The sequence below is a fragment of the Hippopotamus amphibius genome, chromosome 2 (genome assembly GCF_030028045.1).
Source record: "Hippopotamus amphibius kiboko isolate mHipAmp2 chromosome 2, mHipAmp2.hap2, whole genome shotgun sequence".
NCBI lineage: Eukaryota > Metazoa > Chordata > Mammalia > Artiodactyla > Hippopotamidae > Hippopotamus > Hippopotamus amphibius.
The window spans coordinates 181,947,640-182,191,432 of record NC_080187.1 but is presented as its reverse complement, the minus strand read 5'-3'; the positions used below and the strand labels follow the sequence as shown (position 1 = coordinate 182,191,432).

Sequence of the window (243,793 nt, the reverse complement as noted above, 5' to 3'; positions counted from 1 at the left end):
AAATTTGGTGTTTCTAATTAATCTTGATTTAGTTGACTAAAATAAATAAAAGTTAGTCAAGATAATAATTAATACTTCATGAGCCTTACGTTCCTGGTAGGCATTCTGATACAGCATATAATGTCACATTGAATCTGGTAAAATCCCAGTCTCCCAGAATGTGTGGAGCAGCTATCTGAGGACTTTGGAAGGTAAATGGTAGTGGGTGAGTTGAAGAAGAAAATCAGATTAAAAGGACTGCAAACTTGTGATGTTTACCATTTTTTTTCTCTCTGGTTATTCCCAGGGCTTGAACTCAAAGCAGCCTGGAACTTAGAAGTGGACATTGGTGTGAACAGAATTCCAGGGGAAGACTTCTAGTTCTGGCTCCAGAGCAGAAAGTGAACTCCTAGAGCTCACAGAGGATGCAGAGGTCCCACTCCCTCTATTTCTCTTCTGTCCATTTTCCTGCATCTGCAATCTGGTGGCAGCATCGCAGAGATTGCAATTCAAAAGGAGCCAGAATTTGAGAGAAGGGAGCCTTCCTGTTCACTGGGTGGAGCTGTGATCCCAAGAGCTTGGGGCAAATCTGGATGCCTTTTTTTTTTTCTCTCTCTCTCTCCAGCCTTCCTTGACTTGGCCCTGTGGACAGCAGAGTGGGGCAACTCAAGCCACAGCATTCTGGCCAGAGGACCAAAGAAGGGAGTCCAGAGAACCAGAAATTATAGGAAAATCACAGAGAGGAATGAGCTCAGGAAAGTGAACCCATAAAGATTTTTTGTAAACTACTGGGTTCACCTTCTTGTGCTCACGCAGGTGTGATCCTAACACGCATACCAAAGGCTCGGGAACTGAACTAACAATAGACCACTAGGTGAGGCACCTGCGGGAATGGGGGAAGCGGGCAGGCCTGACAGTAAAGAAACCGTAAATTTTTCCAGGCGTAGCGTTGTTCTGTATCCTGATTGCGGTGGTGCTAACACAAATCTACGCAGGTGCTGAAATCTGTAACACTGTACACCAAAAAACCGCCTATTGTGTATGGTAATTTAAATAATAAAATTGACAACAATAACAAAATAAATCACAGTGAGAGATGGTGTGTCTGTCACGTTCCTTAGATGCGTCAGAATTGACTCTAGCTAATGTAGGCAGAAAGGGGTTAATTTGAAGACTACTGATTGGCTCCCAGAATTGGCAAGAAAGGTAAAGAACTAGGACTGAAAAGGCAATACTGTAGAGGCCTCTGGTAGCACTAGGTGTTCAGTTCTGCCACAGATACTCACGTCTACCTGCCCCTCCGGCTTCCCCTGCAATTTCCATGATAGACAAGGGGACAACTGTAAACAGGTGGGGTGCTCAGATGTCAGATGGCAAAATAATGAAATAAAATACTGTCATTAGCTCCTGCTGCAGATAACTGAGGTGTGCAGAGTTTCTATAACTTCCTTGAGTTTGCACAATTTTACCGGGACTCCTAACCACCACACAACAATGGCTGAGACTGTCTCCAGCTGCCGGAGAGCTTTGTGGAAACCATGTTGCCTGTCTAAAAACAAAGAGGAGAAGTAATTTGAAGCAGAAATTCCAGCTTCCTCCTGGCTCTGCAATTCAAGGGAATGCTAACCCAGCTGTTTGTTTTTCTTTTTAGAGTTTGTTTTGTCTTTGAAATATAAACACTGAATTTTTTTGTATTTGCACCGCCTCTACTATATTCCCTAGAGCAGTAGCATCCAAACTTTTTTGTTCACATACCCAACACCAAATATTTTTGAGTGTTGCTCCTAACATAGGTAAGTTTATTTATGTTATATGTACTACAGTATTTATATATTGTGTGCCTTCTAAATGACATCTTTAAAAAGAATGAAATAATTTTAAAAGAACATTTATTAAAACAATACAAAATCATTTTTATTTCATTAAGAAATTGTTAACGTGAACAATGTTACTGAATATGACTTAAATATCTGATCCTAAATTCAGCTTTTATACTTGATTTTAATGGAAGCTATAATTAGAAAAAAATTCACAAAGATATGTAAATCCAAATGAAATAAGCGCATTATTGGCTATGTTTACTAAACTAGGTTCATATTATTTAAACCTCATCTACCAATTTACAAAAGGGGTTTTTGGAGAGAAAAGGGAAATCTGGTTAGTAAATTTCCATTTCTGCAAACAACTGGAATGTTGCATTTTTGTATTTGTAACAAACAACTTCAAGACTCACTGAAAATTTTTTTTAGCTAGAAAATTTTAAATAGGTTAGAAAACCATGAGTTCTAGTTTTTAATAGCTGTACGAATGAGAGAGTTTACAAGTGTCAACCTGATATCATTTGCAACAACAAAATCTTGAGATGATGGAAATTTTTTTCAAACATTCCTTTTCAAAATTCTCCACAGCACAAATTTCTTTTGAAAAGTGGTTCCTTTTTACTGTTAAACATCACATTTTACCTTGTAGGAATAGATCAAGAATGTTAATTAAAAAAAAATCTGCTACAGAACACACTATGAAAAACTATACAGCATCAGAGAAAATATCAGCAAATTTGATACACTTCACCTTTCATAAAACAAACCTCATACTTCATATTTCCTTTTCAATGGAATTCTGCTTCCAGTTTTGGTGGATTAGGTTGTTTCAGAACTACTTCCTCGTTTATAACAACTAGAAAAATTAAACAAAAAAAAATTTAAATGTGTTTGCTACACTGTTGGTGGGAACATAAGTTGGTACAGCCACTGTGGGAAACAGTATGGAGGTTCCTCAGAAAACTAAAAATAGAATTACCACATGATCCAGAAATCCCACTTCTGGGTATATATCTAGACAAAACTCTAATCCAAAAAGATATACCCCCAACTTCATAGCAGCACTATTCACAATAGCCAAGACATGGAAACAACCTAAATGTCCATTGACAGATGAATGGATAAAGAAGATGTGGTACATATATACAATGGAATACGACTGAGCCATAAAATAGAATGAAACAATGCCATCTGCAGCAACATGGATGCAACTAGAGATTATCATACTAAGTGAAGTAAGTCAGAAAGAGAAGGACAAATACCATATGATATCATGTATATGTGGAATCTAAAATATGGCACAAATGAACCTATCTACGAAACAGAAACAGACTCAAAAACATGGAGAACAGACTTGTGGTTGCCAAGGGGGAAGTGGTTGGGGGGGGGATGGAGTGGGAGGTTGTGGTTAGCAGATGTAAGCTATTATATGTATGAAATGGATAACAAAGATCCTACTGGATAGCACAGAGAACTATATTTATGGAAAACAATATAAAAAATAATGTATATATATATGTGTGTGTGTGTATATATATATATAAACTGAATCACTTTGCTGTACAGCAGAAATTAACACAACATTGTAAATCAACTACACTTCAATTTTTAAAAACATGTTTGAAAGTATTAGAGAGCTATTAAGGTGGTGAGAAATTGTGGACCAAAACCCAAGAGAGAGGTGAGCCAGAGAGGTGTGCACAGAATTTAGAGCTGTCTTTCCCCTGTAGGCAATTGACAGTCTAAAAAGTAATGGCTGAAAGGCTAAATAAGCTTTTAACAGATTCACAGGACTCGGGGGGAAAAGAAAATCAGAGAAGGAGCCCTGGTAAATATTTCAGGGACTAACCCTACAAGAAAGGTGAACTAGAAATAAATTATCCCTTTCAAGGTCTGAAGCCCAGCATCAAGGCATGTGAATCTCTGAATTAAGCTAGTCTGCAACTGCTAGCATCCCTAGACTAGATACCTGCCTAAACAAAAGGAAATCTTCTTGCGGAAGATAATCCAGAGCTTTAGAATATTTCTTCAATGTGAAGATCTCAATAAACAACAACCAGACATACAAGAAAACAAGGCATAACTGAAAATCAAGAGAAAAAACTCACAATAGATACAAATGCACAAGGGTTCCAAACAGACAATGACATCAGATATAACCTTAAATATATATAATTAATATCTTCATGTAATTAAAAGATGAATCTGAGAATGTGGGCAAGGAAATGTGTAAAAAGTAATCAAATAAAAATTTTAAAACTGAAAAAAATGAAGTTGACTCAATGGATGCATTTAATAGCAAATTAGACTCAAAAAAAATTTGTAAACTGGAAGATAAATCAGAAGAAAATATCTAGACTGAAGTGTAAAGAAATAAAAGGATAGAAAATAAAGGAAGGATATATATAGTATATGATAAATATGGGAAAACAACTATAATTAGAAAAGAAAAAATTGGGGCAAAAGAATTTGGAGAGATAATAACTGAGAAATTTCCATAACCGATGACAGACATTAAATGACTGATTCCCCATGGACCTCATATAAGTGGAATCACATAGGATTTGCCTTTTTCGACTGACGTATTTCACTTAACATAATATCCTCAAGGTTCATCCATGTTGTAGCATGTGTCAAAATTTCCTTCCTTTTTAAGCTTGAATAATATTTCAATGTATGTGTACCGCATTTTGTTTATCCATTCATCTGTTGATGGACACATGGGCTGCTTCCACATTTTCGCTATTGAGTGATGCTGCTATGAGCATGGGTATGCATAGTACCTTAAATAACCATATAGGGAGAAGGGCACTGCTGAGGATAATGGATTGAAACTCATACTGCCAGTGGTCTCCTGACAGTCTCTCAGTCTTTGGGCTGGTGTTAAGCCATCATTGTATGAATCTCATGTGGTTGTTGAGGAGCTTGTATCAGAGTGCCAGCTCTATCATTTCCTTAATGTAAACATATGCTGACATTCGTGGTATTATCTTCAGTCTTAAGTTTCTTTGCAGGAATTTTTCAAAGTCATTTGTCTATTTCATCATAGTTTATTGGTTAAAATTAAAAAATATTATTCATCCCCTTAACTGAGTATATGCAAATAGCACTTAGTTACCAAAAGGATTTCACCATTTGGTGAACTCCTAGTTTTGCCTCAGGACCTCTTGGTTAATATCTGTGTAATGTGACTAACCTATAAACCTAGCTGTTTAATAAATATTTGTAATGTTTAAGTTTTTGTTGTTGTTGTTGTTTGTTTGTTTTTAAATTTATTTATTTATTTATTTTATTGGCTGTGTTGGGTCTTCGTTGCTGCACACGGACTTTCTCTAGTTGCAGCGAGTGGGGGCTACTCTTCATTGTGGTGCGTGGCCTTCTCATTGCAGTGGCCTCTCTTGTTGCAGAGCACAGGCTCTAGGCGCGTGGGTTTCAGTAGTTGCAGCACATGGGCTCAACAGTTGTGGTTCACGGGCTCTAGAGTACAGGCTCAATAGTTGTGGTGCAGGGGCTTAGTTGCTCCACGGCATGTGGTATCTTCCTGGGGCAGGGATCGAACCTGTGTCCCCTGCACTGGCAGGCGGATTCTTACCCAATGCGCCACCTAGGAAGTCCCTGTAGTGTTTAAGTTTTTAATGAAAAGTAAAGATCCATAGAAGTTCTTTTATTTTCTCCCCACATCCCAGTGAATTGTTACTTATTACTTGGGTGATTTACCCCCACTGTAACCATGGCTCTAAAAGAACATCTGGGACAGTGGTACCCTGTTATTTTAAAATACTTTTCTCATCAGAGAATTCCAAAACAATTAACTATGTTTCTACAAGTTATATGGGTAGTAGCTCTTAGCCCTTTTGAGACACAGACTTTTTGGAGAATTTGATTAATTCTATGGAATACGTCTTAAAAAGGGAACATGAGTCTTTCCTTCCTTCCTCCCTTTACCCTCCCTCTCTTCCTCTCTCTCCTCCTTTCCTCCCTTCCTCTTCTCCTCCCCTTCTCGTTTCTTTCCTTTCTTCCTTCTTAATTCAGTCCAAAAATCTCTGGGGTCATCGGTTTGAGTATAGAGAATGCATATGACACCCTTGGGGGCTGCCAGAGAACCATATAAGGAAATTATGCCAAGATGGGCAGTGACAACTGAGGAGGATTGAGCAAGTAGGTACATACACTGAGGATAATGGTATCTAGGCTTCTCACTGTTGAAGAAGGGACTTAAGAAACATGGGAAAGTGAAGGCTAGAATGAACGATGTGGTGTTGGATTGGAATCTGAATTAGAATAAACTTGTTTTATATATATATATATACACACACACACATATATATACACACACATACATATATGTATATGCAGATAAGACAGATACAGAAATAAATACAGATGTAAACGTACATCTCTCTATGCATATACATACATAGATTCCTGAGTCTGCCCACCGAGAAGGTCTGTGAGCAGCAATATCTCAATAGCAATGAAGCACTTACTGCCCGGATCTTGATCTTTAAGTCCCATCCTCCACTAATAGGTACTAGAGCTTATGGGAGAAATGGCAGGTTACAGGCAAAGTATTGTACAAGATGAGCCTGCAACATCTGTTGTGCCAGAAAGTTAAAAAGTGCTCAAAAAATGATGGGGACATGTCAAAAGGCACAGAAGTTAGTGTGAAAGGGCTCACACTGGCCAAATCTGGGACAATAGCACATCAAAATAAATGAGGATAAGGAGTCATAACTCTTTGAAAAACCATGAGTCCACACTTACATAATGAAATAAATAATAAACAAACGTGGGAAAGAGAAAGCTTCACCTTACGGCGGAATGCGAACAAGGTTGGAAGTGGTTTTACAACCAGTGGGGGAGAGTTTGATGACTCTGATGAGTGAATACACACATGGCAGTACACCACCGCCACCGCCGCCACCACCACCACCAAGGACAACAGAAAGACAGTATTAGGGAAGGCAAGTGGCTTGAGTTTCCACTGACCAAAACCAGGACAATGGGAACATCAATAAAGACAATAATCTGTAAAGGATGAAAACATATCAAATATATTAAATCCAAGAGTCCCTGCAAAATATTAAAAAAAAAAAAAATTAACTGCTTCTGAATGATTCTAGGAAACCACCGCACTATTTTGAAAACTGGTAAGTGAAAGGAAAGAAGCATTTATCTTGCCTGTCCTGTATGACCTAGGCCTCAGGGTAACCAAATAGTTGCTGAGAGAACTTCCCTTTTACAGAGAATCTCACTTCACAAATGAGAGGGAACAAAGGTGTCAGAAAAGCATCATTTTGTACCCCCTAATGAATTAATGGTACCAGACAGAACACTGATGGCTGATAATATCACAAAAAAGAAAGAAAAACAACCACACAATATGTATCTCCTAATAGAAGCATAACCCACCACCCATGAAGTCATCTCACCAAAACAAACAGCAAAACAAAACTCTGTATCTGACCAAGACTCTTGACCCAATTTCCAATTTACAGAAAATACCAAGTATATACTGGGAGATGTTATATCATCACAGAGATGTGATCAGTAAAATCCAGACTGTGGGAAACTACAAAACAACCTCATTTCTTCAACAAAAAATTGCAAGGCAGGAAAAGTAAAAGAAACTGAGAGACTTGAGACATATCAACTAATCACAATGTGTGGACTTTATTTGGGTCCTGATCAAGCAAGCAACCTGTTCAAATTAATGAGACAAACAAGAAGACACAAACATCAACTTGGATATTTACTGATATTAAAGAATTACTATTAACTATTTTTAACTGTTTATGATAATGGTATTGCTTATATTTTTATAGGAGCCCTTATCTTTTAGAGATACATACTGAAATATTTACAGATGAAATGATACAGAGTCAACCCAATCCTTTTGGAATTTTCTTTAGAATACTTGATGTGGGAAAGTTAAGGTAGACATAAATAAGATTAGTTCTGAGCTGAAAATTGTTAAAGATAGGTGTTTTGCATATTGAATGTTTATCTTACTCTTTTTATTCCATCTACTTTGTATAGGTTTGAAATTTTTCATAATAAATTTTTTTTTTTTTCTTTTCAAAATTAGTGTGCTGTCTCGAATACAAGCCTCCACATATGGTGTTCACAGGGCACCAACCACAGGGCTTGCATTCAAGAGCTAGGATCACTGAGGATAACCTCTTCTCTAATTTGGAGAACTGCAATGGAGCTGTAAGAAGAGCAAAAATACCACCAGCAGAAGTAGGGAAAACCAAATGAAAGAACAGCATCAACCCCATTTTTCCAAGGAGCCGCAGCTGCAGCAGGAGGAAAAGGGGACTTACTTTGCACAAACTCATGGCCACTAGGAGGTGTAGAAGACTCACTACAGCCTCAGTGACAGGCAGGGATAAAAGGCATTCCTAGTTCCAGTAAGTGCTTTGGACGAGACTCAAAGTGTCCACCTTGCAATTATCCTCAAGCCTGCATCCCTAAGGTGGGGGTTGCCTCAGGAAACACAGGCCTACAGGACACAAGCACACACACCACCCTGCCCTAAAGCATTCATAAATTCTTACAGCCCCAGGATGCTGGCTAATATCCCAAGGGTGGCTATTCACTGATTCCGGCCAGCTGTGTGAACCTGTATATCCCGAGGTTATTAGGCAACTAAACATGAGGAGCCCCTTTCAAAATAGTGATTGGCTTTGCTTCAGGTCACTATGATTTCAACGGCTAAAAAATGTATTTAAATTGCAGGTGGTCAGCTGCTCGGAAGGCAGCCTCATCACGTTGCAGCACACGCAGCACCCTTCCTGCCTCCCCAGCTTCCACTCAAGCACGGTGCTTGGCCTCCCACACATTCCCACACCAAGCATGCACAGCGGGAAGAAGTGCCCGTTCTCAGACGAGCCGCATGGGGAGCCTGACTCCTGGGTTTCCTCCCTGGTGATTTCCCGACTTGGCTTCTGCAGGAAGCAGAGCTGCTTTTCTCCCAGAGGAGGCCAAATGTCAGAAGAGAGGAAAAGGCTGCCGGCAACAAAGGGGCCCCTGAATGAGAGAGCAGGGGAAAGGTTGGACCTAAGATCCTGCACAGATCACTTTACCAGAATGGAGAGAGAAAAATGAAGGTTTTTCTAAAGCTGAGGCATGCACTCCAGACCCTTTTTGGCCTGATCCCTTCCTGGATTCTGTCCCCCGCCCCCACACAGCCCTTCCCTGCGCGTTCTGGAAACCAGTGATAGGTTAGCATGGTGCTCATCCCGCGGTGTCACCTAGCAACGTGATGTTCATAAATAGCCACAATCAGCTCTTCTCCAAAAACGGCTAAAACTTCTTTTAAAGACATCAGGAAAAATGCTTAGCTCTTTCAGAGCTGGTGTGAAACAGTCCCCTGTCTCAGCCCTCCTATTCCCAGCCTTCCTCTTCCCATTCTCAGTTTGACCTCCCAGCATGTTTACTGTTTATGCTGTCTTTTTTTCAAATGCACATTTCCTTCTACAGGGTCACATAACAGCTGTTCATGTAAAAGTCTCCCAGTAGTTTTGTGGACTTTATTTGGCTCAAAAACAACTCAAAAAGCCAAAAACATTCCTACTTAATCCTTATCCCTTGAACTTTAGAATAATTCAAACTAAAAGTCGTAGAATACTAAGGCTGAGAAAGAACTACTTCAAGGTAAGTTAACACCACACTAATCAGAAAAAAATTTTACACTTTTATTAAAAGTTTAAATATACAAGAACAAAAAGGGGCCTTTTAACTAGACCAATATCTAAGCAAACATTAATTAACTCAAAAATCCAACATAGATATTTCCGTCATCTACTATAGTTCAAATACTGTCCTGGGTGATAACCCAAAGATGAATAAGGTTATGCCACTGAAGAGTTCACAAGGTAGTGAGAAATGGTAGCAAATTCTCATTGCAAATGGACTAAACAGCATTCAGGACAAGCCCCAGACTTCTAAGTGTTACAACCACAATTGTAGTTGTTAAAGATGGAGAGTCACAGATGAACAACCTTCATATAAAAGTCAAGAGGACCCAGCAAAAAGGCTAGCATTTTATAGTAGAATTGAGTCTCAGGGTCTTGGCTGGAGCAAGGGGATGCATGCTGGTGCCCTGTACTGAACGTGATGAAGAACTGTGAGGTTTAGGCGGGAGAGGAGTCTTATTTGGGCTGTGTTAAATTTGAGGTGTCCATTTCAATCAGTCAAGTGAAAAGCAGACACACACACAAACTGGAGCACTGAGGGAGAGTTGAGTAAGGGGACTGTTAAAAGATCAGGGGCAAGGAGGCCAACAAGTGGTGGGGAAGCCCCCTGGACAAGCCACAGCACAGAACAGAGACCATGACCAGCTCCAGGCCTAAGGGGACCAGGGGAGGAAATGCGGGCTTAGCAGACGCCAGAAAGGATAGCAGTGGCTTGTGAGCAGGCAAAGAGGAAGATAAAGAAATTCCTGCCTGACCCCCTCTCCTCAGACATTCCTCTCTAACGCCGATGCCTCCCATTGGGAAGGACAGCTTGATGTTGCTGCATGTGATGGGCAGTCTTGCAGGGCACAGGACAGATGGGAGGACTGTGGAGCTGGAGGGGGAGATGGAAAATATCCAGGACCACATTCAAATCCAAATGGAGATGTTAAGAAGGTTTTTTTGTTTGTTTGTTTTGGTTATGCAAGTCTGAGAGTTAGGGGAGAGGTCAAAATCAGAGATATAAATTTGAGAGCCCTTCAGTTAATACATGATAATTAGAGCCATGTTTCTGGATGAGATCATTCAGAGAAGATAAAAGAGCTAAGGAGGAGCTAGCAAAGGAGCCTGAAAAGGAGAACCAAGAGTCTAGGGGAAAACCAGAAAGGAGTATTCCTAAAGCTAAAGGAAGAAAGTTTCAAGAAAGAAGGAAGGGTTGGTCTATTGTCCTGAATGAAGCTGAGGTTGAGAAGGAGTGTCTTTCACATAGAGATAAAAGGACAAGAAATACCAGGCACATATGTAATTATTCCACTGAATAAGCGGGACTTGAAAGGTACAGCAAAAAACAACTTTGATCTCTTTCTCACAGTGGCCTTAATAATTCTTTGAATGGGCTGATTTTGCTTCACCCACATGGATACAACTTAAGCCAGGCCCATGATCTTTCTGGTCACTCTTAGATGAGTGATTCATGGCTTCCTGAATTTTCTTTCTGTTGGTTTTCAGAACGGGAAGGACCCTTAGAGCTCAGGGACCAATGGGTGGATGTCCTCTGTCCATGCAGGACCTCCACAGACAAACATGTAGAACCACTCCTGGGCGCTAGGGGACGCCAGTGTGTCTTACCTCATCTACAGCACTTCTCATTTCCCCTCCCAGTGTTCACTCTGCACTCGCGATACCTGCAATGCCAAGTATAAAATGATCTCAGTGCCCCTCTAGGTGGTTATTGTCAACAAGGAAAAAACAACTTGCAGTGTTCTGGTCCTGGGGTACTCGGACCTCAGGAGAGGACCAGGGGAAGAAGGCAATGCTTAATACTATTCATTTCAAAAATATTTGTTGAACTCTCACTTTGCTAGGTGCTGGAAATTCAGATGATGAACAAAAATAAACACAGCTCCTGATCACATGGGAATTACAGATTTATCAAACAATCACACAAATAAATGTCATGTGCATGCAGGAAGCCATGAGAGAGTGTAACCAGTCAGGGAGTCTGAGGAAAGCTTTCCTGAGGAAATGATGCCAGGGCTTCTTGAAAGATGAACAGGAGTTCATCAGGGGAGGAGAGTTGGTGGGAGCTGTCAGGCTTAGGACTGCCTGAGCAAAAAGGCCTTGTGGCAGGAGGGAGCTCGAACTGAAGGAAAGCCTGAGTGGCTGGAGCCCTAGAGGCTGAAGGGGCTGTCGAGTGCATAGAGCAGCATTAAGGGGCTTTTGTCCTGGGGCCAATGAGGAGCCATGGAAGAGATCTGAGCAGGGGAGGTACTCCATCTCACTTGAAGAGTAGGGAAGGGACTGAGGGAGATGGGCCAGGGCACAGATGGATGTGGGTGAAACAGACTAACGGTGAAGTCCAGGCAAGAGGCAATGGCAGCTTGGACCAAGGAGCTGGTGCTGAGCTGCGTCCCTGGGAGCGGGAATGCAGGACAGTGTGGGTCCAGAAGAGCTCTGGGTTTCTAGCTTGCAGACTGTCAGATGGTGATGATGACCACTGATTCATGAAGCAAAGAAAGGGCAGAAGACCACAAATAATGCGAGGATCATTCTATTCTTTATACCAGCTCTCAATAGAACATGCTTTCAGCCATCTCTTTCCTTTGTGGACTATCATTAGTATGAAATAATCACCAGTTCTGTTAAGGAGATAGCAAGGTACTGAATACAGTGCTTCACTCTTCAATGCACTTCACACAAAATGCGTAGACATTTCTTTTGCAAAGTACGTTCACATCCAGCATTTCATTTTATCCTCACCAAAATCTCATCAGTTCCCCTACTCATCCGTATTTAAAGATCGGCACTTTCACAATCTTGATCCAATTGTGGTGTGTATTTCTGGGCACATCATCAAAAACTTGCAGCTGCTAAATCCATTATGAAATCTTAGAATCTCAGAGGTTTAAGGGAACATTAGCTCTCAGTTACTTCCAAACCACTCATTTTGCTGAGGCCCAAAGAGCTAACCAGAGGCAGAGCCAGGGTTATAGTCAAGTAACATGAGCACATAACAAGTAGTACTCCCAGTCACTGATAGCTACCCTATTACTTTTTTTTTTTTTTTGACATACAATAAACTGCATATATTTAAAGTGTACAATTTGATATTTTTTTCTTATTAGTAATGTATATATGGCAATCCCAACCTCCCAACTCATCCCACCCCAACCCCCTCTGGTTTCCCCCCTTGGTGTCCACATGTTTGTTCTCTACATCTGTGTCTCTATTTCTGCTTTGCCCTATTACTTTCCTATAGGGTTTCTACACACGGAAAATTCAAGACTCACCTAAATATGTCCTTATCACGCTTGTGGGACAACCCAGTTCTGCTGCCAAGCATCCCTCATCAATCTGTGAAAAGTGCCATGCTCCACACTATGTGCTGTGGGCACCAAAGGACACAAAAGGCCCAGTCCCCTTACCTCTGCCCCTCCCTGCTGGATACTGATCCACATCAGACTTTCTCAACTGCCTTCTCTCAGGAAGCTGCCCCTAGCTCTGACAGAGGCCCCCAAACTGGGAGTCGGTGAATCAGAAATGTCTGATTTAGCAGAGGCCCAGGGTTGTTCTTTGAAGATGCACTAGGGATTGTCAGTTGGGTGGTTGTCTGAAACTCCTTGGTTGGGGGATTTGAGGACAAGAAGACTGCTAAAAGGAGAGGAGATGATGGGTGATGTGTTGGTATGAAAATAAACAAACTAGCAAACAAACCGAGCTTCACATATATGAAATCAACTCCCAAACTTCTCTGTGGCTCCTTTACCCTTCAAGCTTCCTCTTGATGTTTATTTGAATCTGACTTGTTCTGCAGGAAAATGCTGGAGGCAAGAAATGAGAGATTTCCAAACAGACGGTTTGCCCCAAACTTAAATCCGGTCCCTCACCCTCAGGACTCCATCTGTCTTGGGTCACTCTTCAACAAATGTTCCTTAAGTACTCTCAGAGCTAGGCTTCGTGCAAAGGTCTGGGGATTTGATACAAACATCTCCTTGTCCTTAAGGGGATGGCAGTCTAGCAGGGGACAAAGACTCAGAAATAGATATCACCATACAAAGATAAGCGCTAGCGAAGGCACTAGTAAAGGTTGTTGGGGAATGTTGGGGGAACTATCACAAAGGAGATGACATGAAGTTTTAAGGAGTACATATAATTTGAGAGGCAGCAAAGGGCATTCCAGGAGGAGGAAATAGAGTGTGCAAAGGGCATAGAAACATGGAAGCACTAGGGAGAGACTGTCAGGTGATGGCAGGAGATAAGGGACCGGAAGCAATCCACTGCAATGCACTCTGTATATGCTCAGGGTCTTGACACATAGTAGAAGCTCATTTTGCTACAGTCACACTGAGGAACAAGAAACTTCAAAGTCTCAGTGGTTTGCAACAAAAAACGTTATTTGTCATTCATGTTACATATCAGCAATGGGTTCAGCAGCTCTGTGGCTCTGAGGTTCTACCCTAAGTTGCAGGTGGACTATGTGTAAACCCCATGTCTCCCTATTCTAGAACACAGGTAGATGAGCAGCCCCTCTAGGAGGTGCACTGGTCTCATGGCAGAGGGCATATCTCTCTAAAAGCTGCTTAGAAGCCACATCCACTCACATCTCCATTGGCCCAAGCAAGCCAGGAGGCCAAACCAAACAAAGGAATGGGGAAGTATACTCAGTCCAGAGGAAGGCATAACAAGGATGATGATGTAGAATTCTTTTTCAGGGGAGGGAACAGAAGATTGGAAATGATAACACAATGATTGAGAGGGGGCAAAGTAGAGGCTGTTGCAGTAATAAAAAGTAATGGCAGTATTTCAGTTACCTACTGCTGTGTAACAAATCATGCCCAAATGTGGTGGTTTAGCAGCAAGAATCGTTTTAGTACTGCTCATGGTTTCTGCGGGTCTAGAATTCAAGAAGGGCTCAGCTGGACAGTTCTGGCTTGGGAGTTTATAACGCACTTGCAATGGGAGTTTGGGGAGGGAGGGATGGCTCGGATGGGAGACTGGACCAGCACTCTCCCATGGACTCTCCATGTCAGTTGGTTTGTGTATTCTTACAACATAGTGACTCCAGGGCACTCAGACTGCTTATATGATAACTGAAGGCTTCAAAGTTGAGTATTCCCATCAGCAATGCAAAAGCTGCATCATCTTTCATGATCCAGCTTGGGGAATCAATCACACAGCATCACAAGCATCATACCAGAGTAGGGATCCGCAAACTTTCTATATAAAGGCCCAGACAGTAAATGTTTTAGGCTTTGTGGGACATACTGTCTCTGCCACAACTACTCATAACCACTCGACTTGGCCATTGTATTAACAGCATGAAAGAAGCGACAGTCAATTAAATGAGCATGGCTATGTTCCAAGAACACAATTTACGGACAACGAACTTTGAATTTCACATAATTTTCACATACTGTGAAATATTATTCTTTTGATTTTTTTTTCAACCACTTAAAAATGTAAAAAACATTCTTAGCTTGCAGGCTGTATACGAACAGGCATCGGGGCAGATCTGGCCCACAGGCTATGGTTTGCCAACCCCTGCTCTACCAGGGAGAGATCCAGTTGGGTATGTCCACTAGCAAAGTTTTATACTCACGAGAAATGTCTGAGCCAGAGTGATAGAGCTGGGTGTCACCTGCACAAGGGTGGCAGCCAAAGCCCCCCAAACCAATGGGATTTCCCCAGAAATGTGCACTGAGTGGGAAGTCGAGTAATCCCAGGGTGGAATCTTCGGGACTACAGCATTCAAGGGGTGATTTGAAGAGCCAATGAAGAAAGGCCAGAGGAGGACCAGAGCCCAGACCCCCTTTCACCCTTTTTCTCTACTCTAAATTTCAACCTTCTTGTCCCCACCTCTCTTCCCTGTCCCCAACCCTAACCCCCAACCCCAGGCACTATTCTCAAAGTTAGAGGTAGAGAACAAGGCATATAACACCTGAAATTAGAAATGTTTTTCACACTCCTTTCTGTCGATTCATTCCTGTGCAAAACAAAATAACTTTGTGAAATCATGTGTTATTTAAATACTAGGTGGCATTACCGCATTTTAAAGTTCTCCTAAAGAAAGCTGGCATAATAGATCTTTATGAACCGTAATAATTTACCAAATAGAGAAACAGTCCAAAAAATTAACCATATGGGTCAGCATTTGCAAACATTATTATTGCATCTTACTAACTGAGAAGGAAAATAAATTTCTCTAGAGGAGGCACTAAATTGAAGCTTTTTGAAAAGAGACTGAAAGTTCCTTAACTACATTTTCTCTGCTTCTTTAGTCCTTCAAGAATCTGTTCAGAATTTCATCAGAGGAGGGACCCTAACTCTGGGTAAATAATTGAAATAATGAATGTACTTTTTATTCAGCATTGGGGGTGGGGAATGCTAGATCCCTTGGCACAAGAAAGTTCTGTGCAGGATGCGCTGTAAAATTTGATGAGCATGGTATCAGAAGTGAGTTCAGATAATTCTGTGAATTGAGACAAGGTTAAAAACGACAGAAAAGCAGAAGTAGCAGAGTGTCATGATGCAGCTCAAAAGAAGCAAGGCAAAAAGCAGCCCAATCACATGACAAGCTCTGAGAGGACAGATTTCTAACCATGGTGAGGTGGAAATGTGGGGGTTGGGGGGGACCCTCGGGGACCCTATCCTTTCTGTGATCCATGTATACTGTTTCCATGTAGCCAATCGTTCATTTATTTAGCAAATATTTAGTGAACTTCTAAGCAGAGACACAAATCAAAATGAAGAGTACTTTGTGGGGCTGAAGGATAAACAATATTTAAATAACATTCAGTCTCTGCCCAATGGAAATTATACTTTGTTAATGAAGATTCCACAAGTACTTAAAAGGATTGCTCTAGACTGCAAACATAAAATTTTCTATTGACCCTCTATCCTTTGCGATTAGTGAAGCTAGAAGCCCTGCCTAAGGAAACTGTAATTTCAAAGCCCTTTGCTTGTGGTGCTGACAGCTAAGGATCAGGCAGTTGGCACCTTTATTTAAGAAAACAACTTAATGAGTGTTTTTGTTTTGCAAATTAGGTCCTGGGGGCCCAGTCTGGAGAATTGTAGTTTCCAGTGTAATAATGTAAGGCTATCTCCTTGAAGGATAGGGGAAATCACTGCATAACTCTGATTTGCTATTTCAGAGTTTACTTTAGAATTTGTAGTATAAATATTTACCAGTCTGTCTTCAAGTGATAACAGTTCACCTATAATCTAAGGACCTTATAATTCCATTTCTCTCCTCCTAGTTTTTATACTATTGTCATACATTTTATTTCTACATGTTTTATACCATGTACTACATTGTTTTTATTATTGATTAAACCATCAATGTTCTTGTAAGAAGAATGAGATATGAATAAAGCATTTATCTGATCATGTAGTTACCAATTCTGGTGCTCTTCATTCCTTTGTTTATACTCAGATTTCCATCTGGTATCATTTTCATTCTGGCTGAAAGACTTTTTACATTTATTACAGTGTAGGTCTGCTAGTAATGAATTCTTTCTGCTTTCATATATCTGAACAAATCTTTATTTCAGCTTTGCTTTTGAAACATATTTTTGTTGGATGTAGAATGCTGATGTTGTTTATTTGCCCTTTGTTTATTTGATCCAATTTTGCCAAAAGTTTATCGATTTTATTAGCTTTTAAAAAATCAACTTTTGGCCCTGTTGATCTTCTTTATTGCATGTTTTCTAGTTTATTAAATTCCAACCTTATCTTCTATAAAAAATTTAATAAACAGAAACCTCGGTTAAAGAGTCAGGAGACCAGAAGGGGGAGCTGTCATGCTCTGTGGTGTGACAGAAGAGTCCAACAAGAAGAATGACCCCCTCTTCTTTCCTGGTAAGGACTCAGCCAATGAAAAGCCATGGACTCTAGCCCTCCCAACTTCCTTTTCCTTTCTGTAAAAGTACTCTCCTTCCCTTGCCATGCAGGACATGCAAGTGGCCCACCATGGTTCCAGATCTTAAATTGCAATTCTTGGCTGATCCCAAATAAACTCATTTTTGCTGCAGAAATATCTGGCAGTCTATTTATCTCAGGTCAACTCGTCTTATTTTCTTCCTTCATATACTTGCTTCATCTTTATTATACTATTATTTTTTTAACTTTGCATATTGGCTTTTAGTTTTAAGACTTTCTTCTTTTCTAATATTAGAATTTAAAGCTATAAATTTCTCTCCAAGTACTGCTTTAGCTGCATCTTTCATGAATATTTGTTATTTGTTATTTTTATTTTTTTTCTGGTCTAAAGAATCTTAATTTTTTATTTTAAGTCACTTTGAACCACAAGCTATTTAGAAGTTTGATTCTAATGTTCCTTATATACATATTTTCTAATTATCTTTCTGTTTCCTAAATTCATTGAGATTAGAGATCTGTTTTTGACCAGATTTGTTTTCTGGCCCCATATATAGTCCATTTCTGTAAATTTTCTAAGTGTGTTTGAAAACAAAGTATGTTCTGCAATTTGGGGGTACATGTTCATTAGATGAAGGTTATTTATTATGTAATTAATAATCCTATGAGTCCCATAAAAAGTCAAGGCAAAATAATTTATATACCAATTTTACATCTCTAAACCTGATTGCTCCTCAAAACTATATTCATATGTTTAAGTCCCTAGTCAGCCACTCCACTTGGATGTCTAATAGTCACCGCAAACGTAATACCGCCTCCCCCACCCCACACCCCCAAGATTTGCCCCTTTCCCAGGCTTGTCTACATCCACATCTCTCCAGATTTAAGCCCCCAAATTATTCTCTTTTACTGATTCCCTTCTCCCACCTGCTCCATTTAATCCATGAGGAAGTCCTTCTGATATCTCCTCTAAAACATATGTACATTTTGTCCACTTCTTTTCATCCTCACTACTACCACCCTGATCCAAACAAGAATAACTCACAAAGACTAACGGCCTCCCAGTTGGCCTTTATCCTTTCTGTGCTGCGTCCCTCCTCCACAATCAGCTACTCATACAGTTCTGAGTAATCTTTTAGAATTGTAAATTATAAAATATCATCCCCCACTTAAAACCCTTCAATTACCTCCTCTCATACTTAGAATAAAATAAAAACTCCTTACCTTGGTTTAAAAAGCCTATGCAATCTGGCTTCTGATGTTCTCCCCATGCTCACTCTGTTCCTGTTCTGCTCTTCTATCTTGTCCTGTTACCCATAAAGCTTGCTCCCAGCTCAGGGCCTGCATTAGACAGGATAGGGATGGGTTATGCTACTGTAAGACACAATCCCCAAATCACACAAAGTATCCCGAGGGGCTAGGTAATTCTCTAAGACAGCTGTTGTTCATGAGAGGACTCAGTCTCAAGGTTCTACCGTCTCAAAATGTGGCCTTATCCATGATTGTTATGGTAGAGGAAGAGGGTGCTAGAGGGTCTTCTATCAGCCTGGAAATATCACTTCCTCTCACAGTCTATTTTCCAGCACTTGTCCATAACCCCAACCACCTGCAAGATGGTGGGGCAGCGTGTCCTCCTGTGTGCCAGGAAGAAACACGTCAGATGTGAATACCAAAAATCTCCACCACAGGACTGTTCCCTCCTCCTGGGATGCACTTTCCTCTACTTTTCACACAGCTGGCTCCCTACTGACACGTGGGTTTCATCTCAAAAGCCACTTTCTTAGGCTGTCACTGGCCACCCAGGTACATAACTTTCAACTCTCGGATTTAGTTGTTTATTGAATGTACTCTCCCTGACCTAGAATTTAAGCACCATGAAAGCAGGTAACTTGTCTGTCTTGCTCATCCTGGGATCTCCTTAATATTTGTTGAATAATTTAATAAAATAATCAAAAATGTAAATCTGATCATGGCATCCCCCTCCCATTAATGTTTATTATCATCAGGATAAAGTTTAAACTTTCTGGCATGGCATATGAGTCTTCATAATATAATTTCTGATTACCTTTCATTCATCCCCAAGGACTGCCACTGGTGATATGGCAGGAAACTTAGAATCTTCACCTTTATATCTCGCATGACTCTTTCCTGTACTCAGCGTTAGACAAAGTCACATAAACAACCTAAGACAGCTAACAAAGTTCTGCTTCTTCAGACAGATAATCTTTAAAGTTTAGGATTTATTTAGTGAGGATGGGGACAAGATTAATGGCCTACTAATACAAATTGTACAAAGAAAATGACTCACTTCCTAACTGCTTTCACTCGCTAAAGTTGAATCAACATTCCAAAATGATTCAGGAAAACGCTTATCACTTAGATTATGCTAAATTCTGTTGCTGAAACAAAACAAACAGAAAAACCCCAAAGTACCATAGGCTTAACATAAAGGTTTATTTCTTACTCGGGGAAAGTCCAAAGAAGTTCAGGTGGTCCTCCTCCATCGTGTTACACCAGCTATACATGACTTCCAAGAAATCCTCAGCAGGGCAAGAGACAAAGGAGGCACAATGGTTCTTAACTGCCTTGCAACACGTCACTACCCCTCAAATCATCTGGCTAGATTTAGTCTTATGGCCTCAACCTATCTCCAGGGGAAGCTTGGAGATGTAGAGAACCACATGGATACTGGATCACACTAACAGTCTCTGCTTTAATCAGGTCATCCGTTATTCCCTTGATTTTTTCCATCCACACTAAAAACACAATCAATCCATTTCCAAGTGAGACAACCTAACCTACCATCCTAGTGTTGTATCCAGCTTAATGTCCCAGATCTCCAAATGACCTATGTATTTCTCTTCTTTGAGATATGTTTCTTCTCCACAGATCTAAGAGTCAGTTGATCTGCCCCCCTCCCTCCGACACATCCAATACACAATGCTGAAGCAAGAACGGGCTAATAACAAAAAAAACTCTCATTTGAAAAGAGAGGAATAGTAGCTATAAAGCAATAAATAAATCTATTAATCATTAAAAAAAAAAAAAGCCACATAGCAGCCAGATTATGAAATGTCCCTGTTCAAAACCTTCCAGTGGATTTTTATCACCCTCAGAATAAGATCCAAACTCCTCCCCCTGCCTTACAAGGCCCCAAGATAAGGTGCCTGGTACTCTGCGACTTGCCCTCCTCTCACAAGCTTCCTCACTCTGCCACCTCTAGTCAAACTAGCCTCCTTGCTGTGCCTTCAACAAACTCCCTTATATTCAGACCCTTTGCACTTGCTCTTCCCTCAACCTGGATAGTTCTTTTCCTACTTAAAATTTACATGGCCTTCCCTGACTACTCTACATGAAATGGCACCTCCCCAACATTATTTTAATAGTTGGCCTTGCCTGGAGATGTAACATCCAAAAGAGAAATCGGTACCACAAAGGCTATTTTTGATATCGCTTTAGGGAAAAATGAGCTGTAAATAGCAAAGAAAACATTTTGAATATGGGCTCACCTGATTATGGAGCTATCGATTTACTTATAATATTATCAGCAATAAGATTCCAGAGGTTTCCAGTAACAGACTTTTCTTTTGCCTATGCTCTCAGAAAACAACCAGCACAAGAAACAGTGGACAACAAGCTTATATTATTGAAAAAAAGAGAATAGGTGTAAGGAAAGAGGAATACACAGTTTAAAGTTTATAATTTCTCTGTTTGCACTTGATAGTTCAAGTTGCTCCTAATTCCCTAGTTGGTTCTAGGTGCTGAGGTACTCTTTCAAGTCACCATCATTCGATTCCTCAATCCCACACAAACCACTTCTTTTGTCTAAATCTGGGGACATCTCAATCTGAAGATCTCAATTTATCACCATTTTGTTGCAGTCTACAGTACTGACACTTTCCAATCATATTTACAATACAGACCATCTTTTGTTACAAATAAAGATGTTCAAGTGATTCAATGCCTAAGCCTCAATATCAGTAGTGCGCAGTGACTTCTACTAGGACACTGGCAGTAAGGATAGAGAAACATGGGCAGATTTGAAGGACACTTAAGAAATAGACCTGCAAACTTCCCTGGGGGCACAGTGGTTAAGAATCCGCCTGCCAATGCAGGGGACACGGGTTCGACCCCTGGTTTGGGAAGATCCCATGTGCCATGGAGCAGCTAAGCCCGTGTGCCACAACTACTGAGCCTGCATTCTAGAGCCTGTGAGTCACAACTATTGAGCCCACATGCCACAACTACTGAGCCCACATGCCACAACTACTGAAGCCCATGCGCCTATAGCCCGTGCTCCACAAGAGCAGCCACCACAATGAGAAGCCCACTCACTGCAGTGAAGAGTAGGCCCTGCTCGCCTCAACTAGAGAATGCCTGCTCACAGCAACAAAGACCCAATGCAGCCAATAAATAAATAAATAAATTTATTAAAAAAAAAACAGAGCTGTGGAAAATTGAGATTTGGTGAAACGGAAGGGAAAATGAGAAACTAAGGATAATAACCAGGTTGCTGCCTTAGACTACTGGATGTACAGTGGCATCAACACCCAACAAGGCGGAGAAGAGAAAAAAGGTTTAAGGAATGGGAGAAATGTTTTGGGCTTGCTGATTTTGATGTGCCTGCAAGAGATACACTGTAGGTAGCTGGATGTATGAGTTTAAAGCGCAGGCTGTGTTAGTATGTAAGTTGACGACCTTGCTCTAATATCTTAACCTCTTTGGACCTGTTTCTACATTTGTAAAATAAGGGTGTTGTACTAATCTTTAAGGGGCCGTCCAGTCCTAAAATGTCAGTGAACTCAATTTTCTCAGTAATCTTAAGTAATTTGGTTTGGATCCCTACTTCTTTCTTAGAACTTCGGGGTTTCATGCTATTTGTGTATTTTACTTTGATAATTTAACAAGAACTTTAACCAGAACTATTAGCCAGCTGGAGGCTTATACATTTATACAACCCTGTTTTCTTTTAAATTTTAAGTGAAACACTGTGGATTCCTCTACTGATGGAAGACACATTTAAGCTTGCTGGTCATTCCTGGTAAGAATACAAGAACTTCAAAAATAACTATAATACACTATTGAAATTTCTTCTCCATGAAGTCTTCCCTTCATAGATTTGGAGAAGTTAGAGACACTACTCCTGTAACAGGCAATGGAGAGAAGAAAATATTGAGAGCATGAAATGGGGTTATGTTTAACAAGTAATAGCCATAAGATCTCCTGTATCACATTTTTTTAAAGGAAAAAAATATCTTGCAATTTGACAATGCAAAATTAATAAGTAATGGAAATGAAAGCTGAACAGGTGTCCTTAGTTTTATCATCCAGAATGATCTTACTTCAGTATTAGAAATTTTGGCATTCTTCCTGTCCTACTTCTTTCCAAATTGTACACAGACTCTCGGTTTTTATATTATTTCTGTTAAAACTAAGTTTGAGAGAAGAGAGGACAGTAATCTCATCATTCTGACACGTGTAAAAAGTAGCCCTGATACTAAATACAACTCTGGTTTAAAGACTGTCTTCAAAGGCTTTGTATTTCACAGAATAAGCATATTGTTGAGCTTAAATAAAATTTCATTTTAACAGAACAATATGATTATTCTATGAAGTACATCTGTGACTCCTATAACAAAACACAAAACTGCACTGTGACTAAAAGCATGGGCTTTGGAGTAAGACAATTTGGTTCAATCCTGGTACCTCGAATGTGATCTTGGGTATATTTCTTAACCCCTTGAAGCCTAAATCTCCTCTTTAGTAAAATAAGGATGATACTTACATTATAGGGTTATTTAAGGACTAAAAGTGATCCTTTAAAAACATTACATAACAAAAATAAAGACTGCTAGACAAAAGAAAACACCATTTCAACTATGATTTTGTTAGACTTTTATTATATATATATTTTTAGCCATTATTTTAAGCATCCCTCTAAAACTGCAAATCTTAGAGTAGTTAATTTTAAAGGTGACTCCAACTTTCATATTATTAATGCTGATGTTTTTTAAGGACAACTGTGTGCATGACACTATATTGACAGCCAAGCAGAAACACTAGTTTCAATTTTGCTCATGTAAAAACTATTCTACTTACTTGTGGGTATTAACTTGATGTGAAGAATATAAAGTAAATTTCTGAAAACCTGTAAATAAACACATAAGACTACATTTCATAATTCATGGTAAAGGTATAAACAATTCTTGATTTTTCAAATAAATACAACTGTAATATAGTAATTCAAAAGTTATTCTGGTGTTGAAATACATTATGATTTTTGAGTACTGTCCTAATAATTTTTCATTTAGATTATTTTTCCTTATATTGCAAGTTAAGTGAAACTCTGAGACTATGATAAAAAAAAAAGGAAAAAAAAAAGATCAATAGTAGTGGATTAAAAATTTCCCACATATCATTTAAGGTGGTTAATCCAGACTTAGTTGTAACATGTTCCCAAACAAAACAATGTATCAGGTAACAAACTATAAAAAAATCTGGATACAATCAAGGGTGAATAAATAAGTCATTAAAATGAACTATACATGAACTTTCAGTTAAAAATACACCTTAAAAAATTATGATCAAAAGTTTCCATTTCTATTACTGCTTTCTCCTTTAGTAATTATCATCTCTCATGTGATAGTTTGTTATCTCTAGAAGAGTAAGAAAAAGTCCTTTTATATTTCATGATAGGTTTAATCAGGTAATTAAAACAAATTATGATACCATCTGATATGTCCAATTACATGGGTATGATGTAACAAAAACAGTTACAAACTTATATATGCATATTTACATTATATATCCAAAACTATCAAGCTAGTCAACTATATCTGAGATACATTATGACATGAGTTAAACAATTTTTCATTGCTTATTAGAAAGAATGCAGTCAAGCTTTTTATGGAAATAATATACAAGTGAGGCACTTTTGAGGTCAAAAATAGAAAGCAAATGACACTACATACTGGCAATGTTCACAAAAATCTATGTGTATCTTTAATACAAAGGCTTTTCAACTAGATTATTCTTGAAAAATTTCAAAACTAGCAACTTATGCAATTTAAGGAGCTTTTAGCAACAATGGCTAACATCAGTGTTTCAAAGCATATGAAAGTTTTATAACCACCTGGCTGCTAGGCAAACAGTACCTTAATACCTTAAAGCCCTTTTTTTTTTTTTTTTTTTTTTGGTTTATATAAACTACCTCAGGTTGTGATTTCTTTATGTTTTGACTTGCTGCAAAACACCTTATGGTGCTATTATTGTGGACTATAGATCAATCTTTTTTTTTTTAAGTGCAACAATGATGCAAGTTTCTAGTGTTTCCCCTTATACTTAGAAATGTGATCCTGCAAATCAAATTAAGAATGAGAATATTTAGTTAAGAATCTATGTTTTCCAGATAACTAAAGTTTTAAAAGTTTTATGTAGAAAGATGCTTACACTTGTTTAATATATCTTTGGGCTAAAATAAACACATATTCCAAAGTGTATCACAAAACTTAAATTTCAACAAAACAAACATCCTTAAGATTCTTTAAATCTGGAGGAAAGTACGTGTTTCCTATATTTTGGAGATATATAGATATTAAGAAACATCTCTGTGGTGTTCACTTAAGGCGGGGCTGGGGAGAGAAAATGAAAAGGCAAGACTTACCCAAGATATCAGATGGCACTATACACATGAATTGAAAGTGCATTTGTATTACTTCAAAAGTTCATTTTAGGCACTGCTGAATAACCAATGAAAATAGGTAGTTTTAAGGTTTCCCCTTTAAATTTTAACTGCTGCCCAACATCATCCCAGAGACACACACACTCTCTGAAGTTGTCATGATGAAATACAGTGATATTTATTTTTTCTAAAAAATTCTCCCTGACTGGTAATGGGAGGAGAAGTAAGAGTACCATCTTGGTAATGGCTTTTGCAAGTTAAAATAACTAGTTCTATAAATGCTTCAGCACATCCAGTAGGTTTGATTGCCAGTACCAAATATCAAGAAATATTCTAAAACAGGATATGTAAGAAAAAAGTGCTTAAAAATCTTTCAGTGACCAACAAGACACATTAGGGAAAAGATTGGTTTGACAGTTCCTTTGAGATATTTCTTATTCCTGTTTTCTCCATTTGGAAGTGGCCACCACTTAAATAGCCCTTTACTGGTAGTAATGATGAACCCTGTCAGATCCCAATTGCCACCTCACGTATGGTCTATAAATCATCCAGTAGGTGGTGCTGAAGTTACACACCTCATATTTCTTTAGAAATCAAATGATCTCCTGGTCAAGTCAGGAGAAAAATCATTTAAGAATTATTAATTCTGAACAAGCCATCAGACCAAAATCTTTCTTGTCATGCCATCTAAATGATTTCATTTTCAATATTTACTATTACTTAAGCAGTTTTGTTTAGCCATTTGCTTCTACTACCAGATTAAAATCAAAGAGAAAGGTTTTAGAGGACAAGCCAATTGGCAGTGCCAAATCTGTATGCAGAACGAGAAAATGTTCCTGAATATACCCTACACACATGTTTAAGAATGAGAAATTTAAACTATCCACTTGTTGTCACAAAAGAATTCTAATTTACTCAAGAGAAAATTTCCACATAGGGAGATTCAGGTAACATTACACTATCAGTTAGTCTTCTAGACTGATTCAGAACCTGGATGTGTTAAACTATAAAGATCCAAGGTAAAATAAAAACCATTTCATCACCATAGTTTTTAATGAAGAAACTTGTTTAAAATTGTAAAGGAAAAAATGGGGATGGGACGGAAAAATCTTAGCAGCAAAGTGGTTAAACAAATTGAAAATATTAATGCACAAACATTAAAATATTAAAGCATATATGTCGCATATAAAATACAGTACAGGACCAGGAGTTGCACTATACTGATTAGTGCTCAACAGAAGAAATGATTAAATTTGTTCTTCCCAGAAGTATATACACAGTTCATTTCCACAGCATTTTCCTATATAGCCAGCAAGTTATTTTCTTCAGTTATTCACACCTGCTCAAACCTGAATTATAAACTCAGCACTTACAAATATGAAAATTCATTCACAAGGAAAACCAGTATTTCCATTTTACCAATAAAAAGTAATTTTGAAAGTTAACAGTCTCTTCTAGGAAACCAAGTTTAGCTGAAAACTTCAGGGATGGAGATCATCTGGTGTAGCAGCATCCAAATATATAAACAGTAAAAATAAGACTTAAAACCGCTGCTACGGTGTCATGTTTTGGACTTAGTTCATCCAATTGATTTTTAGTACAAAACTAGAAATAACCTCTTCTTCATAACATCTATAGTTATCAATATATTTTTCTTCTTTTCAATGTGAAATAATACTTCAAGATGATCTATATACACAATGTTGTCAGTTCAAGCTGTCATATAAATATAAATGCTTTCTTAAAAAAAAGTATTTTACAGACAGATAGTGTTATATACATTGTTCAGTTTGATCTGGGGCAAAAGAAGAAAGCTAACACAAGCTTACGTGTGATATGTAAAAAGAATGATTACATAAATGACATCTAAAAACCTTCATAGAAAATGAACTTCTAACAGTAGTGTGATTTTAATTTTTATCACTTCTGAAACTTCAAGCCATTAAAAAAAAAAGGCACACTTCTCAACTTTATCCCTTTAAGGGAATGTTCTTAAGAAACCCCTTACTTGGTTAGAGTTTTAATGGAACACTTAAAAAAAAAAAAAGAAAGACAATTTGACCACAAAGTACTTCAAACAATTTGCTGGAACATTTATCCAACTACTTTGTAAATAAAACATCCAGTAAAACAATGCTCTGCAAAAGAAATAAATTTATACGTACAAGATATTTCATTCACAATGTTGGATTAAATACTTTCCTGGGATAGTTTAGCACATCCTTTAACATAAAATAATTTTGCTTTTGGCCAGTTTAAATAAAATAAAATGCAACTGAGAAAAGTTATCATTGTTATGTGATAATAAGCACTGAGAATTAAGCTAAAAAGTTAGTAACACAGCTGAGCATATTCTGGTTTAGCAGAATGATAAGTGGAAATCTCAGGAGGAAACTATTTTATTCTAACTATCCAGTTACACTTTTCACCTTGTAAAACATTTGTAAATGCAGTATACTTTTTTGAAGGAGGAAACTCTGAAAGAAAACAACTTGCTGGTTGAATACCACAAAAAAAAACAAAACAACAACCCAAAACCTCACTTTTTTCTATAATGTTTACTCAGTCTCTTTTTATATAAAAATAAGTGTTATGTTCCCATCATAACATTAGACAATTACATCTGTGCTTTAAAAAAAAGTTGGTCACTCAAGGCTATTAGAATATTTTTTAAGGATTTTAGATTACCAGAATGTACAGATATAACTCAATATAAACTGTAGCCAAAGGGAAATGACGATGAAAACATCAAATCATTCACATGGAATAAAAATGTTATTAACTAGATGAGTAAAATATTCAAAATATAATGGAATGTGACAGTAGATACATGTACATCTACTTCAGAACTAGGAAGGGGAAGAAAAGTTTAATATGTAATAATTCGTACCTTATATTTAGTTAAATATAAACATTTGTTATTTATACATAAAACTGCTTTCAAAAAACAACTAATAAATGATTTAGTTGCACTTGTTTTACTTCTTACAATTTCCAAGTGTTAACTTTTCTTAGATTGAAATCAACTGTCCCTTAGTGCACTTTTAGTTTATATCTTAATGAATTCAAACCTTTAAAAGTCCCATCACCTAATGCATAAATATACAAAAATGCCAAAAAATTAATCCCCTTTAGTTGGATCATATTTTACGCTCACTTTATATAGCCAATAACCAGAAATGGTTTCCTTTTGCAAATATTCTTTAGAACCTGTAACAAAACATGCCATGCACTCCAGGGGAAAAGTTAGGCATGGCTAGCATTTGTGAAATGCCAAGAACTGATGAGTTCTGCTTCCTCCACGTGTGGCCCCAATGATACCAGGCAAGAATCATAATGCTTGCCAAAAGCTTCCATAAATCCAAGTTAGCTAATTCCTGGACAAAAAGATTTTAAGCTCATTTTGGCACTGGATGCTTTCATCCAGCAGCTTTATGTTTCCCACCACAGCACCCACATGCTTCACCACAACGATGGCACATTCTCAAAGGGACGTAGCAGCACATACATGGTACAATGAAAGACAAAGCTACTAGGGCTAACCATCGTAAGCAGAACTTGTCATCGCTAGTGTCACATGAACAGGGATCAGAAAAATCTCCCTCTGAGTCTGACATACAATGATACAACATGCTCTCTGCACAGAGCATGCAACTAACTTGATATATGCATCTTTTAATAGGGTCTGGAGCATCCTGACATTTTCCCCTGCCATTTTCTTCATGATTAAACCTTTCTTGGCAGTATACGCAGCGAGAACGTTCACCATCTTCTTTTCTTCGTTTTGATTTCTTAAATTTTAATGAGGAAGGCTGTGTCTTAAATACCACAGAGTCTTTGAGTGAACTTAACTTAGTCTCATCCCCACAAGAGTACAGATAGTCTGATTTTTTACTGTCTGGTTTAGAAAACTGAATACTGGAGTCAGTTTCATCTCTCTCCAAGTCATTTTTCCACATGTCAGGATGTCTGTAGTCTGCATAGCGACGTATTAAGATATCGCGAGGGTTTATTCTGACAATCTCATCCTCATCTTGAAAGCTGACATGCCGGATTGGTTTCAAAGGGACCTAAAAAGGAAAGAGATGAAAATTGCAATAATGACTGTGAAGGTTAGTTTTATGTGCCAACTTGGCTGGGCCACAGTGCCCAGATATTTGGGCAAACATTATTTTTCATGTTTAAGTGAAGATATTTCTTGGATGGGATTAACATTTCAATGGGTAGACTATAAGTGTAGCAGATTATCCTGCATGACAAAGATGGCCTTCATCCAATCAGCTGCAGGCTTTAATAGTACAAAGACTGACTGCTGGAGCAAGAAAGAATTCTACCAACAGACTGCCTTTAGATACAGACTACAGCTCTTACCTGGGTCTCAAGCCTGACAGCCTACTCTGCAGATTTCGAATGTGTACCTATAGCATCACATGAGCCAATTCCTTAAAATAAATCTCTCTCTTTACACACACACACACACACACACACACACATACACACACCTCTTGTTGGTTCTGTTTCTCTGGAGAACCCTGACTCATACAGATTTTAGTACCAAGGAATGGGATGTTGTGCTAACAAATATCTAAAAATGTGGCAATGCCTTTGGAACTGGGTAATGAATAGAGACTGAAAGAGTTTTGAGGTGCATGTTATAAAAAGTCTACATAGCCTTGAAGAGACTTGATAGAAATAAGGACATTAGAGGTGCTTCTGGTGAGGGCTTGGATGGAAATGAGGAACATACTGTTGGACGTCGGAGGAAAGGTGATCCTTGTTCTAAAGCGGCAAAGAATGTGGGTGAATTGCATTTTAGTATTTTGTGGAAGGTAGAATTTGTGAGTGATAGACTTGGATATTTAGCAGAAATTTCTAAGCAAAGTGCTGAGACTGCAGCCTGGTTCCTCCTTGCTGCTTATACTACAATATGAGAGGAAAGCAATAAACTGAAGCAGTAATTTTTAAAACAAAAACAAACCAGAACTTGAAGAGCTGGAAAATTCTCAGGAACGATGCTATCACTGATGGCCAAGGGGGTGAGGCCACCTCCCGCATGGGCTCAGAGGAATTTTGCCTCAGAATGAATCAAACTTTGAGTCGCTTCACACTTGACTTAGGTGGTATTTAGATGAGATTTGGGAATCTAGGGGTGATGCTAGAATGGGTTAAGTCTTTTGGGGTGTTGTGATGGGGTGAATGTATTTTACATGTGAGAAGAGGGACCAGAGGGTGGAATTATGGGCCGAATTGTGTCCCCCCCAAATTCATATGTTGAGGCCCCAATCTCCAGTATCTCAGAATGTGACTGCATTTGGGAACAGGGCCTTTAAAAAGGTGATTAAAATAAGGCCCTTAGGGTAGGTCTTAATCCAATTTGACTGGTATCCTTATAAGAAGAGGAATTTGGACACAGAGAGAGAGAAATCAGAGATGTGGATGCACAGAGAAAAAAAGAACACAGCCAGAAGATGACCACTGGCAAGCCAAGGAAAAAGGCCACAGAAGAAAGCAAATGTATCAACACCTTGACCTTGGACTTCCAGTTTCTAGAACTGTAAGCAAGTAAATTTTTGTTGTTCAAGCCACTCTGTCCATGGTATTTTGTTATGACAGCCCTGGCAAACTAATACAAAGACATACATGTTCATAGGCTGGCTATACAAGTCTCTGAAAATGACTTAAAACACATCACAGTCTCCCTCAACCTTCTGGGTAGGCTGTTTCCTTGAGGCCAGGGAGAAAAGTAAATCTTTTGGGCATAAATCAAAATGACCCTTCCCTTCACCCATACGAGTGGGCTTATAGTAGTCACATTTGTATCTCCTAGTATAGTCCCTGGGCACAGTGACTAGCCTATAAGTAAGTAAATGGATCCAGGCTGGAGCAAACTTCTATTCCTCATCTATTTGGATTTGGGGCTAAAAAAATTCCACATCTGGACTAAAGGTGGAGTGATGGATGCAGACCATTAAATTACAACATATAATTCCATATTGGTGATAAATACACTGTGACAATTCCCCAGACTCAAATCAGAAACTTAGAGGGAATTTAAGTAATGGGGTTTAGGAGTATGTGTAAACAAATAGCAAACTTAGAAAGACTGGAAATTTTCACTTATATGTTGATTAATTACATTCCAAATCAGAAGATAAAACTAAGTAAGATTACTTACCTTATTTTGGGACTTTAAGTTTCCATATTCTATACTTCTGCCCTGAATGTCTAGGCCTGGATGACTGAACATTATCTAAAATATAAACAATTTCTACTTAAGTGACAAAAGAATGCATTTCTTATTTTTAATAAAACTACATATAATGTGTATTCCAAAACTTCATAATCTATTAGGAGTAAGATTCTTCAAAATGGTTTTAACAAAAAGCATTACCTGAGTCATCCTATTTATTACTTAGACTTAGGTTTTTCCCTATACATTTAAAATTTAATTTAAAAAGTAACACAGACTTCTGGTTCCTGTCTCAGCATGTAAGGAGCTTGGAAGTTGCCATTCTATTATAACAACAGGTAAAAAAGCTGAATAACAGCAAAAAATTTCAACAACTCTTCTTAGATCCATGAGAGAGGAGGACACAGGGCAAAGCCCATCCCTGAGACTGCAGAGAGAGACAGCAAAATAGAGTCACTGCTTACCAGAGCAGAGACCCATGAATGAAAATCACCATGGAAACCAGTGCCAGGGTTGGAAAAAAAAAATCTCAGCTATAATCGACAAATTGCTGGAGGCTCAGGATGGACAACTCTGAGAGTTAAAAACTCCTGGTTGGTTGGATGGGGAGTCATTGTGAAGCCCCCAAACTTTTGTGAGTTTACCTCCAGCAGATCAACCAGGTTCCCACAATAAGTATTAGAAAAATCTGTACATGCTTCCAGCAGGCTGAGGGGAGAAGGAACTGTTATGAAATGTGCCAGAACACTCTGTTCTTAACAAGGCCTGTCCTCAGGAGAAACTAGTTAATGATGGCCTGACCTACTGTGGTATTATCAGAGTCTATTTGAACTGGAGGAGGGGACATACCCAACTCTAGTCAACTGTAACTATCTGACCCACTTAACGGGAGAGTAAGAAAACTGAGAAATAATTGTGAAATTCATAATCCAGAAAGAAAGGCTCAGAATAAAAGACTGAGACCTAATCACAACCACAGAATGCTTCCTCTTTCCACACACTTTACCACTACATCACTAAAGGCTTATTTACAGCAGTTCTTTTTACAAACCAGCACATTATGTCTAGCAATCAAGGAAAATATGAAAAAACATACCAAAAAGCAAAAACACAATTTGAAGTGACAGAGCAAGCATCAGAACTGGATATGGAATGGATATTGGAATCAGCAGACTAGGAATTTAAAACTATGATTAATACGCTAAGGACCCTAATGTTTAAAGTTGATAGCACGCAAGAACAAATGGGCAATGCAAGCAGAGAAATAGAAATCCTAATAAATGATACGGCCCCCACTTCCCTGCAAAAAAGCTAGAGATCAAAAGCACTATGAGAAATGAAGAATACCTTTGATGGGCTTAGTAGACTGGACATGGCTGAGGAAAAAAAACCCTCTGAGCTTGAGGGTATAGCAATAAAAATCCCCAAAACTGAAAGGAAAGAGAACAAAGACTGGAAAAAAAAAAAAAAAACAAACAGAACATTCAAGACTGTGGGACAACTACAAAAGGTGTAACATATACAACACCAGAAGAAGAAAGAGCAAAAGGAACAAAAGAATTATATGAAATAATAATGACTGAGAATTTACCCAAATTAATGTCAGATGTCCAATCACAGATCCAAGAAGCTCAGAGAATACCAATTAGGAAAATGGAGGGAAGGAAAAGAAAAGAAAAGAGAAGAAAAGAGAAGAAAAGAAAACCTAAGCACATCATTTTTAAACTATAAAAAATTAAAGATAAAAAAAATCCTGAAAGATGACAGAGGAAAACATATTTTACTTGTAAAGAATAATTACATCTGACTTCTTTGCAGAAACCATGCAGGCAAAAAGAGTGAAGTGAAATAAAGTTAAGAGAAAACATCCACCAACCTAGAATTCTGTAGCCTGCAAAATAATCCTTCAAAAGTAAAGGGGACTGGTGGGAATGTACTGGTGCACCACTGTGGAAACGAGAATGGAGGTTTTCTCAAAAAACTAAAAGTAGAACTACCATATGACCCAGCAATTCCATTTCTGGGTATAAGCTGAAAGACACAAGAACACTAATTCAAAAAGATATATGCACACCAATGTTCATAGCAGCATTATTTACAATAGCCAAGATACGGAAGCAACCTAAGTGTCCATCAACAGATGAATCGATAAGATGTGGTGTGTACACACACGCGTGTGCACACACACACACAGAGGAATACTACTCAGCCATAAAAAAGAATGAAATTTTAACATTTCCAGCAACACAGATGGAGGGTATTTCAGTAAGTGAAATAAATCAGACAAAGACATATACTGTATGATATCACTTACATGTGGAATCTAAAAAAATACAACAAACTATTGATATAACGAAAAAGAAACAGACTCACAGATACAGAGAACAAATCAGCGGTTATCAGCAGGGAGAGGGAAGAAGGGACGGGCAACACGGGGGTAGAGGATTAAGATATACAAGCTATTCTGTAAAAAAAACTAAATGAAAAAATAAAGGATTATTAAAAAAAGTGAAAGAGACATAGAGACTTCCTTAGTAGGCAAACAAAAATGGAGGACATTTGTCACTGGTAGATCTGCCTTACAAAAAATGTTAACAGAGGTTCTTTAGAGAGCACGAAAAACAATAGAGGTCAGAAACTTGAATCTACATGAGAATGGAAGAGGATTTAAGAAGAAATAAGTGAAAATAAAACTTAACTTTCTCATTCTTAATTGAGCTAACAGAAGTTTGTTCAAAAAATATCAACAGTGGGGGACCTTCCTAGCAGTCCAGTGGTTAAGCCTCTGTGCTTCCACTGCAAGGGGCATGGGTTCGATCCCTGCTCAGGAAACTAAGATCCTGCATACTGTGCGGCGCAGCCAAAAACAAAAATAAACAAACAAATAAAAAGCAACAGTGCATTTGATCATGTATGATTATGCATGTATTTATATACATATACATATATATAAAGTGAGATGAATGACAGCAATGATACAAGGGATGGAAGGAGAAATTAGGATTATTGTTGTTATAAAGTACTCCCAGTAATTGTAAAGTGGTTTAGTGTTGTTAGAGTAAAAGTAAATGGATGGAGAATAATATACCATGCTAACACTAATCAAAAAGCAGGAGTTTAAAGCAAGGAAAGTTATCAATGATAAAGAAGGCATTATATAATGATAAAGGGGTTAATTCCTTAAGAAGACATAACAATCCTCAATGTGTATGTGCTTAACAGAGCATCAAATTACATGAGGCAAAAACTGATAGAACTGCAAGGAAATGGATACACCCATTATCACAGCTGGAGATTTCAGCATCTCTGTATCAGAAATGAACAGATTCAGCAGGCAGAAAATCAGTAGGGAGGCAGGTGAACTAAACACCTTCAATCAAGTGGATACAATTGACAGCTAAAGTCTACCTCATCCAACAACAGCAGAATACACATTTTCTAAAGCTAACATGGAACATTCATCAAGGTAGACCACATTCTGGGACATAAAATAAACCTTAACAAATTTAAAAGAGTAGAAATCATACAATGTCTGTTCTCAGACTACAGAGGAATTAAACTAGAATTTAGTAACAGAAGGATATCTGGAAAATCTCCAAATATGTGGAGGTTAAACAACACATTTCTAAATAACACATGGGTCAAAGAAGAAATCTCAAAACAAATTAAAAAGTATTTTGAACTAAACAGAAATGAAAACACAACTTATCAAATATTGTGGGAATACAGCAATAGTAATGCATAGAGGGAAACGTATAGCATCGAATATATTAGGAAAGAAGATCTAAAAACAATAATGTAAGTTTCTACCTTAGGAAAATGGAAAAAGGATTCAACCCAAAGCATGGAAAAGAAAGGAAATAAGAAGAATTAGAGTAGAAATCAATGAAACTGAAAGCAGGCAATCAGTAGAGAATATTAATGAAACGAAAAGCTGGTTCTTTAAAAAGATCCACAAAACTATAAACCTCTAGTCATGAAAACTAAGAGGGAAAAAAAAAAAAAAAAAAAAAAAGAGGACACAAACCACTAATTACCAGAAGCAAAAGAGGAGATATCACTACAGATTCCATGGACATTTAAAAGGATAATAAAGGAATGCTATGAACAACTCTATATTACAAATCTGCTAACCTCGATGAAATGGATCTATTCCTTGAAAGGCACAGTCTGCTAAAACTCACACAAGAAGAAGAAAACAAACTGAATAGGTCTATATCTATTAAAGAAGCTGAAATGATAATTAATAACCTTCCAAAACAGAAAGCACCAGATCCTGGGGTTTACTGGTGAATACCACAAAACATTTGAGGAAGAAATTATACCAATTCTCTTCAATCTCTTTTGGAAGATAGAAAAAGAGGAAATACTTCCTAACTCATCCCAAGAGGTCAGCATTATCCTAATACTAAAGCCAGACAAAAACAATATCAAAAAGAGAAACAAACAAAAATACAGACATCTCGAATCAACACTGATGAAAAAATTCTCAATAAAATATTACCTAGCTGAATCCAACCACATATAGAAAGAATTATACATCATGACCAAGTAGATTTAACCCCACTATGCAAGGCTGGTTTAACATTAAAAGATCAATTAATGTAACACATCAAATCACATGATTTTTCAATATATTGAGAAAAAGGTTTTGACAAAAATCCAACACCCATTCATGATTTAAAAAAAACTCTGTAAATTGGGAATAGGGGAGAACTTCTTCAGCTTATAAAGACCATCTACAAAAACCCTGAAACTAATATCATAATTAATGGTGAGAAACTTGAAGCTTTCCCACTAAGATCAGGTACAAGGACTCAAGGATGTCCCTTCTCTCACCATTCATTTTCAACATATTACTGGAATTTCTGGCTAATGCAGTAAGACAAGAAAAAGACATAAACAGTATATAGATTGAGAAGAAATAAAACTGTCCTTGTTCACAGATGACATGATCATCTACATAGAAAATCTGAAAAACTCAAAATAACTCCTGTATCTAATAAATGTTTTATAGTAAGGTTGCAGGATATAAGGCCTATATAGAAAAGCCAATCACTTCTCTATAAACCAACAATGAACAAGTGGAATTTGGGGACTTCCCTGGCAGTCCAGTAGTTAAGACTCCATGCTTCCACTGCAGGGTACACGGGTTCGATCCCTGGAAGGGGAACTAAGATCCCGCATACCATGTGGCAAAGCAAAAAACAAAACAAAACAAAAAAAGAACCACAAGTGGAATTTGAAATTAAAAACACAGCACCATTTACATTAGCATCCCCCAAAATGAAATACTTACATATAAATCTAACAAAATACGTACAAGATCCGTATGAGGAAAACTATGAAACTCTGATGAATGAAATTAAAACACTAAATAAACTATCTGACTTCAGGATCTTTTATAAAGCTACATTAAGAAAGTGTGGCACTGGCAAAAAAACAAATAGGTCAATGGAACAGAACAGATAACTTTGGTTACGGCAATGACTTTTAAGATATATCAAAGGTTCATGAAAGAAAGAACTGATAAGCTGGACCTCATTAAGATTAAAAACATCTACTCTGCAAAATAAAATATGAAGACAATACAAGTCACAGAATAGGAGAAAATATTTGTAAAAGATATCTGATAAAGGACTTATACCTAAAATGTACAAAAAACTTTTTTCCTTTATGTTACATTTTTCATTAATAGGTTTTCTTCTTTAAATAATATGTACAAAGAACTATTAAAAATCAACAATAAGAAAATAAATAACCTGATTAAAAAATGTGCCACGGACCTCAACAGACACTTCCCAAAGGAAGATATACAGATGGCGAATAAGCATATGAAAAGATGCTCCACACCATAAGTCACCAGGGAAATGAAAGTTAAAACGAGATACCACTCACACCCAATAGAATGGCCAATATCCAGAACACTGACAACACCAAATGCTGGGGAGGACATGGAGCAACAGGAACCCTCATTCATTACTGATGGGAATACAAAATGGTACAGCCACGATGGAACACAATTTGGCAGTTTCTTATAAAACTAAGCATACTCTTCCCATATGACCCAGTAACTACACTCCTTGGTATTTACCCAACGGATTCAAAAACATGTCCACATAAAAACCTGCATACAAATGTTTACAGCAGGCTTACTCATAATCGCTAAAACTTGGAAGAAACCAAGTTTGTTTATACATTCAGTAGGCTGAATGGATACACAAACAGTAGTACATCCAGACAATGGAATATCATTCAGTATTAAAAAAAAAAAAGGCATGAAAAAACCTTGCATGCATATTACTAAGTGAAAGGCTACGTACTGTATGATTCCAAATATACGACATTCTGGTAAAGGCAAAACTATGGAGACAGTAAAAAGATCAATGGTTGCCAGCGTCTGTGTTTGGGGGAAGGGAGAGGTAAGAAGGGAAGAATAGGCAGAAAACAGAGGACTTTTAAGGCAGTGAAAAAAGTCTATATGATACTATAATGATGGATACATATCATTACATATTTGTCCAAATCCACAGCATGCACAACACCAAGAACAAACCCTAATGTAAACTATGGACTTTGGGTGATTATGATGTGTCAATGTAGGTTCACCAATCATAACAAATGTACCACTCTGGTGGTACTTACCACTTTTTGGCCAAGTATTTAATTTACATACACACACATGTGTGCTTATGTGTTTATACATACAGCTTTACCTAATTCTTTCAATAGCAGCTTAACATTCCATTGAATGGATGACTTTTTTGTTTGTTTAAACTTTTTATTTTATATTGGAATATAGTTGATTAACAATGTTGTGATAGTTTCAGGTGCACAGCAAAGCGACTCAGCCATACATATACACGTATCCTGAATGGATGACTTTTAATTTAAATGGTCTGATTTATATATATCAGACCTTTTGCTGTTATAAACAATATTGCATAAATTATCCTTATACATATTTATCTTTAATACACATGTCCAAGTATATCTGTATCACAAATTGCTAAAAGTAAAAATGTTGGATTAAAAAGTTTGTATGCTTAAATTCAAAAAGGAATTTAAATGGACATATCCAACTCAAACCACCTACTCAACAGTATCTTAAACAGGAAAGGAAATTTAATAAAACAGTTAATGACTGAAGAGGTTATCTCATTCCCTGGCCTTGTTTCCTGCAGTTTCAAAATTTTACTTTCATTAGCACTCAAATCACATGGTAGGAATATAAAGAGAAATAGAAGCGTTTCAATTTTAATCATGCTGTGGACTAAAGGACTGATGTGGGATGAAGTAAGATTTCTGGATTACTTCTGCATGATTATAACCTCTGCAATATTCTATTTTTTAAAGTTTTCATTGGAGTATAGTTGATTTAAAATGTTGTGTTAGTTTCAAGTATACAGCAAAGTGAATCAGTTATACATATACCCATATCAACTCTTTTAAAAGATATATATCTTTTCATGAAGAAAATGCAAAGCTTTATTATTGACAGCTACAGAAGAGTGAAATAGAAGCATATATCATATTCAGGGAAAAGAAAGTGAAATTCTCCCCCAAACTAATATACAGACTCACTGCAATTCAAATAAATACAAACTGCAAATGGATTTTTCAACAAACTTGATAAGCTAATTCTAATTTTTTTTGGCCACACCCCATGACATGAGGGGTCCTAGTTCCCTGACCAGGGGTCGAACCCACACCCCCTGCACTGGAAAGCTGTCTTAACCACTGGACCACTGGGGAAGTCCCAAGCTAATTCTCAATTTTGTGAAAGAATAACCCTCCCCCCCCCACAAAAAAAAAGTGAAGAGGAAAAAAGGTGGTAGATGCACTTGCTCAATAGATATTAAGACTTACTACAGAGTTAAAGTATTCTATAGTAAAGAAGACAATGTGGCACTGGTGCCAGGACAAACAGACCAACAGATAAGAGAGATCAGAAACAGAAACTTGATATAAGACAGATATGGCACTGCCCATCAGTCGGGGGAAGGATCCAGTAAGTGGAGCTGTAACAACCAATAATCCATATGGAAAAAATAAAAGTGGAAGAAAAATCAGTTTGTTTTACAGACAAAACTGTAAAACTTTAAGAATAAAAGCAAGAGAAAAATTTTTGAGACAAGGTGGTGTAAAAACACCAACTAGGAAAAGAATAATAAATTCAATTGTAATAAATTTTACAACATCTGTTCACCAAAATACCATAAAGAGAGTGAAAACCCACCATAAACTAGGAGATACTGGCCACAAATAAAACTGAAAAAGAAGTGAACTGAAAATTTTATTACTCAATAACAAGGTTATATAAGAGTATATGGTTAAAATCTGTTTGTAAGGGAATAATCAGTTATTTCCCTAACTTCTCAAATGCTCAATATATATTTCTTATACTCACAGAATACATGAGTCCTACACACTAATTTGTCCCAGAGCCTTTTTATAGCACATCAGTATCAAAAGCCCTTTTCTGTACACCCTAAAGAAACTTGCACAAGAATAGTTGAGGGGCAAGAAAGCTTGTATTAGCAGTATGCCGAATAACAAAAATATGGAAACAACTGAAATATCTACTGGCAGAAGAAAAAGAAGTGGTTTGTATTACCAAGAAAATCATAAGAATGCTAATAAGTAAACACAATCCAAGATAATGGTCACCTCTAGGATGAAGGCAAGGGAACAGGATTGGGGGGGTGATCTTTTTTTTTTTTTTAAGTTTTTTGGTTTCTCAGGTGTTCATTACACGTATAATTTTCTATGTATCAAACACATCATAAATCTTTGATCATAAGCCCACTGATACATGTGGTCTTATACATCTATAGTGAAATGACCTCCAGGAACCTGAAAGGTACATTCTTTCTGTGGAAGCATAGAAAATGAGTCAAACACTGACAATGCCTATTTAAGCACTGCTAGATGGGAAAACCTAAACTAGTGTTAGGTGACAGTTCTCCATGGGTCTCACTTCTGCAGATACAGTGACCAGAGATACTATCTACCTTTGCTTCAGACTTTTCAAAGATGTGTGAATAGGGAAACCCTTGAAAGACATAATATCTCTCCTTTGAAGTTAGGACTGTTTAGTAACGAGTATAACGAAGACTCTGTGTCCCTCCCTGGCAAAGGTCAGGGAGGAGTATTGCCCATTATAAAAGACTGGGGTTCCCCAAAACTCAGGGTTCCAATATTGAGATTCAAACCACTGAGCGTGCAATATTCACCTGAGCAGCTTAGCACCGCCCCTGTGGGGCTCGGGAAGCAAGGGGAACTGACACAAACACAAGGCTGATGCTACTTTATTACACTGTGAGTAATAAAATCCTTTGTCTCCGATCTAGCAGTCTTACCTCTTCTGGCAGCATTCAGAGAACTTGCTAGTTAGGGTAAAATTTCAGACTGTTCATTTCTTGACAGCAAGGAAGTAATTTGGTCCTTTTGGCAAGGTTATCCCTCTGGTGTAGGATTCTTCCAAGGTGATGTTGTTAGCATTTATTCACTTATTCTTTCATTCAACAAATGTTTACTAGGGGCTTTATCTTAGCAACTTCTAGATTCCTCAATACATCAGTGAACAAACAAAAAATATATGAATAGATAAATTATAATCAGGAAATGATAAGTGTTATTAAGAAAAATAAAATAGCAAAGGATACAGTGATGAAGGGATTGATTTTTCATTTAGAGTGCTCAGGGAAGGCTTCACAGTAGAGGTGACCTGAAGTGAACATCTGGAGGAAGAGTGTCCCAGATAAAGGGAAAAGCAAATGCAAAGCCCCTGAGGCACAGATATTCTTAATATATTTAAAATATAGAAAGTCGAGGTATTAAGGAGCTTGTGCGTGAGAAAGAATAGAAAATAAATCTATTTTTTGTGGAGAAGCCACCAACAAAATCATGTACAGCTTTGCAAAACCTCTGTATGTTGTTCTAAATAGGATGCTAGACTTTTGTAAAGTTTTGAACACTTTGATAAGGATCACTTTGGTTACTGTGTGAACAGATCATGGGAGCGTGTGGGAAGGATAAGAGTGGAAGTAGGGAAATTAGAAGACTATAACAGCAAGAAATGATGAAGGTCTGAGTAAGAAATATACTTTGAATGTAGTGCTTCTGGGATTGCTGATTAATTGGATACCTACAGTATGAGACAGAGAGAGGAATGAGTCAGGATAGCTTCAAGTTTCTACCCTGAGCAAATGTATAAGTGAGATTTACTGAGATGGGAAACACTGGCATTAGACTTAATTAGAGTGGAGGACGGGGCTATCCGCAGGACCAGGGAGGTTATGAATATGTGCTATCAGCCTGGTACTTGCCCAGGCCATTACGATAAGCCCCCATCAATTTACATAGCCTTAGAATATCTTTTTCTTTTTCTTGCAACCTTAAACAATCTAATTAATCAGATCTACTAGCAGGGAACCGTTCATAAACTGTGTCTAACTTGAATATTCCAAACCATGTTTATTTGCTATGGTATGGCTGTATTGGGAGTTGCTGGAAGAAAAATTTCCCGATGATCCAGAAGGTTTTTTATTTTCTCTTCACCCCCCGCCCCCACATTCAAGTCTTTAGCATAAAAATAACAATTAAGTTTTAGGTTTCTCCAAGAATGCAAGGGCACACTGCTGAATTGATCAAGTCTGAATTTCATTAACCTTCTATCTCCTTTTTAAAAAATCTATAGTTCTACCTAAACTCCTCTTCAGTTTAGAAAAATGAAGTAATTCTTCTTTCAATGTAATTCCTCTGTGTCCTTGATAATTTCCTTTGGGTCTTTATCAGAATTATTCCCTCTGTCCCAAATCTTTAACTTCTCACTTTCTTTATTCCTTCAAATTATAAACATATATACTCCTTGGCCCTGCACCTTCTAGCTCCATCTATTCTCTAAAGGCCTCTGTAGTCAAACTTTTGAAAGGAGCCCATAGTGTTTCTTCTCTTGTCATAAATGTCTCCTGATCCCACTGAAACTATGTTAGGGGTACCAATTACCTTTACAGAGATGAATCCAAATTTTATTGGACCATGTAATTGCAATACATTAATTAACTACTCCATTACTTACCTTTTTAACTCTCCTTCCCATGCTTCTGAGATATTATTACCCTTTCTTAGTTCTCCTATCTATGTGACTGTTCTTTAACACCCTACCTCTTAATATTTGGTGATCCCCAGTGTCCCAGCTTTGAATATTATTCTTCTTACAGAGTAATTCAAACTTCTCTCATAGTTTTAATTTCCATTGTTGGATAATGACTCCATCCCTTATCTTTCCCTGAGCCTCAGATTTAGAAACAGTATTTGAAGAGACAATGGTGGAGAAACTTCGAAATCTGTTCAAATATATCAGCCACAGATTCAAAAAGCTCTATAAACCCAATAAAAAACCTAACACCTAGGCACTGCATAATAAAACAGCAAAAAGCCAAAGACAGTGTTTTCTTAATAGCAATAGAAGGGATTAAAGAACAGCCAAAAGCAAAAGTAGGTGGATAAAATGAAATCAATGTTGACTGTTTAAAATATTATTTTGGGAAGTTATAAATATATACACACAGAATAATAATGAACTAAAATTCATGACAACAACAACACAAAAGGTAAATGAGGAAGAGGTAAATGGTATTAAGGTATTGTAGGATCCATGCATTTTCCAGAAGTGCTTAAAAAAAATCATTTTAGGGTAGATTCTAAGGAGTCAACAATGCATATTGTGATCTCTAGGAATACGATAGAAACATTGAACCAATTATCTAATTTATTACCAATTATCTAATAAAGAAGAAAAATTAAGTAGTTAAATATACATGAATAAGCAAAGTGGAAGAAATAATGAAGAGAACAAATGGCGCAAATGGAAAAAAAATGATGGTAGATTTATACTATATCAATGATTGTAGTAAAAGTAAATAGAAAAAATACTCTAAAAGACAAAAACACCCTGAGGAAAAACCAAAACCCAACTATGTATGGTTTAAAAGAGACATCTTGGGGATATGTGTATAAAAACAGTTGATTGAACTTGGTGTACCCCCCCAAAAATAATAAATAAATAAATAAAATTAAAAAAATAAAATAAAATAAAAGAGACGTCTTATATATGACACACAAATGTTGAAAGTAAAAGGATGGAAAAACACACACTGTGTAAACGTTAGCCAAAATAAAATTGATGTAGCCATACTAATATCAGACAAAGTAGACTTTTAGGCAAAAAGTATTACCAGAGATAAAGAAGGATATTTCATAATGACAAGAGAGTCAATTTAACACAAAGGTATGACAATTATAAAATTACAAGCAATATATAATAGCCTCAAAATATATAAAGTAAATAACTGATGGAATTAAAACAAAATGATCCTACAATCAAAGTTAGAGATTTTTAATCATACCATGCACAGTTCCTGACAAGCAGAATGACAAACCTGACCTAATATATAGAAAGAACAATGCACCCAACAACTAAGAATATTCAGTCTTTTCAAGTGCACATGGCACCAAGCCTCAACAAATGTTAATGAATGAAACCATTCAGAGTATTTTCTTTGAATATTTGCAATAAAAAGAAAACTAGAAAACCCCAAATGTTTAAATATCAACCCATTTCTGAATAATAATGAAAATATGGTATATCATCATTCTGCCAATGACTAATGTCAGAAGCAGGGTAGTACATGGCAACTGACTGCACTTTTCATTCTACTTCTAGAATGTTTGAAATTTTCAATTAAAAAAAGAATAAAAAACAAAATCTTATAAAAAGCAATAAACATATAGGTCAGAAGAAAAAAACTTTTCTAAAAAGAATCAGAAAATCAGAATAGTCCTATATCTGTTAAAGAAACTGACCCGTACAATGGAATATTACTCAGCTATAAAAAGGGATGAGATGGAGCTATATGTAATGAGGTGGATAGACCTAGAGTCTGTCATACAGAGTGAAGTAAGTCAGAGAAAGACAAATATTGTATGCTAACTCACATATACGGAATCTAAAAATGGTACTGATGAACTCAGTGTCAAGAATAAGGACGCAGATGCAGAAAATGGACTGGAGAACTTGAGGTTTGGGAGGGGGCAGGGGGTGAAGGGGAAGAAGAGATGAAGAGAGAGAGTAGCACAGACATATATATACTACCAGCTGTAAAATAGATAGCCAGTGGGAAGTTGTTGTATAACAAAGGGAGTTCAACTCAAGGATGGAAGATGCCTTAGAGGACTGGGAAGGGGAGGATGGGGGGGTACTCGGGGGGGGGGGAGTCAAGGGAGGGAGGGAATACGGGGATATGTGTATAAAAACAGATGATTGAACTTGGTGTATCCCCCCAAAAATAATAAATAAATAAAATTAAAAAGAAACTGACCCATAATTCAAAATCATCTGACAAAGAAAATTCTGCACTCAGATGGCTTCACCAGGAAATTCTACCAAACATTTAAGAAAAACAACAAATTTTAAACTCTTCCACAAACTGCAAAAAAAGAAATACTGCCCAATTTATTTTATGAAGTTAGCATACCTTGATTGTAATACCCATCTGGGATATTGTAAGAAAAGAAAATTGTATGTCAATCTTTTTCATGAACACAGACATAAGAATCCTACATAAAATATTAATAAACACAGTTTTATGTATGCATGTATGCATATGTATATATGTGCATGTATGAGTATTACACGGCAACCAAGATGGGTTTATTCCAAGACTGCAAGGTTGCAAACCAATTATTACAATTTACCAATCAACATAATCAACAAGGAAAAAAACCAGAATCATTTTAATTACTGCAGAAAAAGCATGTGATAAAAACTTAGTCATGTGGGAATAACAGATACCTTAATCTGTTAAAAGGGATCTATGAAAACACACAGAAAATACCATAGTTAATGATGAATGCAATGACTATAGAAAGCGTTCCCCTTAGATAAGGAACACAATAAGAAAGTCAATCCCCCCTCTGCACTAGAAGTCCTAGCCAGGGCGATAAGATATAAACATTTAAAAAATTTACAGATTTTAAGTACAGAGTTAATAAATTAATTTAACAATGTCTCTGGATATAAGGTTAACTTACAAAATATACTTATAATAAATACCTAAATACACTTACAAAAATTAAATATCTAAGAATAACTCTAACAAAAGATAAATGAATGAATATACCATTTCATGAATTAGAAGATTCAGTATTGTCAAGATGTCAATTTCCCCCAAATTAATTTATGAATGCAATAAAATGCCAATCAAAATTCTAGGAGTTTTGTGAAAATTGATAAGCTGACTCTAAAATTTACATAGGTCAAGAACAACAAGATCTTGAAGGACAAAGCTGGGGGTGATAACTCCCAGATCCAAGAAATATAAAACTACTGTAATTTTAAAAGCATGGTATTGGTATAAAAATAGACAAACAGGCTAAGGGAAACAGATTAGAAACAGATCCACACACATACAGCCACATGACAAAGCTGAAAATGCAATGCATTTGTTTCAGAAAGCACAGATTTTCACTATGTGGTATTGGATCACTGACTGTCCAGATTTGAGGGGGGTGTGCAGGGAGGGAACCCTTGACCTTCTAATCTTATACCACTTATAAAAATCAAACATGCAAGAAAAAATAATAACACTTCTGAAAGACAACAGAAAATATTTTCCTGGTTTGGTGAGAATACTCAAGATTTCTTATACAAGACACAAAAAGCACTAACCGGAGAGGGAAAAGATCACTAAATTACTGTTCTATTAAAATTAAGAACTCTTATTCAGCAAAAGACATTATTAAGAGAGTAAAAAGACCACCAGAGAGACGATATCTGCAATTCATATATCCAACAAAGGACTTAATTCCAAAATAAATAAAATGAAAATGCCTATAAATCAATAAGAAAAAGACAACTCAATATAAGATGTACAAAATACTTGAATAGGTACTTGACAAAACAGAATTTCTAAATGGTCAAATAAGCAAAAAAGTTGCTCAATGGCAGTAGTAATCAGGAAAGTATAAATTAAAATCACAATAAAATACTACTTTACTTCCACTAAGTGACTAAATTGGAAAAAGAGGTGTTTGTGGGGGGAGGAGGGGCAATACCAAGTGTTCAGGAAAATTCCCACCACTAGTAGGAATGTAAACCTGGTATACCACTTTGGAATTTTTTGTTTTTAAGTAAAACTGACACTCCATAAAAATGCACTGTGTTTAATCTGTGGTTTCTTGTGTCTTCTGGATCATGAATGTGTACCCAGGTTTGTGAAGCAACAAACAAGATTAAGTCTAAAGTGTTTTGCAGGACATAAAACCCAACAATCTGGCTCTTGTTCTCTTTGCCTCTCCTTTTCCCCCCTCCATGATGTTTCCTCCTAAGTCATGCATACCTCTGCTCATACTGCTCCCTGCTATGAACTAAATGTTTGTGTCTCCCCGACCCCTCCCCAATTCATACGAAACTCTAAGTCCCAATGTGATGGTATTTGGAGATGGGGCCTTCAGGAGGTAGTTAGGTCATGAAAGGTGTGGTCCTGGTGTGACAGGATTAGTGCCCTTATGAGAGACACCAGAGAGCTTGCTCATTTGCATGCTCTCTGGTGCATGAGACAACACAGACAAAGCGGCTGTCTGCAATCCAGGAAGAGAGTCCTCACTAGGAATCAACCATGCTGGCACCCTAACCTTGGACTTCAAAGCCTTCAGAAACTGTGAGGAAAAAAATTGTTGTTTAATCCACCCATAAACTTATGGTATTTTGTTATGGCAGACTATGCTGACTAAAGTTCCCTCTGTTTAAAACATTCATCCTCCCACTCTTTCTGTGTTTTCCCTGCCGATTTTCATCACCAGCCCCACCCTCTTCATTGAGTTAATAATTGTCCTCATCCTTGAAAAGTTCAGGTATATCTTAAGAAAAAACACAAACTCTCATCTTCCACAACGAGTTCAATGCCCCTATCCTGTGTTCCCATAACACTATGAGCACGTACCTATTACTCCATCAGAAACTGTTTTAGAACAGAAACTATGGTTTATTTTCCTTTGTATCCTTCTCCTGGATAACGAAAATGTAACAAACATCTTTTCCCCTTTATCATCAAAAAATTTAGTCAAATTTATGACTCAATTATTACACTTGTATAGGATATTATGACATATTTATTGTCTCATTCTGGATTTGACTCATTATAAATCTTATTCTCTGTCCTAATGTTTTTATCTAACACATCCGATTTCTATACATACGAATAACATACTGCAAAATATTTATTTTCTCACCTGATTGGCTTGGCTTTGCAGGTAGACTCTTCTGGCATTCAGATCTTCAAAGGGAGAAGGTCTTGAGCTTCTGTAAGGCTCACTGGTTACAACTGTCTCTTGCTGGAAAAGATGATCTTTCACTAGAGAACTGGAAGTATCCTCTTCGGCTGCCTAATGGGAACAATTCCCAACTCATTAGTTGCCAGAATATAAAAACAACAACAAAATAAGATACCTTCACTCCAACAAAAATTTAGCAAATCAGTAAGTCTCTAACACCACCATCACTGTGTATGGCAATTTCCCAAACTCAAATGTGTGCTAGGAAGCCACATCAAAATAAAATATTAAAAAAAAACAACAACTTTATGAGCAAAATGGACCTTCTTATAAAAAACAACATAGGAAGAATTAGAAGGCTAACCATGCCATGTGAGAGAGAGATCTGATTATAATAAAGCTGTTAATTACAACTAAAACTGATATATGTACACAGAAAGTGAAGAAATTGTGAGAAAGAAAATACAAATCGATAAAATTGTTACTTTGCAAGTTTTCTTTTAAAAACGTTTTTTTTTTTACACAGTACCAAGGATTGTGCTACGTGATACGAGTAATCAAAGAAGGAGGACAGCAGTCCATGACCTTGCTGAATGCGTGAATGAATGAATTAGCCTGAACTTACTGATTATTTAGAAGGATTCAAATCATATACAAGACTCAGGGAAGGAGATATGCTCAGATAATGACAGTAACTAACAAAATGCTTTTGGAATTTCATAAACAGTATTTCTCTGAAATAAATGTTGAATAAGTGAAGCAACACATTATAAAACAGAAAGTCCTGACGAGGTGTGTGTGTGTGTGTTTTCAATGAAATGAGATAACTATTTGCTATTATTTTTCCCATTAGTATATACTTATTTGGGAAGAAACTGTGACAGCCAAGTAAAACGACAGAAATACTTTTACTGGCTCATTTTAAACTAATTTAGAATAACCATAATAGGGCTAACAATTTTAAAGGTAGAAACCCTTACAGGCTTTTAAATAAAAATAAAAAACATCAAAATTTGGTACTACTTCTAGTATTAAGCAATAAAGTTCATAAAATGGCTAAGATATAAGAAATTTATAAATGTATGTTCTGGTCCTTGCTCTGAAACAAAGAAGCTTTGTGACACTTAGTTTCTCTGGAACTCAGCTTTTTCAATTATCAAATAATTATAATACCTACACTGTTTTATGACATGGATTGTCACAAGGATTTAATGAGATGATAATATATGTGAAAATCTCTGAAAACTAAAAGCTGTTATTTTACCAGGAAGTAAGCAATTAAACTTTAAAAAATGTATCTGAGAGTCTACTGTCACTTAAGACTAAATATGTCAAATCCAGTTAATTGTTATTTTTAGCTAATTTTCCTAATAGCTGTGCCAATGTGTTATGACAGTTAATGCTAAGTTATTGGAAAGGAGGTGGCTAAATAACGGTATCCAGCAAACATTCTTTCAAACTGCATGATCAAAATTGGGAAGAGTAAAAATAACTCAGGAAACATATTTATTCCAGAGAGTTTTCAAAATAAATGACCCAAGTAATTGTGAAAAAGCATAAGCAAATTGAATAGAAGAAAACAACAACAAAAAGGTTTAGAGAAAGGGCCTAGGTTGGAACCTTGCCTTATTCAACTAGGGTATAAAATTTAAGCAATTAACTTCCCTAAATCACAATTCCTTTTTGTTATAAACTGGGTATAATATTTGTATTAAAACCTCAGGGTTAGTTGAGATACTCAAAAGATTAAAAACTATGAACAGGCATAAACTATAATATTAGTAGTAATATCAGAAGTGATCATAAATTATGCTTTCAATGGCGACAACTATTTTGATCACATTGTCTTTACTGCATGCTAAGCTGAGAAATCATTTAAGAATTGTAAAATAAAATAAAGCTTCCTTAAAAATATGTATCTGAACAAATACAAAATGGTTACATGAGCCACCGTTTTACTGTACTTAGGTTAATTCTACTTATGTTCTGTACATTAAATAGTAATACATTTCATTTTGATTAAAAATACTTTTTTTCATCCTGAAAAAAATTTTATTTTAAAAATAGGAAAATTTTATACGCTCTCATATATTAAAATTCAATGTAATTGCCATATATTCTTTTTTTTTTTTTAGAACTTTTATTGAGATGCAGTTAACATACAATAAACTGCATATATTTAGAGTGTACAATTTGGTATCCCAATCTCCCAGTTCATTCCCCCCCAACCCTCCCTGCTTTCCCCACTTGGCGTCCATGCTTGTTCTCTGCATCTGTGTCTCTATTTCTACCTTGCACACTGGTTGATTTGTACCATTTTTCTATATTCTGCATGTATGTGTTTATATACGATATTTGTTTTTCTCTTTCTGACTCACTTCACTCTGCATGACAGTTTCTAGGTCCATTCATGTCTTTACAAATGTCCCAGTTTCATTTCTTTTTACAGCTGAGTAATATTCCATTATATATAATATGTACCACATCTTTTTTATCCATTCCTCTGCTGATGGACATTTAGGTTGCTTCCATGTTCTGGCTATTGTGAAGAGTGCTGCAATGAACATTAGAGTGCATGTTTCTTTTTGAATTATGGTGTTCTCTGGGTATATGCCCAGTAGTGGGATTGCTGGGTCAAATGGTAACTCTATTTTTAGTTTTACAAGGAACCTCCATACAGTTCTCCATAGTGGCTGGATCAATTTACATTCCCACCAACAGCGCAAGAGGGTTCCCTTTTCTCCACACCCTCTCCAGCATTTACTGTTTGTAGATTTTCTGATGATGCCCATTCTAACTGGTGTGAGGTGATACCTCATTGTAGTTTTGATTTGCATTTCTCTAATAATTAGTGATGTTGAGCAGCTTTTCATGTGCCTTTTGGCCAATAAAGTCCAACTTTATTTTGTAGGAAAAAGAAACACAATAAATACGTGAAAAGATGCTGGACTTCAATTAAAGACTTAAAAATGTGATGCCAATTTTTAATACGGACTAGAAATGATGGAAAATATACATAACGAGTAATGTTGGCGAGGGTATGGAGAAATGAGAATTTTTGCACTGTTGGTGGGAGGCATTTCCTCTTTGAGAAACTGATTGTATATATAGATACACATACAAATAATCATCGTAGCACTCTTTTTAACAAAAAAAGAGAAAAAAATCTATGGCTATATCAGCACAGGACTGGTTAAAAAATTATGCTATACATATATGATAGAATTCTAAAAGCCATTAAAAAGATCTGTGTGCAGTGCTCACAAGATATTGCTAAATGAAAAAAGCTAGGTACAGAACTGTCAGTGTGCCATGATCCTATCTGTCAAACTGGTAGGATGGGTAAATAGATAGTTTAAAATTTTATCAGTATAAGGAAGGATATATACCAAACCAGATATTTCCCTTAGGAAATATTTTATATAAAGGATTATAGACATAATAATATAAAGGTAATAAAGTGAATGTGTATACTTTACACCCAACTTAAGAAAGAGAAATAACCAAGGTAACAAATAATATCAAGACAACAAATAATAGTATTCCCCTCCTCTACCACTTCGATAGGTAAATACTACCTTGAAGTAGTTGTGTATTTTCCAATTTCTTACTCTTCTTTACAGTTTTACCCCAAAAGTGTTATTCCTAAACAATATTTAGTTCTAGGTGCTTCTGAATTTTATCTGGTATCATGCTACTTGGGATGTTATGGAACTTGCTTTTTTTTTGTTGTTTTTTTCATGAAATTTATTTATGTTGACATGTAGCAATAGCTCACTCCTTTTCACTTCTTTGTAGTGATGATAGTTAACACACATTAAGCATTTTCTATGTATCAGACATTGTCCCAAGTACTTTACATGGGTTAACTCAATTCAATCCTTACAACAACCCTTCGAGGTACTTAGCGTTATTATCTCTCTACTCCATAGGAAGAAACTAAAGGTCAAAAAGGAACCTCCAAACTGTTTTCCACAGTGGCTGCAGCAACTTACATTCCCACCAACAGTGCAGGAGAGTTCCCTTTTCTCCACACCCTCTCCCAACATTTGTTGTTTCTAGATTTGTTGATGGCCATTCTGACCAGTGGGAGGTGATACCTCATTGTGGCTTTGACTTGCATTTCTCTAATGATTAGTGATGTTGAGCATCTTTTCATGTGTTTGTTGGCCATCTGTATGTCTTCTTTGGAGAAATGTCTGTTTAGGTTGTCTGCCCATTTCTGGATTGGGTTATTTGCTTTTTTGGTATGAAGCTGCATGAGCTGCTTGTATATTTTGGAGATGAATCCTTTGTCTGGTGCTTTGTTGGCAAGTATTTTCTCCCATTCTGAGGGTTGCCTTCTTGTCTTGTTTAAGGTTTCTTTCGCTGTGCAAAAGCTTTTAAGTTTCACTAGGTCCCATTTGTTTATTCTTGATTTTATTTCCATGATTCTAGGAGGTGGGTCAAAAAGGATCTTGCTTTGATGGATGTCATAGAGTGTTCTACCTATGTTTTCCTCTAGGAGTTTTATAGTGTCTGGCCTTACATTTAGGTCTTTAATCCATTTTGAGTTTATTTTTGTGTTATATTTGATGTTAGGAAGTGTACAATCACTATGGAAAATAGTTTGGAGGTTCCTTAAAAAACTAAAAATAGAACTACCATATGATCCAGCAATCCCACTACTGGGCATATACCCAGAGAAAACCAGAATCCAAAAAGAAACATGTACCGTAATGTTCATTGCAGCACTATTTACAGTAACCAGGACATGGAAGCAACCTAAATGCCCATCAACAAATGAATGGATAAAGAAGATGTGGCATATATATACAATGGAATATTACTCAGCTATAAAAAGGAATGAAATGGAGCTATATGTAATGAGGTGGATAGACCTAGAGTCTGTCATACAGAGTGAAGTAAGCCAGAAAGAGAAAAACAAATATTGTATGCTAACTCATATATATGGAATTAAAAAAAAAAAAAAAAAAAAAAAAAAAGGTACTGATGAACCCAGTGACAGGACAAGAATAAGGATGCAGATGCAGAGAATGGACTGGAGGACACGGGGTTGGGGGCACGGGGGCAAAGGGGAAGCTGGGACGAGGTGAGAAAGTAGCACAGACATATAATATATACTACCAACTGTAAAAGAGAGAGCTAGTGGGAAGTTGCTGTATAACAAAGGGAGATCAACTCAATGATGGGTGATGCCTTAGAGGGCCAGGACGGGGAGGGTGGGGGGGTGTTGCAGGAGGGAAGGGGATATGGGGATATGTATATAAGCTGATTCACTTTGGTGTAACTCATAAGCTGGTACAAGAGTGTAAAACAATTATATTTCAATAAAAAGCTTTAAAAAATTAAAAAAAAATAAAGGTCAAAGAGATTATGTAACTTGCCTAAGATAAAATACTTAATTTTTTGCTATTTCAAACAAGGGTGCTAAGAACATTCTTCTATAGGCCTCATGATACATATGTACAAGAATTTTTCTGATACACATCCAGGGCTGGAAATACTGGATTAGAAGATACACATATGCTCTGATTTATAAAATAAAAGTTATTTTCCAAGGTGGTTTTAACAATTCACATATCCAAAAGCAATGTTCTACATTCTCACTAAGACTAGGCATTATCACAACTTTCACTCTTAATTATGGACATGCTGTTTAATTTCTATGATAATGGACCAGTCTTACTAAAAATTACACAGTGTTTTCTTTTCATGAACAAGAAATTTTGAGAATGAACAAAAGAACTAACAAATGAATGCACAGCTTTGTTGCTTTACCATGGCTCCAACTCTACTGTTTCATCATCTCTTTTTGTTTCAGATGTACTTGTTTCTCTCCAGTATCATCTGACATTTCACACTTCTGATTCTCTGCACATGTCATTTCCTCTGCCCACAAAGACTATCTTCAATTTTTCCACTAGAAAAACTCCTTTTTAGAGTTTGGGATTAACATATATACACTATTATATATAAAACAGATAATCAACAAGGACCTACTGCATAGCACAGGGAACTCTACTCAATATTCTGTAATAACCTATATGGGAAAAGAATCTAAAAAAGAATGGATATATGTATTTGTATAACTGAATCACTTTGCTGTATACCTGAAACTAACACAACATTGTAAATCAACTATACTCTGATATAAAATAAAAATTAAATTGAAAAGAAAAAAAGACTCTCTGACATCAACTAGAAACTTCTCAGTCTCTTCATCCACTCCAACGTTACTCCCTCCTCTGAACTTCCTCAAAAATACTTATATCTATCACCCTATATTCTTTTATGTGTATTTCTCCCATGAGCCAGTAATGACAGAATCTGCCTCTGTTCTATCCCTAGAGCTTAGAACTATACCTGACACGTAGTGAGTACCCTATAAATAATCAGTGATATGCAAATAACCACAAGCCAGATCACATTATATTAATATAGACCCTTGGGAGTACATTTGACAACAGAAAAAAATGTAGAAAAAGAACTCCTTAAACAACAATAAAAAGTCTTCATCCACGAAAGACATAATTTTAATAACTGTTAAAAGTTCAAATTACACAAAAAATTTTTCACCCCCTCCCCACGGAATAGCACCTATTATTATCTGCATATCTTTCTGGACTTCTTAATACATGTATATATATTTATACTCTGTATAATTTGATTCCATTTATATATTTAAATCTATCTATGTAGTGCTTTCTTTTACTACAAAACATACCATGAACCTCTCCCTGTGTCAATATATAAAGATGTACCCTGTGCTTTAAAACGGTTACAAAGAAGTTCAGTATTTGTATATGTTATATATTCTGTAGGCAAAACTCTAATTATGGGCATTTAAATCACTTCCAATTTCTTGTCATATATATTGCAATGCACCTCCTTATAAATACATCTTGGTGCACTGGTAATATTAATTCCTTAGGATTAATTCTCATTAATACTAGAGAGTATAAGCTACCCTCTAGCAAACTTATACGCTATTTGAAAACCTCTCAAAAAGACTATCTCCTCATCTCTACCCACACTGGGCCTTAACGTTTAACAATCTTTGCCAAACTCATAAGAAAAAAAGTTTTAATTCTTATTTTATAGAAAACATTATTTGCACCATTTCCATTGTTAAAATTAATGATAGCCAAAACATTTTTTAAAATTTGGATAAAACTGAGTAAAAAGTATTCTGGCTTAGTCAAACTTGAATGTTTTTTACTGGATTACAACTCTTTAACAATTACTATGAGAAAAGGGATATAATCTCAAGTTAGGTAGTGGAAAATGCCAAAAACCTTCCACAAGGGCAGAAAATCTAACATGTGATACATACAAAGAATGTACATACATCTGCACGATCTCCAGCTTTTAAAAAGCTGTCTGCAGCAGGAATATGCATCCACACTCAATGCTTTTAATAAATTTATTTATTTATTTATTTCATTGGCTGTGTTGGGTCTTTTTTGCTGTGCATGGTCTTTCTTTTTAGTTGCGGTGAGTGGGGGCTACTCTTCGTTGTGGTGCGCGGGCTCCTCATTGCTGTGGCTTCTCTTGCTGCGGAGCACAGGCTCTAGGCAGGTGGGCTTCACTAGCTGCAGTGCAGCCTCACTATTTGTGGCTCACGGGCTTAGCTGCTCCACGGCATGTGGGATATTCCTGGAGCAGGGATCGAACCCGTGTCCCCTGCATTGGCAGACAGATTCTCAACCACTGTGCCACCTAGGAAGCCCAATGCTTTTACTTCTGTGCTGGCATTGGCTCAACTGTGGTTGCTCAGAGATTGTTTAGCTTTTTATTTCTCCAAGTTTATTATAGCAATTTTGCGTGTAGAGGCAAAAGGATGCACTATGAAGTAATAAAATAATTCTTGCTGTAGCTCTCTATCAGAACATAAGTCTAGATAACAGCTGCAGAGAAAATAAATACAGATTCTGCTCTTCTCCTTCCTTTCTCCCTTCTCCCTCTACTAATTCTGAGGCAGAGAAAACAGCGTTGTTCTGTAAACTTTTTAAAATGTATGATTCCCAATAAATAATCTAGTATGAAAAAAAGTAATATCATAGTCTATCAATTGCTCCAAACTTTCATTCTATAGTTGTATATACCACAAATCACAGGTTTGAATGTGTGACTGGGTCATAGCCAACAAGAGATGTTTTAAATAATTATATTATTAGTTTATTTTCACATGACGGAAAAAATTTTAACTGTTCTTTGATAAAGAAATCTTGTATTTTAGGATTGCATATGTTAAAAATGCTATCACAGCTATTCTTTTGGTATTTAAAATTATATAGTCAAATTATGCAAACTTGGCACAGAAAAGGGAAAAATCACTAATAATTCTACAAGCCCAACAACATCACTATGTACATTTTTTTAAATAAATAAATTTATTTATTGATTGATTGATTGGCTGCACTGGGTCTTCACTGCTGTGCGTGGGCGTGGGCTTTCTCTAGTTGTGGCGAACAGGGCTACTCTTCATTGCAGTGTGCAGGCTTCTCATTGCGGTGGCTTCTCTTGCTGCAGAGCACACGCTCTAGGTGCATGGGCTTCAGTAGTTGTGGCACATGGGCTCAATAGCTGTGGCTCATGGGATCTAGAGCTCAGGCTCAGTAGTTGTAGTGCATGGGATTAGTTGCTCTGCAGCATGTGGGATCTTCCGGAACCAGTGATCGAACCCATGTGCCCTGCATCAGCAGGCGGATTCTTAACCACTGTGCCACCAGGGAAGTCCCCACTATATACATTTTGATGTAGCACCCAGCAGCAATGCATTTCATATTTGACCACAAAAGTCTCCTATTCTGTTTGCTAGAATTCTTTGGTTACTTTTGATTAGTTTAAGAATAAACTAAACCTTGAATTTTAACTTTGGATGTCTATGAGCTTTGTCTAAGAATATTAGTAACATATATAGTATTTTGTTTAGGCAATCTGAACACAGTAATCAGTGATGAAACAACACTGAAGGAATATGAGAAAACTACCAAGATATAATGTCTAGCAAAAACAAAAAATAAAAACAAGTCCTCAACCCTATTAAACAACAGAAAAATTAAACTACCTTTTTATTGAAAAGTTAGTTTGGCTTAAATGTGGTATTAGGTTTCAGGGATTGTTTATTGTCTGTAAATCTTTTTTTTAGTTAATATACAGGTAAGAGTTGCATAGTTCCTGCTAACTATATAAATCTTTAGACAATCTTTTAATTGGTAAATTTACTTCTAGGATTTTATCCTACGGTCACATTCAGATGTACCAACAAAAATTAATCAACAAGACTGTGGAAAATGCAGTAATGTTCAACAAAACATGAATGGTTGAAAAACTATAGCGTAGTTACACAATACAATGGCAAAATTCAAAGACTCTAAAATTAGACTGTGTGGGTTCAAATTTTATGATTTATAGTACTTAAATTCCAATCACCACTATCACTACCATTACCAATACAAAGAAAAATCCTTTCAAAAACACAATCAAAATGCAGAAGAGACTGATTCTGATGGAGCTTTTTTTTTTTCTTTTTTGGCACATGGGCTTAGTTGCTCCGCGGCATATGGGATCTTCCTGGAGCTGGGATCGAACCCGTGACCTCTGCATTGGTAGGCAGATTCTTAACCACTGCGCCACCTAGGAAGCCCTCTGATGGGGCTTTTAAAAAGAAGTATGTATTTGAATACGACATGCAAGAACAAAGAAAAAGTTAGTCAGAAGTACCCAATTTACTACTAGGTAGGGATAAATGATTCCTGATTTCTTCTTTATAATATCCTAACTATCCAAATATTCTACATGAAGACTAGTTTAAGAATCAGGAAAAAAAATTAAATAATGACAAAACACTACTCAAAAAGATTAGTTTTTTTTGTTCCCTTATTAGATAACTGAATAAAACTCAATCTAAAATATATGAAGGTTACAGGAACTTAAGTATAAGATGGTACTTACGGTAGGATGGTGAGAGATCATAGCAATATAAAATACACTTTGCTAGCTATATAAAGTTCTATCCATTAACTCAGTTTTCAGATATAGGGCCCTATTAAAATGTTACCATCTCTGAAAATGAGTACATGAACAATTCATATCCCACTTGACTAAAGCAAATGACTTTAAACAATAAATGTAAATAACAATCCTTTTAATCATTTGGCTGAAAAATGACATACTGAATTCTAAAAAAGAATAAGTTAGTCAGGTATTTCTCAGTGGCCAAGAGAAAATATGACACCTTTTCACTTCAGATCAATTAGGTATCATCTTTCTTTTACCCCAAAGATCTTTTCCTCTTATAATCACAAACCAATCATGAGGTGAGTTTTATGGGTTTTGTTAGCAATTTAGGATATCTGAACAATAAGAGCTGTTACAACTAACAACTCTGGTTGGAAAAACACTGTAAAAATAATCTTAAAGCAAATGTAGGTAACATTAAAACAAAACAGAAAAACCCACCTTAACCGGCTCACTAATATAGTCAAATAAAGAAACCAAATGAAAAGAACATTCAAACCTTACTGCTGCTTGGGTTTGTTTAAAAAGAAAAACAAACAAATAAATGCAGAACAAAAAACAAACAAAACAAACATAATTTTGAAGATTTTTCTTCAAAAAACCTTTCTTGAGTACCAACTATGTATATGGTCAACACTGTACTAAACATCAGGAATAAAAGATGAGCAAGATATGACTTTAAATCTAAATGATGTTATGAAACCCTTCAAAGACAGATATGGAATAGAAAGGTAAGTATCTTTTTGATAATTTATGATACTGATGAAGATACTGAATTGCTGGAAGCTGTCTACCAGCAGATAATCCAATGCTTAGCATACTTATTGCAACAGAACAGGTGCTCAAATATTTATTGAATGAATTAATAAATACTTAAAATGGAGAGGATTTCCACTCTGATATTTAATGTCTTAAAGACATTTATGATCTAACTATAACATAGTCATTAATTCCTTGGGGTTAAAAAAATTAGATAACGGGTTGTTCTTCTGAAGCCATTTTAGTTGTCTTTGCAAATAATCACTAATAAAGTAAACCAGACATAACCACCATTATAAACTACAGTCAATTTGCACTCAAAATAACTTCAAAATGTTTATGTATGTCAAGCCCATAAGTGGATTATGAAACAATAATGTACTTTGTTCCTAATGAAGTGATTAACTGAACTAGAATACTTAATAACCTCCCATACATTCCAAAATAAGAATGAGGTATGTGAAAACTTTAGCATATCATGAAAAAAACGGTGCTAAAGTAAACTTAACAGTTTTCTTTGGTAGTTTAATTCTGGAAGTTGATTCTTTTTTAAAAATTTCACATTTTGCTAGCATCTCAGTATCCCCCACCCCCTTTTGGTATAATTAAGGTTAATATATTATACATATACAATCAGGCTCAGAATTTTTTTTAACTAATAAGAACTGTGTTTTTTTCCTACCTGAACATACTTTTAGTTATAAAGGGGCTATCAAACCAAGATATAATACAATTATCTATTGAAAGATGGAATTTAGCCTAAGCTAGATGTATCATTTAAAAAAGCTGAGAATAGCAGCAAGACAAAATGAACACGACTATAAATGTTAGCTTTCATTCTAATCATCTTCCTTTTCTACTTATGCATTGGCTAGCTATTGCTGCATAATAAATTACCACAAAACAGCATCTTCAAAGAACATTTACTATCTCATAGTTTCTTTTGAGTGAGAAATTTGGGAGCAACTTAGCTGAATGGTGTTCCTTAAGTGCAGTTCCTCTCATTGTGAGGACCTATGAACTAAAGAGACAAAGTATTTGCCCCATGCACAACCAAAATACAGTGGTAGGACAGGTAGAGGATACCTGTTACAAAACATTCTCTTTTAAAGTAAGAGAAAATGGAGTCACTGATACAAAGTAATTCTCTAATTAAGGGGGGAAGATGTTAGAATTTCCTTGAATATGGGAATAATTTTCCATAGCTCTTGGCTCTGCCCTTTGAGATTTTGGTTCTATTTCTGAGTTATCTTTCCATTTTATGAAAGGTAGTCCATGTTTACATGCAAAAATGTTTTTCAACCTGTTTCCTAACAGTAGAATTTTGGGTATCCCAGGGGCCACTCCTCAGACTTGTGATATTTCTGCCAATTAACTCTTTTGAAAAATTTTGCGGGACTCCCTGGGTGTCGCAGTGGTTAAGAATTTGCCTGCCAATGGCAAAGCACACGGGTTCAATCCCTGGTCTGGGAAGATCTCACATGCCATGGAGCAATTCAGCCTGCGTGCCACAACTATTGAGGCTGTGCTCTAGAGCCTGCGAGCCACAACTACTGAGCCTGTGTGCCACAACTATTGAAGCCTGTGCACTTAAAGCCCATGCTCCACAACAAGAGAAGTCACTGCAGTAAGAAGCCTGAGCTCCGCAACAGAGTAGCCCCCGCTCGCTGCAACTAGAGAAAGCCCATGCGCAGCAACGAAGACCCAATGCAGCCCCCCCAAAAATAAATTAATTAAAAAAAAATTGTGGGTCTTGGGAATTTTATTGGGGTTCACTCTGTTAGACAAAAAGCGCAGTCACAAATCTGCAATAATTCTTTTCTACTTTAAATTTCTGCTAAGGACACCATTAATCTGCTTTAAACCCTCTTACTTTGATTGAAAGGTTCTCTGAGGCTCAACTTACATCTTTCTGAAGTTTTAACAAAGGATTTTATAGTCACACCATTGGCTTCATCTTTAGACAAACATTCTGAGAGTGCCCTGGATTTGATCTTTGCCTGGAAGCCATTTCCTAATTTTTGCATAGTTCAACATACTGAGAGGATGAGAATTTTTAAAATCAGCCACTCCTGGTTCTTTTTTTAAATTTAGGAGCCCTTCCTGAGCCTGTTTCTCCCCCCCCATCTCACCCCCCCCACCCCCCGTTTTACCATAAGCAGAAGTTTTCTACTTCACATATTACTACAGGTGATAGTACTGCTAAACTTTCTGCTGTTACATAACAGTGATTTCTTTCCTTCCAGTTTCCAATACGGTTTTCTTCATTTTCATTTAAGTCCTCATCAGCAGTCTCCTCAAAGGCTTAACATTACGCTTCCATCTACTGTCCCCAAGCTCAAATTATATGCCACATTTTTGAAATATCTGTTACAGCAGCACCCCATTATGGGTTGCAAAATCTCTATTAGTAACAAGTTACCCCAAACCTAGAGGCTTAATATGACATGTATTATTTTACAGTTTCTGTAGGTCATGAATTCAAGAAGAGTTTAGGTAGGTGGTTCTGGCTCATAGTCCCTAGGGAAGTTACAGTTAAGTCATCAGCCATCACTGCAGCCATCTGAAGGCTCATTTGGGGGTGAATGACCTGCATCCAAGATGGCTCATTAACATGCTTATTGTCACAAAGCTTCAGTTCCTCACTGCAAGGACATCTCCATAGAGTTGCTTGAGTGTCCCCATGACATGGCAGGTTGGTATCCTCCAGTACAGGTGATCTGAGAGAGCCAGAAAGAAGCTGCAATATCTTTTATGGCCTACCTTTAGAAGTCATAACTCTTGTCATTTCTACCATATGCTGTTTGTTAAGAAACAACCCACTAAGTATAGTGCCCACTCAAGGGGAGGAGAATAAGATTCCACCAAAAGGTATACAAGAATCTATTTTAAAACACCATAATGGAAGCCTATTTTACAGTCTCTAGTGACAATGCACATTTTCTATTTTATTATGAAAATAAAAACCAAGCAAATGCTTCGGTGTATAATAAACCTAAAATGTAAATAACTCTTTTTGGGGGTGTGTGTGTGTGTGTGTGTGTGTGTGTGTGTGTGTGTGACCTGCTGGACTGTGAGCAGTGGAGAGACCTTACTATGAAACAGAGATTCCAGAAGCTAACAACAGATTAACTACTCTTATTCCTTTGGTTATACAGTAATTCTCTTTACTAGCCTCCTCTTTTCTGTTTCTAAAACTTTACTATTTTGTTTGCCTCTGTGGTAAATTTATTATTCCTCATTTGTATCTTCCCCATTTTTTACTCCACACCAAAGGCCTGACATATATGATACTAGAAGTAAAAGTGATTATGAAAAGACAATGGTTTTTACAAAACCCACTGATTGCGATATGCACTAAGTCTTGCAAACAATGAAGTCTTGTAAAAATTTTTCTTCTATACAATGTTATATATAGAAATGAAGTAAAACCAAAGCAGAATATTAAAAAACTTTTTTAAAGTTGAATTTTAACCAAATTTACTCTCTTCACAGGGAGCAATTCAGAAAATGTCTTCCCATTTCCAGCCCCACATTCTCACTGATACCAGAACATAACAGAACTCTGTAAAACACTAAACTAAAAAATATATTTATTTTGCATTTTATTACTTATTTCTTACACATAATTAACTGAAACTGTTTTTAAAATAATTAACCATCAATAAAATAAAAAGATTCACATATATTAAAACACAAATAAGAACTCTTAAATGTACAATAAGGATACATCTATTGCAAACAAATTACATAGACAAAAGAAGATTAAAAACTATAAACTTGAAAAAATATTTAAGGGCACAGAAAATATAATGTATTTAAGTGAAGAAAAAAAGCTATAGAATAATATCATAACAACACATGTACCCATTTCTTTGTACAGAAAAAAACTCAGAGGATATAATTAAAAATATGTATGGGACTTCCCTGGTGGTCCAGTGCCTAAAACTCCATGCTCCCAATGTAGGGGGCCAGGGTTCAATCTCTGGTTAGGAAACTAGATCCCACATGCTGCAACTAAAGATCCTACATGCCACAACTAAGACCCAACACAGCCAAATAAATATTTAAAAAATAAGTTAAAAAAATGAAAATATGTATGATGGTTATCATGTATGGCAGCAATTTGTGTTTTATTTTTTGAACTTTGCTGTATTTCTCAAATTTTCAGAAATAAAAATCATTTCTATTTTCTGATTATAAATGTACATAAAACATTTTGCCATGTCTTTGGGTGATAACTTTTTACAACAGTATGAATAATTGATTATCAATACAAGGCATACATATAAATTTCGAGTCTTTCACTATTATCCTAAAAGTATTAATATAGTTCTTTAGAATATTAAAAGCACTAAAAAGAAAGTCATACAGCTCAGTATTCCACAATCCAAAAGTAACCAACAGGGACTTCCCTGCTGGTGCAGTGGTTAAGTATCTGCCTGCCAATGCAGGGGACATGGGTTTGAGCCCTGGTCCGGGAAGATCCCACATGTCACAGAGCAACTAAGCCCATGCACGACAACTACTGAGCCTGCGCCGTAGAGCTCACGAGCCACAACTACTGAAGCCCATGAGCCTAGAGCACACGCTCCACAACAAGAGAAGCCATTGCAGTGAGAAGCCCAAGTACCACAATGAAGAGCAGCCCCCGCTCGCTGCAACTAGAGAAAGCCTGTGCGTTGCAATGATATTTATTGCAATGATATTATTTTTGCAACACAGCCAAAAGCAAAGAAATAAACAATAAAATAAATCGTAAAAAAAAAGCAAACAAAATTAACATTTTATCTAAGTAATGATGGATGATGACACCATATAATTATCATGTTTTCACTACTCAATACATTGCAAGTAAATTAATAATAAAGTTTTTAGTGGTCACATGACAGATACCTTAATTAATTCAACCACTTCCATTCTATTTAGATAGCTTATTTTTTATTATCAATATTTCTTAAACACACACCCAAAAATCTGTGTATACAAATTTTTGTGTATCTCTACTTCCTTAAATTGATTCACTGGATCAACAGGCATGAATGTTTCTATTTTTTTTTTAAGATTTTTTTTTTGACAGTGGGCCAGTTTTAAAGTCTTTATTGAATCTGTTACAATCTTGCTTCTGTTTTATGTTTTGGTTTTTTGGCCAGGAGGCCTGTGGGATCTTAGCTCCCCCACCAGGGATCAAACCTGCACCCCCTGCATTGGAAGGCGAAGTCTTAACCACTGGACCACCAGGGAAGTCCCTATTTCTATTTTTAAGGCTTTTAAATACATATTACCAAACTGCTTTGTAAAAAGAATCTACCAATCTATATTTTCTCTAGCAGAGCATCAATCTGTCAACCTCATGGAAAGACACAGTCTGGGGTAATATTAATTTTTAAATCTTTGATAATTTGGTAACTCAAAAATGTTAATTTATACTACCTGCTGATTACTAGTGAGATAAAACAGAAGGGTGCCTATATGCTTATTAATGATTTTGCAATTACTTTTCTATGAATTTTTAATACAAGTACCTTGCCTATGGGATGGATATCTATAATGCTTAATTTTATCTATCAACTTGGCTAGGCCATGGTATCAAGTGGTTTGGTCAAATACCAGTTTAAATATTATGACGGTCACTTTCATATGTGATCAACATCTAAATCAGTAGACTCAGAGTAAAGGAGATTATCCTCCATAAAGCAGGTGGGACTCATTATGAAAAGACTTAAAGAAAAGACTGAGGTCCCCCAAAGAGGAAGCAAGTCTGCCTTGAGACTGCCTTCTGACTCAAGATTAAAACATGGACTCCTGCCAGAATTTCCAGGATGCCTGCCTACCTGCCTACCCTGTGGATTTCAGACTTGCCAGCAACCACAATCATATGTGCCAATTCCTTAAACAAACCAAACAAACCAATCCCTCTCTCTAAATATTAATGTACGTATACATTACATACATTAATGTAAGTATACATACAAACATATGTGTGTGCATATATATACACATACATATATATACATACACACATTCTATTGGTTCTGTTTCCCTGTATTTCCTGACAAATACGATGTCTAGAAATTTCTTAAGAATTTATATGAATTGTTTCTTTATTAAGACTAGTGATTTCTGCCATATTCTTTATGTTTAGAAATTCCTTTTTAGCCAAACTACTTACTTGTAAGTTGTCTTCTGCTCCTTCAGCTTCATTTTTAAATGCTGGGCATCCTAAGAAAACAGATAAAAGTTAATTAAGCATAGAATTTTTGTTTTAGATTTTAGTATCACTGACTAATTGATAATATCACTGTGATACTGTAGAAGACTGATCAGAGATCATTTTGGACTGCCTGGCAACCAGTCAGATGTTGGCCACTCATGCTTGCCCCTTTGTTAGAAGAGTAGAGAATAAAGTGATTGCTTTCCTCTTTTACAGGTAAATTTCCAATTACTTATTTAAAGAGATGTTTTCTGTGAAAGTGTGCTGTCTCTAGCAAGCCCTGCCCCTAATTTCTCTGAAATACTCAAACTGCTATGAAGAGTACGTGTCATACTTTTCTATTGTTTAGGTGATGTCCACATAATTTATTCAATTTTTCTAAATACTCTGACCCAGGAAACAGTATTTAGTACCCACAATTAAGATTTCAGTTGCTTTAGTAAGGAAAAAAAAATGAGCCTTAATCTACTATTGATAGTCAACAGTCAATTGTTGCTACTGACTTTTGTGCACCAATGCCTCCACAAGTTTCCATGGCGTTCAAGAGTGCCTTTAGTTCCAATAAATTAAAACGGAAGGATTTACCTTTGCAAAGTATTCTGAGTTTATGCTACCCTTGAGACATAGCTAGCACGGAGATGAAGAGAAAGCTGAGCTATGGAAAGGGCTGCATAGTTCATTCTTACTGTCATGGAAGGCTAAGTAAGAAAAATTTAATGGGATTGTTGAAAACATACAGTGGCTGATAATAATACTAACCAGTATGCTTTTAAAAATGTTCAAAAACAATGACACAGCTGAATGCTGTAACGTGGCTAGGTATTTGTAAGCTTCTCCTTATTAACTTTCTTTTAAAGGTAAAACCCAATCTATCTGATTCTAGTGAAAGAAGTATATGCTCTTACGGGGGTATGAGTGTGGGCATAAAAGTAATCCAAAACTAAAAATCCCAGCAACCATGGATAACAGTTTTCTTTTTAAAGCACTGGTTCTTCAACACTAGCTAAATATCAGAATTAACTGGGAAACTTTAAAAAAATATACTGATGTCAGTAGTCTCAAACAATGTCAGAATCTCTGTGGGGTGAGGCATTGTGTATCATATGTATTTTTTTTATTTTAAGTTATTTGCAGTGGTTTGAGAACCACAAGCACCACTGAAGAATCTGAAGATCCATATATTCATCTTCCCCTGCCCCCAAAATCATGATATATAATCACTTGACAAATCCTTATCACATCCGAAATGTACAAACTTTAAAACAAACAAACAAAAAAGGAATGCCTCAGCACCATTACCCAGGTAGTCTGATTCAAGTAGGCTGGAGTGGGGACCAATTATTCTATTTTTCATAAGTCTCCCAGGTGATTCAAATGTACAGCAAACAATGAGAACACTGATACAGGAAGAATTTATGGGTTCTCATACTAAAAATAAAATGACTGCTATCATTTCATGGAATTTTTTTCTGAATCAGAAATCAAAGATTGTTTGTTTATCAAATTCTAGTCTTTTAAAGTAGTTAAATACATTATTTAACTTCAGCTTCATACATTATCAATACATATTTGTACTAAGCATTTCCATGTTCTTGCCTATGGTTTGTCTCATAATTAGTTCATTTCTTCTAATTTTCCTACTAAAATGCCATCTTCAAAATATACGAGTCACAATTCTGTCAACACATTTTCATTGTGTAAGAAGGTTATTTCTACTAATAGAATTTCCGTTCTTAATTAGAAAAACAAATCAAATCCTAGTCATGACTTCTTTTGGGGAAAGAAATGGGTTTTAATGTGATTTCTTTTCTGTTTAAGTTAAGCAGACGCCAGTCTTACATGTAAATATTCTTCCTCCCTTTAAAACCTGCAAGCTTTAGAGTTAATGCTCTTAACAGATTGATACGTTATACAAAGGGAAAGATTGGGTTGAGGTCTCTGCCAATCCTTATTAATGAAATTAGGTAAAGAGTTAAAGGTTTTGCTATAGAATAATTGGAGCTGACATATATTTATTATAAATTTTCTCTTTATAATAACCAAAACTAGGATATGAGTAACATACACACACAGGATTTTGAAAGTTCTACCTGACTGCTCCCCTCTTCTTCGAGCTCTTATTTTAAAACTTTCGAATAATCTGAAGAATGCTGTTGGTAGGCCTTTAAGATAATACATGTAATTGGTATATGTTGTGACGTGACAAATATAAAACAGACTAAGGAGCCCATTATTTTATCTTCACCTACAGTCAGCTTTGAAAGCCTGATCTCATATCACAAAAGCTGACTTGCTTGAAGTCACTTCTACTATATATAACTGATAAACAAATTAACAGCAACAGTCAAAACGACCTACCTTGAGAAATATCCTCTATAGCTCTTCGAATGCCTCTATCAAAAGCCCTAGCATCAGCAGGACTTTGAAAGGTAAGGCCAAATTTCTTGTCATCAATCTTCCAGTGGTGAAATGTTGGAGTGACCTTATTGTAAATGAGGTCTTTTTTAAGCATACACTCCAAAACCACCTGCCAAAAGTTAAATGCCAAAGATTACTATACATATATCAAATGCATCTAATGCAGCTCTTAAATACAAAGTTAGGTGAGAAAAGGGCTGTTATATTTTAATAAAAGCACCCCTCACCCCATTAATAGAGAGGTCTTGCTACTTAATCTACTCACAAAGTCACTCAATACAGAAATTAAGATGGGATTAAAGAAGATTCTGGGAAGATTCTGGGAAGAGGACAGAGTAAGAAGCACCAGGAATCTGTCTTCCTACCTAGACAAAACTGACTGGCAGAATCTGCCTGATGTAAGTAACCATGTTGGAAATTTAGTCTGCTGAAAGCTTATAAATTCCAGGGGAAGACATGTACAGTAAATTGCAGTTAATTTTTGTCAATTTCAGGTAGTAGCACAGTAGCAGCATTGCCCTCATCCCCACTTCCAGCCACAGGGCAGGGAGCTGTGCACACGTTCCTGAGACAGCCTGCACTGAAATTACAGAAGCCATGATAGGTAAAAAGGACCTCAGCCTCCAAGTACCAGGGATCTGTGCTCTGATCACTAATTGCCGCTTCTGATCAGAGGTGCAGACAGAGAGGAGGGCAGCCATTTGCCATTGTTGTATCTCCTCTCATTACTGCAAGTTACTCTGCATCAGAAAGAAGTGACTTCCAAGGTATTTAAAAAGCCAGCTCCCTTTTTAATATGTCATTGCACTTTTTCCCATTTTGGGATCCAGACGTTAAAGACTAGGATATTCAAAAATAACTATATACAGGAAAAATTAGAAAGTGACTATGCACATCCAGGGAAAGGCTCAGAAAAGACCTTAAATTTACACTTCAGGCTGATCCTTGGCACAGAGACAACCGACAATAATCAAAAGAAACAAAAACAAAAACAAAAAAGTAACAAAACATAGGAAACTCTAGGGAAACAGAATAATCTGGTTTTCACAGTACCATATTCCAAGTTACCATATTATTATTTAAATGTCCAGTGTTCAAGAGAAAAATCCCAAAGGATTCAAAGATTCTCCATATCTTATTTAGTTCTTTGAGCACCTTTACAACAGTTTTTTTAAGCCTTTGTCTAAGATCTGCCACTGGATCTTTTTCAGGGACATTTTCTGTTGATTTATTTTTTTTCCTCTCAGAAGGTCGTAAAGCGAACTATGACATAAAACAATGTATGAACAAAATGGAAATATCAATAAAGAGAGAGAAAAGCTAAAAAGAAATTAAAACAAAATTCTGGAGCTTCAGGGAACTGCAGAAGAGCGAGAAAGGAGCAGAGAGAATATATCAAGAAACACTGGTTGAAAACTCCCCAAATTTTATGAAGGACATGAATATAAACACCCAAGAAACTCAACAAACTTGAATAAGATGAATTCAGTAACAGCCACACAGAGACATAGAGATTCTTCAAAGCCGCAAGAGAGAAGTGAATTGTGAATCACTTCTCAATTCACTTGTGAGAACTGAATACGAGGAATCCTCAATAAGAACGTCAGCAGATTTCTCTTCAGAAACTTTGGAGGCCAGAAGATAGTGGGTGGACATGTTCAAACTGCTAAAAGAAAAAACTGTCAGCCAAGAATCCTACATTTGGCATAACCATCCTTCAAAAGTAAGGGAGAAATTAAGCCATTTCCAGGTAAACAAAAGCTAAGGGAGTTTGTTTCCACTAGAGCTGTCCTGCAAAAAATGCACAAGGGAGACCTACAAGATGAAATAAAATTAGAATAACCTGAAGCCATATAAAGAAATAAAGGTGGGCTTCCTAGGTGGCGCAGTGGTTAAGAATCTGCCTGCCAATGCAGGGGACACAGGTTTGATCCCTGCTCCAGGAAGATCCCACATGCCACGGAGCAACTAAGCCCGTGTGCCAAAAAAAGAAAAAAACAAAAAGAAATAAAGGTAAATAAAAGGGCAGTTATAAAAGCAGTATTTTTAACATTGGTTTGAAACTCCACTTTGTTTTCTACAAAATTTAAAAGAGACTATTACATTTAAAGAAAAAAAATCAATTATTAGTATAAAAGCTAAGTATTGCTGTAACTTTAGTTTATACCTCCAAATATTCTTTTCTACAAAATTTGAGAGACTAATACATTTAAAAGAAGTTTTAATTTATGTTTCTGGGCAAACAATATATAAAGATTTAATGTGCCAACAATTGAAAGGGGTGGGGTCAAAGCTGTAAATAAACAGAGGTTTTGTATGTTATTGAAGCTAAGCTAGTTTAAATTCCAATTAGAGTGTTATAACTTCAGGATGTTAAATGTAATCTCCATGGTAACCACAAAGAAAATAGCTACAGAATATAAATAAAAGGAAATGAGAAAGAAATTTAAACATTTTGTTATAATCAACTAGACACAAAAGACAAATGCAGGAAATGAGAGAGAAAAAACTACTAGGGACATAAAAAAATAGCAAAATGACAGAAGTCCCTTCTAATCAGCAATTACCTTAAATGTAAATGGACTTAACTGTCCAATCAAATGACAGAGATTGGCAGAACAAATAAAAGCACAACCAAAGACACAAACAGGTTGAACGTGAAAGGATGGAAAAAGACATTTCATGAAAAGAGCAACCAAAAGGGAGCAGGGTTGGCTATCCTAATAGCAGACAAAACAGACTTTAAAACAAAAAGGACATCACAAGAGGAATATTATATACTAATAAATGGTTCAATTGGGCAAAAGATACAACAATAAACATTTATGTACCTAATAACAGAACATGGAAATGTTAAAGCAAAAATTGACACAAATGAAGGGAGAAATAGACAGTTCTACCATAAGAGTTGGAGACTTCAATACCCTACTCACAACAATCAACAGAAGAACCAGAGAGAACATAAAGAAATAGAGAATTCAACACAGTAAACCAACTAGACCAAACAGACATATACAAAACACTCTACTCAGCAACAGAACACACATTTTTCTTAAGTGCACATGGGACATTTTTCAGGACAGACCATATGTAAGGCCACAAATTAATCACAATATATTAAAAATATGGATATCATACAAAGTATCTTTGGCCACAATAAGAGGAAGTTAAAATCGATAACAAAAGGAAAACCGGAAAATTTAAAAAGTTTTGGGAATTAAACAATCAACTGATCAAAGAAGAAATCATGGACAAAACTTAATAATGGACAAAACGTTAGCTAGAAGGACTAAAAAGACAGAGAGAAGATGCAAATTGAAGCAACTTATAAAAATCAGAAATGAAAATGGAGACATTACCATCAATTCTACAGAAATAAAAAGGATTCTAAAAGAGTAGAATGAAAAACTGTACACCAACAAATCAGATAACCTAGATTTAATGGACAAATTACTAGAAACATAAAACAGACCAAGACTAAGTCAGAAATAAACAGAAAATCTGAATAGATATATAACTAGAAAGTAGACTGAATCAATAATTAACCATCTCTCAATAAAGAAAAACCCTACAGGCTTCCTAGGTGGCACAGTGGTTAAGAATCCACCTGCCAAGGCAGGGGACACGGGTTCAATTCCTGTTCCGGGAAGATCCCACATGCCGCGTAGCAACTCAGCCCGCGTGCCACAACTACTGAGCCTGCGCTTTAGAGCCCGTGAGCCACAACTATTGAGCCCATGTGCCACAACTATTGAAGCCCACGTGCCGAGAGCTTGTGCTCTGCAACAAGGGAAGCCACAGCAATGAGGAGCCCCCGCTCTCCGCAACTAAAAGAAAGCCGGCACACAGCAACAAAGACCCAACACAGCCAATTAAATAAATTAATTAATTAGTTTAAAAAAAAAAGAAAGAAAAGAAAAACCCTGGACCTGATGGCTTCACTGGTGAATTCTATCAAACATTTAAAGAACTAATACCGATACTTCAAATTTTCCCAAAAGATTAAAGGAGTAAACATTTCCTAACTCATTCTATGAGGACAGTATCACCATGATACCAAAGCCAAAGACACTACAAGAAAACTATATATCAACATCCTTTATGAATATTGATGCAAAAAATCCTCAGCAAATATCTGCAAACCAAACTCAGCAGCATATTAAAAGGACTATACACACTATAACCAAATGGGATTTATTTCTATAAAGCAAGAATGGTTAAACACATGCAAATTGATCAACGAAATATCCTACATGAACAGAATAAAGGGGGAAAAAAATTCATATGATCATTTCAATTGATGCAGAAAAAACATTTAACAAAATTCAACATCTTTTCATGATAAAAATACCCAACAAACAAGGACTAGAAGAAAATTACCTTCACATATTTGACAATAGTGCCAAGAACATTCAATGGTAGAAAGGAAAGTCTTCTCAACAAGTGGTACTGGGAAACTGGATATCCACATGCAAAAGAATGAAATTGGACCCTTACCTAACACCATATGCAAAAATTAACTCCAAATGGATCATGGACCCTAAGAAGACCTAAAATAATAAAACTCCTAGAAGAAAACAGGACAAAAACTTCATGACATTGGATTTGGCTATGTTTTCTTGGATATGACACGAAAGGCACAGGCAACAAAAGAAAAAATAATGGTTTACTACTAATCACTTCTTCCCAACTCCGCATGCAATGACGTTATATTGACTGAAAATAACCATGGTGGGAGTAACGTTAAGCTATAAACCATTGCCTCTCTCCACCACCCAACCCCCCACCCGCCTACCGTCAAAAGCTGACTGCTAAATTTTACCAGCATGTCACTGAATATAATAATCTTTGATAGGAAGTCTTGTTATTCTGCAATAACTAACCAAGAAGGTGTCAAAATAACGTCCTGCTTGCTTACAGGCAACGTGTGTTAGCACTTGGCATTTGACAAAGATTTAACTACCTGTCACAACCACCACTTTGCAATAATAATAATAAAATTCGTAATGAAATTATGTTCTGGAATTCAAGAAGTTAAAATTGGTATTATGGATTGCTGCAACATAATTATTGTATTCATAAACAGTGGGAAAGAGATATATATTTAAGAAAACTGTTAAATTTTAATTGTTCAAAAAGAGAAGGACATAAAAAACTGAGTTTGGGCCTATAGTCATTATTACATGAAAATGTCACTAAATTAATTTTTAATACATGAAAATATTGCTGAATTAACTTCTCTCTGAAATTTCCCAAAGTTGTTTTCCAACTATTCCCCGTTAGATAAAATTTCAACATGATCTATACTCATCTATACCACTTGTTTACAAACAGCATCTGTTTTCTTGAGGCTCCCAAAGCACACAGAAAAATGAGTTTTCAAAATGAGCTTTAAAATACACTGAAGAAATAGTAAGGATAATGAACTAGCTCTCTGACTCATACAAGTACCTATACGAGAATGTGTTCCACCTAAAAGTCATATAAATACTGAGGTTATATATCATACCAACTGGTACAAAAACAAAATGTCAACTAATTATGAAGTAGATATGTCATTAACTTTTACCTGAAAAATAACATTAGGAAATAAAATATATCTTACTGTTTATAGTATATATTCAGCGTACCATAAAAATAACTATCACTTGGGAAAAGGCTACTATGTTAGTAGTTATTCTGAATTTAGGAATGGGGTGATGAGGAAGAAAAATACAGGTAATTTACTGACATAACCACTCACCATTATTGCAGATAATTTAAAAACAACGCTTCCTAAAACATTCTGCATTACTCAGCATTTACATAATTATCAAAGCCTCTATATCCAAAGTATAAAAATTTCTCATCTAAATCACACAATATATTAGAAAGTTGTTTTGCTTCTGACTTTATGTAGCATTTAAAAAATAAATGCACTCTCATCACATTAAGGACAATATAAAATCACACCTTTATTAAGTAATAGGGATAACAACTGTCCACCTCAATTTTTCTTTAAAAGATCAATGAGATTAAAAAGGTGTTAAAAAAAAGTACTTAAAAGAATGTCTCAAAAGGCTTCTACCGTGATCAATACTAAATCTGCATTCCTAAAAAACATAAATAATTTCAAAGGATGGGAAGATTCTTAAAAATTAGTGAATTCTGCTGCCTCCCGCGTCCACTGCCCCTTCTCAACTATATTAGAACAATGTGTTCTGACTTTAATTCATTACAATTTTCACTATATTAATTCTGTATCTTAAGATCACAGTAATATTAACAGTAACAGGCATACAGAAAGCAGAGTTCAATGTTTACCATATTTGTGACTGGAATAACTAGCAAACAAACTGTAGAAAACGGCAATTACATTTTTTGCCAAGAGATTACAATCAACCAATGCAGCACTGCCAGGTGAATTATTTATGCTGTAGGAAAAATAAGGTAACCTGATAAATTATTTCTGGCCAATAGGGAGTTATATCTATTAATTACCAATATTTTAAAGTAACAGGCCTGACGTAGTTACAACTCTCCCAGAATACATGACCTGTACTCACTCTTAGAACATTTTTATAAGAGGAGACATAGTACAAAATGAAATGAATAATTTTAAGTTCTGCTAAGACTACCCTAAAAGCAACTGCCAGAAGCCATTAAAAGTATAACCGTAAAAACAGTCTATAAACAGTTGTTAAACTTGAAACACATCACTAGCTAATTCTACTTATCAGTTGACTATACTTTTTTCTGGGATTAAGGAGTTCTGGAAGTATGTGAATTTCATCAGACCTCCACAGTAACCATGAAGGAGATTTATGAATTAGAGTAAGATAAATTTGAAAGTAGATCAGTGGCCCTGCCCTTATTTCTACCCTAAAGAAGATAGATTATATATTAAATTAATAAGCAGAAAAGATATTCAGTGTAAATAACAACTGTAAAGTGAATATTAAATGAAAGAGTGACTCAACAAGAATAACTACAAAAGAATATGCTGCCAAAGTAACTTGCTATCAATAACCCCTAATGGATCCACTAAGCATGTGGCTAGTTAAAGAATAAATTAAAGACTCATGTTTCAGAATCAGTACTAGAACATTTTGAACTTTTGATCATCTATAAGTGTATTGGGATTAGAAAACAATCATTATTTATCATAAACTATAAAGAAGTATAATGGAAAAAATTTTAACTAGAAAAAGCAACAACAAATTCAAAAGCACTTAAATGTTTTTATACTGACTGCCTCTAAAAAAACAAAATTTCAGACTTTTACATACCAATACACCTGGTTTGAGTAGAATATAACTGATGCAAATAGACTGACTGGAGCCAGCTTTAGGAAGGGGGCAACAATGAAGGAAGAAAAATAGGGGTATTTGGTAGAACAACTTTACATTTTAATACAGACTCTAAATAGATCTAAGTTGGTTAAGACATACAAGTCTTTCTAGCTAAATACATTTGGAACCATGAATGTTTTAATAAGATCTTAAAAGTCTTTTGAGCTAGTGGTAACAAAATGAGCAAATACTGTCTTTCTTCTAAAAAGATTAAACAGATATGAAAAAACAAACAGATGCACAGGTGAACTCTGAATTTAAGGAAAGCAAAACTACTGTTACCATAATACATTAAAATCTGATATAGATGAAGCGAGAGAGGGAAGAAAAGTGGTTTCCATATAGTACCAGGCTAAGAGTTAAAAGAGAAAGGAAAAGAAGAAAGATGGTTAATGAGAATGGATATTCTTCACATGAGTGAAAAATTTCCAAAATAAAATGATTAAGATAGGAATAACAGAAGGAACGGGAACAGTACACACACACTTCCCAGAAAGAAAAATGTTATTAAAGCATAAGAGGAATTTTGGTATAGAAATCAATTAAGCTTCTGGGCTCTGCAGCTTAGAATAGCTGGGTCTCATCCAGTCTCCATCACTCATAACCCAACTGACCTGAGAATTAAATGAGGTAATACATAGAGAGAACTCAAATAGTATCTGACACATAGTAGATCTTCAATACATATTAGCAGCAGTGGTGATGCTGGTCACAAGGTGATGCCACTAGCCCAACAGAAAAGTTGCTATGAAAGGCTGGGAGGTCAGTATTTACTTTTTTGAGTATGGGAGGGGGAGGAGTTTGAATGATAAATAAAGGCACTCAGGACCTCAAAGAGCTTGTGAATAGATTCCATGAAGCTTAACTGATTCTAAAGATAGTGAAAACATTATAATCCCCAACGCTTTTCCTTTTTCTGAAAGAAGTTCTAGGATATGTTATACAGAAAAAAAAAGGGGGGGGGGGATGCCACAGTCACTAAATAACTAAAACTTCTGAAGATATAGTCCAAGTTATTTTGGGAAATATAGAGCAAATTATTGGACTGTTTGCCAGAAGAATTTAAAACAGACCAAGCCAAAAATGGGTATAAGTACATTTCTATTTCACGAATAGCAACTAATAATTTGGGAGAGCAAAGTTAAAGACGTACTTTCAAACTGCTATGTAACTTTATTATAGATGCTACCTTACAAGTAGATAATTGCATGTTTACAAAAAGTATTATCTAAGATGTAGTAACAGTTGGTAACTACAAAGAAATTATTTTAGTAACTTTCTGAAATACCTTTGAATCAAGGAAAAAATATTTCATTTTTGAAATAAAAAATTCCAAATTAAAGTTAAATTACTTGATAACTAAAATCAGTAATATCTCAAATAGTTGCCTAATATTATGAACTTTAGTTTTCTGGATGACATAAAAACTAGTATCCTTTATAAAGGACACCAAGGCATTCTATGAAATGTGAAACTATATTGTTATCAGATAACACTTTTTTAAATAAATAAATTTATTTATTTATTTACTTATTTATTTTATTGTCTATGTTGGGTCTTCATTGCTGCACACGGGCTTTCTCTAGTTGTGGCGAGCGGGGGCTGCTCTTCATTGTGGTGTGTGGGCCTCTCATTGAGGTGGCCTCTCTTGTTGCAGAGCACAGGCGCTAGGCGCATGGGCTTCAGTAGTTGTGGCACATGGGCTCAATACTTGCGGCGCACGGGCTTAGTTGCTCCGCAGCATGTGGTATCCTCCTGGGGCAGGGATCGAACCCGTGTACCCCGCATTGGCAGGCAGACCCTCACCCATTGCACCACCTAGGAAGTCCCTCAAATAACACATTTTTAATTATTATCTAATAATAGAAATTTGTGTTAAAAGCTGGGTTCTGAGATGAATGAGATTTTAGAAAAATTATAAAAAGTAAGTGAAGGAATAGTGGTAGTGTTTCTTCTCAAATAATAAGAGTTCAGCCACCATAAAAGGAAGGGAGGGAGCCAGTATTTTAAAAATATCTGTCAAAAAGGAAAGACTGAAGAACTGCTCCAGATTAAAGGAGAATAAAGACACATGACAGCTAAACGCTACAAGATCTTGTATTGAGAGAACAAAAACATTGTAAGAACACTATTAGAACAGTTGGCAAAACTGGAATATAGACTACAGACTAAAGTAGTATATTTATGTTAAATTTCCTAAATAGAATAATTATACTGTGATTACACAATCAAAACTGAAGGCAGAGCAAAGATTTAGAAAACTAATAAAGAATACAACATAAGGTTTTATGATCTCAAATTTGAAAATCTAAGTGAAATGGCAATTTCCTAGAAAAATTATAACTTACCAAAACAGACTGAAAACAAAATAGAAAAACCGTTAGAAATCTGTAACCATTAAAGAAACTGGACCAGTAGAAAATGATGGTGAAAGGGGAAGAGATGAGGGAACTGGAGATAATATAAATAACGAAGGAGGGAACTGTCTCATTTAGGATACTGCTCTAACTCCTGGTGGCAAATTCTTGGGCACCGGCAATACATCTCTGCTTCTTTACTTGGCTCTTTCCCAAGTCCCCATAGGCAGTCAGAACTCTGAATTGCCAGAATAAAACTAAATAAGCTTAAACAATTCTCTTCACCATAAACTGCATCTGTATAATTTGGAGAGGGGCCCATAAAATTCTTTTTTTTAAATTTTAATTTTATTTTACTTTATTTTATTTTATTTATTTATTTTTGGCTGCATCGGCTCTTAGTTGCAGCATGTGGGATCTTTGTTATGGCATGCAGGATCTTTTGTTGCGGTGCAAGGGCTTCTTCTTAATTGTGGTGCACAGGCTTCTCTCTAGTTGTGGCGCACAAGTTTTCTCTTCTCTAGTTGTGGTGCGTGGGCTTCCAGGGTGCGTGGTTCTCTAGTTGGGGCATGTGGGCTCAGCTGCCCTATGGCCTGTGGGATCTTAGTTTCCCAACCAGGGATCGAACTCACATCCCCTGCATTTCAGGACGGATTCTTTACCGCTGGACCACCAGGGAAGACCCAGGCCCATACAATTCTGATGGAATCAATCTTAGTGATTTAAGAATTTAACAGCCATGAACCTTTATTAACTGACTTACACAGCAATATCTATGTAACACAAAAACCATTTGGAAACACAAGAATATCCAAAAACAATGACAGTTGTAGATCTTCAGCCTTTAAATTGAAGCAAACACACACACAAAAAGAATACATAAGATATGATTAATTTAATAAATAAGGTTAAACTTTATAAATTCAAACCTTTATATTACAGTGATTTGAAGTCTTTCAAAAGGCAATAAATATTGGAACGAGAAAAGGTCTCAAATCAATAACGGAAATTTCTACCTCGAGAAACTAGAAAATAAAAAGCAAAATAAAGCAAGCTGAAGGAAGAAAATACCAAAGAATAGAAATCAATAGAAATAGAAATTGAAAATAGATGGGGAGAGGAACTCAATGAAACAAAAAGCTGGTCTTAAGCAACCAAACTGATAAATCTCTAGTTAAGACTGACAAATTAAAAATGAATACACAAATCACCAATTTTAGGAATGAAACAGGGGATATTTCTAAATAAAGATCCTATAGCCTTTAGTACTTGAGATACTAAAAACAACCTTAAACTCAAATTAGACAGCTTAGAAGAAATGGACTAATTCTTTGAATATCAATCACATTATTATCAAAACTCAACCACCAAGATAAAAGACAAACCTGAATAGTTCTATAACCATTAAAGAAGATAAATTTGTAATTTGAAAGCTCTCAAAAAGAGATTTCACTTGGGAATTCCCTGGAGGTCCAGTGGTAAGGACTCCACACTTTCACTGCCTAGAGCCCGGGTTTGATCCCTGCTCAGGGAACTAAGATCCCACAAGGTGTAAGACGTGGCCAAAAAAAAAAGCTATCTCTACACTGAAATGGTTTCAATGGAGAATTCTACCAAATACTTTCAGAGGAACTAACAGCAGTTTTACACAAACTCTTTCAGAAAACAGAAGAGGAGGGAACACTACCCAGTTCATTTTATGAGGCCACCAATACCTTGATACCAATACCACACAAAGATGGTACTAAAAAAAAGAAAACTATAGACCAGTATTTCTCATGAACTTAAACACAAAACTTCTCCAAAAATAGTAGCAAACCACACCCAACAGTATATAAAAAGATTATACACCATGACCAAGTGGGACTTATTCCAGGAATACAAGGCTGGGTCAACATTTAAAAAATCAATCAATGCAATCTATGATATCAACAAGCTAAACATGTGATCAGATCAATTGACACAGAAAAGACATTTGACAAATTCCAACATCCACTCATGATAAAAATTATCAGCAGCTCAATAAAAATCATCTATAAAAAACTCTATAGCTAACATCATACTCAAAGGTGAAAGACTGAATATGTTTCCATTAAGATCTGAATGAGGCAAGGATGTCCACTATGACCATTCCTATTCAAAACATTCATAAATTCAGAAAGACAAATGGAAAAAAAAAAAACCAGAACTTAAAGTTCTAGCCACTGCAATAAGAAAAAGAAATAAAAGGCAAACAGACTGAAAAGGAAGAAATAAAGCTGTTCATATCTGTAGATGACATGACTGTCCACATTAAAAAAAATCCCAGATTACCACAAAACCTCACAGTTCAGCAAGGTAACAGGATGTCAGATCAACACACAAAAATTAATTCAGTTTCTATACACATACAATGAGCATGCAGTAATTAAAATTATAAACACAATACTATCTACAATTGCTCCAAGAAAAACACTTAAATATACACTTAACAAAATATATCTTTAGGGTCAATACGTTGAAAATTACAAAATGCTAATGAAAGAATTCAAAGACCTAAACTGGAGACATACCACATTCATGAATTGGAAGATTCAACACATTAAAGATGTCAACTCTCCCCAAAATGACCAACAGGTTTAATACAATTCCTATCAAAATCCAGTAAAGATTTTTGTAGACATAGACAAGATCATTCTAAAATTTATATGGAAAGGCACAGACCCTAGAATAGCTAATATAATATTGAAAAAGAAGAATAAAATGAGAGAAATCACTTTACCCACTATTAGCACTTACAACATAGCCACAGTAAAACAATGCGTGATACCTACGGGAGGACAGACAGAGTAATGGAACAAAATGGAGAACCTACATAAAAATGCTTTACTGATATAGAACTACCACACGACCCAGTAATCCCACTACTGGGCATATACCCAGAGAAAACCAGAATCCAAAAAGAAACACGGACCATAATGTTCATTGCAGCACTATTTACAATAGCCAGGACATGGAAGCAACCTAAACGTCCATCAACAGATGAATGGATAAAGAAGATGTGGCACATATATACAATGGAATATTACTCAGCCATAAAAAGGAATGGAATGGAGCTATATGTAATGAGGTGGATAGACCTAGAGTCTGTCATATAAAGTCAGCCAGAAAGAGAAAAACAAATACCATATGCTAACTCATATATATGGAATCTTTAAAAAAAAAAAAAAAAAAAGTACTGATGAACCCAGTGACAGGGCAAGAATAAGGATGCAGATTCAGAGAATGGACTGGAGGACAGGGGGTTGGGGGGGCGAAGGGGAAGCTGGGACAAAGTGACAGAGTAGCACAGACATATATTATACACTACCAACTGTAAAAGAGAGAGCTAGTGGGAAGTTGCTGTGTAACAAAGGGAGATCAACTCAATGATGGGTGATGCCTTAGAGGGCCGGGACGGGGAGGGTGGGAGGGAGTCGCGGGAGGGAGGGGATATGGGGATATATGTATAAATACAGCTGATTTACTTTGGTGTACCTCAAAAGCTGGTACAAGACTGTAAAGCAATTATATTCCAATAAAGAGCTTAAAAAAATTATGGACCACTTAATAAAAAAAAATGCTTAACTGATGTTTAACAAGAGTACAAAAGTAATTTAGTGGAACGAAAACCTTTTCAACAAGTGGTTGGAAGAAATTGGACATTCATAGGCAAAAGAAATGACCCTTGACCTAAGTATCACACCTTATATAAAAATTATCTTAAATGGACCACAGACTTAAATATAAAATGTAAAACTTAAAATAAGATAAATCTTCAGGACTCAGGGTTAGGGAAAGCGTTCACGAACTTGACACCTAAAACATGATCCATGAAAGGAAAAACAGATAACTGAACTTCATCAATTTAAAACTCCTCTGCAAAATATCCTGTAAAGGTTAAAAAGACAATCTGTAGACTGGTAGAAAATATTTGCAAACCATATATCCTGACAAAGGACTAGTATCTAGAATTAAAACAACAACGACAACAACAACACCCTTTCAAAACTTAACACCAAAAAAAGCAAACACTCCAATGAGAAAATAGAAAAGGACACAAACAGATATTTCACCAAAGAAGATACAAACAAGCGCATAAAAAGATATTCAATCCTAGCCATGAGGGAAATGCAAATTAAAACTACAATGAGCTACAACTACACACCTATCAACACAACTAAAATAAAAAATATTGACTACACAAAATGCAGGTAAGAATGCCTAAAAACTGGATTGCTCATACATTGCTAGTGGAAATTTAACATGGTTCAGGCCACTCAGGAAGAAAGTCTGGCAGTTTCTTATAAAACTCAGCATAAAGCTACCACACAATCCAGCAACCGCACTCTTGGTCATCTATCCTAGAGAAAAGTTGGCACCTATATCTTGGACTTCCCAGTCTTCAGAACTGTGAGAAAAAAAATTTCTGCTCTTTAAATCAGCCAGTCTACTGTATTTTGTTATGACAGTCAGAGCAGACTGATACAAGAAGTCTAAATCATACCATCATAGTGTATACCTTAAACTTAAAAACAAGAAACCTACTACATAGAAGGCTCTCAAACAGCTGTTGATTAAAAGAATATCAATCAACCAATCAACAAACACATGCTACATTCAGATTATAACTTAGTAAGGAAATATTTAGAAAACTACTAAGGTCAATAATTTGAGATCAAAGATTTTCGACTACAGTTTAGCTAGCAGGGAGGCTATTAACCATTATAATAGTTTAATGGCAATGGGGATGTAATGGAAAGGATGTGAAACATATTGCAGTCAGGTATAAAGGGGAAAGAGGAAGCCAAGATAATCATGATGAACCTGATAGACAAGATCAACCAGTATAAATCAATAACTAAGGAATGAAGTGATGTTAGTTCAAAACAACTGAACAAGAAACAGGAAGTATAGTGTAGTCTGTGAGGAGAGTGCTGAAGTAAGTGTTAAGCTGACGATTTCCTAAAAAGAGGAAATAAAAGCAACCAGGAAGGTAATATGGGATATATTCTAAATCCTAATTTTCAGGAAACCGCTGACACACACACATACAGGAAACCGCTAACACATACAGACCAGACACACACACAGACACACAGACACACACACAGAGCTACTTTTTGCTCCAAAAGAAAGAGAACAGAAATGCAGCAAGGCAGAATTTTTTCCTCTTCAAAGAATATTAGTAATATTAAAGAATGAACTATTTAAAAACTGCTAGGAGAAAGTCACAAAAAAATTCATGGTTGTACAGAAAAGTAATTAATAGTATAATTTATTTTCTTTTCAATGGATTGACCCTAAAATGAACAGTTATTCTAAACTAGATGAATGTTATTATTATTAGCATTTCTTTCAATTACAGTCCTTTACAACAAAACTGGTCTGCTCAAGGTGCTTCCCCTAACTCAGTTTTCCTATTTGTCCACCTACGATTTACCTGTGACAATAAAAGGGAAATTTTTCCTGCCATTACTATTTCCTCAGGACTAGCAAGCTGTATGGACACATTCTCTATTCCACATAAAACTTGTAATATACTATCTTTATAGTTATTTAGTTAATGTAAAAGATAGGATAGCATTTCCCTAAGTTCAATGCATGCTTTTAGTGAACCATGAGTAACTCGGGAAGGCAACATCATGGAAGTGCTGTCTTTGGGAAACAGGCAGATAGATTCAAGAAGGTAAGGGTCAGATTATGTAAATTTACTGTGGTGAAATTAAGGAGATGAAACTGTCTCTAGGAATTCTGAGGAAACTACTAAAGGAATATTAGACCCAAGCTTTAGAAAGTTCAGTATTGTAAGCAATATAAAAAAGTCAGAGAGAGGTAAAACTGGGCCTTGAAAAAATACTAGAAGCTTCATCCACAATAATAAGGACAAGACTGAAGAGGGGTAGAGATGAAAAGGATGAGACAGATTTTAGAATAAAGAAGACTTGATTGACTAAATGGAGGAATCACTAATTCCTAGGTTTATGACTATCGTTGATGCACACTTTGATACCATTCACCAAATCCATAAAAAGTCCAAGATCTTAAAGAGTGTAGCATAAGAATTTAAGTAAGAATATAGATGTATCCTACTTTAAGAATACTCAAGATTTGAAAATCTGAACATATAAACTAAAATATAAGGCCTTGTTCATAACAGAAATCTTTATTCAAATGTTACCTAGATCTTCTCAGTAAGACCTTCTTTGGTTACTCTATGTGAAACTTTAACCTCCCCCACAAAAAACTCCCTATACTCCTTTCCCCCTAGCACTTAAGACTATCTAGCATAATATTTATTTATTTATTTATTTATTTATTTATTTACGGTAGCATTTCTCCATCCCTCACCAGAATGTATATTCCCTTAGGAACTGGGATTTCTATCTTCGTTCATTTACATATCCCCAGTGCCTAGAACAGCGAGTATCTAGCAAATGGTAGATGTTCGATAAATATTTGTTGCATGAAAAGACTTACCTCTAAATACTGAATTTTCCCTTTTAATAATGTGGACTCAATGAGGTTCCTTTAGTGCAAGGTAAGATTAAAACTCAGCAACATACTGTCCACTGAAATATGAATGAAAGAGTGGTTTAAATGACTGACAAGGAAAATTCAGATTGGATTAAAAAAGAAAATAAAAGATACTGAAGGAGAAGGAATCTAGAGAAATGGGAGGCACAGATAACAGAGTAAGCATGAAACTACAGAGCAAGGGATGCAAAATAAAATAGAAATGACAGGAAATTGCAAAGTTCCTCAAATGGAAAAGTTCGGGTAACAACCAGATCCAGGAAAGTAGCCTGCTGAAATGAAGACTAGAAGATCAGACCATGCAAAGAAAAGTAGCCAAGAAGGATGATGAGGCTCAGATGTGGAAAAGCTGGCACTGAAAAGGAATTGCTAAGATCAGTAGATGAAAATAAAAGCTAAAGGATGGTGTTCTGAGTGGTACAGAGTATCAAAAAAAAAAAAAAGTATATATGTGGGTTATATAGTAACATTCTGTGAGGGCAATAAGCAACAACAAAATCTCCCATTCCATTTATTCCCTAACTCTGTAATATTATGGTGAACAGGAGAACCAGTATCTTTCAAGAGATAGAGCTGCTGAGTCCTAAGGGGAAAGCTAGTTAATGGGAATTGGTTACTTAGTGGAGGAAGAGTGCTGCAGAAGGACTGAAGTTTCACAATGGAATAATTCACAGAGGCACAGTGGGAAAAGCAAAGCAGAAAATTGTCACTCTGTACTTTTATAAAGTTCAATCCAAGGCAGAAAGATATTTCCTTGGTCTTTTGGGGTTTCCCATGGTGGAAAGGAGGATAAGTCTCATTTTTAACAAAGCTACTGCTATGTTATAATCACTTATTTTCTTCCTAAAATACAAATACTCTAATTTTGCTTTAGGATCTAACAACTATAAAGAAACTCCATTTAAAAAAATCTCTCTCTTTAAACAACAGAATATCTCAAAGACATTTTAATTTTTATAAACCACTTTTTATATACAACCTAATGACTTATTAATCCCCCCCAAAATTCCTTAATCTCTCTGGCAACTTCCTAAACTTGACATCTCCTGTTTTTTCCTTTCTTCATTTCAATTACTATCCTTATTATAAACTCCAAGTTTATAATGATAGCTATCTTATAAGTCTGCTTTGACATTGCACAGTGACTTTTTCTACTTTCTTTTTTTCCCCCCAGGGTGTGTGCAGGGCCTGCACTCTGCCTTTTTCTACTTTCCACAGAATGTCTTAAGTACAGAGGTTGTAAGAGTCTTACTGTAGCTTTCTATGTAACCAATTTGATTTTTTGTCATCTCTTAGCACACAACGTTCTTTAAAAAGCACAATAACGTTCATTAGTAAATTTATAATATTTTATTGCCCTACTACAAAAGCTTAAGAATGCTACTTTAGATCCCCATGGTTATTAAAAACTTTGTTTAGTAGTAAATATTTTAGCAAAATTTTAACATCATTATTGAAAGTTTATTCAGGCACTAAAGACTTTAAAAATATATTATAATTCAGTGTTTTACATTTTCCTATCACATGCAATTCAACTAAAAATGTCAAATAATTTAACCTATACATATGGTAAGTTGATAAAATGTTCGTCTATAAAATACAAACGTCACACTAATAGAGAAGATCCACTATAGAAAAATGAATGCAAAACAAAGTTTCTATCACGGGGAATCTGAAGCTCTACAGTAAAGATTATCTATACAAATTAGTTTTGTATAGAAAGCATTTTAAAAAATGTGATCTAAGATAACACTAATTTATATTAAAGAATTAAGGGTAAAATCAAGGCTATAGAGATTTAGAAGGAAATGAAAGATACAACTAACACACATCAAGAAATCAAGGGGCTTCCTAGGTGGCGCAGTGGTTGAGAATTCGCCTGCCAATGCAGGGGACACAGGTTCAAGCCCTGCTCCAGGAAGATCCCACATGCCGCGGAGCAACTAAGCCCGTGCACCACAACTATTGAGGCTGTGCTTTAGAGCCCGTGAGCCACAACTATTAAGCCCATGTGCTGCAACTACTGAAGCCCACACGCCTAGAGCCCGTGCTCCGCAACAAGAGAAGCCACGGCAATGAGGAGCCCGCACACCACAACGAAGAGTAGCCCCCACTCACTGCAACTAAAAAGAAAGCCTGCGCACAGCTAAAAAGACCCAACACAGCCAATAAAATAAATAAATAAATAAATTTATTTTAAAAAAAAAGAAATCAAGAAAAGGGGTTCTGAGAATCTATCTTCGTCAGAGACCATTCTATCCTCCCCAAGTGTCTGGGAGAAAGTACTTTCATTATCTTGGGCTACAACATCAAAGCTTGGTGTTTTTTTAGTTTCTCCTGAATTATGAATAAAGTATGAAAGTCAATTATGTAAAGCAGTACTTTCCGACTTTTTCCTCAGGCATACTCAGAAAAATTATAAAGAGGAGGAGCCTAATAGTTGAGAAGCAAACAGCCTGGAAGGCTCCAGCCACTTTTACCTATTCATGGTACACAGCTTAGGAAACTCTAATTTAGATCAGCAAAAGGTCAACTTGGGAAATAAACTCCACCTTTGTAAGTATCACAAAAACAAGCAAGTTATAGGTAAGCATCATAGGAAATAATTTCAGGTCACTCTGAATGAATGAATGAATGAATAAGTACTGAGCCAATTACACAAAATGCCACCCTCTTAAAAACATCCTCATTCGCCTGCCCTTGATTTGTGCTCCCTTTATTTTAAAAAAAAAAAAAAAAGTGAAATATAACCCTCTGGGAACTGTAAAAAGACATTTTTAGTACAAGTAATTGTAAATCTAAGACTGGAAAAATCTTCCCCCAAATGCTTTCACTCTTCAGAAAAGCCATATTTCATCTTCAATGCTGTTACTAGTACTTTTACTATTATAAACTCTCTTTAAAATATTATCTAGTATTTCTTTATTAGCTACACAAGTGGCTATAAGTACCTCATTATTAATTATCCATTCTTTCTTAAAGGGCACAAATTTTTTCCTGAGGTATGAGGGGCAGGTATCTCACTTCATTTCTAGAATTCATCCAAGGTAGAAGATTCTAAGATGTGACCCAAAGACAAAATGGGTAGTGAATACAGTTTGTAGCAATATCTTTTACATGATTAACTATTAAAAAGGAACAATATTAAAATGCAGCTTACTCATCAAGAAGGATTTTAAAGAAAACTATCATTAACTTTGTAAACTTACGGATTCAAAAGTCACAGTGCACATCTTTTTTATATTACATAGAACACAGAAAAATGGATTAAAATAAAATCAATCAATAAAAACATGTACAGAAAAGGAGATTAATGACCCCAAAATGCAGTGATAATGTAAAAGAATGCATACTTCAATTCTTTAATTGCTTTAGAAGTATCTTAGAAATGAATTATGCAGGAGAGGGGACCAATTAATCTGCTATCCAGTCTGTCTTGAGACTTCACGAGACTGCTATTTTCAATTTATAGCCATGTGTTATTCCTCTGCCTTTGATCATTCAATTCCCTATAACCTAAAATGCTTATAGCTATTCTCTACAAGAATTAAGACAACCCTCCAATTGAAAGTAATGTTTTTTTTTATGTCTACACTGAAATATAGCTATCATTCCTGTTTCACAAATAACAAGCTTCCTCAGGGAGAAATGGTGAAGTGAAACAATAGTTCTGATTCCTAGGCCAGTGCTTCCATCAAAAGAACTTATTTTCTTGTTAGTCTATTATGATTCTACACTTTAGGATTAAGTTAAGGGCTCTTTTTTTATGTCCCGTCATAGGAAATAAGTTTGTATTATGTCTGAATCCCAGGCTTATTCTCTCTAAGCTTATGTAAAAGCCACACTCTGAGCAACCATCTAAAACATTAATCTGAGCTTATCTCTGACTAGCCTCACTCCTAGTGATGCAGATTTGGTTCCTTCCTTAATTATCCTCAAGTAAACTGTCCATGTTCATCAATAAAGCCAATACAGTAGTGCCTTGGTATCCACAGGGGATTGGTTTCAGTACCTTCCCCTCCACCCCCCTGCCCTGATACCAAAATCTGCAGATGCTCAAGTCCTTATATAAAATGGCATAGTATTTGCACATAATGTACACATCCTTCCTTCCATGTACTTTAAATCATCTCTAAACTATTTATAATATCTAATACAAAGTAAATGCTATGTAAACAGTTGGCAGCACAAGGTAAATTCAGGTTTTGCTTTTTGGAACTTTCTGGAATTTCTTTTCCAAAAATTTTCCATCTGTGATTGGTTGAATCCACAGATGTGAAACCCATGGATGCATAGGGTCGACTGCGTTCTGTTTCAATCTGATATTTTTTTCCCTCTATTTCACATCTAGGTCATCTTTTCCTTGTTCTTATGCTTTTTCCAGCAAACTTTTTTCTCCAACTCTTTTTCCACCTTTGATTTCTTTCTTCTCTTTTTCCATCTTTACCATTAAAAGATGCCAGATTGTTGCTATCTTACTCAGCTTCTAAAATCTACAGCTTCTCCAACAACACTCCCCGGTTATCAACAGCTCAGACAGAAAGCATTACACTCCAGGACAGGCCCACTACAGGCTCTTTCTTATAAGTCTACAAGCCTTATTTTAAATAAGCATTGGTATATGCCTGCTACCATGTTATCCAAGGCCAGAACCACATTTAAATACTTAAAATTTTAGAGATGACATGTTACATTTATTATATTCACTTCCAACTTCAACTGGAGTCTCCTATAGTCCTAAAACCACATTCTGGTTAACTGAGATACACTGACAGAAGTGAATGCTGAACTCACAAAAAATCAGAAGGCTTTCAAGATGATTTAGGAAAACTCTCCATTTAACTGAAGCAGAAACTGGAGCACAGACAAGTTATGCAACTTTTTTAATTACTGAAATAACTCAACAGTAAAAAATATCCAGAAACCAAGAACCAAAATTAAAAGTAGGTTTATTCAAAATGTTCATGTATGAAGGAATTAGTCAACACTTAAAGCACATTTTCAATAGAAGTAATACTATACATGCTGAATGAGCTCACAAATTAGTCCACAAATATATAAAGGGAATAACAGTTATTTTCAAGAATCTTGGAAATTTTGGACACTTTATTCTCATTTTGCTTCTAAGCTGTATGCTCTCTGCTTAATGCAGGAATGATATTAACATTACTCAGTTTTTCAGATATGATTAGAGTATTTTTTTGGCTCACAAATGAAATAGCAGAGAAAGATCTTTCCACACTACTTAAGAGAGAGTAGATGTCTAACATCATCAAAGGGTAGATTCATCAAGTTTAAAAATATATGAATGCAAGAAAACACTAGTCTGGGTAGAAGATAGTAGAGTTAAAACCTAGGATGGCCACCAGGCAGTCATATGATAAGCCTAGATTGATAAGATATAAAGAGAAAAAAATTGAGAACACAAGAGTCTAGGGTAGGGGCCAGCAAAATGTTTCTGTAAGGGACCAGATTTACAGTCTGTTGCAACTATTCAGCTCTGTCACTGCAGTGCGAAAGCAGCCAGAGACAAAATGTAAACAAATCAGCTCGGCTATGTTCCAATAAGACTTGACTTAAAGACACTGAAATTTGAATTTCATATAATTTTCATCTTCATAAAACTATTACTTTTTTATTTTATTTTTTTCAGTCATTTTCATTCTTAACTCATGGGCTGTACAAAAACATGTGACAGGCCTGGATTTCGCCTGTGAACTATAGTGTCAACCTCTAGTCTAGGAAAGGGGTGGGGAGAACGGGAGGCTGGTGCATCTGATTTAATAACTAGGGGGATTATTCATGAATGTTCTTGCATTAAACCTAACAGAAAAGCAGCTCCCCTCTAACACATGCACATTAACATCAGTCCCAGTTGCAAAGAAACAGGCATATTTCGCTGTCTTTAAAAGAGCTACAGAAACAATCGTTGACCCCAGACAAAAATAATTTTCATAAATAAATAGTATACTAATCATAATTTTAAATAGAGAATTCATTCTATAGAATTTAAAAATTATAGCAACAGATGCATTATTCATTACCATTTTGTCCCTGAGTCGCTCTCCACGGATAAAAAAGTCAGCACAGCCATTCTCTTCCTGGTGAGGGACTTTGAAGACAGTGACGCAGCTTAGTCCACTCCCTCCAAGTGGTAACCATCCACCACTTGAGTCATCCCGGGTCATCACCACAGCTCGCACTCGTGCATAACTATTACTAAAATAAATGCAAAGATCAGAAATTAGCTTTTCCATAAACAAAAAACAGCCAAGATGTCAGTCTTGTTTGAGAAACCAAAGACCACATCAATTAACATGTGGTGACTAAAGTGTTTATTACTTCCATGACAGTCCACAGAAAGCAACCTAATTCAAACAGGTCAAAACCCACAGAGTAACTAACTTAAAGGTTAACCTTTATTTTGAAGACCAATCTCACAATAAAAGACTACAGAACTCTTATTTCAATTCATCATTTGAGTAGTTCAAGCACATTTGATTGCAATGGAACAAGTAATGAAGGATCCCAGAGACAAATACGGTCAAACTACATAGGCCACCATCAAAGTTGTTTAATATATGTCTACCTCCTACGATACACCAGGACAAATTACTTCTGTATTTTAGCACATTTAATTGTGACATCTCTATGTTTCTAACATTTCTGAAATAAAAATAAAATGCTAACACAAACCTGCTTAGCTCAGGACCATTTTCAATTTTTTCTAACAACTGGAAATCTAAATCGCACAAATATATATAAACGTTTTATTTTAGTAGCTTATCAAGCAAAAGGGTCTTTCATGCACTCTTTTTTGGCAGACTATTCTTAAGAGAGACCATATTCTAGTTCCACTCAGAATCATTTCCTATTATTAACCACAATTATTTTTTTACATAAAATCAAAGAAATACGTTTCACATACCAACATTCTAGATAACTGACATCTAAGCATTTTAGTTCTAAAACTTTTTATATTATAATTATTAATAAAATCCTTTCTAAAAGTCCTATACCTTCCTGACTTCTTATACAGGTACATTGAATATAACTTAAACATGTCTTGGTTACTAGGACTATCAACTGAGGTTCAGTGTAACAATTCTGTTCTACTTAGTGTCTCTGTATGTTCTGTTAGGTTGCCAGTTGTCATTTCTGTTGTCAGAGTGCTTGTCTGAGTTCTGTCCATTGCTTTTTGTCTACTTTACATATTTATTTTATTGAGGTATATTCTACATATAAGACATATTGATATTAATATAAAATTCAACAAATTCTGACAAATGTACACATCTGCACAACCAACATGAAAATCAAGATACAGAACATTTTCATGACTCCAGAAAATTCCCTGAATCCTCCTTCCCAACAAACAGGTAACCTAGGTAACCACTGCTATTCGTGGTTTCTAATATATGCATTAGTTTTGTCTGTTATGGGCCTTCACATAAATGGAATCAAATAGAATCACCCCTTTTGTCTGCTTTCTTTCACTCATTATATTATTATATTAGTACTTCATTCTTTTTTTTTAACAACGAAGTAGAGTCCTCTCTCTGAATATATCACAATTCATTGATTCCTTCTTACGTTGCTGGGCATGTGAGATGTTCCTAGTTGTTGGCTATTATGAATAAATCTGTTATAAACCTTCTTGTATAAATCTTTTTGTAGACATATGTTTTCATTTCTCTTGAATAATTACCTATGTATGAAATTGATGAGTCATAGGGTAGTATGTTTAACTATATAAGAAACAAACTTTTTTCCAAAGTGATTGGACCATTATACATTCCTATCAACAATGTATGACAGCTTCAGTTGCTCCTCATCTGTGTCAACATTTGGTGTTTTCAGTTTTTTAAATTTTACTCATTGTAGTAAGTATAAAGTGGTAACCCACTAAGATTTTAATATCCATTTTCCATGATGGATGCATGATGTGCATTTTTTCATATGCCTATTGGCCATTTACATGCCTTCTTTTTAAGTCTTTTTCTTAGTTCCCCAAGCAGGGATCGAACCCATACCCCCTGCAGTAGAAGCACAAAGTCTTAACCACTGTACTGCCAGGGAAGTCCCAGTCTTTTATTTTGTATTATGCTGAATTTTACTATTGAATTTTTAGAAGTTCTTCGTATATTCTCAACACAAGTCTTTTGTCAGAGAGCTATACACTTTTAAAGCTGCACTGTGTTGGGGTTTAGTAAGGAGCCTAAAGTCAAACTTTATTGAGTTGGATCCTAGCTCAGCAACTTACCTATGTCCTTTAGAAAGTTACAATACCCACCTTTAATAAACATAAACAATGCCTGACACTATACAAGTTGTTATTGTAAGTTAATTATTACTAAAACAAAGAATTTAAAATTGAAGTAGTTGTCATACTGGTAATTCAAAGCCAGGCAGGAGCTGGGAAAAAATAAAATTTACAAGATCAAACATAATTCTCATATTACTAGGGTCAAAATAATTCTTTGTATAGAAGTTCTAAAAGCCTTTAGATTTACAGACTTGACTATTCTGTCTAAGCTTTTCATTCAGTTGTTTAGAGGCTCTGATTCTTGCCTGGGGCCAATTCTTATCAATCTTCAGTTCAGAGAACTGGCCAGAGGAGGTATGGGTGCATAAAGACTGGGCTGAGGTAGATAGCAAATTGGAATCCTCCTCCTGGGAGGAGATGGAACAAGTACCTCTACTGTAAATAAACATGACATGCATCCCAAAAGGTGGAGAAGCTTATTACAGTGGGAACCATCTTGGAGGGATAGAAGTAATAGTAAATGAAGGTTACTTGGTTTATCAGGAATTTAAGTCTAATGATATACCAGAAACAGCACATAACAGACATATTAGGTTAAGATAAATATTTGTGAATTGAACTCACTCATGTAAAGCTCAGCACATTTGAGTTCAGTGAAGTTACAAAGTCACAAGGTAGAACTTGGGTCAAAACCAAAATTCAAGTTTCCAATGATCATTTAACTGTTTATTTTACTATAGGATCCTGACTCTTCCTTTTCACCTAATTATGTAGTAAACTAGAAAATTTAAGAATTTTATACTAGATTCTATAAGACTAGGGAGACCCAAGGAGTAAAATAAACCAATTTAGAAACTCAGAGTATATTTTAACTTCAGAGTTCAGGAGCAGTTATCCTCTTCAGAGCATATGGACTATTTTACTATCTTTGAACATTACTAGCTCTCATTTAGAATTTGTATAATGCTTCTTAGGCATATTTTGTATTTTAAAAATACAAAGCAGTGCTTAAGTAAGAGTATTAGAAAATACATAAAAACCCTAGTAGCTTTTTTAAGATATTTTAGGATGGTGAAATTACATATATTCCCTTCATTTCTCAGTTTCTTCAAAAATTATTTTATAATTAATAAATTGAAAGTAATTTAAATAAATTAAAAACACATTTTAACTACATTTTGGCTTTACTCAAAATACTGTAAACATTTTAGAATGTTATTTTTAACAGTGTATGAATATGTTTTAAACAAAAGTATCCCTAACATAATTCCCCTCAATACTCCAATTTCTTTTTTTGTTTTATGAAAGTGCCACCTAGAAGAGATGTGTTGCCCTTTCTAGGAAAATTGAATAAAATAAGGATTTCCTTACTGGAAGAAAAAAGTTGCCTGATTCATTGTTGACCTTAATGCAACAAAAGAGATTTTAAACTTGGCCTATAAATTTGTTTTTTGAATCTCATGTTTCCAACCATACCAAATATATAACTGTTTCCCTTATTTATTCAAGTTGATCCTTCAAACTTTAAAGTATTCCCAGAAGCTTATGTAAATATATTTGTATTCCCTATACCACAGCCTTCATTAGTTTATAATTTAACAACTCAGCTTTCAACTTCAAGATCTAAGACTAAAATAACTTAACACAAAAATTTTCAAGTTGTTTAATAAATGTGGGTTGGCTTTTTTTTTTTTTTTGACAGACCTTTCTTCTTGCCAAGGTTAATGTTTTCACCTGTGCTTTTAATCTCATAACCTCCTTGCCTTCATGTGTCATCTTCTTTTCCCAAATAAAAGCAGTAACTCCTTGGTCTAAAAACATGCAACCACTCCCAAGGACATTAGTGGCAGCTCATAAACTTCATCATACTCTGCCTTGTAGCATATTAAAATCTGTACTTATAATCCCCTCCTTAGATACAGATGACTTAAGAGCAAGGAATGAAATCATATTCTCCTATTTAAAATAACAACAAATGTTTTTCTTGATCACGTGGACAATAGATGCCCATTCTAGTAAATGTGGAAAATAAAGAAAAATAGTATTTGCCATCATGGAATTAAAATTGAAGAATTTGTTGGATTTTTTACCCTGGGTATCATATTTGCAATCTATTAGTCTCTGAGACAGCAGCTATTTATAATGACAACATACTCTTATTGTCAAAAACTCAGCATTTCATTCTTGAGTTTCTTTAAAATAGCTGAAAGGCACTTGTTCCCAGTGATTTATCTAAAAAGTTGAAGAGGATGTGGAGGAAAAGGAACCCTTGTATATTGTTGGTAGGGATGTAAACTGGTGCAGCCACTATGGAAAAGAGTATGGAGGTTCCTCAAAAAACTAAAAACAAAACTACCTAATTTAATCCAGCAATTCCATTCATGGGCATACACCTGGAAAAAATGAAAACACTAATTCGAAAAGATAACATGCACCCCAATGTTCACTGCAGCACTATTTATAATAGCCAAGACACGGAAGCAACCCAAGTGTGCCCATCAAGATAAGACTAGATTATACACATACACACAATAAAATATTACTCAGCCATAAAAAAAGAATGAAATACTGCCATTTGCAGCAACATACATGGACCTAGAGAATATTATGCTTAGTGAAATATATCAGAGAAAGACAAATACTATATCACTCATGTGGAATCTAAAAAATAATACAAATCAGTGTATATGCAAAACAGAAACAGATTCACAGATATAGAAAACAAACTTGTGGTTATCAAAGGGATGAGGAAAGGAACAAATCAGGGTATGGAATTAACAGATACAAGCTACTATATATAAAACAGATAAGCAACAAGGATGTACTGTATAGTGCTGTGAATTATACACATTATCAGGTAATAACCTACAATGCAATATAACCTGCAAGAACACTGAATCCCTATGCTGTACACCTGAAATAATATTTTGGCTCAACTATATGTCAATTAAAAAAACCTTGCCCTTTCAAAAATAGTCAAATATGACAACAATTATTTAATATCATTTTCCAAAATGGTTCAAACTAAAGCTCTATTCTTCCCTTTGGTAGTGGACTACATAATAACCACTTTCTCAGTCTAGTTTTCATTCTAATGAAATGAAGAGGCTCTTATTATAATATGTTGCTTGGTTTTCTTTATTTTATGCAAAATCTAAATTGTATCTCAACTGCTAATCTCTGATCTTATTTGAACAATTACATCAAATATATCCTTCACCCACAGTAAGGAAATTAGACAACTAATATAGAAGTCTAGGTGAGAGGACTGAATGGACTTATTTGGGTCTATTTTGGAAGAAAAGCCAAGAGGACCTGTTGATGGAGTTACAACTACAAAGCAAGTATTCTAAATAATCTATAATTCCTAACAGTCACCGTGAGTTTTATTTTCTAGAATTTTCAAGTATTATTTCAATAAAGCTAAAGGCAAAAGGAGACAATCTAACACACAGATAAATTTTACTACAGTTGTATTGATCCGTGTAGTTTTTTGGGAAATAGCAGTACTATATTATACACGATCCAGAATAACACTAAAGTTACACTTTATTGCATTTTGTGAATAAATGCATATTATGATTGAATTTTCAAATCTGCGCACTGGCAAAAATATTTTTTAATCAAATTAAGGGTTTAGTTATAGACAATTTTCTAAGCCCTAAGAGTCTAATATGTAATGTGTCGTTGGCCTAAAGATGGCCTTCTTTTTCAGTTTCTTTTCTCCTTTGTAGAATCCTCTAGCTTTCTTATTACCAAGCCGATTATACATCCACTCAACTGCCCTCTTGCTCTCTTCATTCCTTTTATATTATCCCCAATTTCCAACTATGCTGTCTTTTCCTATTGATTTGCATATATTCTTTATATTACAGATATTAATCCTTTGCCAGTTATGTGAATTACATATATCTTCTTTCAACCTATGGCTTCTTTTATTTCTTAATGTCCTTTGAAGAACAAAGCTTTTATTTTACCATGGTTAAATGTATTTATTTTCCTTTATGATTTCTGCTGGTAACTTTCTGTAAGATCTCATACATACCTATTTTAAAGCTTTTACATTCTTATTAGAAGATAAAACTTTGTTTTCTTTTTAAAGTCATTTCAGCAAACAGAATGCTCTACTTTCTGTTAAAGCAAGAAAGTCCCTAAAATCACCCATTTCTGGCAAAGCAAGTCTTCATGTATTTACTAAATTATAGCACACATTCTTTTCTACTGTCCAGAAGTTAAATCTAATTTGGTCTTTGTTTCTCAGCTACACATGATTCTGTTTCCCCTGGGCACAGCAACCAGGTCTTCATAGCTACTGTATAGGGTTGGTGAATTGAAATCCATCTTCATTAATTTCTTTTTAAGGGCCTATCCTGGCCTAGCATGGATTTGTTTCAGAAAACTTCCCCATTCCAAACCTCCTTAAGCTTAACCTAACTTCCTACCTTTCCACGCTTTAAAACTTCCAGGTGTATCTTTCTTTTTTTTTTAAACTTCACTGACACATTTAACATTACTTTAAACTGTTCTCAATTATACCGTCACCAAAAAAACTGCTTGTAATACAAAAATGTTGCCAATATACATCATTTACATCCTTATCTAAGAGGGTGTTCAATAAAGATTTTACACAGCTTAAAAATGCAGAAAAAAAATATAACAAAGAGAGACTATGGGCAGAGAAATTACTTAGGAAGTTATTATAATGAATTTTACACAATAAAATATCAATAAGTAGATATTTACACCAACACTTCAGTTTATATCATGGTGTCACAATGCCACACCTATTTATAAGGAAAGCTAAGGAATGTAGTGTTTTAAGACAACCATGTACCCATCTAAAAATTGGGGCCACTATTACTAAAGAAAGAGAAAAGAAAAGATATAAGGGCATAATTAGCACTCACTGGCAGAAAAGTAAAAGAAAAAAAATACAAATAAAGACTTAAAACCTTAGAATCTTAGCATGGAGTCCAGAGGTGATGTGGGATGGGACAGGAAAGAGGAAGAATGGAGAAAAGAGAGAAAAAGAAAGGAAAACAAAGGAAAGAAAGGTGTCTTAGAAATGTTTTAAGCTTAATAACATTCAGCTATAGCATTATAAATGACCAATAGGCAATAAGAAAAGTATACAAATTTAGGAACCAGATTTGAGGAAAAGCCAGAGCTATACAAGTCTTTTTGTTCTGTATAGTAATAGTTCTTAAATTGGGAGACCGGAGCAATTAATGATGCTATCGAAATTGTGATTAAAGCTACAGACTACCCCCCATGATACACACATAGCTAAAAACTCACATTTGAACACAGTTCTGGGGATTCACACTCCCTTCCAAGAGGTTCACAAACCTGAGATTAAAAACATTTAATCCCTAGGGCAAAGTTGCTCTGCAATAGGTTTTTAGGTCCTATAGTTTACAGATTTATCAAGATGATAATTCCTTACAAATGTGTTATCTGAATGCTGGTTAAGTAGAGTTACATCACATTCTCTCAAGTAAACCACAAAATTATACTTCCAAGGGAACGAAATATGGTAAGTAATATTCAGAAAATGAAAATGAAACCAACATAGGAGCAATTAAAGTAGAAAAGAGGCAGAAAAGGAGGTCAGAATCAGAGACCTGAAAATGCTACACTGCTTGGCTTTGAAGATGGAAGAAGGGGTCATGAGCCAAGAATACAGGCCTCTAGAAGCTGGAAAAGGCAGGGAAATGAATTCTTCCCTAGATTTTCCAGAAAGTATGCAGTCCTACCAATAACTTGGTTTTAGCCCAGTGAGAGCCACTTGGACTTCTGACCTTCAGACTACAATATAACAAATTTGTATTGTTTTAAGCCACTAAGTTTGTAGTGACTTGTTGCAGTAGCAACAGGAAACAATACCAAAAGATAAGGGAGAAATCCCCTCGAGGGTATGAAAGCAATCCATATACAGGAGGCAAAGATAACTATTTTCCATTTCTAACTACAACTGTACTAAGACAAAATAGCCCCCAAATCCCTCAAAGAACAATAAAAAAGAGAAGATGCTTAAAATTCCTTAAGATTTGTTAAGTACAATAAGAATTTATGATATTTTTCCACAGAGGGATATTTACAGTGACAAAACATTCTATGTTCTCTACAGTATATTTTAATTACACATTATCATCCAAAATATTAAACATTATTACAGACTGGGTATAAGAGAAAAAGGAAGTACTTAATAGAAGTAATTCATGATACAGCCTTCACAGTGTAAGTACTTACTTGCTTTCTAAGCTATAAAAAAGCAGACGATATTCAGAAGATAACCACATTAGTACTCATTCATCTATTCACTCATCCAGTGAGCATTTATTTATATGCCTCACACATAAAATTTAAAAGTTATGGTTCTTTTCCTACAGAAGCTCATATTAGTAGGCAAAGACACATTAACACAAAATGGAAGTACAGGATAGGAAATGAATACTTCATGTGGATTTTGAATAGCAGTGTATCAGGTAGAAAAAGGCAAAGGACACTCCATGACATACGTATGTCATGTTCACAGACCAATATTAAGTTCAAAAGAGGATGACAGGCATAAGCAGAAGAAGGGTAAAAATTAAAATAATAGTTAACTTACTGGACCTTACTGTATGGAGCCCTGCATACCATGAATAAGGTTAGTAATCCAATTTATCACAATAAAGAGACTACAGGATGACAACAGCAAAGGAGCAGAATACGCTGATTTGTGTTCTAACAGAACTTTATTGCATCAACCCCAATGAGATGGGTTATTCTTCATTTTACAGATATGGAAATTAAGGAATTAGTTTGATTAGAAAGATAAAGGTCTTGAAATACTCCCTTCGTACTGGCAACTTTTAAAACTATAACAGTTATTATTTTCCATGTAGTAATCATCAATCTAAAGCACCACATAGCAGTTAATAACATTGTGTTTAACAGCAAATCAGATTTCCTAGATTCCAAAGGCAGTGGCATCATTTAAAAGTTACAATCTTGAACAAAGTACTTAAACTCTCTGTACTCCCACATTCCTGGTTTGTAAAATGGGGATAATAACTGCATCTACTGCAGGGTTTGAGAACTAAATGTGGAAATTATGCAAAGTGTTTAGCATTGTACCTGGCTCATAGTTAGGTGCTTAATAAATGTTACTACTATACTGACTTGATATAATAAACTATGATCTTATAATATCTGCATTCTGAAATGATCTTAATTCATTTCATTTTGTATTTATGACAGTTTTATAGAACAAACCAAGGAAACAGCCCCTCTATCAGAACTTTTTATTTTTAGTAAAAGTTGTTAACCGCAGCTAAGTATCAGTAACAGTTAACTAAATCTTCCATATACTGCTTACGTGATGGAAGCACTTACATCTAACCAAGTCATGGGCATCTTGGAAGTCTTCCTCAAGAATAAAAATAAAAATAAACTCTAAAGAATAAAGAGCTATTCACAAAATATTCCTTCAAAATCAACCATTCTAGGTTCTGCTAAACAGTATCATCAATCTGCCAAGGTAGTTTAAAACTCTGACACTTAGCATGGCCCTGCCTTCTGCCATGACTACTGTCCATTCCCCCGGCGAATGACCAGCCCTGATGCTATGATTCATCTTTTGACGTTTTCTAGGACTATGTCATAAGAGCTGAACTATAAGTAAAAGTATTCACTGCCAGTAAGAGATCAGAACGCAGAAGACAGGGAACCAACGTGAATACTAGAGTTCATAATAAGATAAAAGCATTAGAATAAAATATGGTAGGTTTTAAAATAATCTTGTAGTGGAAAAGGCTTAAGATCCAGAGGCCATAAAAAAATAAAAAGATAAATTCAAGTATACAAAACATAATCCTGCATAGTAAAAACACCATAAAGTTAAAAGGGGGGGGGGGGTGAGAAAAAATGTATAGCAATTATGTATTAGCATTCTATTGCTGCTATGACAAATTACTGAAAACTCAGTGGCTTAAAACAACACAAATTTATACAGTTCTATGAGTTGTAAGTCCAAAGGGCTTCACAAGATGATGGCACTGTGGCATTCCTTTCGGGGGGGGGGGGGGGGGGGGCCACAGAAGAGAATGGGTTTCCTCATCTTTTCCAAATCCTACAAGTCATCCACATTCCCTGGTTTATTTTTTCTCTCTGACTCTTCTTCTATAGTCACATCTCTCTGGTTGCAGTTCCACAGTCAGGAAAGGTTCTCCACTTTTAAGGATTCATGTGATTAGATTGGGTCCATCCAGATAATCCATGATAATCACCCCTTATCAAAGCTCATAACCTTAATCACATCTGCAAAGTCCTCACATACTCATATTCACAGGTTCTGAGGATGAGGGCAAGGACATCTTTGAGATATGAGGTTTGGGGAAGAAGAATCAACACATTATTCTGTCTACCACAAACAACATATAACAGAAAACAAGCACAGTATTTTCTTAAAAATAACTTCAAAATCAATAAGAAAAAAATCAACAACCCAGAATAAATAGGCAAAGTTCATAAACAAAATTCACAGAAGAAAACTATAGGTGCTATGAAATACATACATTAAAAACCTCTAACTTTATTCAAAATAAGAGGGGTACAAATTGAAGACCATTTTTCATTTATCAGGTTGGCAAATACCAAGAAATTAGTTAACACAAAAGTTGGTGAGGAATACAGAAGTATGACATGTTTGGAAGGTCGTTTGGAAATATCTACCAAAACTTAAGAGGTACATATTTTATGACTCAGCAAATGCTACTTCTATCCTTTGTCTATGTATGAAATTATCCCTTTATAAGCAAAATTTAAAGAAAAATATTGTTTTTAACAGAAAAAAAGGATGAAAGCAACCTAAATAAGACTCAATAGGAAACTAGTGAAATTACTGAACACCTAACCTATTCAATGCAATATTATGTAGCCATGACAAAAATAAGGAAGATCTTTTCATTGTCAAAGTGAGCTGATCTCTAAGTTCTATTAAGTTTTTTTAAAATGTACGTATATATGTTTAGTATGCTACCATTTCTGGTGAAAAACACCTTCACACATACACTTGTATATGAATAAAATCTTTACATAATAAAACTGGTAACTATTTCTCTAGCAAGGGGAAATGAGACAGAGATAAAAGGGTAATTTTCCTTTCATTAAATAACCTTTTAAATTTTTAAATTTTGTACCACGTATGTGTATGTATTACCCATTCAAAAATACATTTACCAAATTCTTATACATACACACACACAGACACACACACACACTCCCTGAAGGGCTATAATCTCAAAACAGTTTTCGTCTCTTTAACAGGAGTTAGCACATGCCACTAACAGTACAATGATGACTTTTCCGCAGAATGCAGACTGCTTTGAACAGTCTCATTCCCCTCCCTGATGTCAAAACCTCCTGCACCCTGTACCCCTCCCATCAAACTGAGAGAAGCAATACCTCTGCTCTGTTCCCACCTATTTACAATTTATAGTTCTCTCCAGTCACACACACACTTGTTCAAACATAAGGACTGGCATGCCAGCTCTTTCCACATACTTCTACAGAACATCCCACAAATCATATCATATGCATATATACTCCTTTTAAAGATGCTGGGCTTGTTTTTACTGAACTTAAAGTAGCTGCTCTATAGAAGGGTAGATAGCAAATAAGGTCTTGCCTGAAGAAAGCTGGATATTCTCATGTTGGATACACAAAAAACAGGCATGTCCTAAGAGAAGAGATACAAACTTAGAAGATGAACAGGCAGGAGAAAGGATTCCAGAGTCCTCTCACACCTTAGAACAAGGTCTCGAGAAGGAAAGGTATGCTTGAGGGGTTCCTGGGTGGTAGGAGAAGATGTCTACCCTTTGGAAGCAGATATACGTTTAGTAGAGAGGTATTCCTACAGACGCCAAGGTGAACATGGACAATCTCTAAATTATAATACATTATCTAGTTTTATTTATTACTCTCCAGAAAATCTTTCCTGATGCCTGGCATTGGGCTAGATATCTTTTGTAAATGCTTCCATCATGTGAAGTGTAAGTAGGAGACTCAAATAATTGATATTTAGTGGTTAGTTGTGGTTGATAATTCTTATTTAACGCAAAAAGGAAACAATGTTCTCTTTTTCTGATTTAGGTTAGGTACATTATATTCTTATGCGTATCACTTTGTAGTTACATAAGAAGTTCTTTTTACCAAGTAGGAAGAAGGAAGAATAGTTTATTCCTTTTTCAGGGTCTTTAGTAAGTTTATACTGCCTGATCTTATCAGTGCTACCAGAGACATTAATGAAAAAATTGTAGGTTTATGCCTGAGATGAAGTAGTAATCTTTTGACTCCACTGGGGCAATGGCAAGAACATTCAGTGACAGATCACTGCTTTCTCTGGTCAGGGAATAGACTCAGGGAAATTCCAATGACACTACTAAAGAAGGAATTCTTTCACTGTCAACATAAGATGGCTTTTGCTAAGGAAGCCAAAAGCATCCCTTACATTTAGTATCCACAACTTCTGAATATGTTGCCAAGTTGTTTTATGTGGTTCTGTACATGTTACCTTATTTTTAGTAGAGGTGAAGAGCACTCACTTTTTCAAATGCACCTGGAGGCAAGTATTTAGAATTCAGCTTTGCCCATGCTAAGAATGCATATAACATCTTGGCATTTAATGGCAAGGAACATAGAAATAACAAGAGTAAGCTGCCAACCTTGCAAATCTAGGATGCCAATTCTTCAGGGGTCAGGCAACAAGCCAAGGAGGATGCTAAAGATATGGAATCATTGGCAGGGACCCAAATTAATCAACAAAATAATCTCCTGAGAAAAAGAAAGTATCTCCATGCTCAGTATTAAAAATCAACAACATCTGAGAGTACGGTTTATGGCTAACATTTGAAGGTAAGTCCTATGAGTACCTCCATAAGATAGGCATTTAATAAATATGTGTATAATTGAATCCAGAACTAAAAAATAAAACCCAATGAAGAAGCATGAAGAATTCTCAGCTTTTCTTATAAATACCTATCAAGAGTGCTCAGAACTTCTAACACCTATTGAGAGAGAAGCAGACAGCACAAGGTGGCTTGAATACTTAGTCAAATGATAATCAAATCAAAATTTAGGAGCCTTCAGTGATGGAGGTACATACATACACAATGTTAATAACACTATCCTACAGAAGGAAGTTTATAGAGTTCCTCTGAATATGCCACACTAGTCTGGGAATAAAATGTATAATGGTAAATAGCTAATCCTAATTGTGCAATCATGGGACCTTTGAACACTTTTTTCCTTCCAAATTCAACATAAATGGACTCAATTTTCACTGAAAATTTAATATCCTACAGCAGTGCTGTCCAATCGAAATACAAGGCAAGCCATATACATAATCCTCAACTTTCCAGTAGTTAGAGTAAAAAAGTAAAGAGGATGGCAGTGAAAATGGCAGGAAAAAAAGTTGCTCTAAGAGTCCATCCCTCAACACAAGTACTAAAAAAAAGAAAAGAACAAAAACTGTCAGGCAACTTTGTCATAACTCTATAAAATAGTTAAAGGTTTACAGTGCTGAAGCAAATGCTAAATCAAAAGGCAACTTTAAAATGGTAGGAAAACTCTGTGGCACTTTTACTTGTCAGTGGCCTAACCCCACTTGTCACCCTTGCCTCAGCAGTGGTCCTAAAAATGACAGTCTGCATTCTCAGTATGGGATCCTGGTCCCTGGTTCCAGAGACAGCACAGCAGACCTTAGTCTCAAAGAATCCCATCTGGAACTATGTGAAGGACTGACACAAGGCGCTTGCATTCCTCAAACACATCATAAGACAAATGAACAACCAGCTGCTGCTGGGGGCAAAATATCACAGATGAGGCTAACCATGGATGTACCAAAAACATGGGAGGAAAAGCTGGGGAGACAGTCTTTTTTTTTTTTTTTTTTATGGAATTAAGAAGCCATATGCATACCCAAGGCAGAACACATGTTCAGAAAAGATCTGGGAAGACCCGAAGTTTTCATCTAGGCTCAGCACAAGCAGGAAGTAATGGGTAAGGCAGAGTTGTAAACGGCTTGGCTAATAAGCATTAAAGGAGTGCCATGATACACAGATAATCTGCAAAGAATGGGAGAGTTTTCCTTCCTTCCTCCCCCCCTCTCTTTTTAAACTCCTGGTGTATAGAAAATCTTTGTCAAAACACAAAAGGATCACAGGCAAAAGGAACAGAGACTTCAGAGACCATACGTGGCAAATAATACTTTACAAAAATAGTTCAGAAAAACAACCAAACAACCACAACCCACAGCCAGCAACAAAACAAACCCTGAAGAGTGGGAAGAATACAAGTTCCAGAGTCACCACATTATAATATTCAAACTGTTCAATTTTCAACAAAAATTAATGAAGTATGGAAAGAAACATGAAGGTATGGCCCATTCATCGATGAAATTAACAGAAATTGTCCCTGGGGAAGCACAGATACTGGACTTACTATACACTTTAAGTCAATTGTCTTAAATATACTCAAAAAGGCAAAGGAAACCAGGAAAACAATGTACAAGCAAATAGAAAATATCAATAAAGAAACAGAAATTATAAAAAGTAGCCAAATAGAAATTTGGGAGCTAATAAGTACAGTATGTGAAATGAAAACTTCATTAGAAAGTTTTAATAGCAGATTTGAGCAAGCCTAAGAATCAGTGAGCTTGAAGATAAGTCAACTGAAATTACCTAGCCTGAGGTACAGAAAGAAAAATAAATGAAGGAAAATGAGCAGAGCCTAAGAAATCTGTGGGATACTATCAAATCTACCAACCTATGTGTAATGGGGAGGCTCAGAAGGAGAAAAGAGAAAAGGGCAGAAAGAATATTTGAAGTGGACAAGTTTCTTTTGAAGTGGCCAAACTTTCCAAATTTGATAAAGATATGAATCTACACATCCAAGAAGTTAAAATTCAAAATGCATAAACAAAGAGATAGAAACTGGAGTTCTTGAAAGACAAAGAATTTTGAAAGCAGAGAGAGAAAAGCTACTCATTATACACAAGGGAATCTCGATAAATTAATAGCCGATTTCTCATAGCAAATATTGGAGGCCAGAGGCAGTGTGATGACATATTTAGGGTGCTGAAAGAAAAAAAAAAGTCAACCAATCTATACATAGCAAAACTACCCTTCAAAAATGAAGGCGAAATCAAGACATTCTCTACTACTAAAGGGCTGAGGGAGTTTGCCACTATCCTTTGGGATGAAATGAAAGGACACTAGATAGCAACTCAAAGCCACACGGTAAGGGTTTTAACATAGGTAAATATAAAGCTATTACTATTGTATTTTTGGTTTTTAACGTCTCCTTTTGTTTCCAATAATTATAAATCTATATTAATGGGCCTATTAGTGTATAAAGATGTAAGTTGTGACAATAACAATATAAAAGAGAATGGAGATGAACAGAAGCAGAGCTTTTATAGGCTATTAAAGCTAAGCTAGTATTAATTTAAACTATATTAACTTATATACTATCTATAAGACACTGACTTTACATCCAAAACTACAAATAGGTTGAAAATGAAAAGCCGAGAACAGATATTCCATGAAAAAACAACCAAGAGAGCTGGAGTGGATATATTAATATTATTATAAGAAACACAGAGGTCATCACATATTGATAAACGAGTCAATTCATTAAGAAGATGTAATACCACTTGTAAACATATATACACCAAACAGCAGAGTCCCAAACTATACAAAGTAAACACTGACAAAATTGAAGAGAGAAATAGACCTATAATAGTAGTTGGAGACTTTAATACCTACCATACTTTTAATAATGAATATAACATCATCTAATAAAAAAAACCAATAAAGTACTGATACACTACAACATGGTACCTCAGAAATATGATAAATGAAAAAAAAAAAAAAGCCATCCACCAAAAGTCACATACTGTATCATTTCATTTCTATGAAATATCTAAAATAGGCAAATCTACAGACAGAAAATAGAATGGTGGTTGCCAGGGGATTAGGGGGATTAGGGGTATGGTAAAGGAGAATAGCTGTGTAATGGATATGGGTTTGGTTGTTGTTGTGGGTTTTTTTTTTTTGTTTTTTTGTTTTTTATTTTTGGCCACGTGGCTTGCAAGATCTTAGTTCCCCTACCAGGGACTGAACCAGAGCCCTCTGCAGTGAAAGCATGGAGTCCTAACCAGTGGACCACTAGGGAATTTATGGGGTTTTTTAGAGTAATGAAAAATTTTGGAACTACACAGAGATGGTGGTTACACAACAATATGAATGTGCTAAATGCCACTAAATTATACACTTTAAATGGTTAAATTTATGTTAAATGTGAATCTCATCTCAATTTTAATAAAGTAAAAGCAGGTGGAATTAATGTTAATAGTACATTTTAATTAATCCATTATATCCAACATATCATTTAAATAAATACAAAATAATCAATAGATAATATTTTACATTTTTTTCATACTAAGTCTTTGAAATTTGGTGCACATGGCAATTCCAACTAATGCTCAATAGTCACATGTAGCTAACAGCTACTATATTGGTCAGGGAATCTTATTAAAAGATTACAAAAATAAGTTGTCAGGTGAGCATACATTGAAAGAAGACATTCTTAAAATCTGAAATACTTTCTATCTTACAACACTTGTAGGTAATCTCCAGTACTTTCTCTTTTTTTTATAAAATAAAGTAGCCACCAAAGAAATAAATAGATGCATAATCCTACCTTCAACCATATTTTCTCCCCTGCAATGGTCTTTACAACTAGATAAAAGACCATCTGTATTCATCACATACCTTTCACCTGGCAGTTATTACTCTTATGATTCCTCTAACATTATCTTCTATTATTTAACTTCCAATTTCTCCCATTTATCACATCTTAAATTTCCCTGTACCACCTATAGTGACTTGTATACAGCAAGAACTTAACATTCAACATTTTCCTGTTCCATCTTAACTCTCTCCTTACTACAACTAACGAACATGCAGGTAGTGATGATACCAAAAGGACATCTGCAACATCCTTGTAGCAATTCAGGGGCTATTCTTTAGCTCCTTGATAATGCAGTTACGAGGGAATGAAACCCCATGGGTATGAAATCATCAATGGACTGAAATACTCCTGGCTTAAAAGCCCCACATTTCATACAAGAACCAAAGTATCTCGTAAAAGTCCATGGACATAGCTCCTTGAAGTCCTGGCAAGAGATATACCCAAGTAAACAAATACACCATACTCAAGGCAGAGCAAAGCTCTGGCTTTCCACCAGCTATATATATTTAGTTCTTTCACAATCCTCCCCATGCAGAAGCAGTTTACCAATCAGCAATGTCGCCTACTAACACAACTGACATTGTATCTTCATCAGGATTCCAAAGGACCAGAGTGTAACCCAAAGTTATTTTCCATAAAGGAGAATAGATCTGGTTAGGTCTTTACTGTGTAAAACAGAGTAACTGCTAAGTAGATGGGGACATATTTACATAAATATATAAGGAGGTGCTTGCTCAATGTAATGCAGTTGATTAACATCAGTGATTAGACTATGGATATTACCTCCTTACACGTAACTTATTCATTGTAATAATATTCTGTTTAAGACTAAAGTTTCTTACGTGTATGAGTTTTCAATATGTGAATTGTAAATGTGAGAACATTGCTTCTTTCAACAAGTAAAATATCCCCCAACAACATCTCAACTAAAATGTCACTGACAGCAGCAGAAAAAAATTATAGTAACACCTTATTTAAAAAGTGGACTGTGACAGAACATTTAGAAATAACATCACATATGTATCTGGAGTTTGTGGGAACAGAGAGCAGGTGAAGAAGTTTACAAGAACTGCTAGCCAATTTGTGCTGGCAGAGTAGATTTTAAAAGTGGGAAGACAGGACAAATGCTCCTCTGAATCAAGCCTTCTGAGGAGAAAGTCTGGCAGCTGCCAATTAACCAAAGGAAAAGGGATCCCCCTTTGGGGATCAAAACAAAGATACTCTCTCAGTAACATTTCTCCAGTTAGACTAAAATAACTAAGATTCAATTTCAGAACTAGTTTTCTTTTTTTACAGTGAGATTTCTTTAACTCCTCAATTTTTCCATGCCCAGTTACACAGCTGGTAAGTGACAGAGCAAGGATTCAAGCAAAGGTCTTGAATAGAAAGCCTATGCTTTTTATCATGGTTACAACCAAGCAAATGCATGGTTAATATAACTCATTGATTAAAAAATGCTATTCACATTTATATGTATTTATTTACTCAAAAATAAATTTTTTAAATCTCATTCTTCAGTTCTGAGAAGCTGTTGGATTCATGTAGAGTTCAAAAGTAATCTCTCTTGCACGTGTACACGCATGCACGTGCACGCACACACACACACACCCCTGCCTGATGTGGACATGATATACAAATGTCAATATGGAAAATTTAGCGGTATCTCTGCTATTGAGTTGTTTGAAGTGTACTGACAATGCTTCACACCAAAAGGGTTTTAATTTTAAATAAAACTGACTTCATTTTAAAGTTGGCTATGGTTAAGGTTCCTTATTTATCTCCTCCAACCCAATTAGCTCTAGGTATGCAAAATCCTTATACTTATAGCAGAGAATGCCTCTTCTGAGAGTTCAGAAGTCCTGGAACTAAGTCTCACTGTCTCTGATTTGTCTGCCCTGAACCAATCACACCCATGGAGGGTCAACCCACTCAAACCAAAAGGCCTAAAAGTGAAGGGATGATTTCCCCCAAGAAAAGTAGGGGCCTCTTAACAGAAGAATAATCAAGGTATACTTGGCATACTAAGACAACAGATGACCAATACAATATTGAAGGTAACATGGGCTTGAATTCAAGATAAGGTAAAAAATTATTCAAAATGGGCTACACATCATAAAAGAGGACATGAGTATGCAATATAAATTATTCTTGCCTAAGTTGGAAAATTACTAAAGACAAGAAAAATAAATTAGACTAAACAGGAATCCTACTGGTGAAGGTCTTGCATATTCAAAAGGGCACTATGCTAAGCTTCTGTGCAGGGAGGATGTAATTAAATTGATATCTAAGAGTAATTATACCGGAAAATAGGATTAGGAAATTTTGGAATATTCAGGAAGCAAAGAGAGAAAGGCAGCTAGGAAGATGCTATTTGAATCCAAACGCTATTTCAAATAATGAAACCTGGGAACACAGCACTGTCTTTACAGATAGAAGTTTAAGGTAGAATCCTCAATCTATTTTTTTTTAAACAAAACTCACAGAACAAATATTATGAAAATAAGGAGAGGACACAAAAAATACAGTAGTCAAAGATAACCTCCAAGATTGTAAGCTTGTAAACATTCAGTTTGGTGGTAGTACACAGAGTGTAAAGGATGCAGAAAAGAATCTGTTGTTAATATAGAATAAGAATTACCGACTGTGGTAAGAACACTGAAAGGAAATAAATGAAGTCATGGGGAGCATAAGTAATTCAACAGCCCCTAGCACATAACAGACGTCTGATAAAAAATCAGGTATATGGGTGAATGGATTGGATGTCTTTTACAAGCCAAATATCATGTTAAACAGGAAATATCCAAAGATGAAAAAGACACAGTCCCTGTTCTAAAAGAAATCACAATACAACTAACTCAAATAAGTAATAATGGCAATAATTTTTTAAGATTATCATTAATTCTGGTATTGGAAGCTTCTAAAATAAATCAGAAGCCTGTAAAAAAAGAAAAGTAGACTGAGCTTTGGGAGAAATACTCCTTCTTTTAAGAAGAGAGGAGTCAGTGATAGGGGTCAGAGTACTTAAAATAGATGGGAAAACTTGAGGAATACAGTGTAACGAAAACCAAGACAATGGTTTTGTCTTAAAATGCAAAAGAGAAGCATAGTCTATTGTAAACATGATTTGAATGCAAAAGTACTAAAGGACTGATAAAATAAATGTAGAACACTCATTTCTCTAGCAACAGAGATAAGTAATAGTTCAGATTCTGTTAATATCTTTTTGTTAAACAAATCATTTTAAGTAAGACTTAGAAAGGAACTAATAGCTATAAATAAATGTTTGAATTTTCTATATCTTCTCATTTTACAGAAGACTCAGATTCAGCCTATAAAGATACCTCTAATAGCATCTTCAGTCTTAAAGCAAAGGCCAAAACCAAATATAAATGAACAAAGATTACTGCTTTAAGTGCTTATAATACTTGCAGTTGTGGGGACTGTGGCCATCTAAAGGGAATATGTAACACTCCATTCCAGCAGCTGCCTTGCAGAAACGCAAGCTCAGTATTATGAGAATGTTTTGATCTTTTTAGAGAAGCTGGAAATCCTGCCTATATGAAGTCCTCTAATTTCTTAAATACTGGCTCATTTATATGTGGCCTGGTTTCACCTGCAGTTTTCATCTTCTGTCTTAAATAAATGAATCTTTAGTTCAACAGAAATAAAAATTGTTTTTATCCATTTTAACCACCGCATGCATCTCTCTTTAAAAAAACTATGCAAGTAAACATAGCATTTGGGATCTCCTACACAATGTGAGAAATAAAGAGCAATTATCCAATTAGTACTTTATCCTTAATTCCATAAAACTAAATGTCACTTTAATACATTTCTCATTTCAAAGTGCTGACTGAATACACTTTGCTCTTAAATACAAAACATGTGAAATCCCAAAAATCCATTTAATAATAACCACATGAGTGACCAGGAATCATGGCCAAACTTTTTCCAAATAAAACTTCCACTGGTTCAGAGGTTCCTAAACTCATGTCCAAGGGCTGGCTCATTCTATGAGTATTACCTGGAGAACTTTAAAAAAACACAGGCTCCCAAAGTCTACTGGTCTACTCCCTTGATTCCTAAAAGATGAGGCTGAGGAAAGCTGTATTTTACATTTCTGAAGGAGTTCTGATGTGTAGTTGGGAATAACTACTTATTCAGAATATTAATAAACTATAAAACTAATCTTAATTGTGAATACATTAACTGAAAATCTATCACTATAAATTCTATTCAGAATAATTTATTTCCTATCACTTCAGGCAATATAGTCAGACAGGTTACTCTAGTATTAGGCTTTGGATCATCTTAAAAATTAAGTTTCAAAGGAAAGCACTAACTCAAGAATTCAATAGTCAGAACTAAAATACTGATTTAAAATAGCTTGGCAATCTAAAATCTTTTAATAGCTCCTTACCATGACTTATAAAACAACAGCACTCAGACTACCTCTCCTAACTCACTATCTCCAACCACAACAGCATTCTTTCCACTCTTTAGTCTCCCTCTACCCCAGGTCCTCTGCACTTACTTGGAGACTCCCCTGAGATATTCTATTGGTTTCTTCCTTAAGTATTAAACATGAATCCTCCTCAAATTAGATTCACCGAATCTAAACTAGTGCCAACAACCAGTTTCCCTCCACCGTTAGCTATCTATTACACTCTATTTCTTTTCTTGGTTTTCTTCATAATGCTTATGACTATCTGAAATTATCTTACTTATTTCTTTTTTTTTAAGATTTTTTTTGATGTGGATCATTTTTAAAGTCTTTATTGAACTTGTTATAATATTTTTTCTGTTTTGGTTTTCTGGCCCTGAGGCATGTGGGATCTTAACTACTCAATGAGGGATCAAACCTGCACCCCTGCATTGGAAGGCGAAGTTTTAACCACTGGACAGCCAGGGAAGTCCCTTATTTACTTATTTCTTTAGGTATTTATTGTCTGTCTCCTATTAATAAGACTTATGTTCCATGTGAGCAGGGAGGTTGTTTTCCTTGTTCACTATTGTATTGAGTAGAATGTTACCTGAGATACATAGTAAGTGCTCAATATGTATGTAATTGTTGAATAAATGAACAGAAAAACATACAACCCCCCCCCAATTTTACTTTTAACTTAAATATGCCACATTGATCAGCCTCTATGAAGACAATAAAATGTTTTTATACAATTTTTAGTACTAAACAAGGTTAAAATAGGAAATTTTCAGTTCCCTAGCTTCCTCTACCTTCCTCCTCTGAGCTCCCTTCCTCTAGAAACAGTCATCCTCCTGTACCCTTGTGGGCAGGTAATTTTGACTTTGGGCAGGTAAGCCTAAGAGCCAACTCTAATGACATTGCGAATTGCAAGCAAGTACATTCTTACAATTCTAGTAAAACCCAAAAGACATAAAACTCATCTCAACTATGTGTCATTCAGGGAAGACTACCTCGAATCTTAGAGTGATCTGCTTCCCAGGAAATAAGTGCACTCTGGATCCTATAAGAGCTGAACGATAAACAGAGGTAAATTAGAAAGAAGGGGGAAGTGAAGGAAGGGATAGAGTGGTTTTCCTGATAGAAGACAACTTTATGCGAGGGCACCTCTTTCTTTAAGGAGTTCACCACCTAAATGGCATTATTAAATAGCATGACAGACAATACAAATAGCAACATAATAATGTGCACTGTAAATAAAAATACATAGAAACAGAGGAGGAACGGAGTTTTAAATATAAATTTGATAAATTTAATAAAGTAGGACAATACTATTTTTACATAGTTTGTAGCCCAAGATTCAAATGCTGAAAAGGCAATTAATCTGGGAATTAAGAGACGCTGTTTCAAAAAAACTTTACTACCTTGAATGATGCTTTAAAATATATTTTTTTAATTTAACACTAATTCTTGGAAATATTCGTGGTAAAGAAATATTAGAAAAATACTTCCCTAACACGGTAAAGGCTATTAAAAGCTCAAGAATTATTACAGACCTCTAAGTGAAACACCTGAGGTGCTTCTATTATAGCTAGCTATAGGACAACATTACTGAGAAAGTTAAAAAAATTAATATTACAGTAATATGATTAAAGAGGAGTGAAGAAGGAAAAGAGAAATGAAATATTGCTTTAACAATTATCCTTAGGGACTTCCCTGGTGATTCAGTGGGTAAGACGCCATGCTCTCAAAGCAGGGGGCCCAGGTTTGATCCCTGGTAGGGGAACTAGATCCCACATGCATGCCACAACCAGGAGTTCACATGCTGCAACTAAGAAGTCCGCATGCCATAACTAAGAGTTCACATGTAGCAACTAAAGATCCCACGTGCCGCAATGAAGATCCTGAGTGCTGCAACTAAGACCCAGAGCAACCAAAATAATTAAATATTTTTTAAAATAAAAAAATTATTTAAAAATAAAAATTATCCTTATTTGTAGATTATATGATTGCTTATCTAAAAAAAAAGCAAATTTTTATTAGAAAAATAAGGACTTTCTGTTTCCAATCCAGCCCATAAGAAGCTTGGAAGTCACCAATCTATGCTAACAAGTAAAAAGCTGAACAAACTGAAAAATCAACAGCACTTCTTAGATCCATAAGAGAAGTGAGGTCATAGGGCAAACCACTGACCCCAAAATTGGAGAGACAGGCAGATGAATATAGAAAATGACAATTCATTGGAACAGAAACCCGAGAACAGAGAGCTCTTTGGGAAACAGTGCTGCGGCAGGGGAACCTGAGGTATAACTGATGGAGGCTCAGTGTGGAAAATTCTGAGATTAAAAACTCCAAGGTGACTCAGTCATCAAACTGCCCCCCACTTTTATGAGTTTTACCTCTTGGCACTCTACCAAGTCCTCACAGTGAATATCAGAGAAAAACCCCCTCATATTTCCAGAAGTATTTTGAAATACACTGGAGCACACTGTTCTTAACAAAGTTTGTTCTCAGGAGAAATTATTTAACTGGAGCCTAACCTCCTAAAGTTATATCAGAACCTAACTGACCTAAAGGAAGGTAAATAAATACCCACTCCAGCCACTCCAGCCATCCTGTCCTACCTAAGAGGGGTGAGAGAGAAACAAAGAAGCATTTGAAAAGTTCACAGTCCAGAGACATAGGATCACAAAAGACCAAGTTCTGGAGACCAAATGTTCAGCAATGTGATTATAGTTAACAATACTGTATTATACACTTGAAGTTTGCTAACAGGGTACATCTTAAGTGTTTTTACCACCAAAAAGAAAAAACAAAGAAAAAGAAAAAGAAAAAAGGTACCTATATGCTATGATAGATATGTTAATTATACTCATTGTGGTGATTATTTCATAATGTATACGAACATCAAAACACCAAACTGTACATCTTAAGTATAAATAATTTTTATTTGTCAGTTATAACTCAATAGAGCTGGAGGAAAAAAAGACTGAGACCTAATAACAGAACTATATTAAACACTTCCCCACCCCCTCTCCTCACATTTTCACACCACATTATTAAAGGCCTATTTACAGCAGTTCCTTTCAGCCAATACATCATGTCTGGCTACCAAGAAAAAAAATTACAAGGCATACTAAAAGGTAACAAACACAATTTAAAGAGACACAACGGACATCCCTGGTGGTGCAGTGGTTAAGAATCTGCCTGCCAATGCAGAGGATATGGATTCGATCTCTGGTCCGGGAAGATCCCACGTGCTGTAAAGAAACTAAGCCTGTGAGCCATAACTACTGAAGCCCTCATGCTCTAGAGCCCGAGCGCACAACTACTGAGCCAACGCACCACAACTACTGAAGCCCACATGCTAGAGGGCCCTTGCTCTGCCACAAGATAAGCCACTGCAATGAGAAGCCTGTGCACCACAACAAAGAGTAGCCCCTGCTCACCACTAGAGAAAACCCTCACGCAGCAATTAAGATGCAACACAGTCTAAACAAAGCATCAGAACCAGACTCAGATATGACAGAGATGTTAGACTTAAACCAAGAATTTAAAGCAACTGTGATTAATATGCTACACCACCAAGAGTAAACCCTAATGTAAGCTATGGACTTTAGGTAATGTAACAATGTAGGTTCAGCAATTGTAACAAACGTACCATTCTAGTGGGGATGCTGACAAGGGTAGCAGCTAGGCATATGTTTGGGCAGGGATTATGTGGGAAATCTGTACCTTCTGCTCAATTTTGCTGTGAACTTAAAACTTCTCTAAAAAATAAAGTCTAGTAAAAGAGAGAGAGAGAAAGCTCAGTGTAGCAGTTGGATATAAGAAATAATTTTAAAAATTAACTGGCTTTCTTATTTACCAGTGAATTAAGAAATTACAATACAAAAAGAGCCAATCCACAATAATAAAAAATTACTAAAATAAAATGTGCAGGATCAATATAAAGAAATCTGTAAAAATTTAATGAAGAGTATAAAGGACCTTGACGAATAAAAGGACATTTTACGTTTTCTAAAAGCAAAACTCGGTATTATAAAGATGACAATTCTATTTAAATTCTGTTTATTTATTGGAAATTCAGTTTAAAATATCAATGGACTTTTTTGCGGAAGAAGGTAACTTAAAAAAAAAGTGTCTAAATATATTTAGAAGCCAAGAACATTTGAGTGATCTTTTAAAAACATAGGTCAGGGGCTTCCTAGGTGGCGCAGCGGTTAAGAATCCGCCTGCCAATGCAGAGGTCACGGGTTCGATCCCAGCTCCAGGAAGATCCCACATGCCGCGGAGCAACTAAGCCCGTGTGCCCAATAAAAACATAGGTCAGATGACTCTTGCTCAAAACCCTGCAGAGCTACATAGTTCATTCATGGTAAGAGGCCAAACCCTAAAAACCCAGTTTTAGAGAAATAAAAAGATAAAACGTGTGTGATACACCTTAAAAAAAAAAACAAACCGGAAAAATTTACAAGATGATGTCATCATGGCTATCCTTTAGCAGCAGAGTTAGAGGTTACCTTTATTCTCCTCCTTGATAATCACAAAAACAATAAAAGTACTAAAATGAAACAAAGCAATGCAAGGTCTACTAAGAAACATTTAATAGCGAACATTTATGCAGCTCTTACAATATGCCTAATCTATTTGGGGTAACGTTATTATCTTTAATTCTGACAATAACCCTGCAAAATGGAGTTATTCTATATTACAGACAAGGAAACTAAAGTTTCAAGAGGTTAAGTAACTTACAACACTTGTAAGTGACTGAAGGAGGATTTAAAACCCATGCTGTTCTAGTTCTGCTCTGCAAGTTACATAGCTGTGACTGGGGGGGGGAAAAAAAAAGAGTCACACTACCCCCAGTTTCATTTACATAAAAGTAAGAATAGTATTTGGAATAAATATTCTTTATCAATTATTTTTTCATTTTTCTACAATTTTATAAGTCAAAATGTAAGCTCACAGCATCTACTTAAAAAAATCATTCCACAATCATGACTCCCACTTCTGCAGAGAATCATGCCTCAAATCTGTAATTCTAATTTCACAAAGTAAATATGTTCACCTTGACAACATACCCTTTATATAAAGCCCAATACCACTTCATCCCCCACCCCCCCAAAATGTTCAGCAACCTAGTATACCTCATGGAAATGCACTAAAACTTAGGAGATGCTTTTTAATTATAAACAATATTAGATTTAAATCAGCATCACGGTCCTCATACACAGCAGTTTAAAAAACAAAACAAAAACAGCATGCCAGTAAGGCTCTTACAAATCTACAAGCCACAGTCCTCATGCGAAATTAAAAACAGGCAATGATAAAAACCATCACTAAACAAATTTTAAGCATCATCAAATTATAATCTATAAACTTTCATTTTATTGGGATTGTCATACATAAATATGTATAAAACAGATGACTAGTAAGAAAAAATCAAATTGTACATTTTAAATATATGCAGGTTATTGTATGTCAATTATACCTCAATAAAATTCTTTTTAAAGGGAAAAAAAATAAAAGCTGTAATAAGTAAAAGAGCACAGTTAAGATGTAGAGAATACATTTCCCATTGATATCAGGAAATAGGCATAGATAAGAATTTTCAAGAGTTTCCAATATCCAGAAACTCAAACCATTCTAATACCATTTAACCATCTAGGTCAGCAGCTTTTATATCAGACACAACTGGAATGAATCAAACATACCACCAAAGGCTTCTTGAGCAGAATAAGGAATGCTTAATGAACATACAGTAAAACCACATCCATTTCCAAAAAGATGTACCCATGGGAACATGTATGGAATATTATGGACCATGTATGATCTAAGTGTCCACTGGAATACGACAATTCCAAAAACATCAAGGAGTAAAAGCTTTTTCATTCCACAGATAAAGTTCATATAGATATTCCACAGATAAATTTAAAACAGCCACTAAAACATACTTTCTTTGCTCTATAAGAGCTCATAGCATCTACTAAAGAGAAAGGTTATGCTGAACTGGGTAGGAACTTTACATTTAACTTCCTGTAAGTGAACATGAATTGAATATGTGTGCTTTCCTTTAAACCAAAAGATTAATAGATGATTTTTTTCTTCATCCATACATCTCGAACTGTAAGGTATTTCTCTAAAGGTATGTGTTTTACTTCTATACAAAAAATGTGCATTTTTTTGTGTAGAAAAGGTGAAAACTTCAAAAACAGTGGTGTACTATGTGTATAAAAATTAAAAGCATAGAACTTAAGCAGTTATAAGGAACCTGAAAGATCTCGACTAATACATCACACAACACAGCTTAAAGAAAAGATCCGTTTTGAAAAGATCCACATGATGATCATAACCCTTTTTAACTCAGTTTGGAAATAACTAACAAGCTGAGGAACTCCCAACTTCATGAGACAGTCCATTCCATTATTGGTCAACTCACATCATTAGGAAGTTGTCTTTTTCATAAAACAAAAATTTACATCCCCACCTTTAACCTCCATCTGGTTTTATTCTCAGAAATAAGAGAATCTACGTTTACTCCGAATATTTTATGAGGTTTTCAATTATCTGGAGATAGCTAATATTTTCTCTTGGTCAACTCTTCCCAAGCTCAACATGACAAGTTCCTATGACTTTTCCTCATCTAACCTAGTTTCAAAATATCTCATACTAGTAGATTATGAATTTGTCACAACGGATGTTAGATGATGGGCTAAGTTCACTCACTACACAAAGCAGTTCACTGCTTTCTCCTTTAACGTGCCATCCATTCTACAATTACGTTCCTGAATGATGGTCAAGACTTCACAGTCTAAGTGGTCCTTCTAGTTTTAACAGATGCTAAATAATTTGCACTATTCATTCTAAGTCATTTGGTTTTGCAAACAATTGGTTTTGCTTTCAAAAGAAAATGTAGTTTGCTGGTCCACACACAGACTCATTAACTTCGTGAATACAGTGCCCAACCAAACGTCCTAAATAACTGAGGCTAAAATATCACACTTTTCATCTCATCTATTTTTAGATAAAACAGATTTAGTAGCCTAACTCAATTATAATCACCATCACAAAAACAATAATGGATTTTTAAAAAATCCTGGAACAAAGATAGTTGGTTGACAGTGATTAATTTTGGATGATAAAAATATAGATGACCATTATCTTCTTTGCATCTTTCTGTCTTTTACTTTTCTAAAAATTAAATAAACAACTCATCCAAAACCTAAATGAACCATTTCTTGCCAAGATCCTGATGACTAGCATGAGGATGTGAACTGTGCTTTCAGAGTTGCTTTTCCTTTACCTGTTGTTCCTATGAATGAAGGGATTTTGATTAAAAGTATTTTGTCAATGATTATTCCTAAAAATAAAGAAGAGGATGACATCCCCAAATAAATTATTTCTCTTAACAGAGATTGGGAAAAAAATCTATAGTGGAAAGAACACTGAATTAATAGTCATAAAGCCAAAATTTCCACTGAGACTGATACAATGCAACTGTAACATTTTGGGCATTTTATCATTCCAGGCCTTAGTACCCTCATACCCTAAAATTAAAGACACAAGACACTATTTAATTGAAATCCTTTCTTATTCTAAATTTCTTTGATTCCATGAACTATCCAAGACTTGTAAAATTATCCCAGGTAGTCCATCATAAATATTTGTCAATTAATACTTAGTGTTTATCCTACAGTATGAACTTTTGTTTCTTTGCAATGTATTACTTCTACAACTACTAATACTGTTAATAGGCAGCTAACACTTCAGTACTTGCTATTTGCACAGTTCAATGCTTTAAACATGGACCACATTTAATCCTCACACTAACCTTCCAAAACATATAATTATTATCCTCATTTTACAGACATGATTTACAAAAGTCCAAGATCACAAAACTGGTAAGTGACAGAACTGGGCTACCAACCTTGGCAGAATGAACTCAAAATCCCCCATGGAGGTATACAGAATAAACTTGTTCATCAAACCCTCAACATGAGAACTAAGGGACACTGAAAGCATGAATATACACACACACACACACACACACACAGAAACAGTACTTCACACAGTAGGCAGTATAAAACTTGGATTTAAAACCACTTTATGATATTTATTAAACGTTATGATCTTAGGCTAGTCACTTAAATCTCTTTGCTCACATGGAATATGGGAAAAATAATATCAACTCAAGAAGCTATTGTAAGAATTAAAAGCAACAACATAAAGTTGCTTATTACTTAAGTGTGCTTAGCAAACATATCACTTAATGGTTGCATAATATAACTAAAATTATTAAGTGGTAGTGTATTAAAAGGAGGCACATGTAAATATTATATATTAATCTAAATACTATATATTTATTTAGCGTAATTTATATATAATACATAAATCTCTTAACCATCTGGATTCATGGATAATGAATCAATTTATTTTGTTTTTCTTCAGCTAAGACAGCAAAAGGGAGGATTTATTGTATACATGTGTTACATTCAGCTACAACTGAGAACAGAACTAGTCCCGAATATCACAGGTCCAGGGCAAAGGACCAAAAGGGACCTTTTTTTTAGTTTTTGTTTTTTGAAGTTTTTCCATTTAAGGGACCCTTTTGACATGAGCAAGATGGGTCTCTCAAAGGTGGTCAAGGTGATCAGAATGGCCACAGATGTTCCAGATACACTGTGACGAATTCTAGACAGCAGGCATGCGGTCCAACAATTTGTACCGTGTCCCTGGCCTCTGGCTTCCCTTGTTTCTGCTCCTGTGGCTTCCATCGGTGTACAAGTTTACTTGGACCTCTGTCTCATCTTTTTTCTTTTGCGCTTCAGCCCACACATTCCCTGCTTCTCCCACTTTGCTCTCAAGGCGTGGAGGTCTCTCAGAATATGGAGTTAAGGCCAAGAGCCGTGGGTAATGAATCAATTTACGATAGCCATACCACTTATCTCAACCTCACTACTGAGGGAAAAAAATGCCATAGTAAACAAACAAAAAAACATTCTCAGCACACTCTTCTCCCAAAATATATATGCACATAACTCAAATACTACCAATGTCTAGCATACTGCCTTAACCATAGCGAGCATATAATAAATATTTTTGGAACTGTAATGACTATTTTCTGTTTTGAAATAGGTATACCTATTATAATATTTAATTTTCTTGAATATTAGGAGTTAGAGCGTGCCCTGTCCTTGCCAGGAAAAACAAATAATAGTGTTAATGGAAAAGACAAGTGCAAGGAAGGAACTACAGTGAGAGAGAAGAGTAAGTAGAAAGAACCTGGACTTTGGACTGAGAAGGCCTGAGTTTATGTCCCAACCATATCACTTTTACCTGGCTGTCATGAACAAAAGTTTTAACTTTCAGCTTAGTTTTCTTCATCTGTAAAATGGGGTTAGTACTACCAGCCTCATCCTAATGCCAATAAGCACACCTACCACTCAGATAATAGTTTCTAAATATAATTCTCCAATAAAAGAAACCAGAGTTCCTTGGATAACTAGGATGACTCTAAAGCTGTGGCAGGGAAAATACGAAATGAGCCTAGAACATCTTGTGAAGCCAAAATGGAAGTGCTCACTGCAGTCAATGCAGCCAATGGTGCTCTTTTCCCCATGGGTGCCTGGTGTGCAATGGCTGCAAACAGCAGCCTCGTCGGTAGTATATGCAGCCGGTTGCCTGTAGGGACCTTGGAGAAAGCCCTTTCCAGTGGGCATTCATGACTGGCATCGTGTCCCCAATCTAGGGTCCAGATAGGTATGCACTGTGCCTTTGGAAAGTCCCAGGGCACAGTGGCCAGGGTCCACGCTGGCCAAGTCATAGTGTCCATCCGCACCAAGCAGCAGAACAAGGAGCTTGTGATTGAGGCCCTCCGCAGGGCCAAGTTCAAGTTCCCTGGCTGCCAGAAGATCCACATCTCCAAGTGGGGATTTATTAAGTTTAATGCAGATAAATTTGAAAACATGGTGGCAGAAAAGTGGCTCATCCCAGATGGCTATGAGGTCAAATACATCCCTGACCATGGCCTCCCTGGACAAATGGCAGGCCCTGCATTCATGACAGCCTTGGCGCTGTCCCCTCCTTATTCATGCCCACCAATAAATCCTACTTTCCTGTCAAAACAAAAATCAAAGAATTAAAAAAAAAAAAAGGAAGTGCTCAAAAAATGAAGGAATGTGTCAAAAGAGCAGAGAAGCCAATTTGATGGGGCTCCCAATGGCCAAATCTGGGACAACAGGGCATCAAAATAATGATAGCAATGGATTATTGTCCATACTAGCAGAAATAAATGAATAAATAGATAGATAGATGTGGGGAGAAGAGAAAGCTTGTCTATAGAATTATAATTAATAAAGGTGAAAGGAATGATGGAAATGAAGTCACCAATTTGGCAAACATCACAATATTTGTTACAGGCAAGACTCACCAACAAACGTTAAGAATGGTGAGCAAGTGTATAATAGGAAATAGGATATTTACATAGTCTCAAAGTATCTCCCCCCAGAAGATGCTTATTACACAAAGAATCTACCTTTTGAGAACCTGGCAGACATCAACTGTACCAAATGATCAAAGTTCATATCATCAGTATGGGATATATCACCATCATATACCTCCTGAAGCATGAAGACACCTTCACTCTATAACACTGTTGCCCAAAAATGTTTAACTTCAATTTAATCAAGACTGAGCATCAGACAAATGCAAACTGAAGAACACTCCACAAAATACCTGGCCAGTACTCTTCAAAAAAGTTTCAAAATTATGAAAGAAACACCGAAGAGCTATTCTAGATTAAAGGAAGCTAAGGAGACATGAATACTTAATACAATATGCGATGTTGGACTGTATTCCGAACTAGAAAAAGGACATTAGTGGAAATGATGAAACTTGAAATAAGGTCAGCAGAAAATATTACATCAATGGTAATGTTCTGATTTAGCTAAGTCAGATATTAACATTTTAGGAAGTCAGTTGAAGAATATACATGGACATTATTCGTTTATTTTTTCCTACAACTTTGTAGGTCTAAAACTATTTCAAAGTGAGATTGTATACACACACGAATTTCTGAAGAAACACAGAAATATGAGGAGGGCTAGCTTATACTTGTTTTACCAATAACTGCCACATATGTTTAGTATATAATAGTGAAAGAATTCTCAAGATTAGGCTGGTAAGAAGTAATAAAGACCAGCATGTTTATGTAAAAGCCTTCAATGCTTCTACCTTGACCTCTCTGCCCATAAAATCTCCAATTTTTAATACAAATAATTAAGAGGAAAAAGGGAAAAATTACAGTAGGTTCAGTAGGTTCATGACAAGTTATCTGAGGAGTTTGGAACCACAATTGTGCACTTCACCTAAAACGCCCCTTAGTCTTCCTATCAGAAATTTAGGCTGTTTGAACCATTCATCTGTCTTTGAATCACACATCTCATGCTGCTACACTAAAGCCTGACCCAACTGGGCTAAACAATTGCAAATTACTCATTTCAAAGCTCCTGCTAGTCAAAGAAATTATTTTTTTAAAAAGAAAAAAGTCATTCACATCCTATAAATAAACATTAATATATAGAATTTTATTTATAATACATAAAGTCTAAATTTATAAAAAGACTAAGTTCACAATAATTATCTACCCTTAGCTCTAAGTTGTTAAGACACTAAATCTTTTGGCTTTCTTACACAATCTATCCTACTATAAAAACTTCAAAGTGAACTGAAAGACAAGACTTATAGCTACATTGTCCGATTACAAGATTACTGAACTATACACAAAGTTATACATAACATGTAAACATGTCTCTTCAAAATGACATAATTTTTACTTTCAATATTTTTCCTCGCTCTTCTGGGACAACTGTATTTTCCCCCAGCAGGTAATCAAGTCCTTCATTACCAAAGAATCAATCATGCATTTCTAATATCAGATTGAGAGCTCTGTGAAGGCAAAGACCCAGATCTTACTCATCTATGTCACCAAAGCCTATCAGCTTCACACCTGGAACCTCAAAAATGTTAGTTCCAATCTTGTCTCTGGTACATAATAAATGCTCAATGTTTGTTGTAGCTGCTTCATTCAGTATCAACATTAATGACTGTGCCAAACCTAAGCACAATGTAAAATCCAGAAAAAGGACTAAATATGACTAATAAGAAAGCAGGCAAGATCCTGATCTCCATCTGTTTGCCTGCTTCTATCAGCCTATCACTCCAACACATGTGTGTGATTGATTCTTTAGGGCCCACTGCACTGAAACATTTAACTACCACTAAATCTGCAGCACCCACATAACAGATTTGAATTAATAGACTTTTCTTTACTGAAACAATTCCAAATACTATTTTTACAGAACCTAAACACTTCAACATATGAGGTTTAGATGATACCCTACTTTGACAAGATATATGGATAATTAGGTGTATTTTTTGGTCTAGAACTTTGTCATTCAACATTGAGCAAATAAATTCTCACCTATCACTAGAATTAGAATTTTAAAATAATATTTTATCTTAACTCAGTACCTAAAAGGTAAAACAAAAAGCAAAACATCCATCGAGCATCTAGCAGATTACAAAGATGATTGACTTAATAAATAAACTACCTCAAGAACAATACCTACATATGTTAAAGGAAAAAATTTCATTCAGTTCAAGAGATATATATACAAAAGCCTATGTGGAGATCAGTATACATTCACATCCACGCAAGAATTTTTTTAAACTACTTAATAGATTAAAAGTATTCTATTAAAAAATAATTAACTTTAAATAAAATTATACAATGAAATACAGCATACTAAACTGTTTCACATTTTATTATTTAAAAGAGAAAATGCGAATAACAAATTACTCTGAAATTAATTATGAACTATATAGGAGATTATGTCAAATTACAAAATACTAGAGCCAAAAATGCTCATATCATCTGAGCCATCTTACTTGTTCTAGCAATGAGGAAACAGGTTTTCTAAGAAATTGCTTTTTAAAGGAAGACTACACAATGGACAATGCTAACACACAACAATGTAAGGAAAGAATTACCAACACTCGCTATCACAAGCACATAAAGGCCAAAAAATTGATGGGGACAGGGGAAAAGGGAAAGAGAAGGTGAATGCATAAATATGCATTTGCAGAAGTAAAATATCACAACAGATCAGAGGCTGGACCCTGCAGCCTCATCATGCCTCAATTTCCTCATCTATAAAATGGATGTAACAGTACCCAACAGCATGGTTGTGGGATTTTAAAAATTTATTAATTCATGTAAGCATTTAGAACAGTGTGTGGCACATAGCGATCAAAAATTTTTAGCAAATATCGTTATCTGCTATAAAAATTCAATTTTTACATCCAGTCTCTTACATTGTCAGTGGGAGTACAAATTGGAACTATGTGGGGACACAGTTTGGCACCACCTTGTAAACTTGAAAATTTACAATATAACTCAAATCCAACTACTTTACTCCTAAACATATATTAAAGAGACTCTTCAGCACATACGCATCAGAAGCATATTACAAAAATGTTCACAGTGGTAATGTTCAGGACAGCAAATAACTGAAAATAACTCACATATCCTTAGACAACAGATTGTCTATACTGTAGTAAAGTCACACAATGGAATATTATATGGTAGGGCAAATGAATTAAAGACTATAGCAAAAAGAATGGGCACATCTTAATAATATATTACTGAGTGTAAAAAAAGTCAAGTTCAGGAGTTGATATTGACATAAATACATTCCTTTAATACAGTTCAAATATATACAATAAAGTTTTTTTAATAGGAAATAAATGGTAAATACACAACTTAGGATAGAGTGACCTCTAAGAAGAGGTCAAAGGAATATAACAGAAGCACAATAGGTAAATTTTAGTTATCTTCAATGCCCTGATTCCTCGATGGTAATGTGAGTAGGTATTTGTCAAGTAAATAAAAAAGTAAAAATAATAGGCTACAGAGGTCCATATTAGACCAATGATGACACTATGAACCAAGATAATGATTAGTATAATTCTGTGCACCAAGCATTTTTTAAAAAATTGAGACAATTGTAATCTGCTTTAGAATGAAGGGTCAAATGAGATAATTCATGTTTGACATACAGCAAAATGCTCAACAGATGTTAGCTACTATCCAAAATGGTAAGATTTATTATAGAATAAAACACATTTTAGATTTAAAATCTCTTCTCACTCTAAACTAACCTCTTTCCCATTTCCTACTATATAAAAAAGACAGAGACTGGCTCAGCAAACTAGTGGCACAGCAGTGCTCCTGATTCCCTACCAATCCAATTCTCCTTCCACTAGATCAGTATGTCACAAACTCATTTTTTCGTTTTGACAGTCACCACGCTTCATTTTTTTTTTGCTTTATATGTGTATCACATATATTATCCAAAAAATATTCCTAAAAGGAAAGGTTTTAATCACTACAGCCAATTAAAAAAAAAAACTATCACAAGCTATAAAGAGATGGTAACCATAAAATTTAATAAGTAAAAGCCAAAAATATTGGCTTGTCTACCAAAGATCAAGGTTGATATCACTCCTTCCTTATTAAAACAAACATACAAACACTTTTAATTTAATTAACATGCAAAAAATATTGAGAAAGGAATAACTTGTCAACTGAATTTAATGCCACATCTGTGAAACAACTAAAATTATCTTACATACCAGGGGCAAGTTCCATACTTTGGAAAATGCTGCACTTCCTCTAGCTATCCCCCTATTTAAAAGATTAGAATTTTCTTCAACAAATTGGCTAAGATTGAATAGAGACCATGTCACTAGTTTCAAAAATACGCTGGGACTGAAAGATTAGAAACGCTCAGGATTTGCACTGATAAATGAATCATTAGCATATAGCTATTTAAATTAAAATTTTAGTTCCTCAGTCCTCCAAGCCACATTTCAAAGCCACATAAGCCAAACAGCCACACAGGAGCACCATGCTGGACAGCACAACAGAACATTTCCTTCACCACAGAAACGTCTACTGGAAGCACCGTTTTAGATTCTGAAAGGACTGTGATAAGGCCCAAATGGTAGCAAATGGAAATAAGGAAAATTTTAGCAGAGAAAAAAAAAGTATTTCAATAAAGTAATAGAAACATTTGGAAAGAACTGAGAGATAATGAATTAAAATCTAGTAGTAAAAATATATTTTCCACAATTCCTTTATAGTCTAATGGTTTCAAAGGCTGCAGGTGTACAAAAGCAGGCAGGAATCCCTCCCCAACTAAGATGGTAAGGTTAGTACTGCAACAGACTCAAATACTTGGAAAGAAAATAAGGTAAGAGCCTGCAGTCATACCTGAATGCATACTGGCAAACAGTGCTTATTATGTACCAAACACTGCTTTCACATATGAGCTTATGAAAACTCTTATAATTACCTTACCTTCATTAATAAAGCAATAAAAAAGCATGCTCCAATAATGGCAGAATATCAATAATAACTATCTTTCAAAAATAGTGAGTCTTATATAACGAATTCTCATTTACCTTCCCCTGAACTTTAAAGCTTTAGGATCTCCCTCATCCCACTACATTTTCTCAACATCCTTATGAACTTGTTTCATTGAAACAAATATTTTAAAAAGGCATTTTCCAGTCCATTTAATACACAATTTGATTTTACTTATGTAGATATTTCGCAAAACTTCTCGATATACAGGTTACATAACCTATGCAGATATTCTGCATTTCTTCTCAATATGTAGTTTATATAATTTTTAACTTAGCTATATTCCTTATATGCACAGATCCCATTTAGTTCCCCAAACAGGCCCAGACATTTCAATTCTAAGGCCTAGGTTCATTTTCCTCAGCTTTCCTCCCCTTCCTAAGGTTTTGCTAAAACCTTTTCTTTTTCAGCCTTCTGCCTTACCTCTCTTTTTTTTCCTCCAATCCTCTAGAAAACACTCCTTTTCTGCTATAAGTAAACCAAAACTCAAACATAAATAAATCATTTTTTATATAATTTTCATGCAAAAAAGTAATTTATGAATGAGAAAAGATTACTGTCTTCATTAGCACAGATGCTCAGACACTAAAAGATCTGCTCTAAGTCACATAAGCAAATGGCAAAACTGAGCTGAGAATCTGAGTTTTTGTTTCTTTTCTACACAGCTTTGCAGATTTCTTAGTGTACCAATTAGCATAATTCTATTCTTTCCAACACAGGCAATTCATGATCTATATAAATCGTATGATCTACATGAAGTTTTTAGAGAAACAACAAATTTTAAATTTCAAATCCTTTCTATATATTTTTTGCCTTTATAAAACTTTTAATATGAGTGCAAAAAAGAAAATTTCTTCTATGGGTCATTTCCTGTCGCCTTTCAAGTTTCCTACAATGTGATTATATTGTTTTTGTACTTCAAAAAGTTTTTATTAATCTTTGCTGGATTCATACGTTCCTACTTTTTGTTTGAAAATGGCAGCTGCTATAATTACAGTGCACAATCATGCCTTGCCCTTGAGCAACACCTTAAGGTACCCCAAATGCTGTCTCTCACCAGAGGACACCTCCTCCCAGGAATGTGCCATATGAGACATATAATGCCACAGGATACACAGACGTAAAGATTTCATGGCTAAAAGTTCTTTTTTTTTCCTAATATAAGTGACTAAAACCATTTCATATTGAAAATACAGCTCTATTATTGATTAAAATGCAATATTCACGTGATATCTTTGCAATAGTTTACTAGATTTTAAAATAATTATATACTTTTTACAGGCTGCTCTGGGATACATTGCCTTAACATGCGGGGCACTTCAGTGAAAGAAATCTGAGAAGCAGTGAGGTAACGCTTATTATCTACAATCTAGCTACAGCAATGCAAATCTGAATTCCCCTACAATGCCTCACAACTTGACCTTGAAATGCACTCCCCTGAGAATCCTATACCTTTTCATGTTATCTCTTCATGAAATAATAAGCTGAATATAAATGTAAATCTTTAATACTAATAAGGAGATACATCCTTAGAGGACAATATCCCATATACTGCACTGTAGTTCAGAACTAGGTATTTTTAACTACAAGGGTCTTCACCAGCATTAACTTTTTACCCAGAATAGATAAAATATTCTATAATATATAATTCTAATCTATGGCATACAGAAGTCACCCTGTGTTATCACAGTAAGTCTAAGCTGTTTTACAAAAGGTTGTGTGTGTGTGTGTGTATGAATGCATGTATGTATTATGTACACTGCATGAAGTAGTATAAAGTATCTGTTACTGTTACAGTTGAGAGTTTAAAAGCTACTGTTCTAGGGTACAGGCTCTGGAGTCTTCACCAGCTATGTAATCTTTGCCAAGCTTTCAACTTTCCTAAGCCCCAGTTTCTTCATCTTTGTAAATGGAGGTAATAATAGTAATAACATTTAAAACAGCTGTTATGAAAACCAAATTTATCAAATGATTTTAAGACAACACTGGTAATTACTCAAATATTAGCTGTCATTTAATTACATACTGGGAGCTATGTAAAAAACCTGCAACGTACTGAAGAACAAAAATGGAATCTAAGAAATATGAGAATGTCATTTATGAATAATCCACAACAGAAAAAATACAAATTTTTGGAAGCAGCACTTCATAACCAGCATTTTTTAAAAGCCACTTATATTCTTTGACATAATTATTTCACTCCTGTAAGTTCATCCTGAGAAATTAATTGAAGAGAAAAAAACAAATGCAGTAAAGATGCTCATTATGGTTATATGCAGAAAAGATGCTCATTACAATGTTTTTTATAAGCAAAGAGCTGGACACTTAAAGTGTTTGCTAAGAAGAAAGTAACTATCTAAACTTAACGGTACAACTTGATGAACTATTATAAGCATTAAAATAATGATTACTAAAAAACTATATATAAGCATAGAAATTCTTTAAGTATATCTGGTGAAAATAAATAACAAATATTCATACGTACACTACTAAAACAAGTAAAATACATTTGTATGGAACTAGAAGCAACTGAAAACTGTTGGGTTTTTAATTGATTTTGTTCTTTCTTTGATGTAATTATAGCTCCTTGTCCTCCCCAAAACAAAGTCAGCATCTTAGTCCATTCAGGTTGCAATAACAAAATACGACAGACTGGGTAGCTAATAAACAACAGAAATTTATGTTTAAATGTTCTGAAGGCTGAGAAGTTCAAGATCGAGGTGCCAGCAAGGTTGGGTAAGGGCCTTCTTCCTGATTCATACCTGGGGACTTCTCACATAGTGCAAGGGGCTAGCGATCTCTGTGGAACCTCCATCCTCATGATTTAAGCACCTCCTAAAGGTCTCACTTCATTATACCACAGTCTTTGGGGGTTAGGATTTCAACATCTGAGTTTGGTGGGGAAACAAACATTCAGACAATAACAGTCAGTTAAGAGGATTCAGCTCAGTTTTCCTCCTACTAAGTACCTAGCTAAATCGACCTGAAACAACACAAATGCAAAAATGGGATGACTAGAAGTTAGCCAGTAACTATATAATCAAATGACTTTTATTTGATGTATGCTGGGGCCTAGTACACAATACACAGTTTCAGACAACAGCAATAGGGTCTATATAACATCAGATGAATTCTTTTTCTTTTTGGCTCACTTAGAAGCTTAAGTTTGCTCTCTCCAGAAGTATCAAGATGAGGAAAAATTGCTAAGGAAAACTAAGGTGACTAGAACGGTCAGCTTGTCTCATTCATTCATCTCCTATCTCTCCCCTGCCTTTCTGAAAAAATCATAATACAGAATTGAAGAATATCTTAATTTCATATATTACTTATTAAAGTTATATTTCTTTAACTTTTACTAAGTTAATTAAATTTGGGGTTTTGGGGTCAAATAATTCTCAAGAGAAAAAGCATACACATTTTTCATCATCGTATTTTTAAGTTCCTGATTTATGTTCATTCAAGATCTTGATTCACAGATAACTTCAAGTTCATTCCTAAACCAAGTTTCAGTAATTTTATATCTAAGGCTATTATTTTTGAATTAACAAATGATACAGTTTCAGAATAACAATGCTAAACATCAGGCTAAATCAAAATATAAACAAATTTTTGCTTTAATTGTTGATGACTATAAAATGAACTAAACATAAGCTTACAGACCTTTATAGCTGTCCAAATTAAAGTCAGCACTAAACCACAAGCAATGAACTTCTAGCCAGCATTTCTAGCCTATCTCAACTATTAACAGGGATCCTAGTTGATTATAGACGCAAAAAATTAAATGTCTAAATCTTTAATAACCTGAAGAAAAATTCCTCTCCCCTTCTCCATGAAAGCAGATTTTTTTCCCTTCATATACTTTGAAAGCTCCTTCATTCAACTCTGACCATTCAACTCTGACCATTAAACTCTGGCCATTAAACAAATGAAGTAGTGTAGTATAAATACAGTGCAATTTGAATCTCAGTTCTACCACTTACTCCCTCGCATGGCTCTGGGCAAGTTATTAAATCTCTCTTAAGTCTCAGTTATCTCACCTGTAAACTACAGATAATACTTAGCTCACATGGTCATTAGAAGGATTAAATCTAGGACAGTATCTGTCACAAGAAGTAAAACAGTTGGCAAGACTCCTCTTTCCTGGACCTTGCTCTCTCATTTACCCACCTTTCTTTAAATCTTTTTTTCTCTTCCTCTCCACTACTGACATCTCCTCCTTCAATAAATAATCTCAACTCCTAACTTCCCACTAAATTTACGTAAGCTTACTTTTTGCTGTCTCTACTTCATCACTTCCCATTTTGTCTTTAATACTTTCTTTCCCACCTCTCAAGACTTTTCTTTCTTTTTTTGTCTCTTCTCACTCTCCCTTAAAAACACTCCTGATTCTCACTATTCATCTTTCTATTACTATAATACTCTTCTTGGTCAATTTTCCACCAGCTTCAACTACAGGCATACTTTGGAGATATTGCAGGTTCGGTTTCAGACCACTGAAATAACTTCTATACTTGTTTTTAGGGTTTTTTCCCCCTCCCTTCTTGGAATGCCCTTCCTCTTTCCATTGCCCTCCTCTCTGGCTGACTCCCAAATGCCAACTCTTTTCTGAAGGCTTCCCTCATACACAACTCCCACTCTGCCATCCACCAAAGGTAGAATTACTTTCTTCCTAAGCCTTGAAGAACTTCATAAGCAGAGCACTCAGCACATTTCAGAGGGATCTAGTTCCCTTGCTGGATAGTGAAAGCGGTTATCAGGTTTTACTTATCTTTGTATCTCCAGGGCTAAGGAAAAGTCAAGTGCCTAACAGGCACTCAAATGTCACTGAACTGAAATTCCTGAAGGAAAAGTTACTAATGATATCTGTCCTGAAAAACTAAGAAATCCATATATATAATTCAGCAACTAAAATTCTGAAATACTTTTACATATTACTAAGGGGGCAAACCCAGAACTGATCCCTAATCCCAATCTCAGAATATAAGTGCAATTCACAATAGAACTGTAAAAAATGTTTGGTGATTTTTATGTCAAAGTTAATCACTAACATTCTGACGTGGTAAAAGTTACAATAACTCTGAAAAAGTGGCATCAAAAAAGTCACAGTTCACTAAATTCCACCTAAATTTTGGTAATCCAACCACTGTATACTAACACATTAACAAATACTGTGTATTTGTGAACGTAATCTCTAACCAAGTGAATAGGCAAACAAAATGCATCCAATCATAAGCAACAGTATCATTATACACTACCAAGAGAACAATTACATTCCGCATTCCAAGTCATAATGGCCTTTATCTAAACTAGACTCCCTGTTTTACAGGTAACATTTGGAAATAAAATGATAAAACTGATATTAGATTAAAATTTAATTCCCAGTTATTCTTAAACTTATCGAAGCTATTTCTTCATACTCTAAACATAGAAACAAAATGCCTTCCAATGTAATTTTTAAGTTTCAGATACAAGGTAATTTTCACCAGTCAATCCTACGTTTATGAGCTACATGAATGATTAAATGTGGATTTCAGAAGTACAAAGAAAATCATTTAGCACTCCTGAACTAAAAGCAACCCTAAAAGTTGATCAAATCCAACTCTCTCATTTTAAATCCAAAAAAGTTAAAAGTCTAAAATTCTCGGAAGCAGAAAAATAAGTCCATATTTATGGACATTTACATTATAAATCTTTAAATTATGGACATTCACTTCCATATCATAAGCAGAGATTGAATGACAATCCGGCATTTAAGATTGTATCACTTCTCTTCCCTAATCTTCAAATGTGATAAACTACATTGATTTTCTCATGTTGACATTCTTGTAATCTCACAATAAACTCTGGTTTGACTGTGAGGCTTTGTTGTTTTTAGTTCACTTAATGGGGTTTAATTTGCTACTTTTTGAAAATTCTCAGCCAGTATCTCTCAATATTTCCTCTTCCCTGTTATCTCTTCTTTTGGAACTGTTAGCTGTATCTTGGACTTGTTCACCTTATCGTTCATGTTTCTTAATCTTCCTATTTTTTATCTTTATCTTTGGGTTCAGTCTTTAGGGCCTCAGTCATAGCAGGAGCCTTTAACCTTTTGTGCCATCGACCTCTCTGGCAGTCTGGTGAAGCCAATGGCCCCAATTCTCAGAATATTAAAGGCTTAAAACAAAATACATAACGTTACGAAAGAAACCAATTATACTGAAATAATTATCAAAATATTTTTAATTTTGGTGCTGGCTTTGGCAGCACATATACTAAAATATTTTTAATTTTGATATATTGATGTTTTTGTACTAACATTAAAATACAAGCTTTAGCAATGGCTTAGTAACTATAATAATTTCAAACTAGTGATGACTATAAGTGCTATTCCAAAATATCTGTAACAACTAATCAGCAATTTTACTGTAAGAAAAAAAAATCTGATTTCTACTGGTGTTATGGGTTGAACAGAATCTCTCCAAAAAGATGTCAGGTCCTAACCCCCAGTACCACAGAATGTGGCCTTATCTGGAAAGAGGGTCACTGCAGATATAATTAGTTAAGAGAAGGCATACTGGAGTTGAGTGGGCTCCTAATCCAGTATGACTAGTGTCCTTATGACAAGATGGCCATGACACACACGTAGTACTTTGTTACATCAGCCCTAGGAAACTAATACAGTTGCTGTCACAAGTACTTCTAATGCTGCTATGGTTTGCTGGTATTACGAAAGTAAATAAGTTTCAGTTACAGATTAGTAAAAACACTCAGAATTCTAAGCCTCTATGCCTAAATCAATTTAACACCTCAGTCTGAGATCCATTACTAATGAACTATGTTTTAGCAAAAATAATGAACTATGTTTAAACAAAAATACACCAATAGTTTTTTGTTTGTTTTGCTTTTTTTCCCCATTTCAAACCATTTTGAGTGCACAAAAACAATGTCTTGGGGATTTGTAACGACTTTGGTTATGGACACTAAAATGAGATGCAGCTATGACATAAAGCTTTAAATAAAGAGCAAATTAAACCAAAATATTAAAGAATGAAAAAATTCATTGCCTCAGTTAATTTCTTACACTGAATAAACGTGAAATTATCCTTTAGTGTTAAATTAACATGATTTGTATGAATAACCAAATGAAAAGATTTACTTTTGACATTTCTAGGCCAGTAAATAAAGCATGAGGGTTGGTGTCTTGTTAATATATTCCTCTTAGAACTACTCAAGTTGATGTTTAAGCCCAATAGCCTTCTGTTCACTTATTCATCCAGAGACCATATTTATTTAAAAGAAAACAAAAACAAAAACAAAACCAGAACTCTACACAGTTCTCCATCTGTGATGTATATATATTATCAAAGACATACGGCTATTAAATTAACCTCAAAATGAGAAAATCTTAAAAGGTTATGAATGTATCCATTGTTTCCAAATTTATCTTGGTTCTTCAAAATTCATGCTTCTACTTCATTATCCTACAAGATCTCTACTGGAAGTCTTTCATTTGTTTAAATATGTCAAAATCAACAATCTAATAAAATTGACCAATTAACAAATATGTATGTTACAAGTCTAGTGACTTGCAATGTGTCTATCACTATATTATTTTAGGGTAATTTAGCACAAGAAGGGCCCATAATGATGCTTAGTTCAAATTCCTTAATTTACAAGCAAGCAAACTGAGGGCCACAAAAGCTGTCACTTGCCCAGAATCACGGAATAAATTAGTGACAGCATAGAAATACATCTCTCAATTCCAAGTCCAACGTTCTTTACATTATACCTTACTGTATAAAAGTTGGAAAGAGTTAAATAAATTATCTGCAAATGCCTTTTGTATGATCAATTTTGCTTATAACGTATTAAAAACAGTCCAGTTGCCCCAAAACAACCTAACAAATTTTTTGTTTTTCAAAAAATCAATTTTATTTTACTATCCAGTACATTTTAAAAATAGGGGCACAATCTCATTTCCACCTTCAAAACTGGCAAAATTTTTTGCAAATAAAACTGGACAGACATTTCAAGGCATAAGCACTCTCACACACTAAGTCTTCTTTCCTACAGGGCAATTTAGCAGAAAGAATAAAACAACTTAAAATTTGCATCTCTTACTCCATTCCTAGACTATTTCAAGGAAAAAGTAATAAGTTTGGATGAAGACAGAATAGAATCAAATGCAGCACTGTTCAGAAATAACAGAAATATAGTAAACTGATTAAAACTGATGTATGTTATACACTAAACATAATGAAGGCATAAAAATTATGTTTTAGGAAATATTTAATGACAGGAAAATGTTCACATTATGGCATGATAGTACCTACTATGCAATTCTACTTTGTTGAAATTACATGTATATACATAAATTATATATGTGTAAAGCATTTATCACAGATTTTTACTCTTGGCACATAGTAAAAATCCTATAAATGAATATGATTCATCATGAACATCACAGAAAAGGTTAAGTTTGATTACACATTAAATGTTAAGACTTGCTATGAATGGTAGAAATGCAAATAAATTATTACTTATTCACTTTAAAGACCATTTTGTACATTATTTGAAATAACTGCTCTTGCATGGAGGGATCTCTTTTTTTTTAAACAGCACTTTTAATGCAGTTCCAGTTCCTACTGAAGATTAGAGAAGAAAAGCAGACTTTCACCAACCCTTCCCCAAGTTTGGCGTTACATAAGACAAAGTGTTTTAGAGTTATAATATGATCCTTCAGTAATTCTTGATTAAATATATACTCACAATCAACCTCTAAGAACTATTTCTCTTTCTACACAGAACTCTAATTTCAAATAAGCATGTACTAGAGGATTTCAAAATGAGGCCTCTAAAGGCCTTACTGGATTTTACCACAATGGCTATCTACAAAAGGTTAACGGTTTCTCAAGATATTGGTAATTTTCACTCTTTTTAAAGGTCAAAATCAGGTGAAAAAACATTTGCGTGTTAAGAACAGTCTCTACTGTAAATAAATACCTATTGATTGTGGATTTTAAAAAAAGAGACAAGAAAAAGGAAAAAATACACATAAGGCCCACATAAAATCCATACTACAAGGCAGTCGTAAACTATGCTGTTTCTTCATAATACACAAATGATTATAAATAATAAATTACCATTTCAAAACATTATATATGAAAAATGAGATACATAAATTATTGGTATAAAGTATACATTCCAAAGAAGTTCACTTTTTGTGTTTACCTACTGCACAAATGATGTAGGCTCTAATAAAATTGATTACTGGATGAACACATCACTTTCTAAAAGAAAAAAAATTTTAAAGTAACATCCCCAAGAGTTTGTCCCCATGAAGAGTTAACATCTCATGGCAAAATATTATAAGCTAAAATTATGCTTGACCTACCAAAATTAACATAGCAAAGCCCCTAGTACGGAAAAACTTACTAATAAACCAGGATAAATTTGTGAAAACAAAATTCTAAAAGTCTGGGTGACCGAGATAATTTCCAAATTGTCCCATACTGAGTACGTTGAAAAAAAAAATTTTTTTTAAGGCAGTCCTACCAGTAAATATTGCCAGTAGATGTTTCAAATATCAAAATCTTCGGGATTAAACCACCGGGAATATTTATTCATTTTTAGTATAAAACCGGTATCATCTACTGATAATCACTACAACAAAAAACTTGTATTCTCAATTTGTCCATGACAAGTATTTCAAAAAGAGCCCACTTAAAAACTATATTTTACAGGTGTGTCAATTTACATTTCCATATTAGCGTTTCTATTAGCTGCATCCAAAAAGGAGGTATTCAATATTTTACTTTAAAAATGGTAATTAGTCTTCTCCCATCTCCAAAATAGAACTTGACATTCTGATTCAGGCTACTTTCTTAAAAGACTATAGCAGCAAAAATTATCGTCATTCTGTTCGGATTTTTAGCGGTTTTTCTCCTAAGCGTTATCTGAGATACTTCTTGATCTCTCTCAAAGTAGGTCTAATCTGCTGAAGGCAGTGAGACAGTGCATTGCACTGTGAATGGACAGCCAGGTATTTTATGAATGGAGGCGATCACGTGATCCCAGCACCTCCCCGAACTGATATTTCCCACATAACTGTGTCAACATTCTGAGAACAGGGGTAGTTGTTTGTGTGGGCGTATATTTTTTAATTTAACCTATAACTTCGAATGCTCCTTACTTTCTGAACTCGAAAATCTACATGAAGAAAGGCAGTTGAGCTTCGAATTTTTTTCTTGGGAAATCCTTTCAAGATGTCCAAGGTGATGGATGTTTAATTATTTTTTTATGAATGAAGAGTGTGCTATGCAAATAAGGGCGATTCACAAAAAGAGAGAGAACATGGCGGCCACTTCTGCTTCTAGACTGCACTGACACTGCAGCAATCCACCTTCTCCCACACCCGCTCATCAGAAAAGTGTGTTGCGGGGTGGGGGGACGCTGCTTGACATTTCTCAAGCTATTTTATGTTAAACAAGCCTAGGCTTTGGACTTTAAAGTTTTCTCATAAAGGTCTGACTCGAGGAATGCACTTTACTTAAAGGAATGCGTCCTAGGACTAGTCCTAACTCACTTAACTCTTTCCAACCCTCCGAAGATAAAATCTGAATTTAATTACAAGAAAACGGACACTAACATGAGCATGGAATTAAATTCCGTCTCAACAGAAAACTGTTGCTGCACCATTATTCCTCCAGGCAGCTATTATGTTAAAGCAAAATATTTAAAAGGCAAAGTATTCCGTTTGGAAAACAGAAGGACAGCCCAAATAAACAAAAACTTAAGCCTGGATGCTCTAGAAGTTAATGAATGAAGTCATCAACATGTTCAGCAATGTAAACAGTGTTAAATCAACGTAAACGGTGTGTTTCAACGTAGCTGAAAGATAAAAATTAGCCCTCAAAATTCCTCTATGCTCCTGATAAAGACAAGTCCGGTATTCGCAAAGGAAAAATAGTTCAACATCTCCCACACTCCAGGTGTCCTTAATGCTATTAGATTATAAAAATGTTTCCATCGCCCCATTTTTTACAAGAAGCTTACAGGTCATAAGTTTAAAAAGGGAGGGGGAATGGGGGGAGGCTTAATCGGTATTTGTCACTGACTCATCGAATTAAGATTCAAGAGCAGTTTGCTGTAGGAGATGCTCCCACACATTAGTTTCCAAGTAAAAAGCTATAAGGGAGGTAGGACGGATATTCAAGGTATGTTGATTGGTGTGCTCAAGTGAAAAAGGACAGGCCAGAGGTCTTCCTGGCGCTGGGGTAATAGCTACCCCGCCTCCATCCATCCACATTATTACATCTCATGCACATACAATTGCCATTCCAGCCCAACATTGAATACCTTCTCCCAGAAGAAAGCAACTAAATGCTGGGGGTGGGGGTGGGGGTCGGGGGTTGCTGCCATTAAATAAAATGGCTAAAGAAATCAAATGGTTTCTCCAGAACCAGACGCACTTAACTCTCCAGGGCTGCAAGCACCTAAGTCTCCGAGGGGGTCTGGGGAGGTGCCAAGGAAGAATGGGGGGGGGGGATAGTAATTAAGATCCGTGAGGTGCTTACTCGTTGTCAGAAGTCGCCGTCTCCTCGCTCATCTTTCCCTCACCGCGATCCGATCTGGAGATGGAGGAGCAACAGCAGGCGGAGAAGCAGCAGCAGCACCGAGGGGCAGGAGGCAGCGGCGGCCGGGGGGGCGCGGGGGCAGCGGCTCAGGGGCCTCACCATGGTGGATGCCTCACCCGGAACGGTGCCCCCCCAGCCGGGAACCCCGGCCACCCCCGCAGGGGGGTGGCGGCGACACCCTCCGCCGTGGCGACCCCAGCCTCTTCCCCCGCCTCAGCGCCCAGCCCAGGGATCCGAGGAGGCCGGGAAGGTGGGCGCAAACGAAAAAAGGACGGGGGGGGGGGGGGGGAGGCGGGCTGCGAAGGCAGGCTGGAGAGCGGCTCCTCCGGCCACCGGGGTGGAGCGCGGCGGGGTCCTGCCAGGAAGGAGCGGGCGGGCGGAGAACCCGGGAGCAGAGGCGGCGCTTCCCTCAGGGATGCGGCGAGGAGGAAGCAGGGCTCCGCTTGGTGGGGGCCGGCGGGGGGGTGCCGAGCCCAGGCTCCGGGCGGCGGCGGCGCTGTCCGGCCGGAGCCCACCCCACCATCTCCCGCCTCGCCGCCGGCTGCCCGCTCAGCCCCCGGCGGCGACCGGGCCGGTCCTTCGGGACGCGCAGAAGCGGGCGAGGGGCCTCACGGCGGCGGATTCCTCCAGACACGCTCCGGCCGGGACGACTCCAGAAGGGGGAGGAGGGGGCGGCGGGGCGCGTGTGAGGCAGGGGCGGGCGAACCAATCGTCCGCACCCGGTCCGGGGAAGAGCGGCGCGCCCGAGGGGCAGCGTCCCGAGAAGAGGCAGGAGGGCGAGGAGAACGGCGGCTCGTCCCCCACCAGCCGCTGCCCGCCAGCAGCTCGGCGGGCCGGCTCCTCACGCTCTCCAGAGGGGAGCCGCGAGGGGGGCGGCGGAAGCGCTCACGCCGCCCGCTCCTTCCGCCGCCGCCGCCGCTGCCCGACCCGGGGGCGCCCGCGGGAGAAGGCGGCGAAGTAGTCCCTGGCGATTTCTCCGGGACGCCGGCTTCCCGGAGGGCCGGAGCGGGTACAGGGTGGGGCTGCCGAGCGGGGTGCCCGGACGGAGAGGGCGCGTGGGTTAGAAGACTAAACGCTGCGGCCTCCGGGCGAATCACTGCAACTCGAAGTCGTGTGCAGCATAGCAAGTTTCAGGAAAGTAGTTCCCTCCTCCCTTCATTTCCCAAATCGTTGTGGAGCCGCCGAGCGGGGAAAGGAGGCGGGAGGCGGAGGGATACGCAGGCACCGCGCTCCTGTGCGTGCGCGCGCTCCAAACTCTTGGCACGCCGCGGAAAGGGGCGGGGGCGGGAGCTGCACGGGGAGCAGCTCGCGAGGCTGCATTGTTGCGACGCCGCGCTCCCTGTTCCTCACTTTGGAATATCCGGGTTGTCTGAATGCAGAGGCTAGAATGGCAGTGTGCTCCCGGAGGAAACTGGAGGAGCTGCTCTGTCCTGCTGTGTGTGTGTGTGTGTGTGTGTGTGTTTTCCTTGCAGAGCAAAGAATGGAACTGGCATGAGTTCATCTCTAGTTGGTGGGGGTTGGAGAGAGGGACCTTACAAAGAGAGCTCCGCCTGCTGTCCCCCTGGTTGCACTGCTGCAGTCTCCTAGCTGCATGCACAGAGGGGGAGAGGGAGAGAGAGAGAGAGAGAGAGTGTGTGTGTGTGTGTGTGTGTGTGTGTGTGTGTGTGTGTGTTTTAGAGAACGAGAAGAGAGAAAGTGTTTTAATACGTTGGATTCTTACTGCTCAAGGGGTATGCTGTGCGGGGCATTCATCTCTGAAAGCTAGACTGGTTGTTAATGGAGAACGACTTCCATTGAAGCCCTGGGTAGGCGTGTTACATGAATCTGGCGCAGCCAGAAGCACAGGAAATAACTCCCGCTGCGAGTGAGGTTGCATAACTATAGCGCAGAAAATGCCTCTGTGGCACGCACGAACTGCTCTAAACGGAGGCGGAACGATTATTCAATAGGCAGCTGTCACGTTTGCATTGTTAGAGGACAATGTATGCATTCAACTCAAAAGGTTTTTGCACAGAAACCTGCTGGGGTTGCGGGCCAGAGTCTAGGGTCTGCGGGACCAGAGGACTCAGAGCTCCTGTCTCCGCAAATTCTATTATCTCTTCTCTACCTAGAAAGCCAGCCTATACATGACCAGGCCTGGGGGACTGAGTCCCAAGTTTCTGACGCATCTCCCTAGGTATCAGTCTAGCTCTGTGTGCAGTGCTTTTCTCTTCATTCTCAGGATCGTGCGACCTGATAATGAAGCTTGCTGCTCCTGCCACCTTGAGGGATAGAACAACTGAGGAAGAAGAAAGTGGGAGAACTCCGGAACAAGCCAGCACTCCTCTTTTGTCATCTCCAGGAAGTTTTAGGATTGCCGTTCCCAGGAGCCCTACGGCTAGCCTGTTAACAGTGTTTTGGACATAGGAGGTGTTTAATTAATGTTTGAGGCATAAATAAAGGAATTTAGTCAGTCTGCCCAAAAAACCATCCTGTTAATTTCGGAGGTTTCTTTATGTAACTCTTGCTTCCTGCCTCGCAGCAGAATTGTCCTTTCTCAGAGCGACGAAATGGCAGTGTTGGTGAAAGGAAGAGGTAAGGGGGCCCTCCATAGTCAGAGGTTACCTCCATTACCTCTGAACCTGCGTTTTTGGTCTTGTTCCTGCAAAGAACTTGTGTTGGTACTACCCTGCTCTCCTTCCAGTACTACTGCTCCCCACTTTGGCTGCTCAGATTTGAATCAAGTTCCATCAGTGGTAATTTGTGTTCTAGACAATCTGTGTTCCAGGCAAGTTAAATTCCGTGCCTGTGTAAATAGGGATAATAGTACCTAATTCCTAGAACTGCTGTACTGATTAATGAGGTGATAATAAACAGAAGGCACTTGGAACAGATTAAGAGCACTATAAGTCTTGCTCATACCATGGTTTTGTACAATGGAGATAATAATAAACTCCATGGTGGCAGTTGCTCTGAAGATTTGATGTAAAGCATTCAATAGCCTTGTTCATTCATTCCACAAATAACCATCAGTTTTCTTCCATGTACCACTTTTGCTAGACATATGTCCTGGTCCCTCGTAAGCCATCAATAAATCATAGCTCTCAGAGTTATTATGGGTAAGAAAGTACAAGGAAAATTGGGTCACTTGCAAAGGCCTCCTTTTCTTTTGAAGAAGATTTGCATCTGTTTGAGGTTCAAGTGCAGCAGGAAAAGTATTAATTACAGACTTTGCGAGAAGATATGAAAACCATCTTGGCTGTCGTGTGCAAGGCACTGTGCTGGCTACTGGTACACACACTGCTTACCTAAAGGGGGAAGATATGATCAACACCTTGAATTAATGCTTTCCAAATTGTTCCCAATCCCACGACCAAGACACAGCCACCAAACCATTCACTGCCTTTGGTGTTCCCCTGGCCATTCTCAGGACAATTTTGTGCCCTTCTTTAAAGGGTGCATTTGTAGCTCTCCTCTCACACAATTGTTGAAGATCTTACCAACTTTAAAAGAAAAATTGTCTTTGTATGGCCAGAGCTCTGAGTCTTCTACCCTGAAACCATCGGAAATGGTCCTACAATGAGGCTCAGAGCCCAGGGGTCTTCTAGTCTGACTTTCTGTCAGCAGCTGCTGTGGTCTATCAGTGTCTGAGACTTAAGAGGTACAAGAGACATAACAACAGAATGCAATGTGTGAGACCTTATATGGATCCTGTTTAAACAAGAACTTTAAAATTTGAGGTAATTGGAGAAACAAACACTAAGTGGAGATTGATGATTATAAAGAATTGGTGTTGTGGTTGTGCTTTTTAAGTCCTTATCTATCAGAAATACAAACTGAAATATTCACAGATGAAATGATATAATATCTGAGATTTGCTTCAAAATGATCCAGTGGGGTCAGGGGTGGAGAGAGGTAGGTAGGGATTTAGATGAAACAAGATTGGTTACTCTGTACTATTTTATATATTTGAAAGTTTCCATAATAAAAAGGTTTTTTAAGTACACTGCAAGTACTGCTTTAATGCAGATTCCTAGGCCCCACTCCAGAGATTGCGATCAGCAGATTGGCAATGGGACCCAGAAATCTGCTTTTTCAGAAGAATGCCAGGTGCTTGGTTCTTCTTAGCCCCTCACCGTCACACAAGGAGGAGAACCTCCTTTCCTTGCAACTACTCGTGTCATCCATCTCTGAACACATCCCTAATTGAGAGCTCATCCCAGCAGAACACAAAAAAGGGCTGTCCAATGTATATCACAGACTAAGATAGATACTGATCACGGCCAGAGGGCTGATTCAGCTAGGGAAGGTAGATCCAATAACACTTGATAAGCCTCGTGAGAAGATAAATATAGATCACAGTTTCACCTAAGTTCCAACTTCATTCAGCGGATACAGCTACCAGTGAGCGCTAGTCAAGAAGGATTCTATGGCCATGTCAGGGGTCAGCAGGGCAGGGGACACTTGTATTTGCTTTTGTGTTTTCTCAGGTGGGTCTTTGGAAAGAGGCTGCTCACAATAGCTGGTGCTCACAGGTGGCTCTCAGTACTTTTGTCCTCAGCTTTAGGAATTAGCCACAGCCACTTCACCTGTTATAGATGATTAATTATCAAAAGCATCCATGAACCAACAGCGCAAATGCCAACTAACTGTCAGTATAGGACATCATCAAAATTAATGTACAGGTGTGTTCTGGGTTCCGTGTGTGTCAGACCAGGGTTCACAAGCATGGCAAAGGTAGCCTGTTTTCATGGAGGCATTGACTGATGGCATAGAGCACTCCAAGGCTTTCTCCCTCTTTCCAGACCATTCGGTCCACGGTGATTATCTTTCTTATGTGCTCAGAATTTGTCTTCACAAATTCTTTTTCTTTTTTTGCCTTCACTGTTTTACACTTGTGTTGATAATCCCCCCCACCTCCACTTCTCTCTCTTCCTAATCAACTTCTTTGAGCTCATTTTAACTGGCTTAAAGGCAGAGGCTGCATTTCACACTTTTTGGAGTTCTCTTTAGCAGTGGTTTTAAGTAATGGAGGCTTTTCAAATATTATGCATAGGCCTTATGTTTATATAAAAATGAAGCTGTATTGACTGACACTGTGATGGAAATCAAGAGTCCTCCCTTCTGGCTTCCTATTGTGACTTCAACATTACTGCAGTTCAGCATTTCACACATGCTGTCCCTTGCACTAATAAGTGCTCAGCAGATATTTGCATTCTTGGACAGCCAAAAGGAGACAGCCATGACAACCAACATTTGAGATTCTAACAGTACGTAAAGTATATGTACATATTTCCATTTCTAAAATTACTCTTAACATTACTACTTAGTAGATGTTATTAAAATTTTGTATTTTCAAACTGTAGTTAATATGTACCTAGATCAAAGGGGACTTTTTTTCATGCTGTACTTTAATGAATGACTTTTTTTTTTTTTTTTTTTTTTTTTTTTTTAGTGTAACCAGTCTCTTGGCTAATGAGCTCTGCCTCTCAGTGGAATTACTAAATGGTAACCATGTTTCTAAATAGTTTCCTTGCCTCTGGCATGAGTCTGTTTCTCCATCACTAGGGTTTCCATGTTCTTCCAAACTAATACAAAGTATAAAGGATAAGTATGCTGTTTTATTTTTCTCCCAAAGGACTGCAATTGTTGGTCTGGTAGTATCCGGTGAGTGTGAAATCAGTTTATGTTTAATGCTATAACTGCCTTTTACAGGAAGTTTCCATAAGATTACAGCCAGTACAAGGGAAATGAGCAGTCTGTGATTTCCTTTCTTTTCAGTATAATCTTAGCAGGGAGGATGCTTACCAGGCCCCACACTACTAAATAAAGCACTCCTCCCTTACCATCATTCTCCCAAATGGCTTTGGAATGCTCCTTCCTTGAAGGCTATATCCCATTACAACAAAAATAAAGGATTGAAATATCCGTTACGTAACATTTCCAAGGCCATGTGCACGCAACACAAGTTCAGCACAACAAAAGAGTCTGAGCAGTTCCTTGGATTCTGCTTTAAATATGGCATTTCACTTCCCTTTTAGTGAGTAATAAATAATTAGCCATTGTATAGGACTTTAAAACTTACAGTGCCTTTCAAGAACTTACCTTCCTAACACCCTCGCCTGCTAGGTATTATTATCCACTCCAATTTACAGAGAGAATTAGGACTGAAGATCAGAGAGTTTTGGTGACTTGCCAAGGCTCACACATTAGTGAGGATGTAGCTAGAGGTGAAACTCAAATTTTCTCCTTCATGGGACTTCTCTGGAGGTCCAGTGTTAAGCTTCCAATGCAGGGGGCTCAGTTTCCATCCTGGATCAGGAAAGAGATCCCACATACTGTGGGGCGTGGAAAGAAAAGTATTTTTCTCCTTCAGAAGCCTGTGTGTGTGTGTGTGATATAACTTCTCAAAGACAGAATCCTTCATGGGATATTCTTTCTACTTCAAGTCCGTATTACTGTAGATGATGACTTGGCAGGAGAAATGTCCTTTCGATAAAGGGAGGATTGAATTCCCTGGCTGTTATCAGCTGCCTTCTGTGGGCATCAGGTACATAAATTCCTTTATACTCTCAGTTCTCATAATGTGATCAGAACACTTCTGGGATCTCCTTTGAAGATTGGTAGCTAATTCTAGACCCTAGATAGGAAGACTGTTTCCATCAGAAGGCAAAAACATCTGATTGTCTTTTGGCGATGCCAGCAGCTTTGATGATCATGGAAGCTACTAACCATATGTGGCTGTTTCAGTTTAAATTAATTAAATTCAATAAGACTAAAAATTTACTCCTCAGTTATACTGGCTACATTTCAAGTGCTCAATAGCCACAGATGGTTAGTGGCTACTGTATTGGACAGCTCAGATAGAGAACATTTCTGTCATCACAGAAAGTTCTTTGGGGCACTTTAACATGCAGCTGTGTAGCTGTAAACAACACAGGTAGTTATCTTGTTATTAATACAGACATCTAGCAATAATTATGGTTTCAAATATGTTATTATTGGTTTGAACTGGGGCACTGTATTCCCTCTTTTGATCTTAAATATGTCTTCATTTACGGCAGAAACTAACACAACATTGTAAAGCAATTATACTCCAATTAAAAAAGAATGTCTTTATTGCCCTGAACTAAAGGTAAAAGGGAGGATAATTTCATAATTAAAGTGTTTGATAAACCCACAGAAGATCTCTGTATTGGGAAGCACTGTGTCATTTATCTATTTCTTTTATAAAAATGCTTTAAATGCTCATGTTTAATACCATAAATCCTTGCTACTTAAAGCAGCATAGCTCCACCTGGGACCTTGTTAGAAATGCAGACTCTTGGGCTCCACCCCAGCCCTACTGAATTCTGATCTGCATTTTAACAAGATCCCCAGGTAATTCATCTGCACACTAAAGTTTAATAAGTCCTGCTGTAGATTTCTTCCCAATAATGGTCCTTCATAACCTTGACTAGGTCTGTTGTTCTTCAGGCTTTTGTATAAAAGTAAAATGTTCCCCCCTTATTTCCAGCCTTTTTACCTGGCCCCCCAAAGAGGATTTTTGTTCCTGTTTCCTTTTAGCCTCTTCTCTCTGGTCTAGGATTTAGACCACTCAGCACCTTATCTCTGTTTCTCTCTGGATTAAGCCAACTGTGCACTCTGAGCTCCTTGCAGTCCTGGGAGTGTACCTTTGAGGGCTGCCCCTTTTCTCCCTCCTCCCTGTTTCCCTCTTTTCTCTCAAATCTTCCTACTTTCCTAAAAAAATGCTTATTTTCCAACTCTCTGCCTCTGACTAAGCTGAAGTTTCCCTCCTCTTCCCACTCTGCAACATCACACTTTAATTGGAATTTATCACACTTTATTAGGCATGTGTGAACCCTGCTGGTTCTACACAACCCACTCAGGGAGTCTTAAAACTTTGCATTTTGTCCTAACTTCTATTTGCTCTACTATAATCTAAAAACAAACTTAAGACCCTGTGTTTACATGTAACATTGGCCCTTCCAGCCCTTCACCTATGTTGGCAGTGTGTGTGTGTGTGTGTGTACACATATATAATATATAGTTTAATAGTTATAATTCAAAGAATGCAGAAGTTTAGGTGATAGTGATAGAAGGAAGGAGAGCTATAGAGGAAATGTCAGTATTAGAGGGAAAAGACAGCAGTTATTTTTGTTATCTGCTTTGTATAACATCTTGTGTTATCTAAATGTTTCCTTTTGGTTTTCTCTGTCTTCCTAGATATATTGTGAGATTTTGGAGAGCAGTAAAAAGGGTGTTGCCATGGTCTATATAAGAAAAAAATTAGGGCACTGATCAGGGGCTAGAGAGAAGAGAATGGATACAAATATCAATACATGCTGGTAACAGAATATTCGAGACTACTTCAGGTTCTGGGAGCTAACCTGCTTTTCAGAAACTTACAGTCTAGCTAGGGAGACATGGAAAACCAAAAGGAAGCATTTAGAAAATACAAGATGTTATATGAACAAATGTCATGGCAAGTAGTAAAAATAACTGCTGTTGTTTCCCTCTAATGACACTAATCTTATTAGCATCCTCAAATATGCCCATTTCGGAATCCTATGATAATATCTTTAGTATCGTTGTATGATAAAATCTAAAGTATACACCATATTGAAAAATGCTGTGTTTAAAAATTATTAGATGCTGAAAACTTCAGCTCCAGTGACATCTGGCCAGTCCTTACATCACCAGAAAGAGATGCTTTCATTCTCCATAAGATTTAAAATCCTAAGAAGACACTGACTTTCCTTCATACTAGAGAATGCCACCCTCAGCTCTAAAGCTCTTTATCAGGAAGCCCTAAAACACTTCACACCCTTATTATCTTCTGGGTCTTAGCCAATCTTTGTTTATTTCAAGTTTCCTTCCTTTGTTGGATCATCCTAGTCTTCCTTCTGGCTCCCCTGCCAAGCTGTGCCAAGTACTGTGAACAGTTTCTCTTTACTAACTTATTGTCCTGGTTTACATCCCCTGATAGTTTCCATAGAGCTTTTAGAATTGATTTGGTAAAATGAAATTGTTTTCTACAATCCTACATTATTTGGTCTAGTCTACTTCTTAGAAATATAGTTATTCTTGATAGTCTCATGACATTATTATTAACTATGTAATTGTTTAAGGTCTATATTTAGTTATTCATCATTTCCAAGTTTTTATAAAACCTCAATATTCATATGTATCAAATTACTTTTGTATAGTAACTTATAAAGTGAGCTGTCTGATAGGTGTTTATCAAATATTATTTTATATGGTGCTAGTAATTTATTACTCCAAAAGGGCAGCTTTTAATTTGTGATTTAAATTTATATCTCTGGAGCTCCTGTCCATTCAAATGTATAAACAATATTAGAGATTGTGCCAAGCTTTCGCTCAAGTTCATAAATTCTATTTATGTATGATTCCAGTTTATTTTATACTTTTCTTGTATCTACAATGTCAAATTTCCTTGTAAATCACTTGAAATGTAACTCATTTAATCCTAACAATAGTTTTTTCTTGGTTTTTTATTCTTTTTCATCACCTTCACTTCCAATATTGATCTTCTTTTATAAAACCAAAAGTACTCAGTAAAGGATAGAGAGAAGCTTTAGAAAAACTGTCATCAGAATTCATGAGAGAGTGGTGTTAGGTCCACATCTCAAAAGATCCATCTTTAATAAACACACAAAAAATATCTATATCAGAAATATTAATTAACTAATTTATTGATTATTTTATATGCCCGGCAAAGTACCAGAGATAAAATTAAAGCAGTCCTTGATTTCAAAGAACTCATATCTGGTGAAGATGTAAGTTGGTAAATCACTATGGTAAGTGCTATAAAAGTTATGAATAAAGTGCTACAGGAACAACTGGTTTTGCTTCACTTACAATTGAGGATGGACAGTAGGTGAGTATTTAGGGGGGGAAAATCAGCTTTCTTCCTTTTGAATAGGGAAAAACCAGTTCTTCCCTACTATGGTTCTCTCCTCTGTGTCTCTGTTACTTTTACAAAGAACACTTCACTTTTGATTACCAAACATGTAGAGGTTTTTCCCCACACCAAGTGACAGCAGCTGCATGTCCTACAATTTAACTCAATTCTGCCACCATCTATGTGGAGGTAGCATCAGATAGGTTAAGGCCTCAGTCCCATAAGACGGCCCCCCAACTTCATATGCCAGTTGCAAGCCCAGGTTATCACCTGGGCTTCTGACCAATAGGCTATAGATGGGAGGTTCCAAAGGCCCCCTCCTCGGGTTTAATTTGCTAGAGTGGCTCATTGAATTAGGGAAACATTTACTCATGTTTTCCAGTTTATTATAAAAGGATATGATAAAGAATACAAATGAACATGTAGATAGAAGAGATGCGGAGGGCAAGGTATGGGAAAAGAGGTACACATTCCATGTGTTCACCAACCTGGAAGCTCTCTGAACTCCCTACTTTGGGGATTTTATGGAGGCTTCCTCACATAGGCATGATCAATTATTAACTCACTTTCTACCCCCACTACCCTCTCTGAAAGATAAGGGATGGGGCTGAAAATTCCAAGCTTCTAAGCATGGCTTGTCCCCCATTCAGGAGCCATCCAGGAAGCCCACCCAGAGTCACCTGTATTCGAACAAAAGGGCTCTTACCACTCAGGAATTTACAAGAGTTTAGAACAAGAGATGGTCCTAGTGTTCTTACCATTTAGGAAGTTATAAGAGTTTTAGGAGCTCTGGGCCAGGAACCAGGGGCAGAGACCAATATATATCCAATATATATAGATCTATATCTATCTATCTACCTATCTATCTATCATCTATCTATCGATCTTTTTCCCCTGTTATTTCACATTGAGTTACTATAAAACATTATTGTGAAACATAGGCAAGAACAATGAAATGGAAAACCGTCCTTGAAAATGTTGTCAAGGAGAGTGTGAAAAGAAAAAAAAATGCTAATGGTTTTTATTTGTATGATTTCTACCTCCAAAGGGACAATTGGAGCTAAGAGAGATTTGATAAATGGTTCTTTTTTGTACATTTTTATATAACAGCAAGGTCAGAATGCTAAAGATGAAGCCCCATGAGGATAAAGCTCTTACAGCCACTCCCCAGACTTCAGCCTATTTAAATATTTTACCCCTTTCATTAATACCTACCTTCACTTTCCCTAGGAGAATGTCTGTTTGATACCACCCAGTGACCTATGTAGCTGGCTTGTTTGTTTTCAATTATGTTTTCTGGGAGTTATTTATTGTATAAGCCCTTTTAGTTTATTTCAGCAATCTACTAATTAATACCTAAATACTCTGAGAAAATAATCATTTACATAATACCCTTTGTTTTGATTCCCAGCTCAAGAACTGTCTGTGGCTGCTTTTTGTGTACTAAATGCTCAAGGCTGCTTCTCATCTCATCCACCCCAAGGTAGTTTTCACTGAGCCTTCCATTTCCCTCATCTCTTCTAAATGCACGCAAAAATTCTATACTGACATATTTTTTGTTGTATTTATTTTATTCCAAAAAAATGTTCTTAGATTCCTACTGTATGTCATGTTAAGAGAATGGGGGCTTTACTTTTTAAGATTTCTTGTATCATCTCAAAATGTCTAGTATTGTACCCTCAACAGTGTTGGCAGAAGTTACCTGTTGCCTCTCCAAAATTTGAAGGAAGTTCATGTGAAGCTTGGTCATCACGCACCACGTGCAATTCAGAACTATACATTTAAAAGGCACAAAATAATATCAAGATGAAGAAATCCTAAGACTTAATCAACTACGTCAAATCAGATATATCAGAGTTGAAAGTTTACGTGGACTTTTCCATATATCACCACAGTAATCCTCAAGTGCAAACACAAAATACTAAACGGCCTTTTTTGGGTTGTTTTAAATTAATTAAAACAAGTGCTCCTATAAAATCTTAGAACTGTATAGAAAATATTACAGAGTAAAAGTGAGGACTCCAATCCCACTTGCCTGAAGCTGACCACTATTAACAGTTTAGAATATATAATTTCAGATCCTTTTCTATGTATTTATAGACATACATATATAATAAATACAAGTTTTACATATTATTCTACTTTTAAACATGCCAGGTACATTTTCGACATTAGAGTTCATTCTTGTAAATGATTATATGTTATTTTATAATATGAGTATACTATAATTTATCTTTTTCTCTATAAATGGATATCAGTCATTGCAGATTTTGATTCTTTGCTAGAAACAATGCTTTAGTGAACATCTTTGTACACTTATCTTCGAGCTTAAAAGTGAAGATTTCTCTTGGAAAGATTTATATTGGTGAAATTACAAGGTCAAAGAGAACAAATTTTTTAAATAACGAAAGATAATACCAAATTGTTTTCCAAAAACACTGTCCCATTTTTTAATCAATTATTTTCTCACCAATAGTGTATGAGAGTACCCTTTTCTCTATACCATGACTCAAAGTGGATATTAACAATCTCAATTTTTACCAGTCTAGTACTACCCAAAATGGTATCTTATTGGTGTTTTATTTTGCCTTTCCCTAATCATTAGGTTTAATTTTATTCATGTTTCTTCAGTGAATTTCCTAATCCAACTGTTTCTCATTAATTTCTAAATGCCTCAATTTCCTTAGTTATTCCCCTTAGCTGAATATTGCTGTGAAGTAACTGTTATGAAAATACTCATTTATTAAACATTCTTTTGAGTGGGTCACTGTCTTTTCTAAGAAGAATAATCAATAAAAAAAATAAAAGTACAGCTGACTCAAACAATGCTGAGGTTAGGGACACCAACCTACGCAGTAGAAAATTCGCATATAACTTCACAGTTGGCCCTCTGTACTGAAAGTTCCACATCCACAGATTCAATCAACCTGATTGTGTAGTACTGTAGTATTTGTTATTGAAAAAAAAATCCACTTATAAGTAGACTGACTCAATTTAAACCTGTGTTGTTCAAGGATCATCTAGGGCTTTTCAAAATTTTCTTTCCTGTATTTGATATTCTAATTTTATGTCCTTTTAAAATTTGCTTTTTTTCCCAGCCACACAGCAACACTGTATACGTTGTATTTCAACTAGCAATAACAATACATATACTTAAGGGAGAAATTCAGTGGAACTACATACGTCCTCTTACTATAAAATGTACTTTTGTCCATACTGTTCCCCTAGCACAGTTTCCTCAGCACGAAGGTATTAAATAAAACCAGCATTATTTCAAAAGGTGTTATGAGACAGATAACTTTCTCCTCTATATTAGACCAGTAATATAGAATAACCCTCTCAATAAATACATATGGGCAGATGTTCCTTATATAAAAGTGTGTACGTATTTATATGGCCCGGAATTGCCAGAGCAATCCTGAGGGAAAAGAACAAACCTGGGGGCATAACCCTTCCAGACTTCAGGCTATACCACAAAGCTGCAGTAATCTAAACAGTGTGGTATTGGCACAAAAAACAGACATAGCTCATTGGAACAGAGTAGAGAGCCCAGAAATAAACCCATGCACTTATGGTAATTAATCTATAATAAAGGAGGCAAGATAAAATGGAGAAAAGACAGTCTTCAGCAACTGGTATTGGGAAAGCTGGACAGCCTCATGAAATTCAATGAAGTTAGGACAATCTCTCACACCATATACAAAAATAAACTCAGAATGGTTTAAAGACCTAAATACGACATGATACCATACAACTCCTAGAAGAGAAAATAAGTGAAACATTCTTAGACAAAAGTCATAGTAATATTTTCTTAGATCTGTCTCCCAGGGCAAAAGAAATAAAAGCAAAAATAAACAAATGGAACCTAATCAAATTTAATAGCTTTTGCACAGTAAAGGAAATCATTTAACAAAACCAAAAGACAACCTACAGAATGGAAAAAAATATTTGCAAATGATGCAACCAACAAGGGCTTAATTTCCAAAATATACAAATAGCTCATACAACTCAATATCAAAAAACAAACAACCTAATGAAAAAATGGACAGAAGATCTAAATAGATATTTCTCCAAAGAAGACATATGGATGGCCAATAGGCCTATGAAAAGATACTCAATTACATCACTAATTATCAGAGAAATGCAAATCAAAACTACAATGAGGTATCACCTCACATCGGTCAGAATGGCCATCATCAAAAAAATCTACAAACTAAATGCTGGAGAGGGTGTGGAGAAATGAGAACTCTACTACTCTGTTAATGGAAATGTAAATTGATGCAGCCACTATAGAGAATAGTATGGAGGTTCCTTAAAAAACTAAAAATAGAGCTACCATGTGATCTAGCAATCCCACTCCTGGGCATATATCCAGAAATGAAAACTCTAATTCAAAAAGATATGTGCACCCCAATGTTCATAGCAGCATTATTTACAATAGCCAGGACATGGAAACAACCCAAGTGCCCATCAACAGACTATTGGCATAAAAAGATGCGGTATATATACACAATGGAGTATTACTCAGCCATAAAAAGGAATGAAATATTGCTATTTGCAGCAACATGGATGGACCTAGAGAATATTATACTGTATGGTATCATGTATGAGTGGAATGAATATAATAATACAAATGAATCTATATACAAAACAGAAACAGACTCACAGACATAGAAAACAAACATGATTACTAAAAGGGAGAGGGAAGGAGGGAGGAACAAATAGGAGCATGGGATTAACAGATTAAAAACTACTACACATAAAATAGATAAGCAGCAAGGATTTACTGTATAGCACAGGAAGTTATATGCAATATCTTGTAATAACATTCTGGAATATAATCTGAAAACAACTGTATCACTTTGCTGTTCACCTGAAATTAACACAATATTGTTAATCAACAGTACTTCAATTTAAAAAAAAGTGTGATATGTTCTTCCTTGGTGGAGAACATGAAGATAATCATAATAGTTAATATTTATTGGGTGCTTTTTGCATACCAGGCTCTGTTTCATGGGCTTCACATATGTTAATACAGATTTCATCACGAGATAGGTAGTATTAGTAACATCTCCATCTTAGTGATGAGGAAATGAGAGCACATACGTTAAATAATTTGCTTGAGTAGGTCTTACAGCAGGAAAGTGGCAGAGCCTTGACTCAAACTCAGGCTAACTGGCTCAAGACCCCTACTCACAGCCTCACTGCTGGGCTTCCATGAACAGTGTTTGGCTAAAATAGTAACATGGGAAAGGAACTATAAGAAGAAGGACATGGACAAGGAGAGAAAAGAAGGAACTGAGGAATAGGGGGACAAGAAAGAGAAGAATAATAAAGCCGAAGGAAAAAAAGAGAAAGGAGATAGGAAAGAAAGAAATGGGGAAAATTACCCTCTGACCCTCTCATGCCATCAACCCAATGGCCAACTAAACAGAGCTTGCTCACATCAGCACCAATGCAATGCACTGCACTGTGGGTTTGGGGTTCCTCATGCTCTCTAGCCTTTGGCTCAGCCACTCTTTCCCACCCACATCCAGACATATTTTTTGCACCTTGGGAAAACAGTCCTGGCATCTTCCCTTGTTGTACTTCAAAGATTCACAAAAATTGTAGAGATGTGGATTCTTATAAAGAAAAATGGGATTGACTGTAGCAAATCATCTGATTTGTGTTTTTAGGCATAATACAACCAGTGGCCAAATATTTACAGTGTGCCCTTAAAAAATTCTAGAAGAAACATTGTGAAATTTGGGTTTTGATTTCGAGCTCTCCCTAATTTATTACTCAATCTGAAGCACAGTAGAAAAGATAATGGGGATGATTCTGTGACAGTGGTTCTCAACTAGGGGTAATTTTGCCCCCCCATCCCCCCTTCCCCCCTCCCCTGCCACCGCCCTGGGAACATTTGATGATGTCCAGACATATTTTTGGTTATCACAGCTGGCGTAGGGTGAGGGAAGTGTTTATACCACAGACATCTAGTGGGTAGAGGCCAAAGATGCTACTAAGAACAGCCCCTTGCAATAATGAACCATCCAGCTCAAAATGTCAACAGTACCAGGGTTGAGAGCCCCTGGTAGTTAAGGCAACACTACCCAGGTCAGGTTAAAGCTCCTCTCTGGCAGAATGGGAACTTGTCCCCTAATGAAAATACAAAGACAACCAGAACTTTTCTTTCCAGCCAAACTCTACCTTTTCCTTCCAACTACTTCCTGTCTGACCCAAGGCCAGCCCATTCATGAAAATAAAGGGGGGGTGGGGGGGGGGGAGAAAAGAAAGGAAAAATTGTTGCAAAACAGAAATAGTATAAAGGTTCAAGCCAAAATATTTGGATGCAATTTCTTGCCAGACTTTTCTACCTCAGGTCATGAAATATTTTGCAGAAGGATTTTGTGAATGATGTTATTTGGGTGTTTCATTATAAAGCCATGGATTGAAATTAAACTGAGCAAGTATTGTTGAGATAATAATAGAAGAAAAGAAAGGAAAAACTTTATTCTACTGAATCTAAGGAGTAATTATTACCCAATAATTAGTATTACCCAAATACTAGGATATTTGGATAAATATTCCTTATCTTAATATAACATACTTAACAGATTTGAATATTGCCTTTTTATGTGTTGATTAATGATAATGTGATATGTTTAGACAGTCTAAGAAAATGAATATTTAATAATATATTTGAAATTTATATGCCATTTAAAATTTTATGTACCAGATACTCTACTTAATCCTCACATACCTATTTAGCAGACGTGGAATCTGAAGGCTCGAAAAGGTGAACATCTGCCCAAGCTTACATAAGCTAGTAAGAAGTTGATCAGAAATTGAATGCATGTTCTCTGACTCTGACCAAATCTAACATCATTTTACAACACGATTCTGCTTATCTCATTATCCCTGCTCCCAAGATCATTCAAAGAATGAACTATATCCCTATTGATAATTTTTAAATACAGCATCAAATAAATCAATGTAAAAATTATATATATAAATATTATGTTCATTATAAAACACTCCAAAATAAAATTTTAACGATAAATGAGATAAAAAACAAGTGAAAGTAAAAGTTATAAAATTGTATTCCTGTACCCCAATGGATCATCATTTGTATACTTCCTGGGGCTCTCCCACCCTCTTTGGAGACCACTAGATTTCTAGCGGTCTCCAAAGGGGGTGGAACTGACTCCAAATGGAGTCAGTTCTTCTTTGCTCTATGTGTCAAACTAAGAGACCTGGCCTGAAAGTGCCTCTTCAGAGACTTCATTTAGAAATGGCTGTTTGTCAGATCAGTATTAGATACCAAACCCAGTTCCAATCCACACTTAAAACCAAGTGACACAACTTGAAAATAACAGGAAAATTTGATGAGAAAAGAACATGAAGAGTATGGTGGGAAGGGGACTCCTGCCCCATTATCATCACCAAGATAAAAATATAGTGTGACCTATTGGTGGGAATGTAAACTGTTGCAGCCACTGTGGAAAATGGTCTGGAGGTTTTCCCAAAAAACTAAAAATAGAGCTACCATATGATCCAGCAATTCTACTGCTGGATATATATTTGAAAAAAAAAAACCCACAAATTTGAAAAGATACATGCACCCAAGTGTTCATAGCAGCATTATTTACAATAGCCAAGACATGGAGGCAATCTAAGTGTCCATCAACAGATGAATGGATAAAGAAAATGTCATATATATATATGCGTACAATGGAATACTACTTAGCCATAAAAAAAAGAATGAAATTTTGCCATTTGCAGCAACATGGATGGATTTGGAGGACATTTTGCTAAGTGAAATAAGTCAGACAGAGAAAGACAAATACTGTATGATATCACTTATATGTAGAATCTAAAAAATACAACAAACTAGTGAATATAACAAAAAAGAAGCAGGCTCACAGAGAGCAAACTAGTGGTTACCAGTGGGGAGACAGAAGGAGGGAGGGGTAATATAGGGGTAGGGGACTAAGAGGTACAAACTATTAGGCATAAAATAAGCTACAAGAATATTTTGAACAATACAGGGAATATAGCCAATATTTTATAATAACTATAAATGGAGTATAACCTTTAAAAATTGTGAATCACTATATTGTACACCTGTAAATTATACAATATTGTACACCAACTGTACTTCAATAGAAATAAATATATATTTATATACAGTATGGCAAAGCAGATCCACAGCACACAGGATCAAAAGCTTCCTAACACTTCATAACGCAGTCCTTTATCTTAGAGTCCCAAGGAAATATGCTTATAATTCTTCTCTAGTACTTCTTCCATAGTAGTCACTCAATAAAATATATACTAGGGTCACTCAGTGAAAATGTAAAACTATTCTACTACAGAGGAAGGAAATCTTGGTGATGTGAATTATATGCAGGAAGGCAAATTCTAAGCATACCGTTTAGTTACTTTATTTGACTTAAGATGTCACTAATCCGTCTATAATTTTCTCCAGTTTCATTTCTTACCAATACCTTTGCTTCTACACTTTGTGCACATAAGACTCTGTGTTAGGCCTGGGATAAAGGTCAGGTGAACAAAATATGAAAATTTTAAATTATCACAGAGAAGTCTGTTTTTTAGCTTTCCTGGGATTATGGAAATAATATCCATTCTGTCTTGTTTCTCCATGGCTTACCTTCACATTTGGGCAAGACAAGACTTCATTTAATTCCCTGATGTCCTGAGTGAAAATATTCTTTCGATCCCCACTTCAGGAAATCTCCCATCAGCAGAACATCTTCTGTTTTCATATCTGCTCTGGTTAAATTGCTTCCTGTCAAAGTATAATGTTCCTATCTGGCTATGCAGCAGGCTTCATAGTCCTTACAATCTTCAACTTTTAGAAATGAAAGAGATATTAGAATATATTGGATATAATTTTTCATCTCAATTAATAGATCAGTTAATGGCTACATGTCCTATTTAATTTTTTTAAATGGTGAATTTGATGTGAGAATTCTAAGGCATCTAAGTACACAAAGGACAAAAATGCATTGGGCCTCAGGGTCATGGATTTAAAAGTTGTTTCTGTCATTCTGCTCTACTTCTGTGTCTGCTTCTTTTTTCTATCTATTGGCCATATCTACCACTCAGATCAAATTGAGGAAGGTGGCCACAAACAAGTTGCAGGTTTATATACTCTCAGTTTCATAAATTTCAGCCACCAGAAGGAGAATGACATTAATTTTTTTGTTCCAGTTCTAAAATTCCGTTTAAAAAAAACTCACACTGGCCCAGTTGGACCAATCAACATTGTCCATGGGCAGGGTTGGAGTTTATGAATTTGATTATTAGTAGTGTGGTCCCATTGTAACCATAGAGATGACGGAGTTGAAGAAGGTGCTTGGCAGAAAAAAAAGTGTCTGTATTTGCCATGAAATACTTTAGTCCAAGCCTTTCATGTAATAGGTGATGAAAATGAGGCTCAGAAAAGTGCATGGACCAAGGCTAGCAAGAGAGCTAGAAGTGGATTCCAGGTCTCCTGAGTTTCAGGCATGTGTTCTCTTATTCAACAGATATTTACCAAGCACTCACTATGTGCCAGACCTGCTGCTTTCTGGTGATCGAGGTGATTACAACAGTGAACAGCCACGGAAGTTCTTGTCCTTACTCTACTGCTTCTTAGATCAGTTTTTGTTTTTTTTTTTAAATCACTGCCCCTAATCTTCCTAATTGAAAACTCAAGAAAATATTCCATTCTCTCTGTCTTGTCATTGCTTTCCCACATGCCAATTCATTCTGATATTAGTTTTTCTAAAATCCACACATAGAGTGATTTCTCTGAGACACACCCAGTCATGAGATACACATTTAACACACACAAGGCTTGTGAAGGGGTAGATGTTTTCATCATATAGCAGGCACTTTGTAAGTAGAGAGGAAAAAATAAACACCTTGAACTAGTAGTTACGATGCCCCATTTACTACTTTTCCTCAAGGTAGGAACATTTTTATGTACAATTGCAAATTCTTTGAGAATTTTTTGGGAATGCCAAGAGGGAAAGAATATAAAGGACTAGAAAGTACATTGAGTCTTGGTTTATAGTCAGACATCACACTTTCCATTTGCCAGCTCTGTGACCTTCAGAAGTTCACTTATCTTCTCTGTGCCTTAGTTTTCTAATTTACAAAATAAGAATGGGAACTAGATAATCTCTATTGAAATTATCTATAATTTCTACTCTTACTATCTTCTTAAGAAGCCAATGAAAAATAAAATCCATTCCAGTTTCAAAATTCCACACTTTCACAATAGCAAGTGGTTTCCCTTTGCTTTGCAAAGGTGAAATAGTGCTTGCATTTTACCATTTGTACACAGATCCTAAATGATCTAATTTATGTTAATTAAATCAACCAGATTTCTTTGAAAACAAGATGATTTTGTTTCCCAGTGCTAGCATTATAATGGATTGCTGCTGTGATTTTTAAAATATCTATTTACGTAGCCAAAAACATCTCACACTGGTGTTACATGGAAAAATGCCATCCCTCCAAATGATTTCTTTTGCCCCTCCCCATGTTAGAAGGCAGAGATGTGGTATGAATATGTAATTCATACCACAGAATTCTCCACATATTTCATTCCATGAAAATCTAAGAAAAGAGCAATGGAGAGAAAACGCATTTCATTTCTTTTCCCCCACTGGATGTCTCCAGCATGCCTACCTGATTAGTTTTTTTTAGTCCTGCTTTAATTTCTTTGTTACCTGGACACATAGGTCAGTACATATTTTTTAGTCTGATATCAGAACATTTTCTGATCAAATTCTATAGAAAAAAGATCTCGGACCCAGAATTTCCACACTGCCTTGTGTTCCCTTGACTACCAGAGATGGCTGTGCCTTGATGGGCCCTGGAAGGTACAGCATGTGAAATGTGCCAGTTCCCAGAAACAGCATACAGTCTCTGTGGCCGGATTCTGGATAGGCATTCCTGGAAGCAACCACTCAGGGGTGCTACTTTTAGCAACAATAGCAGCTAAGATATGATGAACGAGTCAGAACATTGTGCTGTATCTTTTCTAACTCTCTTGAATGAGCCACTGTTTGTGGGTGCTTACTGAGCTGATAGCTGAATATTAGTCTTCATGGAACATACCCATCAGTGTTTTCCCACTCAAAAGTGGCCACTGAGCAAACCTTCTGGAGTGGCATCTTGGCGATGGGCATCAAAAACCTTAAAAATACACAGAACTTATCTGAGTAATTCTACCTCTTAAGAATCTGTCCTCTCGAGGATGGAAAATGCCTTAGAGGACTGGGGCGGGGAGGGTGGGGGGGACTCGAGGGGGGGTCAAGGAAGGGAGGGAATACGGGAATATGTGTATAAAAACAGATGATTGAACTTGGTGTACCCCCCAAAAAATATATATATGTATAATATTTCTATATATGCTTAATGTTGATTATGAAATAAATGTGATTATACAATAAAAAAAAAAAGAATCTGTCCTAAAGAAATAAGTGTGTAGTACAGTGGCTGGTACCTAGGAAAAATAAAATAAATGTTAGCTGTTATGTAAAGAAAGTTATCACAGCATGATGCATAATGGTGGGAGCTTAGATTAAGCTTAAATGCTCAAGACAAGGCGATTGATGAAAAAAATGGTATCATGTTTATATAATATACTACTAGGCAGCCTTTAAAAAGTAAGTCAGTGGGTTCCAAGTTTTGGTGTGCAGCAGAATTGCCCAAGGAACCTGTTAAAAATAAAGTTTCCCAGATCCCATCTAAACTATTCTAAGAATAACTGGAAAATTCAATAGGTAAGACTGAAGTTAGGCTTCATATGACCTCAATATGTTTTATAGCAGGAATATTAATTATGCTTAAAGCATTATTATTATTATTTTTTATATATTTTATTTTCTTTATTTAGTTGGCTGTGTTTGGTCTTCTTTGCTGCACACGGGCTTTCTCTAGTTGCGTCGAGCGGGGGCTACTCTTCATTGTGGTGCGCGGGCTTCTCATTGCAGTGGCTTCTTGTTGCAGAGCACGGGCTCTAGGCGCGTGGGCTTCAGTAGTTGCAGCACACGGGCTCAATAGTTGTGGCTCATGGGCTTAGCTACTCCGCGGCATGTGGTATCTTCCTGGGGCAGGGATCGAACCCGTGTCCCCCTGCATTGGCAGGCGGATTCTTACCCACTGTGCCACCTAGGAAGTCCAAAGCATTATTATTTATGTCAAAGACTTGGAGACTTTTTCTTAATCAGTTTAATGCACAAATAATCCATCTGTTTTTAAAGGACCCATTTACATCTTTCAGGTCACTGAAAACAGGCCTGACTTGAAGCTATATCTCATTCAATGAAGTTTTCTTTAAATGGGCTTCACTATAAAATGTCTTTATTCAGTCTTCCAAATTACATAATCCTCTTTCTGTACAGATAGATAGACAGATAGAGAGGCATCTCTTTAATAAACAAATAACATTTTCCTTCAAGAGGAACAGTCCATTTGGGAAATAATTTCATATCTGGGGCTGTCTTTCAATCTTCCTTCTCTGCGTGTGTTTTCCTAACAACTGTATTGGAATGAAAGGTAGTTGGAAGGCTGTGGTTGAATATGAAAGCACTTAACTATCAACTCTAAAGGTTGCTTCAATCCCAAGATAAACAACTGTTTGTCAGTAGTTCCTTTTTTGCTCAAAGAAATACACACACTAAGAAAATGGTCAACAGTGTTAAACTAATTAAACAAGGCCTTTAGACTGAGGTAGCTTTCTTTTTTCCTTTTTTTTCCTTCCTGGTTGCACCATGCATGTGGCATCTTAGTTCTCCAATCAGGGATCCAACCCATGTCCCCTGCAGTAGAAGCATGGAGTCTCAAACACTGGACTGCCAGGGAAGTCCCTGAGGTGGCTTTAATGCCTTAGTAGCTCCCATAAGCAAACCCAAACTTAAACTGAAATGCCTCAAGTTTAAAAAATGGAAACCTAAGGACCACCAACCACAAACGGCCAACTCAGCTTTCCCAAATAAGACAAACACTTAAGTTACAGCCAATCAAATAATTTCCTCACTTTGCTTCTGCCTTTTCTCTAGAAAAGTCTTCCCACTAGCTCTTTTGGTGAAGCACTCCTAACCACTTCCGGTTTGTCTCTGCCCGATCTGAATCAGTTTTTGCTCAAATAAACTCTCAAAAATTTGATTTGCCTTAGTTTATTTTTCAGCAACAGCATGTATTTTTTGCCTCACGAACCATCACTACAAAGATCAATATAATAGATTGCATTAACATTGGCAGTTCCAAGTATCCCTATTTTCGGAGATATTCCTTGTTGTTTATCATTATTGCTCCAAGCCATGGAGCTGACCCATCAGCTGACCCATCATCACTCAGTGAATGCCGATAGGTCATGTTTTAGGAAGAGTGTTAAGTCCTAATTTCTTATTCCTTCCCACACAGCAGCTTCCCTAATAGCAGCATTTTACAACTATGTAATGCTTTTCTGTGCCAGGCACTACTCTAATCACTTCACCTAGGTTTTACATATTTAGTTCTCACCCATACGGTGGTAGCACCATGATTCATCCCAGTTTTACAGATAAAAAAAAAATCTCACCCCAGGAAAGTTGAGGCACTTGCCCAAGGTCACACAGTTGCACACATATAATCCACAAGGATTTGAACCCAAGCATTTGAGAGTCTTTGCACGTAACCTCTAAGCCCCAGTCTTAAGTGTACTACCCTAGCGCTGACTTTTGCTTCCATTACTGGAGAACCTATGGGTGGAGGAGAGAATGCAAAAGACTGAGAGGTAGGAGGAAGTGCCTCAGGGCAAAAAAAAGGGAGAGTTCTGAAGGTTGTAAAGTGGAACTGTGAGAGGAGGAGAAGGGTCAGAAATCCTGCTCAAATCTGCCTCTGGCTGGTCAAAAGCCCTTGGAAATGGTATTTTATTTTTCTTAACCTCAGTTTCCTATTCTGTAAAAAGCTGATGATAATACCACATTCATTGGATCCCTCTAGTGAAATAAGATAATGTATGCACTTTATTCACAGAGAAACCTTAGCTGTCACCTACCCTCACTCCCAATGAAAGGCAAAGAAAGAAACTTGAGATCTTTGAATTAACTATATTGAAAAGACAGAGCTCTGAGTAGACTTTCCTTAGGAATGGAAAACAAAACAAAGCAACGAAACAAAAACTTTTAAAAATCTGGCATTTGTAAACATTAATTTCTGTAATTTCAAATGTTCTTTCTTACCTCTCCATTTTTTTTTTTTTTTAACTTTCTCTCCTCCCCTTCTTTCTCCACCCTATTCATTTCCCCCTTTGTTTCTTAGTAGAATACTTTTTGGAAACCTCCAGCTTTGATTCAGCTAAAAGAAGAATAAGTTTCTACTGCGGCCAGAAATCTATGGAAAGCTGAGTACCCTGGGGGACACCCCAGCTGCAAAACAAAAGCACAAAAAAAGCTGGCTGAGCTGGGAGATGAATGTTCTAGAGGGAGGAAGAATGGGGATGACTAAAAATTGCAGATTCTTTCCAGGCTGGGATTGACTTTCCCAAGTTCTACTTTGCTTGTATAGTTGGTTTATTTTACTAGAAAGTGGTCCTCTGCCTAGACCATCTTGTATTATTACCTTTTATATTCCTATAGAAACATTTAAGTTGTTTCAGGAACATGTGTCTCATTTGCCATCCAAATTGCTGGTTGGAATAGCAAAACACATCTTTTCCTTTGGTTCCAACTCTGTATGTGAACCGGAAAGAACTGTTCTTTGGGGTCATAGAGCCCTGGGTTGAACTTCAGCTCCCTACTTATTCGATCACCTTGGGCAAGTTATTTAACCTCTCTAACTTTCTTCATTTGGAAAGTGGGTGTAAGAATAGTAACAGCCATGTAGGTTTGAGATAATACATGTAAAGCACTAGCATGGGAGTGGAGCCTAAGAAATGTTCATTACATGATAGCTCCAATGATTATTTTTCAGTCTATTTTTTCTTTCTCCCACAAATGCCTAAGTACTCAGTTTAAGAAGGTTTTGTCAGGTGAACTATATATGAATGAAAAAAAGATATACCATTAGTCAGGGCAAAAATATATTATAGTAAAAGGCTTACTTCTTTCCAGGGCTTTGAATAGTTTTCATGTTCTAGGTTCTATTTTAGATGCAAGCCAGAAAAAAAAATGTAGAGACGTGAAAAGAGATACAAAGTGATATCCTTCAGAGTCGTCATCATGGTTAGGATATCTTATTTACATAAATAATATTTTGGGGGGGCCGTACCATGCAGCTTGTGGGATCTTAGTTCCCCAACCAGGGATGGAAACTGGGCCCCTGGCAGTGGGGGCCCGGCGTCCTAACCACTGCACTGGGAATTCCCTACACAAATAATTTTTCATTGTATTAATTATACTAGTAGAATGCCATATGATTTGATAAGTAAAAAACAAAAACAGAAACAAAACAAGGCTTGGCTTCCATGAAGCTAAAAAACCAACCAACTAACCAAACAAACAAAACCCTAATTTAAAACAGAACAACTCACTCTTAAAGATTGAAAGAGTACTCAGATTCCTTCCCCTGAATTAGCAGATTTGGGGGCGGCAGTGGGGATGAGGCTACCAAACAGGTACCTTTCTGCCTCCAAGCGACCTTTAAATATTATGAAATAACAAGTCACTTAGAATGAAAATATTTTTATGCATATGCCATATACGAGACACCTGGGCTTAAAACAAAAGTAAGCCACACCTGTAATCTTGGAAAATAAAAATGATTGCAAATGTATTAAGTATATGTGGAGATTGTGTTTTTGAGGAATGAGGTTGTGCTTATTTGTGCTTATTATAAGGCCTGAGTGGGATCAATCTGATCATTTCTACTGTGTGCTGGTTGTAGAACTCTGTGTCCATATGTATTTTCCAGGTTGTTGGCTTACTAGGTTAGGCGGATCTTTATTTTCCATCTTGTGAATGACGGTCAAAATTTATGCCCCAGAGTCAGAAGCTTGGGTGAGCCACTCACTAGGGCCCTGAAAACCACCTTTCTCTGTCACACAAGCAGTTGTTGTAATCAAATTGGCTCCATGCCTAGAGCAGGCTGTGTGACTCAGTGACAGTTGCAATCAGAGCATGGAGTTGGAGACAAAGAAGTCATAGATCAGGAAATCACAGTGACGATGGCCAATTGGGATTGGATGGTTTTATATGAGTGGAGATTTTTTTGTTAAAGAATTATTTTCTTTAAACATCAGTCATCAAAGACAGATTTAATCCTGTTACTTTTGCATGAGATTTACACAATTTTTTATCCTAGTAATATTCTGTTCAACACTACAAAGTGATTCTATACTAAGGGAGAACTCCAAATATTGTAACAACCATTCAGCATTTCCAGTGATTTTAGATCCATGCTTGGTAAGGGCATATATGCCTACTCTTATTTTAATTAGATCCACTTTGTTAGAGAATTTATTTATTTATTTATTTATTTATTTATTGACTGTGTTGGGTCTTCATTGCTTTGCATAGGCTTTCTCTAGTTGTGGTGGGCTGGGGCTACTCTTCATTGTGGTGTGTGGGCTTCTCATTGCAGTGGCTTCTCTTGTTGAGGAGCAAGGGCTCTAGGCATGAAGGCTTCAGGAATTGCAGCATGTGGGCTTAGTAGTTGTAGCATGTGGGCTCTAGAGAGCACAGGCTTTAGTAGTTGTGGCTCGTGGGCTCTAGAGTGCAGTCTCAGTAGTTGTGGCACATGGGCTTAGTTACTCCGTGACATGTGGGATCTTCTCAGACCAGGGATCGAACCTGTGTGCCCTACACTGCGCCACCAGGGAAATCTCTAGATCCACTTAAAAAAAAATTATTTATTTATTTGGCTGCACCAGGTCTTTGTTGCGGCATAAGGGATCTTTAACTGCTGCACGCTGGCTCTTAGTTGTGGCATGCGGGCCCTAGTTCCCAGATGAGGGATCAAACCTGGCGCCTGGAGCTGGGAGTGTGGAGTCTTAACCACTGGACCACCAGGGAAGTCCCTAGATCCGCTCTTTGAAGACATTTTGATTTTTTAACATCCACCCCAGGTTACATCCAATTCAATGTAGGGAAGATACAATGAATTTCTAAGCGAATTCTTAAATCAGAAGTTCTCAAATGCTTTGAAATCCACAACATGTATATTTTGTTAAAAAATGATCAAGCACTTAACTTTCATATCTATCTAGTTATTAATTGTTGTAAATGTACATGACAAATGATAATAAAGATATAAATTTGTAACTATTGGCCAACTTTATGGGGAAGTGTAAAAAATGGAGGAAGGACAGATAAGGCTGAGAAGTGGTGGTGGTTACAATTATTCATTTATTTCTTCTCTTTTTATAATATCTGTTATAATAGGTGGAGATATAAGGTGGAGATATCTGGTGACAGCAGAGGCATCATCCTTAATTCTGGTTGAGTAGAACTTCTGTCCTATAGGGTGAGGATGAGTAAAACCTGGAAACAATAACAGAGGAAGGTACTAGATTCTGAAATCATATCTTCACATCAACTTCAAATATTAGAGTTTTCACGTACCCTTTCACACTGTACTTGATGTGCTCTTGGCATGAAATGCTCTTACAGCACCTCAACATGGAATACTCGGATTCTGTATGAGGCAGATTGCAAAAGCCATTAAAAAAAGAATGGGAGAATTGTGATACAATATGAGATAGATGTAATTGTATGAAGATTAGCTCACATCACCCCCAAATGAATAGATATTACTTGGGGAAAGAATTGGACAGACCACTGTGTGTAATTTAGTTGACCAGATTCCTGAAATGAACAGACTTGTATGTTTGAATCACAATGTATGTGTGATTGGATATATGTACATATATATAGACCCACTATGTGTGATTGGGTCACTGTGTCAGGATTGCCCACCTCAAGAAATGTATACAATAATAAAACCATTAACTCAAAAAGATACGTGCATCCCTATGTTCATAGCAGCACTATTCACAATAGCCAAGACATGGAAACAACCTAAATGTCCAACAACAGATGAATGGATAAAGAAGATGTGGTACATATATACAATGGAATACCACTCAGCCACAAAAAAGAACAAAATAATGCCATTTGCAGCAACATGGATGCAGCTCGAGATTATCATACTAAGTGAAGTAAGTCTGAAAGAGAAAGACAAATACCATATGATATCATATATATGTGGAATCTAAAATATGACACAAATGAACCTATCTATGAAACAGAAACAGACTCACAGACACAGAGAATGGACTTGTGGTTGCCAAGGAGGAGGAGGTGTGGGGAAGGGAGGGATTGAGAGTTTGGGATTAGCAGATGTAAATTACTATACATAGAATGAATAAACAACAAGGTCCTACTGCAAGGAACTATATTCAATATCCTGTGATAAACCATAATGGAAAAGAATGTATATATATATATATATATATATATCTATATCTGAATCACTTTGCTGTACAGGGGAAGTTAACACGACATAGTAAATCAACTATACTTCAATTAAAAGAAAGAAAGAAATGTATACAATAATAGATTTTATTTTTTATTCTTCTTCTTTCCCCAAAGAATTTTGCTTTTGTAATGGTTCATGGTATGAAGATGGCAATTTTGTAGTTTTTAGGAAAATACCTGTCTGTATGGAGCAATGTCTCTTGTCTGTGGAAATAATTGTCCTCAATATTATCTGTAGAAGTGTCATTCAACAAATATTTGTTGAGCACCTATTATATTCTGGGTGCTTCTCTTGGGTCTTGGGATACAATGGTGAATAAAATAGAGATGCCTGACCTCATGGAATTTATAGTTTAGTGTGAGATTATTGAAAACAAATACCAAACCTAATAAAGAAGTATATAGTATGGAAAAATAAAGCAGTACAGCAGGGTAAAGGGAAACAGGAGTGTTGGGGGAGAGTGTTGCAATCTTAAACAGAGTGATCAGGGTTAACAGAAGGTAACACGTGAGCAAAGACTCAAAGGAAGTGAGAGTCAGACATGCGGCTTCTATAGGAAGAGCATTTCTAGGAAGAGGGAACAGTCAGTGCAAAGGTCCTAAGGTCAGTATTTTCACAAGGCTCACTGTCTTCTTTATCCAAGAAGAATGGCATTCTACTCATGGAGAAGTTATTGTATTCCACTTTATGGGATTGGGAGAGAGAGTCACCTTTTCCCAGCTTTCTCTCCAAGGTTCATAACCCCTAATGTCTCAAACATCTGTGATTTTTGGCTCAGAAAGTGACTATGACCAGTCTTGGCCATATTTTATGGACCTTGCCTGCCTCCTTGAACATGTATAGTATAGGGAACCAACTCAATTATGGGTATTAATATTTTTTCTGTTAGACTGAACAGCTTGGGAGGGAACAATTATTGCTAACCATCTGTATTTATCAACTATAAGATGGATATACTGTAAGGATAATTGTTGTCTCCCCAGAAATTGAGCTGATGAATTTGATAGCATCATAACTACATAGTAAATTAATGGTATGGGACATACACACACACACGACACACACACACACACAACACACACACACACATTTTCACTATGTGACATTTTGCTCCAAAACCTATTCTTTGAGGATATAAGTGGCTTCCAGGTAAAATTTGAGAGATATAAACATTTCAAAACCTCTTTAAGAAATAGAAAATGAAGAAAAAAAAAACTATTCTGTGGTACTCTTCAAAGTACCTTTGCTGTATTGATACCAAATAGTTAATAAAGCATTTCAGATGCAGGAATGCTATTTCATATCATATGATAAACTCTAGAATAAAACATTTCTGTGGCATTGTGATAAACTGTGGCCCTGCATATATAGAATATACACACATATATATGTGTATGCATGTGTGCACATACACATATAAGGTAGGAAAAAAAGATATTCCAATGTAGAAAATGTAAATTAAGGTAAAATAAATGCACACATATTCCCTTACCCAGACAAAAATACATTATTAAGCAAACCACAGAGATCATTAACAGACATTTACTGGGAACCTACTTTGTGGATAATGTGACAAGGTCCCTTGTTCCACTGCAGAATTTGAATTAATTCTGCTTCTAGGGGGAGCACAATATAACAACAATTGTAACCACCACCATGCACTCAGTGCTTATTACTTCCAAGTAGTAAGTGCTAAGTGTATGTACTTGCATTATGGTATTATTGCAATATTGTATCATTTAACCCTATGCACTAAGTACTATTACTATCAACAGATGAGAAAAGAAGGGCTCAAAGAAGCTAAGAAACTTGTGCAAGACCTCAAAGCTAGTAAATTCTAGATCAAGGGTTTGAAACCAGATATTCTGTTTCTAGGTCCAATAGGCTTCACCCCTGCAGTACGTTGCTTGAAAAAGATCTCAGAAGTAGTGTGAGAACACTGGAGTGAAAGGAGACCCAGGCTTAAATCTTTTTCTGTCTCTTATGTGGCCATTGACAAAGTATTTAACCTTTGAGACTCAAAGGTTAATAGTACAGACACTAATACCTATAGTATAGTATCTATAGTACTATAGTACCTCTAAGTATCTATAGTTACTGATATCTGTAGTACTAGTACCTGTACTAGTATGGTATAGATACTAGTATCTTCTTTGCCAAATTGTCATAAGATTAGAGATAATGTGTGCCTACCACATGGTCACTATTCAGTAAGTGATAGCTTGATTTAACTGTTATCTCTGAGTTTAAACAGAGTCATCGAGGAAGAATGCTGAATGCTATGCCAAACTCAGAGAGCACCTGACTTTTCCTTTTCTCATTAACCAGGGCTTCCCGCTGGCTGCTCCATAACTTGTCCCTAGAATCAAGTGTAACCATTGCTAAAGGAAAGAAGACCAGGGAGTACATGCTCCTTTTGCATTTTGCACAACTTAGAAAAGGAAGCCCAGTTATTTAATTTACACCAGAGCTTTTGGTATAAAGTCTTCCTCTGGAGGAAAAAGCCCACAAGCTACTGTCCCAAAGAGAGAGAAACAATTTAGTCAATTCATGAACTAAGGTTGTAGTTACAGCATATACTTTTAGCCAAAGAGAGTAATTTGTTACCTTAAATAACACCAAACCAAGATTGCTGATGTAACTAGAGGAAGTGCTGTTTAAGTCAAACCATAAATTATAAAATTGAAATTCAGAGATGATTGGGATGCCCAGAGATGTTAGGATTTACATAGGGAATTTTGCAATAAAGACAGAGAATCAAGCCTAAAACAGGTTTTTATCCTGAACTATAGAAGTAGAAACAGGATCCTAATTAATGAGTATTATAGTAATTTTTAAGGAAATAATATGGTAACAGAGCTGGAAAAGATTTTAGAGCTCATTTATTCACACTCTTCTTCTTCTTCTTCTTTTTTTTTTTTTCTAAGGTGTGGAAACTGAAAACCAAAGAAAGGAGATGCTGTGGTCAGTTCCATACTCTACAGTAAGATATTTCTCATTTTGATTTTCTCCTGAAAGTCAGGTGATGGGGCTTAGTGAGAAGCATAGTTTATAAGGGTTCTTAAAGCCAGGGACTCGCTAAATTTAGATTTGGTTCTTGCTTATGTAATTTTCCTTGTGTTTTCAATTATTTAAACAAATATATTATTTATATATGTCTGGAACTTGTGCTTTTAGCACTCAATAAACAGGAATAATTTATAGGACTACGGAGTGCTTCCTGTCCTTACCTTTCAGAGTCTGCTCTTTTGCATTGTTAATTAATTGCTATATTTCAGCCTTGGGCAACTTCCTTTCCCAGCAGTCTTGTTGTAATACATAATCAACCAAAGAGAGCTGTGTTAGGATCTACCTTTGTCTTCATACTCAGATTCTGAAATCCTGGTTAATGATCCTGTTACCTATTTCCCTAGTACAGCCACCTACTGGGGAGGGGGGATGCCCATGGCATGACCCAGCAGATCACGTGCCTTCAGCAGAGTGAGAACATACTGAAAGAGAAAACAGGCTGCCAGTCCTAAATTGAATTTGCCTCTGCTTCAAGTTTCTTCTTTACCTCTGCTTTTTGTTTTTTGTTTTTTTTTTTAAATCAAGTTCCTTGATATACTCTTTCCTCTACCCTCCTTCATCACCTTTTTTCCTTCTACTGCCTTGCATTCACCTCAGGTACATATGTCATCCTGGCTCATGGCCACAGGTTTGGATTCTACCACCAGAAACGATTCCTAATTTTTGCCTCTTTCCCTACACTGCTCACTTCCCTGTGTCTGACCCTCCTCATACATGGTTCTCACTTTGCCGTGGATTTATGAGCTTCTTGCTCTGCAACCCACGGGACTGAGTGACAATTGCTGACAAGAGCCAACATGCAGGTACCCCAGAGTGGTGCTTGGATGTCAAGAGGCCTTAGCAGATCCCAGGCTGGGCAAGGTGGCAGCACAGTCTCTGCTGTGGCCCTTTCCTTCACTGCCTCCTCAACAGATGGAAAGAGGTCCTTGGTTGTTTCTCCCTGAGCCTGAAGAATTAGCTCTCTAATCGGTTTTTAGAAGAGTAAATATAGTGAGATACATAAACTTTCCCTCCGTGGAAAGGCAAGACAAAGGTGAGATAGGCTGTCTTTTTTTTTTTTTTGCTACTATCACTCAAAGGCATGAGACCTTTGCTCAGGCCAGATTCCTTCTGTCTCTTTGATGGAGTCACCAGGTGAGCAGCCCACTCACAGGCCATTTAATCTGAAGGCAAGATACTACCTTACCATACTCATGTGTATTTGTAAAGATGTAGACCAAATACACCATTGAATTGACCTGAGAGGACTACTTGATATAAAGAAAATAATTCTTAGGAAAAAGGGCCATTGAGGAAAATTTCTCTTTCCTTTTCTTAGCATAGTCAGCAATTTATTTTCTACTTCACTGTATGGTACATTGTAGTCAATCATAATATTAGGTGTCAGAATACATTGAATGAAGGCTTGATGGGTGGATGAATGAGCATCTCAGTGAAAGATGTGAAACTCTTGAGACCCGAGCGTGTTCTCTCTGGGAACTCCTCGTGGTACCTTATATATGTATCAGGAGCCCTGACAGCATCTTTACATGCTTAAGGAATGCACCTGGGAATGCACCTATTTCCATGAGACTGACTCGCCGCAGCATCAGCTGTCTGGAGCCTCCTTTTGGGGGCTGTTTGTTCTCCAGCACACTTCCATGGATAGATGCCAGAAGGTTCTGGTGCACTATGGGGCCAACTAGATGGAGCGGGAATTCCACCCAATTCTAAGCTGATTAGACCAAGTAGGCAGTAGTTAACTGTGTTAAAGGTGAAGGAGAGGATTCTGAGAAAGATTCTATAAATGCCCCCGGGGCAGAGTGTTGTTATATATTTATCTGGCTACAAAGTATGTATCAGCTCCATATTTAAAACATCTTAAAATTTCAGAGTGACTTCCTTTATTGTAAGTAATGCAAAAAGTACGGATGAATGAAAGTAAAGTTCCCACCTGTGTGACACCCTATTCCCACACCTTGAGTAAGCACAGCTTCAGAGTTTCTTGTTTATCTTTTCAGGAGTGTTTAATCCATGGATAACTGGTATATCAAGTGGGCTAGACTAAATGGGGTGAAATGAAAAAAGTAGCTTTCTTCTTCCTTTAGCTCAACCCTTCAAACTCACTCTACAGATCTCTCTGCACAACCGCTGGACAACGCACCAGGCAGATTCTGTAGCTTTTCCAAATACAGCTAGATGTTAAGAACAGTCTTTTATTTTTAAATGTATTTAAAAGGTCAATCTGATCAAAATCAAAAGTTCCTTCTTATATCTAGTTTAAAATCTCTCCCCTTCCTGGGGCTCAGGTCTAATCCTGGTTCAGAAACCTGCAGGGAGAAAGGGGAGTGTGCACCGTGCTTTTCCACTCCTCTGGATCTGGCCCTGAACCCTGCTGCCCTGGCCCCTCTAGCACCGGACTGTGGAGGCAGATCAGAGGTAAAGCACAAGCCTTGCTCAATGTGTGCTACCTAATCAGAAATCTAAGCCCTCCAGGTGGTGGATACCTAGTGCTGGCTTTTTCTTACTTGGGGTGGTTCTGTGGGTTTTTCAGAGACTCCGTCTGCCCATTCAGAGACTCTGTTCTCTGTTCTCTGAACTGTTCCTGTTGTGGGAGATGCTCTCTCCCAGCCTCACCTCTCACGACACTTCCTCAAGAGCAGTCTTAGGATTCCTCTCCTTTCTCAGAGGGTTTCTGCTGGGGTTATCTTGCCCCAGCCGGCAGAGCTCTGGGGCAAGATCTTTCCAAGATGGCACTAGCCTGGCTAAATTCCAGATGGCTTAGCCCATGGGAAAATCTGGTATTGTTGCCCCACTGAACCCTAGAAAAATGGCTACTCCCACTGCAGCCCGCTGTCACTGCTCCACCATTACAGGTCATTCTAGGCAACCTCTGGCTTTTAGCCTTCTCAAGGCAGGAGGCAGGCACCTCATTCTGTGCCCCTGAGTTCCAGGGAACACACATTAAGTTCACCCAAGAGCTCTCTCATCACATTCTGTTGCAAGAGCAGCATGGAGGGATCCCTCTGAATTTTTGCATATCAGCAAGCAAGGAGATGGAGGAGATGCTTTTTCTCCCTTTGGTGAACCCCCCATTCTTTCTTAGGTTTTCTCTTTCTCTCTTCTTGGCCCTCCATTCAGCCTCCCTCATGAGGGAGGAAACCCCAGGGAACTATAACGCTATCAGGCCAATGGCACATCCTTTCCTTCCTCACTCTGATCACCCTCTGACATCTTTTCAGAGACTGAAGGTGGGTGATGAGCTAACAGTTGCGGTATAGGATTTTGTTTACCTTTTAGGGAGTTCTGAATGAATAATATAATATCTCTATTTAAAATATGGGGGAACACGTTGCTTACTATTATTAATATTGAAACCTCAGCCCAGATTCTGATACAACAGGAAGTCCATTTAAGCAACACACACACACACATTTCTAAATACCATAGATCCTTTCTTAACCTCAAATGGAAGTATACTATGTTTATCGTTCTAGAGCTTGTTTTCTTAAGAATAAACCTCCAACAACTTGTATCGACAGTACAATTCACTAGGGTATTGAATCACATGACTATTTCCAGATTTCTGTTATGACAAACAATACTTAAGCAAAGAGTCTTTGTATACTTTTGGAAGCATATCTGCAGAATAAATTCCTAGAAGAAGAATCACTTTGAATTCACAAGTAAAATTTGAATGCATGTTGCCAATTTGCCAACTTTTTATTAGTTTTCACTCTAACCATTAGTGTGGAATGAGAAATGTATGTATTATTATAATACATACATATATATATAATTTTGGTTTATATTTCTTCAGTTATGAGCATGGTGGAACATCTTTCTGTACATCTATTCATTGGTCTTTTGCATCTTTTTTCTGAGTTGCCTGTTCATTTCCTTTGTTCATTTTTGTGTTCATAATTTTCATATCAGTTTTCTAAAGAGGACATTGTATGTTGAGGACATTTGCCTTGTTCTGACATGTGAAATGAAACGTTGCCTCCTGTTCTTTGATACGTTAACTCTGTGTGTATCTTTAATTTTTTCCTGTAAAGAAGTTTTCCAGTTTTAGGTAGTAATTCCATCAGTTTTTTCCTTTCTGGCATCTGGATTTCATGACATTCTTAGAAAGGCTTCAAAGTTCCAAAAAAATTCACCCATTTTCTTATAGTGTTTTCACGGCATCGTTTCGTTTTTTAACATTTAAATTATTGATCCCTGTGAAATATATTTTAGGGTAAAGTGTGAGCTTTTTTACATCTAACAAAGCAAACTTTTTACCTCCTAGACTTTTCTAACTTCTCTTTCACTTGTTCACGTCACTGAATGAAAATCTAACTTATACTCAGTCCCCTTTTAAACACAGAGCTTTTCACATAATTAAACACAAAGGCAAATAAAAAAGGCAAAAACATTTTTGTTTCAAATTATACCTAGTACCTGCTTTCCAGGATTTCTTAGCCTGACTTCTTTGGGCGTTGGTCTCTTGGACCAGTGCTTATTTTCACGGCAGTTACAATGTATTTTCAAATCCAGTGGTGAAAGAGGCAAGAATATTTGCTCTTCCCCATTTCTACAGTGGATGCCAGGAGCGGGGAAGTAACAGGCCCAAGGTCACAGAGCAATTTAGGGTGTTGAAATCTAAAGTTCCGAGCCATCTAGCCTGTTGCAGTAATCATCAGACATCATGTACATAGCACAGGTAGAAAGCATTCTTCTGATTGCATCATTCACTAAATTATATAATCCACAACAGAAACAGCCAGAGGGCAGCGAACAGGGTAAAGCTTAGCCCTTTGAAATGTGCAGATGTTTCAGTGAATTGGGAAAAAGGCCTGCTCATAGAGATCATATATAATATTTGACAATGTGAGTCAGACTTGGGCATTATTCAAGGTTAATCTTATCCCCTTAATGACATAGCTGATTGTTTTGACTTGTTCCTCTCTGCCTGTTCCAAGTTGCCTGACAATGTGTTACAGAGACAGTCTTGCTGGTCTGAAGCTGTGTGCTCCAATGCTGAATTATGAAGTCCATTAAGAAGTTCAGAAAATCTGTTTGGAGAGGCAGGAATCCAGTAAAGCTTCTAATTTTTCCATGATGACTGATGGATTTGGAGCACTCTTAAGGGGTGGCTGTATAATGCTAAGTGTTCAGCGCGTGCCAGCTTTGTCACCTCGCATGAACTCTGAAACTACCTTTTACTCCAACCTCATCTTCTCAGGCTGCCTCTGAGAGAAGAATTTCTGACTTTAAAAGTTGGGAGAGACCAGAGAGAAGGTGGGCAGAAGAGGGGGGAGGCACCAAAGAAAACCTGCCTGTGTCTTAAGTATCTGGCAGATTCCCTGCTTTAGTTTCATAGGTCATTGGATTTCTTCCAGAAATGTTGTTTTTCAAAGGGTGTGTGGAGTAGTGTAGGCCCTCTGGTGAATAGGATACTCCTTCCCAGCAACAGGATATGGGAGAGTTCAGCCCCAGGAAGATCACCGTGTCCAAAATGGTGGGGAGAAGTCGGAAATGGTCTCTGTCTGACCAGCTGCTATTTTCTCTAAATTCAAGTGGCTCTGGGGATTGGCCCCAGCACCTCATAATACTGGGAGACTGTGTTTAATCCCAGGTGCCTGAAGCTCTTCAGTTAGTCTGTGGTTTGTGCGGTCAGTGCTGACAGCACCAGCTCAGTTGGAGTTACAGGCAGCGATTGTGCTTGTCATAGAAATGGTTCATCCTTGATGTGCTTTCAAGTGCTGTGTCCTATGAATCCTGTTGGCAAGAAAACCATCCTCTACTCTAGCACTTAGTTAATAAATATGGCTTGAAAAGCAGCCAAAAATGCATATGTTTGCTGTGCTGTTAGATTCCTTCTTGAAAGGGAAAAGTTCTTCTGAATGTGATGCACAAAAGATTCTATTAATTAGGAGAACTTATAATGTTTCCCTATAGAATAAAGAAAAAAGAATAGCCTGTGTTGCTACTCCACTGGTTCCTTGGTTGGACAGTTTATTGCTCTTGCTTCTAGCAAAGAAATTGCCACTCTGACCCCTCAGTTGTCTCTCTTATCCTCGCACTGCGCACACACAACTATTCATTAATGTCAACAAGACTTATGAGTGCATATCCAGCGGGGTGGAGGCAAGGGGACTAGATCCCAAAGTCAACATATTTGCAATACATTCCAAGATGAAAATGATCAAAGTCCCATTAGTCTTCAATGACTAACAGAAAACAAAGTAGAGCATTCAGGACACAGGTGAAAGAAGAAGCAAAATATTTTAATTTTTCCCCCCTGAATTATGTTCAGATATGCACCAGATTCTAAAACATTTGAAGTCAAACTTATCCCCAGGTATAGTAGGATAAGATCATCAGAGTTCACTTGGAAATAGAATTTCTAGAAAGAATTTTAAGCTTCCAGGAAGCAGAAGGAGAAAAGAGCAGCTACCTAGGCAGAAACCAGGTGTTGAAGATTCTGAAACACACGTGAGGGAATAGAGTCGGAGGAGAAGATGTGTGTTGCATGATGGAGCTAGGGAGGGGGCCTTTGTGCCCCTGAGGTGGCAGAGGGATTTTTTAGCTCTTTTCTGCCTTGATGAGTCTATGGCTACACTGAGGAGGTTTCCTGAGAAGACTGAGTCTCAATGCTAAGAACAATGTCTTCAGACCCTCTTCTTACTCGGGGGAACAGTACACTCCTTTTACCCCTGTTTCATTGCACTGTATGTACTGTGTGCCCCTGCAGGTTTACACCCCACTTTTCCCCACGCTGAGCCCTGCGAGGCTGATATCTGTGGACTGTGGTTACCTGGGCTCCCCTGCGTCTGGTTTCCTTCTTGGCTTGGCTGATGGGAGGGACTGGCAAAGCAGGCAAAGGGCAGCAGGAAAGAGAGGTAAATCTACCTGTTCTCCATCATCCTCCCTGCCTGGCCTCTGGTTATCAGTGGCTGTGTTCTTCTAGACAAGGCTACTTCCCCTGTGGGGACCCTTTCCTGCGATACAGATCTCACTGGGATCCAGTGAGTGCTCCCTCCCCTGGCCTAGGGTTGCTGGTGCCGTCCTTCTCTTGCTGGCCCAGACACGCTTCACTGTCATTTGCTGACTTGCCTTGACTACAATTACTTTGTCTTTTACACTCTTCATTTTTCTGCTAAAACATCTGTCCACATCCTCTGGCTTGGTTCTCAGAGTTCACTGTAAATGCAGGCCACTTTCCTGTATAGACTGGTGCTTCACTTGTGTTTTCGAAACCACGGGGCATTCTAGCTGTTCAGATTGCTCACCGGGTTTTGAGTCACGGCCCACCTCCTGGCCCTCCCAATTAGGAATGTGATCTCTGTCTACCTCTGCTAGGGCCGCCATCACAAAGCACAGCAGACTGGGCGGCACCAACCACAGACCGTTAGATCACATGTTCTCATATAGCTCCTAGTTCTGGAGGCTGGGAAGTCCAGCATCAAGGTACCAGCTTGACAGATTTCATTCTGAGGCCTCTTCTCTTGGTGTGTCAATGGTCACCATCTCTGTGTGCTCACGTGGCCTCTTTTTATGTGCATACACAGAGGGAGATCTCTGTTGTTTGTTCTTCTTACAAGGGCACCAATTCCAGAGGATTAGGTTCTCATACCTAGGATCTCACTTAACCTTTATTACCTTCCTAAAGGCTCTATCTATAGATACAGGACTTCAACATGTGAGTCTGGGAGAGATACCATTCCGATCATAATAGCCTCTCCCCCTGAAACCTGGACTTAGCATTGATTCCTGATCCATCATGTCGAAAACAAAAGTCAGACGCTCTGTGGTAGGAAGAAAGCCCTTTTCTCACCTACATACAAGGTAATAAATCTTTCTAAATTCTTACAAACGAGTGTAAAATTGTTAAAACAAATATGCCAGAACTCGGGAATATCTTTTAAATCAAACTTAGTTTAAACTATACACATATGAGGACCTTGACAGATTATTTGCAGTTAGAGCATCCTATCCTAACTTCAGGTAGAGCAACATTACATCATCCTAGTAAGATGTGGTCTGGATCATACATATCATTCTATGTTGAGTTTACACATTTCTGAAGTGGCTGGGGTTTACTTCTACAACGTGAGGAGGGTGTGGAAAGAAGAGCTGCCAGTCATGGATAAAAACTGATGGGAGGTGCTTCATTAAGAGAAGGAAAGAAAGGAAAGCTGTGATGAGGGAGGGATGGGGGAATGAAACATTTGGCCTTTGACAAGAATTTTTTGTGCTAAATCATAAGATTGAAAAAATTGGTCACATAAGCAGTTCCCCTCCCTTTTCTTTTCCTCTGCCTTCTACTCCCTTAAGTCTGATTGGTTTCTTTGCTTCTGCTCAGTTGTACCTCTATAGAAGAACATAGATTTGTTGTCTACAGTGGTCTAAGTTGGCGTTAGCTAGTTCCTAAAGTTGGCACTTGATGATGAAGACTCTGCAAAGTTCAGGTTGTCTCAGCTTCTAAATAACCAGCTAATCTGGTGGAAATACTATAGCTCTCCAGAAGAGAGCTTTGTTTGGGAAAAGAGAATCAGTATATTTTTACACATAGAGAAAAAAGTTATAGGACATTATTTAGAATGACTTGCCATTCATATATGTTTTTAAGTTGGCATGTGTAGTTGCACGGTGTGTGTCAATATAGATGAGTCTTTGTATTTTGTTTTGTTATCACGTATGTTATAGAAAGGAAATCTAAGTAACACTAGTGGTATTGGCTGTTAGGGTGGGGACATACATCAGAGCAGGCCATCCAAACCATTTTTGTTTCTCCAAAGTTCTGGGTGTGTGTGTGTGTTTTAATAAATTTATTTATTTATTTATTTATTTATTTATTTATTTATTTATTTTATTGGGTGTGTTGGGTCTTTTTTTTTTGCTGTGCGCAGGCTTTCTTTTTAGTTGCGGTGAGTGGGGGCTACTCTTCGTTGTGGTGCGCGGGCTTCTCATTACCAGGGCTTCTCATGTTGTGGAGCATGGGCTCTAGGTGCATGGGCTTCAGTAGTTGCAGCACGTGGACGCAATAGTTGTGGCTCACAGGCTCTAAAACGCAGGCTCAGTAGTTGTGGCGCACGGGCTTAGTTGCTCCACGGCATGTGGGATCTTCCTGGAGCAGGGATCAACCTGTGTCCCCTGCATTGGCAGGCGGATTCTTAACCACTGTGCCGCCTAGGAAGCCCCTCTGCATGTGTTTTGTAGTGAGAGGGTAATAGAAAGAAGGAAAGAGTTTGGGGGTTCTGAGCAGTAACGAGTCTGGGACCACTGGCTTCTGGGATATGTGAGGAAAAATCCTTGCTGACACACACTGATAAGATGTTTAACACACTGGTGTGTCCTTGTATTACTTGTGTGGAAAATCCTGGTCTATCATCACGCTGATCTTTTCAGGAAGCAGAGTCCACAGTCTGTCTCAGACACCCCTTTTCGTTTCTAAACAGACAAAGCAAAGTTTTAGAAGAGGCACAACGGGCTTTGTGTTCCCCAGGAATCCCAACTACCACAGGCACCATATGTCCTCGTTCTCTCAATATCACCCAGATCCCTGTAACTTCAATCACTTAGGCTAAGTCTAAGCCCATTGTCTTTTGTTCTGTCTAGAGTGAAGCTAAAAATCAGCTGGTCTGCAGAATGATTCTTATCATTGTAAACTTTCTCTTCTCTTTATTAAATACACTGCCCCTCTTTGAATTATAAAAAGATGAAAAAAAAAGAAACAAGAAAATGAGTGTGATGTTAGATTGAATGTCTTCAGAGAGTCCTATATACCCTTTTTTTTTTTTTTTAAATAAGCAATAAATCCCATTTATTCTCTGGCAGGCAATGTGCCAAGCATTTTGTACCTGTCATCTCCTTTAAATCTTTTTTTTAAAATTAATTAATTAATTTATTTATTATTTTTGGGGGGGAACACCAAGTTCAATCATCTGTTTTTATACACATATCCCCGTATTCCCTCCCTCCCTCGACTCCCCCCCCACCAGTCCTATATACCCTTTGAATTCTCTTTTACCTCTTGCTTACCTTCTTGAATAAGGGGATATATGAACACTTTTTTTCTTCATGAGCAGAAGGGAGGGGTTTTGTGAATTAAAAAGTCAAATGCTAATGCCATGGGGAAATTAGGACTTGGTATCATAAACGCAGTCAGCGTGGTTAAACTGTAATGCGTAACTCCCATTTCTTCACACCAGCACAAAAGTATCACAGGAAAGCTATTTATGAGAAGTCTTTTTTTTTTTCCTTCATTTTATTTTTTAGTGAGAATGTGGAGGAAGAGTTTCAGCTCTTAGATGTCGGTCTTTGTAACTTCCTTGTTGAAATTGTGACGTTTTAAAGTTAATATTTCCCTTAGGGAATTTCCTTGACAAACTAAATAGTTCTTGCCTTATTCTTCCAAGGTGGGAAACTCTTAAGAGGGGAGGTCCCTTAGCCATACCTCTTCCGGGAACATCTCACCACCCCGCTCTGGAACGTGGGACATATGGTGCCTGTGGTAGCTGGCATCCCTGGGGAACACAAAGCCCGTTGTGCCTCTTCTAAAACTTTGCTTTGTCTGTTTAGAAACTGTCTCAGTTGAGCTAGTGCCCCAGCACAGAGGTGCCATGAGAATCTATGGAAGCAAATACACTTGGGAGTAGATTCCAAGGACACTGAGATTAAGCAATTTGCTCTTCAAAGGCAGAAGGAAAGGACACATACACCCCAGTGTTCATTCCACCACTATTTACAATAACCAGGACATGGAAGCAACCTAAATGTCCGAGAGATGAATGGATAAAGAAGATGTGGCACATATGTACAATGCAATATTACTCAGCCGTAAAAAGGAATGAAATGGAGTTATTTGTAGTGTGTTGGATGGACCTAGAGTCTGTCATACAGAGTGAAGTAGGCCAGAAAGAGAAAAACAAATATGGCATATTAATGCATCCATGTGGACTCTAGAAAAATGGTACAGATGAACCTATTCACAGGGCAGGAATAGAGACATAGATGTAGCAAATGGACATGTGGACACAGGAAGGGAAGGTGAGAGTGGGACGAATTGGGAAATTAGGAATGACATATATACACTACCCTGTTTAAAACAGACAGCTAGCGGGAACATGCTATAAAGCACAGGAAGCTCAGTTGGGTGCTCTGGGATGACCTAGATGGGTGGGATGGGGGAGAGGAAGGAGGGGATATATGGATACACATAGCTGATTCACTTCATTGTACAGCAGAAACCAACACCACATTGTGAAGCAGTTATACTCCAATAAAAACAACAACAACAACAACAAAACCAGAAGGGCCAAAACCTCACCCATTCATGTGTACAATAGGCACTTGTGATGGTTAATTTTATGTGTCAACTTAACTAGACTATGGCACCCATATATTTGCTCAAAAATTATTCCAGCTATTTCTGTGAAGGTGGTTTTTACATGAGATCAACAACTTAAGTCTGTAGATGTTGAATAAAGCAGATCACCCCCCATAATGTGTCTGGGCCTCATCCAATCAGTTAAGGGTCTTAATAGAAAAAAAGACTAACCTCCGCAAGGAACAGGGAATTCTGTCAACAGAAGGCCTTTGGACTCAAAGAGCAACTCTTCTCTGGGCCTTCCCTACAGGTTTTGGATTTGCCCAACTTCTGCAAATGTACGAACCAATTCTTTAAAGTCTCTTTCTCTCTCTCTTCCTGTTGCAAGGCCTTTGCACATGCTGATCTGGAATACAACTCCCCCTAAGTACCCCCACTTATGCCTAACTAATGCTTCCTCATCCTTCACACTTCGCTCAACATCACTCAATTAAGGAAGCCTCCCTGGTTCCCTGGATGAGGTTGATATGCTCTCAGAGAAGCATATACCTTTCCTTTGTAGCACTTATCATTTGGAAACTCTACCTTTTTGCTTTTATCAGATTCAAGCTTGTCTACCTGACCTTAGACTTCACCAGGGTGGGGACTGTATCTGCAGTTCCAATGCTTATGTGCTTGGCACATAAAAAACATCTCCCATGCCCAGTATTTATCGAATACATGAGTGAACTGTAACCACTTGAACCCCTGATAAACGAAGTGTTATTTTCACAGGTTAGTAGTTGAGGGGACTAAGGCCCATTAATAGGCCCTTGGTCACACACTGGTAAAACTGATATTCCACCCTAGGTCTGCTGACTCAGAGCCCATGCACGCTCCACCACACCAATCTGCCTTTCTCAGCAGCCTGCAGAAACCAAGGGCAAAATGATTGAAAGGAAACACTCTGATCTGTGAACTTCCCTTATTGCTTCATCTCTAAAAACACACCCCAATTCTTGACACCACTAAGAGAAATGAGAAATCTGGTGTTTTAGATCGGAAACCAACAGAGTAATTGTCTGGAAATTGGGGTACCTAATGCCTCCAAATAATCAGGCATCAGAGTGAAGCATATCACTTGAAGGTGAGAGTAAGCACATGAAGAATTTCTTTAGTTCCAGATTTTAGAGGGTAAGAAAAATCACATGAAGGGGAGAATCAGACAAAATGTATAACATCTTTTGTTTCATCAAAATGGAGATTAAAATCATATATCTCAAATTTTTATGCAATTCAAAAGTGTTTTAGATACAATTCTAAAGGATCAAAGCAATTGATTTTAATTGGTTCCTGAATAGTAATACTAAACCCAGTCCTGGTTGTCAGATAGATAATCCCATTTCATTTTAGAAACAGCAGCTTAAGAATTGTGCAACCTTCCTTGGGTATCATGTAATAAGCAGACAGCTCAGACAGGGAGACTTGCAAAAATCTAATCAAAACTGCCTTACAATACTGTCTCCTGAATTTCAGACCCACAGGGCAGTTTCACAGCCAAGTCTGAAAGACCTGAAAAAACAGGGTTAGATGGGAAGTGCTGACACAAGCCCGGCAGAGAGAATGGCCTCACTATATTGCTGCAACAATCTGAGAAAAAAAAAAAGAATATTTTTTTGGTGTACATTAATCTCCAGGCTGCTTCTATGTGACTTGAGAATATGTCCCCGAAGACGACATAACTTGGCCATGTAAACTGTGGGTACGTTCCTCGTGAATAGGGCCCTTGATCACATTCCTACCAGTTATGCTGTTCGCAAAAAAAAATCAGAACTAAGTCCTAACATGTTAAGAATGCTCAGGGGAAAAAACCAAGAACAGTGGAGAATTTTGCTTCTCTATTATAAAAATAGAAGAAGGAGGGACTTATGGCAACAGCAAGTTAAGACTTTTTCAGGCAACTTCTACTGAGGCAAAGGAAATGGATGGACATATTATTAGGTGAGCTTAGGCGTTAACTTGATGGCAAAGGACTTCAGGTACTCTAGGAAAAATCATTTTGGTAATACCTGTGCTTCCACAGGACTTGGTTTTTCTCTCTTGGCATTTATCTTACCTTGGGCTGAATAACAGACATTTGTGTTTTTGTTTTATTCTACATATTGGCACTGCCACCCTCAGTCCTCAGTTGAGCTGCTGGAGGACTGGAAAGATGCTTTATTCCTCTTTTAATCCCATACCGCACTCAGTAAACTGCGGTGAACACAGCAAACGCAAAATACACATTAACGGACTTCAATACTGTTTAGTAACTGGCAACCTGTACAACATGAGACGTGGGCAGAGGAGATGAATCCTGGCGGATAAAATAATGACAACACTTGAAATTGATAGAGCCATCTGAGCCTGAGATTCTTTGTGTGTTCTATTATTAGCCTCTCGAACACCCCGTGCTCTTACCCTGGATCAGGTCACCTGTCAAACCAAATTGGCAGCATTATTTTTCCTCTAAAGGAGCACTTAGAGCCGCAGGTAACAATGGTCACCATCACTGCAGTTCGGTAAACTTAATTTGAACCCCAGTCGTGCCCATTCTTTAGGCAAATTTCTTCATCTCTTTAAGGGAAATAGTCTAGACGAATTCCAAACGCCTATGGCTGGTGGGTGTTCCATGTGATTGCAGCTGGATTCATTGAAAGGCACCAGGACAAGACCAATTAGAAGCCACAATCCACCTCTTGGGCCCAGCAGGGAGTATTGAGAAGAGTGAGACTTGGAGTCTGGTCTACAATGTTGGCATTATTTGTTATCCTAATTTTATCTGGGAAAGTACACTAGAGACTAGCAATCCGGACTGCTACATCTGCATCTGGAAACCCTTCTTGTACCATGAAGGTTTAGGGCAATTGTGCACATGCATTGTCTATAATCCTGAAACTCTACTACTGAGTTGCTGCTGGGAATCCCAGTGTTATCTCTTGAAATGTAAAAGATCTGTGGAAACCCCCAGATGTGGCTTCCCCCACGTTGACCCATGATAGGAAATTACCATGCTATATACCCTTCTAGCCTTTTTAGGATCGGGGAAAGGGAATTAACTGACATTTCTGAGAAGTCCATGTGAATCATTCTAAAAATCTGAGATTTCATATTAGATCTTGGCATCTCCATCCTAAGTTGTACCCTATGCAGTTTAGCATTTTGTATGTACTGATACAGTTGATAGAGTGTCACCAGTGGCACTTTAGATGTGGTGGCTACTCCTGGGAAGATATTATCCTCATTTTATAGACAGTTAAAAAGGAGACGTTGGAGTGAAACTTCTTGCCCAAGGCCATGTAAAGTGTGTATAGCAGAGGCAGGAGTCTCAGGATTTTAAGTCTAATTGGTTTGAAGTTTCTGAAAAGTCTTTTCAGGATTGGAAAGTGAGGAAGCTGCAACATGACAGAGGCTTCACACTTTTCACTCTTTCTGAAATGGGTTGCATCATCTGATTCTCTTAGAGTAAGTGTACTTTAAAAAAAAATTAGTGGGATTTTTTATTACAAAGGATGCAGCATTTAAACAACACTGTATGATTCAGTGAATCATTTCAGAGATTACTTACATAACAGGGATTTCCCTCCAGCCATACCAGTCATGAGATAGGGCTGGGATGTCTTACTGCAGCAAACTGATTTTCTGCTCCCCTTGCCCGTGCCCTGTGGGAATTCCCAACTCCATCCTATCTTTCCCTCTGCTCAGACAGGGGAGGGGAATTCCTGGGGGGTGAGTGCCTTAGGAACTGCAGTCTCTCCTACACATTTCATCTCTGTGTCTGGCAACGCCAGTATTTCCTGACCCAGCCACTGGCCACAGACTGTGTGCCAGTCTTGTCTGCCCCATCTCACATGCCTAAACATTCCACGTGCCAACACGGAATGCTTTTCTCTTTTTTATTTCCAGCAAATATGGCCATTTTCTCTGCTACAGAAGGCAAGGAGGATGACTGACCCTCCGTGCAAGGATCTTTCTTAGGGACTGTGCTCTTCTCGCCTGCTACGTCAGCTAGTCCCACCCAGCTCTCCTCTTGAGGAGTGATGTCCCCAAGAACCATGCTGCTCTGCCCTCCTTTCTTCCCTTCAGGACAGTCTCAAGGCCTCTTCCTCATTATTTCTTCCCACCTCTATGAACAGAATCCTTCCCAAACAAACCCAGCAAATTTGGGGGCAAGAAATGGGGCCAGGTGACCTTTGTTATATTTGCTTGAAAGGGAAGGAATCCAGAATATCAGTACACAAAATAAGGATATTGTTCAGATATACTTTTAGCCTTAACTCTGGTTCCTTATGAGGTTTTTGCTTTGTTTTTAATCAATGGAATTTACTTTTTAGAAAAGTTTTAAGTTTACAGAAAATTGAGTAGCTAGTACAGAGAGTTGCCTTATACCACCTTTCCCTGCTCTGTGAGGTTGGAAGTGCTCAGCTTTGGAATTCATGATTTGCTGAAAGAATAAATGCGATCTTGTAAGTAAGTACACCATTTCTAACCTGCTGAAGCACTGAGAGACATGCAGGGAAGTGAATAAAATCAGCATTCTAAGTAGATCATTTATCATCTTGGCCCACGGTTTATTTATAAAGGCAAATTACGTTTTCTAGCTTAACACACTTTTTTTTTCATTTAAAGAGGTCTGATATAATTGAGTAGTATTCTAACAATAACTAGAATTTTCTAATTGCTTATCTCCTTTTGCAGTTGCTTCTTTTCTGGGTTCCCATTCTAGTGCAGCCTGTTTGTCCAGAACCACAAATTGATTCTCAAAAGCTACCTGCGGTTGAAGTATGGCTATGGCGCCGGGTGGGAGCTCCATTAACTGTATGGTTTCATCTTTCTGCAGCTGAATCCCTAAAGCCTTTAAAGGGCCAGGGAGTTTGAAGTCTTCTCGAATGATCTAGTAATGGTTGAAAAGCTTGTTGAAAAGGTTGTAAATATTTGTCGATTGATTGTCAACAGGAAAAAAAAAGGCTTTTACTCCTCCACAGTGGCTGAGAGGAGGGCGAGAGAGGAAGCTTTTACACACCCATTTGTGTTTGGGTTTTTAATTTCTCATGCTTTGAGGTCCTAGACATACATTTCAAGAATAGACCTCTTCTTTCACCTTCAAAAAGGAAAAAAATGAGAATAAAACAGTGTTCTTAAGTTTTGCTCTATAAGCCAGAGAAATGTACATAGACAGTTACTAAGTTGAACAAGGCTAAGCAGAGCTCCTCATGAATAAGAACGAACTCTTAGTTTCAATCCACTGAAGGGAGATGGAGTAGGTGGAGTAGGCAGCTGCCAATGTCGTGAGATGTGAACATTACCAAAAGACTTGCCTGCACAAAAATATCTTTCCCCTGGGTCTATCCTAGATACAGAAAGGCAGCTGTTGGAACTGCTTTTCTGGATAAGGCATTGCTTCCATTAGATGCCATTAAAATACACATCTATTCCTTGGGAAAGGTAAATGTGAACACATTAGGGAAGATTAGAGTGTACGTATGTGAACTTTTTATTTTGAGATAATTGCAGATTCGCATGCAGTTGGAAGAAATAATAGAGAGACCCTGTATTCCCTTCAGCCATAACCTGTACAACTACAGTACGATAGCACAACTGGGAAATGGATATTTGTACAACCTGCAGACCTTATTCAGATTTCTCCAGTTTCACATATACTTATTTGTGTATGTGTGTTAAGCTTTATGCAGTTTTATCACATGTATGGATTGGTGTAGCCATCACCATAGTCAAGAAATATACAAAAGCCCACACCAGTCAGAAGAGCCATCATTAAAAAAATTTACAAATAACAGTTGCTGGAGAGGGTGTGGAGAAAAGGGAACCCTCCTACATTGTTGGTGGGAATGTAAACTGGTGCAACCACTATGGAAAACAGAGTGGAGGTTCCTCAAGAAACTAAAAATAGAGTTGCCATATGATCTGGCAATCCTACTCCTGGGCATATATCCTGACAAAATTTGAAAAGATATATTTACCCCAGTGTTCATTGCAGCACTATTCACAATAGCCAAGACATGGAAACAACCTAAATGTCCATCAACAGATGAATGGATAAAGAAGTTGTGGTACATATATACAATGGAATACTAGTCAGCCATAAAAAAGAATGAAATAATGGATGGACCTAGAGATTATCATACTAAGTGAAGTAAGTCAGAGGAGGAAGACAAATACCACATGATATCACTTATATGTGGAATCTATTATAAAATATGACTCAAATGAACTTATCTATGAAACAGAAACAGACTTACAAATATAGAAAACAGACTGGTGGTTGCCAAAAGGGAGGGCCGTGGGGGAGGAATGGATTGAGAGTTTGAGATTAGCAGATGCAAACTATTATATATAGGATGAATAAACAACAAGGACCTACTGTATAGCACAGGGAACTATATTCAATATCCTGTGATAAACCATAATGGAAAAGAATATGAAAAGGAATATATATATATATATGTATAACAGAATCACTTTGCTCTACAGCAGAAATTAACACAACATTGTAAATCAACTGTACTTTAAGAAAATATTTTTAAAAAACTAAAAAAAAAAAGAAGAAGAAGAAGATACAAGATATAAGATCTGTCACAAGGTCCACTGGGAGCTCCAGAACAAAGGTTTCCCATTAGAGGAGTCCTACACTGGGCAGAACTGTAGTTCTCCTTCCTTGCTCAGTCATTATTGGGAGCAGCCTGCAGGGAGTGTGGTCTCAGCATAAACACGGGGGCCGATTCAAAGATGTGGCTGCTGAGGCTGGAAGCCAACTAACTCCATTTCTTGCAGAAGGTTCTTTCTAGACAGGAGATTTGAGAAGCACTCTGCCACGGCCACCTTTTTTTGGGTTTTATGGCATTAACATTTTTGACAGTGATTTTCCCTCTCCTTTATTTTTAATAGAACATTCTTTATCTGGGGCTTGTCTGATGTTTAACCCAGTGTTTTTTAAACATTTTTTCACAGATCCTTTTATTGGTGATTACCTATTAGCATCCCTTTGAACTGGTACTCTGTAGAACAAACTTTGGGAAACTGCGCAAGTAGATGTTGCTGAGGACATGATCTTCCGCCCTCTTTTGTATAGTGGTCGCCTCTTCTTTTAAAGTGCACACTCTCCAGTGTTTCAGGTGGTCACGCTCTCTTCCCACGACATGCCATATACTGTGTATCTGTCTGCCACTATACCTACCAGACAGGCTGTCATCCACTGACTTGTCTAGCTCCTTTAAACTCATGTAGAAGATGTTCAACCAGTGAATGTATGGAGTATTGTACCATTTCCAAAGGGGAATATTTCTAGTAATTCTAATAATATTACCTACATTTTATTTACATAGAACCAAAATAGTAAGGGCAAATAATTGGACAATTCACAAGAAAGGAGGGGAGAATATATTGTAGTACAAGATGAGAGAATATAGCATATCCTCTTATACTCTGGTATCAAAGGTCTTATTAATGAGAATTCTTAAAAGGTTTTGCTGTTGTTTTTAAGTTATTTATTTTTTATTGAAGTGTAGTTGATTTACAGTGTTTCAGATGTACAGCAAAGTGATTCAGTTATATATATATATTCTTTTTCATATTCTTTTTCATTATACATTATTACAAAATATTGAATATAGTTCCCGGTGCTATACAGTAGGTCCCTGTTGTTTATCTTTAAGGCATTTTTATAGCACATCTCTTAACAGTTTTAAATATAGTCCTATGAAGATGCCATTTGGAGGCAGAAGCTCCAGTACTGGCACGCTTGGTGAGACTTGAGCCCTGAGAGTTTATATGCTGGATTCAGAATTAGAATGAAGCATATGAGCATATGATTGTCCTGGGCAGACTAAAAATTTGGCAACCCTACAAATCAACTTTCTTTAAATATTTAAATATTTATGTACAGGAAAGGCTGAGCAATACAGGGGGAAAGTGTAGAAGAAAAACTACTAGAAGCAGAGCTTGGTCTATTCTCTTAAGGTCCAAGCACTTTAGTGTTGTCTCTGAATTCACATCATTCAGCATTCAGACACCCTGAAGTTAACTTGACCCGCCTCCTCAGAAATGGGCCTTAACCATCCCCCTTTGGAGGTCTCACACCGCATCCCAGTGCTTGCCTTATCCAAGTATTTCTTTAAGCCACTTATCTCACTCTTCCTGAGAAAATTTCTGTAAGCACACTGTTCTCCCACTCATTAGTTAGCAGCAAAGGTTGATCGCTCCTTAGGGTGTTGACTCCCTGGCTGGCAGTCCCTTCATCTGACTCTGATTGAACTTGGGGAATGGAGAGACATGATCTTGACACCTGAATTTCTACTTCGTATTTATCCTTTGTTATAGGTACAGATATGGATCTCCATTTTCATTTTAAGATAACTACCTACTGTAATACATGTATTGAGCTGTAAGATTTGTGTCGTTGATATAATTTGATAAAATAATTACTTACTGTCCCTTAAAACTTAGACTACCCATGGACAGAATGGATGGCTGGATGATGGGATAAAATTTTTTTTAATTTTTATTTTATATTGGAGTATACTTGATTAGCAATGTTGTGTTGGTTTCAGGTGTACAGCAAAGTGATTTAGTTATATATAGACATGTATCTATTCTTTTTCAATTTCTTTTCCCATTTAGGTTTTTACAGAATATTGAGCAGAGTTCCCTGTGCTATACAATAGGTCCTTGTTGGTTACCTATTTTAAATATAGTAGTGTATACATGCTATATTTGACAGAAAATGGAAAACTCTATTTGGTTAAAATACATTTTCTACTGACTTACCTCTAATTTTTAACTTATTTAACTATAAAAGAAATATAAGTATTACTCATCATTGGGTAAAAACAGAAAATTCAAATAAGCAAAAATAATAAAAATTAAAATAATTCCCAAACATCTGCCAGAGTCTTTATAACACATTGGTGGATATCTGTCCAGGGTTTTCCCGGAAGAATATGTATATGAAAAACTTTATACATATGAAAAACACATTTACAAAGACCAGATGGCTCTCTATATTATGCTATATAATCAACTTTTTATATTTCATAATATATTATAAAAGAATTTCCACACCAATAAATATGTGTTTAATTATTTTAAAGATTTGTATATTATCCCATTATGTGAATTCCTTGCCATTATTTCACTAATTGGATATACTCTACTGTATTTAACCATTCCCCTACTTTTGAATATTCAGGTTATTTCCAAATTTTCATTATGATAAGTAACATGGTGGTAAACATCTACATTACACACATCTGTGGGTTCAATTATTTACCTGGTATATATTCCCAGAAGTCTAATTGGCAGGTCAAAAGATTTTCAATCTTTTAAGGCTTTTGCTAAGTATTGCTGATTCTTGTTACTGTTTTTTGCAGTCCAAGGATCTAGGTCCCTAGAAGATCTTAATAACAAATAGTTTAACTGGAAGGAATAACTAATTAGCTGATTAATCATGGCCAGTAGAACAAATTGGTTTCAGGACTCTGAGAAGCTGGGTGAACAACCTAGAAGATCATGTCGTTTTTTAATATGGGGAAGACCAAAGAAAATTTCTTCGCAGATCAGAAGGCCTGGGTGAGCAGCTATCATGGTAGCCTGTGCTAATAAGTGTGGACAAAGCAGGAATGAGCCCCAATAGGCAGGGTGTGTGTGTGTGTGTGTGTGTGTGTGTGTGTGTGTAAATACATGGGGAGAAAGGGCGAAATACAGACTTTGCTGTCTCATAGTTTTGCCTGCTGCATGTGTTGGAAGAGAACATGTTTTCTGTATTAAATTGATCTTCTCCTGTGGAGATCAGTAGAAGAAGTGGAGAACTGTGCACCTTTCTTGGAGAAGCCTGCTTCACTGTTACAAAAATACATGTCTGCAGATTAGTTTTTCATACTCTGTAGACTGCAATGCCTTTATTTGCCACCTTATCCATGTTTGTTTGTTTTTCTTTGTTTTTTGGTGGTTAGGGGTGGATAAGTGTTTATAATAGGGAGTCCTAAACCTCTCATAGAAAAGTAAAGACCATATAACCTTGAAAAATAGTCTTCTACTCTCCCTTAGCCATGTAATCACAGATAAGCTATCAAGTATGACAACATCTGAAATAGATTGTTATTTGAGCCAAGGAAAGAGTCAGCTCTCAGGCAGGGAAATCAATCAGGGAGCCTGCTTGTGGTATCAACAAGGATACGGCCTCTTTTGGGGGAGAAAAGGAAGCTCAAATCAAATGCCGAATATGGGACTACTCACTTACTACCTAAATAGTAGCTGACGATTCTGTTGCTCGGAATATCCGGTTGACCATCACTAGAGAGGGGTCTTTGGAGCCACACTCACTATGCTCACATCTTTTCCATGTCTTGCTTTCTCAGTTTGTAAAACAAATGACCTCTAGATTTCAAGTCATCTATTTAGAGACTTAAGAGTAAGACAGCCCCTTAAATTTAAAACACAGAAAAACTTGGTGTTAGTTCATTAGAAAAATAAAGGCGTGTGTCAGATTATATTTTCCCCAAAATGGGTACAGTAGCATTTCTACTCTTACATGCTCCTTTAGAACCAGGCTAGAGGTGAAGTTTATTTCCCCTCCTCTTGAACCTAGGTGTGCTGGTGACTTCTCTGACCAGTAGAATATAACGGAAGTGATGCTGTGTGACTTCTGAGGCTGGGCAGTATGACGGACACACCTTCTGCCTGACTCATTTTTGCAGGCACAATATTGTAAAGAAGCCCAGGTCATATGAAGAGACCATGTATGTGTGTTCCAGTCAATAGCACCTATGAAGTTCCCAGGAACAGCTAGCATTAACTGTGAGCAAATAACCTTCAGATGATTATAGCCTCTAGTCTTTAAGCCTTTCAGTTCAGCTACCTAGGAACCGATATGAACCATTCCCTCTGTGCCCTCTCCAAATTCCTGACCTACAGAAGCCACAAGCATAATAAATGGTTGTTTTACCCCACTAAGTTTTCTGTTTTTTTTTTTTAAATAATTTTATTTATTTATTTATTATTTTTTGGGGGGTACACCAAGTTCAATCATCTGTTTTTATACACATATCCCCGTATTCCCTCCCTTCCTTGACTCCCCCCCCCATTTTTTTTTTTAAGTTATTTTTATTTTTATTTTTGGCTGCACTGCTCAGCTTGTGGGATCTTAGTTCCCCCATCAGGGATCGAACCTGGGCCCCGGCAGTGAAAGCAGAGTCTGAACCACTGCACCACCAGGGAATTCCCTTGGGTAATTTTTAATATAAGTAGAGTAACTAAAACAAAGTGACTGACCAAATTCAATACTAAAATCAGTTGATCACTCAACAGATAGGTATTGTGAAACCTTCTCAGATCAAAGTACTCTGCTAGACCTGTGAGTCTGCAAAAAAACCCAAACAAACAAAAACAAAAAACATATTATTTTTCCTTGAAGAGTCCAGAAATCTACTAGAGGATCCAAATACATAAGTGCAAAAAGATGGCTAACTATACGTTGTAAGTGCCAAGTGAAATAATACACATGTGCTGTAAAGAGCTGGGTACAGCAGAGAGACTGGGCTTTGTTATGCATCCCAGCTTACAGCAAAGACTGAGGAACTGTCCATTTGACCAGAGAAGCTTACAGCAAAGACTGAGGAACTGTCCATTTGACCAGAGAAGAAGGCAAGTTAGGAATTGAAGGAAGAGTGTCAGTTACTTGGAGGGGAAAGTTGAAGGTGTTTAAAGCCGATTGGAAATCATAGTGTAGAATCTGGAGTCCTGGGGTGTGGATCATAAAAATAACAGCATCAATCCCCTATTTGTATAATAGTGTACACTTTACAAAGCACGTTCACAGACATTATCATGTTTTATCTTCACCAGGATCCCATTAAAGTAGGTTATCTTATCTCTATATTATGGATAAGGAAATTTAGGCCCAGGGGTCTAAAACCCACTTTGATTTTTTTTTTCCTTCTGTATATATATATATATATTTTTTTTAATTTAATTAATTAATTAATTATTATTTTTTGGGGGGGTACACCAAGTTCAATCATCTGTTTTTATACACATATCCCCGTATTCCCTCCCTCCCTTGACTCCCCCCCCACCCTCCCTCGACTCCCCCCCACCCTCCCCGCCCCAGTCCTCTAAGGCATCTTCCATCCTCAAGTTGAACTCCCTTTGTTATACAACAACTTCCCACTGGCTATCTATTTTACAGTTGGTAGTATATATATGTCTGTGTTACTCTCTTGCTTCGTCTTATTAGACCTTTATAGTAGGGGTAATGGTGAATGAAAAGAAAAATAAAGAAAACTAATGTTTAATGAGCACCTACCAAAGGCCAGGCATTCTCCTTGGTATTTTCATAATTTACCTAACAACCTGAAATCTAACTTTATAACTACCTTGGAAGTAATTGTTATTATCCTGGTTATATGAGGAAATTGAGGCATAGGGACATCAAGTGACTTTCTTAAGGTCATACGAGTAGTAAGTTAGGACCTAGGGATAGACATTTTAAACTGTGATGGCAAGTTCAGCAAACCTCCTACATTCCTGTGGGATAGTCTCTCTGCTCCCCTCTGCATAGTTGCAAACAAACCTCCCTTTTACACTTTCACAGAAACATCTAGATGTTGCCTGTCTAAAGCACTCAGGGCATTAATATGGGAATGACCAACGGGTTTAGCACTTTCCCCCCCCCAAAAAAGGCTAGCTGTTAACCTCAAAGAATTTCTAGTTGGTAGAATGTGAAAGGGAAATCTGTCTTTTTCTCTCTCTAATAAGCTGAAACACTGATGATATAGTTCAGCAGTGAACTAGGAATATGGCCTTGAACTAGCCACTTAAGTCCTCTGGGTCTGGGTTTCCTCACCTGTAAAATGAAGGGGTTGCTGGATGATCTTCAAGGTTCTTTCCAGGTGGAATGTTTTATGATTCTATAAACCTAGAACTAAGATGTAAAATGGAGAACTCACTTTAAAAAATGTTACATCACTTGGCCTTTTGCCTTTCTCTACCTTTGCAAAGTGAGCCTGTTCTACTCACTGAGAGCAAAGAATCATTGCTGAGAAGAGTGGGTCTTTGTGTAGTGATGTTTAAAGCAGTGGATCCTCTATCTAGCAGTGGTGCTTTCAGAGTTGCCACCAATATTTGGTAGGCCACTGTAAGCCTATGATTTCACAGGTATTTATGTAAAACTGTTCTATATACCTTGCTATTCTAGGTTTTTCTCTGCTAAGTACATGTCTATGTTTCATTTGGAGATGTTTCTGCTAGGTGAGGTTGCTCTAAGAATAAGTTCCAACAATGTGTTCTCATCAAATAGCAGAAGGTTCTAATTGTATAAAACTAGCCACTAAAAAAATCTGTTGCAATTCGGGCTCGATAAAGCAAGAGAAATTATGATGTTAATTGCTCTCTTCCACTTTTTCTCTCTGTTAATTTCCACTGATAATTGCCACTTCCCAGGGAATCATAGAATATGGGGATGTTAGGTAGGTTGCCCTCCCTGTCTATATTAAACCATTTGTAACAACAAATGAATATGCAGGAGCTGGTAGGGAAGTAAATTTATGGCCTTAATTTTATTGCTTGGAGTGAGTTTATGTGTTCCAAAACTGCTCTTTAATTGCTATGTCCTTGTCTATTTTTGAAAGCCTAGGCAGTTATATGTTGTTACATAAGATCTAATGATAGGTAAACCTCCTATCTCCAGAAGTTGACTTATCACTTATATTCTCTTGCATTTATACTTAGGAAATGTCAAACAACTCAACACAAATACATTTCTTGGTAATTTTCAATTGCTCATGAAACGACATATTAGTACAGAACTTCAAATATGCCACAATCAAGCAAATGATTGACAGATGCTTTATAAAGCTTATGAAGCTTAGTTTCATTTTTGCTTTCTTCGTTGTGCCTCCGTTCTAAACAAGATGAAAGAATGCTGTTTCCTTTACAGATCTCATTTCACAGACAGCCCTTGAGTGATAGTCTTTTGCCCCCAAAGAAAGCAAATTTATTTTTACGTATATTTCAGAATGGCCCTCTGAATAACATGGATATTAATTGTTGCTCCCCAAAAGGATGAAGGATTGACCCACACGTATGCATCCCACTGTATTTCTGAATACTCTCCACTTTGGTGCTTGTAGCCTGCTGTGGTTATACCAAACCCCTTTGCCTACAATAACCATATGTTGGCTGTAAAAACATCTAAAGCCACTGAGATTACAATGAACAAAACTGCCACTATTTGATGATGCCCAAATCTGACCTTTCTTAGTACTTGAATAAAATCATTTCTAAGGATGCGAAAAATAAATGCTGAAATGGCCAAAGCTGACAACTGGGTTCACCTTAAATAGGCTTCAGCTCCAGAAGCACCTCTACAAACCACAAACAACAGTGCTAGTATAATATGTTTTAATAATTTTTTTTTGAAGACTGCAACAATCCCATAGGCCATTGCTGACTAGAAAGAGTGACATTTCATAATTTCCCCAAATTTGGGCTTGGTTGAGCTCCTCCAAGGTAGAGGGTCTTCTCAAACTTGCTTCTATTAATTACCATCACCACTGTTTTCCTTATTATGGTTGTTTTTAGTGGTTTGAATAGAAAGATGCTACACTGGTTTCTAGGTGAGGAGCCTTATGCAGACCTGCATATAAGCAAAGGAAGTATTTTCTAGGCCACACACACATTTCCCAGCCCTTGCCACTAAATAGGATCATTGTTCTCCATCCAGGCTGCACATCATAAACACCTGTGGGGCTTGGAGAATATTACAGATTTCCAGGCTCTGCCCTGAATATTCTCATTCAGTAGTTCTGAGGTAGGATCCAAGCTCTACAGTTTAAAAATGTATCACAGGTGGTTCTGCTGCACAGTGATCATGAGGTCTTAGGTGTAGGAAAGTAATATCAAGAATTTTAATTTCTTGTCTATTACAAAATTTGTAAAAGGCACTGCCTACTTGTTAAACTTTGGAATAAGGTAGATGTGGCACAAATCTAGACTCTATCACTTACTGTGTGAACTTGGGCAAATTACTTAACCTTCTCTGAACTTTATGATTTTCATCTGAAAAAGTGGGGATAATAGTTTCCTAATGAAAAGTGAAAATTAAATAAGACCCTGTATGTGCAGTGCTTCTCATGGTGCCTGGAACTTAGTAAAGACATCCTATGGTATGGTTGTGTTTTAATTTCTCCTTAGGTACACTTGTACCTGAGTGATCAAAATATACCATTAAAATATGAAAGGCTATTTTATCTACGTATGACAGGAGGACTGGAGGACCTGGAAAGAACTAAAAATTGTGAAATCTGTCAGTTCACATCAATGCATTCAGAAATCAAAGATTAGTCCCTTTTCTGATGGAGGAAAATGGAAAAACAGAATCAGTCCTCTTCACTATGAGGGGAGATGCCTAAGAAGAATTGTTCTCTGAAAAACAAGATGTAATAATGGCTACAGGTTATTGGCCAACTTCAACTGGAGAGAGGGCTGATCTGTTCCTACTCCCAACTCCCACCCTGAGGGCAATAAGGCAGGTATCTTCCCTACTCTCTTTCTTCTCTGATTGTTATTCCTTCTTCCTTGCCTGGGTTTACTCCTTTTCCTGCTCCCAAGATCACTTAAGACCATAACCTCTTGTGTCTTTTGATCTGCTCAGCCTTAGTGTAGCTCTTGTTTCCATCTCTTGAACTTCTTTTCTCTCAGTTCATTCCTACCCTCTATTTTATTATTTTGTAGATATTACTTTTATCTTTCCAATAGATTTCAAATTTTCTGAGGGACAAGGTATTCTTAGCCTGCATTTACATCTTTTTCCTCAGCCCAGCACACAAAGCCCCAGGCATAAAGGACTGCCTCATACAAAGCAAAGGAGTGCCAAAGAGGGTCATCTATATGTGAGGGAGAGAGCCAGCGAAGCTATGGTTAACCTTAGTTTCCTAAGGTTCGATTTTACCAGCTGTTCTTTGCTTTCCAACAGAGAGATGAGAAACACACAGATTATTTTTAACTATTTCATTGACTTTCCTCATTGATCAATTCAACTAAAGTTTTTTCTTCTTTAAATAGTGATTCTCAAAATTGTTTACGTGTTAGAATCATCTGGGGCACTTTAGAAAATCCTTGTGTTCAGCCTGCACTCCAGACCAATTAAATTAGAATTTCTAGGAGTGAGGCCAAGCTATTGGTTCTTTGTTTGGTTTTTTGTTTGTTTTTTAAGCTCCCCAGGAGGATCCAATGTACCGCTGAGATTGAGAACCACTGTTTTAAGTCAAACTATGTACAGTCTGATTACTAGAACACCAGATTGAAAACAGACAATAAACAAATAAGCAGGAATGGGATTTCCCAATGGACCCCCCCACCTTCTGATTCTGACTGTTATTTTCCTACACTGCTTTAAGGCACACTGTTCAGTGGTCCTGAAATTACAGTTTGAGAACAAGCACGTGCAAGAAGTAAAACTCCTCGCTCCTGTCAGGTTCATGTACCTGTTGTTAATAGCCCTTGGATTGCCCATACTACTGATTGGTACCCATTATTTAAATCTCAAATTGAATGTCATTTCTCTCCAGAGGCCATCTCTGACCATCCCCATACTCATCAATATTGAAGCACTAGTTATACTTTCTCAAACATCCCATTTTCCTTTATAACACCCATGATATTAGAGATTTGACTGATGATTTGTTTCATATACTGCCTCCCCTCCTCCCACCACAGGGTTTTAAGCTTAGTGATGGAAGAGACCATCCCTGCTTTATTCTGCTGTGAAGCTGGCACCCACCACATTGCATGTGGTAGGAGCTTGGTAAACACTTGCTGAAAGAATGAAAATCAGAGCACTGGTTTTTGATGGTCATTTATTGGGGTGGAAGAATGGCAGAATCCTGAGCCTATTCATGGGACATTCTATCAACAGAGAGGTAATGCAGAGTAGGGAGCACACTCAGTCATCCAGCTTTGACCAGGGAGTCTCCAAAATGACCTGCTCAGGAGAACCACTTGGTGTTTTATTCAAAGTACAAATACCTATGCTTCATCTTCAATATTATGAGGTCAGAACCAGCAGTAAGTTTGCCAGCCAATTCTGAGGCCCCAGGTCACAGTTCACTGTTTAGAAACTACTATTCTAGGTATTGCCCTGAAGTGACTTTCAAAATCTCTGTCAAATTTGAAGCCTGTACCTCCATAGCTCCGTTGTTCTTCTTGTTCTGTGATGGAATTGGAAAGATGTGGTTGAAAGTTTTCTCTGGAGAAAAGACACATTGCTTTACACAACACCTCTGGAGAGAGAATGCCCCCAATACTATCCACTCTATTTGGTAATATGCCTGGGCAAACCTATAGTTTCTTAGAAATCAGTGTAGTAAAGTCTGATGATAACATTAGAAATGTATTGATGTAGTACTTTTCCCAAATACTTGGGAAACTTAACCATGATGGCTATGGTCAGTGCCCATGCTGATCACTCTGTGTTGGTCAGTGTTGGCCATATTCTTACAGCTATTGGGTTGGCCAAAAAGTTCGTTTGGGTTTTTCCATAAGATGTTATGGGGAAACCCAAATGAACTTTTTGGCCAACTCAATATTTTCAGAAACAATCAACAGGGGAATATTATATTAAGTAAAGCATTCATGACATTTGCTTTCCTGCTAAGAAAAGATACACAGAATACAAGACTTCAGTTATTCAGAGGTCCCTCATGTAGCAAACTCAACTAACCAGAGAGACCCAAAAAGGAAAAAAATCAGCAAAAATAGAACTCCATATACTAAATATGGATATTATAAAAACCATTGATCATATATGCAAATCAATCAATGTGATACATCATATCAACAAATCGAAGGATATGATAATATCATAATTAACCATATGATAATCTCAATAGATGTGGAAAAAGCTTTTGACAAAATTCAACATCCATTTATGATAAAAACTCTCCAAAAAGTGGGCATAGAAGGAAATTACCTCAACATAATAAAAGCCATATATGAGAAACCAAAAGCCAACATCATTCTAAATGGGGAAAAACTGAAAGGATTCCCTCTAAGAACAGGAACAAGACAAGGGTGTCCACTCTCACCACTATTATTAAACATAGTTGTGGAAGTTTTAGCCACAGCAATCAGAGAAGAAAATGAAATAAAAGGAATCCAAATCGGAAAAGAAGTAAAATTGTCACTCTTTGCAGATGACATGATATTATACATAGGAAACCCTAAAGATTCTACCAGAAAACTGCTAGCACTAATCGATGAATTTAGTAAAGTAGCAGGATACAAAATTAATGTACAGAAATCTCTTGCATTCCTATACACTAACAGTGAAAAAGCAGAAAGAGAAATTAAGGAAACTCTCCCATTTACCATTGCAACAAAAAAAATAAAATACCTAGGAATAAACCTGCCTACAGAGGCAAAAGACCTGTCTGCAGAAAACTATAAGACACTGATGAAAGAAATCAAAGATGATACAAACAGGTGGAGAGATATACCATATTCTTGGATTAGAAGAATCAACATTGTGAAAATGACTGTACTACCCAAAACAATTTACAGATTCAACGTAATCCCTACCAAATTACCAACGGCATTTTTCACAGAACTACAACAAGACATCTTATGATTTGTATGGAAACGCAAAAGACCCCGAATAGCTAAAGAAATCTTGAGAAGGAAAGATGGAGTTGGTGGAATTAGGCTTCCTGACTTCAAACTATACTACAAGGCCACAGTGATCAAGACAGTATGGTGCTGGCACAAAAACAGAAAGGAAGATCAATGGAACAGAATAGAGAACTCAGAGGTAAACCCAAGCCCATATGGGCAGCTTATCTTTGACAAAGGAGGCAAGAATATACAATGGAAAAAAGACAGCCTCTTCATTAAGTGGTGCTGGGAAAATTGGATAGCAACATGTAAAAGAATGAAATTAGAACACTTCCTAACACCATACACAAAAATAAGCTCAAAATGGATTAAAGACCTAAATGGAAGGCCAGATGCTATAAAACTCTTAAAGGAAAACATAGGCAGAACACTCTATGACATCCATCAAAGCAAGATCCTTTTTGACTCACCTCCTAGAATCATGGAAATAAAATCAAGAATAAACAAATGGGACCTCATGAAACTTAAAAGCTTTTGCACAGCGAAAGAAACCTTAAACAAGACAAGAAGGCAACCCTCAGAATGGGAGAAAATACTTGCCAATGAAGCAATGGATAAAGGAGTAATCTCCAAAATATACAAGCAGCTCATGAAGCTTAATACCAAAAAAGCAAATAACCCAATCCACAAATGGGCGGAAGACCTAAATAGACATTTCTCCAAAGAAGACATACGGATGGCCAACAAACACATGAAAAGATGCTCAACATCACTAATCATTAGAGAAATGCAAGTCAAAGCCACAATGAGGTATCACCTCACACCACTCAGAATGGCCATCATCAACAAATCTAGAAACAACAAATGTTGGAGAGGGTGTGGAGAAAAGGGAACTCTCCTGCACTGTTGGTGGGAATGTAAGTTGGTACAGCCACTATGGAAAACAGTTTGGAGGTTCCTTAAAAAACTAAAAATGGAACTACCATATGATCCAGTAATCCCACTACTGGGCATATACCCAGAGAAAACCATAGTCCAAAAAGAAACATGTACTGTAATGTTCATTGTAGCACTATTTACAGTAGCCAGGACATGGAAGCAACCTAAATGCCCATCAACAAATGAATGGGTAAAGAAGATGTGGCACATATACACAATGGAATATTACTCAGCCATAAAAAGGAATGAAATGGAGCTATATTTAATGAGGTGGATAGACCTAGAGTCTGTCATAAAGGGTGAAGTCAGCCAGAAAGAGAAAAACAAATATTGTATGCTAACTCATATATACAGAATCTAAAAAAAAAAAAAAAAAAAGGTACTGATGAACCCAGTGACAGGACAAGAATAAGGATGCAGATGCAGAGAATGGACTAGAGGACACGGGGTTGGGGGGGTGGGGGGTGAAGGGGAGGCTGGGAAGTTGTTGTATAACAAAGGGAGGTCAATTCGATGATGGGTGATGCCTTAGAGGGCCGGCACAGGGATGGTGGGGGGGAGTCACGGGAGGGAGGGCATATGGGGATATGTGTATAAATACGGCCAATTCGCTTTGGTGTACCTCATAAGCTGGTACAAGAGCGTAAAGCAATTATACTCCAATAAAGAGCTTAAAACAAAACAAAAACAAAAACCATTGATCAAGAGTAAATATTTTTTTCCATTGGAGAGTCCATTTATTCAGAATCTATTTACTGTAACTTTAAACATAATCTGTTTTGGGGAATCACGATTTATATACAGTAAACACAAAAACATCAAAATCAGAGTTACATAATACTTCTTGGTCTAAAAATGTCCTTTATTTTAGTATCTATGTTTTTATATTCAATAGTTGATTGATAACATTTACATATGTCATATAATTTAACATTTATCATAATGTTAAATTATATATTTCAATGAGAAACCCAGGGAAGATATTGCTCCCATTTTACAGATGAGGAATGTTTGTCAGGGAGATTGAAGAACTTGATGAAGTTATTGTGATTCCTAATCTAATAATGTTTCTGTTGCACTAGGTTGCCTTGTAAAATATAGAACAATCTTTAGTAATCACAAAGAGAATCTGAAATTATCAAGCAAATGTTAAAGTTCAGCATACTTTGTTAAAAAATATAGAAAAATATATATTTTACAAAATGTATGTTAATGGTGATTAAATTAAAATAACAATGTTTGAGTAACTGAAGGAGCGTTTGTTTTATGAAAGTCACTTATATGAAATCTTCATTTAGTAGGAAGTCAGAAAAAAAACGAATATACACAGACAAACGCATATACACACGTATATTTTTTAAACTGGACTTTTCATCCTCTGTGAAGTACTACCATTTTTTATATTCACATATTTCTTATATGGTGTGGGCTATTTATTATTAAGTGATTTACAAGCCATTCTTCTGTGCTCAAAATGGCCCAGGAAAGGAAGGGGAGGAGACAGCAGCAGTCAATTAAAACTAGGGAAGATTTCTATCAGACAGATAGTATAGTATACACCCAAACTGGAGACCTAACACACTGAGGCTAACTTCTCCTCCACAAAAGTGGTTTAAGGATCTTGCCTTGTGCTAAAGTTCTGCTTGGCAATATATACAGTGGTACTATTACAATAGATTATATAATTTATGCCTTTTCAAATTTTAACCTTGTACTTTATATCTGTAATTCTCTAACCCTAGGATCAGATATGTGGCTGATATGAATTAGAAAAAGTAATTCTGTGTGCTCCTTGCCCTCCACACACAATCCCAGCAATGTGTGAACAGACTGAAGATTTTCTTTTTCAGATATTTATAGGGCTATTATAATCCCTGCAAGGATGAAAAGTGCAATCATTTTGCAACTACCATTTATTACCTTATACACGGATGATACATATATGTATTTTTTTGCATAGCTGTATTGGGTGTTGGCCTTTGACCTTCTAGCATTGTTATTTCTTTCCCCTAAGATATTCTAATGTAGAAAAGCATTTATGAACATTACACCTCTGTAACCATGTTGATATTAAAAAAGTAATCTCTCCAGATTGAACCTGGTGTACCCCCCCCCAAAAAAAAAAGTAATCTCTCCAGATATTAATCTACTGTTTGATTCTTTATTCTGTTGCTCTTAAACTACTGCAGAGTTATTTTTCCTTCTCTCTTCAAAAATTAGGAAAATTGATTTTGAGTCACTACATAAAATTCTTCCTCATTCCTTTATTTGTTAATTTATGTCCACAAATTCTTTGACACAATTTATTGCAAAGTCTAAACTCTGCCCTTCAAATGGGGCCAGATGTAGGAACTTCGTTTTCACAAACAGAATGTGACAGAAGTCATAACTTGTGACTTCTGAGGCTATAAGATAAAATGACATTTCCATTGGATCTCTCTTAGATTGCCCACTCTAGGGGAGGCTAATTGACATATTCTGAGAGTATCCACATAGCCTTGAAAGAGGCCATCATGGGAAGGAACAGAGACCTCCCGCCAATGGCCACTGCAAACTTGCCAGCCAGGTGAAAGACCCACCACAGAAGTCTATCCATCAGCCCCAGACAAGCCTATGGATAGTTGTAGCCCTGGCAGATGTCTTGACAGTAACCTCATGGGAGATCTCCAGCCAGACAACTCAGCTAAGCCACTCTCGAATTCCTGACCCATAGAACTTTTATGAAGATGTGAGAGATTATACATGATTATTGTTATTTTTAAGGCACTAAGTTTTGGGGCAATTTAAGTAGCAATAATACCATTATCTTACCAAAACAAGATAACTGTTGTCCTTATTCATACGACAAATATTTACTGAGCACCTAACATGTGTCAAGCAGTCTGTGAGGTGCCAGAGATACTAAAGTGAATAGGAGAGACATAATTCCTCCCTTTGAAGAATGTGTAAACTGTGATATATACATAAATATTAAATAACTGATTTTATAATTATTAAACTATAATAAGTGTGAGAGGGAATAGCAGGGTTATGAGTGCTTATGATCCTCACCCTGAAGGTCAGGGAAGTTTTCCCTGAGGAACTGACATTTAAGTTTGCACGTGAATGCACAGGAATTAATCAGGTAAAGAGTAAAGTGGAGGATGAAAAAGAGCTTTCCAGGTAGAGGGACAATATAGGTGAAGGCCCTGTTCAGTGGTCCACTAACAAGTTTCTGTGCTAGAAACTACTGGGATATGTTTTTTCATTTATTCTACTTCTTCAAGGAACTATTATCTGAGTGCCTACTGTGCTTCAGGCACTGTTCTAAACACTGAGGATACTGTGGTGAACATATCAGGCAGACATCCCTGGCCTTACAGAACTTGCATTCTCGTGGGTGAGAAGGACAATAGACCAAAATAAATGAATCAAATATATAATATGGACTTCTGGTTTCTGGTCCAGCAAGTAAAGAGCTTGGACGTTGTCTCTCTCCTCCACACAACAACAACAACAAAAAGCTAAACAAACCGAAAACCAGCAACTCTTCTTAGATCCTTCAGAGCACTGAGGTCATAGGACAAACCACTGCCATGAAAACTGGGGAGACAAACAGGCAGATACAGAGAATCAGAAGCCCAGGAGCAGAAAACTCCTTGAGAACCAGTGCCAGAGTTGGAAAACCGAATTGACAAATTGCTGAAGGCTCAGTGTGGACAAGTATGAGAGAGAACAACTCCAGAGAGGCTCAGTCGTAGGGAAGGACCCCACACTTTTGTGAGTTTTACCTCCAGGAGCCCTGTCAGGTTTTCATAGTAAAGATCCGAGAAAAATCCCCTCGTGTTTCTGTCCAGGGAGGGGAAAGTAGTCATTGTGAAATATGCCCAGGGCATTCTGTTCTTTTTAACAAGGTCTGCCCTTAAGAGAAACTATTTTACCAGAGCCTGACCTACCAGGGTTTCACTAACTGACCTGGGGAAGGGAAACACCCAACTCCAGCACCCTTTAGTCCTCCTGTCTGTCCTGGGGGGGAAAATCGGAAGCACCTGTGAAGGTCGCAGCCCAGGGACACAAGCTCATTGAAAGACTGAGATCTAATCACAGGATTATAGAACATTTCCTCTTTCCCCACACCTGACCACCACATCTACAAGGTGTCTTTATAATAACAACTGAAAGAACTGTGCATCTCAGATGATATTTAAGACACCTCTAGGGGACTTCAAAGACAAAGGAGACAAAAAGAAGGACACCAGAGGAAAATTTAATCTCTGACACCCATAGCTACAGCAAACAGTAAACACAGCCTAACCCCTAGCCAGATAAACAAAATAGATAACATGGCAGATGGTGATAAGTGCTGAGAAGAAAAATAAAGCAGGTAAAAGGGATAGGGTGTGTTGGTGGAGAGGGCGGGTTGCAGCTTTAAATAGATGGTCAGGAAATGCCTCACTGAACAGATGACATCTGTGCAAAGATCTAAAGGAGGCAAGGGAGTGAGGCACGGAGATAGCTGGGGAAGAACAGAGGGAATTATAGGGAAAGGTCTGTAGGAGAGAGTGGAGCTGGTATATTGGACAAACCACAGGAAAACTTGTGTGACTGGAGCAGAGTGGGGGGGGGGGGTGGGAATCATAGGAAATGTCAGAGAGGGAGGCGTTGGGGTGAGCTAGATATGCATGACCTTGTGGATCATTGTAAAGACTTGGGTCTCTCTGGCTCCTAAGAGAAAAGGCCACAGGGGAGCAAGGGAGCCCAGTCAGGAGGTTTTTGAAATAACTCAGGAGAGAGATGATGATGCCTTGGGTCATCATCAGGGAGAAAGCAGTAGATAAGATGAGAAGTCATTAGATTCTGGATACATTTTGAAGACAGAGATGACAGATGTTTCTGATGGACCAAGGTGTAAGACAAAAAAGAAGAGTCAAGATTGACTCCTTGGTCTAAACAAAAAGAAGATTGAATGAGAAGCAAGTCTTCTGTGGGGGAGATAAAGGTTAAGTGGAGATGTTGAGTTGGGCATCCAGGTCTGGAGGCAGGAGCGAGGTCTGAACTAGAGATATAAATTTAGGAGTAGAGAGTATATAGGTAGAATTTTAAGGCATGATGACAAATGCAATCACTAAGAGAGTGAATGCACATGAAGAGAGAGGCACGCCAAGGACGGAATCCTGGGCAACCATGTTAAGAGGTTGATGAAATAGGAGAAATGAGCAAAGACTGGGAAGTAGGGGGAAAAACCAAGAGAGTGTAACACACTGGAAGACAAGTTAATAAAATATTTCCAGAAGGAAGGAGTGAACAATGGTGTTAAACACAACTGAGTAGTGAAATAAAGGAATTGGCTGATGGATTAGCAATGTGGGTACCATTGGTGGAGAGCAGTTTGGATGCTTAGAAGAGGCAAAACTTGCTTAAAGGGGGTTTTGGAGAGAATGGTAGAATAGGGTTTAGAGATAGGAATATAGATAAATCTTTAGAGGAATTGCTGTCAAGAAGAATGAAAATATGATCTTGTAGCTGGAAGGCAACATAAATGAGAGAAATAACATGTTTGTATGCTGATGGAATGATCCAGTCAAGGGGGGGAGATGATGATGCAGTAGAAGGAAAGAGGATGGATTTCTTGAGCAATGTTCTTGGATATTTAAAAGGATTGGGATCTAGTGAACAAGCAGGGAGTTCAGCTTTAGATAGGAACGTGGACAGTTCATCCCTGGTAACAGGAGAGAAAGCAGCATTTAGGGCCCAGATGCTGGTGGGTGGGCGGAGGAGTGGGTGGGAAATTGTGGAAGTTCTCTCCTGATTGTTTCTATTTTCTCAGTGAAATAGCAATCAAGGTCAAGGGCTGAGAGTGAAGATGGCAGAGGAGGTGCTGGAAGTTTGAGGAGAGAGGAGAAAATACAGAACCATCTTCCTGGGATTAGGACTAGGGAAATGCACTATGATTGCTGGGCAGCACGGATGCATGTTTCTTCTAGCTCCATTCGGTCACATGCATTCTGATCAAGAGTAACATTTCTGCAAAAGAGGATGACGTAGCTGTTTGTTCACATCTAACAACCAGCTACTAAAATAATTAAGAAATTATGAATTTGTGGAAACTGACTTCACTTAGCACTGTTAGAGAATTAAGGGGGGGGGTCCTGGTTACTGGAATATTACAGATAATTTAGTCCATTATATCATATATGAACTAATTTTTTTTTAGAATTAGAAGATGAAAAAAAAAAACCTACTCTGAATATCACATATGAGTTTTGGGATAATAATGTGTCTAAATATCTCACAGCAGTTTAGTGTCATTGTTATGAAAAGTGGTGACTACTGTATATCCTAGGGAAAAATCTGACTATTTGAATTTTCTGGCAGTTTGGAATCTGAATACATCATATCAAGAGTTTTTAAGAAGATATGAAAATAAAAAGCATTGTCACTAAGTGTAATAAGAATATCCTCATAGAAATCTCTGTCTTGATTTTACCTAAGATAGCATTGCAGTAACATTTCTTTTTTCTTTTTTACTCCTCTCAAATGCCTTTTTCTTGGATAGTGAAGTTACAAAGATAACATAATTAGATTCAGAATCTTTGGCAATGGCAACAGCACTGCCAAAGTCAGTGAGCATATGATAATCTAGGCTTACTCCATCTTTGATTGCTGCAGGACAGACTTATTTCTCTCTCGGTTACTTGTGTTTTCTAGTAGCTCAAGCTTTTTATACTTGTGAATTTGCTTTACAGAATTTGCTTATTTTTTTTAAAATAACTGTCTAGTTATATAATCAACACATATTCACTGAATATAATTCAGAAAATATGGAAAGATAGAGACAAGAAAATAAAAATTATCTACTACCTCATCATCCCAAGGTGAACACAATTAACATTTTGATGAATTTTAATCTAATATTTTAATTCATATACATGTTTATTTAGCAAACTTGTGTCAAACTGCAAATTATTCTACACGTAATCTAAAAGATAATATTTTAGCTTAGTTTATCATGAGCTTCTCCCATTCCATCACATAGTCTTTATAAACATAATTTTTAATGATGAAGTAGTAGTGTACTCTATAAATGCACTATAATTTTTTAAACAGTTCTCCCACTACTGCACATTAAAGCTGTTTTTGAGTTTTAGAAAACACTATGGTGAACATCCATGAACATAAATCCTTTTTGTAGTACTGATTATTTTCCTAAGTAGATCCCTAGAAAAGAAATTATGGGATCAAAAGGTACAAACATTTTAATTTTATGTATTTACTTATTATTTTATGTATTATTTATTTATTTTGCTGCTCCACATCTTAGCTGTGGCATGAGGGATATTTAGTTGTGGCATGTAGGGTCTAGTTTCCTGACCAGGGTTCGAACCCGGGCCCCCTGCATTGGGAGTTTGGAGTCTTAGCCACCAGTGAAGTCCTGGTACAAACATTTTTAAGTTACACGTACTTATTTGCAGTTGTCCTCCTGGACGGTCATGCTTATTTGCAGTCCCCCCTGGACGTGAACAAGGTGGTTGATTTTGCTGTGTCCTTGAGAATTCTGTCTTCATACCACCTGTCCACGCGCTTTACCTGTGATTACTTCACTCCAGCTTGGCCTTACGTGAGCTGTTCTGTTAAGCCCCTCAGCAGTGTCCCTGACTACTCTCTTTCCCACCACTGAGATCCACGCAGCATCCATGCGGCTGCCAGACATAGCTTTCCACACCACTGACTTGTCACTTCCCTAAGAAAAATTTTGGATCCTCCACTGCAGTGCAGTGGGTTCTATGGTGGCACATAAGGCCCGTCTCAGTCAGCTGCAGCCTCCCTTTTCAGCCTCATTGAGCACCCACCTCTAAGTACGCGGACAAAGCCACAGAGAATGTCTTTTTATTTACAAAACATACAATGCTCATTTGTGCCTCCAAGACTTGACACATTTTTCACTCAGTCACATGTCCTCCCTAAAACTCCAATTCTTCTTTCGAGACACAGGGCAAAGTTCCCCTTTGGCAATGCTGACTTCCCAGGGTACGTTGTGTGTGGCGCTCACTGGGCTGTAGTCCTGCAGCACCGCCCGGATCTCACCACAGCACTCGTCACTGTGCCTGGCTTCCCTTGCTTTGCTTAACTTGACTTCCCCACTGAGTACCTCAAGGGCATTGTCTTATTTATTTTTATCCCATTCTTAGCCTATTACATAGTTGATGATCAATAAATATCTATTGACTCAATGGCTAAAAGCACAGAATTGGCTTGAGAATTCTGTCATTATCTAGCCGGGAAGGGTTGGATTTCAGGGTAAAGTATGCCATCGCTAACTAATCCACAGTGGTCTCCTAAGTAGACGCTGGTTAGCATCTAAGCATATGGTCTGTACCGCGCAGTCTTTGATCACAGCTTTTGTTTCATCTTCGATCTCTTCCTATTATTGTCTTAACTGTATTCTGTAGTCCACCCTCTGCAATACTTTCAGTCTATCCATCCTGTTTTGATTTCACTCTTCTGACAAAGCTCAGTGCCGTGAACAGCTAATGGCTTCTCTTCCCTACTTTCTTCTTTGTTCTTGCACTGTTTCCACAGAACAGCCCAGCTAGTAGCATTCCCTGGTCCTTTGTACAGGTGGCTGAGTGTTGGCTGGAGAAACACACAGAACCGTGTGGCCTAGAGCATCCTCCTTGTCCATTCTAGTCTATATTTATGTATCTTCTCTGCTTCTGATTTTCTACTTTCCTGTTCTCATGTATGCCCTATAAGCAACTTGTATGCTTTGTTGAACAAGGCAGAATATAAATATACAATGTAGATCCATGCATAAATGCATACACACATGCTAGTTTCCATTATTGCAGACTGCACGCTCCCCAAAGGCCACTGGGCGCTTCTGGCTGCTCACCTACATACATATTGGTTTGTCTTTTCATACAGCTCCTCAGGGTTACTGTTCTAAACCTTTCCTGTTCCCTCTTCGAGTGAATTAGCTCCAACATTTACTTAAAAAACAGATACCATCTGAGGAGTTTTCCCTTCCCTTCCATCTCCCCTAGCCCAGCCTCTCTTTCAGGGCAGCCCAGCTGGACACCTGCGGGGTTCTGCCCACATCACGGTGTGTGCAGGGTGCCGCTAACTATACTTTGCAGTCTCCAGGCCCCTGCTGTCCTGCTTACGAACCTGCTCCAGGGGAGCTCCGTCCACACACGTTGTCCTTATAATGCAACTTAACTTCTGACTGAAAGCCCCATTCTGCTACTGTGGTTAAAACTATATTCACTTCTTTCCTTCTTAGGGCTTATGCTTTCTCCCCAGTGGAGCTCCTGCAGTAGGAAGGCTTGAGAATGGCGGGAGAGTGAAGAGGGCAGCCACTGTTCTCTTGGTCACTGGTCTGCCATCCCTGTTGAGAAGTCTGTTTCCACTCTCCTTGGCATGCGGGCGTCACCGCTGAGCTTGCCTGGGACCCCATATTTCTAGACAGATCACACAGCCCTCTGTTTCACAGCCCTTTCCTCCTTCTGAGGGGCTGCTGGGCCCTACATTTCTGCTCTGGGAATCCACAGCCGACTTTCTCTCTATTTCCTCCTCCTGCCCTGACTGTGGAAAACTCTAGTCTGGGGGAAATACATCTCCCTTCATTTTCCTTCAAGAAACTTGTTCTTTAACCACAAATTCCCTACTTTCTCCTAAGGGCTTAAGAGTTTGGGAGAAAAAAGACAAAAAAAGCCAAGAAGACTTTTGAGCAAGGACAGAGCTGATTGAATGCTTTAAATATCAGAGGAGAAACTTCCCTGGTGGTCCAGTGGTTAAGAATCTGCCTTCCAATGCAGGGGATGCAGGTTCGATCCCTGGTCGGAGAACTAAGATCCCACATGCTGTGAGGCCACTAAGCCCAACCGCCACAACTACTGAGCCCACACGCTCTGGAGCCTGTGCGCCACAACAAGAGAGAAGCCCACGCCTCAAAGAGGAGGCTGTGCGCCACAGCGAAGGATCCCCCATGCCGCAATGAAGATCCTGTGTGCCGCAACTAAGACCCCATGCAGGCAAAAAATAAACACATAAATAAGTAAATATTAATAAATGAACACATATCAGAAGGAAAAACTCATAGAATAATATCTCAAACGGGATTCCCATCACAGTAAACAAAACAAAAGCAAACAAACAAAAACCAGTCCTGGATTTTCCCAAACTCACCCCTGTTCTCTTCACCACCATGGACCTTTCTGTATCCATTGTCTTCATTCTGTGTTAGTCACACCTTTAATTACTTGCTATCTGGCTTCAGTTGCTACCATTCTACTGAAAATGCCCTCCTAATCACTAACCTGACTTTTTAAAGAATCTTCCTCTTTTCCTCCTAACTCCCTATGTTTTCTTCCAATCTCTTCCCGTTTTTCCCTCTGCATTTCTTGACTGTTCAGCGGCAGGCATTGCGCTATGCACTGGAAACACAAGGGTCAATTAGACCCTTCTTGTTTTTAAGGAATTTAGGATCAGGGAAGGTACATAGATAATAAGCAAGGAGTTCACAAAAATCTGTTGCTATTGTTTTTGATGCCAAGAGGGCCCTGGCCCCTTCCTGCTGATGGTTAGGGTTCTAACTCCTCCTTACACTTTCTCTCTCTCTTTTTCACTGGCTCCTGTTCAATTTTCCACGAACCAAACTCCTTCCAAGAGTTTGCCCTGGGTTTTTTCTCGCTAGGCATGTTCCTTCAGAGAAATTCTTCCTGTCCATGTAGATGAATCCTAAAGCTGCATCTTTGGGTTGTCTGAACCGATTCACTTAGATATCCTCCCCGTCTCCTGTTAATGACATCACTGCTCTCTTTTAGAGTCTAAGACGGTCGCCACCTTGTCTCTATTCTCAGCGTCCAGCCAACTCTCATGTCCAAATGGCTCTTCCTCTTCAGGGTCTCTCATTCAGTCTTTCCTTTCCTTGCTCACTCTATCACTTGATAGAAACTGTTCTACCATGAAGAACTTTCTGCTTTGTTCTTCTTCATGCCTAGAATGTGGGCCTTTCTGCTAAACAATCACAATACCCTGGAAATTTATCTCCCTGTCCCAAACATTTTATGTACTGGAATAAACTTTCAAAAGTACCACATCTACAATCACTTCACAATATATACACAGAGTTGATTTGAGTTGCATGGGTCCACTTAAACGCGGATTTTTTTTCAATAGTAAATACTACAGTACTACACAGCTCCTGGTTGATTAAGCCTACAGATGTACACCCTCGAGTGTGGAGGAAACAAACTACTTATGCAAAGGGCCAACTATAAGTTACATGAAGATTTTTGACCATGCAGGGGTTAGTGCCCCTAACTCCTGTATTGTTCAAGGATCAACTGTTTATCAAATCATTATGTTGTACACCTTAAACTAATATAATGTTACATGAAATTGTAAGGCTCCTAGTGCCACTTCCAACCTGGGGTGGGGAGGGGTGATTCCCCACAACATCAAGCGATTCTCTGACACCAGCTGGGTGTCCTGCCAATCAATTTAATTCTGACATTATCTACCTGGAGATAGATAAATCCTTCCTCACATTTCAGACTCCAGTCGAAAGTCCAAGTTGTCACCTGGGCCTCTGATTGACTTGCCTATAGATTGGAGGTTCCAATGATCTCCTTCTCAGATTCGATTAATTTGCTAGAGCCACCCGCAGAACTCAGAGAGATAGTCTACTCACTAGATTACAGGTTTACTATAAAAGAACAGATCTCATGGACAGCCAGGTAAAAGAAATGCATAGCGCAAGGTGTGGGGGAAGGGCCTGGAGCTTCCATGGTGCAGAGCTCCGATGCCCTCTCCAGGCTCTCTACTCTCTACAAATCTCCACATGTTCCCCAACCTGGAAGCTCTCTGAACCCCATCCTTTGGGGTTTTATGGAGGCTTTTTATGGAGGCCTCTTCACATAGGTATGGTTGATTAAATCATTGGTCATTGGTGATTGATTCAACCTCCAGTTCCTCTCCTCTCCCCAGAGGTCAGGGCTGCAACTGAAAATTCCAACCCTCTAATCACAGGGTTGGTTCCCTTGGCAACCAGCCACTGGTCCTTCCTTCCCTGATGTCCGAAAGTCACCTCAGAAACATCACAAAAGACACCTTTTTTACTCTCATCACTTAGGAAATTCCAAGGGTTTTAAGAGCTCTGTGCCAGAAATGGGGATGAAGAAAGACTAAATATATATATTTTTTATTATAAATCATAGTATCATACAATCACATCTCAATAAATCTGGGGAGGGGGGGAAGTACCACATCTATCTTGTTATTTCCTTGCCCCCAATCCTTCTCTCTCTTCCTTGTCAAAGGATTAAGTTTGAATTCTTTACTCAGAATTCAGTGTCCCTATGATATAGTCCAAATATATGTTGCTAGCTTTATCTCAAGTAGACCCTTGAGAATATCTGATACTGCAACATATATTTATTGTTCCTCAGATACCAGATATATTGCCTAATTGCTTCCACTGGTTCTTTTACAGCTGAAATATACTACCGCTCTCTGATACTTATGAAAATGTTTGCCATCTTTAAAACGTCTCAAAAGTTTTATTCTATGAAGCTGTTCAGTTGTCCCTAATAGATGTTGTCTTCTCTGCCTTTGATTTCCCAGAGTACTTTGTACGAACCTCTTGCAGAGTTGTTATCTTATTCTTCTCTGTATTATGGGTATTTTCTACTTCTCTTATCCTAAATGTCCTTAGAGATGGAGCCTTTTCTTACTTATACTGTGGATTTAACAGTGCTTATCACTGTGCCTTCTATAAAGAAGGACCCCATACCTATTCTTTCTTTGTTTTGAGTAACAGAACTCCTATTTTTTTCAGGCTGACAATATGCCCAGCTAAAAATACTTACTCTCCAAATTCCCTTGCCAAATGGGTCAGTTCTGTACAAGGAGTTAAAAGCCGAGGGTTTCTGGCCTTCTGGATATAGGCAGCACAATTCTTTCACCTTTTGTTCTTCTTTGCACCTGGAACATGGACCTGAAGGTCATTATTAGGCTAGTCTTATGGTCACTAGATAATAAGCTTCAGGGTGAAGAATAAATTGATTCTGTCATTCAGCAAATATTTACTGAACACCTAACTATAGTGCCAGGCACTATTATAGATGCTTCAAAAAGCGGCAGACCAGAAGGATAGAAAGAGTTTAGATCCCAGATGGCATCATTAAACACTGAAACAGCTTTAACTGCCTACCTCCAGATTTCATGAACACCCTTTTCTTTAAGCTACTTTTACTGTTTTATTATTTTCTTTTATTTTTAGCTGAATGCATTTCTTATTCATACAATGATGTTCAATTATTTTTTTTAAAGCCTAGAATTTTAAGTGAGACTGACTCAAGTTTATTTTTCTATTGAAATAATCACATGGATTTTCTCTTTTATTCATTTTCATTGATTTTCAAATCTTTACTAACCGTGCATTCTTTTTTTTTTTTTTTTTCGTTTTTTTAGTTGCGGTGAGTGGGGGCTACTCTTCGTTGTGGTGCGCAGGCTCCTCATTGCTGTGGCGTCTCTTGTTGCGGAGCACGGGCTCTAGGCACGTGCCCTTCAGTAGTTGCAGCACACGGGCTCAATAGTTGTGGCGCACGGGCTTAGTTGCTTCGTGGCATGTGGGATCTTCCTGGAGCAGGGATCGAACCCGTGTCCCCTGCATTGGCAGGCGGATTCTCAACCACTGCACCACCTAGGAAGCCCGGGGTTCATCAATTTTTAAATCTATTTTCAAAGAATCATCTTTTTTTTGCCTTTGTTAGTTTTCTCTAGTGTATATTTGCTTTCTATCTTATTGATTTCTGCTCTTATTTCCTTTGGGTTTATTTTAATGTATTTTTTTCAGCCTAGTTTCTTGTGAAGGAAGTTTAAAATTTTGATATTTAACCTTATTTCTTTCTAACATATGCATTTAAAGTTATATATTTCTCTCCCAGCACAGCTTTGGCTGAAGCCCACGAGTATTGATATTTCAAGCCTTCATTATCATTTAGGGAAAAATATGTTCAAATTTCCATTGTAATTTATTCTTTGATGCATGGGTTATTTAGAAGTATATAGCTTAGTTTAAAATATCTTAGGACATTTTAGTTCTTTTCTGTTATTGATTTCTAGGTGAATTCTACTATGGTCCAAGAATTTACTCTGTGTGATTGTATCCTTTGAAATTTGTTGATACTCTCCTATGATCTTTGTTAGTAAGGGTTCCATGTGCATTTATTAAAAAAAGTCATTGAGTGTAGTGTTATATATGTATAAATTATATCACTTTTAATTATATTGTTAAAATGTCATATATCCTACTAATCTTTTCATCTGCCTAATCAATTACTGAAAGAGATATGTTAAAATATTTAGTTATTATTATAAATTGGACCATTTTGTTTTATATATATACACACATACACATATACATTGAAGCTATGTCATTCAAAGCATAGAAATTTATGACTTCTGTTGAACTGACACTTGTATCAATATAAAATATCCCTCTTTATTTCTAGTCATACTTCTTGTCTTAGAGTCTTCTTAATCAGGTATTATTATAGTTATGTTAATTCTCTTTTGTGTAAAGTTGACATGGCATATTTTTTCTATCCTTTTACTTTAACCTTTCTGAGTCTTTACATTTAAGGTGTCTCTCATCAAAGACAAACTTGACTCTCAGTTCTTCTGCCCTTTATTAGTTAAACCTCACTTTCCTGACTATAAAATGGATACACACACACACACACACACATATAATAGTTACTATTACAGTTGGTCCTCCATATCCACAGCTGTGGAACTGCGGATATGGAGGGCTGACTATACTATACTATTGTACATAAGAAACTCGAGCATCTGTGGATTTTGGTATCCATAGGGGTCTTAGTACCAATCCCCTGCAGACACCAAGGGATTAACTATTGTATTTAATAGATACTCAATTACATAATCTATCTTCTTAGATATAGTTTTTTCTCATTTTTATTCCAAATAATTGTTATTCCAATGTAGTCCTTATTATATGGTAATACCATTTATATTAAGATAAGAAGAAAATATCTCTCTACTTTTATTTGAGTTTCTGGTCCCTCATTATGAATCTAAATCTGGGGAAAACATTCATGCAATTGTACACTTCCTTCTTTGTAACACTGTTTCAGAAAGAAACATTAAGAAAGTCCCACTATTTGAAGGAATTCCCCAGTGGTCCAGTGGTTAGGACTCTGTGCTTCCACTGCCAGGGGGCCCAGGTTTGATCCCTGGTTGGGGAACTAAGGTACTGTAAGCAGTGCAGTGCAGCTGAAAGGAAAAAAAAAAGACTCACTATTTGACTTCCATGAGTTAGTAGGAGATATTCTAATAATTTTCTATTTATGAAGACAAAAAAATTATAAGATATGTATAAACAGAAAAGACGTGATTTATTAAAGATTATCATTTACTTCAGTTTGAGAGTCTATTTACACTCCATTCATCCATCCATTCATTCAATCATTAATTCATTTAACATATTGAAGTTTTATCAAGTGCTAGGGACTGTGCTAGGAGGTTGGGGTACAAAAATGATTATGATTAAGTTTCTCCTTCTAGAAGAGAAGTAGGGAAGTCTAGAAACAAAGAAAGATAAATATTAGGAAAATCTTATAGTCTGTCATATATACAATGATAGCAGCATGTACAGGGTACTGTGAAAGTATGTAGGAGAAAATGTAAACTTCCATCTGTAATACCCTTCTGCTTGTTTTTGTCTATTTTGTGATGACTCAGATTTCTTAGCTGAAGGGAATGGAAATGGGACCTATGGAATGACTTGACATTAGAGGGTGAACCAAACAAGCTTTTATATATAAAAAAGAAGGCACTATAGGTATTTTAAGCAGAAAGAGATTAAACATAGGGATTTATGTGCAAGTGAAATTACTTGAAGAGTTACAAGAATGAGCTCTAGCCTGAGACTCCAATAATGCCTCACAGAATACCACCTATTATGGGAGCTACTATCTTGCCACATTTAAGAGGTGGGAATTAAGAGATCCACTGGACCTATTGATTTCAAAAACATAATTCTGTGATTGAGACCCAGGCATCAGGAAGCTGGAATCAGGAACCCACGGCTGCCAACAACATCCATGAAGCTGGAAACTGTACTAGAATGCAGAAATGGCCATATCTGCACAACTTTCCTTGCCCATGGAAAACAAATGCTGCTGGAATATGGCTTCTGATTCATTTCTACCTTCTGATATTTGAGTAATTGCATCTGATTGATGAAAACTAATCCCCCCCCCCCCCCAAAAAAAAACCCTAGCTGTAGGGGAGTCAGAGAAATGTTATTTTTAACTTTCTAGGCTTTGCTATACAAAGGAGGGTACACTAGGAGGAGGTGGGAACAAATACAAAATGCAGATCAATCACTGAACACACCAGCGGAGGGGAATGGCCAAGGTGGCAAAGTAGGAAGACTCTGAGCTCATCTCCTCTTACAGGCACACCAAAATTACAACTACTTACAGAGGACTAACAATGAGAACAACCTGAAGACTAGCAGAAAAGATCTTCTACAACTAAAGATGTAAAGAAGGACTCACAATGTGATGGGTAGGAGGGGCAGAGATACGGTATAGTTAAGACCTACTTCCCTGGGTAGGTAACCCACAAATGGGAGGATTATCATAATTGCAGAGATTTTTCCAAAGGAGCGAAGGGTCTGAGCCCCAGTTAGGGCTCCCCAGCCTGCACTGGAAAGCTGAGCCCCCACAATGTTTGGCTCTGAAGAACATATTTGAAGACATAATAGCTGAAGACTTCCACCTGGGAAAGGAAACAGACATCAAGGTCCAAGAAGTACAGAGAGTTGCAAACAAGATCAACCCAAAGAGGAACACACCAAAATACACTGTAATTAAAATGGCAAAAATTAAAGATAAAGAGAGAATATTAAAAACAGCAAGTGAAAAGCAACAAGTTACATACAAGGAACTCCCATAAGCTTATCAACTGACTTTTCAGCAGAAACTGCAGACCAGAAGGGAGTGACAATATATATTTAAAGTGATGAAAGGGAAAAACCTACAAACAAGAACACTCTACCTGACAAGGCTATCATTGAGATTTTAAGGAGAGGTCAAGGGTTTTATAGACAAGCAAAAGCTAAAATATTTCAGCTCCATGAAACCAGCATCACAAGAAATGTTAAAGGGACTTCTTTAAGATGAAAAGGCCACAACTAGAGATATGAAAATTACAAAAGGAAAAAATCTCAGTGGTAGAAGCAAATATACAGTAAAGGTAATACATCAACCATGTATAAAGCTAGTAGAAAGGTCTAAAGAAACAAAGAGTATAATAATCTATATCCACATAAGTAGTTAAGGGACAAAAAAAAGCAAAGAGATGTAAAATATGGTATCAAAAACAGTAATTGTAGAGGGGGGAGTAAAAATGCAGGATTTTTAAAATGTATTTGAACTTAAGAGATCAGCAACTTAAAACAATCATAATCACAAACCTCATGGTGACCACAAATCAAATATTTATAACAGAAACACATATAAATAAAAGAGAAAGGAATCTAAACACAACATTAAAGACAGTCATTAAATCACAAGGGAGGAGAACAAAAGTAGAAGAAAGGAACAAGAAGAACTACAAAAACAACTCCAAAAAAATGAGCAAAATGGCAATGAGTATATACCTATCAATAAGTGTAAATGGACTAAATGTTTCAATCAAGAGACATAGAATGGCTGAATGGATATAAAAACAAAACCCATATATATGCTGTCTACAAGAGAGTCACTTCAGATCTAAAGACACACATGGACTAAAAGTGAGGGAACGGAAAGTTATTCCATGCAAATGGAAACAAAAAGAAAAGTGAGGTAGCAATACTTACATCAGACAAAACAGACTTCAAAACAAAGACAAAGAAGATAAGAGGCAAAGAAGGACATTATATAATGATAAAGGAATCAATCCAAGAAGAAGACATAACAATTGTAAAGATATATACACCCAACATAGGAGCATCTAAATACATAAAGCAAATGTAACAGCCTTGAAGGGAGAAATTGACAGTAACATAGCAATAATAGGGGACTTTAATACCCCACTTACAACAATGGACAGATCATCCAGACAGAAAATCAATAAGGAAACACTGGCCCTAAACAACATGTTAGACCACATAGATATATAATATGTATGTATGTATGTATGTATGTATATATGTATCTATCTACTATAGAACATTCCATTCAAAAGCAGCAAAATACACATTCTTTCAAAGTACACATGAAACCTTCTCCAGGATAGATCACATGCTAGACCACAAAACAAGTCTCAGTAAATTTAAGAAGATTGAAATCATATCAAGCATTTTTGCAACCACAAGGCTATGAGACTAGAAATCAATTGCAAGTTAAAAACTGCAAAAGCCACAAACACATGGAGGCTAAACAAAATGCTACTAAACAACCAATGGAGCACTGAAGAAATCAAAGAGGAAATCAAAAAATACCAAGAGACAAGTGAAAACAAAAACACAACAATCCCAGATCTATGGGATGCAGCAAAAGCAGTTCTAAAAGGAAAGTTTTTAGTGATACAAGTCTAACTCAAGAAGCAAGAAAAACCTCAAATAACCTAAACTTACACCTAAAGGAACTAGAAAAAGAAAAACAAACCCCAAAATTATGAGAAGAAAAGAAATTATAAAGATCAGAGCAGAAATAAATGAAATAGAGACTAAAAACACAATAAAAAAGATCAATTAAACTAAGAGCTGTTTCTTTGAAAGGATAATAAAATTTATAAACCTTTAGCCAGACTCATCAAGAAAAAAAGAGAGAGGGCCCAAATCAATAAAGTCAGAAATAAAAAGGAGAAGTTACAACTGACACCACAGAAATACAAAGGATCATAAGAGATTACTAGTTATGTGCCAATAAAATGAAAAAGCTAGAAGAAATGGACAAATCCCAGAAAAATATAATCTCCCAAGAATGAATCAAGAAGAAATAGAAAATATGAACAGAACAATTACCAGTAATAAAATTGAACCAGTAATCAAAAAACTCTCAACAAACAAAAGTTCAGAACCAGACAGCATCACAAGTGAATTCTACCAAACATTTAAAGAAGAGTTAACATTTATTCTTTTCAAACTGTTCTAAAAAATTGCAGAGGAAGGAACACCACTGAACTCACCCTACAAGGCCAGCACCACCCTAAAACCAAAACCAGACAAAGATACTACGAAAAGAAAATCACAGGTCAATATCACTGATGAACATAGATGCAAAAATCCTCAACAAAATATTAGCAAACTGAATACAACAATACATTAAAAGGATCATACACCATGACCAAGTAGGATTTATCCCAGGGATGCAATGATTTCTCAGAATCTGCAGATCAATTTATGTTATACACCATATTAACAAATTGAAGAAGAAAAATCATCTCAATAGATGCAGAAAAAGCTTTTGACAAAATTAAATATTCATTTATGATAAAAACTCTCCACAAAGTAGGTATAGAGGAAACATTCCTCAGCATATATGCCATATATGACAAACCCACAGCTAACATCATGCTTGGTGTTAAAGAGCTTAAAGGATTTCCTCTAAGATCAGGAACAGGACAAGGATGCCTGCTCTCACCACTTTTATTCAACATAGTATTGGAAGTCCAGCCACAGCAATCAGACAATAAAAAGAAATAAAAGAAATCCAAATTGGAAAGGAAGAAGCAAAAATGTCACTGTTTGAAGATGATATGATGTTATATACAGAAAAATCTAAAGATGCCACCCAAAACTACTCATCAATGAATCTGGTAAAATTGCAAGATAGAAAATTAATACACAGAAATCTGCAGCATTCCTATACACTAACAAAAAATGATCAGAAAAAGAAATTAAGAAAACAACTCTATTAACAATTGCATCAAAAAAATGAAATACCTAGGAATAAATCTAACTAAGGAGGTAAAAGACTTGTACTTAGAAAACTGTAACACACTGATGAAGGAAATTGAAGATAACACAAACAGACTGAAAGATAGACTGTGTTCATAGATTAGAAAAACTATTATTTTTAAAACGACCATACCACCCAAGGCAATCTACAAATTCAATGCAATCCCTATCAAAATACTAATGGCATTTTCCACAGAACTAGAATAAATAATTATAAAATTTGTATGGAACCACAAAAGACCTGAAATAGCCAAAACCATTTTGAGAAAGAACAGAGCTGGAGGAATCACACTCCCTGACCTCACGCTATCCTACACAGCTACAGTAATCAAGACAGTACAGCACTGGCACAAAAAGACATGCACAGATCAATGAAACAGAATTGAGAGTCCAGAAATGAACCCACACTTACATGGTCAATTAATCTACAACAAAGTGAGAAGAATATGCAATGGGGAAAAGATAGCCTCTTCAATAAATGGTCTTGAGAAAACTGGACAGCCACATGCAAAAGAATCAAACTGGACTACATTCCTCATACCATATACAAAAACAAACTCAAAATAGATTAAAGATTTAAATGTAAGACCTGAAACCATAAAACTTCTAGAAGAAAACATAGGCAGTATACTCTTTGACTTTGGTTCTAACAATATCTTTTTGGATACACTGCCTTAGGCAAGAGAAACAAAAGCAAAAACAAACAAATGGGACTACATCAAATTAAAAAGCAATTCCACTCCTGGGTATATCCAAAGGAAAAGCAAGCACTAATTCGAAAAGATAAATGCACACTTATGTTCACTGCAGCACTATTCACAACAGCCAAGATATGGAAACAACCTAAGTGTCCATCAACAGCTGAATGAGTGAAGAAGTGTGATACACACACACACACACACACACACACACACACACACTGGAATACTACTCAGCCATAAAAAAGGTATGAAATAATGCCATTTGCAACAACATGGATGGACCTGGAGGGTATTATGCTAGATGAAATAAATCAGACAGAGAAAGATACATCCTGTACAATACCACTGATATGTGGAATCTAAAAAATAAACCAAATGGACAAACAAAATAAAAGAGAAACAGAGTCATAGATACAGAGAACAAACAGGTTGTTGCCAGAGAGGAGGAGGCTTTGGGGGGGAAGTGTTGGTGGATAAGAGAAATAGGTAAGGGAGATTAAAAAGTACAAACTAGTTACAAAATAAATGAGTCATGGGTGTGAAAAGTACAGTGTGGAGAATATAGTCAATAATTACATAGTATCTTTTTATGGTGACAGATGGTAACTAGACTTATGGTGATGATCATTTTGAAATGTATAGAAGTATGAAATCACTATGTTGTGCACCAGGAACTAACAGAGTGTTGTGGGTCAACGATACTTCAAAAACAAACAAACAAACTCTTAGACAAAGGGATCAGTATTGGGGTTACCAGAGCTGGGGGTAGAAGGAGGGGGAATTAGATGAAGGTAGTCAAAGGTATGAACCTCTGGTTATAAGATAAATAAGTACTGGGGATGTAATACAAGGTGATACAAATAATTAACACTGTCATAGGTTATATATGAAAGTTATTAAGATAATAAATTCTGAGAGTTCTCAACACAAGAAAAAATTTTTTCTATTTATTTAACTTTGTATCTATATGAGATGATAGTCACAAAACTTATTGTGGTAATCATTTCATGGTATATTGTCAAGTCCCGTCATATATGTCAATATATAAGTCGTCATGTCAAATCATTGTGCTGTACACCTTAAACTTATACAGTGCTGCACGTCAGTTATATTTCAATAAAACTGGAAGGAAAAGATATACGAGGGGATGATGAGACAGGAGTAGGAGGGTCGGATGGAGAGATCAGTACATCAAAGGGAGGCAAAGTAACACAGACATTTGGGGAATTTCTGGGATGGCTGGAAAGGAGAAACAACAAAAGATGTTTCTGGAGGGAAGTATCATGCACATGATGAGAACAGACTTGGAGAAGGTGGCAGGGAAGAGGAATATTAAACTTAGGCAGACCAGCCAAGAGGCTATTGCATTAATCAAGGTGAGTGATGATGGCGGCCGAAACTAAGACTACGTATAGTGATAGAAATGGAGAGAAGAGACAATTTGGGGAGTTAGTTAAAATATCATGATAATTTGTATCACATACTCTTCTTTTTTAATGGTGATTTTTCTCTCTGGAATGCCTGCTTTGTTCTAGATTTTTGCTTGTTTTAGTATAAGACGTATAGAATATTGTTATAGTTATATTGTTCTAGCCCATGGTGATTCTCAGTTTTACTGAGTATCTGTAGAAGTTGTGGTTAATGCTGTTTCTGCCCTTATGTAGTTTCATATATTGGTTGTCTTCCCAGTTAGAAAGGAAACTCCTAAAGAGCAGAGGTCATGTTTTATACACACTTAATATATTAGGATGTAACATTTGAAAATTTTGACTAAGGCACATAGAGTCAATAGATACATTTCCTGGAGAGGTTCCAGATAAAGATGTAAAGTTTCAAAGTATATGTCTCAAAACAGATCACATGACTTACAACTCTTACCTACATTGAGGATCAAATGAATAGGCTTGAGGAAGAATTTTAAAGAAAATTTCTTTGGAGAGAGCTGGGCTGGTATTTTAACTTTCCCCAAGGGAGAAGGATGAGGTACCTTCACCTTATCTTAAGCTCAGTGCAAAGGACTTGTTAGCAATCTTTACTGGACTCGATAGGAAATTAGGATAGAGAGACCAGAGTTTTCCCCCTGTTTGAGAAATCTAAAAGGCATAAAACAGGCTGGTTTGCTTTAGATGGATGAACTGGAGGAATATGCATGACTCATATCAAGGGAATCTCAGATGAGAAGTCCTCAGTGATAGGGCTCTTTCTAAGAACCTGCTAAATAGCTCATAAGAGTCAGTGTTATTTACCAGAGCACAAAACCATTTTATGATAGTACTAATTAGATGAGAGTTTTTCTGCCCTCCCCAGTCTCTCCTCTATCCTCTCATACCCTTTGGTCTTGGAAGAAAGGATCACAACTAGGTTAGCAAAGTGGAAAGGGGAGGTACAAGGAAAAAGGACTCCATCTCTACCCAACCACTTTTCTGAACTCCTACCCATCAGAAGCCTTACAGGAGGAGGGAGGGAGGAGTTTTAATTCTTTATCCAGTTTGAGGCTTTTATTATTGCATGTAATTAGATACTCAGTTATGAATTTGAGACTGTATTTGCAACTTGAAAGGACAGTTGGATTTTTTACTGCCTGAGTGATCAAAAGAATCATGGAAATTTTGAGTTTTCGTCCCACACACAGGAAGAACGTTCCTGATTGATTAACTCTTAAAAGGCAAATGTGAGACAATATAAAGTTGCTTGGTGATTATACCCCATGAATCCTGTTTGGTAAACTAATAGTTAAACTCTGTCATTCCCAGCCGGCCTGCTGGTGCAACTCTGGGCAGTAAGTGGAAAAAACAACATGGTTTGCTATTAAGAAGAACCTTCTGCTACATCTAAACTATGTGATCTTGTGAAACACACCTAATTTCTACAAATCATTGTTTCCTAATCTGCAAAATAAACACATACTACCTGCCTTTTTTTTTAAAATTTTTTTTAAAGCTCTTTATTGGAATATAATTGCTTTACACTCTTATACCAGCTTATGAGGTACACCAAAGTGAATCAGCTGTATTTATATACATATCCCCACATCCCCTCCCTCCCGCGACTCCCCCCAACCCTCCCTGTCCTGGCCCTCTAAGGCATCACCCATCATTGAGGTGATCTCCCATTGTTATACAGCAGCTTCCCACTAGCTATCTATTTTACAGTTGGTAGCGTAAATATGTCTATGCTACTCCCTCACTTCGTCCCAGCTTCCCCTTCACCCCCCCGCCCCGCCAACCCCGTGTCCTCTAGTCCATTCTCTGCATCTGCATCCTTATTCTCGTCCTGTCACTGGGTTCATCAGTACTATTTTTTTTTTTTAGATTCTGTATATATGAGTTAGCATACAATATTTGTTTTTCTCTTTCTGGCTGACTTCACTCTGTATGACAGACTCTAGGTCTATCCACCTCATTACATATAGCTCCATTTCATTCCTTTGTATAGCTGAGTAATATTCCATTGTATATATATGCCACACCTAATTTCTACAAATCATTGTTTCCTAATCTGCAAAATAAATACATACTATCTGCCTTTTTGACTTCACAGTATGGTTAGGAAGATCAAATAAGATTGCACACTTGAAAATGTTCCTAAATTCCTATACGTACTCAAAATCAATTAAGTACTTGATGATTAATGTACCTTGACTAGATGGTATTTTGAAAGCTCATAAAATCTTTCCCTTTTGCCCATGGACTGAGCCATCCTAAACCCATAACCAAATAACAACAGTTGAAGAAGAACACTCCAGAGAAGGCTATTCCACAGAATCCCCAGTGGCCCCTTCCTGCTTCTAACACTGCTAGGATAATCTGTTCTGCCTGAGTATTCTTAATATTTATCACCACTTACAAAAGCCATTGACAACTTAGCACTAATGAAAGTTTTCTTCCCTCATCAGTTTTTCAGCACCTTCTCCAATGTGAGTGTTGAATTACTGGCCAATCACTTGGAAACTGAAGTGAGCCCAGGAGAGTCAGTGAATTACTAAGAAAAATCATTTACAGAGGGAGGTAATGTTGATGGAGAAAGTTGATTGAAAAAATGTCTTCATTTTTCTTACAGAAGGTCTGGGAAAGTAGAAGAGAGAGTGAGGAAAAGACTGAAGCATGACTTTTCTTGTCAAAAACAAGGAAAACAGTATGAGCATCTCACAGACAATACATTATCTGTCAGTGGTTACGGCATGGGATCTCCCTGACAAAACCAGGGGAAAACTGGCTGCTACTAGTTGAAAAGTATTCTAGCAATGCTTGAATGTGGCATTGCTCTGTTATATTGTATAGAATAAAAAGAAAAGAGGCATGTGTGTTGGAAAATAGACCACGAAATCTAAAGGATGCTTGAATTTTTGCAGGAAACCATTTCTCTTCTCCCTCTCCCCAGAGTGTTTCAAATTTAGATTTTCAGCTTCTTGCAATCAGTGATGATGAATTCCACCACCTCCACCATCACACCATATCTGTCTGCTTTTTCTCCTGTGAGTGGTGCCATTTAAAAGAATATAAACCTCTGCCATTGCTTCCTAGGAGCTTATGCTCTAAAATGAACTTCGTATTCACAGACCAGTGAGAGAATAAGTACTCCATGCAACAGAGGGGCTCAAGGAATAGAAATGACAGTTCGAAAGCCTATTCATTATCCCGTGTTCAGATGTTAAAAGTGATATATATGTGTGTGTGTCTATATATGTATACACATATATGTGTGTGTGTATTGGAATGCTCAAGGAGTGAAGGGCAGTGCAAGGGTGCTATTTTAGTTGGTGGAGAGGTGAGATATTGTCTAAAGTCAAAAGGAAAAATAATACTCCTTAAGTATAATATTTGAAGTTCTAACAGTAATGAGGAAAAGAACTACAAATACGTTAACTCTACAAACTAAGAAGGGAGGGGGAGGAAGTAGAATTGAGTTAAAGTGCTCTGTCTTTTATGGTGGACAGCTGAAAGATACTGTCTGACGTTGACAAGTCAAGACACAGAAGTATAACGTTCTTTGTGGTGACGGAAGTGACTATCTTTGGTTATAAACATAAGAGCAGTGGCTTCCCTAGGGGCGGAAGCAGGGCTTCAGGGGCATCACGGAGCAAAAGGTACAGAGGAGGTGGCCTCTGCTCCCCACTCTCTTCCGTTCACCTGGAACAACGCTGCTTTTCATCTGTTTTATATCTTGGGTTTCAGTGAAATATTTTAGTGAAAATTTTAAAAAATGGTCCCTTGCTGTAAAAATGTTTGGAAAACATCATTTAGGACAAGATGCGTCCCTTAGAAAGATTTGGATTAAAAACCTAAATTTCTGCAGGGCCAAAGACGTTACAGAGAAATGTAAGGGGCTTTTATAGCATAATACATATGCATATGTGATCTCTCCTTTGGAACGATCCCCTTCCATCCACGTGCTGACCCAGAAACCATGATTTCCCACCGGATCAGCCCATCACTTACTGAACCAAGAGTGAAGAGCTCATGGAAGTTGGGCTGTTTTACATGTGGGTTCCTTCTGCTCAATGTCATGCAGCAGCCGGGATGGGAGGGGAGTCTGGTGGAGAAGGGATACATGTATATGTAAGGCTGAGTTGCTTTGCTGTGCACCTGAAACTATCCCAACATTGTTCATCAGCTATACTCCAATATAAAATTAAAAAGTTTTAAAAAAAGGTGGGTTCTTAGGTTCTGGACTCTGGGATTTGAACTGAGTTGATGTATACTCAGGAGCTGTGATATGGCTGTCACTGTCATTTTGCAGGGAGACAATAAAGAATTAGAAGAAAGCAAAGAGGAGGGGAGGAGGTATTAAAGAGCACCAGAGAGGAAAATTTCCCCTTCTTTGCATTTCACAGTTCCCCATCCCTGATAAAACTATTGGATTCCATTATCCTAGATCTTTCCAATAAAACTTCTGTTATGCTTGTTAAGTATGCATGGGTTTCTTTTCCTTGGAACCAAGAAGAATAGAAAAGAGAAGAGAAAAGGAAAGAAAATAAAGGCTTGATTAAGGTATAGAAGGGAACTCATAGAACTTTAGGGAGAGAACCTAGAATGAGCTGAAGGTGATAGGGGCAGTTAATAAAACTACTACAAGAGAAAATCATTAGAATGCAGAGAGGCTCAGACGACCGATATTGAAAGGGCACAGCCCATAATCACCTGCAAGGTGACTTAGTTGCTGGAGCTCAGAGAACCTATTCTGATGAGGATCTGGTGACCGCAAAGACCTAAAACAAAAGAGGCTATCAAGGGCATGGACAGAAAAAGACTTTGCTTTCCTAGGGACAGAGAAAACCAAGGGAAGTACCTTACCATTGGATAGGGGTTAGAAGTAGAGAGAAAAAAAAAAGAAGGATAGTTGCAGCTACAGATAGAGCCAGCTAATTAGAAATGGTGACAGAAAGCCAGGGTTGACTAGCATGAACTGAGTAGTACTTGAATCTATCAAATTAATTGCATCAAGAAAAACTGTTTGTATGTAACTTACCTAATCTCACATGGCTTTTATCATGACATTCTTATAAAGCATAGCAATAAAAGTTTAGTAGTTTAGTAAGCCAGATGTTAGGGCCACCTGGTTCCATGAGTTAGACTCAGTTCAACCATCCACAGCTCCCAAGTTTCATTCCCAAACCCATCATGGTTCTTGGCAGAAGAGGGGTCTATTTGTTAATAGGCTCTACACAGGAGGTGCTACATGAACAGGCAGCAAACATTTGCTTTCTTCAGGACTGCTGCAGCCTAGTGAATTATTGGGGGGGGGGGGTGTTGCAATGTAAAAGGGAATATTGAAGGTATAAAAGACTCATCTCAGTATTTTGGTGTATAGGAAAAGTTACTGCAATACCAGACCATGCACCTCTGAGAAATCTCTGCCTTCCTGGACTCTCATTTCTCTGGTGATGGGGAAGACACCAGAAGAGTTGGTATGCCATTTCTAAAAGGATCTGGCCCTTGGCCCTAATTCTTGAGATAATTAGCTAAAATGCAGCTTTGTTGATCAAGTACCAAATACTTACCAGTTCATGAACATATTCAAGAGGACCACTGCCTTTCAAGAGGTAGATAGATAGTAAAACAATACTTACTACTTTTAGAAAATTACAAACATAATATACACTCCTTTAAATTTGTTGAAACCTGATGCTGCTTTTCTCATCTACGGATTTACAGAATTCTGTAAATATCCTACACTAATGTCAATTGTACAAGCACTGTTAAAGAAACATTTGACTCAACCTTGGAAAAAGGTTTCCCTCTTCTGAATAGGAGAAAAGAAACTGCTTGTATTTCTTATTTGGCTGTCATGAGCATATTTGCACACACCTATTTATTTAAAAGTATTTGCTTTTTTCCCTAAAGCTACATTTTCTTTTGAAATCAGTAAGGTTCCCTCCACCATCTTATTATTTTGACCAATACATGCTGTTGTTCAGCAAAACATTCAGGAGTGTGGGTGCTGTTGCAGAAATCATACAATTAAATGGACAAGCAGTCTGTGAAATTGCAATTGTGTGCTATATCACATTTCGTACTCCATGTTCTGACATAGTGCCCTGGCTCTTCTAGAAGGATATTTGCGTTATTGTCCTTGGAAATAAGAACAGATTAGAGTTTGCTGTTATGTAACAATGATCCATTTCTACAGGGTGGCTTTCACACATGGTTACCAGGCTCCAAATGGACTTTAGCTCTTTGGTCCTCACTATAAAGTTAATAGAGGCCAATTTGTTATACCAGGGTTTTCCTTAGTGTGATCCACAGTCAACCTACCTGAGAATTCTGTAAATATGCTACACTACTGTCAATTGTTTAACCACTACTAAAGAAATATTTAATTCAACCTTGGAAAAAGATTTCCCTCATCCAAGATCTACTACATCACAACTTCACCATCCCAGCTACCCACCATCAATTTGTCCACTCTTCGAAGCAGCAGTTCTCAAACTTAGCTGCATATTGGATTCATTCAAGGAGCTTTAAAGCACAATAATGCATAGCTCCATCTCCAGAAATTCTGAATCAATTGGTCAGTGGTGTGGCCTGAGCATCAGGGTATTTGGAAGCTCCCTAAGTGATCTTAGCATGTAGGCAAGGTTTGGAGCCACTGCTCTAGGGCTCCTTGCACTGCGGGAAGGGAGCCTGATGATTTCAATGTCGCTTCCCTTCATTGCCCTTGGCCATGGGGCTCCTTGACAGAACGAGTTCAGGGATACGTTGATGTGCAAATACTATGGGAAGCACTTCACTTCTCACTCTTAAGAGGAAGAGATTATCTCTAACTTCCAAAAAGGTTTCCTCAGCATTGATGGTCTTTGCCCTTATAGGTCACTCAACCTCACTTACCCCTGACGTCCTACAAGTGATATTTGGAGTAAGAAGTCTAAGTATATGGCCTGTGTATAAGTACGCACCAGGCTTCAGAGCCTGTGGACTACAGACATACCTTCCATCATATACTAAGCACAAAATGTAAGGAAATAAGTAGGTACCCTTTACATTTTTGGCAACAATTCTTAACTCTTTGGAGTCTTGTTGCTTTTCCTCTGCCTCCCTCAAAAGTTCAAGAAGACAAATCCGTGGGTACTTCATCTAGCTGCTTGCCGTATCCCCTGCCATCTTGCCTTTGCTTATGCTTTCTATCCTTGCAATGCCTTTCTTCCTATTCCTTCTCCTTACATGTGCAATTGTCCCAAACAATCCTTCCTCTAAACAGAATTAATTGATTGTTTTTACATGTTTATACCTCATCTTGAACCTATTTTAATGGCAGTTCTTATCAAATTGCATTACAGCCAGTTGTTTTCACAATCATGGTCTCTGTTAGATCAATCCAACAAACATTTAATGAGTGGCCACCAGCGCCAGGCCTTGGATTAAGCAATTCCAAAGTGAATCATTCTCTCTACCTTCCCTGTTTAGGAGCTCATACTGCAGTGGGGAAGATAAATAAATCATTATAATATACCTGGACAGAGGCTATAAAATATAGATATATAATGTTAAGGAAAACTCTAAGTGATTAGGGCTATTGTTTAAGATGGGAATTCTTAACTTCTGGATGTCAGAATCATCTTCAACTGTAATGGGAAGCTGTATTATTTGGATAAATAGAGAACCTTTGTCAAAATGGCCTTTCAGAAAAGTCTTATCAGTACAACTAGAGACAAGGCAGAAATAGAGACACAGAGGTAGAGAACAAACAAATGGACACCAAGGGGGGAAAGGGGTGGGGGTGGGCTGAATTGGGAGATTGGGGTTGCTATATATACATTACTGATAAAGAAAAAATATCAAATTATACATTTTAAATATATGCAGTTTATTGTATGTCAATTACATCTCAATAAAAGTTCTTAAAAAATACAGCTAGAGACAACGTTCTGGCTATGATCAACTGTTGGTCACCTACAGAATGGTTGTTATGATGTTATGAGCTGTGCAGAATCTTTTAAAATTCTATGCTACCTCCAAAGGGTTGGACAAATCTCTGTGGTTTCAAGGTACAAATCCCCAGGTGCAAGAGGAAAAAAAATTACAGGGCTTTGAATTTATTACATGTGGATCTGAACCTAGGCTATATTGTTTATTAATTTAGTGGCCAAGGTACTTGTTTTCTCTGAGCATCAATTTCTTTGCACATAAAAAGAGATACCTCACTTGACTGTATGTATAAGCAAACACGGTAATGCATGAAAGCACTTCGCACAGCGCCTGGCATATAAAAAGAACTCAGTAAATGTTGGTTTCTCTCTACGTACTTATAAAAAGTTGAAAAGAACAGGTTGGCCCAGAGCCACAAGGAAAATGCCAGAAGGACTTTTGGAGCAGATATTGGTTGCTTGCTCCTCCTTTGATCTGGTGAGTAGTATCGTTCCACAAATTGCAGAGCTTGTCCAGCATCTGAAGAGTTAATTTTCAACCCCAATTCCCTCTGCAAGTTTAGACTCAGGCCACTTGGGTTCAGAGTTTCCTGTGTCCAGGGAGAGCAGAATTCATGGCCTTCGGCCTTCTGTACTAAGCTCCCGAGTCTGGCAGCTGGAGGAGTACTCATGATTTCTTTCCCTCTTCAATGCCACACAAGGCCACCAGGAGAGGAGAAAAGGTTGTTTCATCTGCAGTTCAGTAAATATCTCAGGGCTGGGCAGAGAGCAAGGACTTAAATGAAAGAGGAAGGGCTTTCTGATTCGTGTCTGGCTGCCCCAAACCCTGAGCAATCTGTTCCTGTTTAAAACAAAAAGCAAAACATGTTTCCTCAAACTGGTTTAAGAGAATAGTGATGACTAAGACAGTATATTTATTTCAGCTGTCATAGGAGTCATGGATTCCTGGATTTTTTAAAAAAAATTCTCCTGTATTTTTAAAAATACTGTGGTTCCCTTTCTAGGGACTCTTGAAAAGAAATTCTTTTTCGGACATTAACATGTCAGGGGAGCAAGTTCTCAACTCTGAAACGTTTTCTTGGTCAAAAAGATTAGAAGAGTTTGCTGAAAAAACACAGATCTAAAGATAGTTAGCAAGGTTAAAGAATTAATGAGGACAAATGGAAATTACATTCATTCATTCAATAAATAATCATTACACACCTGTTGTGTTCCAGGGACTGTAGATACAATTCTGAGTTAACAAAGCTGAACAAGGTGTACCTGACTACTCATGTTCTTTAACAGCCTAAGGGGCTGCAGACAAGTAAACACATCACTACAATACAGTGTGATAAAGGCCCAGAGAGTAGAAGTTCGAGGCTGCATAGGAGGGGACTCAGATCCAAAGGATGAGCAGGATTTAGTCAGATGAACAGGGTTGTGGGTGCACAAGGTGTTCTAGGCAGAGGAAATAGCGTATCTTAAGGCTTAGACATGAGAGAGAGTGGAATGGGTTTGAGAAATTAAACTCTTTTCTATGTCACAAGGTAGCAGGAGGAGTAGCTGGAAATGAAGTTGGCAAGATACCTGTTGTCTTTCTTTCAGCAGCTTGATGCTGGTAAGGTGTGGATTTACGATTGAGGGGAAGGAATAATTCCCAGCAGATTTTGGGCCCAAGCCACCTGCTTTAACCGAAACTTGCCAAGAGAGGTGTGTAAGATGGTTCTTTGTTTCCCATTCTGCTATTGTTTCAATTGTGAATAGTTTCCAAAGGAAACTCAAGGGATGCTTGATGGGGCTAGATTTAGGTATTTCTTGACCCACTTGCCAAATATCAGAACCTCATCTCAGGTCTCAACTCCTGCGATGTTGGCATCCTTGCCAGATGGAATCTGCTGTTTAATGTATCAACTAATAAATAGAAGATGAAGGGGACGGTGATGAGAATGGCTCCTAGATACAAGGGCTTCCTCAGCACTTAGCTGGCAACTGATAATTATCAATTATCTTTGACTTGTTTGTATGAGTTGAGAGATGAGGAGGCAAGAAAATAAACAAAAGAATAAATCTCTGAATGATGAGCAACTTAAATACTGATTAGAATCACTGGATATGTGGCCATTTTAACACTTGCTGCCTTAAAAATGTAGCCATGGGTTTGTTCCCATTAAAAATACAATTCTCTATTCTTCCTGGGACAGTCATGAATACTTATCATAAAAATAGCCATGAAATCAGAGAATTAGAAAGAGTTCAGAGATCTTTTGGTCCGACAGCTTTATTTTATTTTTATATTATTTTTTAAAAATTTATTTATTTATTGGCTGTGTTGGGTTTCCATTGCTGCACACAGGCTTTCTCTAGTTGCGGCAAGCGGGGGCTACTCTTTGTTGCAGTGCGCAGGCTTCTCAGCATGGTGGCTTCTCTTGTTGCAGAGCACAGGCTCTAGAGCTCAGTCTCAGTAGTTGTGGTGCACAGGCTCAGCTGGTCCATGGCATGTGGGGTCCTGGACCAGGGACTGAACCCCAGTCCCCTGCATTGGCAGGCAGATTCTTAAGCACTGTGCCACCAAAGAAGTCCCAACAGCTTTATTTTAGAGATGAGAAATCTCTGTTCCAGATAAGTGAAGTGGTGCATCATCTGATTCCTGCCTCAGGGCTTTTACACTTGCTATTCCTTTGCTTTCTCTCTGTCTCCCTACCTCTGCTTTGCTTGTCAGTCACCTCATTATTCAGGATTGTGCTCAGGATTTACTCCCTAATTAAAATAGCTTCTGACCAATTTTTCTAAATATCTTTACCTGTTTTATGGCACATACATTTTCCAAAATATTGTTTTCTTGTTTATTGACTACCTCTTTCACTAGAGTTTTACTAAAAATTTATCTTCATCATTGCTATGTCCTCAGCATTTAAAACAGAGCCAGGGAAATAATAGGACTCAGTAAATATATTTTTAAAATTTATGAATGAATGAAAAGAAGTTGGGTCTGCTGGGTTATTGACCTTTCTATTCCTCCAGCACTTCTCAAATTTTAATGTGTGTATGAATCACCTGCAGATCTGGTTAAAATCCAAATTTGATTGAGAATGTCTTGAATTCTGAGATTGTGCATTTCTGAGAAGATCTCAGATGGTGCCAAAGATTCAGGTCCATGGACCACATTCCAAGTAATCTACTGCAGCTGTGCTCCCGAAGCAAAAGTTAACTCAGCTTTGCCAGAACCTTTTTTGATAGTCTACCTAAATACATATGATTTAGCCTTGCATTTTTTTTTCAAGGAGAAGGGAATAGGTTGCACTTTTTTCAAAATTTTATTATAAAAAATTTTAAACTTAAAGAAAAGTTTAAAGATTTTTACAGTGAACTCACCACCTAGACCACATCATTAACATGGTACACCTCTTGCTTTTTACATTTCGATCCATCATCTTTCTATGCAACCTCAATCTATATTATATTTTGTTGCATTTCAAAGTGAGTTGCAAACAGCAGTACATGTCTTCCAAAATACTTCTAAGCTACGTTTTAAAAAATGACTCTCTTCCTGGTTGGTGATCAAACTGTGGAGGCTGTTCAGGAGGCTTTTTTATGGAGCTGGCCCCATTTTTACTTTTCTTATCCACATTCTTATTTTTGGCCTTTTCCTTCATGAGGACACTGAAATTCATAGTCTTGGAAATGTTAGACATATTCCATGTCTTTTGAAGGCATCCCACTGTGATTTTAAGCCCAAACCAAGTTGGCCTATGGGAAACATTTAAATTATTCTGCAAAGGATAGACTAGAAGGAAACAATAATTTATTTTTGGCTTCTCGGCATTTTTGATAAAACTGAATGAAGGGGCTTCCCTGGTGGCGCAGTGGTTAGGAATCCGCCTGCCAATGCAGGGGACATGGGTTCAATCGCTGATCCGGGAAGATCCCACCTGCCTCGGAGCAACTAAGCCTGTGCGCCACAACTACTGAGCCTGCACTCTAGAGGCCAAGAGCCCCAGCTACTGAGCCCATGTACCGCAACTAGTAAAGCCCGCACACCTAGAGCCTGTGATCCACAGGAGAAGCCACTGCAATGAGAAGCCTGTGCATCACAAAGAAGGGTAGCCCCCACTCGCTGCAACTAGAGAAAGGCCGTGCACAGCAATGAAGACCCAACATAACCAAAAATAAGTAAATAAATAAATGAAGTTAAAAACAAAAAAAAAAAAACAAAAAAAAACAAAACTGAATGAAGGCTACAAAATTGAGTTTTTCCTTTTAGACTAACAACTTCTTGTGGGCAGGGACCATTTCTTAGTCATCATTGTATCCTCAGTACTGTCTTTAGCACACAATAAATGCTAAATGTTTGTTGAAAGGATGATTGAATGAATGAATGAACACTTACAATGTAATAGCAATTTTCCCACTTGATCTGTCCCCACCAGACCCATCCCTACCCAGAGCAGAGTTTCTCAGCCTCCATGCCACTGATATTTTGGGCCAGATCTTTCTTTGCTGTAGGAGGCTGTCCTGTGCATTGTAGGAGGTTTAGCAGCATCCCAGGTCTCTATTAACAAGAGGCCAGTAGCAGTCCTCCCAGTCATAACAATAAAAAAAGGCCTCCTTACATTGCTGAATGTTACCTGGGGCACAAAATTGCCCCTGTTTGAGAACCACTGAGCTATAGAAATTGAAATCTCACAAGCTGCTCAAACTCTGAGCTGATAAGGACCAAGCCTGAATATATATAGAGAGAGTCAGAAAAATGTTTTTATTCCCTAGTGTCCATGTTAAAATTGAGAAATGATCTGTGGCCTATGTGCTTGGATGAACCCTGAGTGCCCTTCCTAGTTCGGCATTTTCTCCCAGGTCCCACCGCACAGACCCAGGCTCTATGACTGGCTTCTGCCCTGGCTTCTGATCTGTACTCTAGTCCTAATGCCTGATCCCTTGATTGAGGAGCTGATTCCTTGTCAGCTTCTTCCCCCGGGGGTTGGACCCTGCTCAGTGCATAGGACACTGTTGCCTGAGTTGCTACTTAAATCGGAGGTTCTCACCTCCTTGGACCTCTAACTGTGCAACTGCTTTGACTACGTGTTACTGCCTGGTGACTCCTACTGGGGTTCCCTATGCTCACACAGGCTGATGGATATTGGTACTACATCAGATCTGACTTGCGTTTTCTAGATCTCTTGGGATAACATAACTGGCACCACTGGCTACCTTCCTTTGAGCTAGCCATACATTTTGGGACCATCTGTTCTGGCCTCTTATCCTTTCCTTGCCAGCTCACTGAAAGTTTGGTCAGTCTTGATAGTTTATTTCCCCTGTCCATGTTAGACACCCTCCTCACCAAGGACTAAAAGTCAACAACTTCAGGGCCATCTTTTCAGCCTGTGTGACTTCTCTGTCACGTTAATCAGATTCTCCCACCCTCAGAGAGAATCTGATTAACCCTCAGAGGCACCTCTTTTGTCTACTGCTCCTAACCGCTAAAACTGCTAAGGAAAGACTGATAATTAAACCCAAGTGGCCCACAAAATCTTATATTTCCTCCTTGGCCATTGTACATGAACTCTATTGTTTGTTCTTCCTCTATTACCTGCCTAACTCCATCCCTTGATGGTTGTTTCAAACAGATTTCTTTCTCTGTAAGCCCCCAAGCTTGCTTTCTTCACCACTGCAGACAATGGTAGAGAAACAGTGACAAATTCGCATTGCTTCAGCAAAATTAGGTTATTTTTATCTTCCTCATAACATATTCATGTTTTTTTATCTTCATTTGACTCTTCTTTCCAGGCTCAGCTAAGAAATACCCTTTCTCTTCTCTTGCTTATGAACGGTTCTTTCTGGACCAGATTGAGGATCTGTATTTATTTGACCTAAGAATTGTTTCTTTATATATTTGTGGGCAAAGTCCAATTACATCCTGCTTTGCCTCACCTGGAGTTGACAAAATGGAATCTCTTCCCTTCTGCAAGCTCTCCTTTTCATTTTGCTGTGAAGGGGGCGAGAAAATACAATGTAGTGTATTTGTTAACTCAGCTGCTAATAATTTTTGACCTTTTCCCCATGATACCTGTAGTAGCGTGCTGGGCATATAACACAAACTGAAATACTGAAATTACTCATCAATTGATAGATTAAAGGAGTACATGACTCTTGTTCAGCTCCACTTTTCTTTTCAAGGAACAATCATGCTCCTGGCATAGTTCATCTTGCCTGCCTAATTACCTCCATGCCTGACTTTTTTTTTTCTTTAATCAGTCATCAGTTTTCTCTGGTAGTTTCTTTTTTTAAGCTCTTTATTGGAATATAATTGCTTTACACGGTTGTGCCAGTTTTTGCTGTACAACAAAGTGATTCAGCCGTATTTATACATGTATCCCCATATCCCCTCCCTCTGCGACTCCTTCCCATCCTCCCTATACCAGCACTCTAAGTCATCACCCATCATTGAGTTGATCTCCCTGTGTTATGCAGCAGCTTCCCACTAGCCATCTATTTTACATTTGGTAGTGTATACATGTCCATGCTACTCTTTCACTTCATCCCAGCTTCCCCTTTGCCCCGTTCCCCTCCAACCCCGTGTCCTCCAGTCCATTCTCTACATCTGCTTCTTTATTCTTGCCCTGTCACTGGGTTCATCAGTACCATTTGTTTTAGATTCCACATAGGCATATCCTTTTAATCTGAGCCCCAGAGTCACAGCTCTGCCTGTTCAGGTCACATCCCTTCCTTCCAATACCGATCCACTCTGTCTACTTCCTTTTGCTTTTCAGAAGCTGGGAGTCTACAACACCAGCAAAACAGCACTGCTGGGCCTCTCTAAGTCTCTGGCTGTGGAACTGGCCCCAAAAGGCATCTGAGTGAACTTCCTGGTGCCGGGAATCATCAAGGCTGACTTTAGCCAAGTAGTGAGGATCCCTAACAACCTCTGCTCTCCCCACTGACCCCTGCCCCACGGTCCCCACTGTCCCTTTTCCAGCCAAGCTCCCAAGGCCCACAGAGACCTGCACACTCGGGTTAGAGCTACAGCCCAGGCCCATCACTCAGAGGTTCTGCCGTGCTGCCTTTGGGACCAGCAGCCTCTGGCTTTCTTGTAGAAGAATCGGTCTATCCTTGGTAGGGAGCAGACCAAGGTTCTGCCCCCTCCCTCTCCTGAACAGGTGCTCCTCCCACAGAGGTGTCAGTCTGCCAAGGTGTTCCTCCCACCCACCCCTCTGCCCCGACCCCTGCCAACAGTCCTTCTGCCTAGCACTGGCTCTCAAATCTTTCCTCAGGAGAAAACATGGCCACACTTGCTACCTGACTTTAATGATACCTATGAATTGCAGCGGTAGATGGGAAATTGAAGGAAAGTTCAATTTCAAAGACAGAGCCCTGATCTTCTCCCAATCTACTGGCTGTTCTCCTTGCTGAAGTCTGAGCACAGTTCTAGGGTGGGGGGCCTGGAGGAGGGGAGTGGTCCTGCTGAGCCCATCATGACCTTGAGCTTGACTCGACCAGAATCCTCTGAAGTATTGGTCCATAGGGTCTGTGCTGGGCCCTCTCTGGGAAGCAGAACCTGAGGTCAGAGCTCCAGGCTGCATGACTGCCACTTCAACTCTGCTCTCTCCCTTTAGGTTTGGGGAGCCCAAGGAATGTGTGGGGATCATGTCCTTCCTGTGCTCTTCAGATGCCAGCTACATCACCGGCGAGAACATCATGGTGACCGGCTACTCCCCTAAGCTGTGAAGTAGGCTGGTGAAGAGAGGGGGGCCATGGTCCTTGGTGGGAAACTAGAGGCTTGCTGGGGAATACAGAAATGGGGAGCCTTGGGGTCCAGGGTCATATAGGGAAGCTCGCTCAGGAAATGAGATGGAAGGCGCGATGTTTGCAACTTTTCATTTGTAAATAAACATGTTTGGAAACTCCTAATCTGGGCTCAGTACTGTTTGGCTGGTCATATATGAGCAATTCCCTTGACCTGGAAGCCTCACCCCCAGATTAGTCCTTTCCTTTATCCCTCATCCCTGAGATTTTACCTCTCCCTCCCTTCCTTTAGTCCTTCCCCCATGGAATTGGAATTGGCCTGGAAACTTTCCATCTCCAGATGCGCTGTCCGGGGGTCTCCATTCTACTCTGTATTCGCGAGGCTGAGCTGCAGAGGCTGCTTTGAAGGGTTCCCTTGACCTCTGCCTTCCAACTGGGTTTGGTCAGTGGGAAGGACTAGGGAGATCGGAGGGTGGGAGGAGTGGGAGGTCAGAGAGTTTATTTCTCAGGTCTCTCCTTGTCTGGTTGCCACATTGGGCTGTTGTCAGGCAGCACCTTCCATACAGCTCCGTTTCCACAAATACTCTCTCCTCTCATCCCCCCAGGCCTAGGGTGTTAATGGCTCCCCACTGTTGCTGGCCCAGGGGTACTACACTACACGCTGTTGGATGCTCTAAACTTAATTAATTAATTAATTAATATATTTGTTGGCTGCATTTGGTCTTCATTGCTGCACATGGGCTTTCTCTAGTTGCAGAGAGTGGGGGCTACTCTTCATTGCGGTGTGCGGGCTCCTTGTTGTGGTGGCTTCTCTTGTTGCAGAGCATGGGCTCTAGGCTCATGGGCTTCAGTAGTTGTGGCACATGGGCTCAACAGTTGTGGCTCATGGGTTCTAGAGCGCAGGCTCTATAGTTGTGGCACACAGGCTTAGTTGCTCCGTGGCATGTGGGATCTTCCTGGGGCAGGGATAGAACCCGTGTCCCCTGCATTGGCAGGCAGATTCTTAACCACTGAACCACCTAGGAAGTCCTCTTTCATAAATTTTTTTTAAGCTCTTTATTGGAATATAATTGCTTTGCACTCTTGTACCTGTTTTTGAAGTACACCAAAGTGAATCAGCTGTATTTATACATATATCCCCATATCCCCTCCCTCCTGCGACTCCCTCCTACACTCCTTGTCCTGGCCCTCTAAGGCATCACGCATCATTGAGTTGATCTCCGTGTGTTATGCAGCAGCTTCCCACTAGCCATCTATTTTACATTTGGTAGCGTATCTATGTCTATGCTACTCTCTGACTTTGTCTCAGCTTTCCCTTTGCACCCCCCCCAACCCCATGTCCTCAAGTCCATTCTCTACATCTGCATCTTTATTCTTGCCCTGTCACTGGGTTCATCAGTACCATTTTTTTAGATTCCATATATATGAGTTAGCATACAGTAATTGTTTTTCTTTTTCTGGCTTACTTTGCTCTGCATGACAGTCTCTAGGTCTATCCACCTCATTACATATAGTTCAATTTCATTCCTTTTTATGGCTGAGTAATATTCCATTGTATATATGAATATATACATCCATTGTATATATGTACATACATGTATATACATCTTCTTTATCCATTCATCTGTTGATGGGCATTTAGGTTGCTTCCATGTCCTGGCTATTATAAATAGTGCTGCAGTGAACATTATGGTACATGTTTCTTTTTGGATTATGATTTTCTCTGGGTATACACCCAGTAGTGGGATTACTGGGTCATATGGTAGTTCCATTTTTAGTTTTTTAAGGAACCTCCAAATTGTTTTCCATAGTGGCTGTATCTGGTACTTATGATTAGAAACTCTTTAGCCCATGAAAGGGCTCTTCTAGTTAAATCACTTCTCACCAATTAGCTCTTATAATACAGTTCTTAAGAAATTGGTAGAAACTTTATTTTTGCAGCCATCCACAGAAAAATCAGTATGGGTTTGCTTATACAGTGAGCAAATATTTAGTTCCTAACAAAACAGGCCTTTAATTCACAAGATTTCCAGTAGTTTTCCTTTGAGTGAACCACTGTTGTTGGCTGCTTGGGCAGGGCTCAGTGTTGGAGGGCTAATTTATTCATGTTGCTGGGTGAGTGGGGTAACCCCTCATTATTCCATTGGTGCTCCATGGAACCCTGAAATTCAAGATCCTCCACCGCTGGATTAGAAAATGAGCTGAGCAGGGATTTTGATATGATAGCTAAATTATTTATAATATTTTGGGAAGGGAATGTGGAGTGGCATTAAGAATACTGATATTCTAGAGATTTGGGATTTAGTACTGAATCTGACAATAGCTTGAAATGAAAGTGAAGTCACCCTTAATCTTTCTATGTCTCAAGTTCATCTTTTGAAAAATGAAGTTTCCTTTATTTTATTATTATTTTAAAAATATTTATTTATTCATTTATTTGGTTGCGCTGGGTCTTAGCTGCAGCAGTGGGGTCCTTAGTTGCAGCTCCAGGGCTTCTTAGCTGAGGCTCCAGGGCTCCTTAGTTGCAGTTCATGGGTTCCTTAGTTGCAGCATGTGGGCTCCTTAATTGTGGTATGTGAACTCTCAGTCGCGGTGTGCATGTGGGATCTAGTTTCCTGACCACGGATTGAACCCAGGACCCCTGCATTGGGGTCTTATCCACTGTGCCACCAGGGAAGTCCCTGAAGTTTGCTTTAGATTAAATATTTTATGGCTCCTATGTTTCCAGTACTATTGTGAAGGAAATATTTTAGAGACTGTTATCTCCATTGTTCCATAATTTCACTATGATAGACCTTGCTATACACCTTTGTAAAGTCATTTTCCAGACAATCTATAGCCCCTATCCATTTGAAGACACATGTTTTAGAATTTCTCCCATATTATCTGAGCCTAAGAATTTTAAAGTTTATCCAAAGTCATACACCCTGAAAGTATATGGAGGTTAGATTTAGAGAATATAGTTTGTATAAAAGATGAGGTGGAAGGCAGTCTTGGAGAGGCAATATTTGAAGGAAAACTGACCGAGAATCTTCCTGATTAAAGAGAAACATGAATCCTTAGATGGAAAGTACATTTTAGTTTCAAATAACTTAAATAAAATAAATCCACCTCAGAGTGAAACTACAGAATATCAAGGATAAAGAGAAAATCTCAAAGACTACATAGTCCCAAAGAAAGATTAGCTACCAACAAATTAGATTGCCAGTAGACTTCTCATCTGTAATTATAGATTTCACAGGACAATGAAGTGAACATCTTCAAAAGTCCGGAGAAAAAATAACAGACAACCCACAATCCTATTCCCAGCTAAATGGTGATTCAAGGGTAGGGATGAACTAAAGATATTTTCAGGCATACATCTGCCCACACATCCTTCTTAAAAGAGCAAGTAAACCACACGGGTGAGAATACTCCGAGGGGACAGGAGGAATGTAACAACAGTGAGCACAGACGTTAAAGATATTGGTAAATTTAAAAAGATCAATTGCACGGTTAAGAATAATGTCATCTTGTGTGAAAAAATAAGAAACCAAAGCTAGATAGTAATAACTTTATGGCGGCCGGGGGCGGGGGGTGTGAGTGTTCACATGTTCTAGGGTCATTGTTTTCTGTTTGGAAGAGAGAGACACTGAAAAATTTAGACTTTGTTAGAAAAACATATAGTTAAGTACATATGTTCAGGAAAACCACTAGAACCATAGAAGGATAGAAATACAACCTACAGCTTCCACACCAACAGGGAAAAACCTTATATTCTATCTGAAAACAGGAAAGGGAGGGGGGAAAGTCCACTAAACAAAAAACAGGAAAAGATGAATGAAATGTCTTAACAAAAATATAAAGAATAATAATTGCTGAACACATATTATCTTAGTCATGGGTCCTATTTTATAGAGCTTTGGATTAGTCTAAATTTCTTGTGGGGGTTGGGAATTATTTACAACATAATATCAGACAGATTTTCAGAAAATAGCTTATATGAAAACCATTTTCATTTAATACTGAAAAGAAGGAAATGCCTTTGCATTACCTTTCAAACACCTGGAATCTGGTGTTTGATTCCACTTCCCAGATGACCTCTTTTAATCTAGCTCTTTATAGACAGCCTTTAGGTTAGAAACACCAAATAGTATGCTGCAATTTTAGAGACTGTTGTCTATGTTTACTATAATTATAGAGGTATTTAAAACTTTTGCATCTTACCATTGGGAAAGAAAAATAGAAGGATGTGGGGTAATCAGTTGTGGACACATCTTAAATTGAAGCTATGTTTTGTTTGTCTGTAGCTGTCTGACTTCAAAAAGAAACCGGGTTTTTGAAAGGTGGATATTTGCAAATATTCTAAATTCAATTAATTGCGTTTCTCAACCAGCCACTGACCTTCAAAAACCAGAATATCAATAGATAGTGCTTTGCATTTATGATGTGTTTTAAGTTATCAATTTAATCACCTATTTAATCACAGTTATTTGCTGTTCTCTTCTTCAGGAATTATTAGTAATAAAAAACTTTTTTTTTTCTTTTTTTCTTGAGCTTGGGATGCTTGAACTCAAGTTTACTTTTTTGTTCTCAAGTCAAATTGTAGGTCACTGAGTTATGAGTATTAGTATTCCTAGGAATCCCCTAGACCAAACTCCCATTACATAGAAGATGACACTGAGGGTCAAAGAGGAAATATAACTTTCCTAAATCCTTGGGACTCAGTAGCAACAAAGAGATTTGGCCTGAAACCTAGATAATTTTCAGGTTGTTTTTTTAGAGTGCTTTATAATGTGTCCAAAGGAGAATGACCATTTTACTATTTAGGCAAAAAAGTTGTTTTATTATTTTAACATTTAACAAATACTGTTTTAATTGGTGATACATCTTAATGTTGAACAACAACAAAAAAAAAATCAGTAAAAATGCAGTGAAGTAATTTACTGATCAGTTTGTTATGAAATGTTGTCCATACTGGCTAATTTAGAAGAGGAAAATCATTTGGGAAATTCCTGGATTCAGCCGATTCTGCTTAACATTGTGTAAAATAGTAATGTGTTATTATTTTAAATTACAAAATATTTCCTGTATACAAAAAGGTTAAATAAAAATCTAATAGATACTCATATCTCCACCACCAGATTTAATAAATATTTCACTCAAATTATGATTTTTAGTTTTGTCTATGTTAATATCATGTTAATATACATGTAAGTATGATGTTAAAAAATTATAATGTAGTATTCAATTGTATTATTTATTTTTCTATTCCCCAAAGATAATATGCAGGTTTTTTTCGAATTTATTTCTGTTTTCACAAGCAGTACTGTAGTAAACATTCTTATACACTGTTCTTAGTACATATAGAGTACTAGGATATATAACTAGAAGTAGAAGAGCTGGTTCAAAATTCCTTCTTGACTTTTATCAGATATTGCTCAATTGTACCAATTTTCCCTCCCACCAGCACATATGCGAGCTCCTGCTTCCCCCATCCTCATATATCCTTGGAATTACCAACTTTAAAATGTTTGTCAGTCTTAATGAGAGTGAAGTGGTATCTTACACTTTTAACTTGCGTTTCTTTTGCTACTGATATAATAGATGATTTTCTTTTTATATGCTTTATTGCATTTGGCTTTCTTCCTATGTGTTTGACTTGCCTAGTCATAGCTTTCCTCAATTTTCTACTGCGTTGTTTTTAAATTAACTTGTCAACATTATTTATATATTCTGGGTACTTATTCTTTATGTTATATATGCTGCAAGCACATATTCACAGTGAATGGTGTATCTTTTTTTGTTTATGATATCTTCTGAAATACAAAAATTTTTACTGTTAATGAAATCAAATGTATCAACCTTTTAAAAGCCTTATCCTTTATTTGCCTTATTTGAAAAAACTTTTCTTATGTTTGCCAATATTTTCTTCTAAGG

At 37.3% G+C, this 243,793-nt stretch overlaps 1 protein-coding gene and 1 pseudogene across 2 annotated transcripts; one reads left to right on the top strand and one right to left on the bottom strand.

The window, feature by feature from the left end:
- Positions 1 to 23,273: 23,273 nt before the first annotated feature.
- On the bottom strand, positions 23,274 to 137,884 carry SPRED1 (sprouty related EVH1 domain containing 1). 2 transcript variants are annotated; one of them, XM_057722509.1, is made up of 7 exons: positions 137,756 to 137,884; positions 89,267 to 89,441; positions 66,920 to 67,088; positions 64,520 to 64,569; positions 47,521 to 47,673; positions 31,210 to 31,284; positions 23,274 to 29,104 (listed from the first exon to the last, which is right to left on the bottom strand). In XM_057722509.1, exons 1-7 carry the CDS (start codon positions 137,785 to 137,787, stop codon positions 28,454 to 28,456), a joined length of 1,305 nt encoding a protein of 434 aa, XP_057578492.1. In that variant the 5' UTR covers positions 137,788 to 137,884; the 3' UTR covers positions 23,274 to 28,453. The 2 variants fall into 2 exon arrangements, with proteins under 2 accessions (XP_057578492.1, XP_057578491.1); XM_057722508.1 differs by lacking the exon at positions 137,756 to 137,884 and having other exon boundaries at positions 89,267 to 89,479.
- On the top strand, positions 120,296 to 120,417 carry LOC130847218 (small nucleolar RNA SNORA70; annotated as a pseudogene).
- Positions 137,885 to 243,793: the final 105,909 nt, after the last annotated feature.

Bases quoted from the DNA above. Each gene is read 5' to 3' on its own strand.
- SPRED1 (XM_057722508.1), bottom strand. From the start codon at position 89,479: ATGGAAAAGCTAATTTCTGATCTTTGCATTTATTTTAGTAATAGTTAT. The intron at 64,570-66,919 runs GTAGGTCGTTTT...CTGTTTTCTTAG, and splicing joins TATAGAGGATATTTCTCAAG to GATGCCCAGCATTTAAAAAT. The intron at 47,674-64,519 runs GTAAGTAGTTTG...TGTTCCCATTAG, and splicing joins GAGCAGAAGACAACTTACAA to GCAGCCGAAGAGGATACTTC.